The sequence below is a fragment of the Mustela putorius genome, unplaced genomic scaffold, assembly GCF_011764305.1.
Source record: "Mustela putorius furo isolate JIRA1106 unplaced genomic scaffold, ASM1176430v1.1 tig00004007_pilon_pilon_pilon, whole genome shotgun sequence".
Taxonomy (NCBI): domain Eukaryota; kingdom Metazoa; phylum Chordata; class Mammalia; order Carnivora; family Mustelidae; genus Mustela; species Mustela putorius.
Window position 1 is genome coordinate 12,027,321 of NW_025422145.1, and position 254,593 is coordinate 12,281,913.

The 254,593-nt window shown below is 53.8% G+C and overlaps 7 protein-coding genes across 28 annotated transcripts; 4 read left to right on the forward strand and 3 right to left on the reverse strand.

Annotated features, from left to right (window-relative positions):
- Positions 1 to 2,418: 2,418 nt before the first annotated feature.
- NMRAL1 (NmrA like redox sensor 1) lies at positions 2,419 to 12,692 on the forward strand. Of its 5 annotated transcripts, none has more exons than XM_045071957.1 (6): positions 2,607 to 2,691; positions 5,525 to 5,665; positions 6,540 to 6,778; positions 9,189 to 9,438; positions 10,502 to 10,692; positions 12,404 to 12,692. In XM_045071957.1, the coding sequence occupies exons 2-6, from the start codon at positions 5,647 to 5,649 to the stop codon at positions 12,581 to 12,583; spliced, it is 879 nt and encodes a 292-aa protein (XP_044927892.1). In that variant the 5' UTR covers positions 2,607 to 2,691; positions 5,525 to 5,646; the 3' UTR covers positions 12,584 to 12,692. The 5 variants fall into 5 exon arrangements, with proteins under 5 accessions (XP_004750567.2, XP_044927893.1, XP_044927892.1 ...); XM_045071954.1 differs by lacking the exon at positions 2,607 to 2,691 and adding an exon at positions 5,283 to 5,333; XM_004750510.3 differs by lacking the exon at positions 5,525 to 5,665 and having other exon boundaries at positions 2,419 to 2,691.
- DNAJA3 (DnaJ heat shock protein family (Hsp40) member A3) lies at positions 6,877 to 46,243 on the reverse strand. Of its 3 annotated transcripts, XM_004750512.3 has the most exons (12): positions 45,976 to 46,243; positions 42,374 to 42,507; positions 38,535 to 38,618; positions 37,585 to 37,785; positions 36,407 to 36,559; positions 30,381 to 30,528; positions 29,018 to 29,082; positions 27,397 to 27,525; positions 26,782 to 26,897; positions 25,844 to 25,941; positions 18,180 to 18,295; positions 16,293 to 17,534 (listed from the first exon to the last, which is right to left on the reverse strand). In XM_004750512.3, exons 1-11 carry the CDS (start codon positions 46,184 to 46,186, stop codon positions 18,192 to 18,194), a joined length of 1,443 nt encoding a protein of 480 aa, XP_004750569.2. In that variant the 5' UTR covers positions 46,187 to 46,243; the 3' UTR covers positions 16,293 to 17,534; positions 18,180 to 18,191. The 3 variants fall into 3 exon arrangements, with proteins under 3 accessions (XP_044927888.1, XP_004750569.2, XP_004750570.2); XM_045071953.1 differs by lacking the exons at positions 16,293 to 17,534; positions 18,180 to 18,295 and adding an exon at positions 6,877 to 7,084; XM_004750513.3 differs by lacking the exon at positions 18,180 to 18,295 and having other exon boundaries at positions 45,976 to 46,242.
- A 12,526-nt stretch (positions 46,244 to 58,769) lies between these two features.
- LOC101676586 (mitochondrial import inner membrane translocase subunit TIM16) lies at positions 58,770 to 123,626 on the forward strand. 3 transcript variants are annotated; one of them, XM_013055038.2, is made up of 31 exons: positions 58,771 to 58,947; positions 61,194 to 61,290; positions 62,379 to 62,453; positions 66,114 to 66,184; positions 66,577 to 66,760; positions 69,499 to 69,575; positions 80,524 to 80,574; positions 86,077 to 86,163; positions 86,630 to 86,712; positions 106,750 to 106,804; positions 107,273 to 107,330; positions 107,408 to 107,553; positions 107,635 to 107,727; positions 107,838 to 107,984; positions 108,509 to 108,635; positions 108,924 to 109,099; positions 109,584 to 109,692; positions 109,799 to 109,885; positions 109,967 to 110,109; positions 110,184 to 110,288; positions 110,368 to 110,453; positions 111,228 to 111,369; positions 111,468 to 111,557; positions 112,119 to 112,235; positions 112,502 to 112,637; positions 113,037 to 113,128; positions 113,655 to 113,741; positions 121,378 to 121,462; positions 122,414 to 122,550; positions 122,954 to 123,019; positions 123,467 to 123,626. In XM_013055038.2, exons 1-31 carry the CDS (start codon positions 58,888 to 58,890, stop codon positions 123,551 to 123,553), a joined length of 3,156 nt encoding a protein of 1,051 aa, XP_012910492.1. In that variant the 5' UTR covers positions 58,771 to 58,887; the 3' UTR covers positions 123,554 to 123,626. The 3 variants fall into 3 exon arrangements, with proteins under 3 accessions (XP_004750573.1, XP_012910492.1, XP_004750574.1); XM_004750516.3 differs by lacking the exons at positions 121,378 to 121,462; positions 122,414 to 122,550; positions 122,954 to 123,019; positions 123,467 to 123,626 and adding an exon at positions 113,855 to 114,475 and having other exon boundaries at positions 58,770 to 58,947; XM_004750517.3 differs by lacking the exons at positions 58,771 to 58,947; positions 61,194 to 61,290; positions 62,379 to 62,453; ... (22 more) ...; positions 113,037 to 113,128; positions 113,655 to 113,741 and adding an exon at positions 116,218 to 116,361.
- On the reverse strand, positions 91,134 to 102,166 carry VASN (vasorin). The gene is made up of 2 exons (XM_004750518.3): positions 102,018 to 102,166; positions 91,134 to 93,792 (listed from the first exon to the last, which is right to left on the reverse strand). Exon 2 carries the CDS (start codon positions 93,780 to 93,782, stop codon positions 91,761 to 91,763), a length of 2,022 nt encoding a protein of 673 aa, XP_004750575.1. The 5' UTR covers positions 93,783 to 93,792; positions 102,018 to 102,166; the 3' UTR covers positions 91,134 to 91,760.
- Positions 123,627 to 124,182: 556 nt separating the features above from the next.
- GLIS2 (GLIS family zinc finger 2) lies at positions 124,183 to 145,895 on the reverse strand. Of its 3 annotated transcripts, XM_045072146.1 has the most exons (7): positions 145,324 to 145,895; positions 130,167 to 130,409; positions 129,183 to 129,355; positions 128,218 to 128,394; positions 128,001 to 128,134; positions 127,787 to 127,908; positions 124,183 to 126,922 (listed from the first exon to the last, which is right to left on the reverse strand). In XM_045072146.1, the coding sequence occupies exons 2-7, from the start codon at positions 130,336 to 130,338 to the stop codon at positions 126,123 to 126,125; spliced, it is 1,578 nt and encodes a 525-aa protein (XP_044928081.1). In that variant the 5' UTR covers positions 130,339 to 130,409; positions 145,324 to 145,895; the 3' UTR covers positions 124,183 to 126,122. The 3 variants fall into 3 exon arrangements, with proteins under 3 accessions (XP_044928081.1, XP_012910503.1, XP_004750571.3); XM_013055049.2 differs by lacking the exon at positions 145,324 to 145,895 and having other exon boundaries at positions 130,167 to 133,395; XM_004750514.3 differs by lacking the exon at positions 145,324 to 145,895 and having other exon boundaries at positions 127,787 to 127,905; positions 130,167 to 133,390.
- A 7,311-nt stretch (positions 145,896 to 153,206) lies between these two features.
- On the forward strand, positions 153,207 to 187,703 carry TFAP4 (transcription factor AP-4). 11 transcript variants are annotated; one of them, XM_045072004.1, is made up of 10 exons: positions 153,207 to 153,316; positions 156,720 to 156,823; positions 158,058 to 159,288; positions 170,981 to 171,106; positions 182,607 to 182,772; positions 182,889 to 182,987; positions 183,400 to 183,570; positions 184,775 to 184,915; positions 185,709 to 185,861; positions 186,616 to 187,703. In XM_045072004.1, exons 4-10 carry the CDS (start codon positions 171,093 to 171,095, stop codon positions 186,808 to 186,810), a joined length of 939 nt encoding a protein of 312 aa, XP_044927939.1. In that variant the 5' UTR covers positions 153,207 to 153,316; positions 156,720 to 156,823; positions 158,058 to 159,288; positions 170,981 to 171,092; the 3' UTR covers positions 186,811 to 187,703. The 11 variants fall into 11 exon arrangements, with proteins under 11 accessions (XP_044927939.1, XP_004750583.1, XP_004750589.1 ...); XM_004750522.3 differs by lacking the exon at positions 153,207 to 153,316 and having other exon boundaries at positions 158,157 to 159,288; XM_004750523.3 differs by lacking the exon at positions 153,207 to 153,316 and having other exon boundaries at positions 159,093 to 159,288.
- A 2,572-nt stretch (positions 187,704 to 190,275) lies between these two features.
- SRL (sarcalumenin) lies at positions 190,276 to 234,589 on the forward strand. Of its 2 annotated transcripts, XM_004750533.3 has the most exons (7): positions 197,519 to 197,775; positions 221,877 to 222,899; positions 224,496 to 224,597; positions 225,403 to 225,498; positions 229,193 to 229,309; positions 230,025 to 230,258; positions 231,435 to 234,589. In XM_004750533.3, the coding sequence occupies exons 1-7, from the start codon at positions 197,715 to 197,717 to the stop codon at positions 232,244 to 232,246; spliced, it is 2,445 nt and encodes an 814-aa protein (XP_004750590.1). In that variant the 5' UTR covers positions 197,519 to 197,714; the 3' UTR covers positions 232,247 to 234,589. The 2 variants fall into 2 exon arrangements, with proteins under 2 accessions (XP_012910494.1, XP_004750590.1); XM_013055040.2 differs by lacking the exons at positions 197,519 to 197,775; positions 221,877 to 222,899 and adding an exon at positions 190,276 to 190,432.
- The last annotated feature ends 20,004 nt before the right edge of the window (positions 234,590 to 254,593 follow it).

The following is a 254,593-nucleotide window of genomic DNA, read 5'->3' on the forward strand; positions in this document are numbered from 1 at the left end:
TCTCTCTCTCTGCCTGACTCTCCGCCTACTTGTGATCTCTCTGTCAAATAAATAAATAAAATCTTAAAAAAAAAAAAAAGATAATGTGGGGCTTCTCTGACACATCAGAGGAGCTCAGAGAAGGACACCCTCCCCCCATTATCATGACTAGCACATGCCACTGGGCTTGGTAAACAACTGGCAAGAGCTTTGCAGGAAGTCTTTGTCAGATAAAGTCCCACAGGAAGTGCAGAGTCACAGCTGAGCACACCAGTCAGTAGACAAATCTTTCTGCTCAGGCCTCAGGGGACCACTGTGCTGTGGACTGGGCGGGACATCAAGAGGTAAGACCTTTGCCCAGGCGGTTTACAACACCTACCCACTTCAGCCAGACCCCTGGCACCAGCACCACTGACCAGATGCCCAGGGGATCAGATGCTATTCTCTGCCACTCATTGCCTGCACTGATTTCCAAGCTGTAGTTTCAGCAAGACCAAAAGGCAGTGGAGTTCCTTGTGCCCTATCATGGCAGGGATGCTACTCAATTAAGCCTGGGCACCAGGGCTGGCTTCTGGGGTTGTAACCCCAGCATTTGCATAGGGTCCCACTCTGAGAAGGCCTCCACACTTGGTTTAATGCTCTGCTGTTGCTTTCTTGAAATTCTTCTTATTTTTTTAACAAGGAGCCTTGCATTTTCATTTTGCACCAGGCCTTGCAAATTCTGCAGCTGGTCCTGCTACATGCCTTCTTGTTTGGACTTATTTCCTTTAAATCAGAGACCTTGGAACATCAGGTTTTATGCTTTATCCTTATGTGATTCAAGAAAAGCCTCATCTTTTATCACAGTAACAAGCACTGGGTTCCATTCAGTAGGTTATTTATTGAGTTCCTAGTAAGTACTGGATACGGTGCCAGAAGGAAGAGATACAGAGACAAACATGACATAGGTCAGCTCTCAAGAAGATCTCTACTGGGGCGCCTGGGTGGCTAAGTGGGTTAAGCCTCTGCCTTTGGCTTGGGTCATGATCTCAGAGCCCTGGGATGGAGCCCCACATCGGGCTCTCTGCTCAGCAGGGAGCCTGCTTCCCCCTCTCTCTCTGCCTGCTGCTCTGCCTACTTGTGATCTCTATCAAATAGATAAATAAAATCTTAAAAAAAAAAAAAGAAGAAGAAGAAGAAAAAGCTCTCTACTATGGTAGACAATTTCAGCAGAGGGAGAGAGATGGGAATAGAACAGGAGTAGTTAGCCTAGCTTAGGGGTTAGAGAGGGCTTCCCGGAGGTGATGTAAGTATGTGGAGTCTTAAGGAATGAGTAAGAATTAGCCCTATCTAACGGGATGAGCCCTACCCAGACAAACTTTACAGTCTCAGCACAGAGGTATAACATAACAGGGCATGGAGAAGATTGCAAAAGATTTATGCAAGATGAACACATATATGAAATCTTCACATAAATACAAACACGAGTAAACACAACATGTATTAAAATAAACACATGCATTTTATAACAAAGACCAGTATTTTACATAAATAAAATACACTTTACTCTGTAAGTTATTTCCACCACTAGATTTGGGAAAACAGCACCAGTTTTAGTAGGATTTTCCCAGAACTCCAGTGTCTACATGTTTAGACAACCAATCCATCAGCAAATATTTATTGAGTGACTACGTGCCAGGTGCTCTCCTCAGTGCTGGAAATTCAGCAGTGAACACAGAGATGTGCCTGCAGTTAGGAAGCTAGCATGCCTGGATGGGTCAATACACATTTTGAAATGAATGAGTGAGTGAAAGAAAAAAAATTCTTACCCAGTAATAAGTTTTCAGGAGAGGAACGACACGGACGTTTTTGAGTTTTAGCTGTATACAAAGAAATCCTACTTTTTCTCCTAAAAATAACTCAAATCCGTGCAACTAGTAGCAACCTCAGAGATGAGTCAGGCTTGCAAGAACTCAGAGCCTTGGGGTTGAGAGTCCTAAATGCTATTTAATTATCTTTAGGCGACACCCCCATATCTGCAAGTTCAGATATTCATGCGAGATTAAGCCGCGTGTTTTGTTTCTGTTTTTTGTTTTTTGCTTCCGCGGGCCTCACCGCCAGCCTCCCGCCAAGCGGTTCGGTACGTGCACTTTGGAGAGCCCCGAGCTCCGCAAATAGGGTTTCCCGCAGCAGAGGGGTCTGCGCTGCGCGGACACACGCCGCGGCCCGCGCGAGCCGGGAGGAACCATCTGTCCCCGCCGAGGGGGTGTAGCGGGTCATTTCCGCGCGGAGTCAGGATGCGGACGCTGGGAGTTCCGAAGCGGCGTGGCCTGGGGTTCCTTCTCACTGGACCGCCTGGAAGGTGGGGGCTTTACCACAGCGTCGGTGGAGCTGCGGGCGGGGTCGCTCTTCTCTCAGGTTCTACCGGTATTCCCCCACCCACCCCTCCGGCGATGGACTCGGCCACAAGGTCCCGGGCGTTCTGTTCAGCTTTGCAGTTTCCCGCTCGGGCTGCGGCGTGGAGGTTGCAGGGGCCGGGAGCCACCTGGCAGGAAGTGGGGGTCTGGGTGTCTGGCGCCGGTTGCCCCCACGCGGTGCACGCGCGGGATCGTCCCAGGAGGGACCCGTGTCTCCATCGCCGACCCCACGCGTCGCCGGGACCCCAGGCCTCTGAGGCCGCACTTCCCGCTCGCATGGGGGACAAGGAACTGGTGGTGGTGTTTGGAGCCACAGGTGAGCGAGCGTGAGCAGAACCCGGCCAGGCCTGGCAGAGGTCCCCAGGGTGGGTGGCTGGGGCCTGGAGGGAGGAGGGTATTGCATCTCGGACCCCTGACCTGGCGGGGGTAGGACCTGGGCGCACAAATATTTTATTTATTTACTTGACGCAGAGAAAGAGCACACGCAGGGGGAGCAGCAGAGGGAGAGTGAGAGCAGGCTCACGCTGAGCAGGGAGCCCATTCTGGACATTCTGGACATGTGGGGCTCGATCCCAGGAACCCATCATGACCTGAGCTGAAGGCAAACGCTTAACTGACTGAGCCACCCAGGCGCCCCCGCCCTTTAACGTTTTTAAAAAATTAATTACTTTAACGTTTTTGAGTCCGTGGCACGTGCACATAATATGGAAACTAAATCTCCCTCCCACCTCCGACCTGGCAACCCCATCCATCACTGTCATCAAGTGTCTAGAGTATCTAGACACACACAGATCTTTTTTTTTTTTTCTTTCCTGTGTATGTTTCTCCTGTATATGTTTTTAAAAACCTACAGCAGGGGAACCTGGGTGGCTCAGTGGGTTAAAGCTTCTGCCTTGGGCTCAGGTCATGATCTCAGGGTCCTGAGATGGAGCCCCCATTGGGCTCTCTGCTCCGTGGGGAGCGTGTTCCCCCTCTCTCTCTGCCTGCCTCTCTGCTTACTTGTAATCTCTGTCTGTCAAATAAATAAATAAATAAAAACCTACAACAACTTAAGGTATAAAGCACAGGGCGGCGGGGGTGGCTCAGGTCATGATCCCAGGGTCTTGGGATCGAGGCCCACTTCTGGCTCCCTGCTTGGCAGGAAGCCTGCTTCTCCCTGTCCCACTCCCCCTGCTTGTGTTCTCTCTGTGTCTCTGTCAAATGAATAAATAAAATCTTCAAAAAGAAAAAAAGGTATAAAGCATAGACCACACAATTCACCCATTTAAACTGTGCATTTTATGTCTAGTATATTCACAGAACTCTGTGGCCATCACCACAGTCTATTTTAGAACATTTCATCACTCCCAGAGAAAACCTCATACCCACTAGCATTTCTCCTGACTTTCCCCAGCCCCTGACAGCCACTAGTCTACTTTCTGTAGATTTGCCCATTCTGGTTTCTTGTAAATGAAATCATACAGGATGTGGCCTTTTGTGTCTGGCTTCTTTCACTTGGCATCAGGGTTTTGAAGTTCATTCACGTTGGGTGTTTGTTTGGGTTGGGGTGGGGAGGAGCAGCAGAGAGAGGGAGAGGCAAAATCTTAAGCAGGCACCATGCCCAGTGCAACCCTGAGATCACTGTAATCAAGAGTCAGACACTTAACCCACCAAGCCACCCAGGCGCCCCAAGGTTCACCCACTTTGTAGCATGTGTCAGTACCCCACTCCTTTTTATAGCTGTATAATGTCCCATTTTATGGATAGACCACGTTGTGTTGATCCCGTCATCCTTGATGGACATTGTGAATAATGCTGCCGTGAACATTCATGTACAAGTTTTCCTGTAGACGTGTTTTTTGGGGGGTACATGCTCAGACTGGAATTGCTGAATCACATGGTAACCTGTGTGTAGCCTCTTGAGAAACCACCAGTTTTTCAAAGCGACGGCATCGCTTTACATTCCCACCAGGACCGTGTGAGGGTCGTTGTAATTCTGCAACTTAACCTTTTCCACTCCAAGAGAGTTCGGATTCACCTGTCCCAGTCAAACATACAGATCTGCCACATTGTTTTTAATCAGTTTTGCATGGATCGATCACTTATTTAACCAGATTTCTTTTTTTTTTAGATTTTATTTATTTATTTGAGAGAGAGCACAAGCAGATGGGAAGGGTTGAGGGCGAAGCAGACTCCCTGCTGAGCAGAGAGCCCAACTATTTAACCAGATTTTTATCCAAGGACATGTCATTTGTCTACAAATTTCCACTATTGTGGGGCTCCTGGGTGGCTCAGTGGGTTAAGTCCTCTGCCTTCAGCTCAGGTCATGACTTCAGGGTCCTGGGATCCAGTCCCGCATTGGGCTCTCGCTCAGCAGGGAGCTTACTTCCTCCTCTCTCTCTGCCTGTCTCTCTGCCTACCTATGATCTCTCTCTCTCTGTCAAATAAATAAAAAATAAAATTAAAAAAATTTTTTTAATTAGAAATTTTTTTTAAATTCCACTATTACAAATAGTGCTTCAGCCTCTTTTCTTATATGTATATTTATGCTTTTTTATTCCTTTTGATTTTATTTTTTGTCATTTTCTCCGTCATTTAAAAATCTTATTTAAAGGTTTATTTTTTAATTTTAAGTGATCTCTACACCCAAAGTGGGGCTCAAAGTCATGACCCCGAGATCAAGAGTCTCATGCTCTTTTGACTGGGCCAGCCTGGTGCCCCTCAGTCTTTCAAAAAAAAAATAGAAGAAGACGGTTAATACTGTATTTCTTTTTTTAAAGATTTTATTTATTTCTTTGATAGGCAGAGATCACAAGTAGGCAGAGAGGCAGGCAGAGAGAGAGGAGGAAGCAGACTCCCCGCTGAGCAGAGAGCCCGATTCGGGGCTTGATCCCAGGACCCTGGGATCATGACCTGAGCTGAAGACAGAGGCTTTAACCCACTGAGTCACCCAGGTGCCCCAATACTGTATTTCTTAAGGTAAGGATGGGTACATGGGTATTCACATCCCTTTATGTATGCGCTAAATATTATAACACATTTTATGTCTTCATTTTGCACAAGTATACTCTACTCCTGACGTGGGTCTTGAACTGATGTGGACTCTGAGGTTGCGTGTTCTATCTCCCAAGCAGCCAGCTGCTCCATAATATATTTTAAACATTTGATAGAAGGTGTGATGCCTGCTAAAACATGGAGGAACTTTGAAAACAGTATGCTAAGTGAGAGAAGCCAGCCACAGCAGACTATATATTAAATGACCCCGTTTGTGTGAAACGTCCAGAACAGGCAGATGAACAGAGACAGAGTAGGTGAGTGGTTGCCGGGGCTGAAACGGAGGGTGATAGGAAGTGCGTGCTGATGGACATGGGTTTTCTCGGGGGGTGGGAGGAATGAAATATTCTAAAGTTGACTGGATGATGGTTGCATGCTCTGAGTATATATATATATAAAAAAAACAGGGGCATCTGGGCTCAGTGGTTTAAAAGCCAGAGTCCTGGGATCTAGCCCCGCATCGGGCTCTCTGCTCAGCAGGGAGCCTGCTTCCTCCTCTTTCTCTGCCTGCCTCTCTGTCTACTTGTGATCTCTGTCTGTCAAATAAATAAATAAAATATTTTAAAAACTAAACAAAACAAAAAACCACTGCACTGTATGCTTTATGTATTTATTTATTTTTAAAGATTTTTTTTTATTTATTTGACAGACAGAGATCACAAGTAGGCAGAGAGGCAGGCAAGGGTGGGGGGGAAGCAGTCTCCCTGCAGAGCAGAGAGCCCGATGCGAGACTTGATCCCAGGACCCTGAGATCATGACCTGAGCTGAAGGCAGAGGCTTTAACCCACTGAGCCACCCAGGCGCCCCTTTTTGTATTTATTTGACCTGAAGCAGTCTTACTGGTGAAATTCGATGTGTGCACGGTAGGAGAAGTCTCAGCTGCCTGATATAAGTATTTACTTTGGGTAAAATCAGCTGGTATATGGATTTTCCAAAATACTTTTTAAAATAAATATAAATGATGTACCCCTTCAAAGGTGAGTGAATTGTCTCAAAGCTGTTATTTTTTAAATGGCGTAAGGTATTCAGTGAGGCTCGCAGGTGAAAAGTGGGTGTGTGGCTGGTGTGGAGTGTTCCCACTAGGGCTTCCTCTCCGCAGGACCCCCAGGCAGGTCCTCTGACTCTTCACAGGTGCTCAGGGAGGCTCCGTGGCCCGGACGCTGCTGGAAGATGGGACATTCAGGGTTCGAGTGGTGACGCGGGACCCTAGGCAGAAGGCAGCAAAGGAGCTGAGGCTGCAGGGTGCAGAGGTGGTACAGGGAGACCAGGATGACGCGGCCAGCATGGAGCTGGCCCTGACTGGGGCCCACGCTGCCTTCATTGTGACCAACTACTGGGAAAACTGCAGCCAGGAGCAGGAGGTCAAGCAGGTGAGGGCAGGTGGGAGGATGTGGGGAGGCTGAGCAGTGCAGCTGACAAGGAGCTCCCTGGGAGGCAGCTCCAGCTTGCTAGAGAGGAGCTGACCCTACCTGTGACGACGGTCCGCTACAGGCCTTGTCCCTCCTCTTCCATGCAGTCCTCTAGGATTTGAATGAGCGCGGAAGCTGCTGCTTCCTCTTGCAGTGACTTTTGTTTAGATGTCATTGAGGCACCAGAGTTTGCCACTTCAAAGTGTATAATTCAGTGTTTATTCTCAAGGCTGTACAGCCGTCACCACCACCTAATTCCAGAATCACCTTGAAAAGAAACCCATACCTATTAGCAGTGACTCCCTGCCCACCCCCCCTGCCCCCCAGCTCCAGGCAACTGATAATCTGCTTTGTCATCCATTAACTTTTCACACTTTCTAAAAAACCAACTCTGTTGACCCTTCATTTTCTGATAATAAGATGCACATATTTTCATTGTCCTATTGGATAAAATCAATATAAATATACTCACATCAATCTAATCAGAACACATCTCCATCAGCCTGGAAGATCCCCGTGTCCCCTTTGAAGTACTGTACTGGTTCATTCTGTTTTCCACGCACATTCTCTCTAGTTAGTTGGTTATTAAGGCCAGGTGGCAGCAGGAGGGATAGGAGACAGAGGAGGTGAGACATGGCCATCATTCTGTCCCACTGAAGGTGAGGACACTTGCACACAGCCTGTCACACACAGGTACTCATGGATCTATGGAATGTAGTGGCAGAGGAGAGGCCCCAACTGTCAGCCCTCCATCGTCCACAACCAGCCACAGCCCTGCTTTGGACATGGACCTTCCCTGCCCTGGGCTTTGTTAGAAAAAAGGGCTTTCTTTCTTTCTTTTTTTTTTTTTTTTTTTTTTGAGATAAAGATTGGACTGGACCATTGGTCTCCAAACTTGTTTTTATTTTTTTTTTTTTTTTTTTTTTAAAGATTTTATTTATTTATTTGACAGAGAGAGATCACAAGTAGGCAGAGAGGCAGGAGAGAGAGAGGAGGAAGCAGGCTCCCTGCTGAGCAGAGAGCCCGATGTGGGACTCGATCCCAGGACCCTGAGATCATGACCTGAGCCGAAGGCAGCGGCTTAACCCACTGAGCCACCCAGGTGCCCCTCCAAACTTGTTTTTAGCCTTGACATTGTCTTTGAATACATCTTACATGGAGGTGCATCCCACAGAGTGGAGAGGACAGCTTTTCTGGTGGATGGCCATCTTGGCTCATTATCCCGAAAGCCTGTGTTCATGTCCCATGGCCGTCATTACACACTGAGTGGCTTAAAACAACAGGAACTGGCTCTTTCCAGTCTGGGGCCCAGAAGTCCACAATTAAGGAGGCTCTAGGGGTGCCTGGGTGACTCAGTGGGTTAAAGCCGCTGCCTTCAGCTCAGGTCATGATCCCAGGGTCCTGGGATCGAGCCCTGAATCGGGCTCTCTGCTCGGCAGGGACCCTGCTTCCTCCTCTCTCTCTGCCTGCCTCTCTGCCTACTTGTGATCTGTCTGTCAAATAAATAAATAAAATCTTTTTTTAAAAAATTAGAAATATATTAAGAAAAAAAAAAAGGAAGCGGCTCTAAGGACAATTCCACTCCTTCCCTCTTGCAGTGTCTGGTGGCTGCTGGCTCTCCTTGTGGCCACATACTCCCAGCCTCCGCCTTCATGTGACCTTCTCTTCTCTGTGCCTCCTCTTCAGTCTTTTATAGGGACCCTTGTCTTCAGATTGAGGACCCACCTGGGATGATCTTAAGTTCCTTAATTATATCTGAGGATCTCATTTCCCAAATAAGGTCACAGTCACAGGTTCTGGGGGTTAGGATGTACACATATCTTTTTAGAGGCCATTCAAGCCCCATGCATCCTTATCTGGCAGGCACTGTGGCCGTCCCCGTGTAACTGCTGCCAGAAGGTTAGGTCCCTGGTCCAGGATCTCACAGCAAGTGTGTTGCAGAGCCAGTGTGACCCCCTAGCAGTGTGTGTGCTCTGAGCTGTGCCACCTCCCTGTAGGCCTGCTAGGGCCCTGCAAGGATGGCGGCTTTGCAGGCAGAGATGGGAGGGCTCTGTGTGGCCCTCTCCCAGGCAGCAGACCTACTCCGACCTGTCACAGTGCACATGGGTGGGCCGCCATTGAGCATGTTGGGAAGTACAACCCCCCGGGTGACCTAGAGAAGTGACACTAAGATAGAAGGCTCACAGTAGTGTGTGAGAGGGCGCAGCACCACGTGTGAGCGTCATTCCAGAAAAGGGAGCCTTACCTAAGGGTGAAGTGGTGTCGGCCTCTTAGCATCAGGCACAGCAGCACTGGGGGGTGGGAGAGCCAGGGCTCTGATTGGGGACACATCCTCCCTCTTCAGCTTTGTGGTTTCTCCTTTCCTCACTAGGGGAAGCTGCTGGCTGATCTGGCCAAGCGCCTGGGCCTTCACTATGTGGTCTACAGCGGCCTGGAGAACATCAAGAGGCTGACGGCCGGAAGACTGGCAGCAGGCCACTTTGATGGCAAGGGGGAAGTGGAGGAATATTTCCGGGACATCGGAGTCCCCATGACCAGCGTACGGCTGTCTTGCTATTTTGAGAACCTCCTCTCCTACTTCCTGCCCCAGAAAACCCCTGATGGAAAGAACTACTTGCTGAGTGAGTGCTTTTCCTCTTTCTTCGAGCGTCTGCTCTCACCAAGGGAAGCTGTGGGTATTGTAGAAAAAAGGCTTGTCCTCAGACGGTTCTGGGTCCAAGCCTGGGTTCTCCCATGTTAGGCCTGTGACTTTGAACAAAGTAACTTCACTGGGCCTCTGCTTCCTGGTCTATGAAATGGGCATAATAGTGCGACTTTTGCAAGGGTGATGAGGAAATCTGCTGGAGGCAGTGATGCGATGCTTCGTCTGTTACAGACGAGCACACCTGTTACTTCTCCTTCAGGAGTAAAGAGAGGATTTGGAAGATCAGGACCAATAGTAGGTTTCACAAAGTAGGAAAGCACTTTCTTCTCAATCTGTAAATGGGCTGCCTAGAGCCTTTGACGGCTTGTGTCCTGTGGCTGGCCAGCATCCTCAGCCGGCCACCCCTCCCCCATGCGAGGACAGCAGGGTCAGGCGGTCTGGGCCTAGTGTTGGCTCGCTGGCATTGCCCTTTAGTCTGCCGAACCGGCCGGGGATACCGCTCGTGTTCCATCCCTGGCTGAGCTCAGTGAACGAGGTCTCTGGCTGACCTGAATGGGCAGCTGCGGAGGCCCCTTCTCGTGGGTGAGGAATGTGGCAGGACCCACCAGACCACCTTGGCAGGTCAAGTCACCCACCAGTTCCACCCATTTAGGGAGCACCTGCAACGTGCAGCTCTGGGTCAAGGCCTCAGCACTCCGGCATTCCTGTTAGTGTAGTCGGCTTTCCACGTCAGGAATTCCAGAGGCCACAGAGTGCAATGGGGCCGGCAGCTTGGGAGGAGCCCCTTCGTTCCCTTCCCGTTCCTGTCTTGGCCCCAAGAGGGTGGGCAGACTTGGCGTCCGCCCCGCTCTAAATGGAGCGACCGGAGCTCAGGGGGCAAATAGGGGCCACGGTGGCAGAGCTTGGATCGCATCCCGTTTCCTGACTGAACCCTACTGCTGCTGCTCGTACACCCCAGACACCAGGACCGCTGACCTGTGCACGTGTCCTGGCGGTGGGCTGGCGGGACACCCCTCCTCCTCCCTCCCATCCCCTCCCAGGCTTGCCCATGGGTGATGTGCCCATGGATGGCATTTCTGTGACCGACCTGGGTCCCGTGGTGCTCAGCCTGCTGAAGAAGCCGGAAGAGTACGTCGGCCGGAACATTGGGCTCAGTACGTGCAAGCACACAGCCGCAGAATACGCTGCCCTGCTCTCCAAGCACACCGGGAAGGCCGTGCGTGATGCCAAGGTGGGCTTCCTCGGCCCTGGGCCCAGGATGGGTGCCGTCCCAGCTCCCATCGGGGGCTCTGGCAGCCACCTTCTGGTCATTGTGTCCCCCCAGTGGGGGCTTTATGGGTGGTCGGGAAGCAGTATGTGAGGCTGCCCCGTCACTGTGGGCAGACGATGACTTCACCACTGTGAACATTTGTCATGACCCCAGTGTGGCTGCTGAGAGAGATTTCCAGCTTAGGCAGTAGACCAACTAACTAGTGAGGAAGGTTTCCAGGAAGAGGGGATATTGGGGTCCAAGGCGAGGCGTGAACACACAGGGGTGCTGGGCTTCTCTGGGGTGTGACTTGAGGGAGGGAAGGGGTAGGAGACCAGAGAGATGGCCCCCAACCGGCTCCTGAACTGGCTGGGTGGGCAAGAGCCCTCTGGCCCCCTCTCTCCCCGCTGACCTTCAGTCTTCCTATTCAGACCCTTGGGTGCCTTGTTTCTTATTTGGCCTTCCCATTATGGTAGTGAGACTGACATTAAAGCAAATCTGGGAAACTCCCAAGTCATTGAAAGACAAAAACCACCCACGGAGCTGCAGATTCAATGATGGGGAGGCCAAGGCAGGCAGGGTGTTTCGGGTGGGTCAGACCCCCTAGACTCGAATCCTGCTCCCAGCCCTTAACACCCACCAGTATGTGACCTTGGGGCACAGTCCCTGGCCCTCTCTGCCTCAGTATTCTCACCTATATAATGGGTGTATGAATAGTATCTCCTTCTCTGGTTGTTCGGATTGAAAGAGTAATCAATGTAAGCGCAATCAGAGTAACCAATGTAAGTGCTTTCTTAGTGCCCTAAGTGGCCACGCATTACATCTAAACACAGAAAGGTCTGAGGCAGCTGTGGAGGATTTCGGGAGCGGAGTTTAGATTCAGTTTGGTCAGGAAGGGGTAACAGCTTTGGTTTTTGAGCAAGGAAGTGATGTTTGCAGAGTTCTGGTTTGGAAAGGGCTGAGAAGTTTCCATCTCATGATCTCAAAAGAACTCAAAAGGAGGGGCGCCTGGGTGGCTCAGTGGGTTAAGCCTCTGCCTTCAGCTCAGGTCGTGATCTCAGGGTCCTGGGATAAAGCCCCGCATTGGGCAGCCTACTTCCCTTCTCTCTCTGCCTGCTTCTCTGCCTACTTGTGATCTCTGTCAAATACATAAATAAAATCTTAAAAAAAAAAAAAAAAAAAGAACTCAAAAGGATATATGACTTTTTTTTTAAGTAATTTCTACACTCAACATGGGGCTTGAACTCATGACCCCAACATCAAGGGTTGCACACTCTTCTGATTGAACCTGCTAGGCAGCCCTTCAAAGAACAGGATTTGGGGCGCCAGGGTGGCTCAGTCGTTAGGCGTCCGCCTTCAGCTCAGGTCATGTTCCCAGGGTCCCTGGATCGAGCCCCGCATCAGGCTCCCTGCTCAGCAGGAAGCCTGTTTCTCTCTCTTCCACTACCCCCTGCTTGTGTTCCCTCTCTCGCTGTGTCTCTATCAAATAAATAAATAAAATCTTAAAAAAAAAAAGAAAAAAGGAAAGAACAGGATTTAAGTTAACTTAAAACAGTGGTTTTTGAACTTTAATCTTTTTAGTAGAAGGGTTTTCAGATGAACTTATTGGAAAGAACTTGGGTTGGGACTGGGTTGCCCACAGCTAGGGTGCCAGAGATACTGACAGGCCCAACGGAATCCCCTCTGTTTCTAGGTGACCCCGGAGGACTATGAGAAGTATGGATTCCCTGGTGCCCGGGACCTGGCCAACATGTTCCGTTTCTATGCTCTGAAACCTGACCGTGACATTGAACTGACCCTGAGGCTCAACCCCAAGGCCAGGACACTGGACCAGTGGCTGGAGCAGCACAAAGGAGACTTTGCTGGGCTCTGACCCTGCCACCTCTCAGCCCCGTCTCAGGGAATGGGGAGGTGCAGTCACAGTGACCCGTTCTTGTGTTACATAAAAAATTATTTTTTGAATAAAGGCCATTGTTCTCACAGCTGGGTTCCAAAAGAAGAGAGCTTTGTTTCAGGGACCGGGGTTGGGGTGCAGCTGCTGGGGCATGAAAATTCCAACAGGAAGTATCAAGTGGTGGGGACCCAGCGTCCCTCCCGTGTTGGGTCTGGAGGGCTGAAGACACAGGACATAAATGCAGTTGTAAGTTTTGTCCAGCGGGTGGGAGACGGCACTGTGACCACAGCCCAGAGAAGCAGCTCTGACTGCTGCTTGGACTACACTGGATGGTGCAGAGTCCGGGCACAGGGGTCCTCAGGCCAAGCAGAAGCGCTGCCTGGTGACTGCCTGGCAAACGCAGCCTTCGTGTCCAGAGAGCTAGGGAGGCCAACTGCACATTTGTTCTTGGAGCTCAAAGGCATCACCTTCTGGGATGGGATGTATCCCCAGCTGTGGCAGCCCTGAGATCTGGATGATCTTCAGAACACCAGGGCATAACATCGGGAGGGCAGTGGCAGATGAGCAGAGGTCGCCATGATTGCACACCGCTGAGAACAGGTGACACGCTGCTTAGAGCGAAGGCTGGAGGCAAAGCCAAGGAACTGACAGCAAGGTCTCACTGGTGGTGTCTGCACCAGCTTGTGATGGCAGGGCTGGTTCCACTTCTCCCGCTCACTTCTGAGAAGAGGAAGGTCAACGCCCAGAAAACACAGGTCATGTACCTGAGGTCCCATGGCGGGCCTGCTTTTCCTCTACAGATTTGCATAACTTCCCTCCTACCCAACCCTCTATACCTGCAGTCCTACCATACACATTCAATCCATTAACTGATTGAGAAAGCACTTGACAACCTAAATACAACGTGAACCAAAGAGGTTATGCTTTCTGCCCTGAGGCGCTTAGGTTGGTGGGAGAGCCAGATACAAATATGCACGAATAGTTATAGACTGACACAGGGCTGCAGAGAAGAGGGGCAGAGATAATCATGGGGGGGGGGCAAAACCAAGAGCTAGATGCTTACCTGAGTCCCCCACATGTCCCCTGTTTTAGTCACATTTAAGTGTATAGTTCAGTGGATTATATTTAGTTGTGTGGCCCTTACCACCATCCATCTCCAGAACTTCCTCACCATCCCAAACTCTGTTCCTATTAAACACTAACTTCCCATTCTCTTCCCCACTCCACCTCAGCACATGAGCCATTCTACCTTGCATCTATAAGCCTGACCCCTAAGTACCTTATATAAAGAGCTGCTAACATTTTTTTTAAAAGATTTTATTTATTTATTTGACGCAGAGAGAGATCACAAGTAGGCAGAGAGGCAGGCAGAGAGAGATAGGGAAGCAGGCTCCCCGCCGAGCAGAGAGCCTGATGTGGAGCTCGAACCCAGGACCCCCGGGATCATGACCCGAGCCAACTGAGCCACGCAGGTGCCCGAAGAGCTGCTAACATTTTAAAATGAGACAGCTTTCCTAGTGTTACTGATAACAGCCTAAGGCTGGAAATAACCCAAATGCCTACCAGGGAATGATTGGAAAACAAACGTGGTCTATTCACAGAATGGAATTTACTCAGCCATAAAAAGGAATACTGATTCATGCTACAGGAATGAACCTTGACATATAGTAAGTGAAACCAGAAGGAACCAGAAGGGGTCACTATTGTATGATCCCGTTTACTTGAAATGTGCCAAACAGGCAGATCATAGAGGCAGGAAGTAGATTTGTGCCTGCCAGGGTCTGGGGGATTTTGGGAAATGGGGAGTAACTGCTGCTGATGGACATGGGATTTCTCTTCGGGGTGATGTAATTTCTAAAATTGTGATAGTTGCACAACATTGAACTAAAATCCACTAAACTGTATACTTTCAATGGCTGAATTGTAGAGCACAGGTAATCCCCAAAATGAAGTAACTAAAATCACCACATCAAAGTCGGGATGCCCAGCTTCTCTCCCAAAGCCCCAAAGGATTTGGAAGCACCGGTCTGAACTCCAGTGGCGCCCTCTTGGGTAGAGCTGAAGAGGAGATGTCTCCTTCCAACAGCACAGCCGGTCCAATGCTCCCTGTGGTCTCCAGGCACAAGGAAAGCAGGTAGGGACCCAGTCACTATAAGCTGCTGCCTGGCTCATCACTCCAAATGGATCTAACTTCCGGTGGAAAGGTATGGGCCACCCGGCTGGCTCAGTCGGTAGTGTGTGAGACTCTCGATCTTGGGGGTTTAAGCTTAGGCCCCACCATGGGTGCAGAGATTACTTAAGCATAAGATCTCTGGAGCACCTAGGTGGCTCAGTCAGTTAAGTGTCTGCCTTTGGCTCAGGTCATGATCTCCAGGTTCTGGGATCAAGTCCCACATCAGGCTCCCTGCTCAGCCAGGAGTCTGCTTCTCCCTCTGCCCAAACCCCACTCGTACTGGATCACTCACACTCCCTCTCTCAGATAAATAAATATTCTAAAAATAAAAAATTAAAAAAAAATACTTTAAAAATACAGGTTTCCCAGTGCTAAAACACCCCTTCTGCAAAAGCTGTAAGTGGTCTACATAATTCAGTGACAGACCCCAGTGCACAGAAGGGCAGCATGAGGATGGGGCAGTTTCTGGACACCTGGGTAACCAAGAAGCTTGTGGGACTGGACAGAACTGTCATCTTTGAGAAGGGGCTTTCATGAAAGAGAAGCAAGCGGGACGCCTGGGTGGCTCAGTTGGTTAAGCAGCTGCCTTCAGCTCAGGTCATGATCCCAGCGTCCTGGGATCGAGTCCCACATCGGACTCCTTGATCGGCAGGGAGCCTGCTTCTCCCTCTGCCTCTGCCTGCCATTCTGTCTGCCTGTGCTCGCTCTGTCTCCCTCTCTCTCTGATAAATAAATAAAATCTTAAAAAAAAAAAAAAAAAAAAAAAAGAGAGAAGCAAGCATTCAAGTCCACCCAATCCCAGCAGAGGCGTGCTGGTGGGTCGGGGCCAGGCTCCAGTGCCCAGGTCAGACTCAGCTATACATGACTGCACGCTACCACCTACTTCTCCACTCCTCTCCTGTGCCCACCAGCTCTTCCCAACCTCTTCACCCAGCCCAGCAAGGGCTCCCATGGCTTCCATGCTCAGCCCAGAACCCTGGGATGGGTCTGAGCTCTGTCTGTGCTCAGGGCCACTCTGGCTGTGCCAGGCATTGGGGCTTTTCTGAGCCTCAGCTGGGAGCCCCGACTAATCAAACTACAATGAGCAAAAAATTTAATGCAAAAAATAAATTAAATAAATAAATAATCAACGTTCTTCAGAAAACAACAGGGGGGAAAATCTAGTGAGGGAGGCAGTGACATGCACATCTTCTCGTGGGCTCCCAAAGAAAGAGTTACACTGAATTTCAGAACATTCACTCCAATCAGCCCACTGTCCCATGGCAAGCTCCCTGCTCTGGGATCTTGGCTGGAGGGTCAGTGCTTGTCAGAGCACCACCAAGCCACCAGTGTGCAGGTGCTCCTGGGCTGGTGGGACTCCGTGAACGAGGCCAGCTAACTCTCCAGCCAGCCCCAGGAAGGCCAGCGGTGATATGGGACAGTCCTGACTGCAGATGGCATACCAGCAACCCCACAGCTAAGTCCCCTGCAGAAAGTAGTCTGAACTCTGAAATTTCAAAGAACAAAGGACCACAATTTATGCTTTAAATATCTTTTGGCAGTAATCTTATTTACATTGATACAGAATCATTTTACATTCTTAGATCAGACAATAATAGATACTTTATTTTAGTAAATTATGAAGGAAAACAAAAAGGAAACTATTCATAAGTTTTCTCCATTAGCCTGTCTTACCACAGTAGGAGGATCTGGAAACACATGGAGCCCGCATATCCTACAAGCTGAGGCTGGGGAACAGTGTGTTTTGCTCTGGCTGGACGGTGAAACCTTCAATTGCTCAGACTGTGCTTTCCTTTTCTGAACAAACATTTCTACAGAAGATGACGACTCTCAGCATTAAATAATTTACACATACTTCTGAAAACAGATGTCAACTGTGTGAGAGGGGAGATCCAAGCCCCTGGCAGCCAGAGGGTCCAGGGCTCTGGGGTAACGGGCCATTAGCCTGCTGGGCCCAGGCTGCAGCTGTGACCACCTTTGGTCCAGCAGAAGGGCAGGAGCCCCACTCGACACCTGGCTTAGAACAACAAAACTCAACAGTTGAGGACGAAAGGCCACCCCACATGGGATGGAAGGAAGGACTCTCCGTCCTAATAAAGATCACAGCCCACATGGTCAGGAATGGCATGTCCAGGGATGCCCTTGGTATGTGCCTCCCCAGGCCCCAAAGTGCCCACATTCCAGCTGCTTGGGATCTTTGGGAATTAAAACTCACTCCAGGAAGAGAATAGGACGTCCCTGCTGAAGAGTGGATGATGTACGTGGTGGGGCATGCAGGCCCCAGGTTCCTCAGAAAGACAACCTGGTAGAAAAGAATCATTCCAGAACCTCCCGGAGGTTTGCTGAGAGGGAAATTAATCACTTCATGACTCGGTGCAGCTTAAGGCTTCATTTTTAAGCTGTAAGCATGGCCTTTAATTCTTTAACTAATATCTCCACATTTGATTCCAAATTAGAGTTTTAGCTCTGCAAGAAGTGTCCAGTTGTTTTATTCTGCCTGAGCCAGAAGAGGCCACGTCACCTACCCATGGACAGGGAAGTTCTACCATCCCTTATGTGTGCCACACCTTACTGCTCACAGGTTGTCCCCTGTGACCGTTCCATGGAGACGTGTGTTGTCACATGATTTTGCTGCTGCCAAGGCGGCCCAGGGCCTCTGCAGGCAGGGGCTCAGTGTTGTTGTTCTGGAATCCTTCCGGTGCCCTGGCCATGAGGAGGGGCAGCCGCTCCTGGCCTAGTTTCCAGTGGACCGTTTTCCTAAGCCAAGACACAAATGGTTACGTTTCACCAGCATCCCAGGAGGATGACACCCTGTGGGTGGGCTTCTGTCATCCTTGGGAGGGAGCTGCACCAGGAGTTCCAGCCACCAGGGACCAGAACAAGTAAAAAGTGAGTCCTGAGACATCACAGTGAGCAAGCGTGACTCCTGGCAGCCCCCTGAGGTTTACGTGGCCCTGAGCCTCCCAGGCAGGATGGGCGCTGAGTCAGGAGGCTGGGGAGATCTGAGTTCTAGGCCTGGCTCTGCTGTGACTCGCCCCCTGTGACCGTGGGTAGCCTGGTTCCCACTATTGCGGGACACAGGCCCCCAGAAGCTGGTGGAAGGAGGGCTGTGAGGCAGCCCCCAGTACAACCTCTCCAGGAAGTGGACATGGCAGAGGCCGACTGGGGTGGTCTGGTTCAGCCTGGCGCTGCTGGCTGAGGCTGCCTCCTAGCCCTGATGCCGGCATCTGCACAGACTGGGAGGCCTGCTTCTGATGAGTGCCAGATACACCACAGATACACTAAATCAGCACCTTTTCCAAGGCTGGGAGTGGGGGCAGGGTATGACACTGGTTAAAGCGAGGGAAAACAGGGATTAGTTCACAGGGAAACAAAGGGGAAGAAACCTCAGGGTTTTCCTACCTCAGCTGGGTATCAGTAGGTAAACATTTTCTTAAGTTTGGAAAGGAATCCCTCCTTGTCCTCCCCAGCCTCAGGCCTAGCCTTGCCTCCTGTGGAGCTATCCATGGTCCTGCCACCTGGGCACAAACAGCAGAAAGAACTGGGGTCAAGGGCGCCACTTCCAGGAGTCCCATCCCTGGCCCCGCCTACCCACACCTGACCACCCAGTGGCTAGGCACTCAAGAAGCCACCAACCATCATCTTGAGAGGGGAGGGGACCACTGCCCTGGCCAGGGCAGCCTCACCTGTCAGATGACTAAAGCAAACCAGCCACCCGGTGCTTTAGTGTATCCCAACTGTTCCTCAGTCACTGGCCCACAACAGGGAAACAAGACACAGAGAGGGACAATGACCAGCTATCTTCATTGTAACAACTGTCACAACTGCCAAGTGCCATGCCTTCCAGGCCAAGACACACAGATTTCTCAGAAGCTCATTTAATCCTTTACAAGAAAATTCCACAGATTAAAAAAAATTAAAAACACAAAACATGAATACACAGAGAGATTAGGCAGTTTGCTCAAGGTCACAGAGCTGGTGGGTGGGAGAGAGAACGGAGTTCAAACCCAAGCAGTCGGGTCCAGGACCCAGCTCTTAAAAACCTTGCCAATGACCCTTGGAAGGTGAAGAACACATGCCACTACCAACTGACCAGTTTCCACGCTCCATACATGTGCATCTAATGTCTCCAGGACACTCAGGGAGGGGACGTGATGCCTCGTGGAATCCCACAACATGTGCAGTTCTTTTGACCTGTAACGATGGCAGTGGGGAACCCTGTATGTCACTGGGCAAACTCCCTATCAAAAGCATCTAAGCCAGGGGCACCTGGGTGGCTCAGTGGGTTAAAGCCTCTGCCTTCAGCTCAGGTCACGGTCCTGGGATCTTGGAATCAAGCCCTGCATCGGGTGCTCTGCTCAGCGGGGAGCCTGCTTCTTCTCTCTCTCTGCCTACTTCATCTCTGTTGTCAAATAAATAAATAATTTTAAAAACCTTTAAAAAATAAATTAATTCATTTTAAAAAATAAAAATAAAAGCATCTAAGCCAGATGCTCCAGACAAGGGGAAGCTGCTCTGCTCTTTCTCCAGAGCCCAGGCAGAGGCTATAGAGATCAAGGCTACTGCATAAGCTTTTCCTTTTCAAGATCTGCCAGCCAGTAGGCAGGTAGGGTGTGAGTCTGCCATGAGCTTGATGATGCACCGGACAGCATTTTAAACTGCAGGGCAGGGGCGCCTGGGTGGCTCAGTGGGTTAAGCTGCTGCCTTCAGCTCAGGTCATGATCTCAGGGTCCTGGGATCGAGTCCTACATCCGGCTCTCTGCTCAGCAGGGGGCCTGCTTCCCTTCCTCTCTCTCTGTGATCTCTTCCCTTCCTCTCTCCTACTGTGATCTCTCTCTGTCAAATAAATAAATAAAATCTTTAAAAATAATAATAATAAAATAAACTGCAGGGCACGTCATTGATGTGCTAGGACGGATATGCTAAGTACACTGCGTGGCACAGGAAGAAATGGTCATGGTCCCCAAGATATCAGTCCGGTTACCAGGCCCCAAGCAGGGGTGGGTAAAGCCGTCCTAGGGTTCACCCCTCTGGGTAGTCCCATGCACCTGGCATGCTCCCAGAGTGCAGAAAGAGAGCAGTGGCCCCAAACAAGGATGTGCTAACCAAGGTCTGAGCGATCACCAAAGCCAAGGTGGCCGGGACTCCCAGAGTTCCCCCGCGGAGGACCTGGGCACTGAACAATCACCACAGCAGAGGTGCCACTGCCACAGATGACAAGGCCACGTGTGCCTTCCCATAGTCCCTCATGTCCCCATTCTTATATAAAGGCAAAGACCCTCCTAACACAAAGCAACACACAACTCAGAAATTTCCCATCACTCCTGGGTTTCCTCAGACACATGAGAGCAAGACTATTGAATTTCGTAGTGTTCTTGTTACGAGGGCGATAAATCTTTGTGCGTGCGCACGTGTCACTATGAGTTACAGCTGGTAGAGATTTTATTATGTGGCAAGTACCATGTTACACACTTTCCCTACTTGATCTCATTTGATCATATAAAGACCCCATGAAATAGGTGCTGTTATAGTTCCCAAAAGAGGAAGTGATTTCCTAATCATTTTTTCCAATTTCCAGTCAATAACAGCAGACCAGGGCCATGCATCAGCGGACATCAGAACCCAAACTGTTAGCTACCAGTCATGACAGCACACAGAAACACTCAGACTGCTGTCATCCTCTTCCCCCAACTCTGCTGTTGTCACCTGGAAGGCGAGGAGCAATTATGCCCCATGGCGACAGGCATTTGAGGCATGGTGGCCAAAGTCCCCAGAACAAGCATCTAGTTAACTGGTTAATGATTCACAATAAAAAATAAATAAAATAACAAAACACAGACACAAGCTCTGAAATTCTCACCCCCTACCACCAGGAATACCGTCTCATCTATTTTATTTTTTTAAGATTTTATTGATTTAATAGAGAACGTGCACAAGTGAGTGCGCACAAGCAGGGGGAGCTACAGAGGGAGAGGGAGAAGCAGACACCCCATGCAAAATAGGGAGCCCAACGTGGGACTTGATCCCAGGCTCCCAAGATCATGACTTGAGTCGAAAGCAGACGTTTAACCGACCTGCCACCCAGGTCCTTCGTCTCTGTTTTATTTTTTCATTTTTATTTATTTTTGAAGATTTTATTTGTTTGACAGAGACACAGTGAGAGAGAACAAAAGCAGGGGGAGTGGGAGAGGGAGAAGCAGGCTTCCTGCCGAGCAGGGAGCCTGATGCGGGGCTCAGCCCAGGACCCCAAGACCACGACCTGAGCTGAAGGCAGATGCCTAATGACTGAGCCACCCAGACGCCCCTCATCTCTACTTTAAATTTGGATAAAAGGACTACAGTTTCCTTCAGGAACAAGGTTTACTGGCAGGGGCATCAAAGGATGTAAGCACCAAATTTAAAACTCTGAACCAAATGTCAGGAATAAACTATGCACATAGATGACCAAGTCTATAAACACAGGGCTTCTCTAGCCTGGGGCAGGAGGACGGACGTGTCCTTACAGGATATCCTGGACATTCAGGTGCCTGCTGATCTCAGGACAGGACACAAACAAGGGCACTTGGCTCCAAAGCTTCTGTAAACACAGCCAGTACGTGACTCCTGACATTAGAAGAGGAAATGCCCAAGCTGGAAGCCCACTCCAGCCAAACGGGCATTACACAAGCACCTCTAGTTTATACCTTCAGAAGGGCTGCCCAGCAGTCTAACAGAGGTCCAAGCTGAAGCCACAGGTCTCCTCTCTCCCCAGAGCGGCTTACATTCCCATCCCTCAGAACATCTCCCAACCAATGGTTAGGAAAAGGGAATTCAAATAAACGCAGCCAACATTCACTAAGTGGCCTTGTGCCAGGCGCCATGCAAGGTGCTAGGGGAGACAGAGAACATGCCAGCTTCCTACAGGCAGGGATTCCAGGTCAGGACTGCTTGATGGCTATTTATAAGGTGAGGCCAGGGGAAGAGGAACACCTAATGCTCATCCCATGAATATGTGCCACGCTTTTGGGTCAAATTTTTTTCTCCACATGCACAAAGTCCTAGTGTTATGAGGAAGGTCTGGCACATATCTGGGGTTCAACACTTGCCACCTTCTCCCATCATCTGCAGCTGGCTGAAGGCAGGGACCCTGTCACCCCACATCATTTCTTAACACACAACAAATGCTACACGAATGTTAAGTCTGAAGAAACAGAGGCCAACAGGACTCCAGGACCTGATTTCTAAGGACTGGGTCACCCTACAGGTGGACATGCAGGTCTACAGTCACAGCCTGACTCCCTGAACCGTCTACACACAAAGACTGAGCCCACAAGAAGACCTCTCATTCTATTAAAACGTCTTTCCTTCTTTATCTTCCTGCCTCCGGACTGTGTAAAGGTCAACACTGTCAACTATGTCATCAGAGAAGAGAAACAGCAGGTGGGATACGAGCTCTGAAATTGGTTTCTACACTTACAGTTAAACGTGTGTATGGGTGTTGTCACCAAGAATTAACAATGACCCAGAAACACAAACAATGAGCCATGCTATCTTTAACCCCAAAAGTCATCAGAGCGCCCCGATTCCCTGTGTCCTGTTGCTTAGCCCTGAGTCCTGAGAGTCCCTAAGCACACCACATCTTTCTGGACTTTCTGGTTCACAGACTGGGAAAGAAGTTAGGCTCAGCCATTAAGGATTTCACCAGCTACATCAGGGACCAAAAATAAGCAAGAGAGACTAAATCCCCCTAAAACTTTAGGTCAGTTTTCTATGTAATTGTATCTATCCCAAATGCCTTCTGGGTGCCCCTTTCCTAACAAAAGCAAAGACACCCTGGAATCAGCTTTTATCTGTGATGACTCTCGGCAGTCTCCAAGGACACCCTGACTCCTGTGTACTTGCAGGCCATTAAACAAGTGATCTGAGGGATGCCTAGGCAGCTCAGTCAGTTGAGCATCTGCCTCTGGCTCGGGTCATGACCCCGGCACCCTGGGATCAAGTCCCATATTGTACTCCCTGATCAGGAGGGAGCCTATTTCTCCTTCTCCCTCTGCCTGCTGCTCCCTCTGCTTGTGCTCTGTCAGATAAATAAATTAAATCTTAAAAACAAAAAAAAGGTGATCTGAGTACACCTTATCTCATGAAACAATGATATCGGAACACAACAGCTTCTAGCACAGCTCAGTTACCTTTTGTTAAAGCTTGAAATAAGAGATTCAGACTCTACTTAAATAAATGTGACCCACTACTAGTGAAGTTGTCAGGAAATGGGAATTGTATGTAGTGTCATATTTTCACATGAAGACTACACAAGTAATACTCTTCACAGTATAGTGAAGTTGAACCACATCTGGGCAGCAGACTGACAACGTGCTCTTTGAAGTTAATTCCAAGACTTTTAAATCCTATTTAAAAAGTTATGTCAACAAAATCTTTAAAAAAAAGGGAGGGGGCGCCTGGGTGGCTCAGTGGGTTAAAGCCTCTGCCTTCGGCTCGGGTCGTGATCCCGGGGTCCTGGGATCAAGCCCCACATCCAGCTCTCTGCTCAGCAGGGAGCCTGCTTCTTCCACTCTCTCTCTCTGCCTACTTGTGATATGTCTGTCAAATAAATAAATAAAATATTTTTAAAATAAATAAATAAAAAGTTATGTCTGGGGGCGCCTGGGTGGCTTAGTCAGTAAGCATCTGCCTTCAGCTCAGGTCATGATCTCAGGGTCCCAGGGTCAAGCCCTGCATTAGGCTCTCTGCTCAGCAGGGAATCTGCTTCTCCCTCTGCCTCTGCTGCTCCCCCTGCTTGTGTTCCCTCTCTCTCTCACACACACACTTTCCCTCTCTTTCTCAGTCCCAGATGAATAAAATCTTTTTTAAAAAATTAAAAACAATAAAAATAGGGGTGCTTGGGTGGCTCAGTGGGTTAAGCTTCTGCCTTGGGCTCAGGTCATGATCTCAGGGTCCTGGGATCAAGCCCCACATCTCTGCTCAGCGGGGAGCCTGCCCCCCACCCTGCCTGCCTCTCCGCCTACTTGTGATCTCTCTCTCTGTCAAACAGATAAATAAAGGCCACCTGGGTGGCTCAGTGGGTTAAGGCCTCTGCCTTCGGCTCAGGTCATGATCTCAGGGTCCTGGGATCGAGTCCCGCATCGGGCTCTCTGCTCAGCAGGGAGCCTGCTTCCCTTCCTCTCTCTCTGCCTGCCTCTCTGCCTACTTGTGATCTCTGTCAAATAAATAAATAAAATCTTTAAAAAAAGAAAAAAACAAATAGATAAATAAAATCTTTAAAAAAATAAGTAAATAAATAAAAATTTTTTTTAATATTTTATTTATTTATTTGACAGTGAGAGATCACAAGTAGGCAGAGAGGCGGGCAGAGAGAGAGGAAGGGAAGCAGGCTACCTGCTGAGCAGAAAGCCCGATGTGGGGCTTGATCCCAGGACCCTGAGATCATGACCTGAGCCGAAGGCAGCGGCTTAACCCACTGAGCCACCCAGGCGCCCCAAATTTAAAAAAATTTTTTTAGGGGCGCCTGGGTGGCTCAGTGGGTTAAAGCCTCTGCTTTCGGCTCAGGTCATGATCCCAGAGTCCTGGGATCAAATCCCGCATCGGGCTCTCTGCTCAGCAGGGAGCCTGCTTCCCCCTCTCTCTCTGCCTGCCTCTCTGCCTACTTGTGATCTCTGTCTGTCAGATAAATAAATAAAATCTTTAAAAAAAAAAAATTTTTTTTTAAATCGTGTCTGGGAGCCAAACTTCCCACTGGAATACAACTCTGAAATGACAATGAAAGTGAGTAGGAAAGGAAAAATAATTTGGCACACCTATTGCACTTTATAAACAACTGTCAGAAAGTTATTGAATGCATATATTAAAGTTAAATTATGCTCAGTAAAATTATGTCAATAAAAATTTAAAAGGAGGAACTGGCAAAGTGTCTGGCGCACGAGGTTCCCAATAAAGCCTGGCTGGACAAGGGGAAAGGGAACTCGCTATCCAGACAAGGAACAACTATGAAAATCATGAGGCTCAGAAGGACTCTCGTAAGCTGACTGTATGACCAACTCTCAATTTAAACCACCAGAAAGAACTTTTTATAAAAACACCGACACCATGTGGGCTCACTCAGGCAGATGTCAAGTTCCCCGTAGGTGGGGAGAGGAGGAAAGCTAGGGTATTTGCAGAGCAAGACTCCCATGCTAAGTAACCGGGACGGCTTGAGGAGCACAACCAGAACTACACAGAAGAGCTACTCTCCCTTCTCTTTACTTCAAGGGATGTAACAAGAATATAAAAGTCCAGGCACCAAACCATTCCATCTAGTCAGGCTACAGACAGGATCTGTGATGGCTCCTTCTGTGCAGAGGACTAGGTCCCCTGGACTCCACACACACCTCAACAAAGTCCATGCAGAGCCCTTGCCTCTGGGACCGCCACCCCTGGCTCCCAGGCCAAGTCCTCCAGCTCGCTGGGAACTCCCATCACCTGCTCCCGGGGCCCATTCAGGCTCTGAGGACATGGGCAGGGGCGTCCAGGACCCAGACAAAAACACAACGAGGCAGCGAGGAGGAAGCGCAGGTGGCTGAAGCCAGAGCACCCACATGGCCTGTCCCCATGTTCTGCACAGACAGCAGAACACCGGAGCTCCGGGTACGTGAGGCATCTGCTCATGGCCACAGGAGTTCAGAGTCAGACCTGCTGTGCTCACGCAGACCTGCAGCCACGTGACTGGCTTTTTTACTGAGGTCTCAGCGAGCGGTTCGGGGTCCATCTTCTCCTTCAGCTGCTACAAGGAGTGTCACGTAGGGTTATGCCCAAGTCACAGGGCAAGTGGCAGAACCACGGATAGAACTCAGAAGAGCAGCTCTCGGGAGACACACAGCTGCTCTCCGGCAGGAGGTGTGCTGAGCTCCTGACCTCAGCGCACACAGGCCAAGTTAGGGCGGGGCCTTATTGGGAGCGAGGCTGGCACTCAGCTCTTCCTAGCTCACAGCTCCCCTCACTTTACCGTGCTTCCACAAGCGAAAACCCCAACATGCTTCTGATCATGTGTCCTCCAACGACTGAGAGGACTTCCATACGTCGCCATGCCACCTTACCTGTGCTGGTGTTGGTGACACCATTCACTGTCCCCTCCACGTCGGTCTCATCCTCGGCGTAGCTCAGGATCAAGCTCTGCTGCCGGCTTGTTAGTCTCCTGTGGACCAAACACAGTGGAGTATTTCCTCGAGGCAGCCCTTTAAATGATGGTCTTGGCCAGTTTCCATGTCAGCATGTGGGAAATGTGGGGCCCCCAATCTAGGCAGGGGCACACACCTTGAACCTGAGAGCCACACCCTCGAAGATTCGATCAAGAAAATGGAAACTACCACGCTCACCATGGCGAGCGCCCCATCAGCTATCGAACTACCAAATGGCTGTGGTACATCTGAAAACTAACACAACGTTAAGGAAGAAAATCTCTTAAAATACCCTAAGCTGTTTTTAAACAGCGGACAATACCAAATAGTTTACTTAAAAGGGGCAGGGTGGGGAGGAGGGTCTTACAATCTTCTCACATAGGAAGTTAACTAACTAAAAGGTGTGCCGGAGAGCCGAGAGCTGGTCTTCCCCAGTGGGGTGGGATGCCACAGCACTGTGCCCGGCTCTCCTCCCAGAGGACACAGATGTCAGCACCATGATCCAGTTACAGATCTGCCTCTCCAGCAGACCCCCGTACCCTGAGAGCAGTAATAATAAAATCAATAGCAGCTACAGCCACGTCTGCCCGATGTGTTACTCAATTTTCCAGAAGCTAAGGAGGTCAACTTTTTTTTTTATTATGCCTACTTTGCTAGGGGGACCTAGGGCCGGACATACCTGACTAGAGGGAGGAAGAAGCCCCAGCCTGAAGCCTCAGTGCTCACAGCAGCAGACAGCAGGCCCAGGCTGGGGCTCAGCACAGGGCCTGGCTGGGAAAAAGCCCTCAACCCGCCCCTGCTGGGTGGGAAAGGTGGGGAGATCGGGAGGACCTCACCATGGCTATGTGGGCACGCACTTGGGAACTCTTATCTTGATGTGAATGTAGTGATCTCCGTAGCCGTAGCTGTTAATCCGGGGGATGCCCTTCCCACTCATCCGAATCTTCTGGTCTGTCTGAATCCCAGGAGGGATCTACATAGAAAGGAAAGCTGTGGTTTGCCAGTTGCTCGAATGGGAAATCTTTCAAGACACAAAGACTTACTCCTAGGAAAGAACTGCCATTCAGGTTCCTAGACAACCACATGGAAACTGGCTACTGGGGTCTGTCCTGAGCACAGCTTGTGATGGGGGCTTGCCAGCAGGCGAGGCCACAAGGAGTGAGGGAACACAGAGAGCAAGAGCGGGGAGGAGGCAAAACCAACAGAGGGGCACAGTGCTGAGGCTGGTGCCTGATGCCCACAGAGGAGCGGATGCAAGCCAGGAACTGCCTTCCAGGGCCACTCCACAGTCAAGGCCCACGGTCTATGATTCGAACCCAAGCAATGGCCTGAGCCTCCTGCTGCCTCCCCCAGACCTCATCTCTGAGTCCTCAACATGCTGCTTGCTCACAGGTGCTGCCACTTCTCAGCCATTTCAGAAAACAAGAGACCAGTGAAGCACAAGACTGGCAAAGACATCCCCGCCCTCTTACCGTCACAGTAATCGTCTCGTACAGGCCCTGCGCTCTGGCTGTCCCTCCAAGAAGAGCCTGAGCTATGGAAATAAAGAGGTCGGAGTGGATGTCTGCACCGTCCCTCCGGAACACAGGGCTTTTCTGCACCTAGGACCAAACACGGGAGATGCGGTCATACTTGGAGAACTCCCCCATGGAGACGGGACAACAGCCCCACATCCCAGCAGCCTGGACACAGGCCCTGACGTGCGCTCCGGTGACGCTTCTTCTCTGTGAGGAGCAGAGGACCGAGGACAGAATGTACTTCCTCCGGAGCACAGTGCGACCCCAGGCTCCGGGAGTTACATCAGATTTGTTTCTGTGCTGCAACGCCAGCATGTCAGTCTCAGATGAAGTCGTGCAGTCGACCAATAAAAAAGTAAAATTGGCTTTTTGAACATTAACAAAAAATATCTTACTCTCCTAGAAAGTTTAAAGAAAGAAAGACTAGTACACCTACAAAAGCCAAGCAGTTTATCTTTCAAACAGTCATTTGGTACAAACTATCCTCAAAACAGACAAGGCAGCACTGGAATGACTCTGACTTTATAAGCACTTTTGGGCGTCAAAGACGCTCCCTGCCTTGCAGCCAGGTCTCCTCTCTGTGCTCGTCTCTTACCACAGGGGAGCAGAGTCTGGAACCCCGATGAAGCCCGTCGTAGAGCTTGGCTTCCAGGAGGCCACCTTTGTGGGTCTCCTGGTCTAGCAGTTCACCCTTTATGGTATTTTTCCTCTTTGCTTTAAATTATGAAATATTTCACACACATATGAACAGACGAAACTAAATAACATCACACACATGGTGCCCACAACCCAGCAGCACTAACAAGCCCCCGGCCCTTCCCCCCTCCGGAGTGACCACCACGATGAAGGCAGCAGTGACCGTTCCTACATACGTACACATGTCCCCAAATAACACACAGCACCATCTCACGTGTAAACTGTTTACCGTCTCCCTCCCTGCCTCTGCTGGGAATCCGCTTTCTTTCCCTCACTGGTAACTGAGAAGTCTCAAGATGTGTCGTGCTGACACCTGAGGCTCTGGTTTCTTCCTCTGGCTGCTCGGAGGCACGCCAGCCCCCAGGGGGGTGCACTCGGCCACTTTCCTCTCTAGGGGCAGCAGGCTGTTGTCAGAGTCTTGCTGGGAGGAGGAAGGAGTCTTGCATGCAGTCTGCGCGGCCGTCCTCAGACGTGCACCTGGCGGGGCTGCGGAGACAGGGCGCTATCCCCCTCACCATCCCCTCGTTCCAGAAACCTGGGTCTGCCCCTGCACCTGGTATGTAGAGCTGTGCCTCTGGCACTTACTATCCCCACACACAATTCAACACATAAATAAAAACACAAGAAAACGTGTTCTGTATTTTCATGTGTCCTATGTCTCCAACCGAATCTCGAGGTAACTTTGTTCTGTCCAACCCTACCACAAAGGTTTGACATGATGCATGTTTAACCACGCCACTGAGATGGCCACTGCTGCCCTCAGAAATGGAGATGGCCAGACACGCTTCCATGAAGCACCAGCCTCTCCCCAGCCGGGCCAGGCCGCACCCACGCCCAGCGGGAGAGGGCCAGGGAGAAGCTGTGCGGGCAGAGCACCTACCCTGAATGTGACGAAAATTTCCCGTTTTCCTACAGGCATCCGCACGGTCTGGCCATCCTCGACTCCTGAAAGAAGAACAGAAGCTCAAAAGGGAAGAGTTATCTTGGGACCTCCCAAGGAATTTTCTGCCCTAGATCCATTTACAAACCCCTGACTTCCTCACCCATGCCTGTTAGTGAGGAGCTACACAATTACCCACAGCACATCCAACGACTGTGACTTCTTACAGGTGCAAATATAGCAAGTGATGAGCAAACAAGAGCACCGTCTACTCATTTACCCACGTCACGGACCCTGGCTCCTACCCGTCTGTGTAGGAGCCCAGTGAATGCAGAGTCTAATAGGGGGCACAGCTATCAACCAAACTAACGCTAACAAATGCATCATTACAAAGAGGTCACGTTCTTAGAGGAAAAGACAAAGGACATCTAAGGAACAGGGAGAGCTCCAGAAAGCTGCCCCCGGGAAAGCAACACTCAGGCTAGGAGTTCCGGGAGGAGAGTCAGCCTGCTGAAAAGAAGGGGGAAAGTGAGCTTCGGACACACGGAGTGGTACGCCAAGGCTCTGTCCTGGAAGGCATCACAGCCTGTTCACGGAGCTACGTGAAAGGGGCACCTTGGCGGCTCAGTTGTTAAGCATCTGCCTTCAGCTTGGGTCATGATCCCAGGGTCCTGGGATCGAGCCCTGCATTGGGCTCCCTGCTCAATGGAGAACCTGCTTCTCCCTCTCCCACTCCCCCTGCTTGTGTTCTCTCTCTCGCTGTCTCTCTGTCAAATAAATAAATAAAACTAAAAAACAAAACAAAACAAAAAAAACCGTCCCTTTGGGGAAAAAAAAAAAAAAAAAAGAACAAAAAAGGAGCTATGTGAAAATCAGAAGGCCGCAGGGCAGGCAGCCAGGGAAGACTAAGGCAGACGCCGGCAGGGGCTGAGACTGGAGACATTCCCCACCCCAAAAGTCACAGCGCGCTCTGCAGGGCGAGTGATAAGATCACCCCACCACGCAGAAAACCTGCCCTGGGAGAAAGAGACAGGTGGGGAGAGCAGTCACAGGCTGCCGCTGGAGGCCGGAGGGAGGAGTGGCGGTGCAGACTGGGCTGGCAGAGGGGACAAGGCTGGCCTCGTCGACTGAAGAGGAGCCCCACACAGGAGCAGAGCAGGCATGTCTGGTCCCTTCTGCCCAACATGGCATGCAAGTGTAGTCTGTAAGCCTGACCAATGCAAAGACAAAAACTCAAGGAGATTCTAGTCCCCCCTCCAGTCTGGGGCCGTAGGCCCTTAACCACAGCTTCAAGAGCCCATCACAAGGAAACAAAGGCCTCAGCTCTCCCAGCCCCCAGTGCGTAGGGGACCCCAGGACCAACCGGCAGGCACGGGGATCACCACTTTCTTCTTCTGCTTGGCTTGTCCTGCTCCTCTGCACACCACACAAGGAGTTGTGATGATGGAGCCTCGGCCCCCACATCTCCGACACGTGGAGCGCATCACAAAAGGGCCTGTATTTATGGTTTCCTGATAAAGAGAAGAAAAACGGAACCCTTAAGCACACAGGTTAATTCTAACAGCCAAGCCTCTGGGGATACAATGTACACCAGAGAAAGGTCTCACTGAAGACTCGTGTTCTGTGTGAACACACTAAAACATGCCATCCACGAGTATAGGGGCAGAGGCTCACAATACCTAGTCTGATCTTCTGGAACATGCTGACTTCTCAACACCAAATCACCAAGCTGATTATTTAGGCCTGGAAAATGAGACAGTGCCTCTCTGCAGAGGTTCCTGAAACCCCAAGGAGCTGAGCAAACACATCTTAAAAAGAGCACGGCCCCCGGGCGCCCGAGTGGCTCAGTGGGTTAACCGTCTGCCTTCGGCTCAGGTCATGATCCCAGGGTCTCTGCTCCCCCAGAAGTCTGCTTCTCCCTCCCACTGCTCTCTCTCTCCCTCTTAAATAAATAAAAATCTTTCTTTTTAAACCAATTTTTTTTTTAAAGATTTTATTTATTTATTTGTCAGAGAGAGAGTGAGCGAGAGGGAGCACAGGCAGACAGAGTGGAAGGCAGAGTCAGAGGGAGAAGCAGGCTCCCTGCAGAGCAAGGAGCCCGATGTGGGACTCGATCCTAGGACGCTGGGATCATGACCTGAGCCGAAGGCAGCTGCTTAACCAACTGAGCCACCCAGGCGTCCCTAAATAAATAAAAATCTTTAAAAAAAAAACCCAAACTTATATTTCAAAGCACAGAAGAAACCCTCTACACATATATCCTTCTGTTCTGATGCTTTTTTTGTTGTTGTTGTTCTGATGCTTCTAATCTATAAGAAAGATCCCCAAAGGTGGAATTGCTAGGACAAATAATTATTATATTTAAATTTTTAAAATTTAAAATCTATTATATTTAAAAGTTTATGTGTTAGAGACTCTGGACTCCAGGAAACAAAGTAAGGGGTACAGAAGGGAGGTGGGTGGGGGAGGTGGGGGAGACGGGGTAGCCCGGGGATGGGTATTAAGGAGGGTACGTGATGTGATGAGCATTGGCTGTTACACACAACTAACAAACTGCTGAATACCGCATCAAAAACTAGTGACGTACTGCATGTTGGTTAACTGAACATGATTAAAAAAAACTGTTACATTTACTTGCACACAGTACCAAATTCTAAAGTAAGAAACAGAGGAGCAGTGAACAGTTAAGTGTCCCCCCCACCCCTGTCCCCTAGGTGTTTCAGGCGCCTTCTCAGAGGCTCAGCCATGGTGACATGCTTCTGCAGCCTGCTTTATCCAGACACATGTATTTCCAGCCATCTGTGTGAGCACCAGGGGCCTGCAGTTCCCCCAAGGCAGTACTATGCACACCGCACTGTAGGTGTAGGGTTTGCTTCCGTTTTTACAATTCAATGATCTCAGAAGGCACTTCACAGCAGCACACAGCATCCCGTGACCGGGATGCACCACGGTATCTCAGGCCACTCGCTCCTGGTGGGTCACTGAGCCTTCAGTACTATACACAAGGCTGCAGGGGACACCCTGTACACACGCTGCACCCCGAGTGTGGGGTGTAAGCCAGCTCCCCACAAAGTGCATGCACGAGGGTCTGACGGTTCCTGCAGCGAACACTCCCACAAGCCAGAGAGCTGTCAGGGTGCGCTCAGGTCCCACAGGCCTGCTGGCACGGACTGGGCCCATCTTTGAAACGCCTGCCCTCTGGGGGATGAGCCAAGAGCATCTTCCGGTTTCTACCTGCAGGTCCTCAACTGCCGCTGAGACACGGTCACCAGCCACCCACCCGCCATCTCCTCTACAATTCACCTTACCCAGTTTTCCTGATGATCTGCTGGTCTTTCCCCTGTTATTGTGAAGGAGCTCTTTACATATTGGGAACCCTAGTCCCTTAGCACAAGTGTCACAAATATTTTTTCCTAGTCTCAAGCATCATGTTTTTAGAGAAATACACTTTGGCTTTATTACCTTATCTCTATCTCCTCAGAAAAAAATTTTTTTAAAAAAATAAGTGACAGCAGTTCAGAGCATTGGAGAAAGGACCTTCGAAGTGAGAGGCCATTGGGAACAATCAATGGAAACCATCTGTAACAAGTGGCAGCAGCTCAGTGTAGCCCCAGGAATGTACATGCTCCCCAAGAGCGCCCTCTGGAGGACTGTCCACGTATCTGCACACCGAGCTATAAGTCCAGCCCTTTTCTCAACAGGAGGATTTGCAGATAAAACTTTGGGTACACCATCATTGGTCTCTTAACTGGCCATCAAAAATAATGTTCAGAAATACTCAAAGACATGGAAAAATACTTGCAGCACATGAGAAGTGAGGAAAAACTGCACGTATGAGCCTCAACTGTTGAAATTACATACATACAAGAAAAACCATTCAAAACAATATGACAAACTAGAAAATACACGATTCAGATTAGTGACAAATGACTAATTGACTTCATTTATGAAGAGTTTCTACAAATGCCTCAGAATAAGACCAATTACCCCACAGTGAGAAGGCAAAAAGGCTGAAGGGCCATACAGGAAAACTGACCCTCAAATCCTCAAGATGTTCAACCTCACACATGACAGATGCAAGCTGAGCATGAGAAATGGCGTTAGGTGACAGTACTCAGTGTACGTAGCAGCACAAGACCAGTAGGGGCCTGGCGAGGTAAGAGACAGCACATCTGTGAAGGAGCCGCTGTGGCCACGCAGCCTGGGACAGCTATGTACACAGAGTGTTTGCCAAATATACCAAGAAGCAGAAACAGAATAAATACTGAGATACAAACAAAGCTAACTGTATTACAGTTCGTTTAAGAAACCATGCACATGCATGCACACATCCAGGAGGACAGGGGATGCTTCTGGGGAGTGGAAACATAATGGCTGATAGCAGAAAATAGGAGAGACACTTATTTTGCACTATTTACCAATTGCACCCACTAACTTTTTTTTTTTTTAAGATTTTATTTATTTGACAGACAGAGATCACAAGTAGGCAGAGAAGTAGGCAGAGAGAAAGGAGGAAGCAGGCTCCCTGCTGAGCAGAGAGCCCAATGCAGGGCTCGATCCCAGGACCCCAAGATCATGACCCAAGCCAAAGACAGAGACTTTAACCCATGGAGCCACCCAGGCGCCCCTGTACCCACTAACTTTTTAATAATCTGCATATATTACCCATTCACAAACATATGAAACAAAAATGAAGTTTCTTTTCTTTTAAGATTTATTTTAAATAAATTTTTTTTTAAGTTTTTTTTATTTGAGAGACAGCAAGAGCAAGTGAGAGAGCATGAGCGGTGGGGAGGGGCAGATGGAGAAGCAGGCTCTCCACTGAGCAGGGAACCCGATGCAGGGCTCAATCCCAGGACGCTGGGATCATGACCTGAGCTGAAGGCAGACGCTTAACTGACTGAACCAACCAGGGGCCCCAAGATATATCTATGTTAGGGAGAGAGGGAGTGGGTGCACATGCATGTGCAAGTGGGGGAGGGGCAGAGGGAGAGAATCTCAAGCAGACTGCCCCCCCCATCCCTGAGCACGGAGTCCAATGTGGGGCTCAATCGCAGGGCTCTGAGCCTATGGTCTGCCCCGAAATCAACATTCAGATGCCCAACTAAGCCACCCAGGTGTCCCCAAAAATGATGCTCCTAATCAACAACTGCACAAACACAAACTTAAAATGTTAGAGTGATGAGATTATCAGGGACTTCTACTTCTAAGAACTTTTCTGCCCTCAAAGGCAACTTCTATGTCACACCAGCAGACACACACAATGACTGATTTTAAAGGAGGGTGGTAGACAACTTCTCAATCCCCTCCAACAGGAATCCAGCTTAATGGAGTACAAACATGATCGATGAAAACCTAAGTACAGTTAAATATACAGAGATATAATCATGGCGAAGGAGGAGAAAAGAACTGACCCAAATAACTTTTGAGCACAGTATTTTAACCATACGCATTAAATCAAAAGATGAAAAGAACTCTAAATGGCAGATACCAATAACTAGGGCTATTTTGCACAGTGGTCTGAGTAGTAATTCTAAACTCCTTTCTCCGTTACAGGCTTGAGCAAATGAGTAAGTATACTGAGGATAATCAAAGCCAGATTTTTCTTTATCAGAAAAAAGCTTCAAGTACGGACAGGCAGAAAACTAGATGAACCCTGTGGTGTTGGGCTGGACATGGAATTACCAGGTTTGAATTCACTGGTTTGTCAGAGTGATGGTGGGTGGCAGGATAGGTGTGTACCTGTGTGTGTACAGTTCTACCTATAATGTGAATATAATATGGAAGGAGGTACAGATAGGAGTATAGCACACACGCACACGTTTAGCCTGGCCTTGTCTGCGGGAGTGTGGAGAAGCAGTGAACCCCCAGACACATGTGCACACCTAGAGCACAAATCTTGGCTTCTAAATCCCAGGAGACACTAGAAGCAACCAGGACCCCCTGGAGAAATGACTGCTCAAGGGTGTGGCAGGAAAAGCACAAGGTGAGTCTAGAATATCTGTTATAGGAAGTACTCAAAGAATGAGGAGGGACCTGTCCCAGCTGGAAGGGATTCCACAGGCCAAGTCAAGAACAGTTTGAATATCGAAGGCAGAAATTAAACCGATTACAGCCCGGTGAATAAAATAAGAATACCTGAGTTTATACTACTATAAATGAATGATAAATACATAAATGGAGAATAGAAAGTTCTTCCTTTCAGGAGAATGACAACTAAGAAACACAGAGGGATGCTGGGATCAGAAAATCACCATCTTGCGACCGTTCCAGTAATAATGAATTGGCAAGAATGATCAATGGATGCCGCAACTACCAGGTCAAAGTCTGATCAGGAACGGACATTTACAGAGTGTTAGGGTGCCGCACCACGGCTTCCTCATTAACTTCAAAGGGAATATTAGTAACTTTACAGTGAAGAAACCTAGTGGACACTACCTTAACTAACTACCAGTGATCAAATGTCACATTACCACGAAGAGGACAAATGGACACCTATGACTCCTGACATGGCCCACCGGAAAGGGATGTGGTGTTTCATCAAAAACATGTAATCTAAAAAACAAACAAACAAACAAACATGTAATCTGGGGGCGCCTGGGTGGCTCAGTGGGTTAAAGCCTCTGCCTTCGGATCAGGTCATGGAGTACCTGGGATCTAGCCCTGCATCAGGCTCTCTGCTCAGCGGGAAGCCTGCTTCCTCCTCTCTCTCTGCCTACTTGTGATCTCTGTCAAATAAATAAATAAAATATTTTAAAAAAGAAAAGAAAAGAAAATATATACCACAGATGACAAAGCAAATGAGACAGAATGCTGACAATTGGTGATCCAGGTAAGGAATAATGGAGTGACTCTCTATACGGATCTGTAAGTTTGTATTATAAAAAATAATTTATCAGGGCATATGGGTGGCTCAGCCATTAAGCATCTGCCTTTGGCTCAGTCATGATCCCGGGGTCCTGTAATGGAGCCCACATCAGGCCCCTTGCTCAGAGAGGAAGCCTGCTTCTCCCTCTCTCTGCCTGCTGCCCCTGCTTGATGCTCTCTCTCTCTCTCTCTCTCAAATAAATAAAATCTTTTAAAAAAAGATGATAAAATGATGATGCTTCAAACAAAATTTAAACCTCCCTCCCTACACCATGGTTTCAAATTACCAAAACATTCCCAAATGTATTTTCAGAGAAGATAGCCCACTGACCAAGCCAGAGCACTCAGGGGAAAAGAAGAAGGTTTCAGATCAAACAGTCCCACCAAGTTAGGGACTCTCAGATCACTAAGTACTGCCCAATAACTGTCCCTGGGATGGCGGGATGGCGAGGAAGAGAGTGGGTGGGACAGAGGTAGGAGACCCCTAGGAAGGAGCAGGATGGGGCCAGGATGGGCTCTTACCATGCCGGAGCCCCCGCAGTAGTGGCAGCTCTGCATCTTGGTGCCAGGCTCATTCCCCTTGCCGTCACACCGCTCACAGGTGTCAGTGATATTCACGGTGAACTCCTTGTTGACCCCCTTGGCCGCCTGATTGAACGTCAACTCCATGATGTACTAAAGAAATCAGAGGACAACCTGACATCTTTCTTCTGATAATCACCAACATGACCCTCCACTTTAAAAATAAAGAAGGGCAACGGTCAGCAGTTTCTAGTTCCTTTAGTTTTTCTTTTAAAGCAGCTTCACATTTACAGAACTGAGAAGGAGGTACAGAGGTCCCACACACACCCCCAGCCGGCCCCACACATGCATAGCCTCACCCATCATCAGGATCATTCACCAGAATATACATTTTTAAAAATCAAGACAAATCTTAATCATCCGAGGCCCATAGTTAACATTAGGGTCCACCGTTGGTGGTGCATCTCCTATAGGTCTGAACAGACGTCCGCTGCTATAAAACCAGAGTACTCGCACTGAACGTGAAATTCCACTAAAAACCCTCTGTGTTGCCCTGCTCACCTCTTCACCCAGCTACTCTACCTTTTAACTATTCTACTCACCTATACTTGGCCTAGTAAGAATGGATGGGACTCAAGTGATTCTGCCCTACGCCTCAGGATTTTTAAAAGGGAATATTTGTTTTAAGTGAAAATGTGCTTTTCAACAAACTGTTCACATGTAATATTTGGACACAGTCCTTACAGACAACTGGAAAGATCCAAAATCACAACCTAAGTCATAAAACATCCTCCCTCTCTTCAACTCTGATCATGTCTTATTAGGACATAAATACGCCATGGGTCTCCCTACGGGACTGAGTTCTACTAGAATAATGTAGCAGGCCTTTGAGATAAAACACTTACACCCTAGTCATGGACCCTGAGATCCTCAGCCTTAGGCTGCCCAATTAAGCAGCTCTAAGAATGTCGTTAAAATGGATGCACACATATCACCTACGGGATTTTACTTAAACAGGAGAATGATTTCCTATGAAAACAGCAGCCTCCAGATCCTTCTGTGGAAGGTGCTGTGCCAATTATTTATTTATTTAGAGAAAATGCAACTGATCAAATCTGTTTGCCTCACGCCGAGCAGCTAAAATGTGAGGGAGTGATTCTTCAAGACAAGGAGCTTACCTCCTGAGGCTGAGTGAAGACACTCTGGAAATCTCCAAAAGAAGATGACGAGAATTCACCAAAGATCTTCCTGAAGAGCTCCTCTGGGTCGACAGTGGGGCCTCCCTTCCAGTAGCTCTGTCCGGAGCTGCCGGCCCCAGGATCGAAGCCAGCCGAGCCGTATGCATCATACTGCTTCCTCTTCACTTCATCGCTCAGCACCTACCAGAAAGGCCCAGCAGTCAGGCCCTCCCGAGTCTCCCAAAGCCCAGAGCACAGAGAAGAGTGCATGCCAATTACAGATAAGGGGATTGCAGCAACATCAAATTTCTTGGTTTTGACAAATGTACTGTGGTCATGCAAAAGAATGTTTTTGTTCTTAGAAAACACACACTGGGAAACTGAAGAAGAGATGTTTGTGACTTGCTCCCCAACAGCTGATGTGATGCATGCACACGCGCGCGCACACACACACATACACAAAGAGCAGATACACAATACTTCACACAGCCTGAACCCCTCAGGCGCTCCAAGTCTGGGGAGAAGGTCCCTCTGGAATCGCTCAGCAGTAGTCCACAAGTCCGTGCTTCATCCCTCTGATTACATTTCAAATTCCTTAAGGGATGCCTTCTACTTTTACCATCCCCACCAGCCCCACGAGACAGTGATGCCCTAAGTAAGGGGGTCATCCAGTGTGTGGGATTAATTAATCGTACCAGGAGCGCCTAGAGCGGGCTACAAAGCCAGGCGACCTGGGAGCTCTGTTAATACAGATGATTAGATCCTGTTTTCTACGAGATGTCAAGCGGGATCTAGCGGGAGGCCAGGGGATCTTCACAGAGGTAATCTGGTGTGGGGAATGCAGCCTTCACACGGGACCTCACGACACGTCAGGCAACCCTGTGCTGCACACTCAGAACCACACAAGCGGCTGAGTGATGGCAGCTGCACACACAGGAAGGTTGAGTTACCTCGTAGGCTTCTGCCAGCTGGGAGAACTTCTCCTTGGCTTTGGGATCATCCTTATTTGTGTCTGGGTGGTATTTCTTGGCCAGCTAAGGGAGGAAACGGTAAATTACTATGGACACGAGATGATGACCAACACTGGAACCCAAGTGACAGTGCCAATCTCACCTCCTTTACAGCAGTTGTTTAAGATTTTGTGACCCACAGCAATTCTGAAAACAAGGCTTAAGACTTTAAAATAAACCTGCCTCTTCAAATCTGAAGCATAAACACGTTTGTTGTTCAACCACAACAAATACCTATCAAAAATAACAACCGATCCTTTCAACTGGGGCACCTTTACGAAAGCAGCGGAGAAACGGTGTGTCTGACACACTGCCATCTACAGAAGAGGAGCAGAAACTATGTACCAGCTGATCAGCTCTTCTAGCTGAACACTAATGAGCTGGAGACGCCGACTGCAACAGGGAGGGTGTAAATAAACGGGAAGGAGGGAGACTTTCCACTGTATACTCCTCTGTGCTTTTCAAGAGCCTGAGCCGCTCTAAAGCGAAGGTGCCCTTCTGGCTGCTCCGAGCCGTGCTGTGCGCACAGTAGGCGGTTCACCGTGTGGGCCGGGCCGCAGAGTCTGGCTTACCGCAGCTCCCTTGAATGAGGGACAGCGCGTGGATGCCAAAGCTCACTGGAGAAGCCCCGTGGCTCTGACACCCCGAGCCGCTGGCCGCAGTCTGGGGGCCGGAAGCTAAGCACATGGCCTCAGGGTCAGAGTGCCCATGCTAGCTCTGCGACCTTGGGCAGAATGTCACCGAGCACAGGATGCTCATCTGGAAAATGACAGTAACGGTACCTACTTCACAGGGCTGTGGTGGGGATAAAATGAGATAAATGTATTCTAAAATGAGCACAAGGCGTTATATAGGCAACTACCGAATCACTGAATGCTTTATCGAAAACTATGCTGGCTAACAGAACATAATAAAAAAATAAAAATGACAATAATAAATAAATCAATAATAAAAATAAAACAGGCACAAGGCATGGCACACAATAACATTCAACATCAGCTAATATTAGAACACAGAAGGGAGCAGAAGGACATGTGCAGGAGGTGGGGGCACCTAAGGAGTTCTGATCGGGATTGAAAATTTTCAATGATGAGCCAACGCTTACTGCTATCAGTACACCCCAAATCATCAGGATGACCGCTGCGAAACACAGCACTGAAGCGGACAACCTCAGAGCTCACACGTGAGGCACTGAGTCCACGGTGAAAGGAACAAGGGGAGGTGTCACACGTAAGAGCACATTCGTGCCGAGTAAAGACACAACAGTGTCACAGCTCAGAGTGCCAAATGAGGACCCAAAGGAGGTCAAATTCAAGAAAGTACTAGGACACATCACAGGGCTGTGTGACATCATGGGGTCATGCTGGAGACACAAGGACAACAAACAGCACGAAACAGTCTCATTTCAGACAAACATGATCATGTGAGATTCATACGGTTTCAAAGGGGGGCAGGGTACATTTTAACTTAGTTTTTAAACAGACTTTACAATTTAAAAAAAAAGGGGGGGTGTCAGGTCATGATCCAAGCCTAAGACACATGACAGGATTATTTTCTGTGATGGGGAACTTGCTTTCAGCCAAGGTAGAGTGTACCATGACTGACAGCCCTCATCAATGAAGAGTCTTCACTAAAGTAAGCCTGACTCTCTGCTTTTGGCTCACGGGTCACTTTAACCCTCTTTTACAAATCAGCCTGGCAAATAATGGATCCCACAGAGTCCTTTATACTAAGAATCAAAGAGCCCTCGATCTTCAAAGTAGCAAAGAAAGCAATATAAGTCACTAAGCCTGCAAAGAAAGAACTGGTCATGTGCTGCCCAACTCTGGTTTCCAGGAGGATGGAGGGTGCTGGCAGGTTGCCAGAAACACCCACCCACTCCCCAAAGTCAGGGAGACAGAACAAAGGCAGCAGCAGGAGAAGCTCCGCACTGCAGAGTACAGCTCCACTGGTGCCTCTGAACTCAGCCTGCTTCTGGAGACGCCGGTCCTCACACCAGCTCATGGAGGCTGGCCAGAGACTGGTGTGAACCCCAAAGCAGGGTCTCCGGGGACAGCCAATAGGTCATCGTGGGCCACAAAGCTGGTCCCAGAAGCCAAGGCAAGACACGGCAGTATGCTCATGAGATTAGTTTAAGGAAAAGAGAGATCTTTTGTGGTATTTTAGTCTCATGAACAACACGTATTGACTGATGGAGCCTTGGCGGTATGTCATAACCTCTCCAAGCCTGTCAGGAGGATAAAATGATGCAATAGACCCAAAGCTTTCATCAAGGTTTGACCCCAGAAATTTCCCTATGAAGGCTACTTTAAACATGTCCATCTTTAAACTGCATAGGTTTACCGGATCTTTTCACTTCCATACCTAAAAACTTGAATGGTTCCCTACTCTCTTTTTTTTATGAATATTAAAGATTTTATTATGTTTAAGTAATCTCTAAACCCAACGGGGCTCAAACTCATGACCCCAAGATCAAGAGCTCACACTCCACCAGCTGAGCCAGCCAGGCGCCCTTCCCTGCTCTCTCTTAAGTTTCTAGGACGAATGGCCTCATGTTTCCTGCTAATTTGGCCCCAGCCTCCACCACTTTACTCCTCTCCCACTCTTAACTCAGGTACCCTGCCCTCCAGCTCAAGAGAAGAACAAGTTATTCACTATCCCAAACCAGGGTCTCTGCTTCCTACGCCCATGCCTTTGCTCAGTCCGTTACAACTCAGGAACGGACAAAGAAACTGAATACACATCCAGCAAACGGCCAATAAGCACATGGGAAGGAGCTCAGTGTCCTGCCCCCCACTGAAAAGCAAATTAAAACCACAGTGACAACCCACTTCACACTCACTAGGGTGGCTGTACTCGAAAGAACAAACAAGAACAAGTGTCGCTATGGGTACAGAGAAGTCAGAACCCTCTGACGGTAGGAATGCAAAATAGCGCAGCCGTTTTGGAATAGTCCGGCAGTCCTCAAAAGGTTAACCATGGATTTGATCACGGTGACCCAGCAATTCCACTCCTAGGTGTATGAACATACTCACGAGGAATGAAAACATAGATCTACACAAAACCTACACATGGATGTTCCCAGCAGCACTCCTGGTAAATAGCAAAAAAGAGAAAACAAACAAGGCACCTGGGTGGCTCAGTTGGCTAAGCATTCAACTATTGGACTCAGGGTCCATGAGATCAAGCCCCCCCCCCCCCCGGGTCTGGCTTCGTGCTCAGTGGGGAGTCTGCTTGAGATCCTCTCTCTCCCACTCCCTCTGCCCCGCCCTGCTGGGAGTGTACACATGCGTTCCCTCAAATAAATAGGTAAATCTTAAAAAAAAAAAAAAAAAAAAGGACTTAAAAAAAAAATCTTTGGTGGGGGCGCCTGGGTGGCACAGCGGGTTAAGCCTCTGCCTTCAGCTCTGGTCATGATCTGAGGGTCCAGGGATCAAGACCAACATCAGGCTCTCTGCTGAGCAGGGAGCCTGCTTCCTCCCTCTTCCTCTGCCTGCCTCTCTGTCTACTTGTGATCTCTCTCTCTCTGTCAAATAAATAAATAAAATCTTTAAAAAAAAAAAATCTTTGGTTCTGCCTATCTTTCTTCTGAAGTATTAATGAGCAGGGCCCAATGTGCCTGAGGAACAGTCCAGCAACACCCACTGTTCTCATCTCATTCTACACTGTCAGCCGCATGGAACCCATATATATGGGCAGCTGTGGCTCACTCGTGAGCAGACTAGACCAACAGCATCCCTTCTACAGTCTTGTCCCTAAAATCTGGCTTCCATACAGACCTGGTAATAGGCTTTCTTGATCTCCTTCTGGCTGGCATTTCGGGGCACTCCTAATATCTGGTAATAATCCTCTTTGGCCAAAGGGGAGCTCATGTGGAAGGAGGCAGTGCAAACAAAAGGGTAACTTCTTACTCCTAAAAAAGAAAAAAAGGAAAGAAAATCACTCTGGGAATGTGCTCAACAAAAGGAAATTGTGAGTATACCTGCCAGCCAGGTTATATCTGTAAAGGAACAGAGGTCACAGCTTTGGAGTCGGCTTTCCTCCAAGCCCTCTGGAGACCTAACTCACTGCACTTCAAAAATGGCCAAGGCCACTGGAGGCATTGAATATAAAACAAACACCACTAGGCAGGGCTGATTCTGCTGAACCACAATACAATGAGGTGGTACCCCCACTACACCACCAAAGGAGCAGCACCCCAGACACAGACTGGACCTGCAGGACAATGAAAATGGGACCTAGTCCCACTCTTACACTACCCAAGCACCAGCACTGTACCAGGTACCTTCACATGTGTTGTCTCCCTTAATGCTTAACAATTCTCCACATTCCTTCCCTCCACCAAGCAACCTTGGGGATCTGCTTCCAGGGTGGCTCTCGGAGGGTGGTCTCTGGACCAGCAGCACCATCAGCTTGTTGGAAATGCCCATTTTCAGGCCCCACCCCAGACCTGAGTCAGAAACTCTGGAGTGCAGTAGCCTATGTTTAACAAGCCCTCCAGGTGATGATTTTGCCACATGCTAAATTTGAGAACCACTGTACTAAAGAAATAGTTCTTAGTGTTCAAAGTCACAGATCTAAGAGTATCTGATAAAAGTGCTGCCCTTCCCCTAAAAACAATACACCTATATAGACACACAGGGTTAAAAGGCCCTGTGGCTGAACCTGATCACCCCAGAGCAGCTAATGGGTCAATGCCCAACGCAGGCAGCCATATGCCCTTTCATGCTTCTGGCATCAGGACCAAGAGAACAGTCACCAGCAGACACACTGTGCCCCCCCCCTTGACTGCACTCTGTGCATGTGGTTGACTAAGTTGGGCTGGTCTGTCACCAAGTGAAACAGGGGGAGCTCCCCACACCTTGAGCCCTGCCTAACCCCCAATGCATCCTGTGACAACCAAAGATAGAGTGCAGGGCTGGGGGTGAAAGGGAGCCTCGTTAAGGCATAAAAGTCATGACAGCTCCAGGTTTCCAAGTCAAACTTCTGTCTACAAAGAAGCTTCTAGATTCCCCATTCATTCATTCAGCAAATACTCACTGAGCATTTACTACTTGCCAGGCACTGGGTTCTGCACTGGGAATAGGCAGCAGACCATTCAAAGGAACTGCCATTCTGGAGCTTACAGATATTCAAGATCTTAACACTGTAGCAAGCACTGAGAATACAAGATGAAGAAAAAGGCCAAAGCCAGCACTCTCAAGGAGCTTACAGTCCTGCAGGTGAGTATGGAGGCAGTGTGCAAGGAGATATTAGTACACAAGGACAGGCAGAGTCACATACAAAGAGTCACCTAATCAGGATTTCTCAATTGCACATTGTTGGTGATGGGATTGGATTCCTCCTGGTGGTGGGACTTTCCTATTGTTATGCACCCCCAACTCACCTGTTGAGGCCCTAATTCCCAGTGCCTCGGAATGTGACAGTTATTGGAAGTAGGGTCTTTAAAGGCAACCCTCCTAAACACTGATCTTGGACTTCGAGCCTCTAGAACTGTGAGAATAAATGTGGTTCTTTGTCATGGCATCCCTGGCCAACTAAAATACCTATGTGTCAAAGGATGTTCAGCAGCACCCTAGTCAACTACTTTTAAGAAGCACACTCTAGGGGCGCCTGGGTGGCTCAGAGGGTTAAGCCTCTGCCTTCGGCTCTGGTCATGATCTCAGGGTCCTGGGATCGAGTCCCGCATCGGGCTCTCTGCTCAGCAGGGAGCCTGCTTCCTCCTCTCTCTCTCTCTCTGCCTGCCTCTCTACCTGCTTGTGATCTCTGTCTGTCAAATAAATAAATAAAATCTTAAAAAAAAAAAAAAAAAAAGAAGCACACTCTACTCCCCCTCTACCCCTGGCCACACACTGGCAACTAAAAATGTCTCCACATATTGCCAAATGTTCTGCGGAGGGCAAAATCAACCCCAGTTGAGAACCACTGATGATCCAACTGAAAGAGTTCTGGAGAGGTTTTTTAAGGCAGACACTGTTAGGCTGTAGAAATTAACCAGGCTAAGGAAAGGTTTGAATCCACCCAAATTACACCTACAGTCCTGATGGTAATTCCACCAGCTTCCCCTTTACTGCTCTAAAGTGTCTCACTTGGCTGCTAAATCACGTAGCACCTTTGGTTCACAGCAAAGTCCTTGTGCATTTAGTAACGTGTGATGTAACTAGATTTTACGCATGTAGAGGGGTGGTTAGAGATAATGAGGCTCCTGATGATTAATAAGGGCTAGGAATAACCAAACGGCCCTTGAGCTATGCTAAGGAGCCCAGATTTTATCATGCACACAACAGGGAACCGATCGGCTTTCCAGGAGAAAGCGCTCTCAACAACAGCAACAAACTATGGAGGCCTGGGAGACCACTTAAAATTAATAGAAACACAAAACACACCCAGGGGTGTTGAGGCTATCCAGGAAGGGGGCAAGATCATCAGAATGGAGAATGACTAGGGAACCCGACCAAGAGCACAATTCAGACACATGGTTGGTTCAATGTTTCCTCCTTCCTTCTTTCACTATAATGGAAGTCATCCAACACAGAGCAGAACCATCAATGCTGAACACTGAGAGGCTCAATATATATTAATTCAGTATCACCTCCAGCAATTAAGAAAGCTGGCTTTAAATAAAGGTTCCACCATCTTTCTGCTTTGTCACATTCTACAAGCTGCTGAACACCTAGGCTTAAGTTTCTTTACACAATGGAATAGAAACAGTGTCTATCACATGGAAATGATCCACGCCTCCTACATGGAAAGTGCTCAATAAATGTTAGTTTGTATTTTTATCACAATCACCAGTTTAAGGACTTAGGAAAGACTGTTAAGTGTGCCCTTCAGCTAAAAACATGTGGTAGAAGGAGCATAAACTATTAAAGGACAGCTCTGGGTTTGGGACGACTCTTCTCATCTACCTTTGTGACCTCAGTTTCCCGTTCTTTAAAATGAGAATGACGACAGCCTTCCTGCAGGACTGTTACCATCATGCGAAAAGGGGCACAAAGTACCTAGCACCGTAACAGGTGCTCACCGAGTAACAATTATCTCCTCCAGTCCGGCCAGAAGGTGAAGGGAGGAAACGGGAACAGAAGAGGGTATCGCAGCAGCGGCGGGCCGGAAAGAGGCTTCTAGAAATGTTGACAGAGAAGTGAAGGTTGTGGGCCTACAGAAGGTTTCACTATTGCCGCCGGGGCTCCATGCAGCTCTCCCTGGTTCACCGCTTCTAAGAAGCCATTTGGGCCTCTCTGCCTCCCGCTTGTCAGTCTCTCCAAGCAATTCCTCATTCCGGTCAAAAACAACTTCCACCCCACCACCCCCGTAGCCGGATCGAGTCACTCCATTACGGGCCTTAGCGATCCCACACTCGGGCTCTGGAACCTGCCCTCACCTTTGAAGCTGACACCGGGTCTCAATGTCAGCAGCGCCCCGGAGCCCCGCGCTCCAAAGGAAGGCGCGAAGGTAGTGACGTTCATCTTGTACCCCAGCGAAGCCCCCACCACACCCCCCCTGGGCGGCGGGACTCCTCTCCCCGCTGCAGCCGGCAGCCGCGGGGTCCCCACCGCTACCAGCAGCCAGCGTGTGGAGCACCGCGCCGCCATCTTCGCCGAGGGACACCGCGCCTGCGCCACCGGGCTCAAGGAGGCGTAGCGAGGACAGTGAGCGGCCGCAGAGACAGCACTTCCGGAGGCGGGGCCCGATGCGCGCGCACGCACGGACGCATGCGTTGCGCACGTGCAGCCGCACTCCAATGCGCCTTTCTGGTAGCCAACGCCGAAATGAGATTTGCTCTGAAGAGTGCAACTAGGTATACTGGCCCTAAAGAACCTCATCATTCTGTGCTGTATGGCCAAGACTGTACCTTATCTGTGTAAAAACGTGGTTGAGAGTAGCCAGGTGTCAATTCCCAGTGTCCCGGTGAAGGGCGGGACTACAAATCCCGCCGTGCAGTGCGGCTGTCAGTCGCGCAGATCCCAGCATGCTGTGCGCGTCTTCCTCCTCCAGATCCGAAACTCAACGTCTTGCCTGAGTGTTACTCATCTTGTGCCGGCGGGAGCGCGTGGGGCCTCTGTCCTACTTCCAAAGCCTGGCCTCAGGCTCACTTTCTCTCTGGTGGATTCCTCACTGGGCGGACTTGGACCACTCGGTTCTGTCCTAAGCGTGTTGGTTTCCTCCAAATCTGTAATGAACTTGCCAGTCGCGGAGAGCCGAGCCCCGCACAAACCAATGTAATAAACCTTGTGAGCATCTACTGTGTGTCACGCACGTTCTTCTAGACTACTGGGGGGTCCAACGATGAATGAACATGCCGTCCCTGCTCTGGGGGAGCACATGATGAATCGAGGGAGACAGGGTCCTTAGCAATTAACATAACACGATCAGTGCTCTTATAGATATAAACAATGTTAGAGGCGACGAGTTTTTGAAACAAATTGGAGGGCCTGGAGTGTTAGGGAAGGCATCTGAGGTAACATTCCAGCTGGACTTCGATGGCAAGTGCGTCAGGTAGGGGTGGAGGGGGAAAGTGTTCCAAGGAGAAGAAACTTCAAAAGCAGATGTCTTAGAGGTGTGAAAGGGGTTGGTCAGTAGGTTTAAGCCTTAAACTTGGGGTGTGTGACTGGAGATGAGGCTAGACAGGTAAACCTGGTCTAGTAAGCCTTACCAGGGAATTTCAACTTACACACACACCCCCAACTGCCACCTGCAAACAATAAGAAGGGAAACTGAGGGTTCCCTGATGAGTTTTAAATGATGTATGCTCCTTGCCTCTTCTGCCCATTATACCCAAATTTTTGTGGATGTGGATGTTAATCTGGGTGATAGCCATAGCTTTCACTGATAAGATTCTCCACAGGTTCTGAGTTTCAAAGAAGTTTTAAAAACCAGTGGTCCCAGGGCACCAGGTGGCTCAGTGGGCTGAACCTCTGCCTTCAGCTCAGGTCATGATCCTAGGGTCCTGGGATTGAGCCCCGCATCGGACTGTCTGCCAGTGAGGAGCCTGCTTCCTCTTCTCCCTCTCTCTGCCTGCCTCTCTGCCTACTTGTGATCTCTCTCTCTGTCAAATAAATAAATTAAATCTTAAAAACAACAACAACACTGGCTTGGGGCGCCTGGGATAGTGCCCCAGTGCCCCTGCTCAGCGGGGAGTCTGCTTCTCCTTCTCCCTCTACTTCTCCCCACTCCTCGCTTGTGCTCTCTCACTCTCTCTCTCTCAAGTGAATCAGTAAAATCTTAAAAATAAAAACCACAGGGGCGCCTGGGTGGCTCAGTGGGTTAAGCCGCTGCCTTCGGCTCAGGTCATGATCTCGGGGTCCTGGGATCGAGTCCCGCGTCAGGTTCTCTGCTCAGCAGGGAGCCTGCTTCCTCCTCTCTCTCTGCCTGCCTCTCTGCCTACTTGTGATCTCTCTCTGTCAAATATATAAATAAAAAAATCTTTAAAAAAAATAAATAAAAACCATAGGTCTAATGAAAAAGTTACAAGACTATTGTAAAATGTAAGGAATAGTTGAGAGTTTGGGCTAAAGAACCTAGAGAGGAGGCATTTTAGAGAAACAAGGCAGAGGTGGTCATGACATGAGAGGTGGAGATAAGAGTTTATTTAATATTTAAATATTTAAACCAATATTTAAATCTCTTCAGCATAGTGGTTAAGAGTATGGGCCCTGGAGTCAGAGTGCTTGGGAATGAATCCCAGCTCTGCCACTTATCAGCTGTGTGTTCTTGGGCAACTTCCTTTACCTCCCTGTGCCTCAGTTTCCTTTCTCTAAAATGGGGACATAATGGTAACTGCCTCGAAGGATCGTCTGAGGAATGAGTAGATAATCCACATGAAGTCTTCATACAGTATTTAGCCCGTAGTAAGTGCTCAATATATCTTAGCCCTATGTGCCAGGGCCTGTGCTAACCACTGAGAATACCAAGCAGAACTCAGACACAGTTACTTGGCCACAAGGAACCCAAAACCTAGGGGGAAAGAGTGGGGGAGGGTGCTGTATGAGAAGTAAAACTTTCAGGAATAAACGTTGACAAGAGGCGAAAGGATTTTCATTTACCACCTCAGCGTTAGTTAGGAGCCAGCAGAGACCCCACTAATATGAAAACCTTGTCAGCTTTGTAACTTCCTCATATTTTGGTATTTTAGTTCTCCCCCTCTCCATTTCCCCATAATGATTAATAGTAAAAAATCACACTAAAAGGGGGAGTGTGTTCTTGTTTTAGGGGATGGCAGGAAGGCTGATTGCTGGGGAGTCTGCATTCCCTCTCAGGAAGTAGAGAATCCCCAGGAAATGGAGTAGGTGCTGGTGACTACTGAAGGAGAAGAAAATGGGTTTTTGGGAAGCCACCAGAACGACGCCCTGGTGAAATCAGCCTAGGTCCCATACGAGGTCCCCTTCATGCTAGTCACAATAGAGAAGCAGGAAATGATACAATTAGTAAACACGGTTAAGTTACAAAGCTCTGGAAATCTTCACAACAGAGATTATCTTGATTGGATAATTGGTTGGGGGGGGGGACAATAAATAAGCTTCTTTCTGTTCCCCTAACACCAAGCTGAAAACCCCAGGGAAGGAGCTGGTTTGGGGAGAAAGATGATGAGTCACTGTTGTTTGGAATCATCATGCTTGAGATTCTGTGGGACCAATTTCAGACTTGGTGGCTATGGAGAGATCTGAAAAATGCAGCTTTGTTCAGAACATTCTCTTTCTAGTTCACAAAGAGCTTTGTCATATTTTCTATTTTGATCACAGTCCTGTGAGGTAAGGCAAAGACTATTCCTGTATGTACAAATGGACTCCCTTCCCCCCACATCCCCTGCACAGAACAAAATAAGCTGTGCAAGATGAAAAACTCGTCCAAGGTCACAGAACTAGTGTGTGGGTGAGCCAAGATCCACACCAGGGGTCCCCTAACAAAACCCAAAACTCTTCCCTTTAAATCATGCACCTTCGTGTCATTGTGATCAATAGTTCCTGGTCAGAGAGCCCTTGCTAGTTTACAGTCCTTTCTCCCACTGAATGTCCTCAGCTCCTCACAGCAAAAGGAAGGCATGGGCAAGTATTTATTACCACCCCACCTGCAAAATGTTTCCCTGCCTTCCAAAGACTTCAACTGTGACAGGACACAAAATGACCCATCCCAGGCGTATTGCCAAAAACTGGGAGGAGCACACAGGCCACATCTATGCACATTGCCCCAGGCAGAATGTATCCTGTGTCCATCACCCACTGCTCCCCACCCTTCTCCAGTCTAAAGCCAAAATATTTAGCTTTAAGAAGAAGCAAATGTTACTTGCAAAAGACACGCAAGGCATCCCCCCCGCCCCCACACTTGTCATTTCACTGTTCCACTGTGCCCTTTCCCTCTCTCCTGAGGCAATGAGGTCAGTGAGAGCTAGTAGGGAGGTTTTGTTTTGTTCTGTTTTGTTCTTAAGTTGATTTATTTATTTAAGCAATCTCTACACCCATGTGGGGCTCGAACTCCTGACCCCAAGATTAAGTGTCGCACGCTCTGCAGATAGACAGATAGGCACCCCTAGTAGGGAGTTTTAAGTATGGTCTCTTCTGTGATTTCCTGCAGACTCTGACCATCCAGGCTGCAGTGGAGTCAGCTGAGTCCATGACTACCCGATGGGATGGCTGTTCCCCTCCCCAAGCGAGTGAGGATCCCTTCCAGGGAAGACCAAGGAGCCTGAGCCAGTCTCTGCAGAGGCAATAAAAAGCAGCTGTTTCTCTAACTGCAGCATTTCCTTTCCTCCCCAAGCAACTATAGGACAGTTCCAAGGGGGTACGGGATGTGTGACCCAGATGTTGCCGGGCATGAATGACCTCTGCCGTGGGAGCAGTTCCCTACAGAGCACGGAGACAAACTGTCCTCGCCTTGGTCCCCTGTGTGTTCTCCAGTGGGACCTCTGTGCTAATAATTTCCTAAATGACCCTTTAAATAAACCACAGGTGTCTGGCTCGCAGCTAAATATGCTTCTGCCCAAAAGAGGCTTAAACTTCAGCAATGTTTCACAAACTGAAGAAATGAAAGAAATTCTTTTATTTTATTATTTTTTTTTTAATTTTTTTTTTAAGATTTTATTTATTCATTTGAAAGGCAGAGATTACAAGTAGGCAGAGAGGCAGGCAGAGAGAGAGAGGAGGAAGCAGGCTCCCCGCTGAGTAGAGAGCCCGATGCGGGGCTCGATCCCAGGACTCTGAGACCATGACCCGAGCCGAAGGCAGAGGCTTTAACCCACTGAGCCACCCAGGCGCCCCAAGAAATTCTTTTAAAGGAACAAGAAATCAGACACTGAGAATAAAGCTCTGGATCCTCTGGCAGTCAGGGAACTCCAGTGTGAAAAGCGTTACATTAGAAAATGACAATCTTTACCGTGAGAATTCCCTTTAGTTGTAAATTATAACCACAAAAATGAAATGTTGTGTCTGCTAGAACCATTTCACATTACCGTAAAAAATTAAAACAAGGGTGCCTGGGTGGGTCAGTCGGTTAAGCCTCTGCCTTTGGCTCAGGTCATGATCCTCAGGTCCTGGGAATGTGTCCTGCATCAGGCTCCCTGCTTAGTGGGGAGTCTGCTTCTCCCTCTACTCCCTGCCCCTGCTTGTGATCTCTCTCTCTCAAATAAATAAATAAAATCTTTAAAATATCAAATTTGGAGTAGTAAAACTTCAGAGCCCTAGGAACATGTGGGTATGCCTTCATTTGAGAAACAAAAAATAATAATGCAAGGCACACTGTCATGCTGGGATGGGATATGGAGAGTTTTTGCCAATATTTGAAATGTATTTTGTTGCATTTTTTTTCTGCACTGAGAACTATAAGTGCTTTTCCTTTTTTTTTTTTTTTAAAGATTTTATGTATTTATTTGACACAGAGTGAGCACAAGCAGGGGGAACAGCAGGCAAAGGGAGAGGAAGAAACAGTCTCCCTGTTGAGCAGGGAGCCCGATGCAGAACTCAATCCCAGGACCCCAGGATCATGACCTGAGCCAAAGGCAGACACTTAACCAACTGAGCCTAAGCCATCCAGACACCCCTACCACGCATCTTAAACAGTCATTTCAAGGGCAGATAACTAGATCTAAGGATTTTTTTTATGTCATTGAATCCATCCAATGCTCTCTTGCAAAAATTCTGACTTATGCAAACCACTAACTTCACAGAAGATTAAGGGAACATCAAGATGGAAACTTCTTTTCTTTAGCCTCACAGTTTAGAATAAGGTTGCATCCTGAGGTTCTTTCAATGTTTTTGTGCCTTTTTTTCTTCCCTATTTTTCCCTTGCTGCCCTTTTCTCTCTGCTAATATTCTTTCAAATACGTAAAGTGTTTTATTTTCTAGAAGGAGGACTTCACTACAATGGATTCCTAAATTCTTTTCTTTTTTTTTTTAAGATTATTTATTTATTTATTTGGCAGACAGAGATCACAAGTAGGCAGAGAGACAGGCAGAGAGAGAGGAAGGGAAGCAGGCTCCCTGCTGAGCAGAGAGCCAGATGCGGGGCTCGATCCCAGGATCCCAAGATCCCAAGATCCCAAGATCATGATCATGACCTGAGCCGAAGACAGAGGCTTTAACCCACTGAGCCACCCAGGCGCCCCTGGATTCCTAAATTCTTGTTTGCTAGTCATTACTCTTGGAAACAGCACCTGTGAAATGGAAATCATCCTGGCCCCAAGTTAACCAGACATCCTTGTTCTGCTGGAATTTGATCCACCTTTTGATAAACTGCCCTTTAGGGTAGAGAGCGGTCTTCCAGTGTCCTTGTAGACAAATAGCAAAGTGGAGTCAGTAGGAGTATAGAGAAACAAAGCTGGTAATTTTTATACTCATGGGACTGCAAGGAATCTTTGAGCCTGTCAGTTCAACCTTGCAATTCACAATTTTTTCCGCTCAATTTTGCAACAGCCTCAGAGCTCTGAGGTCTCTCTACCAGGATCACTGTCTCCACCTGGAATGGATCTGGGAATGCGTGACATGACTAAGCTCTGGCCCCTGGTGTTTTTCTGTCTCTTCCTTCTTCTTGCCGTGGAGCTTGGGTTGGTGGCTGTGGGAATGATAAACCTGAAATTCTTCTGCTCGGTTTCCATCAACCCTCAGTTTATGGAAATATAGTCCTATGACTCAACATAGCTGGGGGCATGGTTCATTTCTCTCCTGGGAGAGAAGGTCAGAGGTCATAAGCCTAGGTGCCAAGGCCAGGCAGGTAAAGGATGGGTGGAGTAGTGGCAGATAAACTGAGGCATCAGGGGGAGTGTGGTAAATGGGAAAACACGCAGTAATCGTGGCAGGTAATACTCAGTGGACCCATTTTTGCCAGGTGGGGATGTGGACCTAGCATTGCCAAATCTTTCCATTTTTCCAGAATGGCTGAAATCCAAACTTTTAGGAAATTTCCCAATTTTTATTTATTTTTATATATATATATATTTTTAAAGATTGTATTTATTTATTTGACAGAGAGAAATCACAAGTAGTCGGAGAGGCAGGCAGAGAGAGAAAGAGGAGGAAGCAGGCTCCCTGCCGAGCAGAGAGCCCCATGCGGGACTCGATCCCAGGACCCTGAGATCATGACCTGAGCTGAAGGCAGCGGCTTAACCCACTGAGCCACCCAGGTGCCCGGAAATTTCCCAATTTTTAAAACATAATGTGAACCAACTAAAATTTATCTGTGAACCAGATTTGGCCCACGACATGTCCATTTGTTACCTCTGAGGGTTAAAAGACTTTCCTGACTTGCCTATTTAGGCTTATCTGACATAATGATAAATTCAAACAAAAGAAAACAAGAATAGCAGAAAGTATGATAAATTCAAACAAAAGAAAACAGGAATAGCAAAGAGGTGACACCAAGCAAATTTGGAAGGTTTACATGAACCTTTGCTGTAGATGCATAGTTAACTTATATTTAAAAAATTGGAGTTGTCTGGGTGGCTCAGTCATTAAGCATATGCTTTCAGCTCAGGTCATGACGGGGAGGCTCAGCAGGGAGCCTTCTTCTCCCTCTGCCTGCTGCTCTCCCTGCTTGTGTGTACTCGTTCTCTCTCTCTCTCTCTCTTTGACAAAAATCTCTTTTTAAAAAAGATTTTATTTATTTATTTGACAAAGAGAGACACAGCAAGAGGAGAGGGATCACAAAGCAGGAGCAGTTGGAGAGGGAGAAGCAGACTTCCCACTGAGCAGGGAGCCCAATGTGGATGTGGGGCTCGACCCCAGGACCATGGGATCATGACCCGAGCTGGAGGCAGACTCTTAACATCTGAGCCACCCAGGCGCCCCGGAATTGTTGGATCATATGATAATTCTATTTTTAATTCTTTGAGGAACTACTGTAGTGTTTTCCACAGTGATTGCATCATTTTACATTCTCACCAACAGAGCATAAAGTTTCCAATTACTCTACATCTTCACCAATACCTGTTATTTTCCCGGGGTTTTGTTTCTTGGTAGTAGCCATCATGTTGGGTGTGAAGTGGTATCATAACAGTTTTTATTTCCCTAATGGCTAGTGATGTTGAGCATCTTTTCATACCCTTAATGGCCATTGGTATATCTTCTTGGGAGCAATGTCTATCCAAGACTTTTGGCAATTTTAAAAAAAAATTATTTATTTATTTGACAGAGACACAGCAAGAGAGGGAATATAGGCAGGGAGAGTGGGAGAGGGAGAAGCAGGCCTCCTATGGAACAGCGAGCCTCATGTGAGGCTGGATCCCAGGACCCCAGGATCATGACCCGAGCCGAAAGCAGATGCTTAATGACTGAGCCACCCAGATGCCCCAACTTTTGCCAATAAAAAAATTTATATTTTATTTATATATGGTTGGGGGCATGAACAGGGAGAGGGGCAGAGGGAGAAGGAGAAGCAGATTCCCTCCTGAACATGGAGCCAGACTTGGGGCTCGATGCAGGACTGGATTCCAAGACTGTGAGATCATGACCTGAGCGGAAGTCAGATGCCTAACCAACTGAGCCACTGAGGTACCCCAGAAACTTGCCAAATTTAAGTGGTTTGTTTTTGTTGTTATTGACTTTTAGGAATTCTCTATTATATTCTCCGTATGAATCCCTTATCAGTCACGTATATGATTTGCAAATATTTTCTTCCATTCTGTAGATTGCCTTTTTATTCTGTTGATGATGTCTTTTGAGGAACTGATTTTTAAATTCTTCATGATAGGGGTGCCTGGGTGGCTCAGTGGGTTAAGCCGCTGCCTTCGGCTCAGGTCATGATCTCAGGGTCCTGGGATCGAGTCCCACATCAGGCTCTCTGCTCAGCAGGGTGCCTGCTTCCTCCTCTCTCTCTGCCTGCCTCTCTGCCTACTTGTGATCTCTCTCTGTCAAATAAATAAAATCTTTAAAAAAAAAATAAATAAATTCTTCATGATTTGCTTTTTTCTCTTTTTTTGCCTGGATGTTTTGGTTTCTTTTTGGTTGATTTACATGTGAATTGCAATGCATAATGTCTGAGTGTCCCCTTCCTGGGATATTATAAGTCAAATACTGTTGATGCAAAAAGAGGTTACTGCATACCATGGAGTTAAACAATCTATAGTAACAGATGGTATTAAACTATTAATAATTGTAATTCTAGGGGCGCCTGGATGGCTCAGTGGGTTAGGCCTCTGCCTTCAGCTTGGGTCATGATCTCGGGGTCCTGGGATGAAGCCCTGCATCGGGCTCTCTGCTTGGCGGGGAGCCTGCTTTCCCCCTCTGTCTTTGCCTGCCTCTCTGCCTACTTGTGATCTCTCTCTGTCAAATAAATAAATAAAATCTTATTTTTTTTTTAAAAGATTTTATTTATTTGACAGGGAGAGACACAGCAAGAGAGGGAACACAGCAGAGGGAGTGGGAGAGGGAGAAGCAGGCTTCCCACTGAGCAGGGAGCCCATGCGGGGCTCGATCCCAGGACTCTGGGACCATGACCCGAGCCGAAGGCAGAGGCTTTAACCCACTGAGCCACCCAGGCGCCCCAATAAATAAAATCTTTTTTCTTTTTTTTAAAGATTTTATTTATTTATTTGACAGACAGAGATCACAAATAGGCAGAGAGGCAGGCAGAGAGAGAGGAGGAAGCAGGCTCTCTGCTGAGCAGAGAGCCGATGTGGGGCTCGATCCCAGGACCCTGGGATCATGACCTCAGTGTTGCCTGAGCTGAAGGCAGAGGCTTTAACCCACTGAGCCACCCAGGTGCCCCGCCAATAAATAAAATCTTAAAAAAAAAAAACTGTAATTGGGCGCCTGGGTGTCTCAGTGGGTTAAGCCTCTGCCTTCAGCTCAGGTCATGATCTCAGTGTCCTGGGATCAAGTTCCGCATCTCTGCCAAGCAGAGAGCCTGCTTCCTCCTCCTTTCTTTCTCTGCCTGCCTCTGCCGACTTGTGATCTCTCTCTGTCAAATAAATAAATAAATCTTTAAAAAAAAATTAAAAAATTAAAAAACTGTAATTATAGGCGTGCCTAGGTGGCTCAGTCGTTAAACATTTGCCTTTGGCTTGGGTCATGATCCCAAGGTCCTGGGATCAAGCCCCACATCGGGCTCCCTGCTCAGAGAGAAGCCTGCTTCTCCCTCTCCCAATCCCCCTGCTTGGGTTCCCTCCCTCACTGTCTGTTTCTCTATCAAGTAAATAAAATAAAATAATTGTAATTCTAAAAGCAGTATCTGGTATGAAAAAACCTCAAAAAAATATAAGTACTCTGTGATTCAGTAAACCCACTTCTGGATATATACCCAAAAGAGTTGAAAGCAGAGGCTTAAAGAGAGATTTGCATGTCTATGTTCATAGCAGCATTATTCACCATAGCCAAGAGGTGAGAGAACCCAAATGGCTGTTGATGGATAAATAAAATGGGGTCTATTAATGGCCGAAATACTAAATACTAAAAAAAAAAAAAATAATGATAATAATAGAAACCTGGCTGGTTCAGTCAGTAGTACAGCAGCATGAGACTCTAGAGCTTACTTTGGAAAACAAAAGGTGGCTGTGGGGGGCGGCAGGAAATACTGTCACATGCTACAAAAGAAAAAACCTAAGGACACTATGCTAAGGAAAATAAAGGACAAATAACATAGGACTCCAATGACATGATAACAAAAGTAGTCAGACTAGGGGCTTCTGACTAGGTCAATAAGAGGAGCATGGGACTCTGGATCTCAGGGTTGAGAGTTCGAGCCCCATGTTGGGTGTAGAGAGTACTTAAAAATGAAACTTAAAAAGTGAATGCATACATAAAGTAGTCAAACTAATAGAAAGTAGAATGGTGGTTACCAGGGGCTGGTGGGAAGGAGCAACGAAGGACTGTTGTTTGATGAGTACAGAGTCTCAGTGTTGCCTGAAAAGTTTCTGGATACCTGTTGCCCAACACTGGGAATCTCCCTAATACTACTGAACTGTACACTTAAAAATTATAAATCATATATATATATATGTGTATATATATACACATATAATTTTTTTTATCCACTTTTTTTTTTTTGCTGTTGATTTTTTTTTTTTAAGATCTTATTTATTTATTTGACAGAGAGAAATCACAAGTAGATGGAGAGGCAGGCAGAGAGAGAGAGAGAGAGAGAAGCAGGCTCCCTGCTGAGCAGAGAGCCCGATGCGGGACTCGATCCCAGGACCCTGAGATCATGACCTGAGCCGAAGGCAGCGGCTTAACCCACTGAGCCACCCAGGCGCCCCTGTTGTTGTTGATTTTAAAAGAAGCAATATCAGGGACGCCTGGGTGGCTCAGTGGGTTAAGCAGCTGCCTTCAGCTCAGGTCATGATCCCAGCATCCTGGGATGAGTCACACATCCGGCTCCTTGCTCCGCAGGGAGTCTGCTTCTCCCTCTGCCTCTGCCTGCCATTCTCTCTGCCTGTGTTCGCTCTCTCTCTGACAAATAAATTAAAAAATCTTAAAAAAAAAAAAAAGGCAGCAATATCAGCAGTAATCAAACACCACAACTATGAGACAACACTGCGGACCCTGCTGGAATTCCAGAGTTCCAAGTGTAGGCTCCCCGGAGAAAGCTGTATCCAGTGGCTGCTGGACTGCTCAGAATTCCAAATCCCAGGCCTCAGTCCACTCCACTGGCCTCTTATTTTCAGTTTATGGAGATCAAAGTCGCTCTTAATTCACTGGGTAGGATACAGGTAGGAAGTAGCCTTTGAGACTTCACAGTTTAGTTGTGAAAACTGAAAAAAAGAACTTGCATCTGGGGGTCGGCTGGGTACCCTCCACGACTGCAAACTTCTTCAGAATCACCCTGTGGGCAGGTACCTCCGGACAGGCTCTCCTCTGCCACAGGCTCCGGAAATTTTTGCAGCAATCATTGGCATTCCTCGGATCAAAGTCCTTTTTACAGACACGCCTGAGCAGGTGTTCTGCCTGTTCTCAAGCAGAAAGCGTAGTTCGCTTTCAAAGCAAAGAGAAATATGCTTGTGGAATGAATGGCCCCAGGTGAAATGAAGTCGTTCTCTTTTCTTCCTGAGTTGTCTGGGGACTAAGCGAGTCATTGGTGGGGCAGCGGCGCTCTGGAAGTTATTCTCCATTTCTCTCAAGTTTCTGCCTTTCCGTTTATCTCTAAATCATACTTGCTTTCATTGCAGGTGTCAGTCCTGCCCTATGGCGCCCAAGGCCTGCGCCAAGACATGCCCTAATGCGGGGATGCTGAAGGCCGCGCCCTTGCCCTCAGTCCACCTGGCCTAAGCAGGAGGAGTGGGACGCGGAGGCGCTGGAGTAAGCCCAGCGATAGGGATGTGCGTCAGACCTGAGCTCCCCTTCCTTTCCCCGCTGCCACCCGCTATCTGTGTGACCGCGGCCAGCGGCTCCTCTGTCCTGAGCGTGGTCCCTGTGTCCGAAATGGAGCTAGTCTACTTCTGCCCCTTCTCTGCCCGGCGTAGGCCGAGCCCGGGACGCTGGAGAGCCGCCCTCCGGAAAAATTCCCGACTACAAAACCGGGACTGTGCCCCCAGCCCCCGCGCGCGCCCCGCGAGGTCGGGGGCGGACAGCGCGCCGCACGTGACCTCCCCGCCCGCGCGGCCAGCCCGCCGGCATTGGGGCGTGGCCCCGCCTGGCGGCCTCGCGGCGATTGGTTGCGGGGCGGGGTCGGCGGCGCTCCCGCCGGGGGAGAAATGCCCGGGGCGGAGCCCGGTGGGCCGGAGCGGGCTGGGATTGGCCGGGGGCGTGCCTGGGCGTGGCCGCGATCGGCCGCGAGCGGGTGGGGCCGGAGGCGGCGGGAGTCGCGGCTGCTGTCCGTGCACCTGAGAGCCGACGCCCGGGTCCTCGAAGCTGCACCCGCCGCCGTCCTCGTCGCCATGAGCCGCTTCAAGGTGTCCAAGTTCCGACACACGGAGGCCCGGCCATCCCGCCGCGAGGTAAGCCCTGCCCTCGGGTCCCTGCGCCCCTCCCCCTACCCCGGACCCCGCTCGGGGACCCCTGAGCCCGTCTGCCCGGGGGCGCCCCCTTCAGGCCCGGGCCCGGCTATTCCGTCGCACTCGGAGGACAGAATCAGGCGATCCCTGGCCGGGTCCCTCTCTGACCGCTCCGTGAGCGCCGCGGTCCGCGGGCTCGCCCGCCTCGCCCCGGGACCCCCGAAGCGGTGTAGCCCGCCCAGCCGCGCCGAGGCCTGAGGCCTGCAAGGCTGCCTGCCTTCTCGGCTTCCGGTCGGCCTCGCCGGGGACCGCGGCTCGGGCGCTGCTGGCACCAGCTCCTCCCTGCCGCCCCGGTCGGCCCTTCCCGGTGCTTGGGTACGGGAGAGATGCCGCTTTCTCCGCTGGCCTTGACGAGTCCGGGTGTGTCAGCGGAAGAGCGGGAGCCCCTCAGTCAGAGGCGCGCCCCTCCCTCGGGTTTCCGCCGGCGCTTCCTTCTCTCAGGGCTGGCGCAAGAGCAGCTCTTCTCTTACTGGGGTGATGCTGCCAGGGTTGGGTGGGGTCTGGGGAAGCCCGAGGAGGTTGAGCCCAGAGGAAGAGCTGAGCCAGGTGTTGGGGCGCCTCGGACCCCCCGGAACGGCAGCCGGCCTCATGAGGGGTGTGCTTCAGAGGTGATGATGCCAGTCCTGCTCTGCTGCTCCCAGTATTATTTGGAAGGCTTAGGAGCTGACCTCTAGTAACCCCATCAGGAGCAAACGCACAGCAGGGTACTGGGGCAGAAAGCCCAGTTTTCATCCTCTGGACAGTATTTCCTCTGTACTTCCGTGTGCTCCTGGAACCACAACTGTGAACACCACAGCACTTGACTTCCTCTCTACTGCTAATTGTCTTGTGAGGGAGACATCCAGCAAGCAGACATGCCTGCAAGGGCGCTGCAAGTTTTAGTAAGTGCCCCAAAGAACACACAGGAAGGGCCGGGATGGAGATGGAGATGAATGGCCACGTGGAGGTTAATCTCCATACAGTAGTCAGGGAAGGCTCCAGGGAAGAAGGTGACATTTAAGCTGAGGCCAGGAGGGTGAGAAGCAGCCAGCTGTGAGAAGAGTGGGGTGGGAAGGAGCCTGGAAAGTGGGCCAGGGTGGATGGAGAGCAGTGATGGGGAAGCAGGCTGTCAGATGGTCCAGAGCAGTCCTGTAGAGTTCAAGGGCCACAGGAAGAAGTTGGGTTGTTTCTGAATGCAGTGGGGAACCATTGTACTAAAAGGTTGAAAGCAAAGCAAGGGGTGGAGAGGTGCTCAGATTTGCATTAATATACCGTCCTTCTGCGTGCAGTAAGCACTCCTTTATGGGTCTGGAGTATACTCAGTGGGCTTTGGGGCTTGTCCCAGGTAGGCCATAGTCCAGCAAAGTAAACAGATGAGCATGGGACCAGGGATTACAGAGAAAGGTTTAAATAGTTTAGGGTAGGGAGATGGGAGGACAGGTGATCTGTTCTCCTTTTAAAGGTATTTCCTATCACTCTGTTTGTACAGTAAACGTGAAATAATGCAAGATGATAACCCAGGTAAAAATTGAAATAGAAACTTGCATGGGAGAGGCGGTTTCTGGTGCACTGTGGGTGGGTAGGTTGGAAAACAAGGGTGTTCAGTTTTCAGGTGGCCGAGATGAGTGTCATGCAGTGCTTTGATACCAACAGAGAAAACATTTGGACCTTGCTGATCTTTAGTTTCAGAACGACTCCTTTGCCTTCTGTATGTGGGGGTTTTAACATTATTGCCTTCTCTTGGGGGTGCAATGTTCACCTTTCTGTGAGACCTTGTGGAGAGGCCTTGATTCTTCCCCTTTCTGAGCTTGAGTGTTTTCTCCTGGGGCTTGCAAGGAGACCCCTGTGCTTGGGGGAGGCCTTCGGCCATGCCCTGGAGGAAGTTGAGTCTGTCTTCTGTTTTAGGTGCTCACTTCTGCTTTCTCTGCTTTTCTCTCTCCCTTTTAACAGGAATAACCCCTGGCCTCTTGACTACATTTATGCAGAGCTTCCCTTCTGACAGTCTTCTCCCCCTTATCAGAGAACTGATTTAATAGACCAAATTACTCCGCTGTGATTGAGGTTATCATTTCAGTAATATTTTGCATATCCTAAGGGAGTATGTGAGTGGGCACAGGGTTAGATCCAAAGAAATGCATTTCTAATTGTGCAGCCCCTGCCTTAGTTATGAGCAGAGACCTGGCTGTCACAATTCTTTTCTTTATTTTCAGACCTGGATCAGTGACATTCGAGCAGGAACCACACCCTCATGTGGGAACCAGATCAAATCCAGCTGTCATTTGATTGCATTTAACTCTGACCGTCCAGGTAGGAAGCTGGACATGGATGTGGATGGACATTTAGACATTGTCAGCCTAATAAGGATGGGGAGGAAGGGCAGGCTCATTTCAGACTGGAGGCTTGAAGACTCCTTGTGGGGGTCAGAGGTCAACACCCTGCAGGTCCTTAGACCCCTACAAAGTGGTCAGTGTGCAGAAATGGATTGATTTTGATGCGGTTATATACGCATACTTTGTATAAACTACAATGCCTGTGGTTTTTGTTTTTGTTTTTGTTTTTTAAATTTATTTGAGTGAGACAGACAGTATGAGTGGGAGGGGGAGATGGAGAAGGAGAGAGAGAATGTCAAGCAGATTCCACACTGAGCATGGTGTCCAACATGGAGCTCAATCCCAGGACCCTGAGATCATGACCAGAGCCGAAACCAAACGTCAGATGCTTAACTGACCGTGTTACCCAGGCGTCCCAGGTTATGGTTTTTAACAGATTGGCCGGGATGACAAGGAGAGGACTATCCTCTTCGTTTTCAGCTATCCCCATATGCTAGCCATTCCTTATCTGGGGGTCTGGGATTGTCTGGAGTCAATAGGAACACCAAGATTTGAAAAGCTCCCCTATGTTAGTTGGGACTTTTTGGTCACTAGTGATGACTTGGACATCAAACTGAGTTAAACAAAATTCAGATAGTTCTTTGGCTGCTGTAAATAAGACATGCAGAGGCTTTGGGCAGAGCCGTATCCAGAGGCTCACACATGCCATCGGCCCTGACCTGTGTCCTATTCTTGAGCTCTGCTGCCCTTGGATGATGGCTTCTTTCTCAAGTAAAGCTGGGGAAATTGGCCACTGGTGGCCCTAAGCTGATCCCATATGACCTACAATGTGAAAAAGAGACAATCTCTTCAATATGTTCTGAACATCTGATGTCACATGTTCTTTCATAGGAAAAGAAAATAATCTTGGATCAATCACTGTGTCCAGGGGGATATTGTCTTATGATTAGTGGAGGCTCTGGGAAGGTCTAAGGCTGAGCTTTTGGGTCTCCTGTCCTCTGGGTGCCCTGGGCAGCAGACAGTTCCCATTAGGACTGAAGTCAGAAGCCCACATGTGTTTGACAGGTGTGCTGGGCATCGTGCCTTTGGAAGGCCAAGGAGAGGACGAGAGACACGTGACCTACCTCGGCTGCCATTCAGGTGAGTGGAGACTGGATCAAAAAAGTCTAGAACTTGCTCCTCCCTCCCTGGGTGCAGGGACTCATACTCACCTGAAGCCACAGTCCCATGATTGGAGAGGTCCCTCCTACTATACCTTGCTCTGCCTTTGTACAGTGTCCATATTGGAATGCTGGGTCCTGGTTGAGAATTCCACTTGGGCAGAGAGAGGGGAACCTGAGTGCTCCAGGTTGCCCACCTGAGAGGACGGGGACGGGCCCGGCCAGCACCAGGCTCCAGGCTGATGCCGTGGAGTGCACTGTGGCAACTCAACCCTCTGGGGTTCTTAGCCCTGCGTCTTCTACTGGAGCCCAGTAGACCACCCCTCACCACCAGGCCTTCTCCTCAGCCAGGCTGCTCAACACCCTTCTAGGAGGGGGCTGTCCGTGCTTCAGGGCTGGAGATGGGGCCTCACAAAGAGAGCTTTTGTGAGCCACAGCTGCTTCTGGGGGCAACTGGCAGCCCACCTGGCAGCCCGCCCGCTCCGAGGGAACAGCTCGCTCTCCCTGGGCTGCGGCAGCCCTGGCCCAGCTGCCTCTTCACTCCCTGTCCAGCTGCTGCTACGGCTGCGGGCCAGCCCCTTTGGCTTGCATTCCTGCCCCTGCTAGGCTGCCTGGGGGGAAGGAAGAGGGCTGGCCCTAGGTCCCCAGTCTGAGTGTGCGGCTCAGTGTCGGGGTCCAGCTGATGAGGACAGAGGCCAATTAAGTAACCGTGGTGAAGCCTGGTTGAGAGCCCTCGGTGTGCTAAACACGATATCTACACTTTCTCATCTCGTTCTTTCTGAAAGCCTTTCACGACTTTATTGAGGCATCGTTTACGTACCATTGATGTGACTTGTTTTGAGTGAGAAGCTCAATGACTCTTATGGAAGTGACAGAATTGGGCATCCAAAACCCAATTTTAGAACGATTCCCCAGAGGATCTTCCTGCCCCTTTGCGGTTAATCCGTTTCCACCTCCGGCTCCGAAGCCCTGGGCTCCAGCTGATCTACTTTCTGGCTCTGCGGCCAGAGTCTCTGAGCTACTGTCACGGCCAAGTCTGGCTAGCTGCCTGTCTTTGTAAATAGCGTTTTTGGGGACACAGCCACCGTCTTCATTGGCATTCAGCCTGTGACTGCTTTCTCTCAGCAACCACAGAGTTGAGGAGGTGTGACGGAGACCATATGGCCCCCAAGCCCTCAAGTATTCACCGCCTCACCCTTTGCAGCAAACGTTTGCCAGCTTTTGCTCTACGGCCCGGCCTTTTCTGGATGTTTCTCATAAATGGAATCATACTGCGTGGAGTCTCTCAAATCTGGCTTCTTTCACTTAGCATAACCTTCTGAGATTCATCTTTGTTGTAATGCATGGCAAGAGTCTGCTTTCTCATCCATTCTTACACCTTCCTGAAGAAAGTTTTTGTTATTTTTTAAAGATTTATTTATTTGACAGAGAGAAAGCGAGAGCACAAGCATGGGAAGTGGCAAGCAGCCGAGAAGCAGACTTCCTGGGGAGCAGGGAGCCCAATGCGGGGCTCCATCCCAGGACCCTGGGATCATGAACTGAGTCGAAGGCAGACACCTAACAACCGAGCCACTCAGGCGGCCCTGAGCCCTGTATTCTTGATGCATGTTACCCCTCAGGGAGCTGCCCCAGGTTGCTGGTGCCTGCTGGGTAACGAGCCCCATTACTGGGGGGCCTTTGAGGAGAAGCTGGACCAGGCCTCTTTTGATCAGGTGTAGCTCCCTGTGGCCTCAGCTATTCACAGCCTTGCTGGAACGCTGCATGGGGGGCACCTCTAGTTCCTCAGAACCTGCCTTCGAAGCAGCAGGCACCAGTCTGCCCTCCAAGGTGCCACCAGTAGGGGGGAGAGTGCGGTGGGCTGGCCTCTTGTTGCTCCCCTGCCTTTCGGGGGTGCCTTCTGCCTCCTGGCTCAGGGCCAGGTGCCCTTCAGCCCAGCTGCCCAGGCAGCAGGGGGCTGGGAGGTGTTTCAGAGTGTTCCTGTGGTCTGGGCTGTGGGGTGGCTGGGGACTTGCTCCAACCTGGGAAGGGTAGTGTAGTGCTGTGCTGAGGGAATAGGTTCTGAAACCAGACTGACCGCCCAGCCTTGTCCTTTCTTAGATGTGTGGCTCTGGGCAAGTTACTTAAACCCCTTCTGTGCTCATGTCCTCATCCCCCCTGTTGGGGATCACACCACAGTGCCATCCTGAGGGGTCGCTGTGAGGATTTGATGAGATAAATGCATGCAAAGGACACAGGCCTACCAGCCAGCTGAGTACTCAGGTTGACCATGTCCCTGGTTCTTGTTCCCTTGGGGACGCCAGCTTGCTCATGCTGGCTGCGGCACCCAGCTGGGCCCTGCCCTGCCCTGTCCCGTGCAGACCTCACAGTCAGGGTGGCAGGGCTTCCAGGTATCCAGACCAGGGCTGTCCCAAGGGGTGCCTGTCTTCATCTGCCCCTTCTCTTTTCTGTTCTGGCTGGGATGCCTGGAGTCTGGCTGTGGCCCGAGAGGAACACAGACTTGCTTGACCCCCAGTGGAGGCAGGCTGCAGAGATAGTCACTCCGCTCCTTCCTCTGGGGACGCAAGCCTGGCCAGAATGCTCATAGTTCCCTGCCACCCCCCACACTGAGCCCTGACCTCCTCACCCTCCTCCTGAGATTCAGGAAATGGGGGTTTCCCCTCAGGGCTGTGGCTCACTCTGTGTGTCCCTGTCTCCCCCTCCTGGCCTTCCAGAGGTGAGCAGCTCTGGTTCTTGGGTTGCAAAGAACTGAGACCAACTCCAGCTTGCTTTGGCCAAAAAGGGATTTAGAGGAGAGCTTCTAGAGCTGAAGGCCTGGGGAATTTCCAAAACCGAAGGAGCAGCTGGACATGCAGGCCTGCGGAGAGTCCTGGCACGGGAGCCGAAGGCTCCCTCCCGGCTGGCTGCCCTCCACCCCACCCAGGCCAGTCCCTGAGGCACCCTGTCACGAGGCCTCCCAATTCCTGGTTTAATTCCCTTAAGAGAGAAGCCAGTTGCTTCTGTGGCCCCCCACCCCCCCGGTGCAGTCTCGAGGGGCAGAGAACTCCAAGCTTGCACGTGTCACCCAGATGCCGGCTTCCCTGATGTCCCTGATGTTCTGACCTGTTCTAGTCCTGCATGTTCTTCAGGGCTCCCTGCATCTCCTCCATGAAGCTGCCCTGAGCCCTGACCTGAGAGGCCCCGCACTCAGCCCACCTCTTGTTCTGTCTGCAGAGACGCGTGTGTGTCTCGCTGGGGCGGTGCTGAGGGTCTGTCAGGGCTGGGTGGTGTCTGTCCATCTCGTGAATCCCTCGTGGGTTGACACTTGCATTCTTTCACACGTTTGCGGGCCGGGCCCTGCACTGGGCTCTGGATCTGGGGCAAATGCAGGTGCTTGGGGTTTTGAGGAGCTTCCTGCCTGTCATCGTGCTGACATCCTGATGCCAGGGCCTCTTTGCCTATCCTGGGGGATGTGTATCACAGGCGGGAATTTCCAGTGTGACTTTCCTCGTGGACTTTCAGCCTGCCGCCATGTGGGCGGAGTTGTCCCCACCTCTGAAATCCCGGGCTGTGGTTCCTCACCTTGGGGAGATATCCTATTGGGCTGGAACCGAAGTTCTGGGAAGTTCTCGCCAGGCCTGTGTCAGCCATTGCTTTCCTACAGACCTGGTCACAGACTTGGACTTCTCTCCCTTTGATGACTTCCTCCTGGCCACGGGTTCAGCTGACAGGACGGTGAGTGGACCTGCTGGATGAGCTGCTTGATGTCCCTCCCAGTACCCTCCAGGGCCCTTGGCTCCTGCACAGGCCTCCAGAGCTGGGTTAGCCCAGATCCTCAGTTCCTCAGCCTACACTGGCTCCAGCATGCTCCCGTGACTTTGGCAGGAGCTGTGGCCCTGACTTGCTGTCCCGTTGTTGGGCTGCCTGAGGAGAGCAGGGCTGGGGTGGTGTGGGACACTGGAAGGGATGGACCAGAGCCCCTGCCCCGTGTCTCTGCCCCTCCCCGCACCAACACCCCTGATGACATGCTGCAATCTTGGGCTGGATTACCTTGTCTTCTCATGGGATACACGGTTCCTATGCCCAAGTACCACCGCCTGGGCTCACGGACTTCCTCCTTCCCGCAGGTGAAGCTGTGGCGCCTGCCTGCCACTGGCCAGGCGCTGCCCTCGGTACCTGGGCTGGTGCTGGGCCCTGAACCCGTGCAGGTGGATGGGCTGCAGTTCCATCCCACCGCTGACGGCGTCCTGGTGAGCGCAGCGGGCACGGCCGTGAAGCTCTGGGACGTGGTCAAGCAGCAGCCCCTCACAGGTACAGGCCGCACTGGCCGCCCTCCCCAGGCAGCCCCCGTCCGGACGGCACGCTGTCGCCCTCTGTGTTCCTTAACGTGAATTCCAGGATACGTGTTAACGGCTCGTGTGTCAGTGATAGGAAAGGTGGTGAGAGTCTAGCAGATGTATCCCAAATGCTCCGTCCCACTTCCTGTAGGCATGTATTTTCATTTCGTGAAATTGTTTTTCCTCCCTATGCCCAAGTACCTTTTTTAGTGTTGCTTCTTGAGTGTTATGTCAGTTCAATTTTGAAAGCAAACTTCTGGCTGCCTCTCTGCCAGACGAGGGTTCTGCTGTCTTGCAGCCCCTTCCCCGAAGCTTCTCCACTGGTTTTCACGGCTGAGCCTGTCTTGGTGCGTTCCAAGTCTGGCTGCTCTAAGCTGCCCCCGCAGCCAGGGTGCCTTACAAACAAACAACAGGAATTCATTGCTCGTGGCTCTGGAGCCTGGAGGTCCAAGGTCAGGGTGCCAGCCAACTCGGTGTTTCGTGAGAACCTGCTTCCGGGTCACTGATGGCTGTTCCAGTGCTTTGTCCTCACCTGGCAGAAGGGATGAGGGGGCTCTCAGGACCTCTTATACGGTCACTGATGTGGCTCAGGAGGCTCCACCCTCGTGACCCGGTCACCTCTCTGAGGCCCTGCCTCCAGACCCCGTCCCAGCGGGAGTTAGGCTTCAGTGTGGGGGGGACACAAACATTCAGACCAGCACAGATGATGACAGCTTTGGGTCAGATTCCTCAGCGAATGGTTGTGACCCTGTGACCCATGCAGAGGCCTAGCGTTCTGTGGTGATGCCCCGGTGTCATTTCTGCCGAGGCCCTGATACGCGCATGCCCTGTTTAGGGCAAAGACACAGGGCTCCGAGAGCTAAAGGATAGCCTTGCCTTATAGGGCTGTCTGGGGAGCATCCAGCATGGGTCAGGCTCACCGAGGTGAGATCCCTACCTCTGGGGCTGGGACCAAGGGGGCAACTGAGGGCCGCTGTGAATTACCCAGCTCCTGGTACCATCCAGGAGACCGGTCTGGCCTTTGAAGCAGAGGGGACGGTCACCAGGCAGTCTGTTAGTAGGAGGTCACCCAGCTGTAACTGCTGTGTCTTGAGCACTCTCAGCCCTGGACAGTGCTGAGGCCTTCCTGCCAACAGTGGTTCCACAGGCCACCGCTGCCATTCCCATGTGACAGATGAGGTTAAACAATGGGGTCCAGCCCATGGAGCACGTGGGCAGCAGGGCCTGGGTTAGTCCCGGGGGAGGAAGCCCGGGCAGAGTGGTTATCTGCTGCCGCAGAACCGATTATCCCAGAACATAGAGGCTTAGAATATTTATGAACATTTATTATCTCACAGTTTCTGAGGGTCAGAGATTCGGGAGCTGCTCAGCTGGGTGGTCCCAGCTCAGGGTCTCTTACGAGGTTGTGACTGAGACATTGGCTTCCTCATCAGGAGACTTGACTGAGGCAGGAGGCTCCGCTTCTCAGAGGGTTTGCAGACATGGTGCTGGCTATGAGGAGAACATCTCAGTCCCCGCCACAGCCTGAGGCTGGCTGCCTCTGGTGGACCACCACGGGGCAGGGAGCAGGGAGGAAGCGGCAGTGCCTTCCATGGCTCAGCTTTGCAAGTCACACGCCTCCATGTGCTCTTGACTGTCTTCAGTAGAAACGAGTTACTAAGCCTGGCTCCACTCAAGGGGGAGGAAATGGGGCTCCACATTTGGAAGAGAGCGTGCCTTGGAGCCCGAGGGCTGCCGTAATGAAAGCACCACAACCTGGATGACTTCAAGTCACAGAGACTTCCTGTCTCACAGTCTGGAGAGTGGAAGTCTGGAACCCAGGGGTCCGGGCACGGTGGCACCTTCTGAGGGCAATGAGGGCAAGTCTGTCCCAGGCCCTCCAGGCATCCCTCGGTTTGTATGTGGTGTCTTCTCCCTGTCTTCTTCCCTGTGCATGTCTGACTGTGCATCCATGTTTCCTTTTCCACGAGGACCAGTCCTACTGGACTAGGACCCATCCTGAACAATATCAGCTTAAGCTGATCTTCTAAAAAGACTGTTTTCAAAGAAAGGTACGGCATGGGTGCTGAGGGTTAGGACGTCAGCATCTTTTTTTTTTTTCCTTTTAAGTTTATTTATTTATTTATTTTTAAGTAATCTCTCTACCCAGTGTGGGGCTTGAACTCCCAACCCTGAGACCAAGAAGTCACATGCTCTTCCAACATCGCCAGCCAGGCATCCCAGCATCTTTTTGTGGGGAGACCGTGCAACCTCTAATAGAACGAGCATCCCATAATTCGTGGGCGTATTTTAAAACTGTCATGCTGGGGGAGGAGCAAGGATGGCCCAAGCAGAGGCCTGGGGTGGAAATGTGTGTGTCCTGGCCACGAGCTGGTGTGACTCAGTCGGGCTGTGTTGGTGAGAGACTGGACGTTAGTCTGGGTGGGACGTGAGAGCTGGGCTAAGTGAGGGTAGGGAGGCTCAGAAGGTTTTAGAGTAGAAGTGTGGCCCGATGTGGGCAGGGCTGAAGGAAGAAGTCTAGGCGCAGTGCAGGGAGATGGTGGAGGAAGATGCTGGCCTTGCTCCTCCCACTCAAGAGAGAGCTTGCAGCTGCTGCCTCCGCCCTGGGCACCTGAGCTGGGCCCTCCTGTGCCCACTTACCTGGTGCCCCCATTGCCTGGGACAGCGTGGGGAGACCTTGGACCCCCTCCTAACCTTGCTGCTTCTCTGCAGAGCTGGCGGCCCATGGGGACCTGGTGCAGGGTGTTGTCTGGAGCCGGGACGGAGCCCTGGTGGGCACGACATGCAAGGTAAGTCTTGGGGAAATGCCCGTGGTATGGACTGAGGCGTGCCGGCTCTGTGCGGGGATATCACGCTGGGAACCGCATGTCCTGGGCTGTCCCTGGCGGGTTTGGCGATATTTACCAGTCAGGAAAGCGCTTAGGCCCGGAGCATTTGTGAATCTCCTCTCCCCACCTTAGCTGCTCTCACTTTCAGCTTCACATCTGCATCCGGAAACCCTCACACCTCTTTGCTACTAGGATATGGGGTCCCTATCAGATTGGGGCTCAAATTAGGTCCCGTGCTAGCCCCACCCCCAACCCTGGTGTCTGTGTTTGGCTCCCCTCCACCCTCAGCCCACCTCATCGGACTGCTGTGTGCTTTGTCCACACCACTGTCCTTCCCAGAGGGTTGTGTTGAGCAGCAGCCATGCACAGGGTGTGGTGCCGGCCCCCACATGCTGTCAGCAGGCCTCTGGGTCCTCACAGGGCCAGGCCCTGTGCCCACCGGGTCCCCTGCTGGTGAGTGTAGCCAACATGGCCCAAGGCATCATACAGATGAAAAGATCAGTGTGAACTGTGACAGGGCTCTAAGAGAGGGACACGAGGAGCTCTGAGCTGATAGAGAGACCGGGGGCTTGGTCTCAGGCAGGGGCCTGGGAAGGGAGGGTTACTGGGGTTGGATGGGGAGAGTTTGGCAGAGTAGCGATAGATGTAGGCCTAGAAGGGGCTGGGGGCAGAGAGCAGTGGGCGAGGCTGGAGGCTTGCGCACAGGGTGACACTTGTTACCGTAGAAGCAGCAGGAGAACCTGGGATGTTTAAAGCCAGAGAGGGGCTGTGGCGTGAGGTGAGCAGATTGGTATTTTGAAAGCTTCCCAGTTGCAGTGTGGACAGAACATTGTAGGGATGGGCGGTACCTAAAAGGGTTGGTAGGCCACCTCCTGGGGGAGGCAGATGGGTTGATGCAGAGAAGTTTGGGGGACATGGAGGGGACATGGGCTGGTGCTGGCTGGGGTGAGGTTTGGGGGGGTCAGGAGGCTGGTTCCAGGGTTGCAGTTTGGAGGGGAGGCCTGCCGTCCAGACAGGGAGCTTCTAGGGGTAATTCTCGGCCTATAGGCTAGTGGGGGCCTGGAATGTCATAGACTGGAGCTCTGGGCATCCATGTGAGCTGAGGGTGAGAGGACAGGTGGCATCTGCATTGCAGGACACCTACCAGGGGAGAGAGGGGTGTCCCCCAAGCAGGAGAGAGGAGGGTGAGAGGAGGGTGGTAGAGTGAGCCTGGAGAAAGGGTCAGAATCTGTGCAGCAGAAGCAGGGAGCCACCCTGTGGCAGGACAGAAGCCGAGACAGGCTGACAGTCTATGCCCCTAGGCCCAGGGCAACAGGGTCCCTGAGGGAGGTGGCTGGGGACCTCTGGAAGAGTCTGCTGGGGGTGAATAACACTGATCTGTTGGATTTGGGGAGATGGGTGATCTTCGGGACTTCTGGGGATGTGCTGTGTCTTAGAGCCACTCATGAAGGATGGGAAGATGGCAGAGTCTGCAAAGGCTCCTCTGGCGGCTAGCTGTCAGGGGGAGGCGCGGGGGGCTTCTCTTACAGAGAAAATGTGGGGTCTCCATACTTGGGGATCCTGTTTACAAACTTCTGTGCTTTCTCAGAACACCCGTTTCCCAGGGTTTTTTTTTTTTTAAGACTATCGACTGATTTTAGAGAGTGAGAGTACACAAGTGGAGGGGGGCAGAAGGAGAGAGAGAATGTCAAGCAGACTCCACGCTGAGCTGGGAGCCCGATGCAAGGCTCGATCTTCGGACCTTGAGATAATGACCTGAGCTGAAATCAAAAGTTGGATGCTGGGGTGCCTGGGTGGCTCAGTGGGTTAAGGCCTCTGCCTTCGGCTCAGATCATGATCCTAGGGTCCTGGGGTTGAGCCCTGCATCAGGCTCTCTGCCGGTGGGGAGCCTGCTTCCCCCGCTCTCTCTGCCTGCCTCTCTGCCTACTTGTGATCTGTCTGTCGAATAAATAAATAAAATCTTAAAAAAAAAAAACAAGTTGGATGCTCAAATCGACTGAGTCACCCAGGCACCATAAACCCCCCCACCCCAGTTTTTTTAATCAGCTTTTCCCCCCATTCAGTTCATCAGACAGTAGGTTCTAGATATTGGCCTATGCTCTGCGGTCCATGGGGCTGCCAGCCCCGAAGGAGCCCCTGCTGGAAGGCAGTGTGGTTCTCTTACTCAGTCTCCATACAGGAGAGCATGGCTTCCCAGAGACAATGAGGTTGGGCCTGCCCTCATTGAGGAGGAGGGGACAGGGTTGGGACCTCCCCCTCCCCTTCCAGTGAGAAGCCCTCCCTGACCTGCATTTCCACACCCTTCGCTGGTGTGTGAGAGAGAGGCGCACAGAAGGAGACCTGGAGGGACGGAAGAAGATGGTCTCGGGAAATTCTTGCTTTATGGTGACCAAAGTGCAGTCGTTTGTACTTATTTCACTAACTTGAGAGAGCAGTGGAAAAGTAAAGAAAAAACTATCACCTGTGATCCTCCCCCCAGGGGCCGTACCAGTCACCATTTTGACATCTCTCTCTCTGATCCCTTCTGAGGCATGTCTCTCTGTATGTGTGGAGGTCACGCCCCCAGGTTCTCCACCCCGCCCTTTCTGTTCTGCATAAAAATGCGTTCTTCGTTCCACCAGTAATGGAACAAACATACAAAATACCTTATCGTATAAGTTTACCAATTTACTCGTTTCATAGGTTGTAACGTCTGAATATATTTGTATATAGATTTTTGTTTCTTGGGGTGCCTATGGAGCAGTCAGAGAGGCACCTTCCTTTCACAGAGCTCACAGCCCAGTGTGGTTGATTCGGTTTTTGCTGTGGCTCCATAAAGATGGATTAGGACGCAGGGATGTCTCCCGGGGTTTCTGCTGCATTAGAAGCGGCTGGGTGTGGAGTGTCCACAGGAGGAGCTGCAGGCAGCTACAGTCCACGGGAGGTGGGGTGGGCTGAGGGCAAGTACAAGGCCAGGTGAGAGCAGTGGGTGTGGTGTGTGGGGGATGCGGCATGAGGGGGTGGCGTGGTCAGATGGCACCGTGGCGGTGGGACAGGATGGGACATGGGGAAATGGTAAGGAGCATTGCAGCTCCTGGGAGAGGGGGCAGTGCTGGAGTCAGGCCTTGGTGGTTAGGTGACAGACCGTGTTCGTGGGGAGGAGATAGGCGTGATTTCCCAGGAGGGTATGGTGGAGCCGGGAGGAGGACCCAGAGTGTGGGGAAGAGGCTGTCAGGTGTGGGGATTTCATGTGCAGGGTTGACTGAGGAAGTGTTCAGGAGCTGTCCAGCCCCTCTCCCCAGGGATCGGAGCCTCATTTACCACCTAGTTCGGAGGGTGAGGTGGGATGAAGAGCTACCCAGCTGAGAAAGCCCTGTTGTGTCCTGCCCCTTCCTATTGGCGTGATGACTCAGCTTCTTGCCTGCCGGTGTCCCTGGAGGAAGAATAAGTGTGGTGAGGCCACAGCTCAATGCAGAGGAACTCCGCGTCCCCTCTAGACCCAGGGAACCTAAAGTTGTAGGGAGGAACAACGCAGATTTCCCGAGTGGGTCCCTGGAGTGGAGCCCTCCCCCAGCGCCCCCACTCTCCACACTGTTTCTGGACCTAGGGGCTTTCCCTGTGGGGACACAGTACCTTACGATGTCGTTGTCAGGGTTCAGCGTCCTGGAGGGGACGCTGGCCCAGCAGGGTGTGACTGCCACTCTCATGACCTGCCAGCGCTGTCTTGGGGCACCAGAGTCCTGCGTTCACTGCCACCCGCTTCTGTTTTAAGGGGTATCCTAAGGGTCCTGGATGGGTGTGTCAAATGCAAAAACCTATGGGGAATGGTGCAGAAGGGGAGGCCACCCCGTGACTGCAGATCAAAAGGAGGTGCCCATGGGCTCATCCTGAGCATTGAGGGAGCCAGTGAGGGGGCCCGCCCTCAGCAGGCAGGAGCCTGCGCCCTCCTTTGCCAGTGGTTGCAAACTAGCTCTGGGTTTACACACAGCGCTGCCTGAGTCAGGTGGGGTATGGGAAACACTCTGCTTCCTCCCAGAGCCTCCCGCTCTGCACACCGTTTCCCACCTGGCTGTCTGCTTCTGCCTCCCAGGACCCGTGATTCCCTCCAGGTCCCACAGAAGCCCCTTCTGCTCCCTTCCCAGCTCTTCCCACTAAGGGAAAGGCAGGTAGCCGCTAGGGGGCGCGCTGGCCTCATGGATAGTCCAACCAGCTGTGCTCTCGCTCGGCGTGCTCTGGTCGTGCCTGTGAGCCCAGGGGTATGTGCCCCTCCATAGCCCAGTGCTATACCCCCCCTGCCGTGGCCCAGTCTCTGGCGCCAAGTGTGACCCCTGGTGTGGATCCAGTGTCGAGCTCCGGCATTTGCTGGCCCGGCTGCCTTTGGGGAGTACCCAGTGTGGCAAGAATTGGGACTTTGACCCGTGAGAGGTGCTGCCATCAGTGATCCTCTTAAGCCTCAGGGGTTTGCCCACATCACCGAGCCCGTAGGTGGTGGAGCTGGTGTCCAAACCCAGGCCCTTGGGCTCTCCATGGGGCTCTGTTGCTTAGCTGGGAGTGAGTGGCCTTTGCTGCCAGGAGGCATCTTCTCTTTCTTTTTTCTTTTTTGCCTTTCTATATTTTCTTTCTTTTTTATCTATTTAAAAGATTTTATTTATTTATTTGACAGACATCACAAGTAGGCAGAGAGTCAGGCAGAGGAGGGGGAAGCAGAATCCCTGCCCAGCAAAGAACCTGATGCGGGGCTCGATCCCAGGACCCTGAGACCATGACCTGAGCCAAATGCAGAGGTTTTAACCCACTGAGCCACCCAGGTTCCCCAATATATTTTCTTTCTTTCTTTATTTCCACGTACTGTGTTACCCAGTGTGGGGCCCAAACTCACAGCCCTGAGCTCAAGAGTCGCATAGTTCACCGACTGAGCCAGCCCGGCACCACAAAGAGGCATTCTGTCTTGCCCACCATCTCTCAAGATCCTTTGTCTCTCACAGTCTCACTGTCTCTCCTATTCTCTGCCTCTTGCTGTCCTGTCTCTGTTCTCCATCTCTAGTGGTCCTCTCTCTCCGTCTTACTCCGTGTTTCATTGTTCTTTCTGCTTCTTTGGGTCCTGTGTGTCTCTCTGTCCTCTTTTGTCTGTCTCGACATCGCATCCTCCTGCAGAGCTGTGGAGTGGCGTGGACTGGTGCTCCTGCACAGTCAGCTGGTTCCTGGCCTGGGCCTGCTTCCCACGTGGCACAGGGCAAGTGCTCAGTGAACGGCAGCTGTGAGGACTTTACCAGGAGTGACCCAAGAGCCCTGGGATCCCACCAGGTGCATCAGGGAGACCTGGGACTGGTCTGCCAGGGGAGGCCGGGCTTTCGAGGCCTCTGGGCTGGCCCCCCCCTTTTCCAGTTGTGCTCTCACCCACCGCCCCCTCCATTCCCACCACCTTGTCTTGGCCTTGTCTTCCCCTTCACATCACATGTCAGCAACTTCCTGCTTCCACATCTTCGTTCATGCATTTCCACTTCCTGTGAATACTTTCCCCTTCCCAGTGCAAGCTCTGCTTGTCCTTGGAGGTTCGTCTCAGGTCTGAGTTTCTCTTCGCAGTTCCCCGTGACCACTTGTGGGTTGCAGAGTCCAGTACTGGGCACGGACTGCTTGCAGCCCTGCCTCCCGAGCACCTGGGCCGGAACCAGGCAGAAACCAAGCAGGCAGTACAAGAGTTCCCATATCCGTCCTCCTCCCATCTGGTCTCATGTTGGTTGGGATGCTGTGTCTGTTATGGTTAAACCAATTTTGCCACATTAACTAAAGGCCGGAGTTTACAAGAGACTTCACTCTTGGTGTTGCATTGTAGGGGTTTCCACAAGTGCAGGACATCAGCCGTCCACATGACAACATTGTGCAGAATCGCTGCTCTGCCCTAAAAGTGCCCTGGGCTTCACCCCTATCCCTCCCTCTGTCTCCCGAACCACTGGCAACCACCAACTCCTTTGCTATCTTTGTGAGATTTGCCTTTTCCCTAATGTCATACTGCTGGAATCACACAACATACAGCCTCTCCAGATTGGCGTCTTTAACTTAGTAATGTACATTTATGGGCGTTTCCTGTCTTTTGGTGGGCTGGCGGCTGTTTCTTTATGGTGGTAAAAAACATATCATAAAATTTACTGTCTTAACCCTTTTTTTTTTTTTAAAGATTTTATTTATTCATTTGACAGACAGAGATCACAAGTAGGCAGAGAGGCAGGCAGAGAGAGAGAGGAGAAAGCAGGTTCCCTGCCGAGCAGAGAGCCCGATGTGAGGCTCGATCCCAGGACCCTGGGATCATGACCTGAGCCGAAGGCAGAGGCCTCAACCCACTGAGCCACCCAGGCGCCCCTACCGTCTTAACCCTTTTTAAGTAGACAGTTAGGTGAAGTTTACTTACATTGCTGTGCAGCAGATCTCCTGAACTGAAACCCCATACCCACACCCATTAAACAACAGCTTCCCTTTGCCACCCCCCAGCCCCCGCCTTCAGTAAGCACCATTCTCCACTCCATATCTGTGATGTGGACCTGCTTAGACACCTCCCATAGGCGGACCCATATACTATTCGTCTTTTTGTGACTGGCTGGTGTCATTTACCAAAATGTCCTCCAGGTTCATCTGTGTTGTGGCATGGGATGGGAACTTTTTCCCGGCTGTATAATATTCCCCCGTACATGTGTTTGCGCACTCCTCTGTCAGAGGACACTCGAGTGGCCCCCGTCTGTCAGCCGTTGTGCAGAACGCTGCCGTGAGTGCTGTGAATGATAACGTGACCCTCTTTTTACTTCCCTGGGGGAGGTACTCACAGTGGAATTGCCGGGTCATAAGGGAATTCTATTTTTACTTTCTTGAGGAACTCTCACATTGTTTTCCACAGTGGCTGTACCATGAGGGTTCCCACTTTTCCAGGTCCTCGCCAATGCTTGTTTCCTGAGTTTTTGACAGGGCCCATTCTAACGGGTGTGAGGTGATCATCCGTTGTGGTTTTACTTTGCGTTCCTCTGACGATTAGTGATGGTAAACATCTTTTTGTATATTTCTTGGCCATTGGTCTACCTTTGGAGAATTATCTGTTCAAGTCCTTTGCCCGTTTTTTAAAGTGAGCTATTTAACTTTTTTGTGGCTGTACGAATTCTTCGTTTGTTCTGGATACTAATCCCTTATCGAGACATGATCTGCCGACCTCTTCTCCATTCCCTTTGGATGACTCTTAACTCTGCTGATTGCATCCTTTGAGGAACAAAAGTTAAGTTTGTTGTAGTCCCGCTTGTCTGTTTTTGCTTTTGTTCCCTGTGCTTTTACTGTCCTGTGCAGGAAATCATTACCAAATCTGACATCGTGAAGCTCTTTACCTAGGCCTTCTTCTAGAAGTTTTATGGTTTGGCCTCTTAGTCCTTCTCTTTATCACTGCACAGTATTCCATTGTGTGAATGCACCACAGCTGATCTTTTCTGCTGTTGAGGGACGTGCTGATGGCTTCCACTTCTTTGCAACTTTAAAAGTGTCCTAAACATTTATACGGGCATAAGTTCCTTTTAAAATATTTTGTTTGAGAGAGAGAGAGCACGAGTGTGCTCATACAAGCGCAGGGAAAAGGCAGAAGGAGAGAGGCAAGCGGACTCCCCACTGAGCGTGGAGCCTGAGGCGGGGCTTGACGGGGGGCTTAATGTGGGGCTCCATGCAGGACTGGATCCCAAGACCCTGAGATCATGAGCTGAGCTGAAGGCAGACGCTTAACCGACTGAGCCACCCAGGCGGCCCAAGAGTATTTCTGGCTTTATAAGAAGCTGCCAGGCTGGCTTCTAAAGTTGCTGTTCCATTTGTATTCCAATCAGCAAATAAGAGTTTCTGTTTCTCCGTAATCTTGCCAGCATCTGATGATACCATTTTTTTTAAAAGATTTTATTTATTTACTTGAGAGAGAGACAGTGAGAGAGAGCATTAACGAGGAGAAGGTCAGAGAGAGAAGCAGACTCCCCATGGAGCTGGGAGCCTGATGCGGGACTCAATCCCAGGACTCCAGGATCATGACCTGAGCCGAAGGCAGTCGTCCAACCAACTGAGCCACCCAGGCGTCCCCTGATGATACCATTTTAAAAAATTTTAGCCATTCTAATAGGTGTGGCGTGGTAATTCACTGTTGTTTAAGTTTATAATTCCCTATGAGATGTGATATTAAACATCTCTCATGTGTTCACTTTTCATTTTGTGTGTCTTTTTTGGTGGGGTGTTCATTCAGGTCTTTTAACCACTTTTTTAAAAAAAAGACTTTATTTAATTTATTTGACAGAGAGAGAGAGATCACAAGTAGGTAGAGAGGCAGGCAGAGAGAGAAGGGGGAAACAGGCTCACCGCTGAGCAGAGAGCCCCATGCAGGGCTCGATCCCAGGACCCTGGGATCATGTCCTGAACCAAAGGCAGAGGCTTAATCCACTGAGCCACCCAGGCACCCCATTTTGCCCACTTTTTTAATTGGGTTGTTTTCTTATTTTTGAGTTTTAAATGTTCTTTGTATATTTGGGATACAAGTCTTCTCTCAGATACGTGCCTGCAAGTATTTTCTCCCAGTCTGTGGCTTGTCTTTTCATTGTTTTAACAGTGTCTCTGTGGACCAGAAGTGTATGATTTTAATGAAATCCAGTTTTATCTTTCACAGGTCATACTTTCAGTGTTGTATCTAAAAAGTCCTTGCCAGGCGCCTGGGTGTCTCATTTGGTTAAGAGACTGCCTTCAGCTCAGGTCATGATCCTGGAGTCCCGGGATTGAGTCCCATATCAGGCTCTCTGCTCAGCAGGGAGTCTGCTTCTCCCTCATTCTCCTTTTCGTGCTCTCTCTTATTTTCAAATAAATAAATAAAATCTTTTAAAAAATTAAAAATATTGGAAGTTCTTGCCAGGGACACCTGGGTGGCTCCATTGGTTAAGTGTCCATTACTTGGTTTCGGTTCAGGTCATGATCTCAGGGTTGGAAGACAGAGTTCCATGTCAGGTTCTACTCTGCTCAGTGCGGAGTCTGCCTGGGATTCATTCCGCCTCCATGTTGGTCCCTTTCTGCCCCTACCCAGCTTGCTTGCAAGCACTCTTTCTTTCTCTCTCTCTCTCAAAAAAAAAAAAAAAAAAAAAAAAGCTTTAAAAAAAGAGAAAGGAAAGAAAGTGAATTAAAAGTAAATAGATAACCCTTGCCAAATCCAGGGTCACCCAGAGTTTCTCCTGTATTATCTCCTAGAGCTTTTATAGGTTTGTATTTTACAGGTAGGTCTGTGATCCCTTTCGAGTTGACTTCTGTAAAAGATGTAAAGTCTCTGTGTGGATTCATCCTTTTGGATGTGGATGTGGAGTTTTTCTAGTACCATTTGTTGAAAAGACCGTCCTTTCTCAAACGTATTGCTTTCACTTCTTTGTCAAATATTGGCTGATTGTATTTGTGGAGTTCTGGCTCTGGGCTGTCCTCTTCTTTTGATCTCTTGTCCTTACGCCAGCACTATACTGTCTTGGTTAGCAGAGCTTTAGAATAAAGTCGGGCCCTGTCTGTCCTTCGACTTGGTCTTCTTCAGGATTGTGTTGACTGTGCATTTTCTGCCTGTCCATATACACTTTAGAATCCGTTCATCCATAACCACAAAATAACTTGGTGGAGTTTTCACTGGGATTTTGTTGAATCTGTAGATCAACTTGGGAAGAAGGGACGTTTTGACATTACTGATTACTGATTATATTCCTATCCATGGACATGGACTTTCTTGTTTGTTTAGTTCTTTGACTCTTTTCATCAGAGGTTTGTAATATCCTTCCCATAGATCTTGTACGTATTTTGTTAGATTTATAGCTAAGCATTTCGCATTTTTTCGTGCTGGTGTAAGTGGTACTGTGTTTTTCATTTCAAATTCCGATTGTTCCTTGCTGGGTCGTTGTTTTTCAAAATATGAAAATATGAGTCCACGCTGAATGCAGCAAAGTGGAACTGTGCTAAGATGAAAAGAAGAAGAGCTGATCACCTCCCACCTTCCCCGTCCCCAGCACTAACACACAACCCATGCTGTTCAAGGCCTTTCTCCTTGCTCAGCAAACTTGCAAAAGCTACAGGAATGTGGTCAAATAGAGATCCTTGTTTACTTTTGCCGCAGCAGAATCACACCATCCGCGTTATTCTCCACCGTCCCTGTAGCACTTAACGATTGGTCATGGCCAAGCCTGTAAGTAGTCAGTGGATATAAATTCTGCCCCCCTTCTCCCCAGTCCTTTATGCGTGTACATTTCTGCACAGGCACACCCACTACTCCAAGGGAATAGAGTCCTTCTGCATGGTATGGGCACTTCATTTGGTGTGTGTATATATATATATTTGTATGTGTATGTGTATATGTATATGTCTTACCTATTCCTGTCTCCAGCCTTAGGTAATCTGAGTCAGTAGCTGTATGACGAGTGATGGTTGGGATGTGTAAACTTGCTATCCTGGTTAGTCACCATGTTCTTTAGGTGTAGAAATGACATCATCTTTTGTGCTCCTCTGGGCTGAGCTGAACGCAGGGCCAGGCATCTACCAGCTGGTAGTCTAGAGTTTGGTTCTGGGCCTCATTTTCTCCATCTGTGACGGGGTCATGGTGATAGCACCACTTCATAAGGTGGCTGGAAAGATGGGGAAAGATCATGCGTGTAGTAGGCCTGGCGCATTGTAGGTGCTCAGCAAATGTGAACTCCTGTATCTGAGTTCTCTAGTGTGGGTGACTGGGGCAGGAAAGGGGGCCTGCCCCCTGCAGTGAGAAGTAGGAGCCAGCCTGGAGAGGGGTCACCTGGTGCGTGATGGCAGCCCTGTGTACTAGGAGGTGGGGCCATCAGGGCCTTTGGGTAGGGGAGAGAGGCTGGCCTCTAAGGACCCTACCTGTCCCAAGTACACTCTCTACTCCTCTCTTCTTTTCCAGGACAAGCAGCTGCGGATCTTTGACCCTAGAACAAAGCCAGGGGCCTCCCAGGTGAGTTGTGTGGGCTGGGGGTTGGGCTGAGGCTCTAGTGGCTCCAGCAGGTATAGGTGGGGGTAGGCTCTGCCTCTTAGCAGAGATTCTGCCACACCCCATGCCCCTGGCCCAGGCCTGATGGGTGTGTAGGGGTTACCTGGAGTGGGCTCCTGCTACCAAAAGTTCTTTCTGGGAAACATGTTTTGGGTCCTGAGAGGACCTGGCTTGGATCACAGGAAAGGGCGCATCCTGGCTGTCCACAGGCCTTAGTGGAGGCGTCCTGTGGCTTTAGGAAGCTAATCTGAGATTCCAGCTTCCTCTTCTTCCTTGAGACCCTCATGCCTCCCTGCTTATCCTGGCACAGTTGGCAGAGGCCAGCCTTGGAGGAACCAGAAAGACACAGCCGCCCACCCCGTACCCTTCCAGCCTCACAGCCAATGGACCTTCATTCTGTACTTGGGGTCTGGGGGACCCAGGCACTGAGCATGTTTGGTTTCTGTCGGTGATAGTGCTTGGGGTGCCTGGGGCCTTTTGAGTGCTGAGTGGGTGATGGGTTCTGGGTTCATGCTACAGCCACTGAGCCACTGGGGAATCATTCATTCATTCGACATCAGCTCAGTACCAGGCATGTGGTGAAGGGCCTGTCACTGGTGCTATGGGAAGCCGTTAAGAGAGTTTTAAGCAGAAAGTAATATAAGCGGGTTTACAGTTTTGAAAACTTCTTCTTGAAGGTGAGGAGGCTTCTTTACTGAGGAAGGTAAAGATCAGGGGAAGAGCTCCCCAGCGAAACCCAGGCCCTTCCCAGACACCCTGTCTCCATCTCTAGGATTTGTTCCCTACCTGGGGTCAAGGGCCATTCACCAGCCTAAACCTGGTCAGCAGTAGCGAGGGGTGTGGGGCCTTGCCCCCATACCTTTAGCATGTGCCTTCACACACGCACACACAGGATCCCCGTCGCGTAGGCCACAGCGACTTTTTGCCCACGGTAGCCTAGTTGGTTCTATTTCTGACCGGCCAAAGACCAAAAGGAGGTCCTGTATTGACCAAGCCTGCCAGGCGTGGTTTCAACACTCCCCACCCCCATTCCAGCCCACCGTGGCCCTGCTTCCCGGGGAGCTTGGCCCAGTGGCTGGGGGTGGCGCCTGTCCATGTCCCAGGACAGTGGGGTATGAGCAGTGCGCCCCACTAGAGTTTTCCGTGTTTGACCTCCAAGCCTCTGCTCGGAAGGGGGCATCCCAGGTTGCAGGAGGGAGGTTGAGGCCCTCCACCTCCAGCTTTCTCAGAGCCCCGGGGCACCACGCATGGTACCCCATTCTTGCCCCAGCTGGGCATTGTATGGGGCCAGCTCCCCTGGCCTGAACATTTTCTTCCTTTCTTGCCGCCTCTTCCAGCAAGTGGTGGTGGGGTAGACAGTGATGGTGCCGAGGTGGAGACCGAGTGGCTGCCGTCCAAAGGGCTCCAAGTTTCTAGAAGAAGGGGGAGAGGATCTGGTTCAGGAGGGAGCCCCCCTGAATGGGGCTTCTGGGCCAAGGAGACCTGGGAAGAGCGTGGGTGGCTCCTACCCCCTCCCAGCTGCTGGGATGCTGCCTGGGCTCTGCCGCTGGTGCTGGTGCGGGGGCAGCAGGGCCTGGAATGCTGCCCTCCTCGTGGCCCTGCCCCCCACTTCCGCCCAGGGCATCTGGCCCACACCTGGCTTCTATTAGGAAAACCGCTGCTGGCGGCCAGGGTCGGTGTGAGCTGAGGGGCCCGCTCAGGGGAGAGACCTTCTGGGAGTGCCTTCTTTTGAGATCCTTCTTCCCCACTAGAGAGGGGGGTGCAGCTGAGGGGGGTCAAGGGAGGATGCACTAGAGGCTGTCACTACAGCCTGGAAGCTGGGTGGGGCACCCTGGGGAGTCCTCCCCCTGCTGTCGTTTTTGGGCCCCGGGTGACCTGAGCTTGGGTTGGGAGATGCTTGAGCAACTCCCTCCTGTTCCCCATCCCCCACCTTATATCTAGATTGCATTTATGACCATTTATTATATCCTGAGCCCTTGGCACACACAATCTTTTTCCACATTCATGATTGTCCTATAAATCTGGCCCTTTGGTCATTTCTGTCCTAGGGGCACAGCAGGGCAGCCTAGGCGGGCTTATCTGTTGGACACTGCAACCCCTTCACTGTTGGGAGCCTGGGTGGGGGTGGCCAAGGCCTGAAGCTGTGGGTGTGCCAGGGATGGAGCAGCCTATGGCTGAAGGGGTGTCCAGGGAGCTGTGAGACTTCAGCACTGCCCTCGGGTCAGCCATCTGACCTCTGGCATGGGCTGGTAGACCTGAGCCTGGCCGAGGAGGGGCATGAGTGGGTGGCGGGGGTCTTACACCAGAGAAGGTCCTCGGGGCCCTGCGCTGCTCCTGCAGCTGCCCTGCCCCATACAGCAAGCGTTGCCTTGGCGACAGAGGGGGGACTTGGCTGTACCGCAGCTGGAATGCCGGGTATGTGCCTGTTCCTGGCGCCCCTGTGCTGGGCAGTCGGCCCCTCCTGTTCTCTCCTTGGGGCCAGGTGTTGGGGAGACAGGAGGGGACTGAGGGACTTCTCCCTGGGCAAGGTGCTCTGCTGCTTGTTGGGACAAAGGCCACCCCTGTGAGGGGGGAAAGCCCAAGGCCTGGCCTGCAGGCCTCGGGGATTACCACCAGCAGTTTCCCCTAGAGCCTCCTGTGACAGAGCTGGGATTTCGGGGTGGCAGACTGCCCGAGTTCCAGCCAAACCTCTCCTCTGCTCCGGAGAATGAGAATTTGGGCATCTGGCGAGAGGGCTCCTCCTCCCTGAGTCCTGCTCAGGTCAGGGAAGAAGAACTTGTCAGTTTTAAAATACAAATCAGGGGCACCTGGGTGGCTCAGTGGGTTGAGCCGCTGCCTTCGGCTCGGGTCGTGATCTCAGGGTCCTGGGATCGAGTCCCACATGGGGCTCTCTGCTCAGCGCGGGGCCTGCTTCCCTTCCTTTCTGTCTGCCTGCCTCTCTGCCTACTTGTGATCTCTCTCTGTCAAATAAATAAATAAAATCTTTAAAAAAAATTAAAAAATAAAATACAAATCATTTTAATGATCTGGGGACAGAGGAAGGAGAAGGTGGTCAGTGGCCAACCCAGCCCCAGGCCAACCCAGCCCCATTCCATAGGGTCTCCTGTGGCTCCCGGGCACACTGAGCCAAGTGTGCCGACAGTGGGCATGCTGGGCCCAGGCTGAGCTCCTGCCTCATCTCAGCTTCCTTGGTGCCTTCAGTGTCCTCAGAGACCAATGCCCTGCCCATCACCACCCTGTGGGCAGCCTGGGTCCCCTGGTGTGAGCTCATCCAGGGGTGTGTGGTAGGAGGCAGCTGGGACCTGGGGCCCCTCCTGGTCCCAGCTCTGCTGGCTTTTACCTGCTGCTCAGTCTCCTCATCTGTTGTCACCTCAGGTCCCTGTCACACAAACACAGAACAATCACCCAGCCCACAGGGGGCAGGGGGCTCAGAGAGCTGACAGCTGTCTTACTAGGTGACTTGAGGCAGGTGTCTTCTCCTTGAGCCTCTGGTTTCTCCATGTGTAAAATAGGAAGATGGGAGACAGGCCAAGGTCGATTCTGTCCCTGATCTGTGCTACTGAATGAAAAATGCTTCATTGCAGCCTGCATGCCCTGCAGGCTTGGGGGCAACTCCTCTCCCTCGCCTCCTGCCCCCTGCAGTGGCCCTGGCCTCTTTGCTCACCCAGGTCCCAGGTCCCCACTCATCACAGGTGCTGGCCCCCTTGCCTGGCTCACACCTGCTGATCCTTCCTGCCTTCGCTCACATGTCACCTTAATTTCCTTCCCTCTATTATACTTTTATTGTACTCCGTTATCAGGCTTTTTAAGAAAATGTATATGGGGTATGTGCCAGACAAGCCCTGGGCGTTCACCAGTGTTAACCCTTCCCACAGCAGCTCTCCGAGGGTGGTCCCGTTACACGGCTCCTTCTCCAGCTGAGGGAACAGGCACAGAGGCGGGGGAGGCCGTCAGTCACCAGGCAGCTTTTCACCCAGAGCCGCGGCCCCTAACCTTCACTTCCTGGCACTTACAATAACGTGCAGGGACATAGGGATTTCTCTTTGGTTCAGCTCCGTCTCCCAGCTTGTGTGTTCAGTGAGGCGGGGGACCCTCTCTACTTTCACATATTCCCAGTGCCTAGCAGAGAACGCTGCTCGAACATTCGTATTATGATTGAGCAGTCCCGCGTCACCCACTGACGTGACCATCCATCAGAGAAGCATCCGAGAACCACCTGCCCCACCGTGGCCCCTAGCATGGGGCTTGGCCTGGGGAGACCTCGCAAGGTCTGGTGCACGAATGAGTGACACATGACGCTTTGCCAGCGGTCTGGTTTGCTCTGCGCCTGGGATATTTGCACGCCAGTGAAAGGGAGGGCCTGTGTGACACCACTGCCTCTAGGGTGTCAGGGCATGGCTGACCTAGCTCTGGCCCCACAGCCCCTCGTATGTAGAGCGGGGTGTGGGGCCCTGGTTCTCAGGCTGCAGCCTTGACTTCCTGTGCCGGCTGCCGAGTGGGGAGGGGAGCAGTGAGAAAAGCCCCTTGAACAACATGGGCCATTCCAGGGTCTCCCACACTGGGGTCCGCCTCCGCGGGCTGGGGAGGGGACGCTGGGCCAGCTCCTCCCAGGCTACCTCCCTCCCTCATTCATTCCCAAGGAGATCGTGGGAAGCTTGGAGGAAGCTGGCCACAGTTTGGGGTGAGCTATTTTTGGTAACAGGGTCTTTGGTCTCAGGCTCCAGGGGCCGAGGTGACTGGGAGGGAGCTGTTTGCATTTCCTCTGGGCCCCCTCTGCTCCTTGGGCTCTCCTCCCCACCCCGGGCCCTGGGGACGGGGCCGCCTATCGTATGAACTCGCCTCTTCTCCCTGGGCTCAGGAAGCCTTCGTGCTGGCAGCTCCCGTACTGGGGGAAAGCGAGGAGGGGCACTTATTTGCCCTCTCCGGGGACCATTCCATAGAGCTTGGCACCAGGCCCTCTCCCCAGGCCCTGGCAGTCAGGAGGTGGCCGTGATGCTCACACTCCCGTGATCTGCAGTCAGCCAGTCCCTCTCGTGTGTAGTGTCAGTCGGTCCTTGGATAGCCCTGTGAACGTGAGCCCCACTCACAAATGAGGGTCTCTGAAAGCATGGGGATCCCCAGAACTTGGGGATAACGACTGGCCACTGAGTGCCTCCTCTGGGATTCCTGGAAGGACAAGGGTGTGCTGCCACCCTGAGCCCTGGCCCTGTGACCAGGCAGTCCCTACTGTCCCCTTTGGAAGAGGGGCACTGAGCCTAAGCCTGGTGCCAGGTCAGCCCTCTGGGTGCGGTGCTGTCCTCAGCCAAGGTGAAGCTGGGGTCCATCGTGTCATGACACTAGGCCTCCCCTGTCCCCCAGCCGCTGGGGCTCACCACCCTGGCCCCTTCTGCCCTCCGTGGGGCTCTCAGGCAGGTGGCCCACCCCAGGAGGCCCCAGCGGCGCAGCGCCATCTTTTGTCTCCTCCAGAGTACGGAGGCCCACAGGAACAGCAAGGATGGTCGGCTGGCGTGGACGGGCACCCAGGAGCAACTTGTGTCCACTGGCTTCAACCAGGTAGGGCTCCTCCCAGATGGGCTGGGCACCCACACCCAGAGGGTAGGGATGAGGCCCACTGGGAGGTGAGGGGTGTCCAGCCAGCTCTAGGCCTGTCCATATACGGCCCTGTGTGCGGCCGGGTCTCAGAGCCCCAGGGGACCTCCAGCTGCTGAAAACTGGCAGATTCCATTCGCAATAGCTAAGCCTGACCCTGGGAACTGTGGCAGCCTGCCCCCACCACTCCCAGGAGTCCATGGACAGAACCGCCCCCGTGTCCCTTGTCACCTAGGGGTCCTTAAAGGGGCAGGACATGAAAACCCAAACTCTCCCTCCCTGGCATGACTCATTTCCCCCCCACCCTCCAAGGGCTGCTCTGGGCCAAGTGCCCTTGTGCCAGGCTGTGTCCTGAGATGCTGGCTTCCCAGGGAGCCCAGGGGGATGAGGGATGGGCCCTTCTGAGCCCCTCTTTGCCCCCTCCATGCAGATGCGGGAGCGGGAAGTGAAGCTCTGGGACACCCGGCACTTCTCCAGCGCCCTCGCCTCCCTCAGCCTGGACACCTCGCCCGGGTAGGAGCAGCTGGCACACTGGGGCTGGGCTTGAGGGAGGGTCAAGGGCATGAATGATGTCTTGAAGCCTATAGTGGACACTCGGGGTGAGGGCCTCTGCTGTGCCATGGCAAGGCCACCTGTGGAGTGGAGGGGCCCAAGCGGGTGGCACTGCCTGGCCCGGCCCAGACCTTGTCAGTGAGGGGCTCATCACCCAAGTGGTCGGAGGCTCAAGCTCGTCTGCGAGGTCTTGCAGAAGAAACCCGGTCGTGGCCCTTCAAGGCTCCTCCAGCAGGCCTGTGGGGGCGAGGCCACTCTGCCCGAGCAGAGGAACTTCCTGACCCCATCCCACCCGGTCCCCAGCCACAGCAGGGGCCCTTGCTCATGCAGGCTTTCAGAGTGTCAGGGCAGGGACTGTGACCTGGCAGACATATGGGTGGGAAGTGTGGGAACGTATTTGATTTTGCTGGGGCCATTTTGGCGGTGCCGAGGGTCAAGGAGACCAAAGCTTCAGTAGATGGCAGGGTGGACATGGGGTGACATGGGGACAGACGGGCTGGCAAGCTTGCAGGCACAAGGGACAGAGGGAGGCAGGCCTTGGACTGACAGGCTTTATGGAACCTCCTCAGCCCTGGCCACACGCCTGTCTCTGGTGGTTGTGGGTGTGGTGGGGGGGTGGGTGTGCCCAAGTGGCTTGGGACTGCAAGTGCCTCTCAGTTTTCCATCCTCCTGGAAGTGTGTGCAGGGGGGTCTGTGATGGAGCCGTGGGGACTGGCCAAGCCAGCTCTGTGCAGGGGGCCTGGGCTCCCTGTGGCTTAGGCACAGGAGGCTGTCAGAGATGACTCCCCATATCACAGCTGAGGAAACAGGCGCTGGGAGTGAGGGACCATCCTGGCTTGGGTAGGAGGAGCTGGGGGCCTGGTTCCTTTTCAGAAGCCTCTGCCCTGCTCAGTCACAAGTGTTGGAGGGGCTTTCTGGGAACCCCACCTGCTCCCCAGGCAGGGACCTATGAAGGTTAGAACCAGGAGAGGGTTTTCATTCTTGGCTGTCTGTCCAGCCCTTTCCCCTTCCATTTCATGGCTGGAGAAACTGAGTCACAGAAGACCTAGTGATCTGTCTAAGCTCTGGGAATCGCGTGGACCATGTTTGAGGGCACAGAAGCCTGACTGCCATAAGAATTCTTGCCAGGGCATCTGCCAGAGAAGGGCTAACGGTGGCAGTGACCCTCCACTCCCATCACTTCTTACAAACCCGAGAGAGGTTGGGGGGCTGGTGAGGCCCATTTTGCTGATGAGGAAAGCAAAGCTGAGTGAGATCCAGTGCTTTCGAACTACATAGTGCAAGGCCTCTGCTTACTCTGGGCCCTGGGGATTTGGAGGGGGCAGACACAAGGGGCCCCTTTGTTGAAAGAATAAGAGCCCCTGGGCCTGATGCTGCATTCGTATCTCATCCTCCACACCTCCCCAGGCCAGGCCATCTCTTCCCTACCCGGCTCCCCCGCAAACGGAGGGAGCTGGCCCAGCCTGGAGAGGGGACCCAGGGTTGGTCATCAAGTGCTCCTCCTCCCACCACTTCCTGCCTTCCAGGCTCCACCCCTGGCCCCTGATGGGTCCCCCTCCACCACAGAGCAGCCCCTGCTCATCCCCAGCTTGGCCCCTGGAGGAGTTAACGATGCCCAGACCCCATGGTGCCACTGGCCAAGGCTGACCCTGTAATTACAGCAGTTAAGAATAGCTTCGCAGGGCCAGCAGGGCCTGGAATTTCTCAAATCACTCCCAGATGGGTGGCCAGACCCGTGTCCCACCCCCTCCATCCCCCAGGCCTGGCCCCTGCCCTGCCAGGCCACACCCTTGGCAGGGGAGTGGGGACTCTCCAGCCCTGTGTGGTGGTGGAACCCCTCGGGCTCCCCTGGGTGTCAGCTCTGCTCAGTGATCTGGACTGTAGATGGGAAGCATGCCGGGTGTCAGATGCGGGGACAGCCACGGAGTTCCACTGTACCCCTTCAATTTCTTCTCTGTTTTACAGATTTTCCCTCTTAATTTGAGCAGAACAGGGAGTGTTCTTTTAAAAGCTAGAGGGGGCCGAGGATCAGGCACACACCTCTCCCTGTTATCTCCCAGGGAACGCCCAGGGCCGACCCTCCCAGAGGCTTCTGTCATGGCTCCCACCTGGGTCCTCCTCCCTGCTCATCCCCATGGTCCGTGGAGCAAGGCTCCCTCAGAGGAGACATGGCATGGTTGGAAGAGCAAGGCATCAGGGGCCTGTCCGCGAAGCCAAGCTCTGGGCAGGGTGGAGGTGGGAGGGTAAGTGGCAGGGTAGGCCTGGCACTGAGGGAGCAGCTCCTGCTGTAGACTGGGAGGCACGGAAACACTGTCTCGGGGCGATGCTTCTGGATGGGTGAAAGGTCAGCTGGACCCATCACGGGCGCCAGGCAAAGGGGGACACATCTCCTCGTGATCCACAAGAGGCGTCTGAGGCCAGAGAAGTTCATTATCTGCTGAGGTCACCACAGCAGCCAGTCCGCGCAGGGCGGAGGCTGGGGTTCAGTCTCTGGGGCTTCACACCAGAGAGCTTCTGCTCTTCATGGCGGCCCCACCCGTCTCCTGGAGGCCTGCATGGCTGGCAGCGCAGGGACTGGGCCAGGGTGCCTTTGTCGGGATCCTATCCCTGCCTGCCCTGAACAAGCTGCTGGCTCACCTCTCCCAGCCGGTGCTTCTCACTGTAGGACATTTGCTGGGCGTTAATGAGTCCATGTGGCACAGGGCCTGCGGCAGCAAGGACCCAAAATCCCACTGGCATCTCTCCACATCTGTCCCTGGACCCTGCCCTGGGGCCCTGGGATTGCCTTGGCTTGGTCTCCACTCTGCCCCTGGGCCTCCCTCCACTCCCCCAGCCCCTGATCTGATGTGATACCCTTTCTGGGAGAGCTGGAGTGATCTTCAGCCCATCTTTGGGTCCCGCCTCCCCACCCCACCCCCTACCATCCCACTAGGCCAGGTTTGGCTTTGCAATGAAAACATTTATGCAACAGCCAATGCTGTGTTCAGCAGCAGCCCACAGGCCCACAATGGCCCCTTTGACAGGGCTGCCGAGGGGGAGGGCAGGCCTTGCCATAGCCGCTCCCCTAATGGGACCCAGGCTCACAGGAAATCCACCTGGCCCACCGCTGCCTCAGGAAGAAGGGGCCCCACCCAGGCTCACTGCCACCATCCTCTGCCCGCCACGACCCACCACCTACCTCCTCCCTTCCCGTGCCAGAACCCTCAGCAGCCGCTAATTGAATCCAGAGCCTCGCGTGGCTGGGCCTGACTCGGCGCTGACATCAATGCCCTGAGCCACAGGGCCTGCTCCCCAGGCCTGGCTGAGCAGCCGCCTTCCATGCAGGGCGAGGCTGATGGGGCCCAGGGGCCGTGACCCACAGAGGGGACCCAGGATGGGGCCTCCGGGAGGTTTGCTTAGTGCTCACCACGCCTCTCTGTGGCCCCAGGGCCCCCTTTGCCTCCCGTCTCAGGGTCATGGGAGAAGGTGCTGTGCTAGCGCTCTTGTTTCCCAGCTCCCAGCACCCAGGCCAGGCCAGAGCTGCAGTCCTGCATCCCTGGCCCTGCCCCCATATAGTCTATGGCCTTCCTGGAAAACACTCCCACTTCCGGGGTTTCTGGAAAGCCTGGCACATCCCAAGTGCAGAGAGTAAAGGGGCATCACAGGGCCATCAGGCCTTTGCAAGCCAGCCTCAGACCTTTGGTCCTGTCCCTGAGCCATCTGCCCCTAACAGCCCTGGCTTGGCCCTTTCTCTCCACTCTGACAGAGAGTTTCTGTCATTCAGAATCTGTGCTGACCCTCCACTAAGACCCCTCTTTGCTGCTGGAGCAAGAGGCCGGGAGCAGGGTTTCCTAGCCTGAGCCCAGAACTGCAGGGAGGGCTGAGCTGTGTGCTCTGCCTGGCTCACCACCATCTGTGGGGGCCTGCAGGGCCTTCACAGATGAAGGTAGACAGTGAAATGCCTATCAGGCCCTTCCCCAAGGAGGGCTGCTTGGGGACCCTCTTGGCCTTTTTCTGCCACGAGGCTTCCCCAGTTTCCCAGGAGCACTACAGTTCCTGCTGGCAGACCACTGGGCCTGGGTGGGGTGAGGCCGCCCCCGTGTCCCTCTTCTCCGAGGTTAGAAGGTGCTCAGCTCCCAGCTCTGCTCCCACCTGCATACCAGTCTCAGCTGAGAGGCTGCACCAGGCACTCTGATTGAGGCTGGGCAGACATAGCCCAGCGCAGGGTACCTGGAAGGGCCACCCTTCCTGGCATGGTCGGGAAGCCCTCCTAAGCCCAGGGGCTGCTGATCAGGGCCTAGTGCCCACTGGGGAGAGGGCACTTCCCCCAAAGAGAGTTAGCCCTTTATGCCCACCCTCCCTCCACCCAGCCCAGGTACCCTGGGCTACGCTAGAGAAACAGACTCACTTTATCTTTTATTTTTCGTACAAAAGGCCTTCATATCATTGTTTGTCTTACAAAAACCAAAGTCCTTGTCTCTGAGTTTGAAAAACATTTTCCCAGAATAAATGGGAAAGAATCTCATAAATATATTTTTAAAAATCAAAGCAAAACATGTTCCTAAAGTGTCTGTCCTTCCAGTTTCTTTTGTTCCTTTGCTCCTTGGGGCTGAGGCTGGCCCTACGCCCCATCCCCAGCCCCACTCTTCCTCTGCTGTCTTTCTGGGGGCTTCCTTCACTGGCCCCCAGAGTCTCCCTGGGAGGGGGGGCCCTGGCAGCCCTGGGCCTGTGTTACCAGCACACGGCAGGGCACGCCCCACCTTTCCCCAGGGGTTGTACGTTGCAGAGGACAGGGCAGACGCCCTCCTCATAGGCACGCAGGCTGGAGGCACCTTCGAGGTGGTCACCTGGGTCCCAGGATCTCATGGATGAGGAGACGGAGGGGCTGGGTCTTGCTGTGGTCACACAGTGCCCACCCTGCTGTGTCCCCCGGTAGGGATCTGAGAACTTCCTCGGTCTGGCCGCAGGAGGGCGCCGGCGGGTCCCAGCGGGGCTGAGAGCCCGGCCTCGCAGCTTCGTTGCTCCCAGGCTTAGATGTAGGGCTTGGCGGGGAGGGGCCCCTGGGGGCTGGGCCCGGCGTAGCCCATGAGTGGCACCTCACACTCGGGCCCGCTGGGTGGGGCCTCCCCACCGACCTCAGTCGCCTTGGGGCCCGGCTCCAAGGGGGCCTTCACGCCCTCCAGCTCCAGGGGCCCAGTGCCGGGTCCCAGCTGTGCTTTGCCGTGCGCAGCCGCCGCCGCCCGCCCCCGCCGCACGCAGTAGGCCGCCCCCACGGCCGCCAGCGCGGCCAGGAGCACGGCCGCCAGGGCGGGCGCGATGAGGAGCGGCAGGTTGCCCTCCCGGGCCTGGGTGACAGGCGCGTGGTTGGAGCGGCTGGCGGGGGGTGTGCGGGCCTCCCCACAGGCCTCTTCGCCCTCCGGCACTCGCCCGACGCCCAGAGGCCTGACGCAGATGGAGTAGGTGGCGTTGGGCCGCAGCTGGGTGACCGTGTACTCGGCAAGGGAAGCGGGCAGGCGGAGCGTCACGGGCCGCTTGTCGGGGCCCGACAGGTTGCGGTAGGTGAGGCGGAGGCTTCTGAGCTGCAGGGCACTGCCCTGCAGGTAGCGCCGCAGCCCCACGCGCAGGGAAGTGGGGCTGGCTGGCTCGATGCCCAGGGCCGGGGGCTGCGGCGGCTGCAGCGTGGCCGGGGCCGGGCTGGCCGGAAGCCCCTGCCGCACGCGGCTCTCGCAGTACAGGCCCACAAAGAGCTCAGGGCACAGGCACTCCAGGTGCCCCTGCACCCCCAGGTGACAGGTGCCGCCATTGAGACAAATGGAGGCCGGGCAGTCCTGGGGCCGGGATGGAGGCCGCACCGTGGGCGGGGCTGCAGGGGGCAGGCTGGGGGCCTCCGTGACCAGCTCCGTCGGGCTGAGCCAGGTGGGGGCCGGACTGGAAGGGGAGAAGGTGGGCCCCCACACCTCGGGCTTTGTGGTGGGTGCCGTGGCTGTGGTGGTGGTGGCAGGGCAGCCAAAGTCCGCATACTCGAGGTCTAGGAGCAGTCGGCCAGCATTCTTGGGCGGGAAGTGGCAGCGTGTCTCCTCTGGACTGGCCAGTGCCACGTGGCTGTCCCGTAGCCAAGGCCCAAACCAGCTTAGGGGGCAGACGCAGTTGAAGGGGTTGCGGGCGGCTGCCAGGAGCCGCAGGCGGGGCAAGAGGCCCGACAGCTCGTGCGGGAGGGCCTGCAGGCTCAGGTTGCTCAGGTCCAGCTCCTGCAAGGCCACCAGGCCAGCCAGGCCCTCGGGCCGCAGCTGGGCAATGCGGGTGTTGCCCGCTAGCCGCAGGCGCGTCAGGCCCCGAAGGCCCCGGATGGCGGGTGGCACGCGCTCCAGCTGGTTGTCAGACACGTCCAGGTCATGGAGGTTGCGCAAGCGGCTGAAGAGCCCCTCATCCAGCCGCCGCAGCCCCAGGCCAGCCAGCCGCAGTGCCTCCACGTTGGCCGTGTCCAGGGTGCCAGGCTCCAGTGCCGGGAGGCTGTTGTGACTGAGGTCAAGCAGCAGCAGGCGCGGCAGGTGCAACGGGGGCAGTGCCCGCAAGTCGTTGTCCTGCAGCTTGAGCTCCAGGAGGCCATCGAGCGTGTCAAAGGCCCCGGGCTGGATGTGGCGGATGCGGTTCTTGCCCAAGTAGAGGCGCTCCAGGCGCCGCAGACCATGGAAGGTCTCGTTGGTGATCTCGCGAAGCCTGTTGGCCGTCAGGTCCAGGTTGCTGAGGTTGGCGAGCGGCTGAAAGACCCCGCTGGGCAGGCTGGCGATTTGGTTTTGCGACAGGTCCAGGAGCTGCAGCCCCGGCAGGCTGGCAAAGCTGCCTGCATCGAGCGTGGTGATGCCGTTCTCGAAGACGTACAGGCCCGCTGTGTCGGGTGGCACGTCGCGGGGCACAGTGGTTCCCTGCCGGGCGGTGCAAAAGACCGTCTGTGGCTGGTTGCACTGGCAGCCAGATGGGCAGCCCCACACCCCAGGCTCTGGGGCCAGCAGCAGCAGCGGCAGCAGCAGGCGCAGGGGGATTCTGGAGCACATCTTCTGGTTCCTGGGAGCAGAGGGGAGAGAGAGAGAGAGGCAGGAGACCATGAGTCAGGGGCCCAGGGGACAGCCACGCTGGGGAAGGACCAAGAAGGGAATTCCCAGCCCCCTTCACCATTCCCTTCCTCCAAGTCCAAGAGTGCACAGTAGTTATGAGTCAGGTCCCCAGTGCCCCGGCCCTGTTCTTGTCCCAGCCCCATCGGCCCCTCACCGAGTGACTCTGAGCCCTCACATGACTTCATTACGCTATCAGTTGCTACTTCCTGCGCTGTCACCAGGGCTCAGTGGGCTGATGCGTGCAGAGAGAGGCCGGCCCCCAAATACTCAGTGACCACAAAAGCTGCCATCTCCTTCACTCCAGCCCTCTTGTGTCTGCAGCTCAGAGAAAACACGTGGTCTGAAAGCATCAGGCTCTGTGCCCTCCCTTCAAGTCCCATCCCCCCCGCAAATCTCCACTGAGGTGGACAGGCGAGGAGGGAGCCCCGTGGGTCTTAGAGCAGCAGCCCCTCCCCGCAGCATCTGCGAGAGAAGGGGCTGGCAGCCAGCGCGTAAGCAGAGAAGCTGGCTGCCCCGGGCCGCCGGCCCCTGCCGCCACGCTCTGTGTCCTCCGAGTGAGGAGACCGCAGCGGGAAGACTTCACATGGAAACTATGGGATCGGTGTTTTTCCACTTGTGAAGTCAGACCTGCCCAGTATGGGAGCTGAGGGCCCCTCCAGGATGTGGCTAGGGGGAATGTTCCAAGGGAGGGGGCAGAGGAGGGTCTGAGCCATTGGCAGGTGTCCTCCTGTGGGGTAGGGAGCAGGGAGGCAGGGAGCCCTGGTTTTAAGATCCCCATCTCTGAGGTGTGATGACAGATTCAGAGGTGGGGGGCTCCTGGTCTCCCTAGGCTTACCCAGGGGGGCACACTGAGGGACACTGGGTATGGGGTGACCTCAGAGTCAGTGCTGGGGCTAGAAACTTTCTGCGGACTGGTCTGTCTACCATTTTTTGGGGTCCACTCTGGCCTGAGTACTGAGAGGGGCGGCAGCTCCTCTCCCATGCAAGCTCCCTGCATTTCCAGTCCTCTCGTGGGGTGCCCCGCACAGCCATGGCAGGTGGAAACTATTCTCACTGCTCCCAGGTGACAGAAGAGAAGGGGGTTCCAGAAGGTGTAGTGACTTGCTGCCTTCCCACTGCAAGGAAATCCGAGCCGGAGCCTAGGTCCTTAACCATGTCCAGGTGCAGCTGGGCCCGAAGCCTGTGATGGTCCTGCCCTGCTGATGTGGGGGCAGCTCTCTCAGCTGCTCGGGACTCCAGCTTGTAGCTGGAACTGCTTAAGACAGAATGGGGGCATTTCAGGCTCCTGGGGGAGCCCAGGGGCCACCCTAGCAGCAGTCCCCACTCTCCAGGCGCCTAGAGTCCCCAAGAGGCCGGCACTCCTCTCCAGGCGCCTTCTGCTCACACAAGGGCCTTTTGTGCTGGGACCCGGCCTCCCCTTCCCCCATGCCTGCCAGCCATCAGGCCATGGCAGGTAACACGGCCCCCTCAGCCGAGCCTGTGTTCCGCCCGGCTGCCATCCCTCAGGCTCCTCCCCCAGGAACACAGGCCCCTTGAAGTGTGAGGCAGAGGACGGGCAGGTGGTCCCAGGAGAGATGCGACAAGTCAGCAGGGAGACTAGACTAGACTACCCAGGTTGGGCCTGCACAGGCCCTGCCCGCCTGCAGGGTCCCCTTTGCCAGGGAAGCAGGCCGATCACCCTCTGCCCCTCACTTGTTCACTGAAGACGACCCTTCAGAGGCCAGCCAGGGAGGGCACCCCGACCCCCAGCTGGTGCCCCTTCCCTTGCTGTCATGCCTGTCTGCTCCCTTGTGTCCCAGAGCATGCTTAGCTCATCTTTGCTGAGTGAACGGTGGGGCAGAGCCTCTAACTGAACGTCAGAGGGAAGCTAAGACTGGGACCTGGAAGGCCTTGTGCCCCTCCAGCCCTGCCGGCACCACCCCAAGGGGGCTGCGTGCACCACACCCGGCCTTTTCCCGCAGGGGGACCCACTCCACCCTCACTGACTCAGAAGGCAGCGGGTGTGGCCTGGCCTCCAGATGTGGGCTGTGAGCGCCCCCCGCCCCCCACGTCCACATGTGGGGTGAGCCGCCTTCCCCTGAATCAGCCTCCCAGCGGGGCAGGCAGGGTCAGGAAGGGCGCAGCCAGGCTCCAAGGTGGGAGGGGACCCTACACGTGGCTACCCCTGTGGCTTCAGCTCCCCCTGGGCTACGTATAAGGTCATAGTTAAGAGTTCACACTCCTGGCAGCCTGGGCCCGGGGCATCGCAATTCTGAGGCCACAGACAGTGGCTTTCTCTCAGAGCCTTGCTTTCTTCAGTGTCTCCCCAGGCGTTTCAGAGTCACACATTCTAGGACCGGGAGTGCTTAAAACTGAACAGCCCTGCGTGGCCCTTGGGGGCCCAGGGTGCGCACTGGGGGGCGTTCCCCACTCTACACTGAGGAGGGACTGATGTGGGAGCTCTGGGCTTCGCTCCATGACTTTAATACATTAAGTCATCTTGGGGGAGCTGTAGGTCTGTCCAGCCACAGGGTGGCCATCTGGCTGAGTCTGTGGGGAGCAGGGGCTGGGTCAGAAAAAGAGCGACTGGCATCCTGGGCGGGGGAGACCCCAGCAGGCAGCAGCTAACCCACTTCCCACCTGCTGGGATGCCAGGGTGAGCACCTGGGCCAGAGCAAGGAGTCAGCCCTGGGGCTTTAGCAAATGAGAAGCCGGATGCCGGCAGCTCCAGGGGCTCTGCCATGGGCTCTCCTGGCACCAAGAGCAGATCGCATAGCTCCCAGAAGGGGACCCAGAAGGGGAAGGCCAGTCATGGGACAGGGTGCGGCAGGGCAACAGGACATAGAGGCCTGAATTTGGGCCCAAATTTGCCCCTAAATCGCTTCCCATGTCCCTTTCCGATTCTGGGCCTCAGTTTCTCACTTGCCCTGCCTCACTCTCTGGAGTTGTTCTGAGCACCTGGGCTTGTAGTGTTGTGTTGTTCTGTTTGTTTTTAAGTGGGGGAGTTCTTTTAACAAGTTGTGGGGGCGATTCCGCCTGCCTGGGCCCGTTCTGCTGTGTGTGTGCACTGGGGGTGTGGTGTCTCATGGAGCTCATGGCTGGCCTGGCTACTGCAGCTCCAGCAATCCTGAAGGACCAGAGGCCTGGCCTGGGCTTTGATACCTGATCTGCTGACCCAAGGCAGAGAGGTGGGACCTCTCCCTCTGCAAAGGATGTGGAGAGTCTCCTGGAGGCAGCCCTGGGGCTTGGGGGGCCGTGGGAGTAGGAGGGCAAAGGGTCCAGGTCATCTCTCTTTCACCTGCCCCCTGCAGCCTCCTCGCCTTGGCCTGGCCCACCGTGGTGTGGTGGGAAGAGGCAGGAAACTGAGGCCCAGGCTCCTGCTGCTGACGGTGCTGCCCTCCAGGGGACAGTTACTGGGATAGGGCTTCTTAAGGTCCCACTGCCTGCGATCCCAGCCTGGTGGCATGGCAGTCATGCCTCTCCACCCTTCACCTCCCTCCTGGCTGTGAAGGGCCGGTGGGGGGTGGTTCCCGGTTATAGTGCCTGATCGCTGGGCTGTTTGGTTTGTACTCGGAGCGCGAGCTAAGTGGTCAGTCAACATCAGCTACTGAAGGTGTTACCGTAAAACCTGAGTCCTGCCTTTGCACATACAGGGGGAGGATGGCATGGTGTGGGAGGGGCTTCGTGGCACTTTCCGCCCAGACAGGAGGCCCCCTGAGCCCAGGGCAAGGCCTCCTCGTGGAGGCTGGCCTTCATCCTCAGTGTGGGAGAATAGGAGCTGGAGAGAGTAGCCTGACAAGGAGTATATTTGGTTCTGGAAGGGGGCGGGGGAGTGGGCTGTGCTTTGGCCAGCCCCCCTGAGCGTATGACCTGGGAGTAGGCGAAGGGAGCGGAGGGAGAGGCTCAATGAGTAAGGAACCCCTCCTCCGCTCACAGTGGGACCCTGGGGCCCTCACCCACATCTGAGTGTGGGGGACATCTGGAGGCGCCCAGTCACACATGGGCCCTGGGTCAGGCAGGTGCTAGTGAGTGGATGGGACCCCCAGGCATCTGGGGGACCACATCAGAGCCAAGACTGCGCATCTCACTGCTCCTGGGGAAGGCCACATGCCTGGCTGCTGGGGACATAGGGTCGGACAGACGAGGCCAACACAAACCCTTCCTGGGCCAGAAACTGTGGCGTGGGTGCAGGGGTCTGGTGCTGCAGGACTGACCCTGAGGCTCCGGGCCTCTGGCTCCCAGTGCCCCCCACCCCCACCCCTGGGCTAAGGCCTGCCGGCCAGGCCTGGCAGCAGCCCAGCCCAGGAGTCTGCCAACCCCACCCCCCCAGGCAGGCGGGGACCATGCCGGCGGCCAGGATGGCTGGCTCCGGTTTCGCTGACGTGTCTGAGGAGACTCAGAGCCGAGGCTGGATCCGCCCATCTCCCCACTCCTGGGGCACAGCAGAGCAGAGAGGTTGGGGTCTCCGTCCTAGGCTCTCAGAGGAAGGGGACAAGGTGAGGTTGGAGACCGCAGTCTGGTCCTATCATGTCATGAAGCCGGGAGTCCCTACTGGTCTTGGTTCCTCTCCCTTACTCTACCTTCTGCTGCAGTTGGCTCTGCTCATTCTGCACGTGAAGCCCAAGGCACCACTTTGTGACCTCATCCAGTTCCCTTCCCTCGCTGTCTTTCTGTCTCCCACCTTTAACCCCAGGGGTTTCTCAACCCCAGGTACACATCACATTCTCCCGGGAAGCTTTGGGAAGTTCCTGAGGGCCTCTCCACTCCTTGCCAATTGGATAAGGCCCAGGCAGAGCTGCATTTTGGAGAAGCTCCTGCAGTGAGTCTCCCCTTCAGGGCTCAGAGCTTGGGGCAGAAGATTGCAAAGGGGGACAGTCTGGATGTCCAAGTAGGGGTCCGGGTCGCCAGCAGGTGTGGTTAGTTGGGCGTGCCAAAAGAGCAGGAGCTGGGCCCTTTTCTCCCCTCCTATTTCCTCCCAGGCAGGAGCTGCCTGGCCCCAAATGGGTGCCTTCAGTGGCACCGTGGGTGACTTGGCAGCCACCAGACCTGTCAGCCCAGGACTGGGAGACTGGTGACTAAAGCCCTTCTGCCCAAGTGGGCCCTCAGGGCGGCGAGATATGTCATCTCAGTCGGAAGAGGTGCCACTCTGTTGGGAGAGGACACCTGCTTCCCCAGGAGCTATTTGGTGGCTGTGGCCCAACTAGAAATGGGCCAGTCCAGATGCCACCATCGGCACGCGCGGGTGTGATGCCACAGGGGCTAGGCTCAGTCAGACCTAGGGCCTCCTAGCTGTCCTGTCCCCACCCAGGGCCAAGCATCCATCAAGTAAGGCCCTAACCCTGCAATTAACCATGGATTTGCCAGAGGAAGACCTTAGTCACCAAGGGAGGCCACCAGCTCAAGCCAGCTGGGCCCAGGTTGTCTGGGACCGAGAAGGAAGTGGCCCTGAAGGGATCTTTGCCCTTCTCACTCTTGCCATGCCCGGGGTCCTCAGTTCCCTTGCGGCAAAACTGGCCCCTCCTGGGGTCTGTGAGCTGTTCAGGGGAGCCGCAACCCGGCTCCCCAACCCGGGTCTCTCAGTTCTTACCGCTGCCCATCCAGGCCCAGGGCCAGTAGGGGCCCCAGTGACCGCCTCAGCCCCAGCCCCTTCTCAGTGCAAGCCAGCTCTCTCCTCCCTCTTTAATTAAATCTCTCAGGCAGCCGCAGAGGAATGTCAGCCTTATTGCATTCCCCTGGAGGAGACTGGTTGGGGGGACTGTCCCCAACCTGGAGAACTGGCCCCTTGCCTGTCTCTATCCCCCCAAACCACGGCGGCTCGAGGGAGCCTGCTTCAGCCTCTTCATACCCAGGGAGGCTGGAATGAGGAAAAGTGGGGGAGGCCTGAGGGCCTGGCCAGCCAGGCGGCCCAGCCAGCTGAAGGAAAGCAATCCGGCTGACTCTGGAATGTGGAAACCGATAAAAGGAGGAAGGCTGAGCCCCTGTCTGCCTGCGGTGCACTCAGACTCCTGCAGCACCCCAGCCCGCCCCCAAACATAGCCTTGTTCCAGTCACGCGCGCGCAAACACATGCCCACGCCAGACACACGCCCACTGGGCCGTGCTCACACACACACACACACACACACACACACACACACACACTCCCTCCTTCCCTCCCCCTTCTCCAAGAACTCTTGCAAATTCCACAGCAGTGAGGGGAGCTGGTTTTCTTGGCAGCAGAGAGCCTTGGGCTCCCTGGCTCAGGGAGGGACTCTAAGGGGAGCTGAGGGGGCTACGGGAGGGGCCACTAACCCCGTTCAGTGGCATTGATGCCCTTCCCGAGAGCTCAGGGCCTGTAGATGGTCAGGGATGCTTCTGTGGGACAGGCTCACCTAGCCTTCTCTCTGGTCTCCAAGGGGGACTGGCTGGCTGGCTTTCTGAGGTGGGAGCTGCCTCCTGGGGGCAGCTGAGACCCCACTTTCCTTTTCCCAGGACCTGCCCAGCTCAGGGGAAGGGTCCACTTACAAGACCCCATGAGGACTCAACCCTCTTTACCTGGGACTTGCTCCAGCTCCCCCAGGGCTGTGGGGAATGAGGATGTCAGGAATGGGAACCGGAAACTGTGGACCCTGCCCAGGGCATCTCCCTGCCTGCCACAGAGGCTTCTGAGGGAGAACACAGGTCGGGGCAGTATCTGAGGGGCTAGTCATGTTCACTTCCCTTTCCTCATTGTCAGAGTCCCAGCAGATGCCCTGCGACACCAGTCCCCCACTGACCACATCTGACCTTCCGGACCCCCAGGTCCCAGAGTAGCTGTTTCAGTATGCAGCTGGGGGAGGTGGGGACAGCCAGTGCCCGGGCCCCCTGTCTGGCACGTGTGTGCTCATCCTCCCTCCCTGGGCCAGATAATGGTCTGGAGGGAATCCAGCTGGGCTGCACATTACCAGAGCCCTCTTCCTGCCTCTGACACTCTGTTTACAGAAGCTCCGGGGGCTGATTCCCCTGGGAGAAGACAGCCAACTCAGGGGACTTCTCTCCCATCCCCCCACACGCCTGCCTTATCCCTTTTGGGCCTTGCCAACAGCTGGGCCCATATTGGACTTCAGTGCCCTCTGGGGCATCTACCCAGCTACCCTTCTTTGCCTTCAACACCCAAAGTCCAGCCTAGCAGGAAGGAACCTTTGAAATTTAGTGCAGTGTCCCAGCCCCATAAGCTTTTGCCCTGGAGAGGAGGGCTCTGGGTCCTGGTGCCTCTTCCAGAACCTCACCTGCCCTTGGTGCAAAAGGCAAGCAGGGAGACACGGGGACCCTCCTTCCCACCTTGCAGACTCCACCCCTGGGCCCCAGCAGGAGAGGCAGTCAGTGACCCTGGTGTGGTAATCTTTAACAAATGGGGGCAAGGCGGAATGGTTGGCACCAAACGCCTGGCCTGCCAGTGACCACAGGGGACCTCAGCAGCCCTCAGGCCCCAGAGCTGCCAGCCCAGGGACACAAAGGACTAAGCTGGCTCCTGGCCATTGGGTTCATAGCCCAAGCAAAGCCCTGTGGTTGGCAGAGGCAGAGCTGGGGCACCCTAATATCTGGAAAAGGAAGGGCCCCAGCCAGCCAAGATCTGTTCCCTGCCCCCCAGGGGGCATCGGATACCTCCTAGCCATCCCCAGTCCTCCCCAAAGCTGCATACCTGTGGGCCCCAGGTATGGTGACAAGGGCCCTCAGTACCCCCAGGTGGCCAATCTACAGATCTGCACAGGGGCTCCAGGCCCAGAACCAGACTGTCCCACTCCAGGAGGTAAAAGTAACCAAGACCATGGCTTGACTATCCCCTCAAAGGGGTTTGATTCATAAAACTGGTCATGCCGGAGGGCCCAGCCGTGGGAGGAGGAAGCGAGGGAGGGGGTGTTTATTTTGTCTGCTCACAGCCCTGCCGGCTACCGGCCGGTGAGCCTTTACGCGCGCGCGCGGGCGCGCGCGGTCGTAGGGCTATCCTGGGCTGCCCGAGGAGGGGGCAAGTCGGGCGCGGGCAGGGGGTGCATGGGGCCCGTCCGCCTTGGACCCCGGTCAGTCCGGGTGATTGTGCGAGGCTGGGGGTCGCGTGTCCGTCCTGAGTGCCTGTCCGCGCGACGGGGGGTAGTTCGCGCGCGTGATCGGCGCTTTGCATAGCCCGCCCCACGGCGTCCGCCGTCTCCGCCCGCAGCGCCCCGTTCCGGTAGACACTCACCGGGCGGCGGCAGCAGCAGCAGGAACCGGGCGGGGTGGGCCGGCCGGCCCGATGGGGTCCTGGGATCCGGGGTCCCGAGGCAGCCGCGTTCGGTTCTCCCCGCCCCGGGCTTGGGCTGCGGAGTCAGCTCGCGGGAGGCGGGTCGCGGTTTAAGGGCTGGGGGTGGGGCCTCTCCCCCTTGGGGCGGGGCGGGGCGGGGCCGATAGAGACCCACCTCCTCTCTCCGCTTAAGGGGTCATTTCGCCCGCCGCCTGATACTCGTTCCTCCACCTCCCGACCAAGGAGGACGGAGTCCCGCGCTCCCGTCTGCTGTGCCACTAGTTTGCCATATGATTCTGGGCGGGTCCCTGTTTTTCGTAAAAGCAAAAGCAAGAGAATATTGAGACCAAGAGTTTCAAACCCGGATACCTGCGCATACCAGGCGGGCGGCATAAGGACAGTATTTAAACCCTAACACCCCGAGAGGTGGCGATGGGTGGGTAGGGAAAGTGAGGGTTGGTGGAAAGGCTCGACCCCTATAACCTGCCCCAGTCTGCCAGAGTTTCAGGTTTTTCAAGAGAAACTGGAAATCTGGGTTTTTTAGTTGAAATCTCTCAATGTGTTATTGTTGGTAGCTAATCCCAATTTAAAAAACTCTTGGGCAGGCCACACACAGTCCCCTGAGAACCTCCGAAGTAAAATCTCTAATGCCGAATCTGAGTTCTGGGGTCCTTTTAGCCATGAAGGCTTTGGGGGTAGGTGAGTGTCCCTGGATGACCTTCTCCACATTTTAGATGAGGGGACTGAGACACGGGAAAGGGAAGTGAGTCTGCCCAAGGCCCCACAGTACTGGAGGAGTGGGATGGGGTGGGAGGTTGGGCCTCACCTTCCGTGGGTGGGGCCTGAGTGCTGCTGATGTTGGCCCTTGGTTGGGGGAGGGCAGTGTCAAGGGCTAGACTAGTCCAGAAAAATCCCCTGCCTTGGAATATTCCAGGAAAATGCTCTGCCCTCTTGATCCACATTTGTGAGCTTTGGGGGACCAGCTCAGCTCCCAACTTCGGAAAGCCTTGGGATACCTGCCATCTCCTCCAACCCGGCCTGCACTACACACTTTTCTTGGTGTAGATGTACGTGTGGGGCATGGCGTGTGAACTTTTGCTCCTGGGCCAGTGTGCGTTTCATTTGGCCTGTCTGGGACTTTTTAAAACTTTGAAGCCATTGCCAACATTGAAAAATCTGGTGGTTTCACATTAAAATGGGACTTCCCAGCTTGTCTTGAATAGAAACTCTGGGCAAGGGCTGAGTAGTAGCTGCCCCCCTCTGATGGAGGCCCAGGCTCACTGGCTGCCCCAGTCCCCACCACTCCCAAATGTCTCCCACCAGGCTGCTTCACTCACTCACATTCCTGAGACATTTGAGTTTGCGGTCAGTACTGTATGGCTTTGGTCAGATGGCCTTGTGTCCCCTAAAGCTCTCATTTTTTTTCTTTTTTTTTTTTTTTAAGATTTTATTTATTTATTTGACAGACAGAGATCACGAGTAGGCAGAGAGAGAGAGAAAGAGGAGGGAGTAGGTTCCCTGCTGAGCAGAGAGCCCGATGCAGGGCTCGATCCCAGGGTCATGACCTGAGCATGCCTGAGGCAGAGGCTTTAACCCACTGAGCCACCCAGGCGCCCTAAGGAACAGGACTTCTTGACAGGCCCCAAAACTTTTAGCTTCTGTGCCCAGTTCTTGCTAATAGGGAGATCCCACCCACCTAAAGGGTCTCTCCCACACCCCAATCCCGAACCTGGACTCACACATGCTATACTCCCACTCCCTCCAGAGGTGTAAGGATAGCTTCCAGCCCCTAGTTTTTCCATTCTCTCCTCATATGGGATTAAGGTACTACACCCCTTTAGAACCTGATTCTAAAGCAGCTAGGAGTGTGGGGCAAGGCTTGGTCTGGGAGGGGGTTCCCAACTGCCCAGTCTGGGTAGCCAGGACAGATCCAAGGGACCTGGACTGCTTTTGACGAGGGACAACGCCAGGATATCTAGGTTCGTGGGTCTGAAGGGGAGAGATGGGCTGGCCAGGAGAACCAGAGAACTCTTAAAGCTGCTTTTCCTGACGTGCAGTACCTCCTGTGCTAAATACAGGAATATTGGGAAAGCTGGTGGGATTATCAGGTGCTAACTCCTCCCTTCTGTGACCTGGTACCACTGTTGTCCTGCATCTTCTGTGCAGGTCTGGGCTCCAGACCTTCTGTGACTTTGGTTCTGGAGCAGACCCCTGGACCTGAGTCAGAGTCCTTCCAATGGCAGGCCCAGATGCCAGCCCTGCCCCATAGCATAGCAGTGGGAGAGGTGCCCGTGCCAGCTCTTACCACCTCTAGTCCTCTGCCAGGAACCATGTTCTGTATTCCAGACCCAGACCTGGCTTGGCTCTCTTAACAAGCCTGGGGTCAGACCCGTGCCAGCTATTGGTCAGCCCTTGGGGGCTGGGTGCCATGACCCCATTTCCTGGCCTGTGCCGTGGATGGCTCTGCCCCGAAGCGAGGAAGACTGGCCTGACCTGTTGGAGGAGCCAGCCCTGCCCTCCATGACTTCCTGCCCCCGCGCCCCCCAGCGCCTGAGTCAGTGGGCTGGCCAGTTTGGGCTGATGGGGAGGGAGTGCAGGGAGGCCAGGTGGCGCGTCTTGAGGAAGTTGGATTAGAGCCGGGATGAGCTGTCAATGCCACCCACGGGCCCGTTCCCCAGTTCTTGTCCAGGTGACAGTGGGGCCTCAGGAGTCCCTCCACTCCTCTCAGATGCTACCCTGAGCCCCTCACCTCCCTTCTCCACACCCTCCTGTCCATCTCCACATGGTGATCTCCGCTCAGCACACGTCTGATCCTGTCCCCTTTCACTTAAGACGTGTCATTAGCTTCTTATTGCTTGTCTGATGGAGGGATGCAGAATTCCCCTTCTTATGTAGGCCCCATTCTGTCTGGCCTCTGCCCACCCCCACTGGAAGCTCATCCCCTCCCCCTCACTGCCCAGGCCACCAGCCACATCATCTTTCACTCTGTTCCCCAACAGACCAAGTACCTGCCTGCTGCACCTCAGAGCCTTTGCACAGGCTGCTCTAACTGCCTGGAGAGTACTCTCCACACTTGGCTGATTCCTCCTCAGCCCTTGGGGCGTAGGGAACATGCCCCTCCCATGCAGCCTGCCAAAGTCAGGTCCCCCCTGCCCTCCCCACCCCCGCCATGCGTCCCCAGGGAGCTTTTCCTTCATATGTTTAGATGACTGTGTCTGGCTCTCAGGCCCAGCCGTGAGCAGCCTGAGGACAGAGGTAGGGTCCGTTGCACTCAGTTCTAGTCCCAGCTACGGGTCAAGCCAAGGGCTGGGCACAGATCAGCTTGGCAAAGGAATGAATGGTTGTCAGTGAAGGAGTGAGTGAATGAAGGTCCCGCTGAAGGGACCTGCTTCCAACCCCAGTGGAGCCAGCATCCGTGTGGGGTGCACCTCGGGTCACTCGCCAACCTTGTTCCCCTGCCCATCTGCTCCCCCACAGAAGGCACTAGTCAGACCAGGTCAAGAAGGGCAGTTCTGAGCCCAGCTTACACTGCTGACCCAAGGTAATTAGAGCCTTGTTACTCACAGGTGACGGGCCGGAGGACTCCCGGAAGCTGTGGAGACAGGGCCCCACCCAGCTCCCCAGCCCCCTCTGTGGCTCCCAGTAGGGTAGGGAGGAGAGGTGGGCAGCAGGCAGGCTTTGGGCAGCTGGCCGGGAGGGAATGGATAGGCAGGGAAGGGGGAGCTGGGCCCTCTGTTGTCTGGGTGAGGGATAGATGCAGCTGCCGCAGCTGGGCGACCTCTCACCACTGGGACGACAATGAGGAAGGGTCTCTGTTTGAGGGGCAGCGTCAGGACTGGGGTGAGAGTCCAGGCCCTTGGGTTCCTAGGGACGTGAAATCGAGACCGGAAGAAGAAACTACCAAATGAAGGCACCTGTCAGAATTCTCCTGGCAGTGAAAGGCCATCGGTCCAGAGGTGACTGGTATAGAGTGGCAGGGGTGCTGGGGGCTTCCAGCCTGCCCTCTATGTTCCCAGCCACTGCCCCCCATCCAGGGTCGGGACGGAGAATGGGGAGGGAAGGGCGAAGGAGGCCCTTGTCCCAGCCCCTGGCTTAGTTTTAAAGTCATGCTGGGGAGGCTTCTGAGTCTCTAAGATGTCCTCAGAAGCCTGGGGTAACTGAGGAGGGGGTCCCCAAACCTTAGTGCAGACCTGGTACACCCAGGACGACTGTACTGGGCAGGGATGGAGGGAGTCCCTGGTTCCAGCAGGCCCACTCGGCTTCCTTAGTAACTCCGGCCTGATGTGTGGGCTGGCCACAATGGGAACCCAGGGACAGAGTGCATGTGGGCTCTTTCTGGAGCTGGTGAGCCTGGGATGGAGCTCAGGACTGAGGTGTAGAAGGGGGGCCCAGCTTCCCTATGCCCAGGGTCCATATGAGTCCTGGAGTGAAGCAGGTGGACAGATGGGGAAGCCAGGGCAAGAAACGCTGGGACATGGGGATGTGCTCAGCGTCCGTGTGTTGGTACCACAGGGAGAGAGAAAGTGGAGGGTCCCAGGGGAGAGGCTGGATCAGCTAGAGGGGCCACATCCCTCCCCGCCAGCGTGGCGCTTGGCCTGAGCCCCCATCTGGAGTCACGAGGCTGACCGTTCTCCAGCTGCCCCTCAGGGACAGAGGCTGGCCGCATCCTGTCCACTAGCCCTTTCTCCCTCAGGTCTCTTCTGCCCCTGCTGGACCCAGACTCCGGGCTCCTGATCCTGGCAGGAAAGGTGAGCAAGAGTGCCCGTCCTTGTCAGCGCCTCCCACCAAGGGTAGTGCCCTCACGTGCCAGGTCCGTCACAACCTTTGACCTAGCCCGCCACCTGGGAGACTGGGGACAGAAAGAAGCCTAAGCCGTGTGACCCAGGCTGCACCCCTGCCAGGCTGAGGGGCATTCAGGTCGGGATGACTGTAACGCCCAAGAATGTCAGCTTTGTGGACAAGGCCAACACTCAGGGTTAGCCCCTGGCAAGGCGCTCTGCAAATCCGGACTGTGCCCTGTTCTTACTGTGTGCACGGTGAAGCCAACTGAGGGCGGGGCGCTGGTGTGGGCTTGGGAGCGGGAGGGGGGCGGGGTGGGGACGGAGCGGGGCTAGGGGGCGGGAGCTGGGTTGGGGTACGGAGCTGGTGCCCGTGGAGGAGGCCTGGCGCAGGCGGCCTGACCGCGGGTGGCCACACTCAGGCTGGGCTTGTTTCAGGGCGAGAGTCAGTTGTACTGCTATGAGGTAGCCCCCCAGCAGCCAGCACTGAGCCCAGGTAAGCCCTGTTCTCCTCCGTCCTACCCCTCCTCTCTCCCACCCTCCCCGACTGTCTTCCCGTGGTGTCCCCCACAGTGACCCAGTGCCTCCTGGAGAACGTGCTGCGGGGCGCGGCTCTTGTGCCCCGGCGGGCGCTGGCCGTCATGGGCTGCGAGGTGCTCCGCGTCTTGCAGTTGAGTGACACGGCCGTCGTGCCTGTCAGCTACCACGTGCCTCGCAAGGTGAGGGGAACCTGGGTGAGGGGCCAGGAGGGCCCGGGCAGCCTGGACCTTCCCGGCCACATACCTGTCTACTACTACTAGGCTGTGGAGTTCCACGAGGACCTGTTCCCAGACACCGCAGGCTGCGTGCCCGCCTCTGACCCCCATGCCTGGTGGGCTGGGAGCAACCAGCAGGTAGGGGCACGGTCTGGCAGGCCATTGCACTGTCCTGTCCGGCTGTCTGCTCACCCAGCCTCAAACACCTGTCCCATCCCCCTATCTCAAACGCCAGCCTCCTCCCACAGGTGCAGAAGGTGAGCCTCCACCCAGCTCACCGGCCCTACCCCAGCTTCACCTCCTGCCTGGTGCCCCCCGCGGAGCCCACGCCCGATGCAGCCCCACCTGCTGTGGCGGTGCCTGCAGACACCCCCGGGGGTGATGCGGACCCCAGCGTGAGTACCTGGGCTGTCCGCCTGTCCTCCCCATCCTGCCGCCACCGTGGTTCCCCTGAGTCAAAGCTGGCAAGAACTTTGGGCCGCCTGATGGTCTTTGAGCCTTTTTTAGCTGTTAAGCGCAAGAGAGAGAAACACGTGAAGCATAAATAAAGAACATCGCACTGTTCTCTAAATTGAGCAAACACATGAAAAGCAAGACTTTCACAGAAAATCCAGATTTCTGGCTTCTCTTGAAATCCTGGCAGATCTTAACCAAACTGGGCCTGTTCTCCTACAAAGCTAGGAGCTGGCAGCTACCACCCTCTGTCCACGCAGTCTGAAGCTTAGCTTGCACTGTGTCACCTCCAGCCCTGGTCAGTGTGGGTGTTTATGTCTCCACCCAACACCCCACAGTGAGGCTTCCTGCCCACACAGTGTCCCACCAGCCGGGAGGAGGGGCCCAGACTGATGACCCCAGCGCCATTCCGCTTTGGCCAACACACTGGGGGCCTGCTGGCTGACCCAGGGTGCTTCTCCCCCAGGAGGGCTTCTCCTCCCCTCTCAGCTCGCTGACCTCACCCTGCACGCCCTCCAGCCTGGGGCCCTCGCTCTCTAGCTCCAGTGGCATCGGCACCAGCCCCAGCCAGAGGTCCCTGCAGAGCCTGCTGGGTACGTGTGTCTGGGCAGGAACTAAACCTGTGTATGTTCACCTCCCCTCCCGGGGGGGTCACCTGTCCCTTTGGGATGAGGCGAGTCTCAAGGAAGAGGGCAGCCTCGATGTTCCCTGGAGTTCTGGGCTTGCAAGTCCCGTTTCCAGGCATAGTTCTGGGCAGGTTGTGTTGGCAGAGGCTGGGGCACGGGCCGTGCGCCCTGCAGTGAGGGGAGCAGGCAGCTGGGACTCAGGGCAAGCAGACAGGCAGGGAGTCCTCATGTGGCTCTGTCCCTGCCGCCTGCCAGGCCCCAGTTCCAAGTTCCGCCATGCTCAGGGCACCGTCCTGCACCGAGACAGCCACATCACCAACCTCAAGGGGCTCAACCTCACCACGCCCGGCGAGAGTGACGGATTCTGTGCCAACCGTTTGCGCGTGGCCGTGCCCTTGCTCAGCAGTGGTGGGCAAGTGGCTGTGCTGGAGGTGAGGGTCCCCACCCACCACCGTGTGCCCCAGGGCCCTGCAGGAAGCTAAGGGCATGGGGTATCCACACCAGCTCCAGTCTCAGTGATGGGCACTCACCCTGCATCCCCTTAAAACCCCTCTGCTGTCCCGCAGGGATACCACTCTTCTTCCCGTTTTACGGATGGAAGAGAGCAGTGAGGCACAGAGAGGTTTGGTGCCCTGTCAGGTCACACGGCCGTGTAAGCTGGGATTCGAACCCAGGCTACCTGGGCCCCAAGCCTGAGCTCTTACCTCCGCTCCACACTGCCCCCCGTCACTTTCTGGGACCTCATAGTTGGCACCTGGGGCTCAGCTGAAGATGGCTGAGGCAGAGAGCTTGGGGCCCCCAGCCGTGGGGCATTGGCTGCAGAGGGCGGGGGTGCGGGCACACAGCTTGCCCTGCAGCCCCTGGGGACTGAGCTCCCCGCCTGTTACTGATGGGCCAGGGCACTGCCTCCCACAGCTGCAGAAGCCTGGCCGCCTGCCCGACACAGCACTGCCCACGCTGCAGAATGGGGCAGCTGTGACAGATCTGGCTTGGGACCCCTTTGACCCCTGCCGCCTCGCTGTGGGTAAGGAGGCTGGGTGCTATGTTTGAGGGAGGGTTCGGGGGTCTGAAGGAGGGCCGGGGGAGCCCAGAGGTGCTGGGCACAGCAGTGATGAGCCTGCATTCTGCAGGCGGGGAGGACGCCAGGATCCGACTGTGGCGGGTGCCCCCAGAGGGCCTGCAGGAGGTACTCACAACACCTGAGGCCGTGCTCACAGGTCAGCTGGGCCCAGGGTGGGGGCTGGGAGATGGGCGGTGACTCCTGAGGGGCTCAACATTCCCCCATGCCTCTCCCCAAGGCCACACAGAGAAGATCTACTCTCTGCGCTTCCACCCCCTGGCCGCCGATGTGCTGGCCTCCTCTTCCTATGACCTCACCATTCGGATCTGGGACCTTCAGGCGGGAGCCGAGCGGCTGAAGCTGCAGGGCCACCGGGACCAGGTAGGACGTGTGTGGGCAGGGACCCAGCCATATGCGCAGAGCTGCCTCTCACATCTGTCTGCACCTGCCTCCAGATATTTAGCCTGGCTTGGAGTCCCGACGGACAGCATCTGGCCACTGTCTGCAAGGACGGGTACTTGCGGGTCTATGAGCCCCGGGGTGGCCCTGAGCCCCTGCAGGTGAGCAGGGTACACTGGGGGCAGCCTCCAGACCTGCCCAAGGGATGGCTGTTGGGCTTCACATGCTGTATCCCAACAGGAAGGCCCAGGGCCCGAGGGAGCCCGTGGAGCCCGTGTAGTCTGGGTGTGTGATGGCCACTGTCTGCTGGTGTCTGGTTTTGACAGGTAAGGACTCGGGGACCACCATCCCCAGCTAATTGTGTCCTCCTTCCCCAGACGCCCATACGTGTATTAGGCATCAAAACCTGTCCCTGCTATTCACTGATTGGATGGGTGGAAAGATGGCTGGATGTATCGGTGGGTTGGTGGGTAGATTGGTGGATGCATGGGAAAGAGGGAGGTGGAGAGGAAGAATGAGTCAACTGGGAACCCAGAAGGTAAGAACCCTGTGCTGCTGCCTGGAGCCCATGCCTGGTGGGGACCAGGTAAAGAGCATGAAGAAACCAAGCCTACTAGAGAGGTCCGAGGGATTGGTATTTGGCACTTGGGAGGAGGAACCAGGGAGGGCCTCCTAAGGGAGATGTCATCTGAATTGAGCCACAAAAGAGCTAGTACCCAGAAACCCAGGGGAGAGGGCATTCAAGTCTGGATGGAAAAGCCAGGAAGCTGACCAGTCAGGCCAGAGCAGAGGATGAGAAACTGAGTGTGGGGAGATAAGTCCAGACTACAGGTCTTAATGGTCAGGTAACAGTGCAGTGTTAGGACTGTGCCGAGAAGGGTCAGGGACAACAGTGAGTAGCAGTCAGGGATGAGGCTGTGGCATGACTCTAGGCCAGTAGTTCTGGGAACTGGATCAGGAAAGAGAATGGACAGAGCCCCGTCAGGCTCCGAAGCCCTCTGGGTCCCCAGCCTGACCAGGGTGCTTGCCAGAGTCCTTGCCCTGATCCAGGCCTCTGCAGCTTTAAAAGTCTGCTTCTGTTCCCCGGATCTCCCTTGCAGCCGAAGTGAGCGCCAGCTGCTTCTGTACCCCACCGAGGCCCTGGCAGGTGGCCCTTTGGCGGTCCTGGGGTTGGACGTGGCTCCCTCTACTCTGCTTCCCAGCTATGACCCAGATACCAGCCTGGTGCTACTCACCGGCAAGGTGGGCTGGGGTATGCAGGTGGGGTTGGTGGGCAGGTGAGCGGTGGGGAGGAAGGCAGCTTGACCTGGCCGCCTCCCTCTCACCACCCCGCGACCTAGGGCGACACCCGCGTGTTCCTGTATGAGCTGCTCCCGGAGGCTCCTTTCTTCCTGGAGTGCAATAGCTTCACCTCGCCGGACCCCCACAAGGTGAGGGGCGCTCCCTAGTCCTCCTTTCTTTGGAGGACACCGGGCTCCCTCGCCCTCTCCTGGCCAGATGGGGAAGTGCAGGGGCCTGTGAGGTCAGCAGGTCACTGGGCGAGGGCCGGCTGGCGGCTCTCTGGAGCTGGCTGCTCTCTGGAGCTGGCTGTTAAACTCTACCGCTATTAAAAATTAATCCATAAAATCTTAAGTTATATGAACCTACAAATAAATTACATTAAAAACCAGGGCAATAAACATCCAGTGTATCACTTCTCACTCATTTTAGCTGATCTTACAGCTGATTTTGTGCTGCTGGGCTTACTTAGTACATCTGTGGGAGCTGTCAGTGGAGACACTCTCCAGGGCTACCACACGGGTCCCCCCAGCTCTGCACTGAACACATTCTGTCGGTAGCGTGAAGTCACCATCAGGGCTACCCATCGGGGCGTCTTTCCTCCAGAGAGCTCGCAGTTGAGCGCCGCCAGCACGCCGCGGTTCAGGGACAGGCTGTGGTGCTGGCGCTCCAGGAAGGCCCCGGTGGCAGCTCAGACTCCCCTGTTCTCCCAGGGCTTCATCCTCCTGCCCAAGACGGAGTGTGACGTGCGGGAAGTAGAGTTTGCCCGATGCCTGCGGCTTCGCCAGACCTCCCTGGAGCCTGTCGCCTTCCGGCTACCCCGAGTCAGGGTACGGTTGGAGGCCTGGCACCCAACACCTAGTCCCCCTTCCCAACCTCCATCAGGAGCTTTGGAGCCTGACTGGCCCTGTCACCAAACAATGCCATTTCACTGCTCTTTGGGGCACCTGTACCGCTTACTCTGCTGAGATTCTGAAACTGGCAGAAGGCCCAGCCCGGGGTCCTGGGTCTTACCTTACTGCCTTTCCAAGGGATGTTCATGTGCCCTGGGCATCTGGTTGGTGCTTCCGGGTAGCCCCTTCCTCCTTCCCTACAGAAAGAGTTCTTCCAGGATGATGTCTTCCCAGACACAGCCATGAGCTGGGAGCCGGTGCTCAGTGCCAGCGCCTGGCTGGCCGGTGCCAATGGGCAGCTCCAGCTTCTCAGCCTGCAGCCTCCTGGCATGACCCCAGGTAGGATGAGGAGCTGGGGGGTGGTGAGCGGGAAGCAGGGGAGTGGGTAGGGATGGGAGAAAGGGGCAAATGGCCAAGTCCAAGGTCCCCCTGTCCCTGATGGGACACAGGAACCCCTGGCATTCCCAAGGATGGGGTGCTTGCATTTCCAGGCTTAGACTCTGAGCCCTTTGAGGACAGAGCACAGGGTCTGTGTTTCCAACCCTGACAGAAACAAACACACGTGCACACAGGCACACACGCACACTGCCAGGTACCCCTAATGGGCCTTGTGAACAGAGGGTGGAGTAGCTGATGTTGCCCCCTCTGGCGTCTCCTCCCCAAGAATCAAGGGCTGGGCAAAGAGTCCTCACCAGGGGGATTCTCTGATGTCCGATGCCTGTCCCTCCCCCACCTCAGTGAGCCAGGCCCCCCGTGAAGCCCCTGCCCGACGGGTCCCACCCTCAGCACTCTACCTGGAAGAGAAGTCGGACCAGCAAAAGAAGGAAGAGGTAGGCACAGGACACAGTTGGCCAGTGTGGCACGCAGAGGGTCCTGGCTACACCTGGTGACTGGCTTCCCATTCTCTAGTCCAGCCCAAGCTGAGGCAGGAGCTGGTGTCATCCCTCGCTCAGTTGGGCAGCTTGATGGGGAGACCCCTGTAGCTGACCCATGGGGCAGGGGACTCAGGAAGCCAGGGAAGGGCAGAAAGAGGTCCCTATCCGGCCTGGCCCAACCCAAACAGAGCCAAGACTTTGAGACCCAAATACGTTTGGGACCCTGGCGCACATTTGAGCGTCTGAGGCAGTGTGCGGAGATAGCCGCCCTGGGACTCCAGTGCTGTGTGTCCATCTGCCTCTGGCCCCCTGATCCCTGATGAGGTTTCTTTTTCTGTGAAAACATCCACTTCGTCAGATGTAATGGCTCTGATGAAAATGGCTCTTTTCACAATCTTGAGGGGTTCAGTGTGAGGTCCTGTGTTCTGGGCTTGGAAGTCCTGTCCTGTTGCCTTCCCAACTCTTCTCCTGTCCGGTCTAGCTGCTGAATGCCATGGTGGCCAAGCTAGGGAACCGGGAGGATCCACTCCCCCAGGACTCGTTTGAAGGTGTGGACGAGGACGAGTGGGTGAGTAGAGAAGAGGACCTTGGCATCGCCTCCCTCCCTCCGTCACCTTGCAGCCGACGCCCCCCACCCTTCCCCAGACCTCTCACCCCCCCCCCCTTGGTTTATCTCCCCAGGACTAGCCTGCCCACCACTACCTCTAGCCTCACCGGCCGCTGCCACCTCCTAGAACCACCTGGCGTGGTGCCCTCTGCACGCCTCACATCTCACCCTCCAGCTGGGAGAGGCCTCTTGGCTCTGGCACACTTTATCCCAAAGCCCTGGCTTCCTTTGAGCCTTGGGGACTTCTCTGGCCTCTGGGCCCCACTGTAGCTCCCGTGGATTGTCTGCACCTCTGCTTTCTGTGGGACTGGCTGTTTTTCCTCAGCTGCCTGCTAGCATGGGGAGCCAGGGGTGTGGGCGTGGGGTGGGGGGGGAGTGGGGGTCAGTAGCACACCCCTGGGCTGGTCCCAGCCTGGGCTGGCTTCGCCCAGCACCTTCAGTTGTTACACGCTGTCCTCTCTCGCCTGCTGCCCCACTTCTTATCAGGAGTCTTGGGGGCTGGCCCCCTGCCAGGCCATTTGGAGCAGCACCAGTCTCAGGGGACAGGGACCAGTTGCCCTCCTCCTCAGGTGTGAAACCAGGAGAAAGGGGCATTACAGAGCTGAGGGCCCAATTCAGGGGGCTGTGAACCCCTCAGGGACTGGCCTGAGTATACCCTGGATGTTTTCAGCAATTAAACTTTTTGAAGCTGGCGACCTCTTGAGCTGCTGTGGTCTTTTGGCTGATGAAGGGAAAGGGAACAGAAGGATGGGTGAGGGAATTTGGCTCTGGGTCCCCGCTTGTCCCAGGCTTCACTTTGCTCCTGAGCTCTTTTCTGCTGCTACGAGTTAGTTCATTCATCCAGCACATAGGCAGTGCTGTGGATGGTAGACACCGTAATGAACGAGAGAGACCAGGCCTCTCGAGGTACTTGTTCCACTTGTGCTGGGAAGCCAGACTGTGTGCAAGTAAGCAGACCATGAAGAAAGCCATAAAGAAGACAAAACAGAGCCACCTGGCCGGTTCAGTTGGTAGAGCATGCAACTCTTGATCTCAGGGTAGTGAGATAAACATGCCCCATGTTGGGCATAGACATTACTTAATTAAGAAAAAAAAAGCGGGGGACAAATGTGGAAAGGGAGCAGCCAAGATGTAGGGAGAACAGGGTATTCAGAATATGAGGGGCAACCTTTAAGCTGAGAGCTGAGGCCTGAAGGCCACAGAGCCACAAGAGCATTTCAGACAAAAGAAAGGGTGGTCACCGCACTGAAGGAAGAAAGAATTTGGAGATTAGGAGGAAAGGGCAGTGGTCCAACACATTGTCCAAGGCAGCCTGACTTAACCTTCATTAGGGTTAGGTGTTGAGTACCTTCCCTTTGCCAGCCACCTATCTAGGAGTGGAGAAAAGATAAAAGTCCTCTCCACGAGGAATCTACATTCTAGTGGGAAGGAACAGGTTATGAACAGTGAACATAAAATAAATGAATTATGATAATATGGAAGAAGGTGATAAGAAAGAAGTTTTGGGGGAAAAAATAGAGGGGACTGAGAGCCAGACACAAAAAGTCACATACCGTATGATTCCGCTTCCATGAGCTATTCAGAACAGACCAGTAGAGGAGCACCTGGGTGGCTCAGTCAGGTAAGCATCTGCCTTCCACTCAGGTCATGATCCTGGGGTGTTGGGGTGGAGTCCTGCATCAGGCTCCCTGCCCAGCAGGGAGCCCGCTTCCCCTTCTCCCTCTACCATTCCCCCTCACACCCCCTTATGATCTCTGGCTCTCTGTCAAGTGAAATCTTTAAAAAAAAAAAAAAGTAACAGAAATCCGAAGGACAGGACAAAGCTTAGCAGTCACCTAGAGCTGGGGGAGGCAAGGGCGGGCAGTTTTTTTTTGGGGGGGGGGGAGTTTAATGAAGATGTTCTGGTGTTCTAGTGGTGATGGTTGCACAACTCTGAGTACACTAAGAAGAATTGAATTGTGCGCTCTAAAATAGTGAACTTTATCTCAAAGCAGTTACTAAAAGCAGTTACTAAAACACAATGCGGGGCGAGTTGCAGCGTTGGTGGGGAACGGGGTGGGCCTCATTGAGGAGGTGACATTTGAGCAAGAACTTGAGAGAGATGCCCTTTCCAGACAGAAGGAACCTAGAAGGAAAACCGTTTTGAAGTTTTCTGTTTTCTTATATATTTGTGAGACTTCCGCACCCTACTTATGTTCGTGGGGTGTTTTATGTTTATTGCATATCCTTTAGGACGAAATATTTTGCCAAAACAAGGGAAGAAATTGCCCCGCATTTGACAGATGTGTTCATTCTGTCGCATCTAGCGCGGCGGGATAAACAGGAGGGCGACCCTGGGTCCTGGGACCGCCCATCGCCCGCCCCCGGTTGTCTTATGAGCCGAGGCCGACTCCGCCTCGGACTCCGCCCACTGGTTATATCCGACACACGCCCCGCCCCCGGGGCGGAACAGTGCGCATGCCTAGTAAGGCGTCACGCATGCGCTCTCTCCCTTGACCTCTGACCCGCCGGCCGCCCTTGAGTTGGAACCGTGGGGCTAGGGAGCCGGAGCCCGCGACTCCGAGGCGGAGCGGCCACCATGGTGAGCCTTGGTTAGGGCCCTGCTGAGCGGGAAGGGAGGCCGTTTCGGGGCTGGGGCCAGGGCGGCGAACTCTGGCCGGGCTGCGGGCGGGGCGCGCCGCCTACGTGCCCGGGGGGAATTGGGTCCGGGGGCGTCGCACCGGGAGGACTGCGGCGGGCTCTGGCGGCCCCGGGGCCACAGAAGGCAGGGCGGGCCTGGCCGGCCTGAAAATGCCCAGCGGAGGCGGTCGCCATGTGCGCACAGCCCCCGCGCGGAGACCTGGCCCGGGAGTCCCTGCGCAGGCTCGCAGCCAGTTGGTGGTATCGCCCTGTAGTACTGTCCCTGTTTGAAAGCTGACGAAACGGGCTCCGAGACTTTGCCAAGAAAGTAGCACACCCGGGGCTTCACCAGGCCCCGCGACACCGAAAGCTGAGCGTTTCTGCGGTACCATTGGCACCCGGAGCCGGTCCAGAGAGCTGGGCCGGACTGGCTGCGACAGGTCACCTGGGGACCCTTTAAAAATGCAGTGTCCTTAGTTCTGTCCACGGAGGTTCTAGAAGTCCCCCCGGGTGATTGAAGCAGTCGGTTTGGGAAGGGCTTGCAGGTGCCAGGCCCTGAGCTGAGGCCTCATGTGGGTTCTCTCATTAATGCTTATGAAATTCGTATGGTCCTTGTCCCCTTTTCACTGAGGAGGACCCTGAATGCCAGGGAGTTTGATTCCTCCAGGGTCATTTCATCCAGCGGTGTCAGAGATGAGTGTTGACCTGGTCACTGCCGTGTTTTTTGACGACCTACAATGAAGCCTCCAACCGGGTCCCTGTCATGCATTCCTGGGTGTCACTCTGAGCCACCCTTCAGAGCCAGATAAAATGTTGCTCTTGAGGAGTTTGTATCCCTAAAGGAGGAATTGGGCAAGTCTGTAAAATATGACAGCTTGGTAATAGGATAAGATCGTGTTCTGAGACGGTTTCACTGGGGTGGGGAGCGGTACCATCTTAAAGGATGTTGGGTTTTGACAGTATGAGAGTAGTAGGGAGGGCATTCAAGGTTCATGGGTATGGTGTCGGGGGGGTGACAAAAATGTACTGGAACTAGTGATACTCTACTTTTTAGTGTATTTACAGAGTTTGTGAAGACACTAACATCGCTGAGTATTTGAGAAGAGTGACTTATGTGTGAATTGGGAGACATCGGGGTAAAAGTAGTAAGAGCCAACTTAAACGTAGATGGTATGGCTGCAGGGCAGAGAGAGGTGAGGGGAGAGAAAACCAGAGAAGTTATTTGGAGTTAGAGCTGAGAATGCCCGCCTAAGAAGTGGACTGAGTTTGTAGGCAGTGACTGTGGAGAGTTGTGTGACAGAAGCCCTCCAGCAGAGGGAGCGGTAGGAACGGGAATTTGGAAACCCTGTCTGGGGGCATAGAGTTTTTGCCAAGGGTGAGCTGGTTGTCATATTCATAGAAATGCCAGTCAGGCTGCCATGCCAGCCATAGATCGGGGCCCCAGGCATACCATGGTCCTGACTGTTCTCCTGCCTTGTTGTGATGCCAGAGGCTGTTTGCGGGGGCTCTGGGTGAACAAAGCCCCCCTCCTACCTCAGTGCATCGTTGAGGAGGTTAGGTTCGGTGGCAGTCTCTGCCCACTGGCCCAAGAGCCTGGAACTGGGCTTTTTTTTTTTTTTAAAGATTTTATTTATTTATTTGACAGAGATCACAAGTAGGCAGAGAGGCAGGCAGAGAAAGTGAAAGGGAAGCAGGCTCCCTGCTGAGCAGAGAGCCCGATGTGGGACTCAATCCCAGGACCCTGAGATCATGACCTGAGCTGAAGGCAGCGGCTTAACCCACTGAGCCACCCAGGTGCCCCCTGGAACTGGGCTTTGAAGGGAACATTGCACATGGGTCTTTCTGAAAGCCAGGTTCCTTTCTTGATGCACTTAACATGAGATAAGCCACATTCCCAAAAGTCCCCCGGTGCTTGGCTGTGCCCTTCTGCTCTTGTCCTGAGTTGGATGCCATGTCAGCTGGTTGTTCTTGTCCAGGGTCTTCAGGCCCAAGTGTCAGTCAGTGGACTATGGGATGTTTTGGGACTTTCTGGGAGAGGCCTCAGCTAGTGGCAGTCTTCCTCATTCCTTGTCACTAGCAGAACTCTGAGCGTGGCTGATCCATAGCTGGCGCTGGGTACTGAATGAGCGGATGATCCCTAGACCAGCAGGGTCTCGTCCAGAAGCGAAGGTTAAGGTTGGGCTGCTTTGAACCTGCCACTGACTGCCTGGTTGGTTTTACGTGGATTGCCTCCTGAGGACCTTGCAGCCCTCCTGTGAGGAAGGTATTATTTTCCCCAATTTGCAGGTGAGAAAACTGAGGTTCCGAGTGGTTGAGTAATTTTCCCAGGGCCACACAGCTAACTAGAAAACAAGCCAGGAGTCTAGGTTATATCTCCAAAGCAGCCTTCTCCCTCCTCTTCTACACTGCTTCTCACTGCCCTTGGCACATAGCCTGGTTTTTTGCAGCCTTCTCCCCTGAGGAATCAGCGGATATGTCAAATGAGTTGCCTCATTGGGAAAAGCTGTTACTCCATAGTGTCTGAGCTTTGTTAAGTTTTGTGAAACGAAGAAGTGTAATAGATGAAAAGCAACGTTTACTGAGCACCTATTATATCACCAGGTTCTGTGCCAGACGCTTTACAAGCATTATCTAATCGAATCCCTGACAGCCCTGTTATTGGGCACATTTCACAGGGGAGGAAATAGGCTGAGGGAACCTGAGAGTTTGTGTCGGGCACACAGGTGATCCCAGAGGTCGCCTATATGACCACACACCATACTTCCTCCCCTGGAGAGGCCTCAGCAGGCCAGCCAGGCAGCCTGCTTAGCCAGCCGGGATGGCCTCTGAAACCGCAGGCCCCCCGAGCCACTGTGCAGCCGTGGCGCTCCAGCAGTGGGAGTGACCGGGCTGTAGTGGTCTGAAGTCTGCAGCTGTGGCTGAGGAGCTGCCCCTCTACCTTCTCAGTAGTACCTTCTCAACGTTCATTACTGAGCAGCAGCCACTCCTCCGGGCAGAGAAGTCAGTGGGCAGTACTAGCCAGAGCTGTGGGGCTGCCGTTGGGCGTGGGGCAGCAGATGAATGCATGGTCTGAGGCCTGAAGGGTGTGCAGGCCGAGGGAACCCTCTGAAGTCACCTACGGGCCTGTCACCCTCTCCATGCCCCAGACAGGACCAGCAGTCCATCCAGGAACCTCCTCTCCCACTCGGGAGGGGCTTTGGGCTTGGAGGGAGAGGTTAGGCAACTTCCCAACCCGCAGTGTGCCCCGTGTTTGTCTTGCCACCCACAGCACAGCTGGCTGCGGCCCTACCCCCTCCCTTTGATCACTAAAGAGTCCTCACTGAGCTTTGCTTTTTAGTGTGAAATACAGGACTTAGGAAATTTCTACTTAGTTGTGAAATCCAAACCCACTTCCATTTATTAATTACTGCTAACGTCCCAGAACCAACATCCCACTCCGCCCATAAGGGCAGGTTCATTGGAAGCCAAACCAGGCCAGTTTGGGAGTCCGGATTCCACTGGAATCTGACAAGCCCCTCTTTGGCTGGGTTCTTGGTCCTGGTCAGGTTGCTCACTTGCCCTCCCTGTAGGATCCTGTGTGGGGTGGGCAGCCTGGAGATGCCACGGCAAACAGCGCCAGTTTGGGGTTTCCTACCCACCTTCCCCTTGAGGACTAGCCATGTCCTCAGGCTGATCATTAAACCTCTCTGTGCCTGGTGTCTTGAATTTTGGGGTTGAATGGCACAGTAAGTAGAATACGGTGACTGGCACCCAGGCTCGGTTGATACCTGTTGAGTGACAACGTGTGATGACAGACGAGTGCAAAGAAGAGAAAGGGAAACCACGGGAGGATGCCCGTGAGCAGTGTCGACCCGCAGTGAGTGCTCTCTGGGTCCTCCGCACACCCTGCTTTGTGCTGTCGCACACACAAGGCTCAGGGCCATTGCCACATGTGCTGTTTGTGTGTAATCTCTGTTCTCAGTCGGTCTGTACAGTTTCCTATCTCAGCCACCTTTTTACCCTTAACCTCTAACGACCTTACACGTCCCCTGTGCTCTAGGTTGCTCCCAGGACAACCTTTACACTTTCTCCTGTTGGGCTCGCCCTGGTCCCACTGCTGAGAAAGCCCCGATACTCCCTTCATGATTCCATCTGCCCTCAAAATCCAGCCCAGGAGAAATATCTTTTCTCTGAGTTTCCATCTCATCTTGAGGCTTTCTTCCATTGCCTTTCTGTCCTCCTGGGCATGGTTCATGAGACTCTAAGGTACTGGGTTAGAAAACTGTGCTGCGCCAATGTAGACGCTTCCCCATTGGGCGGGTCAGTGTGCAGGAGCTCTGAGGGCACAGCTGGCTTCCGCGGATCCTTGTAGGCCGGGTGCTGAGCAGAGCTTATGGGACTCTGCACGGGCTTGAACCAGTGGAGGAGCTGGTGGCCAGTCCTGTTCTCCCTCAGCAGCTGGCCCTCCATATCTTTGTCTCAGTAGCAGCACCCCCCCCCCCCACCGTGGGCTTTTTGCTGCTTGAAGGTGGAGAGTCTTGTTCACTTTTGTTGTGTTAATTGGAAGGGTGGTCACTAATCTTGGGAACTGAGGAGGCTCCTGGCTCCCTGAGTTTCCCGGCTGGTTGAACAGAGGTGGGAGCTGCCAGTCTCAGGAGCTCAGAAGGGACATGCAGGGCGAGTTAATGGTCTGGGCGCAGCCACTGGGCCCTGCAGCCCCATCACCTCAGCTCCTCCCCTCCTGTGTGAAGGCCGTTGGCAGGGGGTGGGGGGGGTCCTGTCTGTCCCTGGGGACTCCCTTGGGTTCACCCCCAGCCGTCTGTCCGGTGAGCACCTGAACCACCCAGAGCAGAGGCTCTTTTTCAGGGTATTTGGAACAAGTCACCTGTGGCTGCTGCTCTGTGCTTCATCACCTCCAAGACCTTGTCACTCGGCCGCCTTTTCCAGGGTCCCATCTCTAGAATGCAGCCTGCTAACCAGGTACCTGCTTTGTCCACAGGCCAAGTACCTGGCCCAGATCATTGTGATGGGGGCGCAGGTGGTGGGCAGGGCCTTCGCAAGAGCGCTGCGGCAGGAGTTTGCAGGTAAGGCTCTGGGGGTGCTGGCAGCTCTGGCCCAGGTCACATTTTCCCATCTTAGCCGCTCACTACGGGCCCACAGTGAATGCAGAGACCCTCAGCAGCCTGGGGCATTTCCTGGGGGTGGGGGACATCATTGGGTTTTGGGACATTCTCATGAAAGGGAAACTTGGGGGGGCGGCTGGGTAGCTCAGTGGGTTAAAGCCTCTGCCTGCCTCTCTGCCTACTTGTGATCTCCATCTGTCAAATAAATAAAAATAAATAAAATCTTTAAGAAAGAAAGAAAGAAAGGGAAACTTGGTTGACATGAACATGGAGGCAGGAGGTGGCAAGCTGGCTCACCTGGCCACCTGTTTTTGTAAACAGTTTTACTGGAACACAGCCCTACCCTCTGGTTGCTTATAAGGCAAAGTCACATAATTGCAACACAGACTCTAATTGCTCTGCAAAGCCTAAAACGTTTATTCTTTGACCCTTTAAGAGAAAGTTTGGTGGCTCCTGATTCTAGGGTCACTGAAATGGAAAAGGTCACCTGAGCCACTTGTTTTGCCGTCTATGAAACTGGTGGGTGGCCAGGTCTCACCTGAGCTGTTATTACCTCTTCCTACCTACAGCTTCGTCCTGCTTCCCATTGTAGCCTAAAGCTCCCCAACTTGCTGTCACTTGGGATGAGGGGTTAGGGGAGAGGAGTGGGACAGGGCCATCTCATGGTTTTGGTTGGCACCAGGTACCAGGGTTGGGGACCAGAACCTGCTCCTGTCCTCCAGTGGGCTCAGACTTCACTTCATAGACTCCCCACCCAACCCTCCCAAAAAATCCACTCCTAGAGAGGGGATGCACCCCGTTCCTGCGCGTGTCTTCTCCCATGCCAACTGGCATGCTGCGCTGCCTATGTGGAAGGCCCAAGGGATCCTTTGGGCCCCTGAGGGCTGAGCACTCACCAGTGTGTCCACATAGCCAGCCGGGCGGCAGCTGATGCGCGAGGACGTGCTGGACACCAGTCTGCAGCTGCCTCTAACCTGTCTGGCCTCAGCCTCCAGGAGGCCCAGCAGATTCTCAATGTCTCCAAGCTGAGCCCTGAGGAGATCCAGAAGGTGAGACTACGAGGCTGGCTCGGAGGTGGGTCTTGCCTGGGCAGACCAGAATGGCGGCCTGAGGGGTCGGGCCACCAGGATCAGGAGGAGTGAAGGTGGCTCGGCGGAAAGAGGCGGGTGTGGAGGCTGTGGCTGCAGCCAGCTTGGACTCCCAAGTTGTGGGAGCTGCTTGTCACTCCATTTTTACGCCCGAAGCAGGCAGTGGCACAGAACTCCTTCCCCCCGTGGGCACCTGTCCACTTCTCTGTCCCCTAGCAGTGACAGTGGCTTCGGGGTTACATGGGGGGACACGTGGGGCGTCAGGGTTGAACCCTCTGGCTTTCCTTCTTTGTCATTTCCTAGCTTCCCCTGCCTCTGTAACCCAGAGACTGCACACCCTCTCACCGTCTCCCCTCCTCTGCAGAACTACGAACACCTATTCAAGGTGAACGATAAGTCCGTGGGTGGCTCCTTCTACCTGCAGTCCAAGGTGAGTGCTCTTCGATGCTGGGAGGAGGGCACGCAAGGGGGCCTCTTCTCACTGGGGCCCCTCATTTCTAGGAAGTTCAGAACTTGGCAGGCAGGAAGTTGTGCCCTTCCTTGGTGCCCCAGCCTCAGGGAATACCCCCTAAATTGCCATTCCCTCCAGCTACCTCAGCTCCATGGGGCCTAGCCGCTTGGGCTGAATTGCCTGGGCCCTGTGTCACCTGGACAGTGGCCCTCCCAGCAGCCATGGCTTTGCGGGAACAGGACCACTAGCTGATAGACAGCAGGGTGTGCCTGGGCCCTGTCCCCCCTGGGAGTGCTGGGCACTGATAAAGGAAGCACTTGTGTTTCCCAAGCTGTTAGCTTAGACATGCCTGCTGCTGTGCAGGGCCTGGGAAGGGCAGAGGCCCATCCCACTCACTGTCCTGCCTGGTTCTGATTCCCTCCCCAGGTGGTCCGAGCCTGGGAGCGCCTGCAGGAGGAGCTCAGGATCCAGGCCCAGGAGAACAGAGAGAAGGAACAGATGCCCAAAACGTGACCGCTCAGCTTGCCCCACTGCACCCTGCCCACCTCCTTTAATTTATAGTTTGGTAATAAATGTCCTTTCTGCATTTCTCAGTGCACACATCCAGATTCCAGCCAGTCCTGCCCTCCTGGTGCCAGGCCCCTCCTGCAGCATCAGTGTCCTTAGGTCTCCCTCACCCTTCCCACGAGGTACAGAGCCCTGCACCCCCGGCTCTGCCACAGGCCGCCTCTCCCTGAGCAGGGTTTCCCGCTAGCATCTCTGGAATCTGGGTGGAATGTTCCAGTGCCGCCAGGAAAGAGAAGCCTTCACCAGACTCCCATTGGACAAAGGCCAGGGAGTTGTGTCTCCCCCAGAACAAAGGCTTCGCCCACCAAAGTCACAGCAGGTAGTGGCAGGGTGAGGACCTGAACCCATGATACTTATCCAAAATCTTCTCTCTCTGCAGCCTCAGGACTTGCCCCTTCCCAGCTCCCAACAGCAGACCTGGCAGTAGTGGCAGCCGCAGGGTTGGAAGGAAACCCTGGAATGGGATCTTTGGGTGCTGCCTGCTGGGGGTGGGAGACCCAGGCCAGGCATAAGACGGTTGGTCAGAGTTCTCGAGCAGGGAGGCTCCACTCGTGGCACAGCCAAGACAGAAACCATCTTTGCAACTCACTTTTATTGTTTCTTTATAAACTTCCTCTCACATGGAGGAATATATTGTTATAGTCATTAGCTTATCTCTTTTTTTTTTTTTAAACTCTATGCTAACAGCAATGGAGCCAAGAGGAGGAAAAACATAAGCTACAATAGAAAGGCACTTAGAACCTGTTAAAATACTGATATCCTGGAATGTGCAACAACAAACCCACAACAACAACACGTACACCAGCCCTTTCGAGCCTGGTCTATCACCAAGTCACATGCTGAGCTAACGTCACCTTCCAGTGCCCTGTTCCTCTGCTCCCTGGGCTTGAGTCTCAGAGCCCTGGCCCCCAGCTGGGGACTTAAGGCCTGGGTCCTGGGTGGGGCCTGAAGAAAGGAGACCAGCTCCCTCCTGTTCTGCTCACAGCCCCTTCAAGGGGCAGAAGCAGCACTGCCAGGCCCTGTTCGGGCACCCCCTCTAGGACAGAAGGGCAGTCGGGAGAGGGTAGAGTCCGCAGGGCTGTTGAGCACCCCCTGCTGGCCCGCAGCCTCCAGTTCTATAGCAGGGGAAATGGAGTGCTTGGTCATGTGGCTGAGGGGCCAGGAGTCCTGGCTGCTGGGCCAGCGCCTCCCAGGTGGCACCAGGCCACCTCCAGAGAGGGAACAGTGAGGGCTCAGGGTGAGGGGAAGCATCTGCTGGGGCCCCGAGGCCTGGTGGGATTGGGCCATGGGCTGTGGAGCACATGGAGCACCAGCGTCCTTAGCTTATTCTGGCCCGTGCCATGGGGGAGGTGGTGGGCAGGAGTGGGGACACCTCTAAGACAGAGGCTCTGGGAAATAGCCGACGGACACAACCATGTCTTAAATCCAGGCTCCTTCCTCTAGCTTCCCCTTTCCAGGCCGAGGGCTCGGGTGCTCCTATGGCCATCCTTGTTTGCTTCTCCACCCCCAAGCCCAGGGCTTTCAGTCCATGGCCTCTGGAAAGCTCCCATGCCCAGCACTGGCCCGGAGCCCTGCCTCCCCTATGTGCTTGGCTGTGACTGGACACCCCCAGAATGGGAGCTGTGTCCCAGCCTGGGGTTGTCCCTGGCCAGCCTCCTACCTCCTGACACCCTGCAAACCTCCATAGTCCCTTGTGCAGAGTGGCACTACCCCAAGCCAAGCCCTGCCCCACCTGTTCCCTGAGCCAAGCAAGGGCCCGGCGTCCTGGCTTCTCCCCTCGCTCAGGGCTCCCTAAAAGTAGAGGGAGAAGGCCCAGCAGTGAAGGGGCAGGCGAGTGGTCAGCAGTCCCCGCACTGTGGAGAGCGTCCAGCCCGGGGAAGGGGCCGAGCCTCCGGTAGTGCTGGCTGTTTTTGGACGGGCTAGTAGTAGTGAGGGGCAGCTGGCAGAGCGGGCCTCCCTCTCTGAGTTTGGAGGCGCCTTGTCATAGGGATAAGGTGGCTTCTTCCTGTGGCTTTGCCTGCGTCTGTCTTGCTCTCCCTCTGGAGGGTGGGCCAGAGGGAAAGGGGTCCAAGAAGCCCCCAGAACAGGGGCCCAGAGAGGCTAGGCAGGATGGGGACATGGCTGGCAGGTGGGCAAGGCAGGGAGGGAGGATGACCTACCCAGGCTGGTGAATGGATGAGGGAGGCATGGGGGAGGGGGGCTGGGAGACTGAGGGCTAAGTGGAGGACAGGGCAGGGGGAGGGCTGGAGGCGAGCGAGGCCTTAGCACCCAGGAGCACGGCTCACCCTGGCTGGCAGCACCAGCCCCTGTTCCGGAGCCTGGGACACCACCAATGACCTTCTAGCACCATCCTTGCTGCCCAGCTTGTCTGGGGCTGGGTCTGCCTGGGGGACCCAGCCAACCAGGCCCTGGGGGCAGGAGGACATTATTGCTATTTCGCAGAAAAGTTTCCGTTCGTCAGGGGCAGGGTTGGGAGCTGCTAGCCAGGCTGCGGGTAGCCGTCCAGCAGGCAGGTTCAGTTCACCACGGCTGGCTTGAGCAGCACAGAGCCCGGCGGAATGACCACCCAACCAGGGGCGAGTGCCTCCGGGCTGCTGGCTGCCGAGTTGACGCCTGTGGACAGGTCCAGCACAGTGCCTGGCAGCAGGGGAAGTCCGTCAGGGCTTGGCCGGGAGCGGCTGCTCTCAGTCCTCTCCAGGGGCGTCTTGCGGCCCTCCATGCCCAGAGACCTGGCTGGGACTGCCCCACGCCCCTTCTCCCCCTCGGCTTTGCCGCCAGCGGAGCCAGCGAGGAGGGAGACCACAGGCAGGCCCAGTCCACCAGCCCCAAATGGTGAGGGCAGCAGCGGGTTCTTAGCCAGATTGAGGGGCAAGACAGGGCCCGGCAGCCCAGGGCCCATGCCACCCGGCCCCCCACCACCCCCACCATTGCCACAGGCTAGGGCACTGAGGTCAAGGGGGCCGGGGGCCAGGGGCAGGGGCAGACCGGGCAGGCTGGGGCCTCCAAAGAGGGCAGCAGGGTTGGGGATGATGATCTGGGCTCCGCTGACATAGGGGCTGCCATCGGGGGTGGGCAGTGGTGGTTTGGGGGGCGGGCGCAGCTGCAGGAGCTCTTGCTGCTCAGGAGACACAAAGTGGCCGTGGGCCTTGATGTGCTTGCGCAGCGAGCTGGGGTCCGTGTAGCGCTTGTGGCAGCCGGGCATCTTGCAGTAGTAGGGCTTGTCCACATAGTGGGTGCGTGTGTGCTTGAAGCGGTCGCTGGAGTTGGAGTAGCGCTTGTTGCAGCCCTCGTAGGGGCAGACGTAGGGCTTCTCACCTGCGGGGCGGGGCGGGCATGAGGGGCCTCTGCGCACACGGGGTGACCCCAGGCCCCTCACCCTAGATGCGGTCCCCCTGAGAGCACTGACTGTCCGATGGGAGGGGTGGTGTCCCCAGCAAGAGATCTGATCTCTGGCAAGAGATCTGATCCCGGGTGCAGACAGCAGGGCATGGCCACGGAGAAGCTGGCCTGATCACTCCCCACTCGCTGTGGCCTATGTGCGTGCCTTTGGCCTCAGTCCTGTGCTCTGAATTGGGGAGGACAGTGACCACTTCGACAGGCAGGACCGCAGATCTGCTTAGATGCTGCTGAAGACCCTACTGGGGGGGGGGCGCCCACAGTGAGCACTGCAGAATGCCCTGTACGCTGGATGTGGTCCTGGCACAGCAGAATGCCTCCAGATTGAACCCATGTCTGGTAGCTGCTCCAGGCAGGGCACCCTTGACGTGCGGCGGGCCCGCAGCGAGATGTGCTGTGTGAGTGGAAGGGCGCGCGCCAGACTGCGCTCCCAGACTTCGTACAGAATTAACTCGTGTCTCACTGCTGGCTTTTTAATACATCTGATTCAAGGAATTTCGTTACAGTTCATCTCACCTATTCCTTTGTCCTTTCTTCAATGCAGCAATTAGGACTTCTTTCATTTTTTGGCAATTAGGAAGTTTAAAATTAGGTGTGTGGCTCTGTCGCCAGCGCTGACCCCACCGGGAGCTGGAGTGAGCACTGCCTAGTGGGTGGCACCCAGCGGATGGTCACACTGACAAGGGTGCCGGGGCCACACAGGAAGATGGATCCAAGGATCAAGCCCCCGGAGAGGCTTCCCCCCGCCGCCCCCCCATTACCCTCCCCGCCCCGGCTGCTCACCTGTGTGCGAGCGGTTGTGGATCTTCAGATTCTCCAGGCGCGAGAAGCTCTTGCTGCAGGTCGGGCAGCGGTGCGGCTTCTCATTGGTGTGTGTGCGGATGTGGATGAGCATCTTGTACCTGCTCCAGGGAGGCCACAGGGGAGCTCGACGCCGCTCGCGGGACACCCAAGCCCCCCTCCCACTCCTGCCCAGCACCCCCTCGCTCCCCCTCACCTGGCATTGAAGCCTCGGCCGTGGCGGGCACAGCCCTCCCAGTGGCAGCAGTACCCTGCGTCCTTCTCGGGCTTGACGTGGTAGTCGTTGACGTGATCCACCAGGTCTTGGAGGAGCTCGAAGAGCTGGTTACACTGCGGGGCAGAGGAGGGTTCTGAGTCTGCATGGGGCAGCCCACCCCAGCCCCGGCCCCCATCTTCCTGGCCCCCCAACTCACCTTGGCCCAGCGACACACCAGCTGTTTGGGCAGGGGGAGCTCTGGTGAGAGGCACTTGTCCTTGGGGGCGGTAAGGAAGGAGGAAGCAGGCAGGTGCAGGGCCCCCCCGGAGCCCAGAGGCAGGAAGAACTGGAAGGAACTGGGGACGCCATCCAGATAACGCAGTGGCTGGAAGTCCTGGGGGGCAGGGGGAAGGCAGAGTGGGCTAGTGCCCCCCGCTGGGCCAGCAGGCCTACGCCCGCCTGCTCTGTCTCCTTCTGTGGCAGGTTGAGTTGTCCCAGTTCCAACCCCCTGCACCTATGGCTATGAGCCTAGTTGGAAATAGGGTGTCTATAGATGCAATCAAGTTAAGAAGTCACTGCGGGCGCTGGGGTGACTCAGTCCGCTAAGCATCTGACTCTTGATTTCAGCTCAGGTCATGATCTCAGGTTTGTGAGATCAAATCCAGCTTGGGCTCTGCACTGGGCATAGAGCCTGCTTATTAAGATTCCCTCTCTCCCTCTCCCTCTGTCCCCCACCCCCATTCTCTCTCCCTCTCTCCCTACCCCCACCCCTGCTCACTCTCTTTCTCTATCTCCCTCTCAAAAAGAAAAAAAAAAAAAAAAGATCATACTGGATTGGGGAGTACTAAATCCAGTGATGGTTGTCTTCATAAGAGAAAGGGAAATTTGAACTCAAAAATACACAACAGAGGAAGAAGGCAAAGTGGCACCAGAGGCAGAGATTGGAATGACACAGCTACAAGGCAGGGGACACTGGGGGCCACCAGAAGCTGTAAAGAAGCAAGTAAATATTCTTGCCCAGAGCCTTTGGAGGGAGCACAGCCCTGTCAATACCTTGATTTCAGACTTTAGCTTCCAGAACTGTGACAGCATAATACATTTCTGTTGTTCTAAGTCACCCAGTTTGTAGTCCTTTCAGGAGACCAGTACACCTCTTTTCCAGAACCCTCACGCCCTCCTTACCGGGGCAGCAGGCACTGCAGGCAGGTCCCCGTTGCCCTGGCGCTCAGGGGACAGTGAGCTGCTGCCATTGGGAGAGTCCAGCCCGGACGGCGGTGATAAGCTGAGGTCCACCAGAGGGGCCGCCGAAAAACGTCCTTCTACCTTCTCGGGGAACTTGGGGTTCAGCAGGAAGCCTAAGGGAGAAGCACTCTTCAGGGGTACTAGATCGGGAGTCTCCGAATCCCCCACCGTGACCCTGGAAGCAGATACCAGCCACACCGCCAGACCACGCTGGGACCCCAAGCATCTGAGCAGCAGCCTGCACAGCTGAGTGTGTGGCCTTCGCCACCAGGAGAGCTCAGCCGCTGGGTAAGCCCGTGAGTGGGAAGTACCCACTGATCGGGAGCTTGAAGCCAGGCTCCTGGCCTGCTGTCACCCTGCCAGCTGGGGACCTTTCTGACTTCTCCCGGGCCCCTTCCTGCCTCCCTGCGCCCTTCTGTAAGAGGGGTTTGGGCCAGGTTGCTTCCAGAGCCTTCTAGCTCAGACGTGGTGGGTCTGGTTTTCAGGTCTCGGGCTTCTTGGGCAGGCAGAGTGGAAGTCCTGAGCCCCAAGCACCCCCGAGAAGCACTTCTTTGGGCTCAGTCTCCAATCTGAACGGACCTGACTAACCAGCCACGCTGCCTCAAAGCCCAGGAGTTGGGTCACTGGGCCTTGGTATCCCCTGCTCCCCCTTACCAGCTCCTCCATGTCCTCCCCGAGGCCTAGTTTGAATCCTGACTCTGCTGTGCCAGCTTCATGAACTGGGTAGATCAGTTGCCTCCCCCCAGGGACAGTGTCACCTCCAGAGACAAACTGCTGGGAGGATAAATGGACAAGAGCTCTAGCTCTAAGCTGAAAGCTATGAGGGGCTTGCTTACATCCTGGGGGACACACCTTGGATGTTCTTCCCATTGCCATGGCTCCATCGGGGCTGGAGACTCCCCTGCCCTGCCAGGGGTTCTGTACCTGAGGGTGGGGAGCCCGGAGAGCCCGGGGTGGGGCTGTCATCCACCAAGCCGAGCTCCCTGTGCAGAGCTCGGTGCCGGACCACACTCAGCGTCCTCTCCCGCTTTTCTCTCGCCGCCCGGAGCTTGCTGATGCTCAGCTTCAGGTCGAGCGGCTCGTCCAAGGAGTGCATGGTGATGGGGTGCTGGGTTGGAGGTGGCTGTAGGCAGCGGGGTGCCCCCAAGCTGGGATTCAGGAAGGAACCTGGGGGAGGACAGGAGTACTGTGACACCGTGACCTCAGGCTTCTCGGGCTGCACCCACAGAGGCCACCAGGGGAGGGAGGCATGGCTGTGCGGCAGCATAAGCACTATCTCCCTGGGAAGGGGGACCCTGAGGGGCTCTGGCCCCGGGACACAGGAGCACCAACCACCTGCTGAGAGCTTTGATATCCACTGCCCTCAAGACTTTTAGAGGCAAAGCTCAGAGAGTCCATTTTGCCATGAAACTGAGTTTTAGAGATATTGCCTCAGGTCACAGAGCTAAGAAGCAGCAAAGCAACCCACTTCAAGGCCAGATCTTCTGGGAACTGGTCAGCCAAGTCCCAAAGGTCATTTCTGACCAAATGGGAAGTTGTGCTCAGGATCACGTGCCTGATTTGAGCCTGAGGACCCAGAACCAAACCAGAAGAGCAACAAGCATCTTCCAAGGTCACTGTTAGTGGCTCTCCACTACTGATCGCCAAGTGCTCACCGTGAGAGGCCTCCCAGGCAGCTGTGGTCACCTGCAAGGGAAGGAGGCTGAGAGCTTGTCTCAGGTGAGCTGCGCAGAGCCTGGCCCAAGGGATGGGGTTGCAGACAGGGGGCCTTGCCTCCCAGGTAAGTCGGGAAGAAAGGTACCCATAGGCACGGGGAGCCCGAGGGCTCTGGGTCGCCACCAGGGGGCAGTTGGGGACTGTGGCCCAGCCAGGCCAGCCCGGGACAGGGTTGGTTAATAAGATACATCCATCCATCATTATTTTTTGCGGGGGGCGGGGGGGGGGATGATATTCTTTTATTATACGTTCTCACACTGGTATTTTCACGGTTTCTTAGAAATGATCAATGGTGTGATTTTCTTCACATTCAAATGACCCAAGAACAAGGTCAACTCTATTCCAACCTCCAACTTTTTCCAGGGGCTACCTTTCCACATGTGGTCGAAGTGTGTTCTTGCATTTGCTAATTGAGGTGATTACACCTCGAAAATCTATCCATTGAACAAGGCAACACTATGAGATACTCCACATCATTCACCAAATCCACGTTTTCATAATTTAATACATAACACCCCGTAACCACCACATGGCACATGACCATAAGTTTCAGCTGTGCGTGTGTGTGTGTTTGTGTGTGCATGTGTGCACACGCACCTCTCTCTCTCTCTCTCTGGGAACCAGAGTTGCCCACGTGTGTGCTTCATGGAGCCCAAAGGAGGAGGACAGCCCTCACGTCCCCACTCATCTTTCCTCCAGGCCATCCACCTCAGCAACTTTGGACAATCTTCTCTGGTCCCAAGTCCTGGCCCATTCATCTACCTTGACAAGCTCTCCTTCTGCCAAGACCCTCCAGGCACACAGGGAACAAGGCAGTCCCCTACCTCAATTAGGACCCTCTGCTTTGAGGACATCCCAAGACCCTACCTACCAGCACATGGCTAAATATCGGAGCCCAAGGAGAGGCAGCCACTCTTGGTTGTGGGACCCAGTCTGTGACCTGACTTGTCCCAGTTAAACTGCATCAGGTGGGACCAATCAGATCTGTTTGGATCTGTAGCCAGGCCGAGAATGGGCCAGAGGCTCCCAGTGAGGCAAGTGGGGCTGGGATCAGGCTGCCACCCTGTCCTTTAGGTGCTCCAGACCCAAGGTGGGCAGGTGGGTGGATGACAGTGATGGATGGACCCCCCCCCTCTCCTCTGACTGGGCAGGGAGCTGCCCTCTGCCTGACCCCCCTCCCCCAGTTATGTCTGTCTGTCTGCCTGTCCCTCCACCTGTTTATTTTTAGACACAGGCCCAGTCCAACCTCCCTGAAGTCCTCTGCGCTGGGAGCCTGGGAGGGGAGGAAGGAAGTAAATATTTATGCTGATTAAGAATTCAGGAGCCAGGAAGGGCTGGTGGCCTGGTCCCTCAGCTGGCCTAGGGCCACAGGCCTCCCCACAGCCTCCAGCCTCCACCCACAACTGGACCTTCCAGAGAAGGGGACCATGTGTGCTGGATGGTCTGGGAACTGGGAATTCAAACTGATGCTTTGGCAACCCTGCCCAGGTAACATCCTTTGGCATCTATCTGCCTTACTGCCCTCTGTCCCAGGCCAGAAGAGGTCCAGGGAGGAGTCCTAGACCCTGGGTCATCTTGCAGACCTGCAGGAGACATGCCTCAACATACAACTAGGGAGCTCCCCCCCACAACCTGGGCCAAGAGGAACCTGTTTGCCCGGAGGGGTAGGCACAGTACCCAGGTGGGAGTGGGGACTCCAGCACCCCCGCTTAATCAGCAGGCCCAGTCCCCAGAGAACCCCTCCCAAACACATACATACACACTTCCTGTCACTGGGTTCTGCCCAAGGAAGCAGGGATTCATTCCCACAAAGAACCCAGAACCCAGTCCAGAGACCAACTCCTTTGGGAAAGTAGGAAGAATCCAGCCCAAAAGCCTGCTGCTCTCAGCATCTCCCAACCCCAGCCTGGCCCCACCCAGAACTGTCCTCCAGAAGGGGGCCCTACACCAAAGGGAAGACCCCCTATGACCTCTCTCCTGTCCTGACCTTGGCCAACCTCAAGGTGTCTCCTTCCACTCCCCACCCCCAAGCTTGCAGAAGCCATTTCTGAACCGGCTCTGCTCTTTGTTCCGCGGCTGGGTGAAGGGGGCACGGCGACAGCCAGGGTGGCACTCTCCTGGGCCTCCGAGGCTCACAAGAGAAGGAGACAGGCCCGTCACCGGATTCGACGCTCCTGACACCCAGGCGGGCAGGAGGGAGGCCACTCGGGCGTCGCGTTTCCCAGAGCAGGCGAGGGCCGCCCAGAAGGGTGCCTCGCGTGGCTCCTAGAGGACAGGCGAGCTTCGGAAGCGGCGGCGGAGCCCGCGGCCGGGCGCGACCCCTCGCCGCAGGCGGGCGGGCGGGGAGGCGGCGCCGAGGTGGTCGCGCTGCCGGGCGCCGCGCCGCTACTCCAGCTGCGAAAGGAACTAATTAGAGCCCAGGGAGCGGGAGGAAGCGGGGCGGCGCGGGGACCACCGGGGCGGCAGGGCGGGCGCGGGACCCCGGCCGGCCTCCCCGCGGGGCGGGGGGTCACCCCGAGGGTGGGCCGCTCTGGCCCCCCGGGGCCCGGCCCCCGCCCGCCGCGCCCGCCCCGCCGGCCTGGCCCAGACAATGGCGGCTATTGTGCGCCCGCCCCGCGGCGCGCAGACGGCCCCCAGCTGCAGCGCCCGGCGAGCACCCCCGCCCGGCCTACCTGGCGGCCGAGCCCACCCGCGGCGGGCGGGGCGAGCGCGGGGCGAGCGCGAGGGGCGGGGGAAACCAAGGCTCGGACCGCTACCGACCGCGCCCGGGCGCTGTGTAGTGGGGCGGGACGCACACCCCACGCGGCGGGGGGCGGTGAGCAGGCGTCCAACACTACCCTGTGCCAAGCACCGGCTGTCCAAGAATTCTCTGAGCCCTCTAAAACCCCTACTGGGAGGAGATGCCGTCGTTGCCCCTGTGGTACACATGGGGAAACTGAGGCTCGAAGTCACCAGGCTGGGGGTGGGGGGAGTGGGCTGGACTCCACGCTGGATAAAGCCTCTCCTTCCCTGCCTGGAGGGAGTTAGCCCGCTGGCCCGGGGATTGGAGGGCAGCCTGTGTAGGTGGAGGGGGCAGCTAGGCATATCCACTCTGAGAAACACTCAGGGGCTCCTTGCCAGAAGCAGAGAGGACAGGACTCTCTGTAAGATGGGAGCTCTCCCTGCCCACCCCACAGCAGCATGGGGCCATATAAGGGACCCCCCCCCCTTACTGCCCCTGTGGTCCTGATACTGCCCCTTGGTCAGCCATGGCCCATCTGGCTGAGGATTTGGGGACAGGGGTCTAAGACGCACCTTGCAAAAGCCCAGTGGCTTTCTTTTTTTTTTTTTTTTTTTAAAGATTTATTTATTTATTTGACAGAGAGAGATCACAAGTAGGCAGAGAGGCAGGCAGAAAGAGAGAGAGAGAGAGAGAGGAAGAAACAGGCTCCCCGCCGCGCAGAGAGCCCGATGCGGGACTCGATCCCAGCACCCTGAGATCATGACCTGAGCCGAAGGCAGCGGCTTAACCCACTGAGCCACCCAGGCGCCCGCCCAGTGGCTTTCTTGATATGGCATGGAAAGGGGAAGTAAGTTCCTAGCCTCCCCTGTGCTCTGTGGGTGCTGGGGTGTTTGGTGCCTGGGAAGATTGCTACTGACATGCAGTTCTTGAAGATGGGGAAGCTGAGGGCTGGAGTGGGGAGCAAGCCCCCTGGAAGGCTTGGGTAAAGGTTACATGACAACAGGACCAATAGCCAGTCTGACAGACAGTCAGACGAAGAGCCAGCACCTGTTAAGGCAGGTTCTGGCCACCCCCAATTTTACAGATGTAAAAACTGAGGCCCAGGGAGATTAAGCGACCCATCCAAGATCACACAGCTTGTCTGTGGCAGAACTGGATTTCAAGCCCAGGTGAGTCCTGAAGCCATGTTCACTATCAGCCCTTCCTTTGCCCATGGATGTTGGGAGGGCAGGCAAAAGGGGTCCAGCTTGGCACCCCCGCCCTGCCCAGGGGTTTGTGGGAGCTATGTACAGAACCTAGGAGGGGCAGCAGGCAGTGGGTAGGCAGTGGGTGGGCATTGGAGGGGCCAGCTGGGGGCGGGGGGCGCCCACAGGGAGGCTTGGAGAGTTGAGGGCAGATCGGCTGCCAAAGCAAACGGCCCCACATTCCTGGGAACTGCTCCTGCTCCCTCCCTGCTCTGGCCAAGAGCTCCACCCTCCCGGGCGGCAGGGGCTGGGGGCAGGGGTAGAGGCAGACCTCATCCTCTCAGCGCCCCCCTTCCTGAGCAGGCAGCAGAGCATGGGTCCAAATCCCAGTCAGACCACCTGGGTCTCCCCCTTGGTCTGCTACTTCCTGCCCATATGACCATGTGATTTTCGGCAGGTCACCTCCCTGTCTTATTGTCCCTGCCTCTAAAAGGGGATGATGGTAACCGTAATAACTTCTCATTGGGTTTTGGGTGGTGATGCACACATCCAGTGATTTCTTTTTTTTTTTTTTTTTTTTTTTTTTAAAAGATTTATTTATTTATTTGACAGATAGAAATCACAAGTAGGCAGAGAGGCAGGCAGAGAGAGGGGGTGGGGGAAGCAGGCTCACCCTGAGCAGAGAGCCCGATATGGGGCTCGATCCCAGGACTCTGGGACCATGACCTGAGCTGAAGGCAGAGGCTTTAACCCACTGAGCCACCCAGGCACCCCATCCAGTGATTTCTTAATGTTTCCCATTATTATGTAATATTCAGCAACTAAAATAATGCTGGGCCCATAGTAGGTACTCGATCAAACTTATTGAATTAACTGTCACCATCACTGACACGCCCAGCCTTTGGCTAGTCTAGAACTATGAGGACCGCTGGGTGGGGGACGGACCCTCCCCATGGTATCCACAGACAACACTGTCTCAGCCTCACCTGAGTGCACCTGGCCTTCACCATAAGGTGCAACTAAACAAGCTCATGCCCCTCAAAGGGCCTCCGGCACCAGCTGTCCTGGGCAGTGGCCACAGCAGACCCTAGCCACCTTCTGGAGCCCAATTGCTCAAAGAAAAGGAGGGAGGTCCCAGAGGCCCTGAGGAGCCCTGGAAGGAGCAGACCTCCTCCCAGGACCCAGGGGGAGGGGCTTATCCTGAGGCCTCTCCTGCCTGGCAGGTCCCAGGAGAGGGGCGGGGGGCTGGCCACACTTTCTGTAAGACCAAGGGTTTGCCTTCCTGGGAATCTCTCCTTTGGCAGGCCGGCCCCTCTCCCATCCCAAGATGGGGCCTCTCCAGATTCCCCGGGGGCCGGGGGTGGGGGAGCAAGTGCCCCTGGTGGACCAGCGAGGGTTGAGCTCTCTGCCCTTAGTCATGGGGGCCTCAGGAAAGCCCTCAGCTGGGCAGCACCTGAATAGGGTGTGTGCCAGGAACTTCTCCCACGGGCACGTTTAGATGGCGCTACCCGGAGTCAGGTGAGCTGGTGCTGGTCCTCTGTGCTCTCTCCCCTGGCTGTGGGGCCTCAGATGGGTCCCTGTTGCCCCCTATGAGCCTTGGTCAGAAACACAGGTACCACAGAAAGGGGCCAGCTCACGGGGCAAGGTGGGGGTTGGGGACATCCCGCAGGAGGAGCTTGGCCCCATGCCAGGCACGCAGGAGATGTGGCCCCGAGGGTTCTTGTTCCTGGCCCTGGGCTGGGGGTGCCCCATGCAATAACTCAGCCTGCCAAGGTCACCCAGATACTTGAGCAGTGCCTGAAGCTGGAAGGCTCACAGCTGGCTCCCCAGGCCTACCCCCACGCCAACCGCTCCCCCAGTTCTGGCTTCCCCAATGCTGCCAGGCTGGGGGCGGTAGCAACTCAACACATGGACCCCACCCACATATGCACAAGCACACTCACACAGATGTGCATGCCTGTCCAGCTGCAGGGGCCAGCCTGGCACAGAGGCCTCCCTTAGGCCCCCATCTCAGTGGCCTCCACCCCCTACTGCCTGCCTGCCTGCAGCCACCTTTGTACAACTATGTCTGGTATTTTCCTGTCTGCCCAGCTTGCTGGGGGGGGGGGGTGGGGAGGTGGTGCGTGGGGCTTTGAGCACTGCCTGCACCTGGGCCTCTGCCAGAGGCAAGCCCGCCAAGCACCCCCCACGCCTGCCCTCAGAGTGGGAAGGGAAGAGCTGGCCCCAGGCCGCCCAAATCCCCAGGAGGAGCTGGCATGGGGGTGGGGGGAGCCCGATAGGGACACACACTCACTGAGGCCTCGGCAGTAGCAATCCAGGCCCCACTAGGCAGCACTGCCACTCAGGATGGACAGGCAGAGCTGGGCACTCTGCCAGAATTCCCTGGGGCCAGCAAAGGCCATGGCCAGTGTCCCACAGGACATGGAGGGGCACTCACCGCACCCCAACATAGAGGCAATCCATATGTGTCACACCTGTGCTCAAACACCAAACAGAGGACACGCATGTGACCGGTCTGGGACTCAGCAGTTATGAGGACGAGCCGCAGGGATGAGGCCCAGGCCCCAAAGGGAAGGCAACACTGCAGTTTCCCAACCAAGTCAGACTGTAAGACAACCCGATAAGCACCTCCTGAGTCCTGGGGGCTTGCCCACGGCTCACCCCTCCCACTACCCTGGGACAAGCACCAGGCCCACGGAATGGCACCTGCCAACTGAGAGCGGAGGCTGGCAAGGCGGGCTCTGGACTTTGGCCCTCCCCTCCCTCCGCCTCATTTACCCCACCGCTCAGTTATGCATTCCAACACCAGGCCCTCCAACCCACTCAGTCCTGGGGGCCTCCAGATGAATGAGGATGAAAGGCCCCTGGACCTCGGTGGGGGAGCTTGAGCAGCGGGGTGGGGGAGGGCTGCTCCCAAGCAGTGGGGACACAGGGTGAAGTGTTGGGACATCGGGTCCTAACTTGTTCTGCAGCCCAGACAGGCCAGTCTGCCTCCCGCTCAGCATCACCATTCATCCTCCCGGCCCCCCACAAATTAGGTGCTAGTCTCCGTTTTCCAGAGGGGGGAGAGTGAGGCTTAGAGAGGTTCAATCACCTGCCAAGGTCACAGAGCTTGCAAGTAGCACATCTGGGGTTTACTGCCAGGTTCCAAAGCCCACACTCTTTCTGGGCCCAGTGCTGTAGAGGCCGGGGGTGTGGCCCCAGCTGACCTTCAGCAAAACTGCTTGTCACTTAGAAGAGAAGGAGGCCCAAGAGCAGGTCTGGGCCAGGACCTGGAGGGCACCGGGAGCCATGGAGTGCTCTACACAGAAAGTACCCTCCTCTTTTCCAGGCCAGAGGCTCCTGCCCTCAAGCTCTCCCCAGCAGCACCTCCTTTCTCAGGATTCCCTTTCTTTCTCCCACAAGCCCGATGCTCACCTCTTCAATGCAGGGCCCCCATACACCCTTCCACATTCCCATATTCTCCCCAGCTGCCACTTGCCTCCTTCCCCTTCCTGCAGCAAGTCTTCCCTGATTTACTCTCTCTGGCCTCAGACTCTTGGCAGCAGGTGCCTGACAGCTGAGCAGAGGACCTGCTCCTGTCCCTGCGTTGCTGAGGGAAGCATTCCCAGCCCCCTGGCAGCCTGTGCTGCCTGCCACGGTGATCCAGGGTCCAAGTCCTTGCTCCTGCTGTAATGCCACCAGCTCATGAACACACCTTGGATGCCTGACTCTGCACAAGGGGTATTACATGCACTGCCCCGACCTTTGGCCCCAGCACTTAACCCCTGCTGCTGGCATTCGGCGCCTCATTCCAAGAAGGGAGTCCTAGAGCCAGGGAAGCCCTCCTGGAGGGGAGCACTGCACTGTTTCCCACAGCCCCCATGCTGAGTTGACCCCCTCCACCATTGGGAACTGGGCAGTGATGCCAAGTGCTGTGGGCTCAATGCCAGAAAACTGGCCTGCCCCAGTCTGATGTGGGCAAAGCTCTGGGCCTCAGTTTCCCCATCCAGGAAAGGAAGGGGCTGGCCTCAAGTCCCCTGGAGCTTGAGCTCCCTAACCACTCCCTGAGCAGCACCATCACACCCGCCCTCCGCTCTTCCTGGCACTCAGCAATGTCCGTTGAAGGAATGAATCCAACTGTGGGGCCCACCAGCCGTGGGAGGTGGGGAAGGATGGAAGGGCTGAGCCCCAAGAAGGAAGTGGCTTGCCCAAGGTCAAGGTGAGAGCCGGGGCCTGGGCCTTGGCACAGAGGCCTCCTCCTCCCTGTCCAGGGCAAAGGACCTGTGGGCAGACCTGGATGAGGATGGGGTGGCCAGCATCTCCCTGATTCACTTGGGATGACTGGTAGGGCCCAGTTCCCCCAGCTTCTCTCCTGCCACTCCCACCCAGGGCTGGGATGGGGCCCACCCCCAGAGCAGCCAGTGACCAGGCCCAACAGGGGCCCTGCCATGACTTCTGGACTCCACCCCCACACCCCTACCCTCCCCACCCCTGCCCACAGCCCCTCTTTCCTGCCTCCCCCACCTGTCCCCTGCTTGTCCCATTTGGCAGCAAAGCAAGTCTAGAAGCTGGGGGCAGTCTTCAAACCCAAAAGGAAACACCCACTGGGTAGTGCCCTGTCAGGCCTGGCCTGCTGCAGGCCCTTGGGGGCCCAGGGTCCACAGCACCCAGTAGGGTGAGCCCTAGGTGTCCTGAGGTGGTGGTGTGGGCCTGGCCTGAAAGAGGGTGGGGCTGGCGGGCAGGCAGCCAGCAGTACTGGGTGGGGGGGAGCTTTAGAACAGGCAGGACAATGGAGGGCCCCATAGCCCAGGGGGGAGGGGACATGGCAGCTCAGGGGCAGTCAGCCTGAAAGTGTGGGGATGGGGGGCTCTGGATGTAGGAGGGAGTGGCCCAGGGGAGAAATGGCTCAGGCACGCTGGGACTTGCCAGCCAGACCCAGATGGATGATAGGGAGAAGGGAGGGCGACAGGCTTCCTCTGGACGCAGCTGCCCCCACATCACGCCCTCGTGCCCACACAGGGGATGGGAGGATAGAGCAGGGGACAGTAGAGCCGAGGGGATTCCCACGCTGAACTGACATTTCAGGGGCCAGAGCCAGACAGCCTTGGGCTCTGGTCCCCCTTTGTCCCTCCCTAACCCCAAGTGATCCCAGGCCAAGCCCTCAAATCTCTGAGTGTCAGTTCCCCCCCAAGCAGCCTCCACCCCCAGCCTTCAGATTCCCAGGGTCCCAGTGGGGCACTAGCCTGTGAGTGCATTTGTGCAAAGGAGACAAGACCCTCTGTCAGCTGGGCAGGATTGTTTTCCCAGGACTGAGTCAGGCAGCTCCGCGGTCTCCTGGGGCCTCCGGAGCCTCCCACCAGTCCTTGGCCATGACTGGAGGAGGGGGCCAGGGGCTGGGTCAGTCCCCTCCCTGGGCAGCCATCTGCCAAGGCAGGAGGATGTGTGCGCACACATGTCGCACGCAGCATCGCGGGGCTGTCCCTGTACTACCTGGCTTCGCAGGCATTGAAGACAAAGGGCCCGAGGAAGGCCCAGCCTCTCCCCAGACCCCCAGTCATGGCACTGGAAGATTCTCAGGCCCTCTGCCCATCCCCCATCAGGGGCATCTGGAGCAGATGGAAAGTCCCCCCAACGCACACCCCAATGCTGGAATCACTTCACATCCCCGTGCCCCCAGGCTCCTCCCAGCCTGACCACCAGTTAACCAGAACACTCCATCCCATCTGGGAGGGGGAGGAGGAGAAGGCCAGAGCTCCGGCCCTTCAAGATGCCCAGAGCTGGGACGCCTGGGTGGCTCAGTTGGTTAAGCAGCTGCCTTCGGCTCGGGTCATGATCCCAGCGTCCTGGGATCGAGTCCCACATCGGGCTCCTTGCTCCGCAGGGAGCCTGCTTCTCCCTCTGCCTCTGCCTTCCACTCTGTCTGCCTGTGCTCGCTCTCACTCTCTCTCTCTTACAAATAAATAAATAAAATCTTTAAAAAAAAAAAAAAAAAAAAAAAAGATGCCCAGAGCTGAGACCCCTTCCCTGCCCAGCCTGAAGGAGCTTGGAAGAGAAGCATCCTAGGGTGCTAGGATGGCAGGTCTGGCTCCGGGGCTCCCTGGGGGCCAGCTGGGTAGAGGCCCCCTCAGAGCTCCCCTGGGAGGGTCCCATACCACTAGTGCTGGAATGGGAAGAAGGGCCAGGGGCCCCTGCAGACCTGGGCCAGGCCTCACCTCCCCCACAGAGCAGTCTGGAGTTAAGGCCAGGGAAAGGGTGAGGTTTGGGGGCTGAGTGTGCACAGCTGCTGGGGCAGCTTGGGTTCCCCTCCAGAACAGGATCCCTTCTCATCCCGGGCTGGGAAACAGACCACCAGGTACCACCCTGACCAGCCAGAGCAGATCCAGGAACTTGGGCCCAGAAGCCCACTGGCCCTATTCCAGCCAAAGCTTTAGTTCCCTTGTTTGTCAGTGATCAATGGATCTTCCTCAACGGGCTGATGTGGCAATTCTAGGTGACAAATGTCAAGCCCTGCCAAGTTCCCGGGGCTGCTGGATTTTCTCTGGGAGTTCCTCTCCCCATGGCACTCCTTCCCCAGACACCCTGCCTCCCTAGGGACCTCAGCAGGCACTGTCCTGAGCTGGAGAACAGCAGAGGTTTGCAGAGCTGGGCTGGAGCCCCAGAGAGAATGGGGGTCTCTCTACTCCGGGCCATGCCCCTACACAGGACCCCCCAGCAGCCCATCCTTTCCTGTCCCAGCAGTGAAGCCTCAATTCTGGCAGGTCAGCAGAGCACCAGAAGTGCTACTGGAGGTGGGAAATACTGAGTCCCCGGCCCCAGCAGCACCTGACTCAGTATTCACCAGGCTGGCATGGAGGCGGGGTTGGGGGGATGTGTCCCAAGGGGCTTTGCAAAAGCTGTGCTCCTCCACACCCCGCTTTGGTGGCAGGCTGGGAAAAGGCCGGGCATCCCATCTCAGAGAGGGGACGCCCCATACCTATTGGGGCCATAGCAAGGGAACCAACTCAGGCAAGGGAGAGCTGCCTCTTTCTGGCTGGCCCTGAGCTGCCCCCTCACCAACCATGGACGTTCCCCACCTCCAGGTAAAGGGGGGATGGCCGGGCACCTTCCACCAGTCACCCTCTGGCCTCTGTCATCTGTGTGAGATATAAAATCACATTAAGAACCCTGACTAGAGGGGCGCCTGGGTGGCTCAGTGGGTTAAGCCTCTGCCTTCGGCTCAGGTCGTGATCCCAGGGTCCTGGGATCGAGCCCCTGAGGGCTCTCTGCTCAGCAGGGAGCCTGCTTCCCCTTCCCTCTCTCTCTGCCTGCCTCTCTGCCTACTTGTGATCTCTGTCTGACAAATAAATAAGTAAAATCTTTAAAAGAAGAGAAAAAAATAGAACCCTGAGTAGAGGGAAGCACCCCCTGCAGCCTCAGAAAAGCTTCTTCCCCCCATTCCACCCAGCTCAGGGCCTCTTGGCTGCAGGCTGAATGCCCTGCTTGCATGAGGGGCCTCCACGGCCTCCCCTCCAACCCGGCCCCATATGCAACCTGGGGAGACATTCGGGGCCAGAGGGGAGAGCCAGGAGCAGCCATCTCCCCCACCAAACCCCAGTGTGCCTCCCAGCACCAGGGCCCCACCCCAAATGCCTCCCAACCAGCTCCTCAGCAGGCCCCAGCCCCAACATCTGGTCCCCCAGCCGCAGCTGTCGCCACCCTCCCTCATCCTGGGATTGCCCCAAACTCTGCCCAGCGCCCATCCCCACCCCACCCCCCTCGCCCAAGTGGGAAATTCGGATTCCAGGCCAGTCCGGGTAGATGAAAACGCACATGGGAAAATGTCGTCAGGAAAACACATTCTTCCTTCTATACCACAGTTCAGACCCCAGGAGGATTAGGTGGCAGAAGACACTCCCACCGCCTGGGGCCAAGGCCAGGCTGGGGAAGGAGGAGAGAGGGGAGTGTGGGAGCCACAAGGTGGGGCCGAGAGGGGTCCAGGGCCTCTGACAGGCCCCAAGGAGGGTCCCTGGCAGAGCTCTGTCCTCCTGCAGGCGGGTTCGCCCTCCACGGGCACTCCCAGTGAGGGGAGCCCAGGCAGAAGACATGGCTGTGGCTACCCCATCTGCAGCTGGCTTTTGAGAAACAACAAAAGCTTTGGGGGGACGCGGTTCCCATGATTGTTTGAAATGAGGTTTCTGGATGTCTGCGGCATCCAGTTGTTCGTATTGGCTCCACCCACGGATAATTGAGAGTTGGCTTTTGTTGGCCTGACCCCACTTCTCAGTACCCCCCCACCCAACAAATTTTCTGAGGGACTCTAGCTCCGGAAGTTCACCTTGTCTGACTTCTTGGTTTTACAGATGAGGAAACTGAGACCCAGAAAGGGGGTGAGAGGGAGCTGCCCCACAGGGCCCTGGGAGTTAGTGGCCTGGCCCAAACTCCAATCCAGGAGATCAGATTCCCAGGCCAGGGGCTTTTCTCACTCACCCTCAATGCTGTGGCCTGGCTCAACCGAATCCCCCAAAGCCACCAACTCTAAAAGCAGTGGTGCCTGGAAGTGGGGTGACTCACCGTCTGGCTTCCTGGGGCACCCCCTCCCCATCAGTGAGGGAGGGACTGGCAGGTGTCCCTGTGTAGAGAGCCAGGAGCAGGGAGAGGCCCCCCAGGGGACCTGGGCCAGGGTCACTCAGGGGCCAAAGAGCCCCAGCTGGAGGGATTTAACACCAAAGGTCAAAGGTCACAGACAGGGAAGGGTGGGCAGGCTCTGGGGGTCAGAGGGTCAGCGCTAATGGTAGTTCCGGAAAGGAGGGGGAGGGTAAGGAGCTAAGGAAAACAGGGACGCTTCCAAGGGGTCCTCAACCCCCATAAACTGTGCCCCAACCCCCTGGCACTGCCTCCTGGCTGGCTGGCTGTAGACAGGGCCAAGTAGAGCTGGGGGTGGGTTGTAAAATGGGCTGGGCTGCAGCTTGGAAAGGGGTGTCCTGGGAAGGGCTCCCCAGGTGCAGCCCTTCCCCCAGAGTGGGCGAGGGCCAGCTGGGAGGCCCAGCCCAGGCCCAGAGGGGAGAAGGAGGAGCAGAGGGGGAAGGCTCCGAGGTCACGGGGAGGGATGTGTGGGGAGGGATGTGTGGGACGGGCTAGAACAGCTGTGGCACTGTGGCACCAGGAGCGGGGCTTGCAGGGGACTGGGTGGGTGGGCAGACGGAAGGGGTCAGTTTCCCGTTCCCTGAGCTTGGGAGCTGCGGAAGGCCCTGGGGGACCGGAGTGTCTCCTGCTGACCCTCAGCTTCAGCTAAGCCCCGCCTTCCCTCCAGGACGTAAGACCCTCAGGAAGGCCACCTCTGAAGACCACAGCTCAGGCCCTGTCCCTGGCTTAGACCAAGAGCCACGAGAGCCCAGGCCTTGGCCAGGTCTGCGGCCGGCCTGGCTGCCCCCTCAGTGTCAAGCGTTCCCTTCAGAGCCAAGATCCTGGGCTGTGATGGCTGGGGGCCCAGGGCTCCTCCCAGGATCCCTTCCCGCTTCCCAGGCTCCAGGGCAGGGCCAGGATCCCTGCAACCATCACTGCCCTGGGAGGACAGGCCAGGCGGTCCTTCCTGGACAGGGGGACAAGCAGCATGCTGCCCTGCTGTGGCCTGAGTACCCGACAGGCCAGGGCAGTGTGCCAAGGCCTCCAGGTGCCAGCCTGGCTTCCAGCCCGGCTTCCAGCCCCACTCCCCGGGGGCCTGCGGGGAAGCAGGGTGCCATATCTCCCTCCCTCGGGATGCACCTGCCTGCCTCGCCCCCTCCCCCACTCCCTCCAGACCCTCCTTCAGGCCCTTTGGATACCCCTGCCCTCTTCACTTTGCCAGCTTCTTCTGCTTCCACCCAGACAGCAGTGGAGGAGGAGCAAGTGCCAGACAGGACTCCGGCTCCCAGGCCCGACGCGGCAGCACCCCGTCCTGACCCCCAGAGACGCCTCCCTCCCCCGGCCGGGGAAGGGCCCAGGCTAGCCAGGCGCAGGAGTGGGGAGACTTTCCGGGACAAGGGAGGAGACACCTTTCAAACCCCGTCCTAGAAACAGCCCCGGCGCAGCCCTGGGAAGGGGCGACTGCCCCACTGCCCCAGACAACTTTGTGCCCAGGCTCCGGGGGCCCCCCTCACCCTGCAGCGCGCCCCCACCGCGGCCGCCCAACTTCCCCGCCGAAGTTTGCTCCCGCCCTGGGCCCGGTCTTGGGTCGGCCGGGCCTCCGGACGGAGGGAGGGAAGGAAGCACGAGAGAGACGGAGAGACTGAGGGACGGGTCGGGGAGCCGGCGAGGGAGGGAGCGCGCGAGCCAAGCGAGCGAGGGAGCGAGCGCAGGGGCCCCGGCGAGGGCTCACAATGGCCCGGGGCGCGGCGGAGACGCGGGAGGAGGAGGCGACCCTGGGGTCCCGCAGCCCCCTGCAGGCCTCCGCGCGACAGCCCGGCCCCCCCGCCGCCCTCCCAGTCCCGTCCCCACGGCGCGACGCCCCGAGGCTTCCTACCTCGGCGGCGGGGGCGGTCGGGCTCCCGGCTGCGGGCTCCGGCGGTCGGGGGGCGGCGGGGGAGCGAGCGGGGGAGGGGCCGGGGCGGGCGGGGGCCCGGGCGCGAGGCTCACGGGGCGCGGGCTCCCCTGGCACGGCCGCCCGGCGCCCGGCCGCTCCGCCACATCTGCAGCTCCGGCAGGGAAGGTGGCCGCGGCGGCCGGGCCGTGCGGGGATGTCTTAGAGAGGGAGGGAGGAGGGAGGAGGGAGGCGGCGGGAGGAGGGCCCGGCAAGCCTCGGAGGAGGGGGAGGAGGAGGGGCGCGGGGGGCGGCCTTGCTCCCTCCTCCCTCCCCCGCTGGTTCCCTCGCGCCCGCCCTCCCAGCAAACCCCTCTCGCCGCGGCGGCCCCAGGCCCGGGGCGCCAGCTGCCAGGCGGGGCGTGCGCGTCGGGGGGAGGGGGCGGCTGGGAGTCGGCGCTGGGCCGGGGGAGGGTGGGGGCCGCGAGGAGAGGGTACCGGGAGGGAGGGGACGCCGGGCCGCGGGCGAGCGGCGCGCGTCCACCTCGGCCCCATCCTCCGGTACACCCCCTCCCGCCGTGGCCCCGCCCCCGGCCCGAGGGCAGCGCTGGGACACGGCCCGGAGGTGGCCTGGGGGTGGCGGGGGCGGGGGGGGGAGGGATGTCCCGCCCTTGGGGAAGCCGGGGGAGGGGGCAGGCGCGCCGTTGACCGGAGGGAGGGCGAGCGGGCCCAGAGGAAAAGCCCCGAAGACCAGGAAGATGGAGGAGGTCGCTGCGGCCGAGGGGGCGGGGGCCCCTCGCCTCCCTCCCGCGGGGTCACCTTGGCCAGGCCCCCCGCGGCCCCGGGCTGCGGGGAGGGCGGCAGGAATGCCTCTCCGCAGGCCCTGATTTCTCCGCCCAACCCAGTTCCAGGAACGCGCGGGCAGCGCCGGGCGGGCAGAGGCCCCAGCTTCGGATTCGGGGAGGCGCAAGCCAGGGTTCGAGGCTGGGATCAGACCCTCCCTCCATGTCCCGGGTTGGTCCCCGCCCGTGGAATTAGGACGAGGTCCGGCCGGGAGCAGTCCGGCCTTCCGATCGGCCCCAGGCTTGGTCCCAGGAGCTGGGACAACCTGCGTGCGTCCCCAGCCTGAGCTCCGCCGGGGTCCTTGGTCTCACCCGGACCCTCCGCTCCCGGCGCGGCGCCCAAGGTTAGGAGGTGGAAGGAGTGGATGCCGGCGCGAGCTAAAGCCCAGCACCCGCATAAACTGTCTTTTCCTGAAGCTTATCCCGGACTCGCGTTCTTGAGTGTGTCTTGTTTGGGCCAGTCTGGAGCCCCTGCCCAGTTATCTTCTCGCTGCTCTGCTGTCGGGTCGCAATCTTGGTTCAAAAACAGTCCTCCTGCTATTGGCCAGCCCTGCCGCCTCACGGTTGGCCTTGAGTCCAGGAGAGGAAAAGCATCTTCTTGTAGGTGAGGCATCTGACTCCCCCTGTAACTTTGTCGTCTTGTGTGCATTTGATGCCGCTGTCCCTGGCAGAGCAGAGGCCTGTGGGTCTCCTGGCACAGTTCTTGGCACATAGTAGGTGCTCAAGGCATTGCACGACGGACACAGGACAGGTGCTCATTACATGTTAAGCCAATGTACATGTTGCATAAATGGACACAGAATTCCTGCTCTTAAATTGTTGCATGGACGCACAGTAGATGCTTATTATATTTTGGGCAAATGGATACATGGTTGGTGCTTATCATGGTGCAATGAATAGCCACATACTAGGTACTCATGACTTACATGAATACACCAGAGTAGGTGCTCGTGAACTTGTTGGGCGATACACGAAAGACATGTAGGTCTGGAAAGGAGCGATTTGGAGGTGACCTCTCCTGCCCCCATCCCGCCCCGACTTCCCTCCTGTGGATAATGTGGAGTGAGACCAGGTTAAACATTAGCCGGCAGATGGGCCTGGGGGCAGGCCAGCTTTGGGACCTAGCACCTTCTAGGAGGGGGCTGCTAAGGGCCGACTCTCCGGGTCCCGGCGGTGTGTGGGGCGGGGCGGGGCTGAGGGCCGCAGAGCGCCACCTCCCGGCTTCTGGAATCTCGACGATTCAGCCTGTAAGCGCGGCCCTGCGGCTGGAGGCAAAGCGTTGTTAAACCTCCGTAGGTCCGCCTCCAGCCCTGGGGGAATCTAGGTATACTGAAAAAAGGTGTGCAAGGGGCTACTTTTATCTGTTAATAGTGCTCATGGCGTGCCTGCAGGGTGCCAGGCAGTGCGCGACAGTGGAAACGAGAGTGAACAACCCCAGCTGCCCTCGCCTCGTGGGTCTTACAATCAGTCCAGTGGGACCTGAAATCAGTAACCAGATAAGTCCAACAACCTCCGTGCCATGAGGGACACTGGACCATAAGAAACCTTTACAGGGCTGCCTCAGTGGCTCAGTGGTTAAGCTTCTGCCCTCAGATAATGATCTCAGGTCCTGGGATAGAGCCCCAAATCGGGCTCTCTGCTCAGCAGGGAGCTTGCTTCTTGCCCTCTCTCTGCCTGCTTCTTTGCCTACTTGTGATCTCTCTGTCAAATGAATAAATAAAATCTTTAAAAAAGGGGGGGGGGGAGAAACCTTTACAGTTGGAGGGCCTTTCTCATTGTTTTTCTTCACACACTTGTTTTCAAGGACCAGCAGGTTGCTCCCAGGTGAGAACTCTGTGTTGGGATTCCCAGCTTGGGATGATGACTAGTATCTCCTTTCTAAGGTTGTTGTAAAGATGAAATGAGATACATTCTTTTTAAAAAAGATTTTATTTATTTATTTGAGAGAGACAGAGAGCACAAGCAGGAGGAGCAGAGGGCAAGGCACAGGGAGAGGGAAAAGCAGACTCCCCACTGAGCAGGGTAAGAGGGGAGGGTATGTGCTGCTGAGCAGGAAACCCTACCTGAGCGGGAGGAGGGGGCTTGATCCCAGGATCTGGAGATCCAAACCTGAGTTGAAGTCAGATGCTTAAGGGACTGAGCTACCCAGGTACCCCAAATGAAGTACATTCTTAACACCTACTAGCCATCACTACCTGGTGTCCACAATTCCAGGACCCAGATGGACTCCCTTAGCTGCAGATAAACCCCTAAATTTAGCTTTTGTAAACCTAGCAAGAGTGAGGAACTATATAATCTTGCTGGAGTTGACCCAACCAGAAACCCACAGTTCTCAGCCAGACCAGTTCTTTATACCAGAATTTGTTTTCTTTCTTTCTTTTTTTTTTTTTAAAGATTTTATTTATTTATCAGAGAGAGAGAGGGGGAGAGAGCAAGCACAGGCAGACAGAATGGCAGGCAGAGGCAGAGGGAGAAGCAGGCTCCGTGCCGAGCAAGGAGCCCGATGTGGGCTGGGATCATGACCTGAGCCGGAGGCAGGGAGGCAGCTGCTTAACCAACTGAGCCACCCAGGTGTCCCTCTTTTTTTTTTTTTTTTTAAAGTAGGCTCCATGCCCACGATGGGGCTTGAACTCACCACTTGGAGATCAAGTCACATATTCCACCAAGTGAGCCAGCCAGGCACCCCCGATGCTGTACTTTTATTATATTCACAATAATAACCCTGAGGGTGAGTCCTATTATTATTCCTCTTTTACAGAGAAGGAAACTGAGGCACAGAGAAGTAAGTTGGCCAAGGTCTTAGAAGCTAGTGAGATGCGTAAGCTAGATTGCAGTCTCAGTTGATCTGATTCCAAAGTTTGTGTTATAACCCACTGGGGTGGGGGTTCAGAACATCTGAGAGCGCCAGGCTCCAAAGGGTTTTTTGTTTGTTTGTTTGTTTGCGTTGTGCTTTTCTGGGAGGCAGCATACCAGGCAGGCCAGGCTTGGCTTCCTCCTTCTTAGCAAAAGGTGGGTAAGGAGGGATGTCTTCCTTCCTACCATTACCCTGGGTTTCCTCCCTCTAAGAGTCCTTACTCTCAGCTCCCACACTTTGGTACCTGCTCCCCTCTCTTGTGTTATGGAAGGTCTTACCTACAAGACTGTAAGTTCCCAAGTTCCCCAAAGAGTAGAACACAAGACAGTTTGTCACACCCCCCTCCAGGGTCCTGCCCAGTCCTGCCCAGTGCCTGTCACGTAGTAAATATTTCATAAATATTACTGCATAAATATATCTGTTATGAATGTTCCCCCCCCCATAGTCATATGTTGAAGCACTAACCACCCCTTCCCAATATTATACTATTTGTATATGGGCCCTTTGGTAGCTAATTGGGCTTAAATGAGGTCATGACAGTGGGGTCTCCATGATAGCATCAGTGCCCTTATAAGAAGAGAAAGAGCTCAGAACTTCCCTGCCTCCAGCCATGTGAGGACATGGCAAGAATGCAGCCATCTGCAAGCAAGGAAGAGAGTCCTCATCAGGAACAGAATCAGCCAGCACTTTGAACTTGGACTTCAGCCTCCAGAACTGTAAGAATTAATGTGTGTTGTTTAAGCTACCCAGTCTGTGGTATTTTGTTAATAGCAGCCCAAGCTAAGATAATTGCTGACAGATACATTTGGGGGGCTCAATCTGGTTCTCCTAAACCTTCAACAATAGACATTTATTTATTTATTTATATAGATTTTACATCTTTATTTTTTAAGATTTTATTTATTTATTTGACAGAGAGAGAGCACAGCAGGGGCAGCTACAGAGGAAGAGAAAGAAGCAGACTCCCCGCTGAGCAGGGAGCCTGATGTGGGGCTCGATCCCAGGACCCTGGGATCATGACCAGAGCCGAAAGCAGAGGCTTTAACCCACTGAGCCACCCAGGCGCCCCAGTACCCTGCGATCTTGACATGAGCTGAAGGCAGTTGCTTAACTGACAGAGCCACCCAGGCGCCCTAGCAATAAACACTTATTAAACATCTCCTAGGTTCCCATTCATTCAGTAGATATTTATTAAGCTTCTATTGTGTGTTTATTCATCAACATTCACTGAGGGCCTACTGTGTACACTGGGCTAGGCACTGCCATCCGTGTCTTTAAGGAAATCTCTCGGTCTGGTGGGGACCCCTCCTCTGTTATCACTCAGAGGGGGCACAAGTCCCTCATTCACACACATGCACACTGCAAGAAGGGTGTCCTGCACAATATAGATGCTTAGTAAATGACTTGTCAATGCACAAGGCTGGGTCCAGAGAAACTCAGTGGTATAAGCACAGTTACTGTCTTTCCAGAGCCTTAATCTATTCAAGGCACTGAGAGTAAATAATACAAGACAGCATAAAGTGAGCCCAATGATCTACAATACAGATGTAGGAGAGACAACGGAACCGGAACCGGGATGGAGGAATGGCAGTAATCCCCACACTCCAGCCCTTGACCTTAGCCAAGCAATGGGATCTCTACATGCCTTAGTGTCCCTATCTGTGAAATGGTGATCATCATGTTTATTATGGGTTTGTGTGAGCCTCAGTGCAGAGAGCACAGGAGGGCTTCGAAAGAATGCAACAAATAGTAGCTATTGTTATTAAGGAAACCTGCAACCCACTGTGAGTGGGGGCCCAGGAACAAGGATGGAGTGACAGAGGGAGTGAGATCAGGGTGACTTATTAACCTTGAGCTGGGGCCTGGTGAGCTCTCTCCCGTTGGCTCTGGCTTGCTGTGCCTGTAGGGCTGGGGCTGACTCTGGGTGGGGTGTTTATTCTGGGAAGCAGCCCTGGCTGCTCCCTCACTCCCTGCTCCAGCGGGGAAGGAGGGCATCGAGTCAGAACTGAGTCCTGCGCTGGGCCTGGCAAGTGAGAGCCAGCCTACCTGTCCACGTGGCCGGCGCTGAGAATATCCAAGGGCCAGCTGAGTCATTCAGGTTCAGGACATGCTCTCCCCATAGGACTCACCCGACCCCCCAGGAATCCAGTGCTAGAGAACCTGAAATGCTCAGCTTTTGTAACTCTGGAGCTGAGCCCTGGATGTCAGCATGGAGGTGAGGCTCCCAGGGTGGGGTGGGTTGGGGCGTGAGGTGACATTGGAGGTGGGGATGTCCCTGTTGGTTTCTCAGGTCCTAGAAGAGCCCCTGAGCCCCTTCATCAGGTGGCTTCATGCACGTTCACCTGTACAGTCACACAAGCCTGGTACTTAAGCAGGGCCTAGGCTTGGCTGAATGTTGTCATCACCTTCTTAAAAAAATTTTTTTTTAAAAATATATTTTATTGGGGCGCCTGGGTGGCTCAGTGGGTTAAGCCGCTGCCTTCGGCTCGGGTCATGATCTCAGGGTCCTGGGATCGAGTCCCGCATCGGGCTCTCTGCTCAGCAGGGAGCCTGCTTCCTCCTCTCTCTCTGCCTGCCTCTCTGCCTGCCTCTCTGCCTACTTGTGATCTCTGTCTGTCAAATAAATAAATAAAATCTTTAAAAAAAAAAATATATTTTATTTATTTATTTGACAGAGAGAGAGAGCACAAGCAGGCAGAGAGGCAGGCGGTGGGGTGGGGGAGCAGGCTCCCTGCAGAGCAGAGAGCCCGATGCCTGCCGATATGGGGGTAGGGGGTGGGGGGGTGTCGGGGGAGGGGGGGTTGCTGAGACCATGACATGAGCCAGAGGCAGAGGCTTTAACCCACAGAGCCACCTAGGCGCCCCACCTTCTTGAAATTCTTAATCATTTTGGAACACAGGGCCTCACATTTTCTTTTTGCACTGGATCGGGCAAATGTGTGTAGCCTGTCCTGCCTTCATGCTTTGCTTTCCCCCAGTGGTAGCTTTCCCTCAAATGGAATATTCTTTTTTTTTTTTTTTTAATTTTTATTTATTTGACAGAACACAAGTAGGCAGAGAGGCAGGCAGAGAGAGAGGAGGAAGCAGGCTCCCTGCTGAGCAGAGAGCCCGATGCGGGACTCGATCCCAGGACCCTGAGATCATGACCTGAGCCGAAGGCAGCGGCTTAACCCACTGAGCCACCCAGGCGCCCTCAAACGGAATATTCTGATACATCCCTCAGCCACTCCCAGCCAGCTAGGAGGGCCTTAGGTAAGCCTGTTTCCTAAAAGACAGTGGGGGAGGTGGGGAGCGGGGGCACAGCTCCTGACCCCTCCTCCAACCCATTGGTACCAACCTTTCTGGAAAAGCTCAAGGCCAGCAGTGTGATAATGGGTACCTCCGTCACTCAACTTTTCTGAGCTTCTGGGCCTGGTAAATGTTGTACTTAACTTCAGTGGGACCGTTGAGAGGATTGAAAGAGGTAGTTGGTATAAAAGGCACAGTGCCTGGCACAGAATAAGCGGTCAATAAAATAGAACCATTATTTTGTTTTAAAAAGGAGTATTATTGGGGTGCCTGGCTGGCTAAGCCGTTAAGCGTCTGCCTTGGGCTCAGGTCATGATCCCGGGGTCTTGGGATCGAAATCGAGACCCGCATCGGGCTCCCTGCTGGTGCGGGGGGAGCCTGCTTTTCCCTCTCTCACTCCCCTTGCCTGTGTTCCCTCTCTCCCCGTCTCTCTCTGTCAAATAAATAAGTTAAATTAAATTAAAATGACTGTTATTACTCCCGCTAAATTGGAGGAAAGGAGAAAGGGAAGGGTCTGCTGCATCCCAATGGACCTGTCACAGGAAGGAGGAGCCGCCCCTCTCCTGGCCCCGCCCCTTTGCCTTCCGAGGGAGGAGACCCCCCGCCCAGAGCAGAAACGAGGGGGCGGAGGAGCGGGAGCGACACATTTTTGAGTTGTGACCAAGTGGAAACTCCCTCCCGGAGGCGGAAGCCGGGGGCGCCCCACTGGGGCCGGAGCCTCCGCCGGGGAGGGATCCGCGGCCCGGGGGCGGGGCGTCGCGGGGATCCAGGCCCCGCCCCTCACCCGCCTTATGAATATGAATAACCGACCCCGGCGAGCGGAAGTGCGAGGCGGCCCCAGCCCAGTGGCCCCGCCCCCCAGCCGCTGCCCCTCGCCCTGGGGGCGTACCCTACCCGATGACGCCCCGCCCCCCGCCCGCGCGGGGCCTCCTTCCGGCTGGCGCGCCCGGGACGTGACCTCGCGGGCGCGCGCCGGAGCCACCTTGGGGGAGGTGCCCGCGCCCCCCGCACAGGTAGGGCCACCCTTTGTCCCCGGCGCCGCCCCCTGGAGCCCGCGTCCCGTCGCCAGCCTCGGCCGGCGGTCCCCCACACCCGCGCGCTCCTTCACCAGCCCCGGGTCGGGCTGGCTGCCCCCCGGACAGGGTCGGCCCCGGGGCCAGTCTCCCTAGATGGGACTCCTTCACGCGCTCCAGCGCTCGCACACGGGGGTGAGGGGCTGGAGGGCGTACAGTGCCGCATAAGCCCTGCCCTCAGGGGGCTTACGTTCCAGGGCGAGAGAGGCCCGCGGGGTGAACCAGTAGACAGCCCGGAGTGTCAGAGAGTGTGAAGGCGAGGACAAAAGCCAGGAAAGAGAAGAGCGTCTATTCGGCAGCTAGGGAGGGTCCCTCTGGAGAAGCCTGGGAACAAGCCGGTGCCTGGGGTTTGACGGGCCCCTGAAGCGGGGAGGGTGGGGGGTGGCTGGAATGGAGGGAGGGGAGAATGAAAAGGATGGAGTAATGATAGTAATGGGTCAGGTATTGATCAGGTACAGGGCAAAGTACAAGGTGCTTGATGCATATAATTTCCATCCAGCCTCCGGACAACGCAGACTGGACAGTACCATTGGCTGAGAGGTTAAATAGCTTGACCAAGGTCATGCAGCATTGGACCCCAAGAAGATTGATATCATTGCCTGAAACACACCCAGAAGACCCAGGGTGGGGTGACCTTGCCCCAGACAGGTCCTCTACCCTGGGCCTCAGTTTCCTCCCACAGTACTAAAGGGAAAGTGTGTATGGGGGGCGGGGGGTGACTGACCTCCTGGAATGAAGGATGGGCAGACAGGGCCTTTTTTACCAATAATCATCCCCAAAGGCAGCCTGCTGGAGTGCATACCCAGCAGTAGGAGCCCTGAACCCCAGCCTGAATTCAGTGCACAAAACAAGGGTGCAGCAGGAGCCTTTGAGTATGTCTGTTCTCCCTGGAGCCTCTCATTGTCTGGGAAGCACTTGTCACCCCTCCAGGCTCTGGAGCAGGTACAAGTGGCTTCAGGGAGGGAGGGCGGAAGGCCCAGAGCCTGCTGCTTCTGGGAGTAGGGGGAGGGGGGAGCCCAGAGTGGCTGAGTGCTCCCAAGCAGTAACAAAGGCAGTGCCAGGCAGGCAGGCTGTGTGCAACTGCAGGACTAGCAGAATCACTCAGCAGCCCCATGAGCCCGGAGCAATTAAAACATACACATAAAATCCTCCCAAGTCTGCCCCGGCAAGGGGATCTCTGACTGCTGCTGCCCAGACGGGTTGGAAGGGGCCTCAGGGTTGCCAATCTGGGTTCTGCTGGCTGTGCTGACTCCTTCTGTGCTGTGGGAGCAGGGGAAATGTATTTGTGCTCCTCTGAAGATCTGCCTGTGCCTCTAATCCTAAGAAGGCCTGTGGGTTTCCAGTGGGGGCAGGGATGGTGAATCTTATGCAATCCGTCCCTTCTGCCTGACACAACTCCCCGTCTTGCCCTTTGGGCTGTGGCAGGAAATGTGGCTCTGAGGTTAGGAGTGGAACCCAGCTTTCTGTGTTCGAGCCTCAGGTCAGCAGTCAATCAGAGGTCCTGGTGGCACTGGACCACAGGGGGCACTAACTGTGAGGTGCATTTCATAGAAGAGAAAAAGGCTCAGAGAGGTTAAGTGGTTTGCTTGAGAGTGCACAGCTGTAAAGTAGCAGGAGATGGGATCCAAGTGCAAACTGTTCCAGCTCACAAGCCCTTTGGCTCAGGGAGTTGATTCATCCCAGCAGAGGGGATATACTTTTATTTGGCTAGGAGACACCCCCCCCCCCAATACAGATACTCTGTGGAGATGATGACCAAAGGAGACAGAGACACTTTCTGCTATTTCTGTAAACCTTTTTCCCTATTACACTGTCCTTGGGCCTTTTCCCCAGGCCTTTGGGTCTAGGCCAAATCAGTCAGTTCTTCCTCAGGGCGGGACTGGTATAGGTGAGTCCAGAGGCATTTTAGGACCCCTGAAAGGGTCATCCAGCCAGGGACTTCCTCCTTGTGAAGACTGGGGCTTTGGTCTTGGAGCTGGGCCCACAGGATAAATGAGTCCCCCTGGGCACCTCGGGCCCATTTGCACGGCCTGGCCTTGAACTAAGGGGACGGCTGGAGCTATGGCCACTGGCCAGGTGGGCTATGAGTATGGGGGTGCGCAGGTAGAGGGAGACGGGTCGTGAGACTTATGTGGATAGCATGCCAGGAGGAGAGGAGATTCGGTCCCCTCAAGTAAGCCCTGTGGGCCAGGTCTGGTGAACAGTCACTCTCTGAGCATTGTTTCATACTGAGTTGGTCCCTCCCTCCCTGCAGACTCATTGCCTCTCTGGCAATATTCTAAGTCTTAGAGCCCCAGCAGGCTGTCACACTGGGCTTGCTGGCCCAGCAAGTCTGGGGCAGAGCCCAGGGGTCTGCGTGTTTAACAGGTGGTCCTCTAACTCAACCTGGAAAACTACTGTGCTGGACCTCCCAGCCAGGCAGCCAGGAGAAACCCCTTCCGGAGCTTTCTAGCAGAACGGAGCCTGGTGTGTGTAATTGTTTTCCATGACTGGATTTAAACGCATTCCAGTCTCCTTTGGAGCCCTGTCATCAGCTGAGCTTCTCCCCTGTTTAAAATAAATGATGGAGTCTCCATCGATAGCCCTGTCTCCAGCCCTCCGCTGCCAAGTTTCCCAGAAGAGCAGTCCGCCCTACATCCCCCACTTACTTCTGAGCTCCTTGTTCTGTCCTGAGCTGCCCCTCAACCAGTTCTTGGCACAGAGACCTCTCAGCTGCTTCTCCAGCAGCCGGTGGTTCTGCGCACCTCCTCAGCCCTCTACGGTCTATACCGTCTTCCTGTCTGCCTGTGGCCCCTGAAAACAGGTGTTCCTTAAGTTTCCCTCCTTAGGCCATCTATTCCCTTTGATGAAGAGGCAGAAGTGAGGGGGCCGCCCATCTCTGTTTGGGAGAATCCCTGGTATTTTTGCTCAGCCTCTGGGCTGTGCCAGGCTAATTTTTATAGGGCCTAACTTGATGTCCCCCCTAGGCCAACCCATTGCAGCTCTTCTTGATAGACGCTTTGATTTGAGGGGAATCCCTTCACACCTGTCACCCTAAGGTGGTCCTACAGGTGTGGGTTCTGCGCGGCTCTGTCCCGAGGCCGCACACCCTCATGGAGGAACAGAGCACCTGCCATTAAGGGAGTCAGGTCAGGAGCCAGGCTTCCCCACCAGGAACCTCTGACTTCTTTAAGCTCTCCTTGATAAAAGGATAGGTATCCTCCCGTCTGTCTGCTCACTGACCCAAGTTGCCAGTTGGTGTTGGTTCGGGTGTCCCGGGCATGTAGCCTCAGGGTCTCCCTACCTCTTTCTTGCATGTTAAACTTCTTCTTTTTTTTTTTTTTTAACTATTTTTTTTTTAAAGGAGGTTCCACGCCCAGTGTGGGCTTTGAACTCAAGACCCTGAGATCAAGAGTTGCATGCTCTACCAACTGAGCCAGATGGGCGCCCCTCTCCTGCATGTCTAAGGTCAGCTTTCGCAGCATCTCATGCCTATCCTGCATTAAGGGTCGCTGGACTCCGCAGTAGCTTGCACCCTTTGCTGAGAGCCCAACACTGTACCCAGGAGCCTCCACTGAAGGGGAAAGTCCCCCTCTGGGCCAGGTCATCTGTCACCTGCTCAGGGATGGCCCGGTATTCTTGTTAGGGGCCATGCAGCATTGGGTCAGTGTCCCTGACCAGAGTTGGGTTGTTGGTTCAGATCCCTGCTTTTGGCCTCACCAGCCTTATGACCCAACAGACTCCTTGAGCTTGAAGCTGGCAATCATCCTGCCTCGTAAGGCTCTTGTGAATATGGGTGTTACATGACCTCGTCTGTAAGAATCCTTGGCACATAATAGTGCCTGGTCTATATTATCACATTTAATCCTCAAAACCAGGTGTATGGTCAGGTATATGGTCCCTGTTAGGCCTATTTTGTAATGGGGAAAGCCAAGTGATTCACCCAAGGGCACACAGCTATAAAAGAGCAGAAGTAGGATTCTGGTGTGAACCATTTCATTTCAGAACTGGAGCTTCTAACCCCTGAGCCCCCACGTCAGTTCTCTTTCTCCATCTTCTATCCATTCATTCATTCATTCATTCACTCACCACATATTTGTGGCATGCCCAGAGCTTACATTTCAGTGGGGGCACAGATAGAAAGAGATGTATAGGAACTCCTGTGGGAACTTCCGTGTGGCCTCTTTTCTTCCCTGTCTGCCCTGGGGTCGTAAACCAGGACTCTCCTCCCACCTCCCCGCTTTTCCTTGTACCTGAAACCCTCAAGTGGTAGACATTTGGCTGAATTAGACTGGATGTAGGTTTGATCCTTGTGACATGGATCATAGCAGGACCTGATGGAGGGTTTGAAGGGACTGGGGACCTGGGGTTACCTTGAGCCACATGGCAGGCTTGGTTCCTGAACTGCAAGCCAAACCCTGGGTGAGATAGCACTTTTCAGCCATAAGGATGGCTGTAACAAAAAAAAAAAAAAAAAGAAAGAAAGAAAGAAAAAGAAAAAGAGGGGCAGTAATAAGTATTGGGGAGGCTAGGGAGGAATTGGAGCCCTCACACTGTGCTGGTGGCAATGTCAGATGACAGAGCTGCTTTGAAACGGTCTGGCAGCATCTCAACCTAGAGACACCATCTGACCCAGCACTTACACTCCTAAGTATCTGCCCAAGAGACGTGAAAACACAGGTCCATGCGAAAACCTGTACAGGGATGCTCTCGGCAGCATCACAGCAGCCAAAAGGAGGAGACAACCCAGATGTCCATCAGCTGAAGATGAAGTAAATAAAAACCTGGTCCATCCGTACAGTGGAGTGTTCCTGGACACAAAAAGGAACGAAGCACTGATGCCTGTTACCACACGGACGAACCTTGGAAATGTGTTGAGTGCAAGAAGCCTGAACAAAAGGCCACGTGCTGTATGGTACCATTGATTCGAAGCATCCCACATTGGCAGATCCTTAGAGGCAGAAGGCACCTGAGTAGTAGGACTGGGGATGGGGGATGGGGGGGGCTCGGGAGGAACAGGAAATGCTAATGGGGACTGGGTGTCTTGGGGTGTTGAAAATGTTCTGAATTGATTAGACACAATATGGTGAAGATCCTGGAAACTGTTGGATTGTATGCTTTAAGATGGTAGCCTGCTACGTGGTTGGGGTTCTCTGGGCACTGCCTTGGTTCTAGGGAAATGATGGTGGAGACGTGCTCTGTAGAGATTTCAGGCTCAGCTTATGAGTCATCCCTGAGAGAGGCCCCCACCCCGGTAACCGCCCCCCCCACCCGCCCCCTGTCACTGGTTGTCTGTCTCAGCCCTTCTGTCTTTCCTTTATGGCTCTTCCCACCCTTGGGACTGTTTGCTCTCGCTGGACTGAGCGCCCTGATACCAGGCGCTGGTTGGCATCGTGTTTGGTTGTCCCACAGTAGGTGCTCAGGCACCTGCTGAGTGGAGGGACCCCACTATGCTGCTCACAGTGCGGGGAGGTCCCGGCCGGGGTCTGCGCTCGCTGCAGGAGAGAGAGTCCGAAGAGCAGATCAGGGTGTCTCCCGGCCCCAGTGGCTTTCTTTGTCTCTCTGTTGCGGTTCCAGGAGAATGTCTCTGGAAAGGAAGCCCAACGCCCCGGGCTGGCTGGGAAGAGGCAAAAAGGGGGAGGGGAGTGGGAGTGGGGGCCGGGCGGGCCTGGGGAGGAAGTCTGCAGCTTCAGGCTGCCGAGGGTGTGGCGTCTGTGTTTGCACCTTTGGAATGCAGCTGATTCACTCTGGGGGGAGCCCTGTGCAGCCGCTGCTGCCGCCTTGGATCTGACATCTGGAGGCTGAATTCCAGAAGGAGAGAGCCAGATTCCTGCAAGCAGATGCCAACTTTGAAGGTCAAACTAAGCGGTGGAGCTGCTTTAGGAGGAGGCCCAGAGCGTCCAACACTGCCCCACCCCAGGATTCTGGGAGAGGTGAGACCCAGCCCCGAAAGGACCAGATCCTCTGTGTGAACAGCCTGGGGCAGGGAGGCGAGAGATCTGCACTTAGACGTGGTTTCAGAGACCAGTCAGTGAACAGTTCCTGTAACTGCGTGGGCCAAGGGCCTAGCTAGTCCGACACTCTGCTATGGCACCAGGACCGTGGCCTCCCTCTCCTGGCCCAGTGTCCTCTGTGTTGCTCTGCTTTCCCGTCAGTGCTTCCGGAAGCCTGAGAACTCCCAGCTTGCCTCTCCTCAGGGCTCCAGCAAGCCCCTTGGCTTCTCAGGTCCCAGCTCATCTTATGCTGAGGGACAAGCCTAGCTCAGGAGATTGCCCCAGTACAGGGCCAGCACCCCTAGAACCACATGGAGAAAGTGGGAGTGACGGAGTCCCCCAAAGGAGCCAATGCCAGCTGGTGGGCAGAAACGGACCACACCCCCAATCTGCTAAGCTTCCTATGCAGGACCAGCTTCTGGGACACTGTTCAGCTTTTTTTTTTTAAGATTTTATTTATTTCTCAGAGTGAGCACAGGCAGACAAAGCGGCAGGTAGAGGGAGAAATAGGCTTCCCACTGAACAAGGAGTCTGATGCGGGACTTGATCCCAGGATGCTGGGATCATGACCTGAGCCCAAGGCAGCCGCTTAACAAACTGAGCCACCCAGACGTCCCTGTGCTCAGCTTTATGGCCTTAACCTACTGGGTGTCCTGCTGGCTAATTTCCTTAAGCTTTCAGAAGCTCATTTTCTTCATCTTTGAAATCTCTCAGGATTCTTTTAAGGATTGAATGAGACAGTGTGTGTGTAAATCCCTTGGGACCTTCCTGGCCCAGAGGAGACACAATGCTTACTAGTTCCCTTTCTCTTCCCTTTACATAGGTTCTAGGTTATTCTGTCTGGATATGTGTGGTCTGAAAGGGCCATGCATCTCGTGTGTGTGTGTGTGTGTGTGTGTGTGTATATATATATATATATATATATATATATATATATATATATATATTTATACTCACAGCAGGCATGGCCCTTTCCCTTCTGCAAGGCTTTTGTACTATCTGGCTTCTCCCCGGACAGGGTTGGGGACTACACAGGGTACACAGGGGAGAGGCAGGAGGGACAGGAGATGGGTGGGAAGAGAAGCCTATGTGGTGCCTCACCTGTGGGTCTACAGGCTCAGGCCAGCCTCCGGAGTCCCTCTGTGGGCCTTCAGCTCCTCCTGGGGCTGGAGGAAGGCCTGGGTTCTGAGGAGTAGCTGCTTCTGTCCCTCAGTGCCACATTAGCTGTGTGTCTGGCCCAGACTTGCTGATCTTGTATATTCTCTCACCTGTGGAACTTGGAAGTCTGGACCTTCTGGGAGGGCACAGAGCAGGCCTACTGCAAGCTTTTTGTTCCTATTTGTGAACTGAAGCAAAGCACCTCCCATAACCTGCTTGGGGCACACAGAGAGCTAGGGTGGCCATGCCCCCCTCCCCCCGGGCTCTGTACCCTCTACACCTCGCAGAAGCCTTTCCTGCCAGCCTTGTGCCCCTGGGTTATTCTCCCCACGGCCTTGCGTTCAGTAGCTCTGTGCAGAGCTGACATGGCAGTCAGGGGCTCCCACCATTGGTCACTTTCGTGTGTCCTGTGCCGTTAGCCTGACTCTGTCACTTGTCCCAGGTTGCCAGGACTGCTCTGCCCAGTTCTCTTCTGGGTGTTGAGCTTGTGAAAGTATGTTCATCTCTTTCATCACAGGACAGACTCTCTGAAGTTGAAGGATGTAGTAACGAGAGCTGCATTTTCTGAGCTCTTTCCAAGTGCTTTTTAAAAATTGAGATATAGGGGCGCCTGGGTGGCTCTGTTGGTTAAGCGTCTGACTCTTGATCTCAGCTCGGGTCTTGATCCCAGGATGGTGAGTTCAGGCCCTGCGTTGGCCTCCATGTCTGGGTATTAAAACAAATAATTAATAAAAATTGAGTTATTGGGGTGCCTGGGTGGCTTAGTGAGTTAAAGCCTCTGCCTTCGGCTCAGGTCATGATCTCAGGATCCTGGGATCGAGCCCCGCCTGGGGCTCTCTGCTTGGCGGGGAGCCTGCTTCCTCCTCTCTCTCTGCCTGCCTCTCTGCCTACTTGTGATCTCCGTCTGTCAAATGGAGAAATAAAATATTTAAAAAAAAATAAAAATTGAGATATCATTCACATGCCATAAAATTCACCCTTTTAAAGTGTACAACCTGGTGGGTTTTAGTACCTTCAGAGTGCTGCATCCGTTGTCATCTTCTAATTCCCGAACATTTTCATCATCCCAGAAAGAAACCCCTGCAGGGTCACCAGTTGCAACGAATGCACGGCTCACTTGGAGGGTGGGGACAATGGGACAGGCTGGGCATGTGTGTGTGGGAGGGGGGCAGAAATCTTTGTACCTTCTGCTCCATATGGCTATGAACTTTGAACGCCTCTAGAAAAATACAATTGATTAAAAACAAAAACAAAACAAAGATAAAAAGAAACCCTCACTCCATTAGCAGTCCCTGCCCCTTCCTCTCTCCCTCAGCAACCATCAGCCTGCTTTCTGTCCCTGTGGACTTGCCTGTTCTGGACATTTCATATTCTGTGGCCTTATGTGTCTGGCTTCTCTCACTGAGCGTCGTGTCTTCATGGTTCCCCCGTGCCGTGGCAGGTGTCAGCGCTTTGTTCCTTTCTGTGGCTGGATACTTGTTTATTGTTGCTTTGGCTAGATTGGAATTTGTTCATTCCTTCATCCGTCCGTGGACATTTGGGCTGTTTCTACCCTTTGTGAATAACGCGGCTATGAACGTGCATGTGCAGTTTTTTTGAAGAAGGATTTTTGTTTTGTTTGAAAGATTATATTTATTTGGCACAGAGATCACAAGTAGGCCGAGAGGCTGGCAGAGAGAGAGGGGGTAGCAAGCTCCCTGCTGAGCAGAGAGCCTGTTGTGGGGCTTGATCCCAGGACCCTGAGATCATGACCTGAGCCGAAGGCAGAGGCTCAACCCACTGAGCCACCCAGGCATCCCTAGAAGGAGGTTTTCAGGGGCGCCTGGGTGGCTTGGTTGGTCAAGCCTCTGCTTCTTGGTTTCCATGCAGGTTGTGATCTCAGGGTTGTGAGGTCAAGTCCTGTCTCAGGCTCCATGCTCAACAGTGCCTGCTTAGGATTCTCCCTCCCTCTGCCCCACCCCGAGTGTGCTGGCTCTCTCTAAATAAATAAATAAATTACTAAAAAAGAAAAAAAGAAGGTTTTCAATCTAAGTGCTTTTTTTTTTTTTAAAGATTTATTTATTTATTTATTTGACAGAGAGAGATCACAGTAGGAGAGAGGAAGGGAAGAGATCACAGAGAGAGAGGAAGGGAAGCAGGCCCCCTGCCGAGCAGAGAGCCCGATGTGGGACTCTATCCCAGGACCCTGAGATCATGACCTGAGCCGAAGACAGCGGCCTAACCCACTGAGCCACCCAGGCGCCCCAGTGCTTTTTTTTTTTTTAAAGATTTTATTTTCATTTATTTGACAGAGATCACAAGTAGACAGAGAGGCTGGCAGAGAGAGAGGGGGAAACAGGCTCCCTGCAGAGCAGAGTCCCATGTGCAGTCCATCCCAGGACCCTGAGATCATGACCCGAGCCGAAGGCGGAGGCTTCACTAACTGAGCCACCTAGGCACCCCCAGTCCAAGTGCTTTTGGACAAACACCTCCTGTAATCCTCACAGAAACCCTGAACGTTGATGCTGGTGTGCTCTAACTTGGGCCGATCAGGAAATAAGCTCAGAGAGGAGAGTCAAGGTCATGCTGCTGGAAGCGGAGGGATTCTCTGGCTCCTGGTCACCAGGCAGGCTCCCGTGATGCCTGCTGGAGGTGTTTCCATCCAGTTTTAGCAGAGCCTTGCTGAGCACTGCCTCATAGTAAATGCTGCAGCGGCACTCCGTCATGTGGCCAGCAGCAGTGCCCTTGCTCTGGGGATGCACCTGGAGTTATAGGAGGACCCTCCTGCCACAGATTCATCCCCAGATCTGGGACCAGACATTTCCCGTGTCCTCTGGATGCTGCTGTCAGCCTATATCACCTTGCTTTCCTGGGGATCCCAGGGCTGCCCTTCTTGGATTTGGCCCATAGACCCAGGTTTACTTGCTGGTGAACTTCGCTTTTTCACCTTCCTAAGCAGCATGGTGGCTAAGGGTGCCAGTTAAACAAGCCCAGGTTCAAGTCTGCTCTGGCTGTGTGGCTTCGAGTGAGTTTCTTAACCTCTCTGAGCCTCTGCTCTTTGGCAGCGGTGGTCATAATTCTACCTGTGAATCCAGTGGTGTGGTGGATGAGAGGGCAAGAGAAGGGAGATGAGGAGCTCACTCAGTGCCCAGCACGCATGCATGCATCTCTCACACAGTGACCCGTCTCTGGTTGGTCCTCACTGTGAAGGCAGCCTGGCAGCCAGTCCAGGGACAGGGCAGGGAGCTTTGTGTGTCTCCCTGCCCTGGAGCTGTGGGAGGCTCCTATGACTCAGTTCTGCTCAAGGAGGGGGACGTCAAGGCCAGGCCTCTGAGGTCGGGACCCCAAAGAACCTTCCATTCTCTCTAGTCTGCCCTCTGTCCGGCTCCCCACCTGGTGCTCGGGGAAGCTGGGCGGGGCCCAGTGCATTCTCTGCTGGTTGCTTGGGTACGGCCCTTGGGCCCCTTCCCCTGATTTGCAGCACAGACTGACAGACTGGCTGCCGCCTGGCCCATGGGCCTGGATACTGGCTGTGACCCTTGGAGTGCCCAGCGAGTGTGCCGTAGCCCTGGGCACAAGGCAGGAAGGCAGCCATCCTGAGGCAGGAGTGGAGCCTTAGGGTCCTGCCAGGGAAACAGTCTCTTCTCCCCGATGCTGAGACTCTGCCTGTCCCAGCCCTGCCCCTCTCCTCCCTTCTCACATTGCAGCTTCTGCTGCTGCTGCTGCTGCTGCTGCTGCTGAGAGGCCACTGCACCAGACAGAAGTTAACCCCCGGTGTGCTGGTGCTGGCGGCGGCTTGGCCAGAAATGAATGACAGGGGCTCAAGGTCCAGAGGTGCTGAGGAAGGAGAAAGCCCACCTGACACCAGCCCCTTTGCTCCAGCCTGGATCCCCCCTGGGGTGCTTCTCTCTTCTCCTTCCTCCCTGTCTACCCAAACTTGAATCCACAGCCTTTTCTGATCCCCAGGAGTTGTTTCTTCCTTTGGCTGTCTGGGCACAGCCAAAGTCTGTCTGACCACAGAATGTGGGTTCTATCTCACCATGTACTTGACCTTGTCATTTCACGTAGACCGTGGTTTCCCCCACCCCCCCATCCTTCCCCACACCCAGGCTGGCTCCTTTCTTGCACTTGGCCTTGCCTTTGCTGTCCAGGACCCTGCCACCAGTAGCAGGTGCCAGCATGGGAGCCACTCTGGGGGCAGGAGCATGGGCAACTGGGAGGAGCCTGACCTTGACTAGAGGGGATGATCTTGGGCAAGTCCCTAGGGTATCCCAGAACTTTGGGTGCCAGAGTGAGGGCTTAACAGAATGGGAGTAAAGCTGCCAGGGCAGCAGCTGGCCTGTGGAGACGCAGGCCATGGATGCACGCAGACACACGTGCCTCTGGGTATGCTGGGGCTCCAAGCCCACGCCTCCCCAGGGAGACCCACTCCTGCAGCCTCTCCAATCAGAGAAGACCTCTGTCCCTTCCCAGCTTGGCCAGTTCCCACCCATCCTTTTCTATCCTCAAATGGGACTTGAAGTCCAGCTTTCCCTCCCCCATCTCTGTCACTCCTTCAGAGGAGAGCTGACGTTGCAGACAAACAGTGGACACCCTCCCCGAGTCCAATAGTGTTCCTAGTTGTCCTCTTCCAGTCGTCCTATGCTTTGTACCTTCCCCCTGAATCCCAAATACTCCCTCCAGGATTTTTTTTTTTTTTTTAAGATTTTATTTATTTTATTTGACAGAGAGAGAGATCACAAGTAGGCAGAGAGGCAGGCAGAGACCGAGGGGGAAGCAGGCTCCCTGCTGAGCAGAGAGCCGGATGGATGCGGGGCTCAATCCCAGGACACTGAGATCGTGACCTGAGCTGAAGGCAGCAGCTTAATCCACTGAGCTACCCAGGCGCCCTCCCTCCTGGATTTTTGTGTGCCTTTGCTCAAACTTTGCCCACTCCCTTAGTTTTTGGGCTGACTTGCTCTCATTTCTTTTCTTTCTTTCTTTTTTTTTTTTTTTTTAGATTCATTTATTTAAGGGGGGGGCGTGATGGTAGAGGGAGAGCAACAAAGAAAATCCCAAGCAGATTCCCTACTGAGTGCAGAGCCCAGCCGATTGGGACTTGATGTGGGTCTCGACATAGGCTCTACCCAAAACTTGATCCCACAACCCGAGATCATGACATGAGCTGAAATCAGGAGTCAGACACTTAACTGTGCCACCCAGGTGCCTCCTGACTTGCTCTCATTTTAATGTTGACTAGATGCCCTGAGACTCTGTCCCCACTTCCCCTTGAATTCCCTTGTGGAAAGGGCCTGGGCCAGGTGTCAGGTCCCACATTTCCCCAGGGGAAAATCTCCTAACAGAAGGAGGTGAAGGTTTCCCATGGAGTATGAGGTTAGGAGCTGGGTGCTGACCAAGTCCAGGACAGGGCACAATGATGGAGTGTGAGCAGGGGTGAGGGCAGGGGGCCGCCGCAGTGGGCTGAAGTGTCAGGCCTGGAGACACTGGGAAAAGGACCAGAGATGGGGATGGGGTGCATACCAGAAGTGGAGGTCCACTGCCCTTTTCAAGGGCTTGCTTCTGAGCAAAGTGAAACAGATTAAGCAGGAAGAAGGAAGCAGGCATCAGGAGGCCAGGGCCTTAGGGCATGTAGACAAGCCAGATGCCCCCCAGATCTGTAGAACCTTGAGGGTGTGGGAGGCAGGTGGTCAGCCCCTCCACCCCAGTACCTACCTTGGGTTCCCAAATGTGTTCACACCAGCCTTAAACACAAAGCATCGTGTGTGCCAGGCGCCCCCTAGTGGTTGGGGGACCCTAGCCTCTTTGGCTCAGAGATCTCTCCCTGTCTGGGCAAGTAAAGGGGACCTGGGCACTGGGAATATTGGCCTTTGTTCCAGACCCCAGAAGGGCCATCTGACTCTTATTCTGCCTTCCTGGGAGTGTTCAAGATCCTCTCCCTTGCAGGAGCATTTGTTTCTATGGGACCTCATTCCAGCTCCAACAGCTGGAACCCCTACCACCTCCTCAACCAGCAGGCTGGGGTCCCCATATACACTAGTGCATGCTGGGGCTCAAAAGGCCATTTGGGGGGCACCTGGGTGGCTCAGTGGGTTAAAGCCTCTGCCTTCGGCTCAGGTCATGATCCCAGGGTCCTGGGATCGAGTTCCGCATTGGGCTCTCTGCTCCGCAGGGAGCCTGCTTCCTCCCCTCTCTCTCTCTCTGCCTGCCTCTCTGCCTACTTGTGATCTCTGTCTGTCGAATAAATAAATAAAATCTTAAAAAAAAAAAAAAAGGCCATTTGGTACATCTCCCAGGTCCTGGCCTACTTGTGTGGAGGAAGAAGCCTTAAATTACAGCCATTCAGGCCCCATCTCTGGTTCTCTGTATGTCCTTAGGGAAATCCCTTAACTTTCTTGGCACCTCCCGCATGTTTCCTGTCTATGGCAGCTGGGTTCTCATAAGACCCCTAGTGATGTTTGTCCTCCAGTCTTCCGCTCCTGTTGAGCGTGGGTGGGACCTGTGCATGCGGTGTAACTCCTGTGATTAGCTTATGTGAGATGGCACACTTGACCCTAAAGTAGACAGATTAATCAGTGAGCCCTTAAAAGCAGGGAGTTGGGGCACCTGGGTGACTCAGTTGGGTCAGGATCCCAGGGTCCTGGGATCGAGCCCCATATCAGGCTCCCTGCTTAGTGGGAAGCCTGCTTCTCCCTCCCCCTCTCACTCACCCTGCTTGTGTTCCCTCTGTCGCTCTGTCTCTCTGTCAAATAAATAAACAAAATCTTTTTAAAAAAATAATTTAGGGGCGCCTGGGTGGCTCAGTGGGTTAAGCCTCTGCCTTCAGCTCGGGTCATGATCTCAGGGTCCTGGGATCAAGCCCTGCATCGGGGGTCTCTGCTCAGCAGGGAGCCTGCGTCCCTTCCTCTCTGTCTGCCTCTCTGCCTACTTGTGATCTCAGTCTGTCAAATAAATAAATAAAATCTTAAAAAATAATAATAATTTTAAAAAAATAAAAAAATAATAATTTAAAAAAAGGAAGTTTTCTCTGGTTGCCCATAGAAGAGGAAGTTAGAAACTCAAAGCGAGAAAAGGGATGGCATGAGGGACAGTCTCTGTTGCTCAGATGAGGGGGCCAGAGGGCAAGGGCCTGAGGATGGCTTCTAGGAGCTGAGCCTTGTCCCTGGCCAATAGCTAGTAAGACAATAGGAACCTCAATCCTAGAGCTGAGAGGAACTGAATTCTGCCCACAACTCGTGAGCTTGGAAGAGGATCAGAGCCCCAAATGAGATCATAGCCCTGGCCCACACCTGGATTTCAGCTGGTGACACCTGAGAACCCAGTCATGCCTTACCTGGCCTTCTGACCTCTGGAACTGAGTGATGATAAATGGGTGCCTTTTTTTTTTTAAGATTTTTATTTTTAATTTATTATTATTATTTTTTAAAGATTTTACTTATTTATTTGACAGAGAAATCACAAGTATGCGAAGAGGCAGGCAGAGAAAGAGAGGGGGAAGCAAGCTCCCTGCTGAGCAGAGAGCCCCACTTGTGACTTGATCCCAGGACTGTGGCATCATGACCTGAGCTGAAGGAAGATGCTTAACCAACTGAACCACCCAAGTGCCGCTTTCTCTGCTCGGTGGTGAGCCTGCTTCTCCTCTGCCTCTGCTGCTCCCCCTGCTTGTGCACATTCTCTCTCTCTCTCTCTGACAAATGAATAGATAAATCTTAAAAAAAAAAATGTGTACAATTGGGTGGTTTTTAGTATATTCACAGAGTTGTGGAATCATTGCCTCAATCAATTTTAGGATATTTTCATCAGCCCAAGATCTCTCCCCTACCCATTAGCTAGCAGTCCCCATTCCTTCCTGCTCCCAGCCCCTGGCAACCACTCGTTTGCCACCTGTTTCTGGATTTGACTATATTAGATATTTAACTTAATGGAATTGTATACCCTGAGTCCTTCTGTGACCGCCTTCTCTCACTAAACACCAGGTTCCAGGCTCCATCCAGGTGGTGGCACATATTGGTACTTTGCTCCCCCCCCCTTTTTTTTAAGGTTTTATTTATTTATTTGACAGAGAGATCATAAGTAGGCAGAGAGGCAGGCAGAGAGAGGAGGTAGCAGGCTCCCTACTGAGCAGAGAGCCCAATGCGGGGCTCCATCCCAGGACCCTGGGATCAGGACCGAGCCAAAGGCGGAGGTTTAACCCACTGAGCCACCCAGGTGCCCCTCCTTTTTTTTTTTAAAGATTTTATTTATTTATTTGACAGAGAGAGATCACAAGTAGGCGGAGAGGCAGGCAGAGAGAGAGAGAGGAGGAAACAGGCTCCCTGCTGAGCAGAGAGCCGGATGTGGGACTCGATCCCAGGACCCTGAGATCATGACCTGAGCCGAAGGCAGCGGCTTAACCCACTGAGCCACCCAGGTGCCCCTCCTTTTTTTTTTTTTTTTAAATATATATTTTTAATTTTTCATTTTATTTTATTTATTTAAGGAGAGGGAGAGAGAGGGGCCCCTGGGTGGTTGATTAAGTGTCTGCTTTTGGCTCAGGTCATGATCCCAGGGGTCCTGGGATTGAGTCTCGCATCAGACTCCCTGCTCAGGAGGGGGTCTGCTTCTTCCTCACCCTCTGCCCCTCCTCCCTTCTTGTGTCCTCTCTATCCAATAAATAAATAAAACCTTTTTAAAAATGTGGGGGAGGGGCGCCTGGGTGCCTCAGTAGGTTAAGCCTCTGCCCTGGGTTGGGTCATGATCTCAGGGTCCTGGGATTGAGCCCTGCATTGGGCTCTCTGCTCAGCAGGGAGCCTGCTTCCCCCCCAACCTTCTCTGCCTACTTGTGATCTCTCTCTGTTGGTCAAATAAATAAATAAAATGTTTTAAAAAATTTAAAAAAGGGTAGACAGAATTAAAAAAAAAGATTTTATTTATTTGTTTGGCAGAGAGAATGATCACTAGTAGGCAGAGAGGCAGGCAGAGAGGGAGGAAGCAGGCCCCCTGCTGAGCAGAGAACCCAATGTGATGCTCTATCCCAGGACCCTGAAATCATGACATGAGCCGAAGGCAGAGGCTTTAACCCACCAAGCCACCCAGGCGCCCCTGGCAGAGAGAATCTTAAGCAGGCTCACCCCCAGTGTGGAGCCCGACACAGGGCTTGATCCCATCACCCTGAGATGATGACTTGAAATGAAAACAAGAGTTAGAGGCTGAAATGACTGAGCCACCCAGGGGCCCCAGTACTTTGTTCCTTTTTATTGGGTAAGTAATACCTATTGGATGCATACCAAATTTTTTTGATTCATTTATCCTTAAAGCCTGTCGATGACTCTCTTTCACTCTTCCTACCTGGAATTTGGGGATAGGGTTGGGGGAAGGGCAGCAGTGGGGAAGAAGGGAGCTGGATGGACTCCTATTTGACAGTATAGAGGAAGGAGGGCCCATATTCTGAGGCCATACTGTGGTCCCAGCTCTTTTCCCTGGGTCAAGCTAGTCCCCTCCCCATGTCTACTTTCCAGAGCAGTGTCTGCCCGGGGTCTGCAGCCAGAATCCAGCTGCAGGGGGCCAGCTGTGTGTCAGCTACATAGATGACAGTCGGCATTTCTAAAAACAGATTGACTAACACAGGGCAGTTAACTGCTCTCAGTCTTTACAGAGGACCTCCCCTCCCATGCCATACACTTCAGAGGGCAAATGGTCTGCAGGCTGAGTGTCAAACCCCCTGGCCCTACGTGCAGGCATCTACCATAAAGCCCAGCAAAGAACTTTACAATACACCTGTACTTTTCACCTGTGGCAGGTTTTAGCAGGAAGGGAGAAGAGCTAGGCCCCTCCTTTGTCCCTCCCTTGCACACCACCACCAAACCCTGTCATTCTTCTCTGGCCTGCTCTGCTCATGGCAGCCTGGCATCAGCGGTAATAATTACTGCTTACTAATGCTCCGACATGCCAGGTGAATCACAGACTTCTTGCAACAGCCTGTAAGCCGGGTGCGGTAGGGCGTCTGTTCCCGGTGAGGAAGCTTTCCCGTGGTCCCCTAATACCTGAAGCTGGGGTTCAGGCAGAACCTGGATTCTGAACCATACCATATAGCTTCTGGTCCTTTTTGGAACTCTGATGTCCAGAAAGCAGGGAGTATGTGTGTGTAGACAGAGACAAGGTCTAAGGACTTTGGCTGTTGAGGTGTCCCAGATGCCAAGCAAAAAAGAACAAAAAGGTCACATACAGCGAAGACAGAAAACAGAGCTCCTTGGAGGTCACCAGTGATGCAAGAGTAGTTTTCTTTCTTTTCTTTCCTTCTTTCTTTATTTTTTAAAATTTATTTTTGCAAGGGTAGTTTTCATGGAGTTGGGGGGTGGGCAGGAGAGAAGGGGAGATTGAACAAAACACCCACTTACGGAGTTCTGCTGTAAAGAACAGCAGGGAGAGTGGTAGCTGGAAGGGGTGGAGGGTTGTGGGTGTTTTGTTTTGTTTTGTTTTTTAAATGGGAATAACACAGCTTGTTCTTCCTGATGGAAAGGATCCAAGAGAGGGCGCGCAGTGAGGATGCGGGAGCAACATCTCTGAATGAGACTCACGGAGGGGTCGTCCCTGCAAGGACAGAGCGTGGACGTTCACCCAGACATGGGCGGATGGTGGATGACAGGTACAGAGAGGAAGGCAGAAGCAGCAAGAGGCGCTTGTGGGATTTTTCCTCAAGGTTGGTCCCATTTTCTCAGAGAAACAGGACCTGAAGTCTTGCACCTGAGTGAGAAGGTGGGGGAGATGATGAAGGTCTTGAAGAGAGAGGAAAAGATGGGAGGAAAAACAGACCAGGGCAATAGGAGTTTCCACTGTGAGATGTGAAAATAAGATCAGTCAGCTAGATTGTGGGATTTCCTTTACTCCGGCTGTTCCTCTAGTGGGGAGGGTCAGGGTAAGGCAGGCAGGAGGGTTAGATATGCAAGGGAAGGATTATATTGATGGGTGTGAATTCTAAGCTGGGTAATGAGGGAAGTGAGACAATAAAGGGTCAAGCCTTTGGCAGTATCAGTGGGGTCAAGGGAACTAGAGCCCACAGGTCAAATCCAGCTCCCTGGCAATTTTTTCTTTTATTGTGGTAAAATGTACGTAGCATAAAGTTTGCTGTTGTCACCATTTTGAAGTGTACAATTCCAGGGGCGCCTGGCTGGCTCAGTTGGTGGAATATGTGACTTTTGATCTTGGGGTCATGAGTTCAAGCCCCACATTGGGTGTCAAGCCTACTTAAAATAAATGAAAATGAAATATGTTTAAAAGTGTACAACTCAGTGGTATTAATTACATTTGCGATGTTGTGCAACCATCACTGTTTCCAAAATTTTCCATCACCCCAAACAGAAACAGAATATTCATTAAGCAATAACTCCCGTCCCCCCCCCCACCCCGCCACATGCACCCCGTCAGTAACCTCTGCTCTACTTTCTGTCTCGGCTGAATTTGCCTATCTTAGGTATTTCATGCCAGTGGAATCATACAATATGTGATCTTTTGTATTCTGGCTTCTTTTACTTACCATGTTTCCAAGGTTCATCTGTACTGTAGTATATATTAACACTTCATTCCTTTTTAAGGTTAAATAATATTCCATTGTATGGATAGATCACATTCTGTTCACCCACTCATCACTTGAGGGACAGTGGGTGCTTTGCATTTTTGGGCTGCTGTGAGTGCTGCTGCTGTGAACACTGGTGTACAATTACCTGTTGGAGTCCCTGTTTTCATTCTTTTGGGTATATACTTAAGAGTGGAACTGCTGGGGCTTATGACAGCCTCTGTCAGGTTTTGTATGGCCTCTGAGCTAAGAATGGTATGGTCCCCTCAAGGTGTTGACATCCTAATTGGTAGAATCTGTAAGTTACCTTATGTGGCAAAAGGGGCTTTGAAGATACAACTAAGGCAAGGATCTTGAGATGGGAAAATTATTCTGGATTATCTGGGTGGGCCAAAGGTCATCATAAAAGAGGCAGAGTAGGCAGAGTCGGAGGAGGAGATATGGTAATAGAAGAAGAGGTTGGAGTGAGCCACTAGAGTGGGGTCACAGTCAAGAAACATGGGAAGGGGCGCCTGGGTGGCTCAGTCACTGGGCATCTGCGTTTGGCTCGGGTCATGATCCAGAGTCCTGGGATCAAGCCCTGCATTGGGCTCCCTTCTTGCGGCCTCTTCACTCCCCATTTGTGTTCCTTCTCTCACTATGTCTCTCTCTGTCAAATAAATACATAAAATCTTAAAAAAAAAAAAAAAGGCAGGGGCGCCTGGGTGGCTCAGTGGGTTAAGCCGCTGCCTTCGGCTCAGGTCATGATCTCAGGGTCCTGGGATCGAGTCCCACATCGGGCTCTCTGCTCGGCAGGGAGCCTGCTTCCCTCCCTCTCTCTCTCTGCCTGCCTCTCCATCTACTTGTGATTTCTCTCTGTCAAATAAATAAATAAAATCTTTAAAAAAAAAAAAAAAAGGCAGTCTCTAGAAGCTGGAAAAGGTAAGGAAAGGAGTCTCCCCTAGAGCTTTCAGAAGGAATGCAGCACTGCTGACAACAGGATTTTATTTTATTTATTTATTTAAAAAAATATTTTATTTATTTATTTTGACAGAGATCATAGGTAGGCAGAGAGGCAGGAAGAGAGAGAGGAAGGGAGGCAGGCTCCCTGCTGAGCAGAGAGCCTGATGCAGGGCTTGATCCCAGGATCCTGGGACCATGACCTGAGCCGAAGGCAGAGGCCTAACCCACTGAGCCACCCAGGTGTCCCCAGGATTTTGTTTTTAAAATTTATTTATTTTTAAAGATTTTATTCACTTATTTGCCAGAGAGAGAGCACAAGCAGGGGGAGTAGCAGGCAGAGAGAGGAGGAGCTGACTACAGAGCGAGGAGCCCCAAGTGGGGCTTGATCCCAGGACCCTGGGATCATGACCAGAGCTCAGGGCAGCCACTTAACCTGACTAAGCCACCCAGGCACCCCAGGATTTAATTTTTTTATAAATGTTAAACTATATTTAAAAAATATTTTATTATTTGTCAGAGAGAGAGAAAGAGACAGCACGTGCTCGCACAAGCAGGGGGAGCGGCAGGCAGAGGGAGAAGCAGGCTCACTTGGAGCAGGACCCTGGGATCATGACCTGAGCAGAAGTCAGACGCTTAACCGACTGAGCCACCCAGGCATCCCCAACAGCAGGGTTTTAGTCAAATATAACCCTTTTGGACTTCTGACCTCCAGAGAATACATTTGTATTGGTTTAAGCCAGGAACTTGGTGTTAATTTGTTACAGTAGCAATGGGAAAGTATTACATGCCCTTTACAGAAAAAGTTTGCTGACCCTAATTTAGAGCAGGAAGGTGACCGAGAGAATCAGGGGTGGGGGCTCTACAGGGTTTTGCAGGGGGCACAGTGTACCGATTTTGGGAGTCCTGGGAATGGGGACAGCCTGGAGTTTGAGGAAGTCTTGTGTCACTTGGGCAAAGAGGGCTGAGTCTTGGGAGGGAGCTGGAGTGGGGTGGTAGGTGGAGGCTGCTATGGTATTTCGGGCCTTGGGGGAGGGGCAGCTGAGACGGGGGCGGGGCCAGGGGGGAAGGGGGCATCATTTCGGCAGCTTTTGCATAAATGGGGAGACCAGTCTGAGTGACAGGGCCCTCAGGGGGAACGAGTTCCCTAAGAGAAGCGTAACTTCTCCCGGTTCTCATTCATTCATTCCTTCATTCCTCCATTAAGGCATTATAGACCTGAAGACCTGACTCAGTGTATAAAGTCATGTGGCCCTGTATCCTATTTGCCCCTCCAGAAGTCATCATTTCCTGAGCACATTTCCTGCCCCATACTGAGACTTCCCAGGGACTGGGATCTGTACTTAGAGAAATTGCCCAACATGTTGCTTTAAGGATCGGAGAACATGCATGCAAAAATCTGCAAGGTTGTCGCAATATCTAGTAACAATGATAGTTCCTAAAGTAACAGTAACTTCTTGCGATTAGTGGGAATATTTTAATTAGGAGGCGCGATTTGGGCGGAACCTTGAAGGCGGATGGGATTGGGAAAGGCGGTGGGCAGGAGGGAGGACATTCCAAGGCAGGCGTGGTCTTCCTGAGCCAGGGGCCAATCCTCCAGGAGCCAGGGGAGGGGACGTGAGAGGGAGGACGGAAGCTAGCCGCCACAGCGTCCCTCCCTCCTCGCCCCGGGCGGCCACCCGTAGTAGAGAGCGCACCCTGGTGGAGGAGCAGTCCCTCCCTCACTGGCTTAGCCATGAATGAGAAGCTTCGGCCCTCCGCCTCCTGCTGTCCAGCCTCCCCGCGAAGGGGGAAAGTGGGAGGCTGGGTAATAGGGGGTACTAGGCAGCAGCCATCAGACCTCCGGGCCGCGCTGGCAGCCTGCCCCCGGGGCCGCTGCCGTCCTGGCCAGTCTCCACCCTTCACTCCCCCAACGGGGCCCCCGTTTCCTAAGGCAGCCCCAGGATCTGAGGCGCCCGGCGCGCCCCCCTTTGCTTCCTCCTCCCCGGCTCCGGGATTCCCAGGCTCCGGAGTCTGGGCTGGGCGGCCAACTGGGCAGGCAGGGAGGGAGGGGGCTGGCTGGCTTCCGAAGTCGGCCCCAAGTTACATGTGGGAAGAGGTGGCTGTGACGCAAGTTTCCAGGGGGCCCTGGGCTCGGAGGGAGCGCGCCAGAGCGGCTCCTCTCCATGCAGCTGCAACCGTGAAAAAGAAAAAGCCCCGAGCAGCACCCCAGGCTGCCTAAGCCGTCTTCGTCGGGCCCAGCTGCGCGCCCTCTGTCCCCGAGAGCCGCCGAGTACGGAGACCCTGCATCAGGCAGTCTCTGCCGGACCCCGGACGCACGGGCTAGGCTCCCTCGCGGTGGCTGGCCTTTTTTTTTTTTTTTTTTTTTTTTTTTTTTTGCAACGCTTGCCAACCTGTCAGCTGATGGACCTCATCACCCATAGTGGCGCATGTAGCTCGGCCGCAGCTCGCTCCATTCACGCCGCGCCCCCCCAGCGGGCCCACGGCCCCCGGCTCCTGGTGCGGGGGGGGTAGGCCCGCAGACCCTGGTCGCAACCAGCCCCCGGGGCCGGCGCCCCTCTTGCCCGGGCCTCGCGGCGCCCGGGGAGCGCTGCAAATAGTCCTTTGTTTACATGCAATTCCTTACTCCGCGGAAGGAGGCCGGGGGAGTGCTGAGTTTTCACCAGCTGTTTCCCGCCTTGAAACAGACATCTGATCAGCTGCAAACACACACACACATACACACGCCCGGGGAGGCAGGCCGGAGAGACCTCCCTCCCGCCCCTCCCGCCCGCCTCCCTCCCCTCGCCGCCGCCGCCGCCAGCATCTGGGACCGGCCGTTTCTGCACCTCCGTCCGGCGCTGCTCTTTGATTCGGATTTCCATCTTGCATTCTCCGGCGGACCGCGGGACCCGGCTCGTGCAGAGGAGGGGGGCCGATCGCTATGGAGTATTTCATGGTGCCCACTCAGAAGGTGCCCTCTTTGCAACATTTCAGGAAAACAGAGAAAGAAGTGATAGGAGGGCTCTGTAGGTGTGTACTCCTCCTCTCCCCCACCCCCTTCCCATGATTGCAGCCCCCGGCCAGCCCGCCTGGGCTGGCGCGCGTGTGCGCACGCATGGCCCGCGCTGCCGACCCCGCTCGCCTTTCTTAGCCGCCCTGGGCCGCTACAGCCCCGCGCGCCGGGCTTGCGCTGCCGGGGGACCCTCCTCCCCCGGAACATGGGGGCCCCAAGCGGCCCCGGTCACTTTTGTCCACTGCAGGCGGGCGAGTCGCGACGTTTGTAAATTGCAAACAGACCCACGTGGTTCTGCAGCAGTCCCGGCCATGCTTGGTGCTGGTGGCTTTCCCCCCCGCGTTTCCTCCTCCCCCTCCTGCGGCGGCTTCCTTCCTCCCTCCTTCTTCGCTGTCTCCGGGTGCTCCCCTCCAAGGGTACTTGGGGGGCCCGGGCCACGCGTGGGGCCGCGGTGCGGGCGGCTACAATGCAGCCACGCCGCGGCTCTGGGCGCGGAGGGGGGGGATCGGGGAGCCGGGTGATGTGTTTGCAGCAAGCGGAGCTCTGGCGGGGTTGGGGGGGCGTGCTCGAGTGGGGGCGCGAGGATGGGTGGGACCCGAGAGGCCGGCACTACCAGCCGGGGGGCGCCGCGGACTCCGGCACGTTGGCGGCAGCTCGCTAGCTTGCCGCCCGCGCCCGGGCGCTGTTTACTAGCGAGGCCTGGACGTGACTCTGCAGCCCTCTTGGAGTAGGCGGACCTCGGCGCGCAGCCTCTCGGGAGCTGTAGTTCCCGGCTCCCCGCCGGAGTGGCATTGTGGGAGTTGTAGGCGCCTCCCGACCACGCTTTCCTCGCACAAAGCTCGGCTCCCGAGGGCTGGACCGGCCAGGCAGGCCCGGTGGGAGTGCTTTCTGGCGAGGGGGCACCGGACGCCGCCCCTGGCCTCACGAGGCCGCTGCCTGCCGCACGCAGGTCTGGGCTGCAAACTTTCCCATCTCACGCCCCTCCCCCCCCAGCCGTAAACCGAAAGCGTTCTGTCTCGCAGCCGGGTGGGTGCGTGGGTGGGTGATCCTAGGTCGGAGGCCCTCCCCAGGAGCCACTTCCCAGCTCTGGCCCGGGTTGCTCCAGATCCACCCTTCACCAAGGGTGATGGGTGTGTGCACCACTCTTGCATCCCGTTGCCCTGGACACTTGTTAAAAGGTACATGCCGCAACTTCAATGGCCAGAAGGGCCTGGGCATCTGCACTGGACATGGCCCACGGGACATGGCAGTGCTGCATTTGGGACTCTCCTGTATGCCCAAGTTTGGAACCCACAGGCCCCTTAGAACCATGCTTCTGGAGCGAAATGGCTCCCTAGGGCTGGGGCCACGTGCTCCGACGCCCGGGGCAGGCTGGGCGGGGATTGAGGGAGGAGGAGCCCGGGGCGGTGTGGCCCAGACTGGTGGACACTGACACCAAGGGCTGCAGAAATCGGGTTTGGGGAAGGTTGCTGCGCATGGATATACACACACCCCAGCTTGCCCTAGGGCTCCTCTACCTTAACAGTTTTCAAGTTCAGTGTGGTGGGCAGCCAGGGTGGTAGCCACTTTGCGGACTGGCCCTTCCAGAAGGTCTGCCGGGAGGACCTACCTGTAATAGGTAAATAAAAAAAATTGTGGAGCTCTTAGTATGTTTTAGGAACTCGTTCTGCTAGATTTTTCTCACTGAATTTTCATACTGTTCTCAGTTAAACGGCCTTAAGATTCTCATATGGGATGAGGACACAGGCCTGAGAAGGGCAAGTGGAAGGGCTGGGACTTAAATCCTGATCCCAGAGCCCTGCTCCTACTCCTAGTGGCTGGTTGCTCAGAGAACGGCTGGATGGGGCTATTTGGGCCTGATCCTGGGTAGGCTTGGGGACCTCTGGCTGCCAGGCCTAGGACTTTGTTGAATCCTCTCTTGGCCTCTGAGGACTCTGGCTTCACTGTCCCTGTCCCAAGCCCTGCTTTATAGGAGTCCAGCAGTCTCTGGGGTCAGGTGCCCCAGGCTCGGGCATGGGGACCTGCTCAGCCTGCCTATCTGTGAGACAGTTGTAAGCCCGTGCAGTGGGTGTGGAGTTGGGCCCTCTGGGTTTGTTCATTTTCAGAAGCAGCTATGGGGTGAGGTGGTGTGTAGACTGGGTGGGACATTTCGGCTGTGTGGACTGGCTCCTGAGGCTGGCGGGCTTTGGCTTCGTTCCATTCCTCAGGGACTAGAAGGGCTCCCTCCCTCTCTCATCGCTCTCCCAGGCCCACTGGAGGGGGCTGTACTGCACAGCAGGCACCGGTGTGGGTCCTGCACCCTGCATTACCCTCCTAGCTCTGCTCATGCCCAAGCTGGGTAGTTTTGGACCTGTGTAATTGCACTGCTCTCCCCTTCTGTAAAATGGAGCACCTGTGAAGATTGGCTGTGTGTCTGGAAAGCGCCTGGTGTCTTTTACAGTAGCCCTCAAAACTCGTAAAGGCAGGAGGATTGTGGTCTTTACCTGCTGCGCTTGGTGGAGGGAAAGAGACCAGTTCCTGGGAGGGAGAGACAGGGCCTTTGGAGTGTGTGCTGAGTCCCTAATCCAGAATGTATATGGCACCTACTCTGTGCGGGAAACTGTGCAGGAGCTGTCCTAACAGCTCAGAGTCTGGTGCTGAACCACGTAAGTGAGATCGTGGGATCTCCTGGAGTCTTGGGTACAACTTGGAAAAACAAGGCATCCTGTTTTTCTCAATTTCTTTTTTTCTTCTTCCATCTCTCTCTCCCTCCCTCCTCCTATCTTTTTTAGAACCTAAGGATCATTTTTCTTTCCTTCCTTATTTATTTATTTTAAAAGTTATTCTCTGTGTCCAATGTGAGGCTTGAATTCATAACCTCCAATATCAAAACTCTCATGCTCTACTAACTCTGCCAGCCAGGTGCCCCTCCCCCCATGTCTTGTAAATTTCACCATGACCCTATGAAGTGAGGTAGTAGTCCCCCATTTTACAGGTGGGTAAACAGGCTTTGGGAGATGAAGTGCCTTAGCATGGGGTTCCGTGGCTAGCAAATGGCCAGGCTGGTTTGTACTTGGACACAGTGCAGGGAGCTCCCTCTGATCTGAGGGGCCAAGGAAGCCATAGGGAGGCGAGAGGTGTTCCTGATGGGAACAGCCTGGCCATGCTCTGTTCAGAGCTGAGGGCAGGGGTGGCAGGCTGGGCAGAGTGAAGTGTATGGATAAAAGCATTGCGACTGGGTGAAGGCCCTGAGCTGCTTCAGTACTTGGCCTTGGGGATCCTTGCCAAGGGTCGCTTCTTCCCTCCTGTCCTCCTCTTGGGTTGTGGAAGAAATCCCATGTGGGCTTTCCCACTTCTCACTGTCACTGTTGAGTGGCAGGTGTGTGAGTGACTTTGGGCCATGGAAAATGAAAGTTCTCCGTGGCTAATCTGAGGCTGGAACCAAGTCTGGGGGTATAGGTGGATGGGGACTACTTGCCTTTGGGCTGGGCAGGAGAACAGGTACAGGTCAGGATTCTGCCTTGAGTGTGGTCACTACTATAGAGCCTCTGATTGGTATGCTGATGCTATTCCCAGGGGGCCGTCTGGGGCTACTCTGTATTGGGGTGGCAGTCTCGGCACCCATGGGTGGTACCCAAACTGTTCTTGGCCGTTGGCTGCCCTTCTGGAGACTGGCTGTCGGAGGGCAGTTCGGGAAGGAGAGAAGCAACAGACGCTGGGTGTCAGTGGACCAGGTTCCCTTCTCTGCTCACCTGCCAGTCTGAAGTTGGTGTGGAGGGGTCGGAGGCCCTTACCATTCCTGTAAATCACCTTTATGTGCGCGAAACTCAGAAGTGCAAGAAACTTTGAGGTATTTGCAGAAAAATCCCCTTTATCCCTATCTAGTAGAGTAGCTAGAACAGTCCTCTGTTGCAGGAAATCTGGTTGGTCAGCATTCGGGAGCCTTGGTTGGCCAGCACGCCCACCAATCAGGACCCCTGGTTAGCCATGATTCCACCGGCCAACAGCTGGTTCGCCATGCTCTCGCCAGTCAGAACCCCTGATGAGTCAACATTCCGCCAATCAGAACCCCTCGTTAGTCGACGTTGTATTAGAGAAACTCAGCTGAGTTTTTGAGTATTAGAGAAACTTGGAAACCTGTAACTTACAGGACTATTTAGGTGAGTTATCCATTAGGGCCTTGGTAGCAGTCCGTCATGAGGAACTGCAGCTTTGGGGTGAAGTCTGTTTTCTGCATTAGGTTCCCTTGTAGCTGGTTCCTGAACCAGGAGGCTGGGCGGATGTACTTGGTGGCGAAGGGAGCAGAATGGCTGGAATGTTCCGAAGAGCCAGGATGAGCGGGCTCCTGCCCCCTGCCTGGGTCCTTTACTCTCCGTTGGTGTCCCTAGTTCCTGGGCATCCTGGGGAGAAGGATGGAGCTGAGGGTCTCCCGGGGCAGAGATTTTCATGGGCGGCCGAGCTGGCTTGTTGGGGGAGGTGGGACTGAACTCTGGTTTCTCTGTGGGTCCGGGGGAGTTGGTAGGACTTGGATAGGGGCGGGGGGTGGGCAGTGGGGGCTGGAATGTGCAGGAGCCTCGCTGCCCGCACCCTGCTCCTCCTGTCTTTCATGGTGGACTTGGACAGGTCACTTTAGCTCTGTGCGGTCCCACTCTTCTCTGGGAGGGGCAGGGACACTATCTACTGAGACCATACACGGGGCTCTGGTAAGCGGCAGCCGCTTCGTGAGCCATCAGTGGAGGATATCATCAGCAGTTGTAGGAAAGCTGGGCCTTGGCATCTGCAGGTGCCTGTTGAACCCTGGTCTGGCTGTCTGACCTTGGTGGCTTGGCCTCCTCTGGACATCTCACCCCACCTCTTTTTTTTTAAGTAAGCTCTATACCCGATATGGGCCTTGAACTCATGACTCCAAGATCAAGAGTCATAGGCTCTTCTGACTGAGCCAGCCAGGCTTCTGACCCCCCTCTTCATCTTCTTCTCCCCCTCCACCTCTTCTGTAATCCACCCTCCCACCACAGAGGGTCTGGAGGGTACATCCAGACCAGGGAGCAGGGACTAGGTTCTATTCCTCACCTCCCCCCTCCCAGTCCCCTCGCCCCCCCACCCCGCCCCGCCCCCCGCTAAGGGCAGGCAAGCCACTGTGTATCAGATCTCAGGGTGGCATCCTCCCTGCCACCCCATTGCCTCCACTGTCGGGGCAGGGAAACTGGGATGAGTGAGGTGCCTCTGGCCTAGAATTGGAGCCATATGACTGGTAGTCTGATTCTAAGACTCTGGCCCTCATTCTGAGCCCCAAGTCTCATCTGTGAAGAAAGGGTTGTGGCCCCCTTTCGAGCATTGACACTCCAGGGCACCAGGAGGAAACTGCATCCTGATGGAGGGGGTCCAGGGAGGGCTTGGGGGTGCTGGCGGAGGAGAGGGCTTGTCTGTGGACCCCCAGCTAAGGCTGATGTGGACTGCCTCTCTGTCAGGAGAGAAGGCCAAGGCCCAGGAAGGGACAAGGGCAAGTGCAGGATCCTGCAGGCCTGGAATGGGACAGATGGGGTAGGCAGGGTGGGGGGGGATGGCCAGGAAAGGTCTTGGTTGTCTCCAGCTCTCACAGATGTGTTCTCTGGGTTTCTGACCTTTCCACCTGGGGATGGGCATGGGTGCTTGGGCACCTCTTTGAGCCCCGGGTCCCCATCGATGGAATAAGGCTGCCCATAGTCCTTTTCCCCACTTCTCTAGAACAAGGGGTGTGAGCTCTCTTGGCCCAGGCCTGGACCAGGTCACCCCAGGAGGGCCCCTCAGGAAGAAGCCAGGGCTGTGGCTTTGGGTGGGGCCGGTGGCCTCTTTTGGGAGCCCAGCATCTGGAAGTCATCAGGCCAGGGGCGGGGGAGTTGCAGGAGAGGGCCAGGAAAGGGGGAATGCCTCCTCTAGGCCACACACAGGCCCACCCCTCGGGAGCGGTGGCATTGGGCCCACAAGCCCCACTGCTGTCTTTGCCTCCTGCCAATGCCTCTGGGCCCACAGCCTCTCCCCCTTCCACTGGCCGCCTTCTCTCTCACCCTGCTGGCTGCTGCCCCTGTAGGATGCAGTCACTTAATTTGCAGTAACATTGCCGACTGCATGCTGGGAGCTTTGCTTCGCTGGCACTGGGTGGGTCTGCCTCGGGGTTCGTGGGCTTGGGGGGGGAAGTGTCTCCAAGAGCGCTTGGTCTGATGCCCCTTCTTGGAGTGAGGGGTACCTGTCTCATTTTTGAAGTCTCAGCCCTGTCTGGGGCCAGGCTGCAGGAGGGATGTGCTCCCCAGTCCTCAAGAGGGCAGCGCTGAGGGAGGGTGGTCCAGGTGTGTAATAAGGAGCTCAGAAGTGTCCCAGGGACAGGTGTCTGCACTTGGTCTTAGGGCCGTTGGTATCAGAATCACAGAGATTCTTGGTAGCCATTCAGGCTTCAGGGCCCCACCCACACAGGCCGGCCAGACACTGGGGCTGGGACCTGGGGGCTTCTCAGAGTATACTACTCCATCACCCTCCTGGTCTGCGGTAAGTGTAGACAAATTCTGCACCGGGAGGGAATGATAGCTCTACTAGGGGCCCTCTGCAGAGGGATTGGAAAGACAGGGTCCCGCCAGGGCAGGGCACAGAGGGTACCTAGCCTGAGTCTGTCTCTGTCCTCCTCCGCAGCCTTGCCAACATTCCATTGACCCCTGAGACTCAGCGGGACCAGGAGCGGCGGATTCGGCGGGAGATCGCAAACAGCAACGAGCGGAGACGCATGCAGAGCATCAACGCGGGCTTCCAGTCCCTCAAGACCCTCATCCCCCACACAGATGGAGAGAAGCTCAGCAAGGTGGGCTAGGGCCCGGAAGGTTCCTGGAGGAAATGGTGGGCTCCGGTGGGGAGAAGAAAGTGAGCCTTGGCAGAGGCTGCCTGCTAGGGTCCCTAACGCGTCCCTCCCACCCCCAGGCAGCCATTCTCCAGCAGACGGCAGAGTACATCTTCTCCCTGGAGCAGGAGAAGACCAGGCTCCTGCAGCAAAACACACAGCTCAAGCGCTTTATCCAGGTAGTGCCCCTCCCCCCACCCCTGTGGAGGCCCCGCTGCTGTCTCAGTGCCCTGCTGTCCTCCTGGCTCCCTTTCCCTTGTTTGGCCTGTCCTGGCTCCACCGTGGCCTTGGACTTCGATAGGGTTAAGGGCTGCATCTTTCCCACCAACTTGCCTACTGCAGGCGTTTGCCTTCCTGGGCCTCAGTTTACTCATCGGTCAAGTGCAGTGGGGTGGGCTCTGGAAAGCAAGTCCATTCTGCCTCCCTGCCTGGCCTTTGGCCATTTTTTGGCTTTGTAGAATGGGGCTCCATAGTGCCGGTGCACCTGGGCCAGGCAGGCTTGGGGGTTATGAGGGGTCCTCTGACTTCGCTGCTGTTGGTGGTGCTGTTGGTAGTATGGGGGCACACTCACTAGCCCCTTGGGGTCCCCAGGAGCTGAGCGGCTCATCCCCCAAGCGGCGGCGGGCCGAGGACAAGGACGAGGGCATCGGGTCGCCAGACATCTGGGAAGACGAGAAGGCGGAGGACTTGCGCCGGGAGATGATCGAGCTGAGGCAGCAGCTGGACAAGGAGCGCTCGGTGCGCATGATGTTGGAGGAGCAGGTGAGGCTCCTGGGTTGAACAGGTATTTGCAGGAGCACCTCCCTTGTTCCAGACCTACGAGTTTGGGAACCAGTGGGGACCAAAGCAGACAGCTCACTTTCCTCAGGGTCACTGTCTGTATGGGTGGAGGAACCTTAGTCAGAGGATCTTACACTGTAAAAACACAGCTGTGGTCCGTCTGGGGCACTCAGGTCACGATGTCGTGGTCTTGGGATCCAGCCCCATGTGGTGCTCCCTGCTCAGTGGGGAGTCTGCTTGTCCCTCTCCTTCTGTAACCCCCTGCCCCCCACTTGTCTGGGCAGGCATTCGCTCTTGCTTGCTCTCAAGTAAATGACTTCTTTTTTTTTTAAGATTTTATTTATTTATTTGGCAGACAGAGATCACAAGTAGGCAGAGAGGCAGGCAGAGAGGGGGGAAGCAGGCTTCCTGCTGAGCAGAGAGCCCAACTCGGGGCTCTATCCCAGGACCCTGAGACCATGACCCGAGCCGAAGGCAGAGGCTTAATCCACTGAGCCACCCAGGTGCCCCTCAAGTAAATGACTTCTTAACAAAAGACAGTAAGATAAAAACACAGCTGTAGGGGTGCCTGGGTGGCTCAGTGGGTTAAAGCCTCTGCCTTCGGCTCAGGTCATGATCCCAGGGTCCTGGGATCGAGCCCCACATCGGGCTCTCTGCTAAGCCGGAAGCCTGCTTCCTCCTCTCTCTCTCTGCCTACTTGTGATTTCTGTCTGTCAAATAAATAAATAAAATCTTAAAAAAAAAACAAAAAAACACAGCTGTAATAAAAACCACATGCCAGCGGTGGGCACCAGAGAGGCGGACTTGGGCTGGTTGCAGAGCGGCTGCTCCATGGCCTCTCTGTGGAAGTGACTTTTGCTGAGGTTGGGAGGTCAAGTCTGGAAGTCAACCATGCAGAGAGGGGAGAAGGGTGCTCCGCCCGGAACAGCCTGGGCAGGGACCTGGCGGTAGGAGGAGAGTGCGGGCGAGTGGGCGGCCGGAGAGGAGATGAGTCATGGCGAGCCCAGCAGGCTGAGCTGAGGACTTTGGTCTCTACCTTGAGGGTGGCCGAGCGCCATACTAGGGCTTGGCGGAGGACAGAGCTTAGGGTGGCCTACCTCAGCGGTCCCAGGGCTGGTCTGGCGGTGAGGGGAGGTGCCAGGTTGTGGTCCAAGCCCTGCCCTTGAACCTATTGCCCTGCCCCCAGGTGCGCTCGCTGGAGGCACACATGTATCCGGAAAAGCTCAAGGTGATCGCCCAGCAGGTGCAGCTGCAGCAGCAACAGGAGCAGGTGCGGCTGCTGCACCAGGAGAAACTAGAGCGGGAGCAGCAGCACCTGCGGACCCAGGTGAGCAGGAGGCGTCTGGGAGGGGCTCTCACCTGAGTATCCGTGCCCCTGGGCTTCGGTGGGGTGACTCAGGGCCTAAGGTGACTGGTTTCCAGGTGCCCTGCAACATTAGGGCACTGAAGCCTTGTAGTGGCCCTTGGAGGCCTGAGTTCTTACTCTTCCGATTTTACTGATGGCAGAGTTGAGGCACAGAAAGGTTACATTGTATGCCCACTCGTGATCCTCAGGGACTTGGCCGTCTAAACCCAGCGTCTACACTCCTGACAACCAGTGTGTTTTTCTTTAAGATTTATTTACTTTAAAAAAATTTTTTATTTACTGATTTTAGAGAGAGCGAGTGAAAGGGAGCACGAGTGTGGGGAGGGGCAGAGGGAGAGAGACTCCGAAGCCGACTCCCTGCTGAGCGTGGAGCCTGACATTGGATTTCATGACCCTGAGATCGTGACCTAACCTAAAATTAAAGAGTCGGATGCTTAACCGACTGAGCCACCCAGGTGCTCCTCAGCCACGGGATTTATTGGATGTTGAAGTGCTTCCTTTGTGCTGGAGAGCGGGGTGAGGGGGGCACGGGATCTCGGATGGCTTGAAGTGTCTCTCTGAACCTTTTTCCTTCCTTTTTAAAATAAGAGAGGTGAAGCACAAACTGGCTGGCCCTCTGAGTGAAGGAGTTCAAGGGCTGGGGTGGCTGGCAGAGGCTCTCTCAGAGCAGATGGTTTTGAGGGCTGTCCTTCTGTGAGCGACAGAAGGGAAGGGGCAGCTCCTGGAAAAGAGACTGAGGGCCTCTGTCTTGCAGCTCCTGCCCCCTCCGGCCCCCACCCACCACCCCACAGTGATCGTGCCCGCGCCACCCCCTCCCTCCCACCACATCAACGTCGTCACCATGGGCCCCTCCTCGGTCATCAACTCTGTTTCCACGTCCCGGCAAAATCTGGACACCATTGTGCAGGTACCTGGGCTTGAGGACGGGTTCTCTTGTGGGAACAGGCCCCTTTGTGTCCATCCCCGCGTCTCCCTTTCTGTGTCTGTGGTGGGAGGCGGCTCCAGAGAAGGTTTTGGGCAGAAAGGAGGGGGTGGGCAGCATGCCCTGGAAGACCCCGTTCCTTCCCTCTGTGGGATTTGCTGAGAGGGCTCTTTGCTCCCTGAGAGCCCTGGTGTCAGGCTTCTCTGCATCCAGCTCTTGGGTTGGTCTAGAGCTTCCCCTTAGCTCCATCTCCCAGGACCCGGGGCGGGGTGCAGGTGGCAGCGGCTGGGTGGGAGACAGGGAAGCCTCCAGCGCAGGAGAAAGAAAGGAGATGATTGGCTCTGTGGGTCAGGCCCAAGGTTTCTGCTGTGCCCACCTTCGCGTGGTGCCCCTTGGGCAACCCAACAGAGTCACAAAGAAAGAAAGAACCAAACCAGAAAACCCCATCAACCTCTGCAACTGTAGTTTCACCCAGTAAATTGAATAGTAAAGTTAATGACAGAGACCTTGCATAAGTGAATGGGCACTTTGAAATATATCCATGGGGGACGCTTGTGATTCTCCCGAGGAGTTTTTCAGCTTAGCAGAGGAGTTCCAAAGGTTGGGCGGGCCAGCCGCTGTCTTGCCAGGCTCACTTGTGGGCCTTTCTGGGGTGTGTGTGGGGGGCTGGGAGGGGATGGTGGCTATCCGAGTGTCCCCAGCAGCCCTCATCACAGCCTGCCCCACCCCCCCGCCCCAGGCGATCCAGCACATCGAGGGCACCCAGGAAAGGCAGGAGCAGGAGGAGGAACAGCGGCGAGCGGTCATCGTGAAGCCAGCCCGCAGCTGCCCAGAGGCCCACGCCTCTGACACCGCCTCCGATTCAGAGGCCTCGGACAGCGACGCCATGGACCAGAGCCGGGAGGAGCCAGCAGGGAACGGGGGGCTTCCCTGACCACCCCCCAGCCCTCCTCTCCCTTCCTGGGGCTGGAGGGGGCCGGGGGGGGCAGCAACAGGGAGCGACGCAGGTGAACGAGTGAGGAATTTTTACAAAATTACGACGTCATTTGGGTCTCTTTTATGACCTCTTTTTCAATACTGTAAATCCACCTTTGAGTGAAGCCACCTGGCCTGAGGTCCCGGGGACTGGGGTGGCAGGAGCTCGTGGGAGCACCGGGACACCTGGGGCTGGGCCTCGCCCCGGAGGCTGGGGGAAACTGACACAGCCTGGCCTCTCTCCGCCAAAAAGCATTTTTTCATTTCAACGTGTTTTTAAGAACAGGGAAAATCAAACAAAGCCCCAAGGTATTCTGCCCTTCCCAGAGCCAGCCTGAGACCGTCAGTTTTTGACTCTTTCCCTCCTCTTTGTTTTTTTTCCTTTCTCCTGTAAGCACTTACATGGGTTGGGGGTCTGGCTGGGTCGGGGCTCTCTGGGGGCCCGGGAGTCTACAGTGCTTCTCGGTTGGGGTTTGCTGCTGCCCTTCTCCCCTCCCCTCCCGGCCTCGGCTCAGCACGAGGATTTGCCACTCCCCATCACCACCCAGCCCCACCTCTCCCTCCGGATTTCCCATCTTCTACCCCAAAAATGTCTTTGTCTCTCTCTTTTTGTTTTGTTTGTTGTTGGTTCTTTTTGGTTTTGGTTTCGTTTATCTTTTTTGTTTCTTGTTTCTTGGTTTTGTTTTTTTTTTTTGTTTTGCTTTTTTATTTTGAAAATTTTTTTTCTTACAATTTTGAGGTCTTTGTGTTCAAGGAGAAACTATTATATTTTGTTAAGAAAGTGGGGGGAAAAACCAAGAGGCCACCGTGCCTTTATAAAGAAACAAAATAAAGTTTGTACTTTGTTTTTTAGGTCCTGTGTCTTCTGGGTGTGTGTTGTCCTGAGGAGCTGGGGAAGGCTCCTGGAGTAGAGTATGGGGTGTTCTTGGGGCCCCCCGGAGGGGACTGGGTGTGCCTGAGTGTGATGACTTCCCTCAGCTTGTGTTGCAATGAGCAGTCAGGGTTCCAGACTCCAGGGTTCCCAGGATTACTCCCTCAATCGTGCAGAGACGGGAGATGGTGTTGGGAGTGGGAGGAGTGTCTCCCAACTCCTTGGTGGGAGGCAAGGAGAGAATGAACCACCAAGAAACAGGTTCCTAGGTCTTAGAGAAAGGACACAGGATGTTCAGGGGTCCTGGTTGTCCCTGGGCTTTGCCACTTCCTCATCTTGTGTAACCTCCCTGAACCTCAGTCTCCCCAGCTACAGAAGGGAAGGGAGTGTTACCTCCTGGTGTGGTGTTAAAGAGAGCAGGTCCTGGAGTCTGTCTGCCGGCAGCCAGTTCCTTCTTGGGGGAGCCCGTTGATCTCTGAGCCTCAGTTTCATCATCATCTGAAGCTGGAAGTCAGTGGGCAAGGGAAGTTTGCCTTATTGGTTAGGGTGGTGGACCTTAAAGTCTCTTAATCCTCTGTGCCCAGAGAGAGCTTTACAGACTGCTCCCCTTGGGGTGCCTGGGTGGTACAGTCGGTTGAGCAGTTGAGTGTCTGACTCTGTGTTTTGCCTCAGTTAGTAATCTCAGGGTCATGAGATCGAGCCTTGCATTGGGCTCTACGCACAGTGTGGCATCTGCTTAGGACTCTTTCTCCCTCTACCTGCCCCCCCCCCCAATGTGCTCTCTTCTCTCTCTCAAATAGGTAAATAAATTAAAAACAAAAAAACCCAGATCACAAAAAAACACCAAAAAACCCCTCAAGTGTTCCCCTTTTTCTGCTTTTTGTCATGTGTGCATTGTGACAGGTACATGGGCACTGAGGCCAGAGAGGAATAACCACTTCACATCTCACCCCACAGTGAATGCCTCTAGACACCAGCTTGTTGAATGGAAAGGGAGGCAGGAGCCTGAACTTTTTTTTAAAGAACTTTTAATGTTTCTTTTTTTTTTTTTTTAAAGATTTTATTTATGTATTTGAGAGAGAGAGAGAGAATGAGAGAGAGAAATAGAGAGAGCATGAGAAGGGGAAGGGTCAGAGGGAGAAGCAGACTCCCCGCCGAGTACGGAGCCCGATGCGGGACTCGATCCTAGGACTCCAGGATCATGACCTGAGCTGAAGGCAGTCGCCCAACCAACTGAGCCACTCAGGTGCCCCAAACTTTTAATGTTTTTAGGTGAAATTCACATAAGTTAAAATTAAGTATTTTATTTTAAAGATTTTATCTATTTGACAGAGATCACAAGTAGGCAGAGAGGCAGGCAGAGAGAGGGGGAAGCAGGCTCCCCACCGAGCAGAGAGCCTGATGTGGAGCTCCATCCCAGGACCCTGAGATCATGACCTGAGCTGAAGGCAGAGGCTTTAACCCACTGAACCACCTAGGCGCCCCAAATTAAGTATTTTAAAGTGAACAATTCACTTTATAGTGAATGAATATAGTATATTCATTGTTGGGTAACCGACACCTCTATCCATTTCCAAAACCTTTCGATCACTTCTAAATGAACTCTTTACCTCCTTCAGTCTCTCCCCACTCCTCTCTCCTCCCAGCCCTTGGCAACCACCAATCTGCTTTCTGTTGGAGTTTTTAAAGATGAATGTGTTCTAGAATTTTAAAAATGAAAGTGTGTAGCTTACTTTTGCTAAAAGTCACACCTTTTAGTTTTTGGTTCTATGAGTTTTAACAAATGTGTAGAGTTGTGTTAACTATCACTACAGTCCTCAGTCCTCATCCTCATTGTTCCCACTGTCCCTTTGTAGTCCAGATCCTGGCAACCACACTGATCTGTTCTATAGTTTTGCCTTTTCCAAAATGTCGTATAAATGGAATCATGCAATGTCTAGCCTCTTTACTCTAGCTAGCTTCTTTCACTTAGCGTTATAGCAAATGTTCCTTTTTTGGGTCTATACCGATGAATTTACTTAGTTACATTAAAAGGCGTGTCTGAGGGGAGGGGCTTACCTAGGATCTGGGTGGGGACGCCCCTTCCCAAGGACCAAGGAGCTACCCTTTCAAAAGAGCCAGGTGCAAAGCGCTTGGGACAGGTTCCATGCAGCTCCTCAATGCAGAGCTCCTTCCATGCAGAGCCTCAATAGAGGGCGCTGTGGGCCCAGTGCGCCAGGCCCGGCGAGGGCGGAGGCTCCGCCTCTTTCCGGTGCTCGCGGGACTGTTCAGTTCCTATAGGCCAGAAGAGGAACTTGGGGGCGGGGCAGGAAAGTCCCCCTCCTCCGATCCTCTGGCGCGCCTGGCGACAGTAGGCGGTCTCCGCAGCAGGCAGCGGAAGTCAAGGGCGCGGAGGCGGCCCCGCCCTTTCCCGGACAGGGCCGCCCCGATCCCGCCCCCTCGGTGCGCATGCTCCTTGGCGCCTCAGGCGGCCTTGAGCGCGCTCCCGCCAGCCTGCACTCTTGGCCCCGCCCCTGTCCCCGCCCCCCGCGGTCTCTCACGCACGCCTCGCACGCAAACGCCGCAAACGTGCGGCTTCCGCGTGTTCCCCGCGCGGAGGCGCTCGCCTACTTCCTCACGCGCCTGAGGGGGCAAAGGACGCGCCCAGGTGTCAGTGCCGTAGCCGGCGAGAGTCTTAGTGGAAGGAACAGAGCCGCAGTGAAAGGAACAGGTGACGTTAATTTTAATGACATGTTTGATTTTTAAGCCACAGCATCCACAGTGTCATCTCAGAACAGGTGACGAATGTAAGAAACTATGAAGGAAATACCTCATTCTTTTCTTCCTGCCGCGTTTGGGAAGCTTGTCTGCCTTGGCCATGCCTATGTGGGGTCAGCAGCCACGCACGGGGCAGCGACAGGGTCCAGGGTCAGAAGCCACGAGAGGGACAGTGACAGGGGTCTAGGGTCAGCAGCCATGAGAGGGACAGTGACAGGGGTCCAGGGTCAGGAGCCATGAGAGGGACAGTGACAGGGGTCCAGGGTCAGGAGCCACGAGGGGACAGTGACAGGGTTCCAGGGTCAGCAGCCATGAGGGGGACAGTGACAGGGGTCTAGGGTTAGCAGCTACCTGTACAGTGGCCCCAGTCCAGATGACCACGCCACCTGGGGGCCAGGCCCAGTGGCCTGGAAGGCTATGGTGTCCTGCAGGCTTTGCGCAGGCTGGCCTGGGAGGAGGAATAAGTGGAGAAGATGTGGGAGTGGGATGGCATAGGACATCCAAGGCTGCTGAGAAGCTTGGACTTTATTTTTCCTGAAGGGTTGGGGGCCTAGGAGGGACAGGATCAAGGCAGTGTTCCCACAAAACCTCTTTACTGAGGTATCACATCATACACGCTCAGAAGAGGAGCATAGCTTAAGTGTTTAGCTCCATGAGTTTTCACAAACTCAATATACACCTGTGTACCCAGCACCCCACCAGGGCTTCAAGTGTGGTTTTTTTTTTTTTTAAGATTTTATTTATTTATTTGATAGAGATCACAAGTAGGCAGAGCAGCAGGCAGAGAGAAGGGGAAGCAGACTCCCTGCTGAGCAAAGAGCCCGAGGCGGGGCTTGATCCTAGGACCCTAGGATCATGACCTGAGCCTAAAGGCAGAGGCTTTAACCCACTGAGCCACCCAGGCGCCCCAAGTGGTTTATTTTTTTTAAAGCTTTACAAATTTTTGTGGAAACAACTAGGTGTCTAGGGAGGTACTGTGCACCCTTTACCCAGCCTCCCCAGTGTTATGGTCTTGCATACCTCAGGTCCAGACCAGAACCAGATCATTGTGCCCGGTGCAGCGCACCAGCCTTACTCAGTCACGTGTTACCAGTTTTATCTGCTTGGGTTTGGTATGGTTGTTGCTGGATCGTTTTACACCAGCCGAGTCGGAGTTGCTTTGCATCTTCACCGGCAGTCAGCATCATCAGACTATGCCTGCATCTCTTCAGCCTTTCTGGTGGGGGTGGAGTGAAATCTCACCACCATTTTCATTTCTGTCACCATGGACTAGTTTTGCCTATTTTAGATCATCCTACAAATCGTATAGTATTTATACTCTTACTGTCTGCCTTTCTGCCCAACACAATGTCTCTGAGTTGCATTTACAGTTTTCTGTGTATCAGCAGTTTATTCATTTTTTATGGCCAAGTATATTCCGTTGCATGAATACATACCACAGTGGATTTAGCCTTTCACCTAGCCATGGACGTTTGGGTTGCTTGTGACTTAAACAGCTATCATGAATATATTTTATTTTATTTTATTATTATTGTGTTTTTAAGTAGTCACCACATCCAGCATGGAGCCCAACATGGGGCTTAAACTCATGATCTGCGTTTAAGATCAAGAATAGGACACTTGGGGTGCCTGGGTAGCTCATTCGGTTAAGTGTCTGCCTCCGGCTTGGGTTGGATCCTGTCCTGGGAGGGTCTGGTCAGCGGGGAGCCTGCTTCTCCCTCTGCTGCTCCCCCTGCTTGTGGTCTCTCACCCTCTCTCTCTCTCTCTCTCTCTCAAATAAAGGAATAATTAAAAATATTTTTTAAAATGTAGGATGCTTAACTAAGCCACCCAGGTGCCCCTATCATGAATATATTTTAATAGATATTGTCACCCCAAATAAATTGTGCCAATTTCCCCTTCTACTGTCATGTGTGTGACGTGGTAAAGTGGCAGCGGAGGAGAAAATACATTCTGAACACGTATCATTGACCCTCTTTGGGTTCTTGGGGAGGGGACTGGGCATTATTGGTTCCTGGTGGCCTCTGTTGGGCTATTTTAAGGGTGTCTGTTGGGGATAAACCTCATGGAAATGTATGTCTGCTGATGTTCTCAAGGATCATTAAGTTACACTGTGTCCTTCTTATGAAGAAGATCCTTGGAAGAAATTCCTGTGGAGTCTCAGTATCAGAAGTCATTTCATTTCTCCCAAGCAGTTGGTTTGTTCTTATTTTAAGGACACTGTGAGTTGGCGAGTGATCAAGTTACACACATGTGAGGGCCTTACGTATGCAGTGCCATTCGTGTTTGTGTCAGCCTTACAAATGGCTCCTTTTTGTGTGCCGGCCTTGGTGTGGTTTTCTTGTACTCTAACTTTCAGTTCTTGCTTGCTTGTTAAACTTTATGAGTACTCGTGAGCCGTCTTCATGCTTTTCTGGCACAGGGTGGGTTCTCATAAATAAATGCCACATATGCGACTATTTGGGGCATCTTTGGCAGGGGAGGAGTCGGCCCCGCTCTGCGACATTTGAAGGGTTGTCTGGTGGAGGTGGGAGCCTTCCTGTGGCCTCAGCCTCCTTAGCAGTTGATGAGCTGGCTTTAGAATGGCTTCGGACAAGTATGTAAAGCACAGGGAAATCCTCTAGCTGTCTTTGGAGCTGGCTGGCCTGGCCATCTTTCACCTCAGACCTTGTTGGTTCTGGCTTCATCCTGTCCCACCCGAGCCCTTCCGATTGTCCCTTCTTTATCTAGTTGCCTCTGTGCTTTCCTGGATGGCACTGTACTGTGGCATTTGCCTTTATCATTCTCTCTGAAGTTCTGCTTGCCCTCTCTTGGCCCTGCAGGTCCTGGGCTAGGTGTAGAGCCAGTACCACCCCGTGTCCTGGTCCTCTCTCTTCTGTGGCCCCACTGAGTTGCAAGTTTCTGGTGTTGATGGACAGGAGCGCATGCTGACCAAGAGGAGGGTAGGACTGCGGGGTGCAGGGCCTCCATGCGGCAGCTGTAGAAAGGAATGTCCTCCCTAAACCCACTGTCCCCCCCACCACACCCCTGGTGTTGAAAAGGAGCGAGGAGTGACAGCTGCAGAGTTTCCTGAATTAGGGGGCCTAAGTCACAGTCTCCCCACCCCACCCCCAGGGTGCAGCCTGTTCTGGTGGACAGCCTCTGGATCCAGTTAAAGAGGAAGCAGGGGGGCGCCTGGGTGGCTCAGTGGGTTGAGCCGCTGCCTTCAGCTCAGGTCATGATCTCAGAGTCCTGGGATCGAGTCCCGCATCTGGCTCTCTGCTCAGCGGAGAGCCTGCTTCCCTCTCTCTCTCTGCCTGCCTCTCCATCTACTTGTGATTTCTCTCTGTCAAATAAATAAATAAAAAATCTTAAAAAAAAAAAACATAAAGAGGAAGCAGGAACATGACTAGAGAAGGCTCCATGTGCTTCATGGGTATCAGAAATGAGCACGTCTGTCTCCCATTGCCTTCCTCCCTGTGGTAGATAAAGAGGATGGTCAGAAAACTTGAAGAGAGAATTGATGAAAATCCATTTTTTTGCTACCCTATGGGGAGCAGGAGGTGTTGGTGGGGTTGGGCAGGCACTGGGGGTTGGTGGGGGGCTGCTGCTTTGTGATCAGGGGAGAGGCCTTCTCATTCTCTGGGGGATCCGGGAGGGATCCTGTGGCAAGATGAGGTGGCAGGTGGGCATGTGACCCTGGAGCACGTTGGCCTCATGTGGGAGGCCCTCCAGGTGCCCCAGAATTTCATTTTTTATAGCTAAATAATATCCCATTGTATGGATAGGCCACACTTGGTTCCTCCGCTCATCTTCTCTTGGGCACGTGGATTGTTTCCATCTTCTGGCTCTTGTTAATTGTGCTGCTATGGATATGTCTGTGCAGGGACCTGTTTGAGCCCTGATGGGGCATTTTTTTTTTTTTTTTCTTTTAGAGATTTACTTATTGGGGCCCCTGAGTAGCTCAGTTGGTTAAGCATCTACCTTTAACTCGGGTCATGATCCCAGGGTCATGGGATTGAGCCCTGTGTCAGGCTCCCTGCTCAGCGAGGAGCCTGCTTCTCTCTCACCCTCTGCCGCTCTCCCTGCTTCTGTTCCCTCTATATCTCTCAAATAAATAAATAACATCTTTCAAAAAAAATTTGTTTATTTTAGAGAGAATATGGGGGGAGGGACAGAGGGAAAGAGAGAGGGAGAATCCTATGCAGACTCTCCACTGAGCGCAGAGTCCCATGCAGGGCTCCATCCCACAACCCTGAGATCATGACCTGAGTGGAAACTAAGAGTCAGACGCTCAACTGATTGAGCCACCCAGGAATCCATCCCAAAATAACTTTTTTTTTTTAAAGATTTTATTTATTTATTTGACAGACAGAGATTACAAGTAGGCAGAGAGGCAGGCAGAGAAAGAGGAGGAAGCAGGCTCCCTGCAGAGCAGAGTGCCTGATGCGGGCCTCGATCCCAGGACCCTGGGATCATGACCTGAGCTGAAGGCAGAGGCTTTAACCCACTGAGCCACCCAGGTGCCCCCACCCCAAAACAACTTTTAAAAAGAAGATCGAAGTTGGGGGATTCACATTACATGATTTCAAGACTGATTAGGAAATCACAGTGGAAGGACACAGACCAATAGAAAGAATACAGTTCAGAAGTAGCTTTACACACATACGGTCAATTGATTTTTTTTTTTTTTAAGATTTTATTTTATTTATTTGACAGAGAGAGATCACAGCAGGCAGAGAGGCGGGCAGAGAGAGGGGAAGGGAAGGAAGCAGGCCCCTGCTGAGCAGAGAGCCCGATGCGGGACTCGATCCCAGGACCCTGAGATCATGACCTGAGCCGAAGGCAGCGGCTTAATCCACTGAGCCACCCAGGCGCCCCTATGGTCAACTGATTTTTAATAAAAGTTGCAAAGGCAGTTTGAGTGGAAGGACAGTGTCTTCAACAAATGCTGCTGGTACAACTGCATATCCACATGTAGAAATCTAAACTTTGATTTATACCTTGCAACATATTAAAAATTACACAAAATGGATCATAGATCTAAGTGTAAAACCTAAAATTATTACACTGCTAGGAGAAAATAGGAAAACATCTTGGGCGTCTTGGGTTAGGTGAAGAGTTCTTTGGATTTGATAAAAATTATGAACTTGTGCTCTTTGAAAGACACTATAGTACATGAACACAAGCCACCGATGGTGAGAATATTTACAAATTACAATATCTGAGGAAGGGCTTGTATTCAGTGTATATAAAAAAACTATCAACACTGAAAAGGAAACAACCCTTTTAAAAAGTAGGTGAAGAGTTGAACAAGCACTTCACCAAAGACATGAAAGAAGTGGGCAACCAATACACACATGGAAATGTGCTTAATATCCCTAGCCATCAGGAAAACACAGACTGAAGCTACAATACGATACCACAACACGTCTACAAGGATTGGCAGGGATGTGGAGGGACTGGTGGCAGGAATGTAAAAAGGCACCAACATCTTAGAAAAAAATTAAGCAGGGGCGCCTGGGTAGCTCAGTGGGTTAAAACCTCTGCCTTTGGCTCGGTCATGATCCCAGGGTCTTGGGATCGAGGCCCGCATCAGGCTCTCTGCTCAGCATGGAGCCTATTCCACCATCACCCCGGCCTGTCTCTCTGCCTGCTTGTCATCTCTGTCTATGTGATCTTGTGATCTTCCCTATGAGAAGGGAAAGTGAACGTGTAGAAGTTACATCATGTACGAATGTTCACAGCAGCTTGTTTGGTAGTTGCCCAAACTTGGAGACAACCCAAATGTCCTCTCAAGAGGAGAATGAATAGCAAATTGTGGTCAGCCCATACAGTGGAATACTATTGCAAAAAAAAAAAAAAAAAAGAAGAAGAAATTGAATTATCAATACGTAACTGCAGTGGCAATTGGTCTCAAAATAATTATGGTGAGTGAAAGAAACCAGTTAACACCCTCGATAAGATTCAATTTGTTTTCAGATCTAGGAAATGCATAATAAGGTGTAGGGACAGAAAGCAGCTCCCTGGTGGTCGGTGGGGAAGGGGGTGGTTGGAGGGAACGAGGAAGGGACATGAGGAAAATTTGGGAGTGAGGAATCAGTTTGTTATTTATTTTATTTTTATTTATTTATTTTTTTAAAGATTTTATTTATTTATTTGACAGAGAGAGAGATCACAGGTAGGCAGAGAGGCAGGCAGAGAGAGAGGAGGAAGCAGGCTCCCCACCATCAGAGAGCCTGATGCGGGGCTTGATCCCAGGATCCTGGGATCATGATCTGAGCGGAAGGCAGAGGCTTTAACCCTCTGAGCCACCCAGGCGCCCCCAGTTTGTTATTTTAATCGTGTTTCTACATGTACGTCAAAATGTATCAGATGTGAATAGTGTTCTGTACTGCATGTGGATTATACTTCAGTAAGGCTGTGTTCAATGTAAAGCCCACAGAAGAATGGCCAATTGACTTCAGCCCCTTTTGTCAATGGCCAGCTGCTACCCTCACAGTGATGCCTTCCCCCCAGCCCGACCAACCAGTGTCTGCTGTCACTCAGCTTCACAGAACTGGTTCTTAGGGGCCTTCACATGCTCTTGGGAAAATTACATCAAATAGCATATTGCAGACATGATGGAAGGTTCTGGAGCCCCCTGTTACTGGAAATGGATCTCTGTCCATTGGCTTACATCACAGCAGGGTACACATCTCCTAGGTCCCCCTTTTTCGGTCCTGTCAGCATTCTATATCTATCCACTAACCTCAGAGGTCAGATATTGCAGGTTTCTTTTAACCGGCCATTGTGGCTTCACCTTCCTGACCTTTGGGGAGAGGCCAAGACCTCAGTCGGTGGCTATCACATAGGTTCCTTTGTTCACAAAACTGAGGCATACTGAAGGTCACTGACTTGTCCCAGACTTCAGAACAAGTTAGCTCAGATACTGCAAAGACTTGAGTTCCCAGCCCCCAGACCTAACCCAAGGGATGCCTCACGTTTTCTCTACCACCTCTCCCCTGTGACCTGTGTCACATGACCCCAAGGCTGCTGGGGGGAGAGAATCCGGCCTGGGCAGTGCCTTCCGGGGCCTGGCAGCTGGCAGGGCAGTGGCAGAGCGAGCCTCCGTGCAGCCTGTCAGGGTCTGCTCTGCTTCCCCATCACGTCCACCCAGTTGCCCTAGTGACTGTGTGACCCTTCTCCTCCACCCTGCGCCGCCACCAGCCCTATAAATAGAGGCGAGGAGCAGCTGGGCTCTCTTGGCAGTCACCATGAGGACGCTGGTCCTGCTCTGCTGCTTTGTGGCCTCGCTCCTGCTCCCAGGACAAACAGGTATGACCCTAACTCCTGTCAGCCAGGCCAGACGGTGACCCCCATGTACCCCGAGGTTTTATGTTTACCTTGGGGGGCGAAGGGACGAGAGAGGCTTGAGTGATAGATGGGGGATGAGGCCTCTGAGATTCCTGGGGTTGATGGCAAACCTTTACTCCTGGCTGGTTTCACCATCGTCTCCATTCCCTTTTCCCTGGGTCCCCGGAAGAAACTGGGTACAGAGACCCCAAGTGCAGTCGGGGCCTTGTGGGGAGGCCAGAGGAAGTAGGAGCCGTGAACTGAGCAGTGCAGGCAGGTGTGAGGCCTGAGCCAAGGGCTGGGAGCCAGAGGGTAGGTCTGACCAGTGGATGGTGGGGAAGAAGACCCCAAAAGTTAAGACTAGAGGACTCCCCTAGATGAACAGAAGAGCCCAGTCCTGGAGCTAGAGGGGCTCTGGAGGTCTGAGTCGTGTTGACCCTCCCACCTGGTGGAGATTAGGCAAGGGGCTGGCTTTGCATGATTGAGGACTGGGTGCATAGGACAGAATTGGGGGTTGTCTGGGGACCGGTGGGAAAGAGGAGTGGTCAGTTTGGTACAGGATTGAAGATGGAGTTGGGGCTTGGGTACGGAGTTCAGGAGAGGAGCAGGATACTCCAGAGTATCCCTGACCTAGGCCGGGGGAAGAGGACTGGGGGACTGTGCGAATGGTTTTTCCTTTGGGATCTGAGCGCTTTGTGTGTGAGGGGGAGGCTCAGGTTACAGCATGGGGGTTATTTATAGGCATGGAGGGGACACCAGAGGGTTTGCCACCTCTCTCTTCCTGAGACTCCTGGGGCTGGGTCCCCCTTGGGGATGCTTCAGGGGTGATCTGGGGTGCCTGCAGGAATCTGGGTCTCCCGCTTCGCCTTGCTATGAGTTGGCAGTCCTCAGACGTACAGGGGACCATGGGGTCCAGAGCTGCAGCCTCTCCAACTTTTGAGGTTCTGTTTGTTGAGGTCTCAGCCCCCGCCGCTCAAGCAAGTGGCAGGCAGAAGCAGATGATGTTCCCTTTGACGGGTTAGGGACCGAGGTGGGGGGCTCTGGCCTTGCATGTGCCGCTGGGCCCTGCCCTTGGCTGCCCTTGAGTTAATTTGGGCCTTGCAGGGCTGCTGTGGCTGGAGTGGTGAGGATTCCAAAGGGCTGTCAGGTGGCTAAGTATGGAAACAGCAGTGTAATTGGATCCTGAGCCCCAAGCCACTGCTGTCCGCTCCCCTTCATAGCCCCTGCCCTGCTCCGCCCAGCCCCAGCTGCCACCTCGCCTCGCTTCCACACAGCAGGCTCAGGGACTTCTAGCCTTTTAGGGACATCCTTCATCTTTTATCCCAACGAGGGAACTGGACATCTGAAATGTTTTATGGGCCTCGCGGGAGGATCTTGCCATGGATCATGGGGAGAAGAGGCAGGCAGGCACTTTGTGCGAAGATCCTGTCTGCACATGCGCTTTGCTTCCTGGACTCTGCAGTGTGGCCCTGGCCTGGCTTCCAGGGGGACCTTGCTCACCACATGCAGGGTTCCTTCTCGCCTCACTCCCACTCTTCACTTGCGCTGTGGGTTCTTCCATGGGGATTGATTTTATCACTGCTCCAGTTGTAGGTTACCCTGAAGGATTTTCTTTCCTGCACCTGCTGGGAGGTTCCAACCATAAGTGTGCCTTCTCCCTGCCCATATAATGACAGTCCTTCCTACTGGTTGATTTCCCCCTAGAATTGTGCCACTAAGTAAATGCCACCTTGCCCAAAGGCAGCAGCTCTGCTCCTGAACTTCCCACCCTACCCACCCCCTCTTCCCACCCTACCCCTCTCTGCATGGCTTCCTTTTTTTCCTGCTTCCTGGGACTGAAGCCACCCTTCCTTCTTTGTCCCCATGTTGCTTCTGTGGTCTTCTGGACCATGGCAGCTTCTTCTTGTTCCCAAGCAAGGGACCAAGGGCTTCTCCTGATGCTAGGTACAGCTGGAGCTGCCAGAGCCCAATCACTAGGCACCTCCCAGGTCTCCACCCCCTCCTGATCCATGGCCCCCAGACATTTGTGACCACTGGGGTTCTCGTCTTTGTCTTGGGGACCTGGCCTGGTGACAGGCCTGCTCAAGGACAGGGGGAAAGCAGCCTTGAGTTGGTTTACTCTGTCCCCTCATTGTCAAAGTAAGAGCGAAAGCCAGAGGAATGAGAGATGCACACAAGGTTGGGCAGTGAATTATGGACAGGCATGTGCAGCCCAGGGCCATCTCCCCTAACCCTGGAGTTCCTGTCTTCCCCTCAGTGTCTCTCTCTGATGGCCGCCTAACTCCCTCTGCCTTTGGAGAGGCCACCTGTGAGGACCTTTCTTCCGGATGCTGTTGATCCTTTGACTCCTCTGAGAGTGGGGTGGGGTGGGGTAAGGAGTGGCCGGTGCTGAGAAGGCATTTGGGTTCCTGCTGTTGGTGTTTGTTAGGCTGGATTTGGGACGTCTTTGGTTCCTGCTGTCTCCTTGGTGTGGAGAGTGGGGCAGATAGGGATTCTAAGTCTGTTTATCCTTCTCCAGCCCAGCCCTGGTCTGCAGACTTGCACCCTGCCGTCCCAGTGGTGAGAAGCTGGTGCACACTGGGGCTGACCTGCCCCTCCATGACTGATGAGGGTCTGTCCGGAACCCCTTTGTGGCCCCTCCTAGCATGCCCCAGTCTGGTTATCTCCAGAAAGGTCTGTGTTTGTGTTCCCTCAACAGGGCAGCTCAGCTGCATGACCCACCATGGGGAGGGCTACCGAGAGCAGGTCATGAGCTCAGGGGTCTTAGGGACAGAGCAGAAGCCTTTGCAGCCCCCTCAGAAGCTGTGTCTCAAGCAGTTTTCCTGACTCTGCCTCAGTGTGGCTGGGGGAGCCCATAGGGAGCATCTGGTCTGCCACTTCCCACATCGTGTCTGCAACGCATTCACTGGGATTTGCCCATGGATGTGCCACCTTGCTTAGTGGCCCATGGAACTAGAGTGGGAAATGCTGATTTTGTCCCATGTCTGGGTGTGACAGTGAAAGTCAAATAGCTAGTTCAAGGCAGGGCCAGGCTAGATTCAGGTCTCCTTGCTCCCGCAGGAGGAGGTCAGATGAGGCCAGCCATATCCCTCTGGCCGTTTGGTGCTCATTTAAGTGTGGTGGGCTGGGAAGGAGCCTAATCACTAGGGCAGGGTCTAGGTGCTGTGCCTCCTGGCCTGGAACAAAGGTGTGGTCAGTACGGTTGGCTGGGGTAGGGTCTGCTACTGTGGGATGTTGGGCTTAGCTCTCTCCTGGACACCTTCCCTGCTCCAAATCCAAATCCAGACCCACTTGTGGCCCAAACCCTTGTATTTAAATATTGCCTGAGTGCAAAGCCTTTCATTCAAACACCTTTCCACATCTCACCATGTATTAATCATCCCAGATTTATGGCGTACCTCTGTTGTTTAGGTGTGGTACCGGGGGTATCCAGACAGGTGTTGTGTCCTTGGCATGCTTGCCACCAGTTTGGGAGATAGGGCGTCTCCCACCTTGTACCTGCACGAACACAAGCAGGACACATGTGAGTGTGGGGACAGAGGTAAAGGTAGAGTGACGTGGGGTGGAAGCGCCTGGGGAGATTAGTTTTGACTGGGTAGATCAGGAAATGTTTTATAGGTGATGGGGTATTTGAGATGGGCCTTAAAGAAAGTAGTATTCAGACGTGGAATAATGGAAGGAAGAGAATTCCACGTAAGGGACAGGCTGAGTGAACTTGCTGTCAGGAAATGTTGTGGCTCTGATGAGAACTGGACAGGGAAAAGTGTACGCAGAGTGAAGTGGGATCGTGGGAAAGCTTCTTGGAAGCCTGGGTCGGGCTAGCTGTGAAGAACCTTGCGTGCTTAGCCTCTGAGGGGGCTTTGTGCTGTGGGCGGTGGGCGACCACCAAAGGCTTGGGAAGCATCCCTCCAGCAGGTGTTTGTGGGGAGCGGTGGGTGAGGGAGGCTTGGAGGACCCTGTTGGAAATGCAGGTTAGAGGGCGTGAACTCCATGAGGGAGTGGAGGTGGAGAGGAGGGCAGACCCAGCAGATCGCTGGGGTGGAAATTTACTGGTCTCCTGCCAGAGGGAGCCTTCATGGGTCTGGCGTTAGTCACTGGAGGCGTGCTCTTGCCAGAGAGAGAGAGAGAGAGAGAGAGAGAGAGAAAAGAACAGATATTAAAAGTTCATTTGGGTCATTACAAATTTGGAGTGCCAAGGGATGGAGATACGGGATATTGGAGGAGTGAAGGTCAGGTCTGGAAGTCCAGAGATGAGATCCAGTCGGGTGAAGATGAGACTGTGAGGTCATGAAGGAAGCTCTTGCAGGGAGAGAAGAAGGGATTCAGGGATGGTCACCGGACAGTGCCAGATTGGGACAGTGGGAAGAGGAATATGAGTGGATTTCAGGAAGAGGGGAAGTGACCTGGGAAGAGATGGTGACCTGGAGGCCAAGGGAAGGGCGCATTCTGGAAGGGTGGTCGAAGGGATGGAATGCCACAGAGATACGGAGGAAGAGGTGTTGGTTTTGATATCTCCAAGGTTTCTGGCAGAGCTCGGGGGCCTTATGTGCATCTAGGGAGGGCACGGAAGTGACACATTTGGGCAGGGATAGAGGACACGTAGGAGTACATGGCTAGGGGGTTTGCAGAGGTAGCAAATTGCTTTCTCAACACTAGAAAGATTAAGTGTGTTTATGGGCCGATGGTGAGGGTCCTAAGAGAGAGAAGGACTGACGGACACAAGGTGGAGAGGAAGTGGCCAGAGTGTCAGACGTGGGGTGAGTGGGGCAGATCTTAGGGGACACATAACATGGCGTCCTGGGGGCCTCAGAGGGACATTGTACTTCCAAGGCAAACTCAGGAGCTGGGGTGCCAGCCAGAGAGCTCAACTAGGGGGTGGGGTTCGCAGGCTTCCCTAGGATTGCTGCAGAGGGCCTGGAGGGCCATGGGGTGGGGTAGGAGGGAAGGAACCAGACTGTGAGGTGGAAGGGGAGACTGGTTGCCCCACATTTCCTGGAATGGAACAGCAGGGCCAAGACTAGAGCCTGGTCTCAGATGCTGGAGAAAAAGCAGGCAGAGCCCAGAGATCGAGTCAACGATGAGCCAGCTGTTGTTGGCCCCTCGTAACCTTGTCCCCTTGAGCCAGTGCAAAGTCCACCCCCAAACTCCACCACCTAAGGTGTCCCCTGGGCCTGCAACAGGGACAGCTCTGTGTCTGAATTCCACAGGATCAGTGGGAGCTGGCTTGGAGGTTTGCAGTGAGTTCCCAGGATGACGCCTGGGTTCTCATTCTTCTTGTGCAACAGAGACAGGCCCAGGCTCAGGTTCCCTCTGGGGTGTTTTCCTGGCTGGGAGGCCTTTGCCACGCCCGTCAGCAGGGCTCATTTTGGGATCAGGGAAGTCCTGTTTGCTTTAGTTTCAGCCGCATCCCTCTCCAGCCCTGAAGGTGGTTTTGTTCCGAGTCAAGGTCCCAGGTAGGGACCTGTCCATGCTTGTCACTTCCTTATCCTCCCTCACAGAGGGCTCCTGAGCAGCCTTTCCTGAGTGGCCTGGTCTCAGGATTGGGGGCGTGGGCAGCAGAACAGGTTCCTGCCCCTGAAAGTGTGGAGCTGTTAGGAGGTCAGCCATTCATACCCCCAGCCATACCCTGCAACGGTCTCCTCTCCAGGGCTCTCAAGCTCCTGCCTATCTATGCAGAGAGGAGGCTGCCCAACGTTGCTCTGGGGTGGGTGTGCCTAGAGGCTGGATTTTGAAGGCCAGGAGACTATGGTGCCTTCAGGCAGCTCCTGCCTGCTGCCTCCATAGGAGCCTCTCTTCCCTGGGACCATGTCATCAGAGCCACATGAAAACATAGTCACTGCTGCTCCTTCCATTCCAAATCCTGGGGCCCAGAAGGATTTCAGGCGGAACACTGGCCTAGCTGAGGGTGGCTCCCCAGCTTCATTGCAAAGCTGTTATGCAATGAGAAAAGGCTTTTCTTCTTCCCTGCTTGTCTTTTACAACCTCGACAAGCACTGACCCTCTTGTTCTCTGTCCACTCCGAGTGCTACAGGGCACCCAGTGGGTGTGGGCTGTGTGGCTAGCCTCGGGGAGAAGGAGGGCCCAGTGTAGAGTCCTGGAGAAAGGGGAGATGAGGCCCTCCCTGGGGCGCGCACCCTGGGTTGGGAACAGAATGAATTTACGGTTAGAGGTGAGAAGCAGAGTGTGTGGTCAGCAAGTGATGTAAGAATGCAGCCAGCTTATGTCCCAGCAGTCACACTCCTGGGCATTCACTGGGAGAATACAAATGCACTAATTCAAAGGGGTACATGCTCCCTGATGTTCACAGCAGCATTATCTGCAGTAACCAAGGTATGGAAGCAGCCCACATGTCCGTCGACAGGTGAATTCATAAAGTAGTGTGTGTTTATATAGGAATATTCTTCAGCCATAATAAAAAATGAAATCTTGCCATTTGCAATGACATGGATGGAGCTAGGGAGTATAATGCTAACAAAATAGGTTAGCCAGAGGAAAACGGGTATCATATGATTTCACTCATATGTGGAATTAAAAAAAAAACAGAACAAATGAGCAAAGGGAAAAAATAAGAGAGAGACAAAGCAAGAGCAGACTCTTAACGCTACAGAATAAACCGATGATGACGGGAGGGAAGCAGTTTGTGTATGGGGGATGCTGAAGCAGGTGACGGGGATGAAGGAGCGCACCTGTCATGATGAGCACGGGTAACGAGTGCAAGTGTAGGGTCACTGGATTGTGTACGGGGAAGGAACAGAACACCATGTTAACTAAGTGCCATTAAAAGAATGAAAGAGATGTGGGGGAAACAGTGGCAACCGAGAGGAGGAACACATTGGAGAGACACAGGAAAGGGGTGCCAATAGGGGCCCTCCTCTGAAAAGCGAGCTTTCCAGCCCAAGGCCCTGGCTAGCCGCACTGTCCAGACAGGAACGGCCTTGTGTCTGCCCCCAGGAGCTGACTTCTATTTGGGGCTATGACATGCACAGTGAGAAAATTGAACTAACCTCCCCCTCCCCCAGTGGTTCTGGTTGGAGTTCAGAGAAGGGCTGGAAGGTCCGCCTCATGGAGGGATAGGGCTTCAGCTTCCCTGGGAGGAAGGGGACACTCAGTGTCAGTGCCAGTGCCGAGAGGAGAGGGGTTGTGTGTTTGTTGAACTTGCTCCCCTCTGCATCAGCAGTGCCTAGCATGGCACTTGGTTTGCTTGGTTTGTTCAAAGCGCTAAACAGTGTCCAATAAAAGAGCAGACGATTTGTATGGGCAGAGGAGGAAGGCGATCAGAACCTGGAGTGGGGACTCTCAAAGCATTGCATTGGCAGGGGCAGGAGGAGTCCAGCTCTGGCTCTGCTGTGGGGCTCCTGTTGGGGGAGATCAGACCACCCTGGTGGGTGAAGGGTCTGGAATGCTGAGCCAGGTGGCTCTCCCTGGGCCCTCAGCATACTCTAGCCCCTCCTCTTCTCCCTCCCAGATATTTTTGGGTCCATCCAGAGCAGGGAGTGCATTCTGAGCTCAAACAGGTGCAGACAAAGTCTGGCCTGGAGTTCTGGGCCTGCAGGAAGTGGGTTGTGTTGGGAACTCAGACCAGAATGAGGCCAGGGGAGAGCCCTGGTGTTTGGGAGCCCCCTCACCACTCCCTCCCCCTACGAGCTCACTGCCAAAACTGTGGCCCCTGGTCCTCTTCCAAGTGGCCATTCGGTTAGGACCTTGGCCAGCCCTGTTGTCCCCCACGGAATTTTCCCAAATGGCAATAGGTATAAATTTGATGAAGCCATTGCCATAGAAACTATGTCTCTGAGTGTACCTGGTCTTCCAGGTGCCTACTCTGTGCACCTATGCCCACCAGAGGGGCTTCTGGCTTCTGGGTCTCTTGTTTTTTCCTGCATTTCCTCCTATCCTTTATGTCAGCTGGTAGAAGAACACTTATTTCTCTGGTTTATCCCAGGAAGTCAGGACACCAGGAAGGGGTCTGGAAAGATTGGAGAAGCCCTTGCCATGGCCTGGGGAGCCCATCCTAGCCTCAGGAATGAGCCTGGGTACAGGTCGTGAGAGGGATAGAAGCCCAGGGGCAAATCCACCTTTCTCCTGACTTTTCCTGCCTCATTTCCTTCCTGAATTGATAGTTAGGCCAGCAGCCTCTTCACCTGGAGCCCTGTCACCCAAGGCTACCCACCCAGGTTGCAGAGCAGGCCGCCTGGGGCGAGGGGAGGGGGGCACGGTGAGCTCTAAGGGACCAGAGTGCTGGGCAAGCACAGGCTTTGCCACAAACCCTCCACCAAGTCCTTTTCCATTTTGCACCTATTTTTTTGCCCATAAAATGGGATAATAATACTTGCCCTATTTACAGCGTGGCATTGTTCTGTGACTAAATTTTAAACATGGCTATCGGATGCTTAACGTGTTTTTTGATATCAGATACTTTTTCAGGTTGAAAGGACCGTGGCAGTAATTATAGGCTGTTCCTGCTATTCCTTTGGCTTGACATCTGCCACCGGTTTCCTCAAATATCATGAAACCTGAACAATCAAGGGAATCCGTCCACATCTCTGCCCCTCCTTAGGGCTGTTATATCCTTCGGATTCTCTGTCCTCAAAGAGCTTATGAACTAGGAGGGGTGAGAGTCCCCGCTCATGACAGGAGTAGGGAACCATATAATCAGGGGCTAAAAATAAGTAGCCTGACTGTGCAGAGAAGGGAAGCAGGTGGGTCAGGACCTGGGGTCACGGGGCTGGTGGAAGCACCACCGCTTAGTGGGAGAGGGGTTGGGAAGATCTTATAGGGCCAGGCTTCAGTGCTAATCCTGTGTTATTTTTCCAGGGCCACTGTAACAAACGGCCACAAACTGGGTGGCTTCAAACAACAGAAATGGAAACTCTCATAGTTCTGGAGGCCGGAAGTTAGAAGTTAGGGGTTGGCAGGGCCCTGGTCCCTCTGAAGGCTCTGGAGGAGGATCTTTCTTGCCTCTCCAGCTTCTGGCGGATCAGACAGTCCTTGGTGTTCCTTGGCTTGTAGATGCATCTCTCCAGGCTCTGCCTGTGTCCTCACATGGCCTCTTTTCTGTGTCTGTGTGTCCTCTCCTCTTCTTGTAAGGACACCAGTCATTGAACTTAGGGCCGACCCGTATGCAGTGTGGCCTTATCTTAATTACATCTGCACAGACCCTATTTCCAAATAATGTCCCCTTCCAAGGTTCCTACCAGATGTGAATTGGGGGGAGGGGGTACCCTTCAACCTCTTTGGCTCCTTAGCCTCGGACCCGACAGAAGAGCAGGTGCTGGCTCTGAATGTGTAGTGTCCGTCTGTCCCCTAGCTGGTGGTCGTCTGCTGGGCACAAATAGCACCTGTTTCCCTGGGCCTCTCTTTGGCCCCATGGCCCACATGATTGCCCCAGCAGCTGATCTGGAGCTCGGCGGACACACCCAGCCCAAGTGTGTTGAATGGGTGGATGGACAGCTGGCCAGGGGCAGGCAATTCCAGGAGGCCGCCCAGCCGAGGGCTTGTACTGGCCAGGCTGGTGGGGGGGAGTTCTTCAGTTCCCTGTTGAGTGTGCTCCAGTATGGAGTGACGTGGAGTCAGCCTGTCCTGGGGGCTCTGCTTCTCAGCTGGTTATGTGATGGAGAGAGCCGCAGGCCCAGAAGCCAGTGACTCAGACCTGGCAGTGTTAGGCCCAGCTCTCCTGTGTGAGCTTGCCCTTGCCCTTGCCTTGAGGGGCTCCTCAGAGTCTCCTGCCTCAGCTGTGGCCGGTGCCTCCCCAGCCTCTGAGGGAGCCCCTTGAAAAGAGAACTTCCAGGTGTGTCCCCTGCGGCTGTCAGTGAGAGGCTTGCCTCCTGGCATGTCTGCCTTTCTGCCCCTCCTTGCGGGCTAAAAGGGTAGGTATCTGGGTCTCCTCACAGCAGACTTCAGGGTCCCCAGACCAGAGGAAGCTCTTGAAGCTGGTGACTGTAGCTGTTTCCTTTCTGTGGTTTGTCCTGCTTCTGGAGATCAGGGATGGGGACAGGTCTCCAGGGTCTGCTGGCCTTTCTAGAAAAGCTTCCTGGCGAATGTCATCTGGACTCCTAGCCTGGCATTCCTCATTCTCTTCTGTCTGGCTTTTCCCATCCTCCTGACCACTTTCCTTGGCTCCTGCAGTGATCAACCCCAAATGCCCTCCTCCTCAAAGGAGCTCCTATGGTCCCCATCCCTACCCGTCCCTAAGACTGCTGCTACGAGGTGAGCTCTCTCTTCATGCCCCCTCCTCTCCCCTCCAAGTAGACGCCCTGTGTTTAAGGGGAGGGTCTTTAATTCAGGAATCCAGGTCATGGTTATCACAACAACCTTCTGAGCCGATAAGGCAACTGCTTCTGTGACCTTCTGATCACAGAAAAATAGTCCTGGGCAGGTTAAATGACTTGACCCAAGGGTACTTCTCTGGTTCTGAATCCCAGTGTCGAATCTCCTCTCTCCTGGAACTCTCTGCCACTGAGTGGAGGGAAGGCCTTTTATTTTGCCACCATCACCCGTTCATCCATCCATCCATCCATCCACCCATCCAATGTCTGTCCAAGGTTCTGGGATATAAAATCTCTAACGAGGAAACCAAATAAGAAAGTTATTTAGTTTATTGGATGATTTTAGGGGCAGTGGAGAAAAAGACTAGGTTGGGGAGGGGGAAGGCTAGTCGGGAGACAGTGTCACCAGGGTGACAGGAGAGGGCCTTGCCAGGAAGGTGACAAGGAGCCAAGTCTCAGGGGAGGAGAGTGGGGTGCCAGGTAGCTGTGTGGGAAGAGCCTTCCCAGCAGAAAGCACAGTGAGTGAGCACAGGGGGGCAGGGGGTCTGGTGCACTTGCTCCAGGAGGAGCAAGCCTGTGTGGAGGGAACCAGGGAGTGGGAGCGGAGCCTGTGCAGAGGGGGAGAGGGTGCAGAGCTCAGGGAGGGGCTGTTTCACAACCCAGATGAGAGATGACAGGCTGGGGGTGGAAGAAATGATTGGATGGATGATAGATTTTGAAGGCAGACAACAGGTTTAGCTAAGTTTTGGAGAAAGAAAGGAACCAAGAACACTTTATCCTTATTTTTTTCCAATTGCTTTATTGAGATAAAATTCAAAAAGATATAATATGCTCATTTAAAGTGTGCAACTCAGTAGTTTTTAAAAAATGTGCATTGCTTAATTTTTTCAAAAGATTTTATTTATTTGATAGAGAGATCACAAGCAGGCAGAGAGGCAGGCAGAGAGAGAGAGAGAGGGAAGCAGGCTCCCAGGACCCTAGGATCATGACCTGAGCCGAAGGCAGAGGCTTTAACCCACTGAGCCACCCAGGTGTCCCAATTGTAGAACATTTTTTTATCAGCCCCCGAAAGGAAGCTGTGCCCTTGTCACTCCTCATTCCCCACAAGTTGCCCTTGCGGCCCCTGCCCAACACTAACCTGCTTTCTATCTCTGTGCATTTCCCTGTTCTGGACTTTCATACAAATGGAACCACATGGTATGTGGCCTCTTGTGTACGGCTTCTCTCACCGAGCATCATGTCTCCACAGTTCGCCCACCTTATAGCAGATGTCTGGGCTTCATTCCTTCTTAGCTGCTGAGTAACAAAGAATAAATATTCATTGAATAATACTCCACAAGGAATGGATATTCGTTGACTAATAATAATAATACTATTCATTGAATAATACTGCATGAATAGACCGCTTTTGTTTATCTATTCATCAGTTGATGGACATTTGAGTTGTTTCAACCTTTTGGGTCTTGTGAGTAATGCTTCTCTGAACATTGATGTACACAATTTTTTTTTTTAAGATTTTATTTATTTATTTGACAGAGATCACAGGCAGAGAGGCAGGCGTGGGGAGGGAGGAAGCAGGCTCCCCACTGAGCAGAGAGCCCCTGATGCGATGCGGGGCTCGATCCCAGGGCCCTGGGATCATGACCTGAGCCGAAGGCAGAGGCTTTAACCCACTGAGCCACCCAGGTACCCCCACAATTTTTTTTAAGATTTATTTATTTATTTGAAAGAGACAGAGAGAGGAGGGGCAGAGGGAGAGGGAGAATCTCAAGCTCTTTGCTGAGCACAGAGCCAGATACAGGGATTGATCCCATGACCCTGAGATCAGGACCTGAGCTGAAATCTGAAATCGAGAGTCAGATGCTTGACTGAGTCACCCAGGCGCTCCCAATGTGCACATTCCTGTGTGGAGACGGGTTTTGGGAGATTTTGTCTTTTTTTTTTTTTTTTAAGATTTTATTTATTTATTTGCGAGAGCACACACACATGTACAAGCAGGGAGAGGGGCAGGGGAAGAGGGAGAAGCAGTCTCCCTGCGGAGCAGGAAGTCCAATGCGGGGCTCAATCCCAGGGCCCTGAGATCATGACCTGCACTGAAGGCAGATGCTTAACTGACTGAGCCATCCAGGTGCCCCGGGAGATTTTGTCTTAATATTAGGAATACCTTATGCATTTTTTTAAAAAAAGTTTTTATTTCTAAGTAATCTCTATGCCCAGCAAGAGTCACATGCTCCATCCACTGAGCCAGCCAGGTGCCCCTAGAAATACCTTATACATCTCTGATATTATTTGGCTTTCAGAAGTCTATTGCAGGTCATTTGAGCCTCCCACTATCTGGCACATTGTAGGCACTCCATCAATAGCTGTGGAATGAAGGCGCCACAAACCTGGTATTTTTCTTTTCCACTTTATTATGATGAAACAGGCACAGAGCAGTTGAAATTCTTGCTCAAGTCTCCACTGCTGATTAGGGGAGAGCAACTTTGGCCCCTCTGTCCTTCTGTCTTTCTCTTCCTCCCTGAGAGTCCCAGGGTCCCAGGGCTGCTCCTGGAACCGGGCAGCTCTGCCTGAGCACCAGGCTCCATCCCACAGGCAGCTTCTTCGAGGCCCTGCCACTTCTGTCTGCTCCTTTGTGCTTTCTCTGGGGAATATCCCCCAGTAGGCTAGCAAGGCCAGCTAGGCTCCAGACCTGTAATGTTCCCAGAGCTGATGGACATCAGCCTTGCCTGCCTCCTCACGTGGAGTGTGATTGAGTGGGTTTGAGGAATGGCCCAGGAATGGATTTTTTAACTTTTAAGCTCCTCTGTGATCCTTTTGCAGATGGCCTTGAGCCACATCTTGAGAAGGGCTGACCCAGGGGAGGAGGCTCATTACTGTCTGGTGCTCTCAGGTCATCCAATAGGTGTTTGCTGTGCTGGGATATCTGCCAGGCCCCAGGCTGGACACCTGCAGTCCTAGTCGGGATACACTGTAGGCCCTGGCCCCAGGGGGCTTATTGAAATGGGGACACAAGTTAAAAGGGACATAGGGTGACAAGTGCTGTAGGAGCACAGAGTAGAAGCACGTCAATACTCAGTACTGAGGGGCCCAGGGTGTTCTCCCAGGGGTGAGCTGGAATTACCTAGTCCAAGCAGTGGTGGAGTAGACAACAGTGAGGCTGGCACTTGGGGGAGACTGTTGGAAATGCATGGGGTCTGAATGAGGTTCCTTGGAGGATTCTGCAGGTGCTGGTTTGTGTGAGTCTAGTGCTCAGGGCTTTCTCAGGCCCTGGGGGGACATGAAGAGGCTTTGGGTTTACCTCTTGCTGCAGAATCAGTGACAACCGAGGAGGGAAGATCAGAGACAGGCATGCCCCCCCGAAGGTCACATGGGGCAGGGGCTATGTCACTTGGCTCAGTGTGGATGGTGGTGGACACTGAGTCAGTTGAGGTCAGCAAGGGGAATAATGTAGCCTGGAGGGGTGAGAAGCAGAGGACATTATGGAGGCCGCAGGCTGTAGGCTGGCAAGAGGGAGTGGGTGTGGTCAGACCTGAGGAGAGGCAGGAGAGTGTTCCAGGCGGGGACCAGTGTGGCCATCTGGACCTCTTATGGGTTGGTTTGTGTCTTCCACAAAGGCAGGATGAAGTCCCAATTCCTAGTGCATCCAAGTGTGGCTTTATTTGGAAATAGGTTCCTTGAAGATGTAGTGAGTTAATCTGACTGGTGCCCTTAGATGTGAAGGAGAAGAGACGCAAAATAGGGAGAAGTGTGTGCTGTGTGAGTAAGATGGGAAACCCACAGGGATGAGCCAGGGACTGGTGCCGGGAGCCACCAGAAGCTGGAAGAGGCAGGAAGGAGCTTCCCTTAGCCCTTTTGGTGGGAGCATGGCCCTGTAGACACCCCGATTTTAGACTTCTGGGCTCCAGAACTATGGGGCCAGGCATTTCTTCCTTTCTTCCCCCCTCCCTTCTCTCTTTTCTTCCTTCTTCCCTTCCTTCCTTCCTTCTTTCCTTCTTTCCTTCCATATTTAATTAGTTTCAAGCAAAAGGCTTCCCATGACCAGGGATCGAAACACTTCTGTGGCTTAAAGCTGTCCAAGTTGGGTTTCATGGCAGCAGCTCCAGGAACGGGCTTTGATGCAGGAATTTGGGGCCCTGGTCCTGCCCGGCTGGGGGCAGACAGGCCGTTGGCTGGAGCGCCTCAGATGGAACCTGGCAGAGACTATGTGGGGCCCCTGGTGTTGATCAGGAAGGGTCATTCAGTGTGGAATGTTCACTTGCCAGGGGCAGTGAGTGTGGAATGTTCACTTGCTCTTGCCCCGCCCTCTGGCTTGCCCTTGGCTTTGACCTTCCTCTCCCCAGGGGAGCCCCGTGGGAACTAGAATTCCGCTTGCCCTGACCTGCATGGTCACCAGGCTGCTGAAGGGAAAGAAAGTTCTGGGTGACAAGAGCCTCCTTTGGTTTCAGTGTTTGAAGAGACAAGACAAGAGCTCAGGCCCTTGGTGACACTAATGCCAACAAGAAGGAAGTCATTCTTGAGTTTAATTGCCTAAAATAATTTCTCCCTGGGGGTTGGGATGTCCAGAGGGGGAGCTCTGTGAGAGGGACAGAGCCACATCTCAATGGGAAATCGTGGCCCACGTGTCTGAGGGTCACTGGGCCAGGCCATTTGAGGATATAAACTGGGAAGCCTGCTCCTGGGGAGACATGGGATTTCTAGAACATTCTACCATAGAGTTGCCTGGATATTCCTTGCCTGTGGTGTTCCAAGCTCTGAAGTGCCCTTGAGGCTTTGAGAGTTTGTACAGTCCATGGAGCAGTGAGCGGGCAGAGGTCTTCTTCCTTTTCCCTTGTGACCCAGACTCCGGAAGTCTCTTCTGGCTGGTGTCATTTGGCCTCTCCAGATCCTGAACTCAGAAGCTAAGGGCTGATCTCATGTAGCTTTCGTGGAACCAGCTGACCTTTGTCCCCTGGTGACGAGGATAGTGAGCCCCTCCCTGCATTCTCCTCCCTGTGACACCAGAGCAATCGGAGTCATGGGGAATGCAGGGCTGGGCTGGGTGTACAGGGCTTCCTTGAGCTTGAACCTTACCCCAGTCCTTCCCAAAATCTCCATGGAGAGCTTTGTTGGGGGACCCAGCTGGACGTCAGAGCCCTCAGCTGGCCCTTGTTGGGAGACCATGCCTTCTGTAGGAACAGGCCAGGGGAACAGATGGGTGACCCCAGGAGTGCTGGATCTCTGAGGGGATGGGGGATCCAGGACTCTGTGTTTACATCCAGCCTTGCCCCCAGCTCAGTAGGCAGCTTCCAGAAGGTCACCTCTGCTGTGAAATGAGTGAGCTGGACTAGTTAATTTCTAAGTTTTCTTCCAGTGCTACAAATCTCTAAGACAAAAATAACCAAAACAAGTTGCAGTTTGGGGCCATGAGTTCGAGGACCTGGGAGTGGAGCCCATCTGTTGTGAGTTTGGTGAAGCCTTTTGGGAGAGAAGGTGGAAAGATCTGTCTTGGCATCTGAATAACAGTTTTGCTGAAGGGGGTTTGGACCGGAGCACACAGGGCAACAAACCAGGCAGAATATTCATGTTATTGCTGCTCTAGCCTTTGCCCTTGGCTCGATCTTCCTCCGTAACCTTCTCTGAGTAGACTTGGGGGCAAACAGCTTCTCTGGTCATCTTGGCAGCTGGAGGTGTGATCTGCTAAGGACACCTTCTGAACAGGTGTTGGGGAGGCTGGGTACCACTAGTGGTGGTGAAGGGGCCGCCTGTGGTCGCACAGACCCATGGGTGGAGCCCTTCAAAGCTGCAAAAACATTAGTTCTGATTTCAGGCCAGCAGGACAAGCGAAGTGTCTCTCTCGCTCCATCTCTGTGACACGGTCAAAGCGACTTTCTCAAGACTGGAGTCATTTCTGAAGGGCTTATTGCTTTGCTCCCTGGGCTCGCTTATTCCAAGGACAGTGAGGACATGCCGGCACTTGGTGGCCTCTCTGGCTGTGTTGCCACTTCTGAGAGCTGAGATGGGCCCTTATTTGCTCTTTCTTCAGGCAGAGCCTCTCACCCACACGCGGGTGAGACACACGCGGCCCGCAAGTGGGTCGTCTTAGGCATCCTCCTGAGGGTGCCTTTGTGCTAGGGGTGCCATGCAGGGTTACCTCCCTTCAGTGGTGAAAGGGAGGAGTCTGGGGGTCTGGGAGGAGTCTGGGAGAGAGAGATGTGCATTGCCTCAGCCAGTTTCTGGGTGAGTCAGGACTGACTGGAAGTGGTGGGGGTCAGTTACCACAGGAGTCAATGTGGGGCTCAGCAGGATGGGATCTGGGGCCCAGGAGTGTTGACAGCTGAGGCCCATTCTTATCCCAGGCCAGCTGGAACCTCATGGAAAAAATCAGGTTACCCCCAGCATGCCCACAACTCTACGCCCGAGCTGCTTCTGGCTATTCGAAAGGGAGAAGGAGCCCTCGGCAGAAAGACCGTCCTGGCCCACTGACTGACCTCCCAGAAACAGAGGGTTGGAATGAGTGGAGTGAAGGTGAACCATTTTGGCTCCTGTCCAAAGCTTGTTCTGTATTGGCCTACTCGGTGAACTTGGGATTTGGCCTGGCATCTTTGCTTTTCTAGGAAATTAGTATTATTATATCTGACATTGCAGGATGCTTTTATTTTATTTTATTTTTTTAAAGATTTTATTTATTTATTTGACAGAGAGAGATTATAAGTAGGCAGAGAGGCAGGCAGAGAGAGAGTGAGGAGGAAGCAGGCTCCCCGCTGAGCAGAGAGCCCGATGCGGAACTCGATCCCAGGACCCTGAGATCATGACCTGAGCCGAAGGCAGCGGCTTAACCTACTGAGCCACCCAGGTGCCCTGCAGGATGCTTTTAAACATCAACTGATGCTTAAAATACTTTGAAGGGGATGGCAAAGGAGGTATTATTACCTGCATTTTATGCATGAATGGAGTTGGTGCAGGGGGAGTGAGGACCAAGGTCACATTGCCAGTTAGTGAGACATGGAGGAGCTTCTGACCCCATCCAGAGACCATTCTGGCAGAAGGAAGCCCCAAGATGTGGTCCTAGCCCAGGCTGGGGAAAGCATCAGATCCATTTCCCAAGCTCAAGAATCAAGCAGACTCCCCCCTGCTTCCCTGTCTTGGGGATGCGGTGGGTCTGGTGAGTCATTGTTCACCCCATTTCCAAGCCCAGGTGACTCTGACCAGAACTCAGGGCAGCCATCTGACCAGGACCTTAGGGAGCCACACTCCTTTGGCTCTCAGGAGGTCTCTCCCTGCCTGGTGACCTCCCAGAGGTCATCTTCCAGACTCCAGGGGGACTCCATGTCTTTGGGTGGGAAGGTGGGAGGTGGAGGGTGCCAGCTACCTGTCTCGGGATCTAGCATGTACCTCTCCCTCCTGCCTTCCCTCCCCTGCTCAGCTCACCCCCTCTGAATGGAGGAAGTATTATCCAATGACTCCTACAAGGATTTCTCTTCACTTCAGGCAGGGCCGATCTCTGGGAAAACTGGGTTTTCCACAAGCTGTCCCTTTAATCATTGAGTCACAGTAAGGGGTGAGGACTTCGGGTTTTACTTCTTTCAGAGGCATTTGCCTTTCAGAAAGGAGTGTTCATCCAGAACCATGAATCCCCTGGGCATCAGTAACAAGAATATGTATATGTGATGGTTGTGGGGTTGTGTGTGATTTCTCTCCATAGCGCCCAAAGCAAGAATTCCCAGGAATTAGGGATGGGAATGGGGGGTGGAGTTCTTCTGTAATTCTCTGAACTTTATGGGTTAAAGCAATTGTCTTGAAGTCTTAATCCTTTTTAAAGGGAGGAGGAAGAGGATAGACTCAGAAGCTGGCTCACCCCCTCTCCTTTCTGGGGATTGGTAGCCTGGTGCCAGGAAAGCCAATGAGACTTGGTTGGTGGGGAGCTGGCTTCGGGTTTAACTGTGTCCTTGGGGCAACCACTCTTCAGAGTTTTCGGTTCTTGACCAGTGAAATCAAAACACTTTGGTCTGTGAGGCGGTCACTTTTGACTCCTAATCCCATGGTTCTCTCTGATTGGTGCCATTGTCATTGCGTCCTATCCCCTGGGTGAATCATTTTGGGGCTGGAGTCCAGCTGGGGACTAGCTGTCCTGGTGGGATTAACCTTGACTTTAGGAGCTTGGCCAGGGGGCCAAAGAACCTTCCCAGGATGGCAGCCTCACCCACTGTACCCTGGGTCCCTTGTCAGGGGGAAAGAGGTAAAGTCCAACCAAATGGCAAGAGAGAGGGTCCCGGGGTTCTGGGAGGATGTGGACACTTCCCTTCTAGGGTCCTCAGCACGGGCATCTGCAAAGCTGTCTGAAGGCTCATCCAAGAAGCGAAAGAACAAGGGGCCCTGAGTGGTGAACATTTACTCAGTTAATAAGGTCAAGAAAAAAAAATGTGACACTTTAAGAGGCTGCTGACCATTGGCCCAGTCCAGGAGTGTTCGGAGACAAGATCTAGGACCCAGAAGGGGTCAGTCTCCTGCTCTGGCTCTGTAAACTGTCTTTCTCGAGGGCTCTCAGCTATACTTGAGGCATGGCAGACAAGCTGTCTGAGTGTCTGGGTGAAGGACAGCCTGGTGAAAGACGTGGGACCCTCTGGATGCAAGACTGGTGTTCCTGACTCCTGGGTACACAAGTGTCCAGGGCTAGAACTGGAAAGCGATGGTCTCTCTGGGGCCTTATTATGATGACTCATCTACGTGACTCTATGTGTGACCGTCAAAGGTATCTTACCTGTGTGTGACTTGGACTCCGTAATTTGAAATGGATGAGAAGACACATGGAGGATAACCTTGGCTGAGCCTCAGAAACACATGTGCTAAGGAGTCTTGGACAGGTGGGATTGAGTTTACCTTCTACTCTGTGGAAGCACTGAATAAATTCAGCCTCTAGAGCTGGCCTGAGTACAGGTCAGCCAAACAAAATCTCAGGTTCTGACCTTCCTTCTCCTGATCTCCAGCTTCAACACAGACTCCCTGACGCCTGGCAGCCAGGGTGGCTCAGAGCCATGGTTCTCAAACATCGGTGCTCGTTAGCATCACCTTCTGGAACATGCAGCTTACACTGACCCGCCCTTGGAGACTGGGCGTCCCTGCTTGGAAAGCCCTGCAGGTCTCTGGTACTGCCCACACGTGGCCCGGGAACTCCGCTTTGTGTCTTGGCCCGAGCTCCAGCCCATTCCTGGAATGCTTGTTGGGCAAATGACTTTCCTGAGTCTGCTTCCTTAGAGGTTAATAGTCCTTCCTTCCCATGCCTCAGAGGGCTGCCGGGGGCAGGGAAGAAGAACGTAAAACCACTTCTGGTTTTACCACCAGTTCTGCGTGAGGGTGAGACATCACCCAGCTCAGTGCGTGGCAAACATTGGTAAGCAGATGCTATACAGGGGGCTCCTTGGACTTTTGGGGAAAATGATCAATAGGAAGCTAATGGAATTTTTAGGGACAAGGCAGGATAGGAAGGAGCAGTGACTGTCACCCCCCCCTTCCTTAGGCCCCCTATCCTGTCCCTGGGAGGCACAGACAGGCCCAAGGGAAGCAGCTGCCAGGAGATAAAGGGTGGATGAACCCCAGCTCCTTCATCTTTCCACACCTATGAGACTCATTGATGGAGCTCTAGCCGTCGTGGGACATGGTTTGCGAGCTACATGGGGGCAGAATGAACTCTGGACTGAGAGCCATGAACCTGGGCTCTGTTGCAACCCTATCCTGACCTTGGGAAAGTCTCTAAAGCTCCCTGGCCAGAGCTTCCTCATCTGCACCTGGACTCAGGCCCCTGGTGACTCCACAGTTCTGAGTCTGTGTGAGAAGAGCTTTGGAATGGGTTAGGAGCTGACTGGTGGTAGAGAGAGGAACTGAGCCTGGAGCCCCCACTGGGGCCGCTGGTGGGGCAAGCTGCCGAAAGGCTGACTCCAAAGACGGCAGAGGCGGTGTCAGGAGAGAAAGCAGACCTGGTTTAGGCCATGCTCTGCCTGGCACGCGGGCCTTCCCGTGATCTGTGGGGTTGAGCTGGGGGCTTGCTATTCGTGTACTCTGATGTAAGCACCCAGGCCTGCCCAGGTCAGGGCAGCTGCCTTGGCAGCAGCACATACAGTACAGCACTGTGTGTCCTGGGGCAGACCAGGAGTCATCTTACCAGGGTCTGAACCCTTTTGGGGTGTCCAGGGTGCCCTGTGCCTTCCCCCACCTCCTCCAGGGGCCACTGGGGGGTTTCAGCTAGATGCTGGGGAAATCAGGGAGGGAGGGAAGACACTGGATTTGATTTCATGGAATTGAATTTACTAAGAGCCTCTGACTGCCTCCCAGAGGAGATATCAGGCCCAATGGCATAGCTGCTTCTTGGGAATTGGGCTCTGGGGGTCCAGTGGCACAGCTTGTTTCATTGAGAGTTTTTTCTATCAGTTATTTTTAGCCTGGGAAGAAAGGTCACAGGGCATGGAGGCATCATCCTTGGACTTTATGCTCCAAATTGCTTAGCAGGTCAGTGACAGCTTGACACTAAATCATAAAAACCAGGAAAGGATATGGATGTACACACACAGACACACAGAAACACACACACACACACACACTCCTGTCAGGGGCCCAGGAGTGGGAATAAACAATGTGAAGTTCATGTTAAGCCCCCAAAGTATGGGGTCCTCATCTCCCTTGGGATTATGTAGCCCTTTCACCCTTACTAGAGACAGGGTGTTCTGAGAATATTAGAAACACCACAGATGGTCAGACCCAGAGTATGTTCGACCCACAATCTCCACCATCATCATCACCATCACCGCCATCCCCACCATCCCCACCAGTCCCCACCATCATTACTACCATCACCACCATCCTTACCATCATCACTACCATAACCATCACCATCCTTACCATCATCACTACCATAACCATCACCACCACCCTCCTTATATTGTCATCACCACCACCACCACCATCTGCACAGTCCCCACCATTCCCATGATCATTGTCACCACCATCACCACCATCCTTACCATCATATCTCACCATCCCCACCATCCCCACCACCATCCTTATGTCATCATCACCATCACCACCATCCTTACCATCATCATCACCCTCACCATGATCCCCATCACCACAGTTCTTACCATCATCCCCACCATCATCATCACTATCACCACAATTGCCACCATCACCTTCCTCACCATCCATCCCTACCATCATAATCATCATTATATTCATCAATAATAGAGGGCAACAGGGCCTGAGGAAAGGGCTAGATTCTCCAGAGAAGCATGGACCATTGCTATTCCAAGGGCGAATGCCAAGCCTTGGGTGACTCATCCAACTTGGGAGTCCCCAGTGGGCACAAGAGTGGGGAGGGTCCAGGAGCAGAAGTCTTGGGCTCAGGGACTCAGGGCTCAGGATTATTTGGTTTATCAGTGGTTTGCAGCTTTGGCTGCATAGTAGAATTACTCAAGGTTGTTTTGTTGTTGTTGTTTGTTTGCTTATTTTTGTTAAAGTCCTGATGCTTGGGATATATCCTAATTCAATCAGAACCTCTGAGGAGAGGGGAAGAGTGGCACCAAGAACTGGGTGATTCCAATGTGTACCCAGTGCCCAGAACCACTGCGTCAGAAGCATTTTTATCCTCTGGTATAGTCTGGTGCTTCTCAAACTAAAGTGAAAATGACTCACCGGGGCATCTTGTGAAACTGCAGATTCTAATTCAGTGGGTCTGAGCTGGGGCCCGAGAGTCTGCATCTCTACCAAGCTCCCGGCTGCTGCTGCTGCTGCTGCAGGTGCCCCACCACACTCTGAGCAGCGTGGGTGAAACACCCCACTTTAGGGCCAGGCAGCCTCCTTTGCTGCTCGGTAGTTAAATGGCTTCAGCCAGTTGCCAGCTGTGTGTTGGGCAAGGCATTCAGTGTCTCAGATTTCAGTCCTGATCTCAGCTATAAAAATAGCAAGAGGAAGACTTGTCTTCCAGAAGCAAGTGGGATGAAGTAAATCGAGTAAGATCAGTTAATGTCTTATTTGCATGAAATGCTTTAACATTGCCTGGCACACTGAAAGCTTGTACAAATCTATCTCTTATGAGGTATAGTACCTGTATCTTGCTGCTCAGAGAGTGTCAGTATCGATGAGCTAAACAGAGTTCCTGCCATAAGTTTTTCTCCAGGGAGTCAGGGGGGATGGAGATGGAAACAGAAGAATTAGGAGATAAGGAAAGAAAATTTTAACAGGTAACCTCCAGCTCTCCCCTAGGGGAACCAGAAATTTTCCTTGTACCCAGGTGTCACCACGGACCTCTCTCCCTGGCACTTTCTGTGGCTCTCAGGGACTGGGGGAACACAGGGAGGATTATCAAAGCCTTAGCTCTTGCAGTCTGGATGTGGACAGAAGGCGTGTGCAGGGAGGGGTGAGGTCCCAGGGAGAAGGGGTTCCCGTGTGCACCCCTAAACACAGGTTGACATAGGAGGCTTGGATGAGGAGTAGACAGTTCTGGATTCTAGTCACCCACTGGCCACCTGCTGTCTTAGGCAAGTCAAAGACTTTCTCTAGATTTTATGAAATGTGTCTGATGGTAATCAAGGCGGTCAAGTGAGGTCATGAGTATGAAAGTGTCCTATCAATATAAGCGGCTCCTTTATAATTAAAGGCACCCAAATTTCCTCCTGAGTTTGATCGCAGGTTGCTGCTATAGGGGTCAGTGAGAAAATAGTTGTTCTTGGCCCTTGGAGGCCACCCTAAAAGGGGAGCTCCAAGATGTGGTTTTTTTTTTGTGGGAGGCAGAGGTGGGAGTACCATGCTGTCCCAGGCAGAGGGAGGATGCTGCTTCCTCAGAAAGCATCTTTGTGAGTTAAGGGAGTCTTTGGGGCTGTATCAGCTACTGAAAGATAGGGTGCCAGACCTCCATTGTCCCCCTCCTGGAGCCTCCCCCTTAAACAGGTCCCAACCTGGGTGGGAGGGGACAGAAGGGGTAGTCTCAATCCTTTCTCCTGGCCCCATTTTACACTTAAATCCCACTTACCTCCTGCTGGAGGTCTCTGGCACAGACTAGGCCCCCATGGACTCTCTCCTGCTCTGCTCTCTCTGCACCCTCAGCTCTCCTTGGTAAAGCCACGGGCCCTTAGAAGGGGATCCCCTCGGGAAGGGGTTGGCTAAGGCCACCGGGAAGCCCTGGCCCTGCCTGTTTTGGGTAGCTCCTCCTCCTCAGGCCGTATCCCCTCTAATTTAAGCTAGCAAGGCCAGCAAATGCCTGCCCATAAGGAGACAGAGTTGAATGTGTGACTTAATAAGGCCGAGAGCCACAAGTAATCCCCTAAGTACTTGCTGTGGAACCTGAGATGATCTGGCCGGCGCACACCTGTTTTCACTCCTTTGCTGATAGCAGTGTAAAAAGCCTGCCGGTTAATGACTCTAGGAACTGACCAGGGGGTGGAATGTCCAAGCATCTGTCCTATCTTGGAAAGATCTCTTGGTGAGCCTCGCTGCACGTGCCTGCTGCAAGGTTGAGGAAGTACTGGAAGGGATCGCTAAATTTCCCTCCTCATGGTGATCAGGACCCAGTGGAGGCTTGAGAATCAGGGGCCAAGGGTGGGGTTCTAGAGGCAGCTCAGCTGCTCCCTCTCCCAGGGATGTAGAGTGGGTGATAATTCCCAAGCCACAGCTTCCAGGTCTTGGGTGGAAGTCCGAGTAATGGCCACTCTGCTTGCCTCAGAGGGCAGCTGTGAGGAGCAGGGAGGGAGGTCTACACCTCCCTTCCAGAGGACAGGAACTAAGTGGCATTAGATTCTTTAGAGAAGCAGAGTGAGTGCCAACCCTGTGAAACTGACCAATGGTGTTCTAATCATTTAGAACGGCAAGTTTCCGCTTCGGGTGGCACGGAAGATGTTGGCAATTTGTTGGAGAATCATTTCTCTGCTGGAGAAGCAAGTCTAGAGGAGAAGGAAAGGGCGCTTTATGCGGAGGCGGCCCCTCAAGAGAAGACCCTGCTCCTTCACTCCCCGGATGGCAGGGAGGCTGAGAGCTCGGAGCAGACAGCCGCTGGGTCACCTGCCAGCGCCAGCCCGGGCCCTGGTCCCGAATCCAGCCTCTCCAATGCCTCAGCCTCAGAGTCAGCTGCCCCCAGGGACCCTGCGGGACCCGGGGAGGAAGAAGTGGGCCCACCCAGAGCCAGCATCCTTCCAGCAGAAGGAGAGGGCGGGCCTGGGGAAGAGCTGGGACTGGGAGAGGGCCCAGGACAGGAGGGGGCGACTGAAGGGCAGGCTGGGAGTGGCGCAGTCCCCGAGGAAGCTGAGGAGGTTCTAGGGGACCACCCCACACAGGGGGCAGCAGGAGGGACTGTGCAACCAGAAGGCTTGGGAGCCTCTCCTGCCATGGAGGTCACGGAGGTCCACGCCCCTAAGACACAACAGGACAGCCCAGGGCGTGATCAGGAGCCAGAAGTGCCAGATGGAGGCTTGGACATGGACACAGAAACCAAGGAGGGAGCCGAGGACCAGGGGGAGCCCAGCCCAGTCTCAGAGACCAGCCATGCACGGAGCTCTGAGGCGAGGGACACCCAGGAGGACCACCCCCCTGAGGCCCAGGCCCCAGGGCTGACCGAGGAGGCCCTGGACGAGGCCTCCTCTGAAGAAGAGAGTGGTGACCACAGTGGAGGCGAGGAAGGAGGAGGAGCACCATCTGAAGAATCTGAGGAGGACAGTGGCGACGGGGAGAGTTCAGAAGAAACTGGGGGTGCCTCAGAGGAAGCCGGGGAACCCCAGGAAGCAGTAGGAACCATGAGCCCTGGAGATGAGGGGCCCCAGCTGAGCTCTGAGGAATTGAATACAAGACCTGAGGGGGACGAGGCAGAGGAGCCTAAGGAGGGGCCTCAGGGTAGGGGAGCATGAAGATTGATCCCAGCCCCTGGGGCAGCTGCTCTCTTCCTGCAAGACGTGTGTGGTGGATTAGGCAGGGACAGGGTGTGGTGGGAGAACCTGCAGCCAGCTCCTGGTTTGCTGGGTGGAGGCCCCAGCCAGGATGCCTGGCCCATGAGGGGCCTTTGGGCTGCTCAATGGGAGGTCGCACCATGGACAGCCCAGAATAACCTGGTCACTTCTGAGTGACGCCCTCTGGAGCTTTCCTGTTAGGGTCCGTCAATCCACTTCAGTGCGGACCACTGCCTTAACCTGAAGGACACGGGGCACGGTGTCAGGTTTTGAGGCCCTGTGGTGGCAGGTGTTCAGAGCCCCCTGGGGTCTCCCCTTGAAGGCTAGGCCAGGTCTGGTGGGGTGGATGGGGAATGGGGTCAGGATGGTGATAATGAGGGACCCTGGTGTCCTGCAGGCCTGGGGGGTGGGGCACAGGGGAGGGCAGGGCCGACACTAGTGATGCAGTGCATCCTAGGGATGGCCAGCACCCCCCATGCTGTATCCGAATATGCTGGCCTGGACCAAGAGCCACTTGCAGGGTACAGGGCCTGGGCGCAGTCATCTGTCTCCAGTGTGGCCCCCCCACATATTTCCTTGCAGGATTTAGTTTCCACATTGCTTGTTGGGTATTTGCACTCTCCACAAGGGGGAGGGCCTGCAGTCAGCTGGAGCCCCCCCCCATCCCCCATCCCCCACCCCTCACTGTGTCTGGGATTGGGCTGTCCCAGGGGATCTTGGAGAATCTGTTCCTGAGGTGTTGCATGAGACACAGTGATTCTTCTCTGCCCCCATTGGCTGTGGGACTGGTTTCCCCTATCCCTCACGCCCAAGTCCATCCCACCTGGTAGGCCTGGGAGCCTGCAGGGGGTCACCGGGGCTTCTCCTGCTTGGGCAGAGCAACGGGTTGGCCACCCCCCCGCCCCAAGACATCCAGCCGCAGCTCTTCCCACCCACAGCAGCCTGTGTGATCCTGAGAAAATGCTCATTTTGTTGGGTCAGTTGTTTGCTTGGAGCCTCTCTCTGGCTGCCTGCGCTGCTAGGAAGTAAGGCCGGCTCCTTTAAACCACTCCTGTCTCCTGCCCCGTCTTCACCTACTTAACTCCTCCCCTCAGATCTCAGCTCCCAGGTGGGGTTTCTGACCAGCCTGCTGAGACTTCACAGGCACACACCTTAGGCCCTTGTAGCTTCTGGAATCTTTCCTGCCATAGCCACAACACTGACCATAATTATTACCTTACTTTCAAGACTATTTCTCCCCCTCTCCCCATGAGACTAGAGGAAGACTCTCCAAGCTGTGTCTGTTTTGGGCACCACCGCTTTCCCAGTGTGGGGCTCTGTGCCTGACCCATGCTAGGTGCCCAATTCATTTTTGCTGAATATGTGAAATGGATCATGGAGTTTAGCGGAAGCTGAGTTTAGATTTTCAGAGTCTCTCAAGATATAACTCAGTTCAGTTGAACTTGGCAAGCCTTCCCTCGGCTCTTCCTTATGCCTTTTCCTGCCAAGAGCAAAGCCCGGCTCTTTGCTTTGCCCTAACCCTGCCCTCTGCTTCTCTCCCCAGAAGAGGCAGAGGATGTGAGTGAAGAAGCCCAGATGAGGGACCGTTCCCACATCGAGAAGACTCTGATGCTGAGTGAGGACAAGCCAGTGGATGATTACTCTGGTAACCAGAGGAAGGATCTGGGACTGGGGGTCGGGCTGGGTCTGGGCTCTGAGGCAGGCAGGTCTCCAGGGCTGAGAGCCCTGGAGATGGGGGCCCTGTAGAAGAGACTCCCAAACAGCGTTCAAGGCCCAGGTGGGGGTTCTTAATTGGCAGGGAGGAGGAGAGGTGATCCAAGCTGAGGGAACAGGGCCAGGGCCAAGGACAAATCCCAGTGCCGCTGCCTGGGGCCCAGTGCCAGCCTTCATGTGGCGGCCGGGGAAGCTTGCTCTTAAGAGTTCGTCCCATCTGTTTTGGTTTTTACAGTTTATAAAGCTCTTTTCTTTCTGGCACTTCACGCTCAGAATAACCCAAGGCTTTCAGGAGGGCTCATGCCTCCTCTTCATTGACGAGCTGGCTGGAGCTCAGAGGAGCCTCAGTTTGCACAGTTTGCGTGGGACACACAGCTAGAGGGGAGCTGTGGGAAGGTCAGGTCTAGATGGCCTGGTTTGGGGCCCCCGTTCCTCCTTCTGGGCCTCATACGCTGCAGGCTCCCAGCCTCACTCTGTGAGTTGCTTTTCCCTGGAGGGAGAAGAGGATCAGGTTAAAAAAAAAAAAAGTAGTGCAGGAGATTTTGAGGGTGGGAGGGCATGCCTTTTGGTTAACAGTTTCTGAGGTTTGGGATGTGGACCCACTCCTGTGAGGCTGCCAGAGGAGGCAGGTATGGGTTGGGGTGTGACATGGGGGTGCCCTGCTTTCCACTGGCCTTGGGGGGAGCTACCCTGTAAGGTGAGCTGGTCTCTTCCCTTTCACCCTTCTCTGCCTCCAGTGGTGCTGCAGCGGCTTCGAAAGATCTACCACTCCTCCATCAAGCCCCTGGAGCAGTCATACAAATACAACGAACTTCGGCAGCACGAGATCACAGGTACCCTCGTGGCTGATGCCCGCGCGTGCTCTTGAGCTCTGTGAGTGGTGGGCATGAGGAACACATGGAGCCCAGCACCCCTAAATCCCACCCCCCAGGCCTCTGTCATGTGACCAGCCTTCCCCTCAAGAGTGCTCTAACTTGCATGGGGTTTTGTGGGGATCACTTTGCATGTGTTCATGGCTCAGTAGGATGCTTGTGGTTTCCCAGGACCATGATGCCAATTTCCATCCGTCCCCCCAGAGCCCCCTGACAGGGAAGAGATCATGTGTTAAGACCCCTAGTTGGCCCAGAATCCTTTTTTTTTCTTTTCTTCTTATCACTTTGGTCAGCTTTCCTTGGGTCTGGATCCTTTTAAAAATTGATTTTTGGAATAATAAAAACAAGGGATACTTTTTGCCTAACCCCCCCATCAAATAGTGGAAAATAGTATGAACTGAAAAATAAAAATCCCTCTCTTGATTTTTAGCATCTCTACTTGTACCTCAGAGCCTTCCTCTGTTCTAGTTTCCTGCAAATACTTGCAGACATTTGCTCTGCTCCCAGGAGCAAGCATGTCTTTTTCTGTTTGTATTTGACTGAAATGGTAAAAGCACAGGGCTCCATGAAATGTTACAAATGTGACTCTAATTGTTAGATACATTTATAGATGTATGTGCAGATTTGTAGATGTATGTGCAGATACATTTGTAGGACAGATGTTTCAAAGTGTAACTGTGGAGTTAAACATTTTCGTAGCTGTTGTCAAGTCTCCTTAGGTCAGAGGGGTTTGTGGCCTTGATAATGGTCTGGGAGAGTCTTGTTGCCCAGCAGCCCTGTGCTTTTCCTGAGTTGTTCATCCCCGAAAACTTTCACAATGTATCAGATTGAACGGAGAGGGTGTTACACATCTTTCCCTGTGTGAAGGGGCAACTGCCATATTCTCTTGTGTGATGCTCTCGAAGGCTCCAAAGTGGGCAGGGTATTTAGGGTGCCCATTACTCTTGCTTCACAGAAGAGGGACAAGATGCACAGGGAAATGCTGGGTTTCTCAGGATCACACAGCTGAACCAAGAGCTGGAACTCTCGGCTCCTTCTTGGGGAGAATGCCCTATTCCATGACTTCCCGGACAGCCTCTTCCAAGCCCAAGAGGCAACCATCCTCTTGGGCTTCACAGGAGATGTGTGAGGTGACTTTCTCTTGTGGCTTTCCTGTCCTCACGCTGGCCTTCCCTTGAAGCCCACAGACCCACCCAAGTGGCCCGCCCGAGGCTGTGGGCTGGCGGATGGAATGGTGCTGTGCGGGGGAGGGCGCTCCTGCCTTCTGATCCCTGCTTTTTGAGCTTGGCTTCTCTCCCCTCCCATGTCCTGGTGCCAGGGATTCTGCCTCCCTGTCTGCAGGGGAACCTCAGCGGCTCACCTGTGGCCTCCTGCACATGCCAGTAACGCCCCCTGCTGTAGACAGCTGAAACAGCAGCCCCCAGAGAGCCCGTTTATAGTTCTTCTCAGAGGTAGCTGGAAGATCCAGTTCCCCTAGTGTCCCCTGGACCTGGGTGAAAGACACTGTGCCTAGGATCTTTGTGGTTATAACTAGGGACTCCTGCCACCCCTTTAGTCTGCCTATCCCTTCCTGTCCCGGAGCCAGGTGTTGGCACTCAGGGAGGCAAGCAACTCATCGTGTGTGTTTGCAGGCCGAGAGGAATGGGGCAGGGCCGTGGTATCAATTTCAGGCAATTATATATGTGCCTGCCACTTACGAGACACCATCTTGGTCTTCTGGGACTAAGTTTCACCTCAGAGAAAGAAAACCAGCACTTCAAGAAGCAAGGTGCAGAACAAGAGGAATACTGTACTCACTCCTCTTTGTAGAAAGAAGATGGGGAATGTGGTATCTGCTCCTGTTGCTTAGACTGTGTGCATTAAAATGTCTGGAAGAGTACGTCATGGGTGTTATGACTGAGGCAGATGGGGGATAGGGGTGGGAGACTCTATACCCTTTTATACTTCTGATTTTTTTAAAAGATTTTATTTATTTATTTGACAGACAGAGATCACAAGTAGGCAGAGAGGCAGGCAGAGAGGAGGAAGCAGGCTCCCCGCAGAGCAGAGAGCCCGACGTGGAGCTCGATCCCAGGACCCTGAGACCATGACCCGAGCCGAAGGCAGCGGCTTAACCCACTGAGCCACCCAGGCGCCCAATATACTTCTGATTTTTGAACCAAGAAATTAAATATATCAAAATGGAAAAAAAAAAAAAAAAGAGGATCTACTGTCCAGGGCCTATGAGCCAGGTTCAGGGGGACCAAGAGGTTGGAGAATGTGAGGTGTATGTGACGCTGGGTTGGTCCCGGTGCTGTGGCTCAGGGACAAGTTGCAAGAGCAGGAGCCTGTGAGTCAGCAGCCAGTAGCCCTGTCTCCCCCACCCCCTGGTTTTGAAAGCACTGAAGGATTCTACTTTCCCTTCTTAGAGACCCCAACTGGTGTGGCCCAGGCAGGTTGCTCTTCCTGACATTGGACATGGGGCCCAGGGGCCCAAGAATTGCCTCGTCAGTGCTTGGTCCTGGGAAATAGATCGTGGTCTTTGGAGGCTAATTTGAGACTGGCCCAGAGCCCAGGGTCAGGCTGAGCCTGAGGTAGGATGTCAGGAGGCTCCCGTCCAAGATGTCTAAGATTGTGTGAGCCTATCTCATGTCTTTTTCTTTGTGTTACCAATCCAGATGGCAGAGGGTTTTTTTTTTTTTCTTTAATTAAAAAAAAATTTGTCTTTTAAAGGATTTTATTTAGCAGCTGGCCGGTTAGCTCAGTTGGTTAGAGCGTGGTGCTGATAAAGGATTTTATTTATTTATTTGACAGAGAGACAGACAGAGAGAGCACAAGCAGGGGGGAGCAGCAGAGGGAGAGGGAGAAACAGGCTTCTGCTGAGCAGGGAGTGCAATGCGGGGCTCGATCCGAGGACCCTGGGATCATGACCTGAGCTGAAGCAGACACTCAACCAACTGAGCTACCCAGGCACCGCTTAACATTTTATTTTTTTTTATTTTTTATTTTTAAAAAAGATTGTATTTATTCACTTGATACAGAAAGAGAGATCACAAGTAGGCAGAGAGGCAGGCAGAGAGAGAGGGAGAAGCAGGCTCTCCGCCATGCAGAGAGCCTGATACGGGACACGATCCCAGGACCCTAAGATCATGACCTGAGCTGAAGGCAGAGGCTTAACCCACTCAGCCACCCAGGCGCCCCAACATTTTATTTTTAAGTAATCTCTACATCCAGTGTTGGACTTGAACTCATAAACCCAAGACTGAGAGTTACATGCTACACTGACTGAGCCAGCCAGGCGTTCCCAGGTAGCAGAGTTCTAATCCCTCCCCCTGTGGCAGCTCCCTTCTCCCCTTCTGATGAGCAGTTCCTCAGATGCAAACCAAGAGGCCTCACCCACAGTGAGCTCTGAGTCAGTGTTTGTTGATGTCATCTTCTCCTTCTGGAGCCTGTGTGCCAAGGATCTGTGTAAGGCCAGAATCACATCTCCTCGTGTCTTTTAACTGGGTGATCACATTTACATAGCAAGAGACATGCCACTGATCGCCATACCCTGCCCAATCCTGTGTAGAATTCTCAAACTCCATTAGATGGACTGGGATGTGGCGGGAAGCACTGTGTCACTCCTGTATGAACTTCATCAGTCACTTCCACGTCTAATTCCTGCTGCCTACAGATGGGGAGATTACTTCCAAGCCCATGGTGCTATTCCTGGGACCGTGGAGTGTTGGCAAATCCACCATGATAAACTACCTCCTCGGCTTGGAAAACACTCGCTATCAGCTCTATACAGGTAATAGCGGATTCTCGTGTATGTGTGTTTGGCATGGCAGTGTCCTCTGTGTGGGCATGATGAAATAGTCATGGGTGTCTTCGATAGAACAATGGGAGTTACATACAAGAAGCCAGCTGTAGTCCGTGTTCACAGGAGAGTTTGTAAACAACGGCTGAGAGATGGAAACCACCCAAACATCCACAGACAAATGAATGGATAAACCAAAGGGTCTATCCGTATGATAGAGTGAGGAGTATCTTTCAGTCTTAAGAAGGAATACATTTCGGAAACATGCTACAACATCCATGAATCTTGAAGATACTATGTTGAATGAGATAAACCAGACACAAAAGAACAGATGTCCTCCAATTCCATTTAGGAGGTGCCTAGAGTCATCCAATCCACAGAGAACAGAGTAGAGCAGAGATTACCAGGGCCTGGGAAGCGGGGGATGAATGGGGACAGGTTCAGTTCAGGAGGCAGATGGTGGTGAGGACTGCACAGTGGTAAGAATGTGCTTAATGCCACCGAGCTGTACATTTAAAATGGGTAAAATGGTAAATTTCGTGACATTTATTTTACAGTTAAAAAAAGAAAGAAGACACTAGCTTAGCAAACAGGGTATCTAGGGGCAAACCCATCCTGGAACCCCTTGCTTATCCACTTACTTTGTAGTAGGGTCTCTGTCCCAGAGGTGACTGTGTTCCAACTGCCCTCATGCCCATGCGTGCAGGTGCTGAGCCCACCACCTCTGAGTTCACCGTCCTCATGCATGGACCCAAGCTGAAAACCATCGAGGGTATCGTCATGGCTGCAGACAGCGCCCGGTCCTTCTCACCCCTTGAGAAATTTGGCCAGAATTTCCTAGAGAAGCTGATTGGCATTGAGGTTCCCCACAAACTTCTCGAGCGAGTCACTTTCGTGGATACACCAGGCATCATCGAAAACCGCAAGCAGCAAGAAAGAGGTAATAGAGCACTTGTGTCCGAACACCTTGAGTTTTGTGTTAGAAAACAGTTCAGCGGCAGGTGGTAGGCAGGCAGGGGAGAGGAAAGATGGCCAGCGTTGTCCAAGGCAAATTGGATCCCAGTCCATGTGTACTTGACCTCTGGTTAACTCGGGTTCTGGTTTGAACCTGACCTCAAACTCCTCCTGGTCCAGGGTCTATTTTACCAGGCCTGCTTGACCATAAGCCTGTATTAGACTTCCCAAAATTCTCTTCCAATGGGAGAAGAGTGGCATTTTGGGCCCAGCAGACACTAGGTTATGACAGAGGTCGCTAAGGATTACCATGACACGGGGCTGTATGTAGCCATGAGTCATCACAGGGCATCTATAGGACTATAGGCCCAGATGGTGGATCTCAATTTATGGTTGTAACTCTTATTTTGATTTTATGACCATTTTATTACTGGTAATAATACTCTCACTAATAATTATGATAATAAATTCACCTTTCTTCTTCTGTTATGCATCAGATAATTATGTGCATTACGTTGATTGTTATAGCATAATTTCAAGACAGGTATTCCTAGTCTCCTCATTTTGGAAATAAGTGGAAGGAGTTAAAATATGTTGAGAACCTACCATGTGAGAGGTGGTTTTAGTTAGGTGTTTTCTGTTACTTACAGCAACATCATAATCTTTATATAGACCTAGGTGCTATTGTTCTTCTTGTCATTTTGTAACTAAAATGGAGAAGGTTGGAAGCTTTAACTCTTCTGGGCTGGCCAGTGGCAGAGACCAAATTTCAGTCTGGGTCTTGGGCCAGCTCCACATTGCTTCCCCCTAAATAGCACATCCTCTCCCTCATATCCTTCTAATTCCCTGACGTCATCCCCTCAATGTCTTTGCCACTGTCCCATATCTTTTTCAACAGTAGAAAGATCTCCACTTTGAAAAAGTATTTTGTTTTCCTGGAGCCTTGGATTCCATAGATTAAGACAAGGATCAAGCTATTCTTGGCTCAGGGCTTACAAGGCCCATGAGATATGCAGTTAATTCTTTGAGTCTTTAAAAGCCCAGAAAATCCCTATTGCCTTTACTTCCTTCAGTGCAGGCAATGGTTTGGTTCTGGAAGGGGGCACGAAGGGTTAGGGTGAGCCTGCTCAGCTTGACTTCTTACTCCCCCCCCCATCCCAAGGTTACCCCTTCAATGACGTGTGCCAGTGGTTCATCGACAGAGCGGACCTCATCTTTGTCGTCTTTGACCCAACCAAGTTGGATGTGGGTCTGGAGCTGGAGATGCTCTTCCGCCAGCTGAAGGGACGTGAGTCCCAGATAAGGATCATCCTGAACAAGGCCGACAACCTGGCCACACAGATGCTTATGCGGGTTTATGGGGCCCTCTTTTGGAGCTTGGCCCCACTCATCAACGTCACAGAGCCCCCGAGGGTGTACGTCAGCTCCTTCTGGCCACAAGACTACAAGCCCGATACCCACCGGGACCTGTTTCTCAAGGAAGAGATCTCTCTTCTGGAAGACCTGAACCAGGTTATCGAGAACAGGTTGGAGAACAAGATCGCCTTCATTCGCCAGCATGCCATCCGGGTCCGCATCCATGCCCTCCTGGTTGACCGCTATCTGCAGACTTACAAGGACAAAATGACCTTCTTCAGCGATGGAGAGCTGGTCTTTAAGGACATTGTGGAAGACCCCGACAAGTTCTACATCTTCAAGACCATCCTGGCAAAGACCAACGTCAGCAAGTTTGACCTTCCCAACCGTGAGGCCTACAAGGACTTCTTTGGCATCAACCCCATCTCCAGTTTCAAGCTGCTGTCCCAGCAGTGTTCCTATATGGGGGGCTGCTTCCTGGAGAAGATTGAGCGGGCCATCACACAGGAGCTCCCTGGCCTCCTGGGAAGCCTCGGGCTAGGAAAGAATCCAGGTGCTCTCAACTGTGACAAAACAGGGTGTGGCGAGACCCCAAAGAATCGCTATAAGAAACACTAGGTCATCGTGTCTCCGTTCTGGGGTTCCTGTTGGTGGATGAGCTTGTGTCCTGTCTGAGAAGTCCTGGTTTATTAACCCTTTGAGCCACACTGGCAAGAATCCTTACATGCCGGAGATTTGGGAGTTAATTGAGGCCAGTGGTGGGGGAGCGTGTGGGTCAAGGGAGGCAAGAGGAAACTGTGAATTATATAGTGTGCCCATCTCCTTGCTTCCGTGGGGGGCCTGACTGAGGCAGGTCAGGCCCTGCCAGCTTTTCCTGGGTCCTATTGCAAAGGGACAGAAAGCAGCTAAATTCTAGTGTATACTGAAGTGATGCGTGTCCAGCTGAAAGCAGCTGAAATTCTCTTTTATGTCTCTAAGCTGGGAAAAAGAGGGAAGACTTGATTTCTGAAGGGCTGCTTGGGTCCTTCGTGACTTCCTCTCACGCAGTCTCCTGGCCCTCCTCCTTCCAGGCCCTCCTCCCTCCTTCCTCATGGGGCAGGGGAACAGTTTAGGATAGCAGAATGCTGAGAGAGAACAGGAGTCCCCTGGGCCAGGAGAAGGCGCTGCCTTCCCCCTGCCATTTCTCTGATGTAGTTCTCTAAGCTGGTTGGGAAGCTCAGTGTCTTTCTCGGCCCCTAAAGGAGGCTGAGTGTTCCATGCATTCAGGTAATTTACTTCTTGGAAGTGACTTCAGTGCAAGTACCAGAGAGGCTCAGAGGGTTAATGGGTTTGCAGTGTGTCTTTGTCTATTGCATGTCTTGGAAAACTCAGACCCCAAAGGTGGGTTTCAGAGGGGACGATGGAAACCTTGCTCCTTTTCCTGAGGGTCTTCTCTGGGCAGCCCATCTCCCCCAGATGAGGAGGAGGCAGTTTCCATACCTTCTCTGCAGAGATGCTCTGCAGAAGAGTCGTTCCCTCCTGGTTTTCACGCCATGGCTTTTCCTTCCCCTTCTTCTCCATTCCCTGATGTGCCAACACTCAAAACTCAAGAGTGATTGCCCACGAGTCAGAACCAGCATCAGGCACTCAGTGCAGGTGGAAGCCAAGGCTTCACATTCAGTGTCCACCTGAACTGATACTGGTTTGCACCACGCGTACCACAGGGCAGCCAGTGCCTTCAAATCCGTGTGAATATGCATGTCCTGCCTTGTCCGAGAGAGAGAGGAGGGAGACTGCAGAGGCCAGCGGGCATGGAGAAGGGATGTGCTGTGAGGCTCCTGCCTGGCTGGTGCGCAACCCCGGAGAGCAGCAGGGAGTGGAGGGAAGGAACCTTTTGATGAAAAAGTAGGTGAGTGAATGGTTTGTGCAAATCCAGGAGACCTGGCCCTGGGCTGCCCTCTGCAGCACCTGTGGCCTCGTGAGCCAGTCTCCCTCGGGAGTGAGTGATTTGGGGAGCTTCAGCATGAGGCCTGAGTCAGGGCCCACCAGCACCAGGAGATCACCTTGGACCAGAAGGAAAGTGAAGATGAAGGCAGATGGGAGGCACTCCGAGGACGAGGCCATGGAAGTGAACTGCTGGTCAATCAGATCAGGTCCCCGCGGAGAATTCGGAATTCCTGCTTCCCAGAAGGATTAGCACTGGGGTGCAAGCTGCAGCAGGGCCTGGAACCTCCCACAAGTCAGCCAGAGGCACCAGAGCCTACAGGACATTGCTTCTAAGGACAGAGCCAAGCAGAACGCTGGGGCCTGCTGGGGCGCCCAAGGAGTCTGGTGACCAGGGCCCAACGAGCTGCTTTTCTTCTCATTAAAATCCACCCTTGCCTCACCACACCTACTGTCTCAAGAGTCTGCCCTCCCCTCCTTGCTCCTTGATGCTCCCAGTGCCTTTGAGCAGCTCAGGAAGGTCTGGTTTCTCCATGCAGCGGGGTGGTGCACAGTGCAGACCCGTCCAGCAGCCAGTGCCCCGTCACTCTGGGGGAAATGGGTGTGAGGAGGCCGGTACCTTCATTCAGGATCTGTGTTTTCACGGGGTGGGGGATGACATGACCAGTGTGATTGTTTCTCCCTTTCTTTGTTCCATTCATTTGCCTTTTCTCACTCCTTTCCCTCTCCTCTCTCGTTGACCTGCCTTTTCTCTGAATTGCCAGTAAGCTCATCAGCCGGCCCGCCTGGGCTTTCCATGCTGTTTGGGCCCTGCTCTGTGGATGTGGATTTCAAGTAGAATTCTGACTCTTTGCGGGGTGGGGGTGGATTGGGACCTGGGGTAAATTGAGGATCCTGAGATTTTCCCCCAAGAGGAGTTATCTGTAAGTGTTTGTGCCTGAACAGTGCTATTTCTCTCCAAAGTGGAAGCTTTCCAGTGTTAATGCCATTCTGATTTCATCTGGGAGGAAATCTCAATAAAGTTCAATCTCTCTGGGACATCTTATGCTTTCTCACGGTCTCCAGCCTGCCTAATCCCTTTCTCTTCCTCTTAGACTTATTTCTATTAACACTTGTTTTTCAAGCAGTTTGAGGCTCACAGCAAAGTGGAGAGGGAGGTAGAGGTTTCCTGCACGCCCCTGCTCCCACGATGCACAGCTGCCCCACTAGCAACACCCCCACCGGAGTGGGACATGTGTTCCCACTTGTGAGTTGATCCAGACAGGCCAGAGTCACCCAGAGTCAACACATTAGGGTTTGCTCCCGTTGATGTGCATTCTGCGAGTTTGGACAAGTGTGTCACCATGTGTCTGTCCTTAGAGAATACGGGGTATTCCCACTGCCCTAAAAATCCTCTGCGCTACGCCTGTTCATCCTTCCTGTCTCTTCCCAACCCCGAGTGCTACTTTCTAAGTTTCTTAGGGATAGATAGATAATCCACAAATTGCCCACTCGTGTTTTAGACACCCCCAGCAGCTTCTTCTCTAGACCTCTGCTGCTTCTAGCACCCCCCTCCCCATGTCAAAGATGACCTTGAAACCCAGGTTTCCCGTTGTAGAATTGGAGACGAAGACATCATCTCTCCTCAGCCCCTGGCTGTCATTCTCCCTGATGTCTGTGGTGGTAGCCCGTTCATAGGAAACTATGGAAGCTTCTGTCCCCAAGTGTCTCAGAGGGGCAGACATACCACTCTGTTCACTCTGTCTGTGCCCTCAACCATGCTGCTGCCCACTTGGTAGCTGAAGGTTCTGGGGAGGGAGCTGGAGAGTCTGGGCTGAATAGAAGGACAGTGCCTCTTCTTGGCTTCTGCTGAAAGTGGTTCTCCCTGCATCAGGATCCCGGGCTTCCTCCTTGTACTTGTTTTTAAAGGGAACTTACACTGTCCTTGACTCCCCAACCCTGTGCCCCTCAGAGAAGATCTCCTTTACTTTGAAATTTTACCTCTGGGGTCCTGAGGACCTCACACTCTGGTTTAGAGTATGTATGCAAAGGAAGAAACTGGGCTCTGGGGAGCCAGTGGGAGGCTGGAAATAGATGGGGGTGTGAGACTGAACAACGTGCCATCATGAGGGGGTCAGCACAGGGAAGAGAATTCGGTGGCCACCCGCTCTGGGTTTCCTGTCGGGAGAGGCTGATCTCAGGGTGGGATGAGTAGAGTGTGACTCATTGCCTCCCTCTCCCCTGCCCTCCTCTGATTCGGGGGTCCACAGTCAGCAACGGAGTACCCTGACCTAGATCAGGCCACTGCCACCCTCCCCCAGGTCAGCTTTCCCGCCCATGACTGCAACCAGGGTTTTCCCATGACTGGGAGAAATATGGAGCGTTTCCCTGGAAAACGGAAAGTAGGTGAGGAATGATGTTTCACAGATAAACATCACACACTAGAACCTGCCAGCATGTTCAAAATTGTGCTATTTCATAAGCCCTGTACCCTAATGACCACCTTTACCCTGTCTGCCATGAGGATAGCTGGATGCCATGGAGAAAACAAAATCGAAGATCATTCTAAACCCAGCCTGATAATAGGAGGGGCCTAACAGACAGGGGGTCTCCACGGGGATCTGTACGTATCTGCGTATGTGGGGGTTACCTGTGGTTATATGTACAAGGGGTGTGCAAATGCCTGCACGGAAAATCAGTGTGTTTGCAAGCCCTCGTGTATGTGTTTGTGGCCGAAAGATCTCTGAGTATGTAGCACAGCACCCAGCATGGAGGGCTCATTACCTGCAAGCTGTCAGAATGAATGAAACAGTAAGGAGGTTTGGGGGGAGTAAAGAAGGTGTCTGTGCGCCATATGTGGTGTATAGAGGGTCCTGGAGTGGAAAGGTATGTCTGGGTGTGGCTGTGAAGAAGTAATTGTATGAATGACGTGCGGATGACAGGTTATGGGAGCAGGTGTAGGCAGGTGTGTGCACGGGGAGGGATGGATGCCCCAGCCAGGGGAAGACCCAGGAAAACCCAGCCATAGGAGGACACCTCCGAGGCTCTGGCTTTGCAGTTGCAGCCCCTCCTCCCCGCCCCTGTGAACTAAGGGGGAAGTTAGAGCCTTCAAAAACTTACAAGTACCGGCAATGTTTTGTGCTGATTCTACTGTCTGTGACATTCGACTCAAGCTTCTCCCAGTCCAGGGAAACCTTAATTTTTCTTGAGAAGACCGTAAAGGCAATAAAAGAGAAGCATAAGAAAAACAAGAAAATGAGAGTAGAGATATGAATTTGCCTGTAGCAAAGGTATATCCTACAGGTTCTAAGTTATTCCCTGTATCAAAGGATAAAAAAGTAACCTGCCTAATTTAGCATTCTTCTGTGTCTGCTTGCACTGGGGAGCCTGTTCTGTTTTCTCATCATTTCAGGAGGGAAGAGAACCAGCTTCTAGAGTTTTTCCAGGAACTGGGCTAGAGACCTATAGACATTCCCACAGTTACACTTGACAAGATGTGGTAATTCTAACAGCCACACGCCAGGCCACAGGCCAGGTATTTTCCATGTTATTATTTCGTTCAGTGCTCACACAACCCCACAGGTAGGAAGCCATCTGGCATGGAAAAGACTAGAGACTCTGGGGTTGGATGGCTTAGGTTTCGTCCTGGGCTCCAGTACTTACTGGCTGGGCAGCATCAGGCAAATGACAGTTTTGTCCTTCAGAATACTCAGCCATGAAATGGAGATACAAATAGCCCCCCCTTCCCCTGTGGGACTGTGGGACTGGGGGGAGGATGACATCACTAAAACATGTAGTGTGCTTGAAGTAGTATGCAGCCCACAGCAAGCATTCCATGTTGTTACTAGTCTTCATATTTTACTGATGAGAAGACTGATGGTCAGAGCGGTGGGGAGGTGGCGTGTGGAAGTGGGAGGGCCAGAATTCCATCTGAAACCTGACTCACAGCAGGGTGGGCGAGCTTACTTGCCCAGGGTCACATTTGGGGACACTGGTCTTTCTTTTTTTTTTTTTTTTTTAAGATTTTATTTATTTATTTGAGAGAGAGACAGTGAGAGAGAACATGAGTGAGGAGAAGGTCAGAGGGAGAAGCAGACTCCCCATGGAGCGGGGAGCCCGATGTGGGACTCGATCCCGGGACTCCAGGATCATGACCTGAGCCGAAGGCAGTTGTCCAACCAACTGAGCCACCCAGGCGCCCCGACACTGGTCTTTCTGATCTCAAGACCTTTCCCTCTTCAGAAACTGGCGAACACACAGAATTGCCTGATTTTTTTAATGGTCCGTCAGCATCTTGACACTTGATGGTAACAAAATTTTAAAACACTTAAACATGATTTGCATTAGAAAATTTATTTATTTAAAAGATTTTATTGGAGCACCTGGGTGGCTCAGCAGGTTAAAGCCTCTGCCTTTGGCTTAGGTCATGATCTCAGGGTCCTGGGATCGAGCCCCGTATCAGGCTCTGTGCTCAGCGGGGAACCTGCTTCCCGCTCTCCCTCTCTGCCTGCCTCTCTGCCTACTTGTGATCTCTGTCTGTCGAATAAATAAATAAAATGTTAAAAAAATAAAAGATTTTATTTATTTGAGAGAGAGCGAGCTTTCACATTTGATCCTCACCCTGATCATCTTGTAAAGTAGATGGGGGCAGGCATATTTATTATCCTTAAATCCAAATCCAGCACGGGGAAGCTGCATCTCCAGAGAAGTTCAAGTTCACCCAGCTAAAACATGACAAACCAAATGAAATGGCCCACTTTCTACCCATCCCACTATCCTTTCTACTACATTCAATCACACTGATTTGTGTTAATATGGAGCCTAAAGCTATTTTGATGGTACATTTTTCTGACACACAAAAGAGTGACTTTATATTTGTGAGGAGTGCAAATTATTTGGGTTATATTTCTATTTTCTCCAGACTTCTGAATTTTTTCCCCTATCAAAACTTCAAAAGATTTGGAGTATACACAATTGTTCAGGTATAATCTGTGCCCTAGGGGAGCTAATCATCCAGTTAGGGACACAGGGCATGGAACCCGAGTGACCAGGCAGATCCTGGGGAAAAACCGGCCACATGTCCCAATCACAATACAGGACACATGGTGGGGCAAAGGACTTTCTTTCTCCATTGTAATTATCTGAAAAGTTCCACCCATTCACACAGACTATTTAAACAGATTACCTCTGGGAGGAGAATCCCTTTACATAATAACATCAGGACTCTCCTGGGAATACTGGGGGGAATACTGGGACACCCTGGGGATTCAGAGCTTAGAAAGGGAATGGAATTCTAGCTCCACTCTAAAGGACTGGTCAGGTTTGGAAGGGCAGGGAGGAGGCCCACGGATCCTGGGGGAAGACCAAGGGCCCAGTCTCAAAAAGCAAGACATCTGTGAATGGCCAGTGATCAGTCAAGGTGAGATGATGTGGGTTAGGGAAACCTGGCCCCCAAATGGAAGCTCAAGGAGTCTGGGCTTGAGGCCACTGCAAGTTTCTGGACAGCGGGGGCCATGAAGAAGCAGGGAAAGTCTGGCGGGCAGCAGCAGCGGGGCTCACAGAGACCAGAGGCTGGCACCAAGAAGCCTATTTCGGCAAGCCCGCCTATGTGGTCCACGGTCTCCTGCTTGGGGGCCGTCAGGTCTCTGTCCTCCCCAGATGCTGCCCCAGCGCTAGGAGCTGGGGACCAGTGCTAGAGCCCCGTAAGGAGGCTGTGGAGGAAGCCCACCTCAGCAGTCTGGTCCTCCTTAAGAGCCCCTCTGGGGCCCTGGACCCTGGTACTCCTGGTTGACCCCAGCTGCTCCTGGCCCGGCCGCGGGTGCAGATCATCCGACGGGAAAGGATCACGGGCCCGCCTTCCCCGCTGCACCCCCACGCTTTCGAGGGGAAACTAAGGCTCCAAATAGGGCGTTCTGGACCCGGGTGGGGAACTGGGCCCCTGGCGGAGCTTCGCCTTGTCCCTCAAGCCGGCTCCTTAGCAAAATCGCTATCCCAAAGAGCAGTTAGCTACTGCGAACCCGCGGACCCCCAGCGGGGGGAGCAGAGGAACCCGGTCCTGCCAAGTCCCGCCCGCGGGAGCCCGCCCCGCGCGTGCGCTCGGCTCGGGGCTGCGGGCCCGGCCCCGCCCCCTCCAGAGAGTCACGCGTCGAGGCTCGCGCATGCGTAGGCGCAAGGCGGCCCTTCCTGGGAAGGGGGGCTCGGCGAGGTGGCCGGTGCGGAGAGGGGGGGGGGTGACTCACCAGGGGTCCCCCTCCCTGCTCGCTGGGCTTTCCCCCCTGTGCACTCCCTGGGCCCCAGCCGTTCTGTGCGCTGTCCGGCCTCTGGCAGCCCTGAGCGTCTCGGAAGTTTTGATTAGGACCGGGAAAGGCTTTGAACTTGCTGAGAGGCCACCGGTTTCCGGAGCCCTTTGGGGGACGTGGAGAACGTCAGAGACATTGGTGTGGCCGTTATCAGGTTGTGGTTTGAACCTGTGGCCAGCCAGACACAGATTTTAAAGAGATTGTCTCACCTCCCTTACCTTGCCGGAAACTCAGAGAATTTGGTATCCAAACTGCCCTTTCGTCCTGCCCTTGTGTATTAGAAACCCAGTCCTCCCTTGGCACATTGCACTACCTCTGGTTGAAGGTGAATGGGAAGGCACTTGGGGCGGGTGGAAATTCTAGATTTGGAGGGTAACGTTCTCATTGGAATGTCTTTCTCATGGCTCTTGGGGTTCCCTGAGTCACTTGTAGGAGCTAAAACAGATTCCAGAGCTTCTGAAATCTCCTATTATTAGTCCTTAGCCTCTCTTTGAAAGGTGTCCAGTGACAGGGATCTCCGTTCAGGGTTTTCTTTTGTTTTGTTTTTTAAAGATTATATTTGTTTGACACAGAGACAGAGAGGGAACACAAGCAGGGGCAGTGGGAGAGGGAGAAGCAGGCTTCCTGCTGAGCTGGGAGCCTGATGCAATGTGGGGCTCATCCCAGGATCCTGGGATCATGACCTGAGCGGAAGGCAGACGCTTAATGACTGAGCCACCCAGGCGTCCCTCAGTTCAGGGTTTTCTGACAGGATGCTGGTCCCTCTGCCCTAGAGACTAGTTGTGAGAGGCCATCACTTCCCTTCGCAGCCCTGTGAGGAATGCACAGGAGCAGTGTGTACCTGCTTCTCTGCTTGGCCCCCTGGGCATACCAGAACATAGGAAGGGGCTTTTGTGGCTAAATCAGTGTTGGCCATTTGTTTACCTGTAATTTCCTGGGTTTTGTTGGCTGTTGCTTTGGAGTGGAGATCATGTGGGCATCTAATTCCCAGGGAATCTGAGAGGAAAAGGGAAGTCCTTGGAAAAGAGTTAGGTGCCCCCTGGGTAAGGATGAGTTGGGGTGGGGCTTAGCTGGCTAACTTGCCCTCTGCACTAGGAAACCTTATTCCCTTACATGTGTCCCTTTTCTGGATTTAACTTCACAGAGCACCTAGTAGTGACAGGGAATTGTAGCATTAGAGAGGCTCGTGGTCCCCTCTGTTCTTTTTACAGATGAAGAAGCTGACGCCTACTAAAGCAAAGAGCATTCAGGGTCACAGAATCAGCTGGTGGCAGAGATGGGACACAAGTCTCCTGATTCCCAGGCCTGTTTTCACTCTCCTACACCATGTATGTTAGGGGCCAGCATAAAACAGATGGCACATTTTGAATGGGTAATTTGAGGCAGAGTGTGGGAAACACACCCTGGAGCTAGTAACTGGGATCTTACGCCTGGAGGCAGAGAGGCCGTGTGGAGGGTCATCTTGCTAGAGCTGGGACTTCAGGTCAAGGGACTCAGAAAGGCAGTTGGGGGAATAAAAACCCAATGATTTGTCAAGGCTCTCCATGGACCAAACCCAGTGGGAAGTCAGAGGGTAAGGGAGTATTGATTAGTCTATATAGGTAGGTCCTAAGGCACAGTCCAGGTGGAAAAGGATACAGAAAGGACCTGGAGGAGCAAATGAAAGTTATCCGCAGTAACCTGCAAACTTCCCTCTACCGGTTTATTAACAGTTTACAGGTCTGTGTTAGATATGTCCGTTGTCCTGCTGCATTTTCTCTAAACCCCATTTTCTCCACTTGACAGATAAGGAAAATGACTGGTGAACCAACTTGCGGAATGGAGACGTGAACAGCCAAGCTGCCACCTGCCTCTCCGGGATCCTGTGTATGGTAGTTCCTCTGTGGACGTTTATGCAGTGGGTGCGTGAGTGAATGAGTGAGAAGCAAACACATACAGGATTAGATGGTGTGTCTCCCTGAAGATCCTTAGTGGGCCTCCTCTCTGTAGGCCTGGAGGCTCTCTGCGGAGGTGAGTCCCCTGCCCGTTGGTATCTCTGCTGCTGGCCTGTAATGAGCTGGTATTCAGGTTAAAGGAGCAGGTATCTAGGGGTGCCTGGGTGGCTCAGTGGGTTAAAGCCTCTGCCCTCAGCTCAGGTCATGATCTCAGGGTCCTGGGATCAAGCCCCATATCAAGCTCTCTGCTCGGCGGGGGAGCCTGCTTCCCCCTTTTCCTCTGCCTGCCTCTCTGCCTACTTGTCATCTCTGTCTCCCCCCCAAAAAAAAAAAAAAATCTTAAAAAAAAAGAAAGAAAGAGCAGGTATCTAGATCTAAAAACAAACAAACAAACAAAAAAAGCAAAAATACCCTTGGACTCCTGGGCTTTCCTAGTGGAAGCTTTTGGAGTTTTCTATTCTCTGAAGCCATCTTGATCCAGTCCTGATTTCTGGTGCCCCCACAATCTGGGCAGGGGTCCAGGATGCTGCCTCTTCCCGGCTCAGCTCCTACCCATTGCTCCACCCACTAGCTCAGTTCTGCTAACTGCATCATTGGTGCTGCTCCCAGAACGCAGCGTTCTTCAGGGATGAACCAGCTGCCCCCAAGGTGGGGACTTTTGCCCGCACCCCTACAATGGCCTAGCTGTGGGGCAGAAAGTTCACTGTAAAGTCTTCATTTCCTTTCACTGTGGTCCCTCTTCCTGCACCATCCCGTCTTTACAGTCCTCTTTCATTGGCCTCTTTCTTCCTGGAGAGCCCCACCTGGTCTTGTACTTGTCACTCACTCCTTGTCCCAGCTCCTCAAGCACAGAGGAGGAGGCTAACATAGGTCAATTACCTGCGGGGTACCTGCCACGGCTCCCCACGGGTGCTCTGCGTCTTCCCATTTCATTTCTTAGTAGGACACTAGGTAGAGAGTGCTAGGGAGGGGCCTTGCCGATGGAAGTCCAAGACTTTGGTTGGGAAACTGGCTCAACATCACCCAGCTGTTTGGAGTAGAGCCATCATTGGACCTGTGGTCTACTCCAAGGTCATCCTGGCACACTCCTCACCCAGAATGAGCCTGCTGCAGCAGTGTTTAGGTTCATGTTGACCTTTGCTCTTCCGAGCCCCTTCCTTGTGCCGTGGCCTGTGTTCCTGGGGCTTGGGCCTGTCAGATGTGCTGTTTCAGCCCACCCTGGTGCGTTTCCACATGGATCTGTCTGACTTTTGGTTCCACCCATGGTCTGCGTGTCCTCCTTCAGTCCTTTGCTGACGCCAGCTCCTCCGTATATTGGCCGGCTGACCTGTTCCTGAATGGCAGCAAGGAACCCATTCTCTAAAGCCCAGCTCATATGCCACCTCCCCGATACTGTCCCTCCAAACTCATTCACCTCCAGATTCCCAGACTCACCTTGTGCGCCTCCCCTAAAGGCTTGAGCACGTTATTTCCTGTATTTACGGTAATTCCAATAGGCACCTTATTTACTTCGTTGAGGACAAGGACTATCCTGCAAAAGTGTTCCTTTCTCCAGCCTCTCGCTGAGGCCCTCACAGTATGGTAATCCACTAGGGAGTGAATACATCAAGGGAGCTCTTTTGTGGTGAGAAAGTTTTTAAAATGAAGATGAATCCCTCAACTTTACATGCTGAGTTGGCTTAAAACAAGATTCACCTGCAGGATAAGTGTCTGGGCTGAGTCTGGAGGTTGGGTGGCAGAGGACAACCTGTGGAGCTCTCTCGAGGAACTTGGAATCTGGGGAGTCGAAGGGACATGGATGCGGGCAGGCAGTGGTGAACAGGTTGGGCAGACGGATGGCCCAAGAGTGGTTCTCCAAGGCCATGTGCTCCCCGGGTTCCTTATGTTTTGCTGTCATAGATAAAGGCCGTCATGCCTGTTTTCACTACCAAGGGTGGGGGATTCCTCGGCCAGAACAGCAGCACCCCCTCCCTGGGACCTAAGTCTGCTCGCAGCTCCCACATCCCATGTGACCCAAGACAGACAGACGCTGGGGCCCTTCAGCCGAGGATGACAAGTGTGGGCCGACATGACTCACCTGCTCTGTCGCCGCCTACAGCTTTGTTGGAAGCCCTTGGGAATCTGGGCTCTTCCCTAGGAGAGGCACGCAAGGCTCTTTTTGCAGTTAGCAGCTTGGGGGCCCACTCGTGCAAGTGCCTGTTGCTGTCCCGGGGTCTCAAGGTCCAGATGAGTGGGGAGCCATCCAGTTGCAGGGGCACGGAAACAGTGAGAAGCTGTAGCCGATCTGGACATCAGACAACCTTGGGAGTCACTGACCCCCACCAGGAGCTCCCTGTGTGGCTATGTAGGAAAGGGCTTTGCTCTTTAGGGAAACATTTTTTTTTTTATTAAAGGATTTTATTTATTAATTTGACAGAGAGAAATCACAAGTAGATGGAGAGGCAGGCAGAGAGAGAGAGAGGGAAGCAGGCTCCCTGCTGAGTAGAGAGCCCGATGCAGGACTCAATCCCAGGACCCTGAGACCATGACCCAAGCTGAAGGTAGCAGCTTAACCCACTGAGCCACCCAGGCGCCCCAGGAAACATGTTTTTGATGACGCACTCCTGCTGAGTGAAGTAAGCACAAGGGGGGACCATGAGAGGGCAAAACCTGTCCCTAACCCTGGTGGTCTCTCAGTCTCTGTAAATCCCCAGCAGTCAGGGTGTTCAAGGTTGAACAGAGGTGTTTAGAGAGCGTGGAAGAGGAAGGAGCTCATCTTGGCTGGGGGGACAGGCCAGCGCAGGAGGCATGTGAGCTGGGCCTTGAAATTGGGATCCTTTGGGCAGACCAGAGAGATTTGCATCCTGGGAGAGTGTTATGGTGTTATTGTTGGGGGCGGAGCCGGGTGGAGATGAAGTCAGGGGGATGCAGAGAGGAGGTTAGGCTTGAAGGCCTGCCTGGGTCTCACGGTGAAGGGCATTTGTGGGTCAGGCAGACGCTGGACCTTCTGGAGGTGGAGGGGAGACATTGAACTGATCTGTGTTGTAGAGATATCACTGGGGCAGCAAATACAGAGGATGGATTGGAAGGTCAGAGATGTGGAGAGATATTGGGTGGAACAGGGTTAGACCGTCACAGGAAAGAACGTTAGGGGACCTCACTTGGAGGGTTAGAGAAAAGGGTTGGATTAGAAAATCCCTAAAACGAACTTCTGTGTCTCTGAACCCACCTGGGCATTTGGTTCCCCCCTCTCACCCCCAACATTGCTCCTAGTTGATTACCTTGATTGCTTGCTTGTGCTCCATTCTGGGGGTGCTGTGACCCGTTTGGGTTTTGGCCCTATCCAGTTTCCCTGTTTGTCAGCTCCGTCCACCCAGCACTTCAGGTGAGACCTCAGCCCCTCAGAGGCCAGCTGGTAGGATGCTGCTCTGTGCCCTGGGGTCCTCCCCACTCCCACCCCAGCCCTGACTTCCCTCTCTCCTCCAGCATCGTCCTCGAGTCCCCACACTGGAAATGTCCACTGCGCCATCCTTCCATCCTTCTTTCCAAGAGGAGGCATGAGGTACCATGTCTCATTGGAAGATGCTGACAGGAAGGAACTAGGAAAACGGGTTAAAGGGACCCTGGGAGGCTGATCTCAGAGCTGAAGGTGAACTACAGGGCAGTCCCACAGAGTGACCCAGCACGTCTGAGTCTCTTGATTTAAATTGAGATCAGTTCTATAAAATGTAATCTTAAAACCAGAAGTGTGTGTCTTCTCCTAATCCTGTTCCTGTAATCCCAGGCTATTATAAGCACTGCCCCTTCTCGCCCTACTTGTTTGCACAACAGTCGTCCCATGATCCTTGGGCCGATGGGCTTCAGCAGCCAGTCGATAGGTTGTTGGACCCACTGTGTGCCCACCCTGTGCTGGCTGGGGTAGGATAGAGATGCCCGTCCTGTGTTCTCAAGGAATCAGAAGACCAGTATTTGAGTCTAGCTGGGAAAGGAAGACACGCGTGAGAACCCAGTAGAGAGCAGGAAAGCCAAGCACTTAAGCGGTTAAGATTTGGTGGGACGTGCAGCCAGTCCATCGAGTTTGAGGAAGGAAGAGGCAGATGGTGCCGGGGCAGGGCCCAACCCAGAGCTAGCTGGCCGTCTAAGCTGGATCTCAGCCAGCCTTGTTCTGAGGTTGTGGCCAAGGTGGGCTTGCTGCTGCCCTCTCCGGGGTCTGTGCCCATCTCCCAAGTGCTCACGCTGTTTCCACGGTCTGCATCTTCCTACTTGTCACGATTCTCCCACTCATCCTTCAAGGCCCAGCTTCAGTGCCGCTTTTCCCATGAAGGCTCTTCCCTTCCACCAGCCAGCATGGTGCTGATCTTACATAGACCTTTACTGATGACTCTGTCGTGACATTGATTCCATCTTGTGTATTCATGAATGTTGTGTAGCTTGTCAGGTGCATGTTTGTGTTTTCGTCGGTTCAACTAGATTGTGAGCATCTTGTAAGCAGGGAATGTGCCTGATGCATTTCTCAAACTCCCCGCCAGCAGCCCAGAGCGGTACCCTGTTCAGAAAATGTCTGCTAAGCAGATGAGTGATAGTTTAGCGGATTCCTTTCTCCCCGGTGGACAGTTTCTATAAATTCAGTTCTGTAAAACCAGTTGGAGGAGGTGGCTGCTTTCTGGGGCCAGTTTCTGGCAGGGGACACATGGTGAAATGAAAGGTCACTATAAGCTGGATGTGTGTGGCCACACAAGAGATGGGGAATCCAGTGGTCTTCTGGTCTTGACCTTTCAGGACCAAAGGGACAAGAGGAGGGTGCAAGTGACAAGCGTGCCCTCCTTAGCTTATAGAAAGAGCCTTGGAATCAGAAGAGCTGGGGACTAGTTCCAATCCCATTTTTGGTGATGATAAATACTTGCCTTATTGACCTTCTGGGATTGTTCTCGGAACCAAATGAGGTAAGAAATATGTGAGTTCTGGGGCACCTAGGTGGCTCAGTGGGTTAAATCTTTTGCCTTCGGCTTAGGTTATGATCCCAGGGTCCTGGGATCGAGCCCCACATTGGGCTCTTTGCTCAACAAGGAGCCTGCTTCCTCCTCTCTCTCTGCCACCTTGTAACCTCTGTCTGTCAAATAAATAAATAAAATCTTAAAAAAAAATTTTGTGAGTTCTTTGAAAAGCATGAAGTGTTAGTAGGAGATGAGGCATCATTGTGTTTTCCCCTTATTCCTGATTCCTTAGCTCTCCTTTATTCCTTCTGTGAAGAAACTCTCCAGTCACCAGCTGCTAAGGCCAGCCAGGCAGAGCCTAGCCCGTCTCTGCTGAGTTCCCGTTTAGGCTCAGAGACAAGAACCAACATGGAAGGATGTGGTTTTTTGGCTTCCAAACCAGGTAACTCTGGGTAAGTCACTTCAGCTCTCTATCTTTGTGGGATCTCCAGTGGGATCTCTCTATACCTCAGTACCCTCATGTGTGAGCGGGAGGTAATAATGTACTCCTCCCACTTCCTAGGGCTCCCAGGAGGCTTAGCTGGGACCGTGACTGTGACAGTGCCTTGTAAACTGTAAAGTTCTGTTCAAATGCTATGGATTTACTTTTTAATCTGTGCTGGAGGGCTCTGGATGAAACTTGCCAAGACTGTTGCACATCGAGACAGTGACATCATATGCATGTTACTGGAGCCCAGGGTGGGGCACCCAAGGCGGCCCCAGAGTCTCGGGGGGCAGGGTAGAATGCAGAAGGGAGCCCCACCCACTGCCTGCCCATAGTCGACTGGATTCTGTGGTTCGACCTGAAGAAATGCCAGCTCCTGGTTTCCAAAGTGTCAGAGTCACTGCTGTGACCTCTGTGCTCAGGGGGCACCTGGATCGCAGCTCAAGAGTGGGGGCTACTGTGGCTTAGGTCTCTGTCTCTGAGGTCCCAGCTTGGTGCCTGGACATGGCAGGTATTCAGGGTAAGGCTGTTGTTGAACAAAACTCAAGTAGTGTATTTTGTGGGATCTCCAGTCATCCTTTTCTCCCTTCCTTTGTTTGCAAATTCCAGTTGTAGAAAAACAGTACAGGAAAAAAAAAAAAAAAAGCTTCAGAGAAGTGGTAGGCTCGCCCATGCTGCGAAACGTGACTGGCTCATGTTAACGAAAGGCCAAGCTTCCGAGGTGGGGTGTCACTGTCCTGGCGCTTTATTAATCCCGGGGAGCGGGGAAGCCAGTCCACTGGGAGAGGCTCTCCGAGACTGTCTGTGGTCACCTCGGGTTTGAATCTGTTTGTTGGCCCTGCTGGTCACTGGAGCCGAAGGAAAATGGTTTAGTCACCAAGTGTTTGCGAGTGTCTCTTTGTGCTTGGCCGTGTGCTGGGAGCTTGGGGGAGTATGAAAAAGGTCAAGTTGTGGCTTGTGTGTTGGACACACTCAGACCAGGTTTGTGGAGACAAGACACCCGTGGAGGAGCAGGGGGTCCTGGACTGGCTGGCCCATGCGCACAGGGTCAGGGCTGCGCTGGATGATTACGGGCGGAGGAAGGCAGAGGCGAAGATCCTCAATGGCTCTCGGGGGCAGGTGAGCTTTCTGGAGGAGGTGGCAATGGGTGAAGAAGACAGAGTCAATCACTTAGCCTCATCTCTGCTCCCTAAAATGTCTTCTTGCCCTTTCCAGGCCCAGGGAGAGGACTCAATCTGTCTTCTGTTGTTGCCTAGCGAGTGACCGAGCTCAGCAGCTCAGCGTGGTGCCCCTTCGTTTCCTCCCAGCTCTGCCACTGTGGGTCCAGGCAGGACACCCCGGCGGCCAGCGGGGGGCTGCCCTCGGCTCGCGGAGGCCACTCAGGCTTTTCCACGGGTCCCTCCATCTTCAGTCTGGATGTCTGGCCTCAGGCCACCTCAGCTTTGAGTCTCTGACTTCCTCTTTTGCGGTCAGTGGGAGAAAACCCTTTGCTTTTTTTTTTTTTTCCCTAAAGATTATTTATTTGAGAGAGAGAGCTCGTGGGTTGGGGAGAAGGAGAGGGAGAATCTCAAGCTGACTCCCCACTGAGCACAGGGCCTGACATGGGGCTCGATTTCATGACCCTGAGAAGATGACTGGAACCAAAATCAAGAGTTGGACACTTAACTGACTGAGCCACCCAGGCTCCCTGGAAAACTTTTTTTTTTTTTTTTTAGGATTTTATTTATTTTAAATATTTTATTTACTTATTTGACAGAGAGACACAGCAAGAGAGGGAACACAAGCAGGGAGAGTGGGAGAGGGAGAAGCAAGCCTCCCTCCAGGCAGGGAGCCCAATGTGGGGCTTAATCTCGGGACCCTGAGACCAGGGCCTGAGAAGAAGGCAGACGCTTAAGCGACAGAGCCACCCAGGCAACCTGTGAAGCCTTTGCTTTTAAAGTACTTATGTGATTAGGTTGGGCCCACCTGGATAGTCTGGTTTTGATTAGCATAAAGTCAACTGATCAGTAATCTTATAATCACCATCTTAACCACCTTCCAGTGTACCGATCTGGGGCATTAAGCTCATTCACTTTGCTGGACAGCCATCACCACCGTCCGTCTCTAGAATTTGTCCTGGAACACTGAAGCTCTGTGGATGCAGCACTGACTCTCCATTCCCCACCCCAGCACCCGGCAACCACCGTCTTACTCTCTGTCTTTATGAATTTTACCACCCTAGTGCGTACCTCAGCTAAGTGGAATCATACAACGTATTTGTCTTTTTGTGAGCTGCTTCTTTCACTTAGCATGGTGTCTTTAAGTTCTCTCCACCGGGTGAAGCCTGAGCCAGGATTTTACTTGTTCAGGCAGGACAGGGTCCATTGTACGTATGGCCCACACTTTGTTTTTCCGCTTGTCAGTTGTTGGGTCCTTGGACTGCTTTCATCCCGTGGCTGTGCAGGATAATTCTGTGTATATAATAGTGATATGAACATGAGTGTGCAAATCTATCTCCAAGACCCTACTTTCCATTCTTTTGGGTGTATACCCAGATGTGACATTTCTGGGTTATATGGTGATTCTGTTTTTAGTTTTAGGGGGACCACCATGCTGTTTTTCACAGTGGCTGTACGGGTTACATTCCCACCAGCAGTGTGGCGGGTTCTGATTTCTCCACATCCCCGCACTTGCTTTTCCTGTTTTGTTTTGTTTTTGAATGACAACTGTCCTGAATGCATGGGAAAGTGGTATCTTGTTGTTTTTATTTGCATTTCTCTAATGAGTAGTGATGTGGAGCATCTTTTTTGTGCTTGTTGGTCATTTGCTTATGGGTCATGAGATCTTGATTAAGATCTTACAACCCTCGTTGCAGGAAAAGTACTGTAAAGGGGCAGAATGTTATGTAGATTAATGTTTGCCCATGGCTGGAAGGTGACGGGAGCAGCACGGGCACTGAGTGTAATGGGAACGGGCTTTCTTCTCAGGGGTCATGCAATGTGCTTACCTTACTCGTGATAGTTTCACAACTCTGCACACATACTAAAAACCATTCAGTTGGGGCACCTAGGTGGCTCAGTGTGTTAAAGCCTCTGCCTTCGGCTCTGGTCATGATCTCAGGGTCCAGGGATCAAGCCCTGCATCGGGCTCTCTGCTCAGCAGGGAGGCCGCTTTCCCCTGTCCCCCAACTTTGCCTGACTGTCTGCCTACTTGTGATCTCTGTCAAATAAATAAGTAAAATCTTAAAAAAAACAAAAAACAAAAAACAGCCATTCAGTTGTGTGATTTAAATGGGTAAATTTTATGCTATGTGAAGTAACTCTCCATAAAGCTGTTTTAAAATGTTGCCTTTTGAAAGTAGAAATAAAACAGTAACATTGGTAACAGCAAATGTTACTGTTGCATTAGGCGGCTCTGTTGAGCAGGAGCGAATGTGACCCCCTCTTGGGCTGAACCCACATTCTTCCCTGGACTTCCCCTCACCCTGGTTCGTTCTGGTTTCCCAAATCAAATTTTACTCATTCAAGTCTGATTCTGTCTTCGGTTCTTCTAGCCCAGGAGACATTTTTGTCATCTGTATTTGGCAGAGACAGAAAGTTAGGGCAGAATCAGTCAGCTTGGGTGTCTCTGGGCCTCACGCTCTCATCCTGGACTCGCAGAGGCTCATGGGAGGGAGCATGTCATGGTTGGTGGAGCCCATCAGGAAGGACAGGGGGAGCAGTTGCCTGAGCTGTATTACATGGGGCCCTAAAAGTGTCCCCGCCCCTGATTGCCATACCTGTCGTAACCCCTTCATCATACCGTCCATCCATCTTATTTGTGCTGTCCGTCTAAGCGAAGCTGGGTTTTCTCTTTTTTTAAAGATTTTATTTATTTATTTGACAGAAAGACAGCAAGAGAGGGAATACAAGCAGGGGGAGTGGGAGAGGGAGAAGCAGGCTTGCTGCTGAGCCAGGAGCTCGATGTGGGTGGGGCTTAATCCCAGGACCCAGGGATCATGATCTGAGCCGAAGGTAGATGCTTAACTGGATGAGCCATCCAGGCACCCCATGAAGCTGGGTTTTGAGGTCATGAGTGTCAAGGGCATCCTGAGTTGGGGAAGAAGAAAACTGAAGTGGAAGGCCGCCCTGGACATGTCGCTGTGACTTGAGGCCAGGAAGCCTCACCACGGCCTTGTGCTTCCTCAGGCTGAGAGCCTTTGGGCTTTAATCGCAGGACTGTGTGTGTGCGGAGAACTTTCCTGAGGCTTCACTGTGTCACTCCAACTTTGCACATCTCTCCTGGATATATCTGGATGCCCCCTTGCACACTTACTGGCCTAGGAAGAAAGATAAGGGGCTAAGAAAGCTAGAGGATGAAAAAAAAAAAAGAAAAAGAAATGGTAGTGATATTTTGTGGGAAAAAAAAAAGAAAAGAAAAGAAAGGTAGAGGATGGGCGCCTGGGTGGCTCAGTCAGTTAAGTCTCTGCCTTGGGCTCAGGTCATGATCCCTGGGTCCTGGGATCGAGCCCCACATCGAGCTCCTGGCTCAGCAGGAAGCCTGCTTCTCCCTCTCCCACTCCCCCTGCTTGTGTTCCCTCTCTCGCTGTGTGTGTCTCTCTCTTTGTCAAATAAATAAATAAAAATCTTAAAAGAAAATAGAAAGGAGAGCTAGAGGAAAGATGGCTAATGTGTGAAGGTGAAAAGTACCAGAAGCATATTTGGGTAGAATTGGGGGCACAGGGTTGTCAAGCCCCTCTCACCCAACGATGATGCTGCCAGAGCTCCCAGACATTACCAGGAAGAGTGTGAGCCCTCCACCCACCATCCTTATCAAAACGGGGTACTGGGCCTAAGAGAAGAAGTGGCCCGCCCAGGGCTGTGCGGCCAGTTAGTAATAGAGCTCGTAGCTCCTTGCTCTCCTGCCTGTTCCCCTCAAGCTCCCTACAGCTCCTCTAGCCCGGCCCACAGCCTCTGGTTCTGGAGCCTTTGTGGCCCAGGCAGAGCCGGGACGGTGGACGTCAGGGCGCCTCTGTGCACCCCAGCAGCAAGGGTTCGCCCTTCTCCATGCGGCTCCCGTGGCTCTCTGTGGAGTGGGCTCCTCTCCTCGTTCGCTTTCTCCCTTCTCAGCGGCAGCCCCCTCGGCTTCCACGCCTGCACCATCTGGAGTGGGAATTGCGCTGAGGAGCCCCGCAACGTTGCCCACCCCCTCCGCCGTGCTCTGCCGAGTGTGGGCCCACACCAACACAGATTTACTAAGTACAGAGAGTTCTCCTTTTTATTTATCTCTGATTGCTTAGAGAGAATAAAATGTTGCTTCTCAGACTTCAGTCTTTGCACTTAAATAGTGACAATTGAAAAATGACTTGCAAGATCTTCCCCCTCGGTACTTAATACAATTCCTCACGTTCTCTTTCTTGCTCTGATCTGAATGTTGGACGAGGTCGGTGGCCTCAGTGGGTTAGAGGCCTGAACTCTGTCCCTGTGGCCTCAGCCTGCAATGCTGCTGTGGCCCAGAATTGTTTCCTGAGGTCAGGGGTCCTGGAAGGCTCTCTCTGAATTGGAAAGTCTGAACTGTGTCCCTTGTGCGAGGGGAGATGCGTTTCCTGCTTCTCTCCACCTCTGTCGGCATTTCCCCCTCTCTCCTCCTCCGTCTCTCTCTCCTTCCCTTCTGCCCTTCTCCTCCTTCCTTCCACCTCCAGATTTCCTCGCCCTTGGGACCAAACGTCATCTGGTCACTCCCCACGCGCAGTGCCGTTTCAACAATGTGGCTGTTTTTGTGCGTGCGACTCTGACAACACACTTGGCTCATTCATTGACATCAGTGTTATGAACCGTCTTGGGAATGGCTCAGGTCAGAGACCCTCTCAGGAAGCCAGGCTACTCCCCGGGAGGGAATTTCTTCCTCCTTGTTGTGCTCCTGAACATAAGCAGTGGGAAGATTGCGTTGCCTCTCGCCGCAGGGGATGGCAGGGAGCCCGTGGCCCCTGAGGTCTGTGTGTCATGGGCCGTGGCCCTGCAGGGGCACGAATCCTAGGATGAGGTTCTGCGGGAGGAACGGGGTCAGAGGGATTAGCCCTGGAGGGTCTTCCCTGCCTGCATCTTTTGGCTACTGTCTCTTGAAGGTTGAGGTTGTGCTTGCACGAGGGGGGTTGTCCCTAGAACCCTCACCCATCTCTGCCATGAATCTTCCCGCAGCTCCTGGCCTTCTTGTATGATGAATGTGGGGTCCAAGAGAGCAGCCATGGGGCAATTTTTCCACCTCATAGCGGGGAGCTGCCTGTCCTGGCCTCTGGCCTCCATTCTCCCAGGTGATCTCCTGCTGCCTCCGTTCCACTAAATTCAGCCCGGTCTGCCTGCCTTCCTCCTTGTGCTCCCTCTGCCCAGCTGAGACCAACTGTGCCGGGCCATTCCATCCTCGGGAAGCCATTCCCGTTGGCTCTGCTCTGTGCTGCTATTCCCCCACTGGCTTCCGAGCTTGCTGAGGGCAGGGATGTTGGTACGGATCACAAACCTTGCTCCGTTCTTGTCACCGGCTAAGTGAGCGAATGAGGGAAGCAGCAGCTAGTGGGAGCACATTTTATCTATGCTTCTGTAGCCTGACTCTTCTAGATGTCATGAAGTCTCCAGAGGGAAAGGTGTCTGCTATGGGTGGGAAGAGGGGATAGGCAGGAGACTTTGCCTAAGTTGCTTTTCCACTGATTCTGGAGTAAATGAGTTTCCTCTTGCTGCTGGAACAAATGACCATTCTCGGTGGCTCTAAACAACACAGATTTGTCTGCAAGCCTGGGGTCGGAAGTCTGAGATGAGTCCTGCCAGACGAAAACCAAGGTGTCTGTAGGTCTATGTTCTTTCTGGAGGCTTCCATTTCCTTGCCGTGCAGCGTCTGGGGTTGGCCAGCATTTCTTGGCTTGCAGTCCCTTCCCCATATCACCCCAACCTCTGACTCCTGTGGTTTCATCTACTGCATACTCTGACCTCTTACATCTCTCTGAAGAGGACCCTTGTGGTTATACTGGGCCCCCCGAGTCACATAGGACGATCTCTTCTTCTCAGGATTCTTTTTTTAAAAAAATACTTTATTTATTTATTTGAAAGAGAGAGAGAGATCACAAGTAGGCAGAGAGGCAAGCAGAGAGAGAGGGAAGCAGGCTCCCCACTGAGCAGAGAGCCTGACGTGGGGCTTGATCCCAGGACCCTGAGATCATGACCTGAGCCGAAGGCAGAGGCTTAACCCACTGAGCCACCCAGGTGCCCCTTCTTCTCAGGATTCTTTTTTTTTTTTTTTTAAGATTTTATTTATTTATTTGACAGACAGAGATCACAGGTAGGCAGAGAGGCAGGCAGAGAGAGAGGAGGAAGCAGGCTCCCCGCTGAGCAGAGAGCCCGATGCGGGGCTCGATCCCAGGACCCTGAGATCATGACCTGAGCCGAAGGCAGAGGCTTTAACCTACTGAGCCACCCAGGCGCCCCTCT

Excerpts from the sequence above, each read along its gene's own strand:
- NMRAL1 (XM_004750510.3), top strand. The coding sequence starts at position 2,652 with ATGGGGGACAAGGAACTGGTGGTGGTGTTTGGAGCCACAG. Across the intron at positions 9,439-10,501 it reads TGGAAAGAACTACTTGCTGA|GCTTGCCCATGGGTGATGTG; the intron begins GTGAGTGCTTTT and ends ATCCCCTCCCAG. Across the intron at positions 10,693-12,403 it reads AGGCCGTGCGTGATGCCAAG|GTGACCCCGGAGGACTATGA; the intron begins GTGGGCTTCCTC and ends CTCTGTTTCTAG.
- DNAJA3 (XM_004750512.3), bottom strand. The coding sequence starts at position 46,186 with ATGGCGGCGCGGTGCTCCACACGCTGGCTGCTGGTAGCGGTGGGGACC. Across the intron at positions 38,619-42,373 it reads TCAAGAAAGCCTATTACCAG|CTGGCCAAGAAATACCACCC; the intron begins GTCTGTATGGAA and ends TTCCTCCCTTAG. Across the intron at positions 26,898-27,396 it reads ACGAGACGATTACTGTGACG|ATCCCTCCTGGGATTCAGAC; the intron begins GTAAGAGGGCGG and ends CTTTCTATGTAG.
- LOC101676586 (XM_013055038.2), top strand. The coding sequence starts at position 58,888 with ATGAGCCGCTTCAAGGTGTCCAAGTTCCGACACACGGAGGCCCGGCCA. Across the intron at positions 66,761-69,498 it reads CAAGCAGCAGCCCCTCACAG|AGCTGGCGGCCCATGGGGAC; the intron begins GTACAGGCCGCA and ends GCTTCTCTGCAG. Across the intron at positions 86,164-86,629 it reads TGTCCACTGGCTTCAACCAG|ATGCGGGAGCGGGAAGTGAA; the intron begins GTAGGGCTCCTC and ends CCCTCCATGCAG.
- VASN (XM_004750518.3), bottom strand. The coding sequence starts at position 93,782 with ATGTGCTCCAGAATCCCCCTGCGCCTGCTGCTGCCGCTGCTGCTGCTG.
- GLIS2 (XM_013055049.2), bottom strand. The coding sequence starts at position 130,509 with ATGCTGCCGCACAGCCATGCCTCCCTCCCCTGGTGGCCTCTGTGGGTG. Across the intron at positions 128,395-129,182 it reads CTGCAGTGCCTGCTGCCCCG|GACTTCCAGCCACTGCGTTA; the intron begins GTAAGGAGGGCG and ends CCTGCCCCCCAG. Across the intron at positions 126,923-127,786 it reads CCACAACCGCTCGCACACAG|GTGAGAAGCCCTACGTCTGC; the intron begins GTGAGCAGCCGG and ends CCCGCCCCGCAG.
- TFAP4 (XM_045072003.1), top strand. The coding sequence starts at position 175,585 with ATGCAATTCCTTACTCCGCGGAAGGAGGCCGGGGGAGTGCTGAGTTTT. Across the intron at positions 182,988-183,399 it reads AGCTCAAGCGCTTTATCCAG|GAGCTGAGCGGCTCATCCCC; the intron begins GTAGTGCCCCTC and ends TGGGGTCCCCAG. Across the intron at positions 185,862-186,615 it reads ATCTGGACACCATTGTGCAG|GCGATCCAGCACATCGAGGG; the intron begins GTACCTGGGCTT and ends CCCCCGCCCCAG.
- SRL (XM_004750533.3), top strand. The coding sequence starts at position 197,715 with ATGAGGACGCTGGTCCTGCTCTGCTGCTTTGTGGCCTCGCTCCTGCTC. Across the intron at positions 197,776-221,876 it reads CCTGCTCCCAGGACAAACAG|AACGGCAAGTTTCCGCTTCG; the intron begins GTATGACCCTAA and ends CTAATCATTTAG. Across the intron at positions 222,900-224,495 it reads GCCTAAGGAGGGGCCTCAGG|AAGAGGCAGAGGATGTGAGT; the intron begins GTAGGGGAGCAT and ends TTCTCTCCCCAG.